The 232,581-nt window shown below is 38.0% G+C and overlaps 4 protein-coding genes and 2 long non-coding RNA genes across 10 annotated transcripts; 4 read left to right on the top strand and 2 right to left on the bottom strand.

The window, feature by feature from the left end:
* Positions 1-7,056: 7,056 nt before the first annotated feature.
* rrp36 (ribosomal RNA processing 36) lies at positions 7,057-12,309 on the top strand. The gene is made up of 8 exons (XM_049465921.1): positions 7,057-7,203; positions 9,049-9,100; positions 9,440-9,575; positions 9,655-9,721; positions 9,826-9,930; positions 10,024-10,098; positions 10,185-10,302; positions 11,821-12,309. Exons 2-8 carry the CDS (start codon positions 9,049-9,051, stop codon positions 11,946-11,948), a joined length of 681 nt encoding a protein of 226 aa, XP_049321878.1. The 5' UTR covers positions 7,057-7,203; the 3' UTR covers positions 11,949-12,309.
* An 8,181-nt stretch (positions 12,310-20,490) lies between these two features.
* On the top strand, positions 20,491-109,674 carry si:ch211-126j24.1 (phosphofurin acidic cluster sorting protein 2). Of its 2 annotated transcripts, XM_049465677.1 has the most exons (25): positions 20,491-20,856; positions 51,467-51,554; positions 55,678-55,767; positions 57,918-58,043; positions 60,167-60,329; positions 62,054-62,145; positions 65,471-65,554; positions 66,120-66,179; positions 67,556-67,707; positions 69,137-69,230; positions 79,964-80,050; positions 82,606-82,742; positions 84,316-84,448; positions 84,561-84,665; positions 88,913-89,019; positions 89,243-89,397; positions 89,489-89,599; positions 91,207-91,309; positions 91,592-91,624; positions 96,230-96,272; positions 96,372-96,414; positions 99,289-99,430; positions 101,074-101,297; positions 103,514-103,627; positions 107,360-109,674. In XM_049465677.1, exons 1-25 carry the CDS (start codon positions 20,639-20,641, stop codon positions 107,473-107,475), a joined length of 2,820 nt encoding a protein of 939 aa, XP_049321634.1. In that variant the 5' UTR covers positions 20,491-20,638; the 3' UTR covers positions 107,476-109,674. The 2 variants fall into 2 exon arrangements, with proteins under 2 accessions (XP_049321634.1, XP_049321635.1); XM_049465678.1 differs by lacking the exon at positions 91,592-91,624.
* LOC125782231 (uncharacterized) lies at positions 69,747-210,662 on the bottom strand. The gene is made up of 2 exons (XR_007424841.1): positions 209,547-210,662; positions 69,747-79,094 (listed from the first exon to the last, which is right to left on the bottom strand). It is a non-coding gene; the product is annotated as an uncharacterized LOC125782231 (long non-coding RNA).
* LOC125782228 (kinesin light chain 1-like) lies at positions 114,088-213,752 on the top strand. 4 transcript variants are annotated; one of them, XM_049465679.1, is made up of 16 exons: positions 114,088-114,359; positions 121,857-122,106; positions 126,784-127,014; positions 131,395-131,476; positions 131,574-131,802; positions 132,653-132,740; positions 135,207-135,308; positions 194,343-194,516; positions 199,197-199,296; positions 203,108-203,157; positions 203,256-203,323; positions 205,227-205,335; positions 207,482-207,586; positions 208,742-208,860; positions 211,822-211,882; positions 211,978-213,752. In XM_049465679.1, the coding sequence occupies exons 2-16, from the start codon at positions 121,858-121,860 to the stop codon at positions 212,059-212,061; spliced, it is 1,851 nt and encodes a 616-aa protein (XP_049321636.1). In that variant the 5' UTR covers positions 114,088-114,359; position 121,857; the 3' UTR covers positions 212,062-213,752. The 4 variants fall into 4 exon arrangements, with proteins under 4 accessions (XP_049321636.1, XP_049321638.1, XP_049321637.1 ...); XM_049465681.1 differs by having other exon boundaries at positions 121,854-122,106; XM_049465680.1 differs by having other exon boundaries at positions 114,088-114,365.
* Positions 173,603-177,752, bottom strand: LOC125782230 (uncharacterized). The gene is made up of 4 exons (XR_007424840.1): positions 177,592-177,752; positions 177,299-177,462; positions 177,036-177,103; positions 173,603-174,417 (listed from the first exon to the last, which is right to left on the bottom strand). It is a non-coding gene; the product is annotated as an uncharacterized LOC125782230 (long non-coding RNA).
* Positions 213,753-217,561: 3,809 nt separating the features above from the next.
* On the top strand, positions 217,562-232,249 carry soul4 (heme-binding protein soul4). Its single transcript, XM_049465684.1, has 6 exons — positions 217,562-217,667; positions 224,442-224,629; positions 226,679-226,770; positions 226,872-227,013; positions 227,754-227,937; positions 230,201-232,249. The coding sequence occupies exons 2-6, from the start codon at positions 224,470-224,472 to the stop codon at positions 230,373-230,375; spliced, it is 753 nt and encodes a 250-aa protein (XP_049321641.1). The 5' UTR covers positions 217,562-217,667; positions 224,442-224,469; the 3' UTR covers positions 230,376-232,249.
* Positions 232,250-232,581: the final 332 nt, after the last annotated feature.

The raw sequence follows: 232,581 nt of genomic DNA, 5'->3' as shown, positions 1-232,581 counted from the left end.
GTATACTAGACTGTTGACAACAGTGTGGAAATATTTTACAGTGAAAAATGAAAACAAAACATAAGCATCAAAAACTATCATCAAAATGCTAGTTACAGAATGGTAATTATAGGCTGGATGGATGGATGCAGGCCTGAAGGTGTAGCCGTGTTTGTCCTGTAGAATCGGGTGAGGATCAGTGCAGATGACTATGAAAGCATGTGAAGTTTGCTGTCCACAAAACACATTCAATCTTTTTGAGAAAGGGTACAACTGGAAACTGGAAACCACAATCATACTGGTCATGCAGTGCTCTAGGGGCCCTTCTAAAAGAAAAGTGTATTAAGTATATTTTTAAAGTATAGTTAACATGGAAAAGTATATACTTTTTAAAATGAAAATATGTAATTAAACATGTTTTATTTTGGAACAACTTTAGATATATTTAGGCAATTTAGGTATATTTCAGTTGTCGTAATCTATATTTAAACACAAAATAAAAGCATTAAATTGTGCTTTCTAGTGCTTTTTGTACAACTTCTGTGAGCTTAAGTAGATTTAAGTATGTGTTTTTTACTACTTTGTACTACTTTTCGTGTACTGAAAAAAAAATACACTAAAGTGTTCTTTAAGCAGTATTTAATGTCACTACATATTCACATTTTCTGTCAACACAATGTATAATTTAAAGCATATTGCTTAACTATACATTTTATGGAAATACAGAGAAAGTATATTTAATGTGTATTTTCATAACATAAATTAAATAGAAAATGCACTTTTAGTATTCTTTACTAAATTTAAACATACATTTAATGCTCTCAACTTCCTTTTCACAAGGGGGGTTAAAGCTGAAATTCTCCTCTGAGGGAAAAATAGATTTAAGCACCAAGGGGCACGAGGAGGTACCCTCAATTTACACCAGTTGGATCACCCTAGTACCATGGAACAGTTCATCTGTAGCGTACAGCAGCCTAGTGGAAGGAGCTCTAGCATATCCACTGTGCATATAACAGCAGGAACACAGTTCAGTGGTCTTCTCAGGCCCAGAGGCCAGACCCGGACTACAACATATTACTCCTTCCAACTGGAACAAAAGGTTCGCTCTCTGAGACAAGTACACAGGAGTAGCACCCACTGACTATGGAGGCAATATTAAATAATAGAGGGACAAACCAGGGGGAAGCATAAGGCAGGCCTGTGGGCAGTCATGTACTAAGGCATCCCTGACCCTTTGCTCTTCTGTGGGGGGTAAACACTGTGGTCAGACGTTGGTCCCCTAGCTGATAAACAGGTCAAATGACACTACAGTCTGTTGCACTACCTTGGGGTGCAGTCTCCACTCCCAAGATTGAGATAGCATCTCAATAGGAATAAAAGTTGTGTAAGTCCCCCTTAGTGATGCTACTCAGAGGAGCACCAGTTAGAGAGGGTGTGCAAGCCCAGGAGACCAATCCTAGCCTCGATGACTGATATTTAAAAATATATAGACTGTCTTCTGTAAAAAAAAATGTCAGCTTGGTCCTGAATTTGCAGCAGAAAATGGCGAAATGCTGAAGAAAACGCTGCTCAGCTCCAGCAGGTTTATGTGGTCCTGGACGCAGGTAAACACCATGATTCTTGTAGCACTGTGTCCAGTCATACAACATGTAGAATTTATCCAGCTCTGTGAAGGCATAGAATCTTTGGTGTTAGGGGTGAGCTGAATAGTCACACACACTTATGATGAGTTTAAAAACAGGTTGGTGAAGTGTGTCCCCTTTTTATAACCAAGAGACTGGTATTCTCAAACATGATGGTATTCAAATTATTTTATATATGCTACACTACACAAAATAAAAAAACACAAAATAGGACAGCACTGTACTAATAAAGCAAGTTTCTTCTAAAATAAATAAATCACCCCAGACTGTCTCATTATATACACTGTCTGAGACCAATCCTAGCCTTGATGACTGATGTTTAAAAATATATAGACTGTCTTCTGTAAAAAAAATGCCACATCGGTCCTGAATTTGCAGCAGAAAATGGCAAAATGCTGAAGAAAACGCTGCTCAGCTCCAGCAGGTTTATGTGGCCCTGGACGCAGGTAAACACCATGAGCCTTGTAGCACTGTGTCCAGTCATACATGCTACTCCAGCCTGTCAGGGATGTGTCAGTGATAATACCTCTCTGTGCACAGAGACAGACCCTGAGGGTATCCAGCTGCCAGAGTGAGCACTGCAAACATGGGAGAAGCACACTGATCACAGCTACCACGCTACTGAAAATAGAACAGACTTGTTTTGTCACCACATCTGAAGTGGATGAGTTCATTAAATCAGCATCACTACTGTACAGCCACTTAATTAATATCCAGTAGGCAAAGATAAGCCAAAATGAACATGTGCCACGTGGGCCCTTGGAGGGTAGAGTCCAAGTATTCTGAATGTGCTCCAGGGTCAGTTCCAGTGACATGGCATGAGAATCCAGGCCCATGATAATACAGAGCAGACAGGCAAGGAAAGAATGAACTTGCTTCTATGATATGATATGAACCCTAGAGCTTTTAAATGGAGCTGTATGATAAAATATGATGAAAGTCTTCATTCTCCTAATGTTCCTACAGATTGGGCGAGTTTCAGCTAATGGGCAGGATAATTGGGCTTTCAAATCTGATCTGAAGGACTGCAAGTGGGCTTGGATAGATAACCTATTAGTACCCACAGGTTAAGCAATTGGCTGAAGGGAAGAAGCTGCTGGAAGCTGCAGCGTGCTTCAGAGGGACTCAGTACAACGCCAATGATGAAAGTCTACAACGTGTAGAATTTATCCAGCTCTGTGAAGGCATAGAATCGTTGGTGTTGGGGGTGAGCTGAGTAGTCACACACACACTTATGATGAGTTTAAAAAGAGGTTGGTGAAGTGTGTCCCCTTTTTATAACCAAGAGACTGGTATTCTCAAACATGATGGTATTCAATTTTTTTGATATACACTACACAAATGACTATCATCCACTACATACCTGCTCTGATAGTCAGGAGACACAAAATAGAACAGCACTGTACTAATAAAGCAAGTTTCTTCTAAAAAAAAAAAAAAATCAGCCCAGATTGTCTCATTATACAAACTGTCTTTTTCCTGAAAATAACCTTTCAATGTTACCAGCAGTTTTTGTTGGCGTGTTTAATTTTCTGTATTAAAAATAAAGTGAATTTCCTCAGTATTAATAAACAGTACATCTAAGTATATTTAGTATATCTAAACTGTAGGGCTGAATTATTTATACACATACAAAGATTAGACAAAATCATCAGTATTATTGGTATTGGTCGGACTGGATTGGGCAAAATACCCCAATCAAGACATCCCTAATAATGATCAATCCTTCCTGAATTTAGGTCACTTAAAACATTTCCACTCATAGCAAACACAGTAAAATTTGATGATAAGGTGTAATGCAAGGACTACGGAGCCCGGGAGGGGCCGTGGATAAAAAAAACAATTAAATCGAGTGAACGATGTAGCAGTTCGTGCTCACGTTTTCTTTAATTCGAGTGAACGATTTGCAATTCGTGCTCACGATTTCTTTAATTCGTGCTCACGATTTCTGTAATTCGTGCGCACGATTTCTGTAATTCGAGTGAACGATTTCTGTAATTCGTGCTCACGTTTTTATGCGCAATAAGACAAGAAGCTCGGAGGGAAAGGAGCATTTTCTCTCTTGATCTGTTACAGGGGTGCAGTAATGATAATCAGTTATCTACCTTTATAACCTGCTGTTATTAATGCACTAGTGTTACAGTTAGATGTACAGTACAGTGAGCAGATTTTGCCTGGTGGTGGAATCTCTACAGCGCGTGGGGGAGAGCCGTCCGCGGCATCGGTTCCCCCGCCGCCAGACACCTGCCGCGCGCGCAGGTCTTCACGGAGCTTATTTACCAACAATGTAGACAAATACAGTCAATTCCAGTCATGATTAAAGGAAACAAACATTACTAATGCAGGATAACTGTGTGTTATTAAAACCAGATCAAAACAAAGTTATAATGCAATGTGGAACTGTTTATAATTTCTTATTTTCAACAATAGTATAACGTAAAGAAGTATAATTATATAAATATACAGCTATAAGACTTAGGTCCAAATGTACACTGTAAAAGTTAATAAAGATAATACAAAATTAATGCAAGGTGTGACAGTTGTCTATGAATGGCTCATATAAGAGCTGCTTTAAATATGTAACACTATATAAAATCAAAATAGCTGGTCTAAAATACTATTAATACAATGTATTAAGATATTTAGTAAATAGGCATTTCATATAATAATTTGGATCAATTTGATAATTTATTCCAATATGTTTCCTAAAATAATTAAGTTTCTATATCTGATGAAATGTCCTGAATATCTGCTTATTCTCAAATCACAGTGTCCTGCCCAGAAACATGCCACAAGCTTCAAATAAAAAAAATATAATAATTATAAACTTCTTAAATGTATATTTTCTGAATTATGTGTTTATTTATTATACAAATTATTAAAATATAGATTAAATCTATCATAAAAGTAATAATGATGTAACCAGATTTAAGAAGGTGTGCATTTCCTTGGAGGCTGGCTGAATGTTATTTAGAAATTAATAAACACATTTGCACATTGCATTATAACTTTGTTTTGATCTGGTTTTAATAACACACAGTTGTCCTGCATCAGTAAAATGTTTGTTTCCTTTATTCATGACTGGAATTGACTGTATTTGTCTACATTGTTGGTAAATAAGCTCCGTGAAGACCTGCGCGCGCGGCAGGTGTCTGGCGGCGGGGGAACCGATGCCGCGGACGGCTCTCCCCCACGCGCTGTAGAGATTCCACCACCAGGCAAAATCTGCTCACTGTACTGTACATCTAACTGTAACACTAGTGCATTAATAACAGCAGGTTATAAAGGTAGATAACTGATTATCATTACTGCACCCCTGTAACAGATCAAGAGAGAAAATGCTCCTTTCCCTCCGAGCTTCTTGTCTTATTGCGCATAAAAACGTGAGCACGAATTACAGAAATCGTTCACTCGAATTACAGAAATCGTGCGCACGAATTACAGAAATCGTGAGCACGAATTAAAGAAATCGTGAGCACGAATTGCAAATCGTTCACTCGAATTAAAGAAAACGTGAGCACGAACTGCTACATCGTTCACTCGATTTTATTATTTTTTTTATCCACGGCCCCTCCCGGGCTCCGTAAAGGACTGATAACAGCAGTGACAAAAATGCTGTGACCTATTTTATGTTATTCTTTACCGCCCACTTCGAGCCATCCCACCAGTCCAACGAAGGTTCAGTATCCCTTCCATTTTAAGACAGGTTTACAACAAATCTAAAATAACCACCTGTGAACCTTTTACAAACTACAATTAGATTATCAGAATCTGTAGAATATTCCTACATATGTAATTCTTATGAAACAGCCTAAATGAAAACACTTTTTAGATATTTACATGAAGTCTTCACTTTTTTGGCAGGAACTCTCTTATATGATATATATTTTTATTCAATGGATTTAAAATTATGCAACATGACTTTTGGTGACCTAAAAATAGTATCATGAGCCTTTACTAAAGGACATGGACCAGATACATTCTATAAGTGAGTCCATTCCTCAATAAAGTTTGCAAAACAGTAAGTCAACATTGGATTTCATGTAGCAATGTAATAATATAAACAATTAACTTGTTTCTAATTTTCTTTTACCGTTTATAAGACAATGAAACAAATGATTAAAATGAATATGAATAAATATTAGTCCTAAGAGGCCTACACAATTAATTAATAATCTTTAATCAATACTTTTTTTGATCAGTCCATTCCTGATCAGATCAGTTAAATTCCTGGAATCCCTCTCTTTACTCAGGACATGAGGTCTTATTGTGATCTGACTGTGAACTACAAATGAACAGAAGTCAGGTTAGACCAGTGTTTCTCAACCCTGTTCCTATATATATATCGCACATTCCCACCGTGCTGCATATTTTAGAGCTTTTTCTGCTTCAAAGGCCTTTAATAAAGTAAGTGGTATGATGTGTCTAATACACTGCTGGCTAATGATTTATGGTCCATATGGGGCTAAGGGATTTAAACAGGCAAACCCAATAAAGGATTGTTTATTAGTTGGTTAGTTGGATTAGGTGGAAAACATAATTCTATGGCAGAGATCAGGGTTAAGAAACTGTTTTAAACTGTTTCTAAACCGACATAAAGTATTGTACTAAATTCTGGTCATCTAACAAGTTATTTGCAAGATATAAAAAGCTGCTACGAAATATGACCAAAAAAGAAAAAGCAATAAATCTAGATAAATGTGTTTTTTTAATTCTAGGCCACCTGTGTGAATGTGGATATGCACTACTGGAACTGTGTCTTGTATTTCAAGCATCTGTTTAAGCCCTGCAGCTTTTGGGACATGGTTTTCCCCACTCCAAATGGAGAAAGAATCTTCTATTGATTAAGAGGCTCGTGCAACTGATTCAGTTCCATTCTTTACTTCCTTCCATTGACTGGCTGAGTAACTGAACAGCACGCCTCCTCCAGGCTTCAGCTCTTCTGATGACAGTAATGTGTACAATGGCAACAAGTTGGCCATCTGGTGGATACTACGGGAACAGTCGCTAGGTTCGCAAATTTGGGCTTATTTTAACATTTGAAACATTGAAGTTTAAAATGTGAAACTCATATATTATATAGATGTATTTATTACACACAGTAAGTGATCTATTTGAAGTGTTTATGATCTGAACAAATACTGCCGGAAAGGTCCAAATTATTTAATTTAATAATTATGTAATTTATGATTGTTGTACTTTTTTACATCAAATAATTAAAAGTAACTATGTAACTTTTACTCAAAGTACATTTCAAATTGAGTACTTTTTTACTTTTACTCGAGTAGATTTTTAGATGGGTACTTTTACATATTTACAATTTTTTTCAGTACTTTTTCCACCTCTGGAAACTTCATACTAGACCTCAAGCAGCTTGGACTGTGTGTCTCCTGGCTCCCTTAATTTCCAAATGAAATGTAAAATTTACTGATGGTCTTACAGAGCTGCGGAACAGGGGGCGCTGGAGCTCCGAGCTGCTGGAGGTAAAGCGCTGAAAACCCCGCAGAAGAGGAGCGAGCAGCGCAGCCTGACAGTGTGCGGAGTGTGCGATTGTGTGTGTTATTATCAGCAGCTGTATAAAGTGAGTATTGTGTGTATCTATCTAACTTTCTCCCGCGCATTATCTGTAAGAAACACACGGATTCTCCGCGCGTCTGTAGATTAAACCTGTGTAATTAAGCTGAGTGTGGAAATGTTTACAGGCCTCTGGGAAGCACCGGTCTCTGTTTGAAAAGAGTCCGGTAAGAGTGGCTCTGTGCTCGGTATCGAGAATGAGGTATAGACAGTTTAATCTTTGGGCTAGACTAGGAATTTAACGCGTGAAACCCTGCTCCGCAAAAAATACTTAACTGTTTTTATAAATTGTTATCCTTAAGACATGTTTATATTAGATTACTAGGAGGTTACTGCTGAGTTTGTTTAGCTAACAGCTAACGCTAACTTAGCAAAGATAGATAGATAGACAGATAGACAACACAGTAGAGACAGACAACATGAATAACGTTAGAGGTTATACAACTATAGAAGATGCTAACTGAGGCTTGAAAAATTAACTATAGCTTATACGCTAAGTATCAGACAAGTATCTCACCTACTACAGTGGTCAAAGAATATATACAATAATATATAAATACAAAAAAATTATACAAAGTATGAAAGTAACCTAACCATGGATAGGAGGTTAGTGCAGTAATATAAAAAAATACGGTAAAAGAAAAATCACGTATTAGCAGATACAAAAATACTACACATAAACCTATGCAAGTATTGTATTTAAGTATTTAAGTAAGAGATTAAGTAGTGTCCAGGAGTGTGGATGTACAGGATGTACAATAAAATGTGAGTAGAGTCACAGATTGTAGATAAAAAGTACAGATTAAAAAAAAAAAAAAACTAATGGAAATATTGTAATAATATTTCACCCGATTCCACCAAAAAGTCAGTGGTTCAGCATGTCATGATGTCAGTTATTGTGTACTAAATATTGGATTGAAAATGATAATGATGGGCAGATATAATATTCCTGTTATATAGCTTGTGTCATGAGAAATATGCAAAATATATATTTTTTCTTTTGTATCAGCAGCTAAAATGTTAAGTTTGATTTTGCATGTTCTGGAGTGTGACAATTGTACATTGCGATATCAATGCGGAAACAATATATTGTGCAGCCCTAACTTGAGTAGCAGTTTATAATCCAAAAAGGCCCATGGTAACACACTTTAAAAGCTATGTAAAATACCTTACAGCACTCTGTTTTTTACATTAACTTATGAAGTCCCTAAGTGACAATATAGTAAACATCTGAGAGGATCACTACATTATTTACAAAATGTAGGAGTGCTTTAGGGTTAGTACTAGAGATAAAACTAGCTCCTTTTAAAAGTGCATTAATAGTGCATAATTGGGGAGTAATAATTCCGGTCTTTATTGAATACAATCCTAGACTTTGTTTAAATCAGGGGCCCCTTCATGTGACCAGTATCTGGACTGTATCCTGATAATACATGTGGCTAAAACAATTACACTTGGTAAATGTGTCTTTGGGTAGTCTGACGCAAATCCTATTTTGCTTGTTGTACAGCAATTATTTGTGGTATTTTGTTTGTACTGGGAGAAGTTTCTGTTGCTGAGTGCATCTTGGATAGATAGGTGTATTTATTAGGTGAATTATTCTGAAGTGGTGTGAGTGATCAGATTTGTATCTGTTATTAAATCTTGGGTGTGTTTACATTTTTTATGTGGCTTTTTCTAATCCATATATAATTTGATACTCAAAACGCAAAACATGTCAAGATGAAAATTAGGTTTCTAATCTTTTAATAAAACAAAGGTTTTTAGTTTAAAATATCCTGTTCTATATCCTTCTTGAAAAGCTAACCTCAGGATAAACTAACAAGACAGTGTTAATTTTTTTAATTTGTAGATGGATTCACAGGATTTCTTGAACACAGACAGCCCTTCAGAAGGCCAATCAGGTAAGAATATATTTGTTAATTCCACCAAATTGACTGGTTTAAGCTGCTAGTTCTTGTAAATCTTAGTATAGTTAAACATGGTGTGCTCTTAAATGTTTAAAAAAATACATATATTGCACTCACACCATAGACCACTTCTTTTAAGCAATGAAAAAATAATAATAAAAAATATATACACATATACACTTTCAGATTTTTAAAGTGCAGTTATTTCTGTAGCATGCTCAGTTACCATTGCCATTTTCAGTAACACATTGGTATCTGGGTATTTTTTTTATTTACTAATGTTTTCGTAAATATTTATGTAAATTATTTATTTGTTCCCCTATTGCTGCACAGAACTGTCAACAGTATCTTTCGAGGATATCATGCGGCTTCAGAACAAAGTGGGGACCAAGGCATTAAAAAAGATTGCTTATGGGACAACAAAGAACAAGCAGACTGCTGAACCTATGAAACGACTGAGCAAGCACAGGTAGAAAGCTTCTTAATGATCCGGTTGTTTCAGCAGTGATGCCTGTCTTTATTTAGGACTGATTGTTGTATTTTCACAGACCGGAAGAAATGTCTGCTAAGAAACCAGTTCCTTTTCTCAGAAAAGTGGTGCCTACTAAGAAAATGGTAGGTTAACATTTTTTCTTCTTGAATTTGTGGACTATTTTTTGAATGTTGAGAATGTGCTAAGCTTATTTTGGATTTGTGATTTTAATTTGTGTGTTTTTCAGGTCTCGAGAGATCCTCGTTTTGATGACCTTTCTGGAGAATTCAGGCCAGATGTTTTCAAACAGACTTACAATTTCATTGGTGAAATCAGGGAAAAGGAAGCAGAGGTTGGCTTTAAATTATGAAAGACTTAAAATTTTGTCTCCTGTTGTTTCTGAAAAAATGCTGAACATGTTTAACAGCGGTTCATCTCGTTTTAGATGGTGAAGTCAAAGCTTAAGAAAGTAAAATCAGAAGCTAAAAGAGAAGAATTAAAGTCTTTGCTTAAGAGAATGGTAAGTGTACATGCTAAATAAAATGCGTTAAATTTGAGAGAATGAGCACTGTATAAAGATTTTTACTATGTTATGCTATGTTTCAGAAAAACCAAGACAGTGCTCGGCAGAGACTAGAGCAGCAACGGGAAAAAGAGCTTCAGTTTAAAAGGCAACAGCGAGAGTTGGTTGGACAGGGGCACAGACCTTTCTACCTTAAGAAATGTAAGTCTCCACATTTTTGGGCTGTATTGTCCCTTTTGTCCCAGTTACTGACGTGACGTGTTTCTCAAGACGTGAGTACTGAGCAGTATGGTTGCAATGGTTAATTTATTTATTTATTTTTTATACAAAATAAAAAGTATCTTCAAAATGTCATGGTTTTTAAACTCAGAATCGCACCAATATTAATATTTCACCAGTATTAAGCAAACACAGTGTGTTGACCATCATTTGTAATATATCCAAAAACAGTAGAACGCTGGGCAGCTTTATCATTGCGGTCATGCAACGTTTTGAGTGGTCAGGTCGTTTTATGGTTCACTTTACACAACTGGTTGTGCTGTAATTATGAGAATTCAGTTGTTGAAACTTTCACACTACGTGACTGATCGGTGACATGTAGCCACAAATTACATGTTTTTACACCGTGGTAAAATGCAGACTCACCTCACAGCTCAGTTCATTAGTTCATATAAAGCAACTGAGCAAAATCAGACTTTATAAACGTCTGATTGTTTAATACTAAAATATGTACTTATGTCCTCTACAAACAACTATATATAATGTTTCACTCCAAACCATGAAATATAACACAGTATGCTAAGTTTGTTGAAAAAAATAGGTTTTGGCAGACACGTTTAGTATTAGATTAATTCGAAACACATGTATAATATACAGTACTGTACAAACGTTTTAGGCACCAAAGTAAATTACACTAATCCATTTATCTCAGCAATATGAGTGTTTTTACCAGGAAGAAAAGAACCACATATGATTTGAACAGATGCAAATAAACATACATACAGTAAAACATAACAAGAAATTCTTATTTTTAAGTATGTTATATCCTGTGAACCGAGCTGAAGAACAAAGTTCCAGATTTCTCCTGGATGCTTCTGAGCCAGCATGTGTATATTATATTCAGTTCTGTCAGCAGCTCACCTGCTTTACCACATTCACCAATATTTAACAAACCAGGTGTTGATATGATGAGAAATAACTCTATTAAACGCAGATGAGGAGAGATTAGGAGATGTTTTAAGGAAAACAGGGCTGTAAAAGCTCTGCTTTTTGTAAATTTGCTGTTTGTATTTATTGTAATACTAGTATTTTGGTTGTGAGTCTTCGTGTCATGACCAATGAGAGTCGCAGCCTCTGTTTAGGAGGGGTGGCTGTTCTCCAGCGGAGGGGGGCAGCGCTGCAGCGGAGTCTTTGTCTGAAACAAATCACCCGCCTTAATGACTAACCTCAAAAATACGGGACAAAACGCGTCCCGGATCAATTTAATACAGAACGTGTACTTTACTGACCAAATACCCTATTTGGACCTGTGGTTCTCTCTTTCTACATGATCCCATTGGCTGTAGGTAGTTACTACTCCTGACTTCCAGTCGCCGACTGGATCAGATATTTAGCATGCTTAATATTTGGCAGCCGTCTGCGACTTTCACTAGTTTACACTACGTTTATTCTGATACATAATTTACACGAATTTTTGCCTTTTTTATTTATTTTTTTTAGCTGACAAGAAGAAGTTGGAGCTGGCCAATAAATACACTGAACTGAAGAAGAGTGGAAAATTGGAGAATTTCTTGAGCAAGAAACGGAAACGAAATGCCAATAAGGATCGCAGGAAACTGCCCTGCTAGCACACACACACACACACACACAAACTCTACAAGGCCAAATCAAGTCAACTTAATGGAAGTCTTGCACCTTTTATTGGACCGTCTGTGTTCAGTATGAAACAGTTGGCACTCCTGTAGTTGGAGACTGTTGTTCCTGGAGCTGCTGTGTAATCAGGACCTGCTTAATGAACATTTCCTCTTTCACAGATTAAACAGAGCTTATAATGTTTTATTTTTTTGATATTGGAGAAAAATAAACATTTGTGTGTGTTTTGGAATCATTGAAATGTGTTCAGGTCACAAGATGGAAATGTGTCTTAATTATTTTTGGGCTATAGACTTTTGTTTTGTTTATAACATTAAAGATGTGTCTATGATACGAGTATTGGAGTCTCTCTCTCCTTAGATTTCAGTGATTAGAATTAAAAGTATATTTAAGGCCTCAGTGTATCTTTTTATTTAATTAAATATACAAAATCTCTTATCTGCTGCTTTTGTGCAAACATTACTTAACACAACTGTCAAAATTAATGTACCACACAAGCCTTGGTTTATTTTGTACTTTAGTGTATATCTCAGTCTATACAGTACTGTGTGTAATGTGCAAGACTGGTTTAATGAGAGTAACTGTTAATTATTTAGACCAAGCAGAGGGAAAAATTATGGAATCACTCAACTTTAATAATTAGATATGCCCTTCTATGGATGCCATCACTATCATAACCGTGCAATTATACACCCTATTCCAGCATACTTGACAGTGGCCAAAGGTTGCGCTTTCCGTTCCAATAGAACATGGGATGCAATTCTGTTTCTACAGGTAAAAACATGTGATGTGCTTAGCTAGGTGCTCCTTCAATGGATAAAATGTGATGCAGTACTGTAAAGGTTGCAATAAAACTGTGATGTGGTGCTCTATTGGAGTAGCTTCTGACTAAAAGCATTGTGCATGTATACAAGCCCCAAAAATTCAAAACCATTATAACAGACCTGGGCATTATACAGTACACAGGCCACAGCCAGCACAGATACCTGGCTCTACTGAACCAGCCTTTGCTGCACTGGCCCCATACAGACTATGGTACACTTCTTTTAAAAAAAGTAATGAAAACATTATTATTTTAGGATACGCAACAAATAGGAATAATGCTCTGTATTAATTGAATTTAGAAGTCAAATACATTTAATTACTGCTTTTTTTTAGCAATAAAATTAAGCCACATTGAGATAGGTCCAGTCCTCCAGAACATCCCAGGTTTTCATGTGGCCCCTTGGGAAAATGGATTTTCCACCCCTGCTTTATGTCTCAGTAAAAACATTTTTTTTACTTGATAATTTTTGTTTAGTACCTTAAATGCTAATTATTTTACCTCATTATCAATTCACTTTTTTCCAATACAGGAATTCCAGATGGCATTTCACAGTTTATTCATAGTTCAAGTAACATCATATTAAGGCAGCATTATCATGAAATTATGTTTTGGTTTTAAAAGATTGCAATTTTGTCTTTCTTTTCATCATTAAAGAAACTACACATTACACTCCCTTTTCAGTCTACATTCTACTTTAAAATGTATAGTTCATTCACCCTGCTTCTAAATGTCCTTATTCCTGCTCATGGCCATCTGGTCTCCAAAAAACATCTAAAAATATTTTTTAACCCCTCAATTTATATATTGTAAATAAGTGGGCTTGCTAATAAATGCTAATACAGTTTTAACTATGATTATACTTATCCCTGCTAAAAAAAATCCAGCTGGTCATTCAGAAAAAAACATACCCTAGGGTTGGGTTGCTTGTTAACTAACTTTTGACCAGTATAGGTTATATTTTTTTCTGGATGACGAGCTGGTCTTGGGATGGATTTTTCGGCATGGGTAAGACAAAGATATTGGGCCCTATTTTACACCCTGCGCAAGGTGCGTCGCAATGCTAATTACTATCTTACCCCATCAACAGTCTATTTTTACACCTTCCCCCTGCGACGTATAAATAGTAAATATGCATGTGAACATATCTAAGTCAATGGGCAATATTAGTCTGCAAATGGTGTGTGTTCAGGTAAATTTCTGGTCTATTATTATCTTGGCAACATAAAACACAGGTGCACCACTAACTAATTTGAACCCTGACAGCCCCTTACTTGTTACGCAAATATAAACACACAGCAGCATGCAAAACATCAACAATATTGTGGTGATGGTGCAGATGGAGATGATGGTGTAAATGGTGGTGGTGGTGGTGTTGATGGTGGTGCTGATGATTTTGGTGATGATGGAGATTGTGGTATTGGTGATAGTGTTGAGTGTGATTGTTGTGGTGTTGATGGTGATAGTGTTGAGTGTGATTTTAATTGTGGTGGTGTTGATCATGATAGTGTTGATTGTGGTGGTGTTGATTGTGATTGTAGTGGTGTTTATAGTGCTAGTGTTGATTGTGATTGTAGTGGTGTTGATCATGATAGTGTTGATGGTGGTGTAGATGGTGATAGTGTTGAGTGTGATTGTAATTGTGGTGGTGTAGATAATGATAGTGTTGATTGTGATTGTAGTGGTGGTGTTTATGGTGGTGTTGATGGTGATAGTGTTGATTGTGATTGTGGTGTTTATGGTGGTGTAGATGGTGATGGTGGTGTTGATGGTGATAGTGTTGATTGTGATTGTAGTGGTGGTGTTTATGGTGGTGTTGATGGTGATAGTGTTGATTGTGATTGTGGTGTTTATGGTGGTGTTGATGGTGATAGTGTTGATTGTGGTGGTGTTGATTGTGATAGTGTTGATTGTGGTGGTGGTGTTTATGGTGGTGTAGATGGTGATAGTGTTGATTGTGATTGTGGTGGTGGTGTTTATGGTGGTGTTGATGGTGATAGTGTTGATTGTGATTGTGGTGGTGGTGTTTATGGTGGTGTTGATGGTGATAGTGTTGATTGTGGTGGTGTTGATTGTGATTGTAGTGGTGTTTATAGTGCTAGTGTTGATTGTGATTGTAGTGGTGTTGATCATGATAGTGTTGATGGTGGTGTAGATGGTGATAGTGTTGAGTGTGATTGTAATTGTGGTGGTGTAGATAATGATAGTGTTGATTGTGATTGTGGTGGTGGTGTAGATGGTGTTGATGGTGATAGTGTTGATTGTGATTGTGGTGGTGGTGTTTATGGTGGTGTTGATGGTGATAGTGTTGATTGTGATTGTGGTGTTTATGGTGGTGTTGATGTTGATAGTGTTGATTGTGGTGGTGATGTTTATGGTGGTGTTGATAGTGTTGATTGTGATTGTGGTGGTGTTTATGGTGGTGTAGATGGTGATAGTGTTGATTGTGATTGTGGTGGTGTAGATGGTGATAGTGTTGATTGTGATTGTGGTGGTGTTTATGGTGGTGTAGATGGTGATAGTGTTGATTGTGGTGGTGTTTATGGTGGTGTAGATGGTGATAGTGTTGATTGTGATTGTGGTGGTGGTGTTTATAGTGGTGTTTATGGTGGTGTAGATGGAGATAGTGTTGATTGTGGTGGTGTTTATGGTGGTGTATATGATGATAGTGTTGATTGTGATAGTGGTGATTGTGATTGTGGTGGTGTTTATGGTGGTGTAGATGGTGATAGTGTTGATTGTGGTGGTGATGTTTATGGTGGTGTAGATGGTGATAGTGTTGATTGTGATTGTGTTGGTGTAGGTGGTGATAGTGTTGATTGTGATTGTGGTGGTGTTTATGGTGGTGTAGATGGTGATAGTGTTGACTGTGATTGTGGTGGTGTTTATGGTGGTGTAGATGGTGATAGTGTTGATTGTGATTGTGGTGGTGGTGTTTATGGTGGTGTAGATGGTGATAGTGTTGATTGTGATTGTGGTGGTGTAGATGGTGATGGTGTTGATTGTGATTGTGGTGGTGTTTATGGTGGTGTAGATGGTGATAGTGTTGATTGTGATTGTGGTGGTGTTTATGGTGGTGTAGATGGTGATAGTGTTGATTGTGATTGTGGTGGTGTAGATGGTGATAGTGTTGATTGTGATTGTGGTGGTGTAGGTGGTGATAGTGTTGATTGTGATTGTGGTGGTGTTTATGGTGGTGTAGATGGTGATAGTGTTGATTGTGATTGTGGTGGTGGTGTTTATGGTGGTGTTTATGGTGGTGTAGATGGAGATAGTGTTGATTGTGGTGGTGTTTATGGTGGTGTATATGATGATAGTGTTGATTGTGATAGTGGTGATTGTGATTGTGGTGGTGTTTATGGTGGTGTAGATGGTGATAGTGTTGATTGTGATTGTGGTGGTGTTTATGGTGGTGTAGATGGTGCTAGTGTTGATTGTGATTGTGTTGGTGTAGGTGGTGATAGTGTTGATTGTGATTGTGGTGGTGTTTATGGTGGTGTAGATGGTGATAGTGTTGATTGTGATTGTGGTGGTGTTTATGGTGGTGTAGATGGTGATAGTGTTGATTGTGATTGTGGTGGTGTAGATGGTGATAGTGTTGATTGTGATTGTGATTGTGGTGGTGTTTATGGTGGTGTAGATGGTGATAGTGTTGATTGGGATTGTGGTGGTGTTTATGGTAGTGTAGATGGTGATAGTGTTGATTGTGATTGTGGTGGTGGTGTTTATGGTGGTGTTTATGGTGGTGTAGATGGTGATAGTGTTGATTGTGGTGGTGGTGTTTTGGTGGTGTAGATGGTGATAGTGTTGATTGTGATTGTGTTGGTGTAGGTGGTGGTAGTGTTGATTGTGATTGTGTTTATGGTGGTGTAGATGGTGATAGTGTTGATTGTGATTGTGGTGGTGTAGATGGTGATAGTGTTGATTGTGATTGTGGTGGTGTTTATGGTGGTGTAGATTGTGATTGTGGTGGTGTAGATGGTGATAGTGTTGATTGTGATTGTGGTGGTGTAGATGGTGATAGTGTTGATTGTGATTGTGGTGGTGTAGATGGTGATAGTGTTGATTGTGATTGTGGTGGTGTTTATGGTGGTGTAGATGGTGATAGTGTTGATTGTGATTGTGTTTATGGTGGTGTAGATGGTGATAGTGTTGATTGTGATTGTGGTGGTGTAGATGGTGATAGTGTTGATTGTGATTGTGGTGGTGTTTATGGTGGTGTAGATTGTGATTGTGGTGGTGTAGATGGTGATAGTGTTGATTGTGATTGTGGTGGTGTAGATGGTGATAGTGTTGATTGTGATTGTGGTGGTGGTGTAGATGGTGATAGTGTTGATTGTGATTGTAGTGGTGTAGATGGTGATAGTGTTGATTGTGATTGTGGTGGTGTTTATGGTGGTGTAGATGGTGATAGTGTTGATTGTGATTGTGGTGGTGGTGTTTATGGTGGTGTATATGGTGGTGTATATGATGATAGTGTTGATTGTGATAGTGGTGATTGTGATTGTGGTGGTGTTTATGGTGATAGTGTTGATTGTGATTGTGGTGGTGTAGATGGTGATAGTGTTGATTGTGATTGTGGTGGTGTTTATGGTGGTGTAGATGGTGATAGTGTTGATTGTGATTGTGTTTATGGTGGTGTAGATGGTGATAGTGTTGATTGTGATTGTGGTGGTGTAGATGGTGATAGTGTTGATTGTGATTGTGGTGGTGTTTATGGTGGTGTAGATTGTGATTGTGGTGGTGTAGATGGTGATAGTGTTGATTGTGATTGTGGTGGTGTAGATGGTGATAGTGTTGATTGTGATTGTGGTGGTGGTGTAGATGGTGATAGTGTTGATTGTGATTGTAGTGGTGTAGATGGTGATAGTGTTGATTGTGATTGTGGTGGTGTTTATGGTGGTGTAGATGGTGATAGTGTTGATTGTGATTGTGGTGGTGGTGTTTATGGTGGTGTATATGATGATAGTGTTGATTGTGATAGTGGTGATTGTGATTGTGGTGGTGTTTATGGTGGTGTAGATGGTGATAGTGTTGATTGTGATTGTGGTGGTGTTTATGGTGGTGTAGATGGTGATAGTGTTGATTGTGATTGTGTTGGTGTAGGTGGTGATAGTGTTGATTGTGATTGTGGTGGTGTTTATGGTGGTGTAGATGGTGATAGTGTTGATTGTGATTGTGGTGGTGTTTATGGTGGTGTAGATGGTGATAGTGTTGATTGTGATTGTGGTGGTGTAGATGGTGATAGTGTTGATTGTGATTGTGGTGGTGGTGTTTATGGTGGTGTTTATGGTGGTGTAGATGGAGATAGTGTTGATTGTGGTGGTGTTTATGGTGGTGTATATGATGATAGTGTTGATTGTGATAGTGGTGATTGTGATTGTGGTGGTGTTTATGGTGGTGTAGATGGTGATAGTGTTGATTGTGATTGTGGTGGTGTTTATGGTGGTGTAGATGGTGATAGTGTTGATTGTGATTGTGTTGGTGTAGGTGGTGATAGTGTTGATTGTGATTGTGGTGGTGTTTATGGTGGTGTTGATGGTGATAGTGTTGATTGTGATTGTGGTGGTGTTTATGGTGGTGTAGATGGTGATAGTGTTGATTGTGATTGTGGTGGTGTTTATGGTGGTGTAGATGGTGATAGTGTTGATTGTGATTGTGGTGGTGTAGATGGTGATAGTGTTGATTGTGATTGTGATTGTGGTGGTGTTTATGGTGGTGTAGATGGTGATAGTGTTGATTGTGATTGTGTTGGTGTAGGTGGTGATAGTGTTGATTGTGATTGTGGTGGTGTTTATGGTGGTGTTGATGGTGATAGTGTTGATTGTGATTGTGGTGGTGTTTATGGTGGTGTAGATGGTGATAGTGTTGATTGTGATTGTGGTGGTGTTTATGGTGGTGTAGATGGTGATAGTGTTGATTGTGATTGTGGTGGTGTAGATGGTGATAGTGGTGATTGTGGTGGTGTTTATGGTGGTGTAGATGGTGATAGTGTTGATTGTGATTGTGGTGGTGTTTATGGTGGTGTTTATGGTGGTGTAGATGGTGATAGTGTTGATTGTGGTGGTGGTGTTTATGGTGGTGTAGATGGTGATAGTGTTGATTGTGATTGTGTTGGTGTAGGTGGTGATAGTGTTGATTGTGATTGTGGTGGTGTTTATGGTGGTGTAGATGGTGATAGTGTTGATTGTGATTGTGTTTATGGTGGTGTAGATGGTGATAGTGTTGATTGTGATTGTGGTGGTGTAGATGGTGATAGTGTTGATTGTGATTGTGGTGGAGTTTATGGTGGTGTAGATGGTGATAGTGTTGATTGTGATTGTGGTGGTGTTTATGGTGGTGTAGATGGTGATAGTGTTGATTGTGATTGTGGTGGTGGTGTTTATGGTGGTGTATATGATGATAGTGTTGATTGTGATAGTGGTGATTGTGATTGTGGTGGTGTTTATGGTGGTGTAGATGGTGATAGTGTTGATTGTGATTGTGGTGGTGTTTATGGTGGTGTAGATGGTGATAGTGTTGATTGTGATTGTGGTGGTGTAGATGGTGATAGTGTTGATTGTGATTGTGGTGGAGTTTATGGTGGTGTAGATGGTGATAGTGTTGATTGTGATTGTGGTGGTGTTTATGGTGGTGTAGATGGTGATAGTGTTGATTGTGATTGTGGTGGTGGTGTTTATGGTGGTGTATATGATGATAGTGTTGATTGTGATAGTGTTGATTGTGATTGTGGTGGTGTTTATGGTGGTGTAGATGGTGATAGTGTTGATTGTGATTGTGGTGGTGTTTATGGTGGTGTAGATGGTGATAGTGTTGATTGTGATTGTGGTGGTGTAGATGGTGATAGTGTTGATTGTGATTGTGGTGGTGTTTATGGTGGCGTAGATGGTGATAGTGTTGATTGTGGTGGTGTTTATGGTGGTGTAGATGGTGATAGTGTTGATTGTGATTGTGGTGGTGGTGTTTATGGTGGTGTATATGATGATAGTGTTGATTGTGATAGTGTTGATTGTGATTGTGGTGGTGTTTATGGTGGTGTAGATGGTGATAGTGTTGATTGTGATTGTGGTGGTGTTTATGGTGGTGTAGATGGTGATAGTGTTGATTGTGATTGTGGTGGTGTAGATGGTGATAGTGTTGATTGTGATTGTGGTGGTGTTTATGGTGGCGTAGATGGTGATAGTGTTGATTGTGGTGGTGTTTATGGTGGTGTAGATGGTGATAGTGTTGATTGTGATTGTGGTGGTGGTGTTTATAGTGGTGTTTATGGTGGTGTAGATGGAGATAGTGTTGATTGTGGTGGTGTTTATGGTGGTGTATATGATGATAGTGTTGATTGTGATAGTGGTGATTGTGGTGGTGTTTATGGTGGTGTAGATGGTGATAGTGTTGATTGTGATTGTGGTGGTGTTTATGGTGGTGTAGATGGTGATAGTGTTGATTGTGATTGAGGTGGTGGTGTTTATGGTGGTGTATATGATGATAGTGTTGATTGTGATAGTGGTGATTGTGGTGGTGTTTATGGTGGTGTAGATGGTGATAGTGTTGATTGTGGTGGTGGTGTTTATGGTGGTGTAGATGGTGATGGCCTCCTACAAATCATATGTGAGACTGTAAGGCTCTGAGCCCTCTAGCGGCCACAGGGAGCAGCGCTCCGTGTTTTCCCTGAATGAAGCCCCTCCTCTGGACGCTGAGAGCGTTATTTGTGTCCGCCCGTCCGAGATGAGCTTCGGCAGGGGGTCAGGCAGCGTGCTCCAGACCGCTATCAGGCAGTGAGAGAGGCAGGGAGAGGGAGAGAGAGAGAGAGCGGGGGACAGGCTAAGCTCCAGCCCGGGAGAAGCGATGATGGCGGCGGCCGTGGAGAGAGGAGGGGTCCGGGCCGCCTTCTTGAATCCAGGGACCGGCGGGGGTGTTGGTGGATTTGCACCCCTGCCCGTGCTCGCTGCGCCCGGAGCCATGACCGGGGCTGCTGGTTCGGCGGGTTCGGGACCCATGCCTGTGCCTATGAACCTTTTCGCTACGTGGGAGATTGACCGATCCTCTCCGAGCTGCGTTCCGAGGTACCCCGCTGATCCGCGGTGCTGCGTGTGGTGATGGATACTGTGATTTAGCTGCTTTTACCGCCCGCAGTGTAACTTGTTCAGCCTGCAGTGTTCAGAACAGCGGGTTTAACACAAAGCTGGAGGCTGGAGTTGGAGGCTTTGGGTTTGCGTAGTTGAGCAGGTCATCCAGTTGGCTGTAGCTGGGTTAGTTAGGTTATTAAAACACTGCCTGTCGGTCCCAGATTAGCCACAGCTAACCTTAACATTAAATATTAGCGTCTATTCAGGATTTTTAGCGTGGTTTTTAGCTGTGTTTTGTGTTTTTTGATGCACGCTATGTGTTTATCTGCCAGTTGGCTCACACGCCCGCCTGAGATGAACCATTTAAACAGCTCAGAAAACACAAACCCCTATCCTGACTGTAATCTGGAGAACAAATCTGGCTTTTTAGTCGTTGATAATGATTATTATTGACCATTTCCGTGCAGGTCCGTGTGTTTTCAGCCCGTGTTCTGCTGTTCTGTTGAGTTTTGGTTATGACCATTGTCTGTCTCCAGCAGGAATGGATGTGACCTATTTTACATGCAGTTTAATGCATGCCATCGCCCTCCAGTTGGCTGCTCTCGCTGTGGCGCCGATTTACGACCGGATTTATTTTATTTCAGCGCGCTGTACCTGCATTTACTTACATTTACTGACATAATGTTTCGTATATAAAGTGGATAGACGCGCCTTTTACTCTAGAAACGCCTATAACCTGCACAAAAGACCAGGATTTAGACTACAGGATCAGCAGGCTAGCTGTGCTGTTTCACAGTGAAGTTGCTGCGGAAATGTGAGCAGCGTTACTCAGCGGCAGCAGCGCCGCTATAGCGTTAGCATTAGTATTTAACATTAACTTAGCTAACTTACTATAGCATACTTTTATTGTGATCTTAGTAATGCATTTATTACTAGAAGAAATTCTCATTTCATATAGCAAAATAAGGGGTGTGCCATATCGTATGGTATGCAATAATATCGCCAACATTTTTAAATATCGTGAACAGTATTATACCCTGAAATATCGTGCCCTATCACCTACCCATAATTCACATCAGGGTACTACTTTTTTGCTGTTCTCATTTTCTATTATATATTTACTAGAGACAGATTATATATGTCCAGTATCATTTATTTTATTTTAATCCTGGATATATGGAGATATTTGTAGTGCATTATTAGTATCATCATGTGCAATAGTACAATAGTAGTAATTTTATAACTAACATGAATATATTTATAGATTTGTAAATCTGTTATTTTTATTAGTAAATGTTTTCATAGCTAAATGTCTGAAATGAGACTTTCTGCTATTAAAAGCTGGCATTATTATAGGCTTAATGTAATGTTCAGCAAGTTTTTATTTGTTCTTTAAAATTGATTTACAGCACTATATATTCTTAGGCTGATTCGTTTAACCAATGCTGACAAAATCCCACTGTAATAATGAAAGTTGCTGTTAGGCATGTATTAACGTTAGTCATAACATAGTGCAAAGTAATATGTTGTAATAGTATTATAACTGAAGCTCAGGTTGTAATAATGGTTACAGATCAATCATTTAGATATTCATATTTTAATCAATTGGTTTCTAAAACTGACACTAAAGATGAAGAGGTAGTGCAGTAGGTTAATTGGCATTTTATAAGTAATTTGCAGTGTAGTAAAGTATAAATATAGCGTTTTCCATTTAAAACTATTTATAACTAATGATATGCTCTTAGCAAAAGTGCATATATTCTTAAACTTTTAACAATAGTGGAACCCTGTTGTAGTGCTTTGTTAAAACATGAATTAATGCTTCTTTAAAGTGAAACTAGCAAAAAAAAACATTTAATCAAATAGAGAATTTAAGCATTAGATTCGTTCTTTAAATCATTGTTCATGACATTCAGGTTTGCCATGGCTAATGGAAATCTCACTCTGCATCTGTTGATGTTGACAGGAGTGCAGGGTTTGCCAAGTTTTGTGAATCATACTCCTCAGATACTATATTTCTGCATAACTGAGGAACACAGAAACACTAACCGTGCGAAAGAGACACAGGTGACTTTGTGCCAACCTGTCAAAAGGCTGCTCAGATGTTAATGCACTGTTTGTGAAGCCAGGGAATGTATGTTACCAGAGAAATAAGTGAAAGAGACATGGGCAGTAGATACGCTTGTTTAACGTGAGCGATGGTGAAATCACAGAGCGGCACATTACACAGCATCAGGTCCGGACATGCTAGCTGGAACCACACTCTCACCCTCCACCTAGCTGTCACCGTACTGTTGTTTTTGGATGTGTTCTTCTGCATAACTGTCTGTGAGCAGAAACAACCTGACACTGTGATAAACTCCACTGGGACCTCGGCAGGCTCAGGGAGTAGATTTGTCATCCTGGCCCAGATGTGGCCCTGAGCTGAACGGATGATCAGGAAAAAATACTTTCTGCTGTGACCTACTGAAGCTCTGTGATCAACCACCCTTCCAGATGTGAAGCATTAAGATGCAGTGTTAATCTCTGTGAAGCCCCATTAGATCAGAATATAGATCTGAGCATTTTACAGCCCAGAGGCCACACCCTGCCCTGGGCCTTTCTGTACCTGTACACATACACAGATCCTCCTCAATCATTGAAGCCCAAAACAATTTCTCTTAGTATGCAAATGCGGTAATTAGACTACAAACCATATAGCAATTGTTCTTTGTATTAAGTAAAAATGTAATGCTGTTATGTTACTGTTACTGTACTGAATAGGATTAGGGGTGTGACAAGATCTCGTTTAGTGTGGACTTTTTAAGAGGGATCTGGCAACCCAGTAGTGATAGCAGCGAGTGTGGTGTCTGAGCAGTGAGAGCAGCTCTCAGCAGAAGAGGAAAATTCAGGTATTTGTATAGAAGATGCTTCTGCTACTTTTAAGTTGTATATCTGGCTGCATTTTGGCTCCAGTGGAAACAATAAACGGTAACAGAGTGACCAACAAGACACAAACCATATATAAATACTGTAAGTAAATCCTACACGTGACTGTTTCATAGGCAGGTGTACTAATCCCTTAGCTCTGTACTGTATTTAAAAACATGTTCTGTCTCTGTTTCACTTCAAGCATAGTCTTAATATGACTGGTTATGGTTCTGCAGAGTTAAATTACAAGAGATTTAGGAGAAAAAAACACAAACCATAGTCTTAATATGACTGGTTGTGGTTTGCACTTATTGTTTGCGATATATAAGTTTTATTTTTTATTCTTATTCTTATTTCTATTTCTTATAGAATCAATGTGTGAGAGAAACCAGTCTGTTAAGTTTGTGTTTTATGATTTTGTCAAATAAAACTCTAGTTTTCAAGCCATTTTTCATTTTTGACGTTTTCTTTAAAATGTTATTTTAAAATCTCGTCTCGTTCTCGTGAACCCAGTATCGTGTCTCGTCTCGTGATATTAGTGTCTCGTCACACCCCTATATAGGACCCTATCTTACACCCTGTGCACAACACGTCACGATGCTCATTGCTATCTCAGGGTTAGCTAAGCTACCGGGAAGAGAACTAAGGTTAGCAGAGAGCTAGCTAATATACTAACTTTAGCGGCAAGTTAGCTAACAAACTAACTTTAGCAGCGAGCTAGCTAACATGCTAACATACGAACGTTAGCGATGAGCTAGCTAACTGGAAGGTCTAAATAATAATATCTTGACTAAGTCTATAATAAATAAAAAAACTTGAGCTGAATTGTACAACTGACAGTTCTGAAATGTGTCAGTTGGAGATATCCTTTGTGCATGGTAAATGCCACTGGGGCCTCCCACCCTACCCAGGGTACAAACCCAAATCTGCACACTTTACAAAGTTTGTTTTTGTGAGTTTTTATGTTATAAGGCACCACTTTTAAAGGAAGCTACAAAAGAGCTCATGCAACTTATGAATGATAACAAATAGGAAACATTAAGTTTTGATTTCCAATACAATATTTTTTTTTTTCTCAAAGAAATTATGTTTTCATTTTGGGGTCTTAAATTATATTTATTAAAGTGTTACAAAGATCTTAAAAAGCATTAAATTTGACTTTTAAAATAGTGCAAGAACCCTGTATCTTACACCCCACAAACGGAGTTTTTTCACGGTTTGCACCTGCTTTGTTAAAATAGTGTTGGAGTTTACAAATATATCTACACCGATGGGTGTGGTGATCTGGAAGTGAGGTGTGTTCAGGTGAATTTCTGGCGTGTTGCTATCTTGGAGGTGGCGAACACAGGTGCTCCACTGACTGATTAAAAACCTGACAACAGTTAGCCGTCAGACAGTCATTGCTATCTTGGCTACGCAGGTGCGCTGCGTACATTTAGGGCACATACACCCCGTTGTTACACAAACATGGACTCACCCAGGCATGCAAACCCAACTTTTACATCAACAATAAATAGAATACAAATTAAAATGACTGCATGGCCCCTTGGGAAAATGATTTTCTCACACCTGGTAAAAATCCTAATTGATATCTTAAAATTGTGATGGGTGATTCGGCCCTAAATTAATATCACAATATTTTAGGGTTTTTGCAAGAACAATATTCTTGGCAACATGACAAAACACTTTACATAAAAACATTTTATTTATTTTAAGAGTATACTTTTGCAACAAAATACAGTAAATGTTTTAGACTTTGCATTATTAGAATAATGCTACGTAAAAATAATGTAATGTAGCAAAAAATCTTTATTCGGTATTTACTGCATGTATATAAACTGCAAACATAAACTATTATACAAAAATACTCTTTAAGCTTTTATTTGGTAAATAATAGAGTGATGACAAGGCTGAATAATGCTATTATTGTAATATGGATTTTTTAAAATGACAATATTGATGTCACAGTATATTGTATATGATATGATCTAGCAGAACCCATACCTGAAGACACATGCAGTCTTTTGTAATGTATAAAAATTATGGGTTTCATAGAGATTAAGAAAAAAAGTCTATTTTACTATTTTATATCTATTATTGTGCCTGGACTGTCTTTACCTGACATTGCCTTGTCTGCTGTATTACACCCACCTAGGGTTAAAGATAGGGCCAATTTAAATAAAAATACATTTATTTCACAATATATTTCTTAATATTGGTTGATATAATATAATCCTAATATTAATATAAACAGTATAGTAACCATCTTTGGTGTATATAATCAGTCACTGTTAGAGCTTGGTAAAATGGTAAAATTATTACCACCTTACACTCTAAGAAAAGTAAGTACAGATTTGTACCTAAAAGAGTACAAAGCTTGTCATGGGGCTGTACCTTTATTGAAGTACAAAAAAGTATCTTTCAGTGAAAGTCCTTTTTTGTACCCATGGTTTTTGTGCCAGTAAAGATTATAAAGATTATCATCAACGGAATATGTGTCAAGAACTTGATGATCCACAATTGTCTGGCTTTTAAATAAAAAAATTGCAATTAAAAGATGTATTGTTTATTAGTACAGTGATACAGAATACTGAATGTACCTTTTGGCCGAATAAATGGTACAAATATGTACTTATTGCTGTTAGGAAAGACTTTGTACTTCAGAGGGAACAAATCTGATCCTGTAAAGACCAGTATTATACCTTTGAGGGTACAATTATGAAGAGTTTACCCTTGAGTACAAAAAAGTACTTATATCGTACCTCTGTGTACTGTATTTAAAGACATTTTTTTAATGATACACAGTATTTTTTCTGTTTTGATGTGCAGATAAAAGGCATCAGCAGTGGGAGAGTCTACTATTCTGCTCTTTCATGCATATTAAAGTGATTTTCTTTCATTTGCTGATGTACATCGTGTAATTAAACAGGATTTTATACACTCTCTGTAATGAAATGAAATGCACAGTTGGGTTGGTGTCCTATAGGCACTAATGATATTATCCTTTATAAATAAGCATGCTGTTGATACAAAAAGAAAATGTACTATAATAATAATGTTCTCTCGGAGCCGGTGGGATCTTTTCTTCTTATTTATTGATTTGTAGATTTTAGTGAAGTCCTGAGTGTCAGTCTGTTACACGATGAGAAGAATATATATGGTGTTGTTCAGCCTCCCACTGTTCACTGAAGGAAGAGAGAGCACAGACAGGAATCGATCGGGGAATCCACTAATTAAACATGCGCTTTGAGTCAGGTTAACTACCCAAAACCATCTCAATTATTCATCCTGTTTCATTGGCCTTTAATTGTTGTGGGACTCCATGTAGGGCTGTTACGTTTTTATAGGACAGATTAGTGTTGCCCAGGGAGACGAGAGCCCGGCCCAGGTATCTTCCCTGTGTTCTGAATCCTGTTTAATCTCCTATCTCCTGTTTAGTGACACTTTTAAATAGAGACAGCCTCGTGGCACATCACCAGCACCTCATATCAAACATGTTCAGCCGTGTTTACGGCAGAACAATAGCAGAACAATAGCAGAACAGCAGCAGCTGTTTAGGTTTTATTCCTGGGATCATTGTCCACAGCTCACATAGCTTTAGTTCAGCTGCTGTAGTCTCTCTCTGTGTTTCTGCTTTTAGTGCAGTTCTGGTTTAATAATCTCATCTCTCTCAGGATATCAGTGAAAATGAATGCAGCACTGAGCGCTGTTTACTAGGGGTGCAGAAAAAAATCGGTTCTCATTTTCAAAAAATAGATTTTGTTTTGGGTAAAGCTACTGTCACACGGAGCTTTTTAACTGTCCTGCGGAACTGTTAAAAAGCTCTGCAGGACAGTATGAGCTCCGCGCGACAGTAGATGAGCTCCATGGCACAGTTAAAAAGCTCCGCGCGACAGTAGATGAGCTCCGTGGTACAGTTAAAAAGCTCCGTGCGACAGTAGATGAGCTCCACGGTACAGTTAAAAAGCTCCGCGCGACAGTAGATGAGCTCCGTGATACAGTTCAAAAGCTCCACTCGACAGTAGGTGAGCTCCGCAGTACAGTTAAAAAGCTCCACGCGACAGGAGGTGAGCTCCGCGGTACAGTTAAAAAGCTCCGCGCGACAGTAGGATTACTAGTGATGATCAGAGTGAAGACTAGCACACGCCTCCTCCGATACATGTGAAGTCAGACTCCGCCTCTTGTAGAACTGCTGCTGGTGCAGCATTACCGAGCAGCATCACAGAGCTAACGCTCGGAGGAAAGCGCAGTGACTCAGTTCTGATACATCAGCTCACAGACTCCCTGTGCTGCAGACATCACCCTAGGAGTGATGTGGGGAGAGAGCGCCATCTACTGTACCCACCCGGAGGGAGCATAGCCAATTGTGCTCTCTCAGGGCTCCAGCAGCTGATGTATGGGATTCAAACCAGCTATCTCCCTATTATAGTGGCAGCGTCTTAGTCCGCTGGACTTTATTTAAAATTTTTCTCCAATTTTTCTTCCCAGTTTAGCTAGGCCGATTGCTACTCAACTGTGTCACTAGTGATGCCACAACACCAGGAGGGTGAGGACTAGCACATGCCTCCTCCGATACATGTGAAGTCAGACTCCACCTCTTATCCAGCCTTCGGATGTTAGAGGCTTTTCTACGGTGGCCGAGAAAGCCCAACGCAGTGCAAATTGAAAAGCGCTGCAAAAGCACAAAACACATCCATCAAAATAACAACACAGGCGCAGCAAATAGAAAAACGCGCTGCAAATAGAACCACAACACAACGGAAGTGAGTCACAACACAAAGGAATTTTCCCGGGGGACCTTAAAAGATACTGTACCAGCTAAGCTGCGTCTTCAGTAACGTCTCGGACTTCACTATGTGTACAAAGGACAATAAGTGGCAAACAAGGCGTTTTGTGAAGCAGAACTTTTAATAAACATAACTTACTTTTCAGAAGCTTGTTTGCCACTTATTGTCCTTTGTATACAGCTGGTACAGCATCTGTTAAGGTCCCCCGGGAAAATTCTGTTGTGTTGTGACTCACTTCCGTTGTGTTGTGGTTCTATTTGCAGCGCGTTTTTCTTTTTGCAGCGCGTTTTTCTATTTGCTGCGCCTGTGTTGTAATTTTGATGGATGTGTTTTGTGCTTTTGCAGCGCTTTTCAATTTGCACTGCGCTGGGCTTTCTCGGCCACCGTACTTTTCACCCCATATATTTAAAATGTAAAGGGCAATCTGCTGTTCTCAAATGATAACAAATAAATAAAAAATATATACAGACACATTTATACCGACGTCTGGTCTCCTAATCGTTACAGGTTATAGGCTGATCTCTCTACTGTCTCTACTGTAAAGTAATTTATCATATGTGTGATTAAGGCTGGCTTTTCCCTCTAATGTGCGCAGATTTGACGTCTTCTTCTCAGTCGTCGTCTTTTGAGGTCATTTTAAGTTTCCCCAGTCCCTCAGGACTCTAATTTAGAATAGAGAACACTTCTAGAAATCTGCTTTACACCCAGAAGGAGCTTCATCAGATACTGTGCAGAGAGAACTGGAACAGAGACGACAGTTATAAAATGGCCTTTTTTACAGTTTTATTTCTATTTTTTTTTTTTTCATTTTCTCCCCAATTTACCAGACAAATTACCCAACACCCCTATCACTAGTGATGCCCTAGTGAAGACTAGCACATGCTTCCTCTGATACATGTGAAGTCAGACTCCGCCTCTTTTCGAGCTGCTGCTGACGTAGCATTACCGTGTAGCATCACAGCGCACTTGGAGGAAAGCACAGCGACTCTGTTCTGATACATCAGCTCACAGACGCCTGGTGCTGCGGACATCACCCTTTGGAGTGATGAGGGGAGAGAGCGCCATCTACTGTACCCACCCAGAGAGAGCAAAGCCAATTGTGCTCTCTCAGGGGTCCAATCGCTGATGGCAAGCTACATGAACAGGATTTGAACCGGTGATCTCCTGATCATACTGGCAGCGTTAACCTGCTGGACCACTTTATAAAGGAGTCCTTTATAAAAAAGTCTTAACATGACAATGGTACTGACAGTTCTAGATGTATTTCATTTGTGTTTTGTAAATAAATTGGAGCCCTCTGCTATCCTTTATTTGCTTATTGCTTATTATGACTTGCCAAAACATTACTTTTAATAATAATAATTAATACTTTTATTTAAATTAGTATTTTTAATTAGTTTGAATTAAATTCAGAAATTAAATTAGTTAGAACAGACATCACGTTGAATATTTATGAGGTCTCTTACCTCGCTATCGCATCAATGAAACCCTTCCTCACTGCTGTCATCCATTTTCCTTTTATTCTCAGATTCAGTGTGTTTTTGCAGATCACACTTCCACAATGAGTGGAGTGAAACAATTCACACATTCTTAGAAAGTGCAACAGAATGCATTCTGTAATGCTGTCAGCTGTCAATCATCTACTGGTAAATATATTTAACAGCATCCATCCACTCATTTCACCACTAAAGTACAGCATCTGTTAAGGTCCCCCGGGAAAATTCTGTTGTGTTGTGACTCACTTCCGTTGTGTTGTGGTTCTATTTGCAGCGCGTTTTTCTTTTTGCAGCGCGTTTTTCTATTTGCTGCGCCTGTGTTGTAATTTTGATGGATGTGTTTTGTGCTTTTGCAGCGCTTTTCAATTTGCACTGCGCTGGGCTTTCTCGGCCACCGTACTTTTCACCCCATATATTTAAAATGTAAAGGGCAATCTGCTGTTCTCAAATGATAACAAATAAATAAAAAATATATACAGACACATTTATACCGACGTCTGGTCTCCTAATCGTTACAGGTTATAGGCTGATCTCTCTACTGTCTCTACTGTAAAGTAATTTATGTAATGCTGTCAGCTGTCAATCATCTACTGGTAAATATATTTAACAGCATCCATCCACTCATTTCACCACCTGTATCAGGACTAGGGATGCGAATCTCAGGATACAATATATTATCACAATACTTTGCCCACAATAACAATGATATCACAATACTGTGATTCTGTGATACTCAACATTTCACAAGGCAATTCTCTTCAATACTTAACAGCATCTGTGTTGCTGAAGAGGATAAATTACTCCTAAATAATTAAATATCAGGAATTATGGATTTATTGGTGTCAGTTTCACAGATTTTAACAACCAATATTCTTCACCGCAGGTTTACCCTATTTATTTGGTTGTAGCGCCACCGTGTGGAGTAATGAGCTGTAACTTTAGTAAGTCTAATTGGGGGGGGGGGGGGGGGAGTTTATAGTGGCTATGTTTCAATAAAATATATGTTATACATCAGCTTATAGACACCCTGTGCTGATTGACATCACCCTAGGAGTGATGAGGAAAAAGAGCGCCATCTACTGTACCCACCCAGAGAGAGCAAGACCAATTCTTCTCGGGGCTCCGGTAGCCGATGGCTAGCTACATAACTGGGATTCGAACCAGCAATGTCCCGTTTGCTGCTATATTAATTTTTTAATTGTTGGATGAATCAGATTCAATGTGGCTTAAAACTCACACAAATTAATTTTCTGATCTTTGATTAATGAATAGTCAGATCAGAATTAGAAAAAAACAACGTTTTAGTTAAAGCAGCAGCTACTTATTTGAATCTGGGATGGGTGTAGGGATGTGGATTCAAATCTAGATTGGCAAAATGTTCTCATTACCTTATGGCAATTAAAGGTGCAGTGCGAGTCGTAGACTGGTAGTTGTTGTGATACTCATTGTGATTCTTCAACATATGTGATGCTGAAGAAAATAAAATACTCCTAAATAATCAAATATCAGGAATTATGGATTTACTGGTATCAGTTTCACAGAATTTAACAACCAATTTACTTCGCCGCAGGTTCACTCTATTTATTTGATTATAGCGCCACCGTGTGGAGTAATGAAGCAGTAACTTTAGTAAGTCTAGACAAGTCTTAGTAAGTTTAGAAGGCCTATGTTAAAAAAAAATATTAATTTTTGATGCCATGTATTAATACAATATTTGATCAAAACAATACAATATATCATGATCAGTCTTACCCCTGCCTAGGTCACGTGAAACTCATTCTGTTTACAATTGGTTTAATGGGGTTGAAATGCCTTTGTCCAATGTCCCATTGTTAAAAGTGGTTTGAGCAGCAGCCGATTGTAATCAGATAACAGTGTGTCCTGGGTGTGATCGGACCTGGCTGTTCTAATGCATGTTAACGTGCACAAATGCATGTTAGTGCAAGATGCAGTGATAAAGTAAAGTCATGTAAAAATAGTGTGAGTTTTGTTTTGTATTGTTTTGTAATCTTTTATTCAATAATCCCCACTATATATAAAGATACTGCTAGTTAGCCAATGGCATTGGCAGGTTTGTTTGCTTTGTAAGAGCATCATTGTGTAAATGTGGAGCTGCATAATTTAGGTCTGATATTGTAATATTAAATCCTGTGGTCTGCTCTGGAGCTCTGCATTGTCCCTGACCATGAAATTAAAAGCATGTTTCACTCCTGTCCTAGAGACAGGAAAAGCTCTGGGGCAGAATGAACATAAAACTTGAGAACTGGGAATGGGAACACTGGGTGTGTTTTGGTTGTGTTTCAGATTAGCATGCGCAAGTTAACTGTGAGAGGATTCACTCAGAAATATTCGTAACAGGCTTCTTTCAGCTGTTATCCAAAAATATCCCTTGAACTTTTCCATATTGTGTCACATTACAACCACAAACATAAAAATATTTAATTGGAATTTACTATGAAAGACCAACACAACGTGGTATACAGTGGAAGTGGAAATAAAATTATGCATGATTCAAATTTTTTTTACAAATAAAAAACTAACAGAAAAGCGTGGTGTGCAAATGTATGAGTCTAAGTCTTTTCTTCCAAGTGTGCTCTGTATTTAGCTCCATCCATCTTCTCATTAACTCTGACAAGCTTCCCTGTCCCTGCTGAAGAAATGCATCCCCACAGCATGATGCTGCCACCACCATGTTTCACAGTGGGGATGGTGTGTTTAAAGTGCATTTTGGCCAAAAAGTTTAATTTTGGTCTCATCTGACCACAGAACCTTGTTCCACATGTTAGCTGCGTCCCCATCATGGCTTCTGACAAACTGCAAACTGGACTTTTTATGGTTTTCTTTAACAATGTCTTTCTTCTTGCCACTTTTCCATAAAGACCACATTTCTGCAGTGCACTACTAATAGTTGTCCTGTGGACAGATTCCCCCACCTGAGCTGTAGATCTCTGCATTTCATCCAGAGTCACCATGGGCCTCCTGGCTGCATCTGTGATCAGTGCTCTCCCTGTTCGGCCTGAAAATTCATAGCCTAAGCCTGCATTAAACTGCTCCACAACCTTTTTCCTGACCTGTCTGGTGTGTTCTTTTTACTTTATGATGCTGTTTACTCCCCAATATTCTCTTAACCAGCCTCTGAGGCCGTCAGTGAGCAGCTGTATTTATACTGAGATTAGATTACACACAGGTGGACTCTTTTTAGTCACTTCTAAAATGCAATTGGTTGCACTCAGAATACTTTTGCACACCACACTTTTCATTTTTTTTATTTGTAAAAAATATTTGTAATCATTTTCTTTCCACTTCACAATTGTATATCACTTTGTGTTGGTCTTTCATATTAAATTCCAATGAAATATATTTATACTTGTTGTTCTAATGTGACAAAATATGTAAAAGCCCAAAGGGTATGAATACTTTTGCAAGCCACTGCAGATGCTGCTAAATATAAATACACAGGCCTGTATGGATCTCCAGATACACAATACTCAATATACTAAACTTAGCTTTGATACTTAATATTAACTAAGTGCAATATTTAAGTACTTTTAGGACATTTTCACACCAGCACTATTTGGTCCAATTAAAACAGACTATTGCTCGTTTGTATTGTTGGTGCAGTTCTTTTGGGCAGATGTAAATCAGTAATCGCACTCGGATGCGGATCAAAGCAATTCGTCTGAGACCCAAGAGAGGATGTTTGAGCTAAACGGCTGTTCGGGTGCAGTTTAATCTGATTTATTAACCAGAAAATTACAACAGCTATAAAAAAACGCAGTTGCTGCTGTTCCATGCTGAGCTGTTTTCACACTAAACGCTGTACGTTTAGCACATATTGCGCATTTCCGTTACGACACAACTATGTGGACATAAGCGCTGAGCATCCCATTGAAAACTCTGTGTTTGAAAGCAGAGCTGCATCTTTTTTATGTGCAGTGTTAAAGCAGCTTCACACTGCAATAGTATACATGCTGTTCTGGAACACAGGACACTTTCCTGTATTTGCCTTTTTGTAGGGGTGTCACGATTCTCTAAATCCTCGATTCGATTTTATTTCCGATTTTAGGGTCACGATTCAATTCGATTCTCAATTTTCTTTTTCTTTTTTTTTTTTTTTTTTACAGCAGAGAGGCCTATGCCAGTTTTAGATTAGTCTATGGTCATTGGTTTGATTCATCAAATTTACAATATCTTATTTCAAAAGGTGGGCTTGATATAAGTGATGCAAAGTGATACAAGTGATCTGTAATACACCACATTAGGCACTAATGGTCAAATTTAAATAATTTAATTAAGATATATATGTAATGCCATCTAGTGGCTTTTTTTGGTAGCAGCAGTGTGCACTATTAAAACAGCAATGTGCAACATAAAATAAATAATAAAAAAATACAGGAACAGTCATGAACCAAATAATAGAACAATTAGAGCCTTAACAAACTGAACTCTATCCTACTATAACAGTTAAACATGAAAAATAAGACTTTAAGACTTTTTCGGTCTCTGAGAATGAGAAGTTTTTTCTTTAATAAAGATATATTATTAACTTTATCTGAGAGAAAGATGCTCCTTAAGGTACCAAAACTATTAACATATTTGAGGCTAGACAAAACAACTGTTATTTTTATATTTTGAAGTTTTTCTTTAAGAAGATGAGAATGTTCACATTCTCTGGAGAAAGAGCTGCTCTTTCAGCAGTCACAATGTCCGCGGCGTCGCTACAGTGTGCTGCTCCATTTACGTAGCTTAGAGGGAGGGATCGTCCATCCTCTGTTTGACTTCGAGGCTCGAGACCATGACATAATTTCGATCAATTTCGATGCCCCAGAAAGCTCTGACCAATCAGAGGACACCACATTCTCACATGGTTTGTCAGGGCGCTTTTTTGTGTGTTTAGGTTTGTACCTGTGTGAAAACAAACCAAACCGAGGTGGAAATGCTCCAAGTAATAAAACTCATTAACTGATTCAGACCAGAGAAACCAACTACTAGTGTGAAAACACCCATAAAAGAGATCTTCAGCTTTTTCATTCAGAAAAACAGGGGAAGTTAGTCCACATAAGTTCCAGGTCAGAAAGAGGTCTGGTTGTCGAATGTAGTTTATTCTATATTATATTTTCTTTTGTCTCTATCTGCCTGTGAAGTATGTGGCATATTCATCACATGAAAATAATTCATGCCACTTCCTGTGTGAGTGAGAAAGCGAGTGTGAGAGTCTGGAGAATGCTTGCTCAGCTTAGTGTGACACCAACTTGCCCTTTCTATGATGGAAACACAATAGGGTGCATTCTGCTGAGTCAACAAGTGTTTGTTCATTTTGATGAAGAGCAGCAGGCTGACCCGTCTGAACTGTCCTGTTTACACACACACACACACACACACACACACACAGTCATTATTAGATATTTCTTTTGTAGTATTTGCCTAATATAATATACAGCTCTGAAAAAAATTAAGAGAGCACTTCATCTTCTGAATCAGTTTCTTTGATTTAGCTATTTATAGGTTTATGTCTGAGTAAAATGAACATTGTTGTTTTATTCTATAAACTACAGACAACATTTCTCCCAAATTCCAAATAAAAATATTGTCATTTAGAGCATTTATTTGCAGAAAATGAGAAACGGCTGAAATAACAAAAAAGATGCAGAGCTTTCAGACCTCAAATAATGCAAAGAAAACAAGTTCATATTCATAAAGTTTTAAGAGTTCAGAAATCAATATTTGGTGGAATAACCCTGGTTTTTAATCATAGTTTTCATTCATCATGGCATCATGTTCTCCTCCACCAGTCTTACACACTGCTTTTGGATAACTTTATGCTGCTTTACTCCTGGTGCAAAAATTCAAGCAGTTCAGTTTGGTTTGATGGCTTGAGATCATCCATCTTCCTCTTGATTATATTCCAGAGATTTTCAGTTTGGTAAAATCAAAGAAACTCATCATTTTTAAGCCAAACTGGCGTGGCATAGATGTCATGGTTCATTAACAAGAGGGTAAATATGATATTTACTTAAGCACACATCCAGAGCCAACCAGAAACAGTAAGCTGTATGTTGTTGGATTTGCAATTTATTTATAACACAATATAACACAATACTGCAGGTGCTGATTACACAGATTAATTATATTTCTACCTCTCAGATCATCTCAAGGCAAATCACTTGGCACAGCATCCTTCTTCAACGTCTCACTTCAACAAGTGTCTTAAAGAAACACTCTTTTATACAGTGTTTTACTGTATTACTTCTGTGTCCGTGATTAATGATTACACCTTAAATGCTAGCATTAGAGTTTTGTAAGACCAGGCTCCCCAAGGTAGCATATTAAATAGCCCACTTGTTCTGATGTTCAACTGAGAAAATAAACAGTTCAGGTTGAATCCAGTCGTAGTTGGAGAACCAGGGTTTAGCTAGCTCTTGCTGTCTTTCTGCTAAAGTTCATCTGGTTAGATTGGCTGGCTGTGTAATATTAATATGGCTAGCCTTAGCTAGCTAGCACAGTAACATACAGCTTAAACTGAAATGGAGGTTTCTGCTGTGTGAATCTATTTACGGTGAAGTAGGCCTGGACAATATTTCGATATCAGTATTTATCGTGATAAGAAATGTTTCAATAACGGTGATATCGTTTTGGTGGCATATCGATATGTATTATATGTATTATATTATCGATATGTGTTCCGGAGAGTGGAGCCGACTAGCAACGGTAATACATCCGTTCCTCCACCTCAAGCAGATTCAATACACACAATATCTTCCTTATTCTGGCTAAAACACTTGTAGTTTATGTTGTATCTAAGTTATTTATAGTTGATATAGGTTTGTTTATTTGACAGGGATATCATGTTCCCTTTATATATGAAGGCTTTTTGTATTCCCTATACTGGTTGGAGCACTTTTGTTTTGATCTGTTAAATATGTTTACAAAAGAATAAGAAGCTCTGCCTCTGTTGTAATGTAAAGTTATTTATATTGGTAATATATATATAGGTTATAGGTTTGTGTTTGACTGGGGTGAATCCCATTTCTCCCCTTGGCCCTACCCCTTACCCCTACCCCTTCTTTTCGAGTGTAATCCTTCCCCTTGGAACGGATTTAATTTTTATGCTTGTTACGAAGAATTCAGCCATAAAACATCAAAACTACACAATAAACTAAGGTAATACAGTGCTAATCGTAATTTTTAACATGGAAAATACTTTCTTTGGTCGCTTGTTCCGCCATCTTGCCAGTCATTCTCATACCCCTCGGTACGAAGTGTGGGTCTGGAAAATCTCCGTTTGAAGGGCTAACTAGCCCTACCCCTTACCCCTACCACTTCATCCTAACAGGAATCGGGACACCCCTACCCCTTGACGTGCACGCGCAAAACAGAGGGGTAGGGGTAAGGGGTAGGGCCAAGGGGAGAAATGGGATTCACCCAGGGATGTCATGTTTTTAGTTTGCTAAATGCAAATAAAAGTGAGCATTGATTTATTCTGACCATTTTTTATTTCTAAATTATTATATAGTTTTTGTGAGAGGAGGATTTAAAGACTTAAATTAAAATTTCAGACAGTAGTAGGTACAGATTTCCATTGCAGGGATCCTTAGCAGTTTTTCTGAGGCCTTCAAAGTATTTATATCGATGTCGAAATTATATCGTATCGACCGAAATTAAGGAATATATCGTGATATAAATTTTGGCCATATCGCCAGCACTACGGTGAAGTAATGGGTCTTTGGGGAAACTATGGAAGGATTGATCTTTATAAGATTTCTTTCTTTTTGAAGAAGTGAAACGCAGCAGTGAGGTGGTCTCTCTTGTACCCAGCGGTCCAACGACACTTCCGTACGCCACAGCGTTGACGGTGGTCGTAGGTGAAGATAGCATACTACTTTTTTTAATGTTAAAGGAGAACTCTGGTGTAAAATGGAGTTTTTTGGATGTAGTAAAACGTGATAAAAGTACTTAACTTTGTTAAATAGCCCACCGCCACTCTTTCTGAGATACAAAACTCTGTACAACGGCCGTATCAGGGCATATTTTGCCCCTAATAAATAACTTTGTACACCGTTGTCCAGCTCAAAGTAGCTTCACACCTCCTTGGTAGAATCCGGAGAGCCCTGACATTCAAAACGAGGCATTAATAACCTACAGAGTGCACAAAAAGCTTATTAAAAAAACACTGTTTACGTCCCATAACTACGGGTGTCCTGATTCTCTAAATCCTCGATTCAATTTTATTCCAAATTTAGGGTCACGATTCGATTCGATTCTAGATTTTCTTTTTTTTTTTTTTTACGGCAGAGAGGCCTATGCCAGTTATAGATTAGTCTATGGTCAGTCATTGGCTTGATTAATTAAATTTACAATATCTTATTTCAAAAGGTGGACTTGATATAAGTGATGCAAAGTGATACAAGTGATCTGTAATACACCACATTAGGCACTAATGGTCAAATTTAAATAATTTAATTAAGATCTAGTGGCTTTTTTTGTAGCAGCAGTGTGCACTATTAAAACAGCAATGTGCAACATAAAATAAATAATAAAAAAAAAAACAGGAACAGTCATGGTTTATCATATTAGTGTGTGATCTGCTGTTCTTAAAGGCATTGTTTGCTCTGTGAATAATGAGTGTATTATTTATGAATCAGAGCTGGTCTTCAGTGGATGAAGCTTTGAACCATGCTGGTTAAAGATCACTTAATGAAGGATCTGTTAGAGCAAGCGCTGCCGGTGTCATCTGAGGTCACGTCTTCAGAGAATCATCTCTGTTACGCTAATTGCAGTGCAGGGTATTAAATCTCTCAGATAGTTTATTCTTCATATCAGAGCATCGGTTTCTGTTTTACGGCTGTGTGTGGAGTTCCGCCGCTCCTCTGTGTCCTCCTGTCCTCCCGATTCTTCAGCCTGTTCCAGCCTGTGTGTTTGGTAATGGTCTGCTGGATTAGGGACAGTGTTACGTCTTTTTGTGTGTAGTGTCAGAGGAAGACCCTCCCTTCCCTGTTAATCTTCTTATGGCAAAGCTTTTGAGGAAGCAACCTCGTTGCCGGCGTGCCAGGAGTCTGGGAGGAGATTAAGCACTAGTGTTCTCTGAAGCATGAATACTGTAGTCTTTCTGTAGCATAATGTAGTCGGAGAACTTTACATAATACAGAGCTAGGCCTGCGTCTCTCCTCACTCTCTCCTACTTTCATAACTTTCATTGTTGTCCAGAAAAGCCACACAGATTTTCAGAAGATGGTCACAATAGAAAATTTTGTGTATTGTATTTTTCACACTATAAGATGCATAATTATAAGGTGGACTATTCATGAACTTCAATTTTTTTGTCTACTTTCATATATAAGGCGCACTGGATTATAAAGCACATTATGCGACACTAGTAAGGAACAGGGTCTTGCTACTGGGTGTTGGTGAAGGAGTAGCTAAGTTAGGCAAAGCTAAGTTAAGTAAACAAAACTGTAATACTTAAAGTAAGAATTAAGGTTAATATAAACTTAGATTTCCAGATTTCCACTAAGGCTGGGTGCAGCAGCATTAGCATTACCAGCTAACTGCTAGCACTATCTGCAGTTAGCACTAGTAAATGCCACCTGACAGCGCTACCTTGAGGAACCTGAGTGTTCCAGTAAGACAGGGCGGTATAAGCTAGCGGTTTGTCCCACGTTGCTTGTTTTAATACGGTAAACACAAACCAGGCTACAGTCCAATATACTCACCATCTGAACGGCCGAAGGGCTAGTGCTTAGCTAAAATGTCCAGTTTATTTACATTTTATAAGTACATGAATAGGTTTGTGACTCTACACTCTAAAAAACAGAGGTACGATATGAGTACTTTTTTGTACTCAAAGGTACACTCTTCATAATTGTACCCTCAAAGGTACAATATTGGTCTTTACAGGGTCAGATTTGTTCCCTCTAAAGTACAAAGTAATTTCTAACAGCAATAAGTACAAATTTGTACCATTTAACCTGCAGCCAAAAGGTACATTCAGTATTCTGTATCACTGTACTAATGAAATATATATATTTTAATTGCACATTTTTTTATTTGAAAGCCAGACAATTTTCGATCATCAAGTTTTTGAGCCATATTCAGTTGATGATAATGTTTATAATGTTTATAATCTTTACTGGCACAAAAAACATGGGTACAAAAAAGGACTTTCACTGAAAGGTACTTTTTTGTACCTCAATATAAGGTACAGCCCCAGAGACAAGCTTTGTACTCTTTTAAGTACAAATCTGTTCCTTCTTTTCTTAGAGTGTACTGTTAGTAGTACATATAATATAAAACATTAAGCCTTCAAATTAAGGCTTTGATTAGCATTGGTTTCACTTTGTCCCACAAAAATAAACAAGATATGAAGAAATCAGACTTTATTATCAGAAAAACAGCTAAAGAATGTAATTAATAGACCTTTAAAAAGAGATGCGCCAACAACTTCAACACTTCTTCCTTTACAAAATTAAATATTTTAAATAGGTCCATAAACACTATAAATTAACCTAAAATACTCAAAATGTAAGTATTCAAAAGATATATTTTTCAAAAACTTCATTGCACAAGTGAAACACAAGTTTAATACCAGTTTACTGTGTGTTATTACTGAAGCTGGGCTGTAGTTATTGTAAGGAGCAGCAGCAGAAGCTGCAGGAGTTCTGTTCTCATGTTTCTCCAGGCAGGACAGCCTGAGACTGAGCTGAGCTGCTCTTACTCTGCTTCTTTGGTGGCTCTGTTCTGCACAGCACTCCGCAGCGCCTCTAGTGGTATGGCGGTTTGTAAAAAATACATACTGGTTCTAGTTCCCCTTCGGGTATTCCCTATGAACCACTACACCACCCAGCATTAGTACAGGTTTGCCAGTGATTCTCGGATCAAAGTGAGAGCGTTTAGTTGGCTATACTCCATATTTATTTACTTACCGGTATTTATTTATTTAACTCAGTTAATACTATTATCAAAGGATGCTCATGCACCATCCCCTTAAAACACATGACAGGATGTGTAGTCACATGACTGCACCCCATTCAGTCTGCTAGATGGAAGCAATATGTAGAAGAACTCAACCAAAGAAAAATGTTGTGTCCTTTGTTCATTGTAAATAAATGAGGGTGACCCTCAGTGTACTGAGTTTAAATAAGAATTAATTCATCGATCGTTTGATATCACTCACCACTCTTATTACTACTATTATTATTTCTCTGTAAAGTGTCAACACTTAAAGACTGGGTGTAGGTAGTGGTGAGACATGGCTTCTAAAAACAGCACATCTGACATGTTGTGTATTTGTGAGTGTGATATATTAGACTGGTGTAGTATATGCATTTACACTGCCCCATATTGCTGTTGTGTGTGGGTGTTGTGTGCTACACATTCGGACACATTCGGTGTAGTGAGTGATCAGCCTGTCACTCTTCATTATTTATAGCACGCATATTCTGTGTGGCTTTTAATCAGCACAGCGAATTTTTATTTAAGGTTTCAGTGAACGTCTCAGAATGTTTGTCTCACAGTCGTTTTCATGCATTCACCAAGGTTTGAACAATTATAGAAGTAATAAATGTGTAGTTTAATGCGTTATTCTGTTTTTGAAAAATCTTGTTTTTTTCCCTATTAACAATAATAGCCAACTAACATCACATTTAACATCTGGAATATCACAGAATATCACAGCAACTACCTACTGTTCATTTAATCATCAGTCTGGTTCATCTTCCATCTCATACCTGTGAATCAAAGAGTCGGTTCCTGCTTAACCCAACATGTGGTGTTGGGGGTGTTACCCTAATTAATGGGTTGGGCAGTATCCACATTTAATATCCATTAATTCCGTTTCAAAACATTACTATGGTATACAATATTAATAGCGACAAGGATTTGCAGAAACTACGGCAGTTCTGTGTTTATGTGGCTACAATAAATAAAATAAATAAATAAAATTCTGGGTTAATTTTAAACTAAAAAATTAGGCAATTAATTCTCTTAATTAATTTTGGCATGAAATAAACCAGTAAATCAGTGCCACAGTCATCATTCCCTTTAAGATCCAGGTGCCCGTTCGTATCTTAATAGCATTTTATAGCATAATAGCATAATATTTTATTCTTTATTCTGTGTAATGTTGATGGAAAAGCTGGATTTGCATGCTGCAGAGCGTTTAGTTGTGTGTAGGGGTGTACACATGCAACAAGCTCCTGCATGGCTAAGGTAGGGCATCTGACTGTTGACTGTTGTCGGGGTTTTAATCAGTCAGTGATGCGAATGTATTTCCTGCCACCAAGATAGAAACACAGCAGAAATGTACCTGAACACACATCACTTAATTTAATGAATCACTGACTGGGAGTGGGGTACGGGGCTACTTGATGACCCCGTGATGATCTTGCTTGTGAGGTATTAGGTGAGTTAAGATATGGGAGGAAGGAATAGGCTTAGCTCTGTGTGTAACCGCGAGTATTGTGTGTATGATTTTTAATCTGGTGGCTTGGTACAGTTTTATTCATCAGAGAGGACAGTGGTGGTTCTACAGTTATTAATTGAAACTAAGAGGCTTTTATCATCATTCCACCTGTAAACACATTCCTTACATCACATAATGTTCAGACCACATGGTGCAACATGCAACAAAACAATTCAAAACACTACAATAAATACAACAGCATATGTCAGATATTCAGTAATAAGTTCTGTCAGTGTATAGGTATAGGTAGTCAGTTTATACAGTATCTTACCTAAACAGTACATCTAATGTGGTAGAGAACTGTATTCTAGTACTTTATTAGAATACAGTGCCAAGTCTCCCTGAAGCTGCGGGAGTCTCCCGCATTTCGGTAGCGGCTCCCTGATGCCCGCGAGTCACATATAATCTCCCGGAATTCAGAACGAGTGCTCCAAACGCGCACACAGGCCACAGACTTTTTTTCTCTAATCGCGTGTGGGAAGGAGAGAGAGAAAACAGAGAGGGTTCTGATTGGCCAATCAGTTTTTAGTGTGGGCGGGCAGTGTTTTCCCCCCTCCCGGACGGGATTTGTTCAGTGAGTGAGAGAAAGCAGATCATTGCGGAGGCAATATTAATAATTATTGTAATATGATATGAAATGTTTTTGATGTTGTGCAATTTTTTGTGATATTGTAACTGTCAATTTTTGTCAAATAAAGACTTTTTTTCCAAAAAAAAGGTGTGTGGGGGGGGGTGGGGGGGGGTGGGGGGCGTTAACCTGAAACCCTGAAATCAACTTTTGCAACTTGGGATGTCTGACAGTGTTTTAACAGCATTGTTAAGATAAGCGATATTTGTTTAAGTAAATACATGGTGGGAAAATCAAATAGAGGTGTATGGGTGTCTGGGGATAAATGTCTCATTCTGAAAGATTCTGAAACTGGTAAGAATAGAAATGGTGAGTTCTCTTTATGTGAGTGATTGTGCAAAGAACTTCATGAACATGTTTTGTATAGTCCATAGACCTATTCTAACTTGTGTAAAGAGAGGTATAAACATAAAATAGCCATCTCTAAACTCACGCTGGGTAGTCAACTGGATTTGGAAATACTTACGTTCATTTTCTAAGTATCTGTTAGCCTTGCACATACTCTGCTTTGCTTGCTGCTCTTCGGCCTTCTTGCACAGCACTTTTAGTGTCTCTTCTTTTAAACAGGCGCCTCATATAGCACTGTAGACTATAGAAAATAATGTTATTATTTAGCAGACAAAATTCACTGCTTTGCTGTTTCTGATGCTCCAGAGTGACAGCTGCAGCTACCATGATGCACTGCCAACTGTGATGTTGGTTAAGTGATAGTTCTGTGAAGTGAGCTTGGAGTAGGTTTGGGATGCCAGACCTCCGTGTTGAGATTTCCACAGTTATCATGGGCTTATTTAAACAGAACACTGACAGTGCTCAGAGCTCCACTAATGGGAATGGGCTGATCTCTATATACAGTATAACTTATAATTGATTAGATTCAGGATTTTTTCATTGTATCCTGTATTATTTCACTATTGGGGGTGGGCGATATGGTTTTAAAATAATATCACAATATTTCATGGTATTTTCACGATAACGATACTTTTATCGATTTGACAAAACACTTTAATTAAATTTTTTTAATTTTTAATTCAAATATTTAGAATTTTATTGTTGCATGCAATAAAAATCCAGAATGTCATGATACTAATAATAATGCACTCCAAATATCTCCATATATCCAGGATTAAAGTAAAATAAATGATACTGGACAGATATAATCTGTCTCTATTAGCTATATAAAGGGAAATAAGAATAGAATTTTTCTTTTGCTTTAAAAGGGGAAAAAATAGTATCCTGATGTCATAACTAGGGGTGGGTGATATGGCACCATATTTCAAGGTATAATATTGTTCACGATATTCAAAATTTGTGGCGATATTATCACGTATGATATGATATGGCACACCCCTCCTACCTATGCAGCAACTTTCCTGCTGAAAAATCAAGCTCAGCATCAGCTTTAGTCTGTAGTTGGCTTTGGATGGTCTGTATTTGTGTGCAATGGATCAGTTCATGTAGTTCATGCTTTATGCTGCCCAGTCTCTATGTTTTCACTTCAGCTCTGCATCCAAACTGAGGGAAGTTTTACTGTAAAAAGTTACAGCAGCAGTAAAACTGTACTCCACACTAATATGTTTAATAGGGGTGTCACGATTCCCAAATCCTTGATTCGATTTTATTTCCGATTTTAGGGTCACGATTCGATTCGATTCTTGATTTTCTTTTTTCTTTTTTTTTTTTTACAGCAGAGAGGTCTATGCCAGTTTTAGATTAGTCTATGGTCAGTCATTGGTTTGATTCATCAAATTTACAATATCTTATTTCAAAAGGTGGGCTTGATATAAGTGATGCAAAGTGATACAAGTGATCTGTAATACACCACATTAGGCACTAATGGTCAAATTTAAATAATTTAATTAAGATATATATGTAATGCCATCTAGTGGCTTTTTTGTAGCAGCAGTGTGCACTATTAAAACAGCAATGTGCAACATAAAATAAATAATAAGATGTACTCAGATGTAATGACAATAAAAGCCCCTTGACTTGACTTGACTAGTGGACCAGTGTGATCAGGCTGGTCAGTGGTCCAGTGTGGTCATGTTGGTTGAAGAGTGTGGTCAAGCTTGGTTGTCTTGTTGTCTGGTTGTCTAGGCTTTGTCAGTTTGGTCATGCTTGTATACCTGCTAAACCATCATACAAGCTTATAAGCATCATACAGCTTGGCCAGGCTGTTTTTCTTCAGCAGGGTTGTTACTGGTGTACTACATAAAACTGGTTGCTACCTAAAAAAAGCTGAATTGACTGTTCAGGAGTATTTTATTCCCAGGTGTTTCATTTGTACTTGGGGCTGCAATGTCTAAATTAGAAGTATTAATTTTCAAGTGGAATACCCAAACAATTCAGAAACAGTTTTTGCAGTACTGTTTTATTACATGTACAATGTTGTTGTGTTATGGACACATTAAATAATAATAATATAATAAAAAAAACCCTTGAATGTAACTCTTACCCTGCGTTCACACTGGAAAGCGACAAAGCGACAGGCGACCATTCATTTCCTATGGCAGGGCGCGATTTGTCGCCGCGACACGCGAGAGGCGACAAGTGACAAAGCGACAGAGGGACAAGCGACACGGAGATGAATTTTTCTCACATTTATGCAAATGAATTATGGCTCGGTGAAGCGACATTCTAACCCGATTGGCTCCTAGCTTTTCTTTGGACCAATCACAAACAAGGCGGTTTGACGTCCTCAAGCTCCTGGTCTCTGAATTTCTAGTTTCTTTCCCGGTTCATTCTGATGAATGGGGTGGACATCAATCTGCGGGAACGGCTGCGTTTCCAGCGCAGGTAAATCACAGAAACGCCCAAGAGTCCAGCAAGTTTGGGAGTTATAGCTGTAGAATAAAGTGGCCAAGCTATTCCTTTTTTGTGCCTTTTTTCTTGTCGGAGGCTGGATCATTAAATAAACGCGGGCGTTGAGCTTGACACGCCCACAAGCGACAAACGCTGGGCGACACAAGCGACTCGTCACGTTCCAGTGTGAACGCAGGGTAATATGTTGAATAATCGTAGGTTGAGCGTTTCTTGTAGAATTAAAGGATTATTTATCCGAAAATCTCTTGCATATCTGAACAGAACCTGTAACTGTAAATAAAAATATTCCTAAACAAGTCGATATCGAATTTATTTGAATAAAATTAAACTGGGACCTTGTAAATTGGAATCTTTGATACTCAGCCCTATCAGCTAGTGCTATTAACCCCCAGACTGGAATAAAGAGAAGCATAAAATGTAAATTTGATGTAACATCCAGCAGGATTTGATAGCGTCAGACGTCAGCTCAGCTGCTGAAGTGTGCCGGATGTGTCTGCTGGTGATTTAATCTGTGCTCTCGTTCCGCGTTTCAAGGTAAATTGGATTGTTCCCTGTAGAGCGTGTTTTGAAGGCCTTGCCCACATCTTTTCATTGAGATTCAAATCACGTCGTGACCAGCGCTCCTCAGTCCGGCTCCTGCTTTCCCCCTGCTGTAAAACGCTTCCAGCTCTTAGCTCCGTGTGCTGCTCTTCACTAAAACTACAGCACACTGTTTATTTATTTACTACTCTCTCTATCATTCTCTCTCTCTCTCTCTCCCTGCCTCCTATCCTCTCTCACTTTCTCTCTCTCCTTCCCTTTCTCTCTCTTTCCTTTTCTCTCTCTCCCACCCTCTCTTTCACTCTTTTACTCTCTCAATCTCTCTCTTTCACTCTCTCTCCCTCCCTGCCTCCCCCCTCTCTCTTTCACTCTCTCTCACTCTCTCTCTCTCCTGCCCTCCCTCTTTCACTCTCTCACTTTCCCTTTCTCTCTCTCCCTTTCTCTTTCACTCTCTCTCCCTCTCTCCCTTTCACTCTCTCTCACTCTCTCAATCTCTCTCTTCCTCCCTCTCTCTCTTTTCTTTCTTTCTTTCTCTCCCTCTCTGTTTTTCACTCTCTCCCACTCTCCTAATCTCTTTCCCTTTTTCTCTCACTCAGTCTCTTTCTTTCACTCTCTCTCCCTCCCTGCCTCCTGCCCTCTCTCTTTATCTCTCTTTCCCTCTTTCACTCTCTCTCATTCTCTTTTTCTCTCTCTCTTTCTCTCTCTCTGAAATAGAGCTGAGAACAGGGGAAGCAGTGCACCTGTTTCTTCACTCAGGCTAATTAGGCAGTCTAGCGGAGGCGTTGTTAGCAGTTAAGTGCTGTTGTTTGTGTGTGTGAGGAATGTGTGTGTGTGTGTGTATATGTGTGTGTGTGTGTGCTTTAGGTGATTTTGTAGAAGGAATAGGCTAAATGTGGGCGAGTGTCAGAGGTCATCTACTGCTGCAGGTTGTGCATCTTAAAATGTTTACTGTGTGTTCGGCCTGTACCTGTACAGTACAGTACATCATCATGCAGTGCAGACTGTACGTGATAAACTGTTTATCCATATCAATATCGTGCTGAAATAATTACCACAGATAGGATTTTGGACCAACAAGGGCCGATCCACTTACTGACCTTAATTTCATTTCACAGCTCAATAAGTAGCTGTTTGACTTACCCTGTGTTCACACTGGAACGCGACGAGTCGCTTGTGTTGCCCAGCGTTTGTCGCTTGTGGGCGTGTCAAGCTCAACGCCCGCGTTTATTTAATGATCCAGCCTCCGACAAGAAAAGAGGCACAAAAAAGGAATAGCTTGGCCACTTTATTCTACAGCTATAACTCCCAAACTCGCTGGACTCTTGGGCGTTTCTGTGATTTAACTGCGCTGGAAACGCAGCCGTTCCCGCAGATTGATGTCCACCCCATTCATCAGAATGAACCGGGAAAGAAACTAGAAATTCAGAGACCAGGAGCTTGAGGACGTCAAACCGCCTTGTTTGTGATTGGTCCAAAGAAAAGCTAGGAGCCAATCGGGTTAGACTGTCGCTTCACCGCGTCATAATTCATTTGCATAAAGTTGAGTAAAATTCATCTCCGTTTCGCTTGTCGCTCTGTCGCTTTGTCGCTTGTCACCTCTCGCGTGTCGCGGCGACAAATCGCGCCCTGCCATAGGAAATGAATGGTCGCCTGTCGCTTTCCAGTGTGAACGCACCGTAAGAAGTTGTTTGTGTGGAGATATTTTAGCATAGAAATGCAGAAGAGCAACACTGTTAGTTGTAAATTGAGTACAACTGGAATGCTGAATTCTGGAGGTAAAACTACATCTACAGTTTAGCCAGTTTAATCTGTTTAATCAGCACCTGCAGAGACTGTCTGTAAAAAGGGGGAGCAGGAGTTCATGATAATGACATTGCAGCAGCTCCGGTCTGTAACTGAGTTAGATAGTGATCTTAAATGTATATATATATTTTAGTCAGAAAAAGCAGAGGGGTGGACAGAGAGGGCTGTCATATCTTTTACCTGTTTAATCAGCACCTGCTGAGACTTCAGGTGAGGGTACCAGAAGTTCAAAAAGCTAAACTTCAGTAGAACCTAAAGACTAAAAGATTTTTCTGGCTTTCCTCCGAGCGTTAGCGCTGTGATGCTGCTCGGTAATGCTGCATCAGCAGCAGCTCGAAAAGAGGCGGTGGCTGACTTCACATGTATCAGAGGAAGCATGTGTTAATCTTCACCCTCCTGGTGTGTTAAATTTAGAAACAAAATTATAAAAAAAATAAATAATAATAATTAATCATGGGTGTGTTTTGGGCGTAATGGGAAATAAACAAATCGGTCTTTTACTTGTCATTTATTTTTTAACAGTATAGTGCTTTTGTGCCCCTTAGCAGAGACTGATACTGACCTGCGTGTTCACACTGTGAAGATACACCAGCAGCTCATTTAAGGGAACAGTAATGATATTTTATTCTTTATTTTGTTTATTGTTGTTGGAAAAGCTGGGTTTGCGCACTGCAGCATGGAGGTGTATGCGCATGCTTGCAGTAACATAGTTAGACCATGTTTTTGTGTGATCCTACAATGTATTGACATTGTTGCTGACCTAGATAGAGAGTTTATTGTGTTTCCATGTGTGTTTTTTACATGTGAGTGATGAGTGATGGGTTTACCAATATTAACCAGTCACGCAATGACCAGTGACCAGTGCATCAATAAAAGCGAGTCCATTCACACAGAGCAGACTGCATCAGACCCAAACTGTTACTGATTTGTGATCTCAACTTGACCGTTCCTCTTCATTGCCCTTTTTTCATTACATTATGGGCTGAGGAAATGGCTACTGCTTTGCTGTATTTGGCAACCGAAAATATTGGTTTACCAAAAAATAGTGAAAAGTGCTCTCAGAGTTTAAACGAATAAGCTAAAAGACTGAATAAATTGCACTGAACAGTGACTAAGTCATGTATAGGGGTGTGCCGAGACACTAACATCACGAGACGAGACGAGACTTAAAAATAAAATTTTAAAGAAAATGTCAAAAATGAAAAAATGAGAGAAATTGGAAATTTGAGTTTTATTTGACAAAATCATAAAACACAAACTTAACAGACTGGTTTCTCTCACACATTGATTCTATAAGAAATAGAAATAAGAATAAAAAAAAAACTTTTAACTTTTCTAGGTCTTTTATAGTGCAAACAATAAGTGCAAACCACAACCAGTCATATTAAGACTATGGTTTGTGTTTTTTCTCCTAAATCTCTTGTAATTTAACTATGCAGAACCATAACCAGTCATATTAAGACTATGCTTGAAGTGAAACAGAGACAGAACATGTTTTTAAATACAGTACAGAGCTAAGGGATTAGTACAGCTGTCTATGAAACGTGTAGGATTTACTTACAGTATTTATATATGGTTTGTATCTTGTTGGTCACTCTGTTACCGTTTATTGTTTCCACTGGAGCCAAAATCCTGAGAATTCCAGTGAACAGCGCCCTGTAGCTCCACCCACATTTCCCTCTGTTTGGCTAACGCACATGGAGAAGGCAGGCCGGTCAGTTCTCTGCATCACGCGCCTTGAGTGCCAAAATAACGTCACAACAAGAAACATGTTCACACTGACAGCTTCTCCTGACCTGCATTCAGCAGAGTGTTATGTAAGAAGGACACTGGATCTACTGAAAGCAGCCCACTGTTCCCCCCCTGCTCCCTGGCAAACAGCACGCAGCCTTTCAGCCGGTCCTGCAGCCGCCGGGCCTCACAGAGCCTCACAGAGCCCAGCGCTGAATGGTGGGGTCAGGTGGTCGAGTCAGTGCTGATTTAGCACAAACTTTTCTCTTCTTCTTTGTTCTGAATCTGAGCCTCTCTCTCTTTGTGTGAGTGTGAGGACATGAATGCCATTTCTTTTCTAGCATTTTCATTTAATTAGTGATGTTGGTGTTTGGGTTCCTCCAGTTCGGGTTCAGTGAGTTTAAGTTTGTTGTTTAGTCAAAAAAATGAACAGAGCCTGAGCAGAGAGTTATTGGAATATATACATCATAAATGGACCGATCAATGCTTTTGGGGCCAATCACTAGGGGTGTCACGATTCTCTAAATCCTCGATTAAATTTTATGTAAGATTTTAGGGTCACGATTCGATTCGATTCTCAATTTTTTTTTTTTTTACAGCAGAGAGGCCTATGCCGGTTTTAGATTAGTCTATGGTCAGTCATTGGTTTGATGAATATCTTATTTCAAAAGGTGGGCTTGATATAACTGATGCAAAGTGATACAAGTGATCTGTAATACACCACATTAGGCACTAATGGTCAAATACAGGCCCACGCCTGTGTTCTGGAGTCTTCTTTCTGTTTAAACTAATCTAAAACTGGCATAGGCCTCTCTGCTGTAAAAAAAAAAGAAAATCGAGAATCGAATCGAATCGTGACCCTAAAATCAGAAATAAAATCGAATCGAGGATTTAGAGAATCGTGACACCTCTAGTCAGGATACAGCAAAAGTTTGACACAGAAGGCATTCTCTCTCTGGGTGGGTACAGTAGGAGGCGCTCTCTCCCCTCATTACTAATATATAATGTCAGTTAGCACAGCCGTCTGTTAGCTGATGTTTCAGAGCTGGGTCGCTGCGCTTTCCTCCGAGTGTTTTGTGATGCTCCGCAGTGATGCTGCATCAGTGGGAGTTGGAAAAGAGGCGGAGTCTGACTTCACACATGTATCGGAGGAGGCATGTTCTGGCCTCCACCCTCCTGGTGTTTAGAGCAATGCTATTGATGGTGAAGGAGTGAGGAGTGGGGGGGGGGTTAAAATGGGTTAAAATGAGAGAAACTAAATGATTAAGTGTCTGAGCTGAAATATGGAGCATATTTGGTAAAAAAACATAAAAAAATTGTAGGAAAAGATAATAAAAACACATGATCATCTTTCTAATATTTTCCCTTTTTCCCTCTTTCTTTCTTTCTTTCTTTCTTTCTTTCTTTCTTTCTTTCTTTCTTTCTTTCTGCGCAGACTGTGCAGCCTGACACTGAAGAAACTGATCGTTCTGAAAGAACTGGATCGGGATCTGAACTCTGTGGTCATCGCTGTGAAGATCCAGGTATAACAAAGCATCTGTGTGTGTGTGTGAGAGAGAGTGTGTGTGTGTGTGTTTGTGTTCAGTGTGTGTGTGTTTAGTGAATGTGTAAGTGTGTGAGAATATGTGTATGTGAGTGAAAGTGTGTGTGTTTAGTGTGTGTGTGTGTGTTAGTGTGTGGTAGTGTGTATGTGTGTGTATGTGAGAGTGTGTGAGTGTGTGTGTTAGTGTGTGTATATGTGTGTATGTGTGTAAGAGTGTGTGTGTGTGTGTGTGCGTGAGTGTGTGTGTGTGAGAGTGTGTGTAGCTCAGACCCCTTCACTGGAGCACGCTGGTAACTGTGAGCTGTTGCCAGGGCGACAGCCTGTGCAGTGGAACAGTGAAATGAGAGGATAAGATGGGTGGGATCCGGGGGTGACTGGAATGATGCATGCTGGGATTCACTCACAGGTTCGCTTCAGAAAACTGAAAGGCCATTAATGTTAGGGGTGTGCCGTATCATATCGACTTCAAAAAAATCACACGAATTCTTACATCATAAACAAACTTGATATCGTGATGCCATGTATGTGCAATATATTCTTGAAAGCAGGTCTATTGTTTTAAGGAGCAGTAAAGTCACTCTGCTGAAGTACAGAGTTAGTTCTCCAGCACTGAGACTGGAGCAGCATTAGCATTAGTTGCTAACCACGGTAAGCGCTAGCTCTTTTGCGTTCAGAAGTGAGTATTATTAGTCTGTAGCCTGCGCGTTTACTGTGTTGAAACAAGCTACACAGGACGAAATCTGGAAACTTAAGCTTACTGTAAATAAACGGAAGCGGTTTACTCACCCAAATAAATAGTTTCAGGACAGAAATCTGTGTAGATTTTTTTAATAAAGTACAGAGCTAAGGGATTAGTACAGCTGTCTATGAAACAGTCACGTGTAGGATTTACTTACAGTATTTATATATGGTTTGTGTCTTGTTGGTCACTCTGTTACCGTTTATTGTTTCCACTGGAGCCAAAATGCAGCCGGACATACAACTTAAAAGTAGCAGAAGCATCTTCTATACAAATACCTGAATTTTCCTCTTCTGCTGAGAGCTGCTCTCACTGCTCAGCCACCACACTCGCTGCTATCACTACTGTGTTGCCAGATCCCTCTTAAAAAGTCCACACTAAACTGTTTTTTTCCCTGCGACACGTTTTAATCTCGCAAGATCTCGTCACACCCCTAGTTCTAAGCGCTAACTCTTTCACTGTTCAGAGATGAGTTTATTGTTCTGTAGCCTGCTGTTAACCTCGTCTAGCACTGCTGGAGAAGCATTAGCATTAGCTGCTAACTGCAGCACTAGCTCTTTCACCGTTTAGTGTGAGTATATCAGACTGTAGTCTGTGTGCTTACTGTGTTAAAATAAGCTACGTGGGATCAACCACTAGCTGATATCACCCTGTCTTACCAGAACACTCAGGGCTCCTCAGTGAAGCGCTGTCGGGGGCTGGAGAGGCAAGACCTGCTGAAGTAAAAGGGAAACATGGTGACACCCTGGTGAACCTTATAGTCCAGAAAATACAACTTACACATTCAAATGGGATCTTTATATCAACTTATATTAACTGAGGTTAGTCTCATATTGGCAGTGTTATGTCTGCTGGCTTCTGGCACAATCTGTTTATTTAACACTGGGTGTGTCCTCCAGTTACTAATGCTGCTCACCATCAGTGTGTAGTCATTCCATACAGGCTACTTTAGGTAAACTTTCATATAATATATTATGATTGGCTAGCTGCTAACTCTGTGTTGGCTGTGTGCTTTACTCTTTAATGTTCAGAATTTTATATCTAATTTCACATATTTTAAATATTTATTTTAATGAAAATAACGCAGGCTGAATACAAATTGATTTATTCACGTGACCAAAACATCTAATAAATTAACCAACAGTGTAGACATAACAGCTTTATATTTAAGAAACATTGAGGGTGACGCTCATTTACAATGTTGCCGAGCATTTGTTACAGCGAAGGGATTGAACACATTTAATAATAATTTAGAAATAATAAAAAAGCAAAATAGTAAATAATAATACAAAAAAAAACATAATAAAAACAAATTTGACATTTTATAAATGTATAAAATATAAAATAAATAAATAGGTAATAGTAAAAGTAAAGTAAAATGTTAAAAATGATAAGAAATGATTAAATGAATAATAGAACTAGGAACAAAAATGAAAAATGAACAATAAATAAAAATAAATAATAGTATTAATAAGTAATAATAAATAAACTAAAAATAAATAAAATAAAATAATAAAATAATACAAATATAAAAAAATAAGAAACAAGATAAACTAATAAAAAATGTAATTTAAAACAGTCACAGGCTTTCTGATGGTGATTAGAAATTAAAAGTTTAAAATGATTCAGTGATCCCAGCGATTTAAGTGGAATCAACTCAGGTTTTCAGTAATTATTACTTAACATTTTAAAGAAAACCATTTTTCTCAAAATATTAAAGTAAATTCTACTTATAGAAGCTTCCAGTGCAGGAATGCTGAGGAGCGGCGTCTAAACGCACTCAGCCTGTATAAGCTTATTCAGAACCGGCACTCAAATCCTTAAGATCTTAATTAAGGCAGGAGCTCTATGTAAGTCTGTTGGAGGAGCAGATGAGGAGAGTCCTATAGGGTTAAATTATTCTGTAATGCAGCGTAACCTCATGTTCAGCCATCAATAATCTTCTGTCAGATTACTAGTTGAATATGTGACTAGTTTTAGTGTTAGAATTGGTGAACATCAGTTCATTCTTTTAGCTTTTAGCTTGATCCACATGTTTTTAATAGGGTTAAGATGTGTACTTCGGCAAGGCCATTCCAAAAGTCAAAACAATAAGACAAGATAACTAATTTCACTATACATGTACTGAACGCACAGATGGAATTTGGAATGGCCTTCACCTATAACCTGTAGTACAAATACTAATTATTTATCAGATCACTCCTTACATTTTAAAAACAGCCTCGTTACTCCTGTTTAATATCAGCTGGTTTTTATTACGGCTTCTCATCGTTCAATAATAAAACCCCCTATCCAGATATCATATATTACGATATGGAATTTTTAATATCATGATAACGATATATATCACGATATACAACATTTATATAAATAAATTATTAATAAATCAACAAACAAGAAAATGAGGGTATTTAATCAATTAATTTCAGTTCGTTTTAGTTTTTTCTTTTAATTACTGTTTTTATTAGTTTCAGTTAAGGAGAACTTTCACTTTCAGTTTTTGTTATTTTGTTCATTCGTTAACAATAATACTTATGGTGATTATCATACCATAGCTTTATATAAAATAAAAAAAATATTAAAAATCAGATGACTACATCACAGACTATTTCCTGGAGCCTGACCTGAGGAAAGTGATGGGAATTCTCGGGTTGGGTCCGGGCAGAGAAATAAAAGTCAAAAGATCCTGCTATTTAAAAGAATGGAAAATGAATAACAATAATAATGTAGTTCTGCAAACTAGAGTTTGATTATCTGCCCGAGCTCATCTGCGCGTTTAAAGCTCCGCAGGTGGATTAATGGGTTCGCGGCTCGCGGGGACCAACTAAACTAAACTCAAAATGCTAAAAGAAATATAATCTAACGAATTCTAAAAGATCAAAACTAAATATTGAACACTCAAAGCAGCAGCTTAAAGACAGAATATAAAGCTTTACCAGCAGCGCTATGAGACGCAGCACCTATAGAACAGAAGGATCAGCAGCAGCGTGACGGTTCTAGTAAAATAATTAAATTGTAAAAATACACAACAGAGCGCCGTGTACCACATAAAATCAGTCCAAGATCTTCACCAAAAATAGAAAACCATGATAGAAACCCAACCCTAACTCCAGTACATTTTATTTTATAGCCTACTTTATATATTAACATGAATAATTGATGAAATTACTGTAGAAACGATAGAGACGACAGAAGATAAGTAGCACGATAGACACTTTTCTATCCTCCCCACGATATTTATCCTCATATCGCACAGCACTGATTGGATGTAGAGAAATATAAACATATATTATTCCGACTCCCTATTGGCTTATACTGTGATCCATCACACCTGCTTTGTTAATATATCATGTTTTTTCCTCAGGGCTCTAAACGTATACTGAGATCCAACGAGTATGTTCTCCCTCCCAGCGGCCTGATGGAGACGGACCTGGAGCTCACCTTCTCCCTGCAGGTAAAGAGCTTTATAAACTCGATTGAATGCAGAATTCCTGTATTTTTAGTCTTGTCGTGTGTTTGTGCAGTGTTTATCTTATTCAGTGTTTTTTTTTTCCTCCTAAATTGTAAATAAACACTGTTCTCATTCAGACTATGAAGGAACGCATAAAGAATCATGTACTAACTTAAAAGTGTTAAACAAACCAAAATACTCTTATCTGAGCTGTTTATTTGCCATTTCTGAGGGTAATAACTTGTACTTGTACTGTACAACAGAGGAAACTCTTGCTCTTTCTTTCCTGGGTCCTGATCAGAGTCCCCCAGAGATAACCCGCAGAGCAAGTGTAACTGTGTCTGGGCTAGAGTGAAAATGCCCTTAATGAAATCAGGGTACTTTAAAAAAGATCATATACCAGTTTACCATAATGTTGTTTATATGAAAACATCAGCAATGGAAATAATGAGCCCACATTCTTAAATCCCCCTACCTCCTCTCCTCCATCAATACAGAATATTTTATAGGTCATTGGTAAAATCTACCAGAATCAGTATGTTTATGTCTCCATTTTTTTATCTAACACTTGTGGTACTCATAATCTAGTACGTATTAATGATCAAAATGGACGTCAGTTCTACATCATAGAATACAGAACTATAGATTCTTAAATAACAGTTTTTAGTAAACAAACAATATCAGTATAGTAAGAAATTTTAACTCACTTTAAGTTCAAGTTCAAACGTCCTTTATGCTCAGACAGAAAGCAGGTGGCGCTGTCTCACTAAAGCAGTATTTACAGTAATGACATTGCTAATGGCACGGATAGCATGCACAGATGATGGTATGCTGCCAAAATTGGGTCAAATGTTTTAAAAAAGGAACCAAAAGTATAATCCATAACCAAGAAATTAAAATTAATTATTAATATCAATAATTTTATTACTCCTCACTGTATGTTACTTTTATTCTGACTAAGCCTTGTATAAACTTGTTATGTCAGTTGACATAAAGCCTATTTACACTGAGCATTAACTGCATTTAACTACTACTCAACTACTGCTTTACTGTTGTAGTACAAAATATCCTGCAGCACTGGGCGCAGAGTGGTCCAGCGGTCTAAAGCGCTGCCACTGTGTGCGTGAGGTCGCAGGTTTGAACGTGCACAATTGACCCTGCTCCCTCCGGGTGGGTAGATGGCGCTCTCTCCCCACATTACTCCTAGGGTGATGTCTGCAGCACAGGGCGTCTGTGAGCTGATGTATCAGAACCGAGTCACTGCGCTTTCCTCCGATCACGCTGTGATGCTACTCAGTAATGCTACATCAGCAGCAGCTCAAAAAGAAGCGGTGGCTGACTTCACATGTATCAGAGGAAGCATGTGTTAGTCTTCACCCTCCTGGTTTGTTGGGGCATCACTAGTAATAGGGGGGGTCCTAATAAGTTGGGTAATTGGCCGTGTAAATTGGGGAGAAAATGGGAAAAATTAGAAATAAAATGATAAAAAATGTATAAATGTATATATATATATCATGCAGCACATGGTAATGCATGCTGATAATCCCCTTTTACAAAAGTGCAATTATATGATTATATTATTATATTATATTTCACTGTTTTCTCTGATGTTTAATATTGAATATTTCAACTTTATTTCGAGACATTTTCAAAAATATGTTAGCTTAAGATTTTAGACATTAACACAACTGGTTTGACGATCGTCTGCTGGTGTTTTTTGTGGGCTCCAGCCAAAATAGTATCTAGTATCTAGAATCTGTCTTGTGGAAGGGTCTTGTTGAAATGTCCTACTAAAAACTGAGAAATTCTGACATGTAGTTTAAGTGGAACGCAGGTTTAGGGTAATTTAACATAAAAGTATTTAAAAGTAAAGGTTAATGTGTTCAGCTCTGTCCATTTTCAGGTTAGAAGGTGGCTGGAGGCAGTTGGCTGTAATCAGAAGGATCTGGAATGTTTGGAGATTCCCTGCTGCTCTTTCCTAAAGCTTCCCAGAGTTCAGACAGACTAAACAGGATCAAATACTCTGTCTGTGTGTGTGTGTGTGTGTGTGAGAGAGAGAGAGAGATGATTTTTTTGGGAACAGGGAAGCTGAAGTGATGTAACGTCCTGTAAAGTTCTGTTTTCTCTCATCCTTATTCTTCCTCTCTCCTCAGTATCCTCATTTCCTGAAGAGGGATGCTAACCGCTTACAGATTATGCTCCAGAGGAGGAAGCGCTATAAGAACCGGACTATACTGGGCTACAAGACTCTGGCTGTGGGTGTCATCAACATGGCAGAGGTGAGAATAAACCAACATAGACAGTTCTTCCCTTATTTCTCTTATTTCTTCTCTTAGTAAATATTTATTAAATAGGGCTAGACGGTAATTCAGTATTACACTACATTACATTGCATTTAGCAAATGCTTTTATCCAAAGCTACTTACATATAATGATGATGTTAATCAACAATAGAGGACAAATCCAAGGCAAAAACATTTAAGACAGGGCCTAAAGGAGACCAAAGGGTTGAGGAAGAAAGGAGGGGAAACAGAAAAGGAAGTTAGAAGTAGTTATTAGTTAGTTAGAGGTGTTAGGAGAGTAGGTGCTCTTTGAAGAGCTCTGTCTTCGGGAGTTTATTAAAGATAGTGAGAGATGCTCCTGATCTGGTAGTAGAAGGTAGTTAGTTAGAGGTGTTAGGAGAGTAAGTGCTCTTTGAAGAGCTCTGTCTTCAGGAGTTTATTAAAGATAGTGAGAGATGCTCCTGATCTGGTAGTAGAAGGTAGTTAGTTAGAGGTGTTAGGAGAGTAAGTGCTCTTTGAAGAGCTCTGTCTTCAGGAGTTTCTTAAAGATAGTGAGAGATTCTCCTGATCTGGTAGTAGAAGGTAGTTAGTTAGAGGTGTTAGGAGAGTAAGAGTTCTTTGAAGAGCTCTGTCTTCAGGAGTTTATTAAAGATAGTGAGAGATTCTCCTGATCTGGTAGTAGAAGAAAAATTACGATTATATGATTTTAAACACATTTTAAACACACTAGGTTCACATTTAGAATACACAGAGAGCTGCATCAGTTACGGTAACTAAATACCAGTGTTCTAACCTTCTGACGTGAACTAAAGAGATGAATATCATACACATAGCATATCAAACCACAGAATGTACCATATCTAACCAGCACAGTAACATCATTACATCTATTATATAAAAAAAGAATTAATTCAGCTCAGAATAGTAGTTAGCATAGGGGCTTACACACTCCAACCCTACTGCTGAGTTTATCTGTTGTCCAGCATTGTGCTGTCAGGGTGTCATGGTATGTACAGAATGCAAACACGTACAGATACTGATAAAACAATGTTTATTATAAAAAAAACAGAGGTAAATCGTGGTCGATACAGAAAAACAGGTAATTACCATAAACAGGAGTAACGTAGACAAAACCATACCATAACCAAGAAACAGTCCAGAGTTCATACACGAGATATCCAATATCAGAGGTAATCCAAGAGGCAGTAGTGAAAACACAGTCCAGGTAATACACAGGTAATCCAATATCAGAGGTCATACACGAGATAAACTGAGACAAGAGATATAGAAACGCTTTGTAATGAGGAGAACCTACAATACGCGGCGTGGGTGTTTGTGTGGTATGTGTCCACTAGCACTTTTCTTCAACACCATGCCGGATCTCTCTGCTCGCCATGTGGGCGTGTCCGTGATGATTTTGAATTTAAATGAAGGTATACAGAAGAAGGCAATCATAGATTTAAGATTTTAAGATTTTAAATCAGCCTCACTATAATCTATAGTTCTATAATTCCTAAATATTCCGCCATTTTCAGCTTCTCTTCTGTGATTGAAAGAGGCTGGTTCTGTGTGTGTGAGGCTTGTATATGTGTGAAGTCACAGCCTGCTGTTTCCTGATTGGCTGGACGCAGTGCGGCAGCCAGATTCATTGAAATGAAGTTGAGCTCTGCTAAACTTTTTGGTGGTGGCTCTCTCCGTTGAAATGAATAGGATGCGTTGAGGTTTAATTTCGGACAAGAACCGTTATTCTGAGCTCAATTACTAAAGACTCATTCCGTTTTCAAAAATCAGTGATTAATTTAGCTTAAGTATATTTTATTATTACAGAGAAACATATTTCATTAAAAAATCTATTAATTTGAAAATGTTTTACAGTGTAGTTAATTCTTAAAACTTATTTGAGTAGCTTAGAATTTTCTGAAAATAACCTCTGGCATGTGTGTCTTCTATTCATTCTTTGTAATTTTTAGTATTTAAAAGTATTAAAATCCATTTCCTAATACTTGTAGATGACCTGATTGTATGAAGGCTGTTATTGGGACAGTGTGATGTCAGGTTGTGTGTGTGTGTAAGTGTGTGTTTGTACAGCGGTTTATATAGTGGCGTTTCTGTGTCTCTAGGTAATGCAGCACCCAACAGACGGAGGACAGATTCTAGGTCTCCACAGCAACGTTAAGGAAGCCCCTGTTCGAGCAGCAGAGCTGAGTGTGTACTCGCTGTCCAGTCAACCCATTGATCCAGAAGACGGCAGTGGTCAGCCAGGAGCCAAGGCCAAAGCTTCAGGTGAGCTAACTGAAACAGGTAAACCAGCCCGAGCCAGGCTGTGCTGTTCTGATTTACAGAATCTGCTGTAGATAACAGAGAAACTGTGCTGTTGTTTTCAGCTGAAGAGCCTCTAAACCCATACATCACCCACACATACGCTACATTCTATTTGAAAAATTGTCAAATGAATTTGTTCCAAGTAGGAAATTTCAACTGTAATGTCCCCACAAGTCGGATAACCTTCTCAGAAAGTAAGGAAAGCCTTATCAACCCAAAGTTCCAGAGTAACAGCAGTTTTATTATACAGTTTATTATCACTTCTATCTATTAGTGTCTTCTGATTAAATCAGTCATGCACACAGTACTGTCCATCTTCTATCTGTGGACATGTTTCCATACTGTTTGAATGTGCAAATACTGCACAATTTATAAATTAACCTGGGTCAATTATATAAATGATAACCTAGGACATATGGGACAAATGGGACAGTAAATACTTCTCAGACCAGTTGTGGTAAACCTCAAAGGCTTTAGCTGACTGTTTTATTAGAAATGTTTTGAAATAGTGTCAAATTATCTGAATGATTAGCTGAAACACAATACTATAGTGCATTAACACTATAGTAATACTAAAGTACCAGACCAGTGTCACTGCAGGCAACAGTAATCCATTAAATCAGGGATGTCCAAACTTTTTTGTTGGGGGCCAGAAGGAGAAATGTATTTGAAGTCACGGGCCACAGACTCTGTAATAAAACAAATAATGAAATATACCACTTTAAATAATACATTTTCTGCTCTACAACTGTGCACTCTCTCCGCTTTTAGACTCTTTGGCCTGTTTTTCTGCGCTACAACTGTGCACTCTCTCCGCTTTTAGACTCTTTGGCCTGTTTTTCTGCGCTACAACTGTGCACTCTCTCCGCTTTTAGACTCTTTGGCCCGTTTTTTCTAAGCCATTCTAAGCCATATTATGGCAAGAACTAATCAACTAAGTAAAGAAAAAACATACTTTAAGAAAGGAAGATCAGTTATTCTGAAACATTTCACGAAAGTTCTTCAAAGTTTCCTTAAGTTGCAAAGACCATCAAAAACAAGGATCGCCCCAGGAAAGGAACAGCAAGAGTTTCCTCTATTGCACAGGTTATGTTAATCAAAAACCACAAGTTAACAGCTAACTAGATAAGATACACAGTATTTTGGTCTGTCTGCTACTCATAGGTATATTTTTGAGTAACATGAACATTGTTGTTTTATTCTATAAACTACAGACACCATTTCTCCCAAATTCCTAAAAAAATTATTGTCATTTAGAGCATTTATTTGCAGAAAATGAAAAATATTTGCAGAGCTTTTCAAATAATGCAAAGAAAACAACAAGTTCATATTCATAAAGTTTTAAGAGTTCAAAAATAATCAATATTTGGTGGAATAACCCTGGTTTTTAATCACAGTTTTTTTTTCATGCATCTTGTCATCATGTTCTCCTCCACCAGTCTTACACACTGCTTTTGGATAACTTTATGCTGCTTTACTCCTGGTGCAAAAACTCAAGCAGTTCAGTTTGGTGGTTTGATGGTTTGTGATCATCCATCTTCCTCTTGATTATATTCCAGACGTTTTCAATTTGGTAAAATCAAAGAAACTCATCATTTTTAAGAGCTGTATGTATTTGCAGATGACATGCAGTTATCTAAAAGCTTTATAGTATGTTTTTGTTAACTTATTGTATTTATTTCCAGACCGATCTCCAGATATGGATAACTATTCTGAAGATGATGATGATAGTTACTCGTCAGAGCAGGAGGCCAGTGATGACGCAGTTCAGGCCCAGGTTAGAGCTGTTTCTCTGTTCATCACTGCAGTTTTTCACACCTGTAGTTGGTTTCTTTGGTCCGAATCATTTTGATGGGTTTGTTTAGTTGGAGCGTTTCTCCCTCAGTTTGGTTTGGTTTCACACAGGCATAAAAACCTAAACACGCCAAAATGCACACCAATAAACCACGTGAGCAGGCTGTGTTCTCTGATTGGTCAGAGCTGTCTGGAGTGGAAGTAGATATAGATATACGGAAAAAGCGCATATATCTGTGCTTTCACGCTGAACGCTAAAACGCTGCGCTTTCAAACACAGTGTTTGGACGTGCAGCAGCGCAGATGTACACATAGCAAACAGTAGGGGTGTCACGATTCTCTAAATCCTCGATTCGATTTTATTTCTGATTTTAGGGTCACGATTCGATTTGATTCTCGATTTTCTTTTCTTTTTTTTTTTTTTACAGCAGAGAGGCCTATGCCAGTTTTAGATTAGTCTATGGTCAGTCATTGGTTTGATTCATCAGATTTACAATATCTTATTTCAAAAGGTGGGCTTGATATAAGAGATGCAAAGTGATACAAGTGATCTGTAATACACCACATTAGGCACTAATGGTCAAATTTAAATAATTTAATTAAGATATATATGTAATGCCATCTAGTGGCTTTTTTTGGTAGCAGCAGTGTGCACTATTAAAACAGCAATGTGCAACATAACAAAATAAATAATAAAAAAATACAGGAACAGTCATATACAAAATAATAGAACAATTAGAGCCTTAACAAACTGAACTCTATCCTACTATAACAGTTAAACATGAAAAATAAGACTCGGTCCCTGAGAATGAGAAGTTTTTTTCTTTAATAAAGATATATTATTAACTCCTTAAGGTACCAAACTATTAACATATTTGAGGCTAGACAAAACAACTGTTATTTTTATGTTTTAGTATTTAATATTTTAGTCTTTCTTTAAGAAGATGAGAATGTTCACATTCTCTGGAGAAAGAGCTGCTCTTTCAGCAGTCACAATGTCCGCGGTGTCGGCTACAGTGTGCTGCACCATTTGCGTAGGGAGGGATCATCGATTTTTTTCACTTCAAGGCTCGAGACCATGATATAATTTTGATCAATTTTGATAAAGTATCAAAATCGTGACAACCCTAGTAAACAGAGTCACATGGCTGTGAGCAGTGAACGCAGCACAGACCGCGTGTATAAACAGCATGAACACAGCTATTGTTCATAGCTGTGGTAATTAGCGTTATCTGGCTAATATATCAGTTTAAACTGCGCCTTATCAGCAGTTTAGCTTAAATAAATTGACTATATTTAATAGCAGGGTCGGATCAAGACCGGATCACGTTCTCACTACAAGAGAACCGTTCCAGAGTTCGTTTGGGACTGAGATCACCTCCTCTAGCTGGTCTCAGTCCAGAGTTATTTTTAACCGGACCAAATATTCAATTCAATTCAATTCAATTTTATTTATATAGCGCTTTTTACAACAAAGGTTGTCACAAAGCCGCTTTACAGGAAAAACAGGTCCACGCCTCTTATGAGCAGCACCACAGAGATGCCAATTTTATGGTGACACAGTGGCAAGGAAAAACTCCCTTTAAGAGGAAGAAACCTTGGAAGGAACCAAGACTCAGTCCGAGGAACCCATCCTACTCGGGTTGACCCGCTCAGTACAAACAAACAACAAACAAATAACAGAACAAAAACAGTACAGAGAATTAATGTGAACTATGGCTAATATAACAGGTACTAATTTATGAATATAAGAATGTGATGGGCACAAACTATAGAGCTATGGCTAATACAGAAACAGATACTGAGTGTGTTAATGGTAATCAGTGCAGGGTTGCAGAGCCGGAGAACGACACAGCGGGCAGTGGAGAGCCAGGCTGGGAACATCAGGAACAGCATCTCCATACATGTAAAAGAGATAGATAGAGAAAACAGAAAGGAAAGGAAGAGAAAAAAAAAGCAGAAGTTAGAAGGGCTGTGTAATAATTCTGAGTAGAAGGACAGGGCTGATTCCTGAAAGCTGGAACCACAGACGGACGCATCCAGGAAGACCGGCCGGCCAGGCGTCTCAGCACATGTGAGAAAGACAGAGAGAGAGAACAGAGAGGGGAGGGAAGAAAAAGGGGTTAGAATGGTTTTATAAAACTCTGCTGGAGTGGGATGGGCACTGGTAGCAGCAGCTCAGGACATGGGGAGAGAAAGAGAAAGCAGATGATTAGGACAGGGTTTATATTTGCTGGATAAGCTGTAAGAGGAAGAAAATTGTAATGAGACATTACTCAAAAGCTTGAGCAAATAGAAATGTTTTGAGTCTAGATTTAAAGATTGAGAGTGTGTCTGAGTCCCGTATATTAATAGGGAGGTTATTCCAAAGTTGGGGAGCTTTATAAAAGAACGCTCTTCCTCCTGCATAGTTTTTTCTAATACGCGGGACTAATAACAGGCCAGCGTCTTGGGAGCGGAGTGAACGCGGCGGATTGTAAGGAGTAAGGAGTTCCTGTAGATAATGCGGGGCCAGACCATTAAGGGATTTATACGTCAGGAGAAGTATTTTATAATCTATACGAAATCTAACAGGTAGCCAATGTAGGGATGAAAGAATAGGTGTAATGTGATCGAACTTTCTAGCTCTGGTAAGCACTCTTGCGGCTGCATTCTGAACTAGCTGGAGTTTATGGAGTAATTTATGTGGACTTCCAGCCAACAACGCGTTGCAGTAGTCCAGCCTGGAGGTTATGAATGCATGTACCAGCTTCTCAGCATCTTCGAGAGAGAGTATACTGCGGATTTTAGCTATATTTCTTAAATGGAAGAATGCAGTTTTGACTATGCTACATATGTGAGCATCAAACGAAAGAATTGGGTCAAAGATGACCCCAAGGTTTCTCACAGTTTTACCAGGTATAATTAAGTGACCGTCTATGTCTACAGTATTAACATTTATGTTTTTATCAATATTAGGACCTAATAGAAGGACCTCAGTCTTATCAGAATTAAGTAAGAGAAAGTTGTGTGTCATCCAAGTTTTAATCTCTTTAATGCAGTCTGTTATTTGATTTATACAGAGCTCCTCGTTGGGTTTAGCAGATATGTAAAGTTGCGTGTCATCAGCATAGCAGTGAAAGTTAATACCATGCCTACGGATAATTTTACCCAGTGGTAGCATATAAAGTGTAAAGAGTAATGGACCCAGTATTGATCCTTGAGGGATAGTGCTGGTGTGAAAACTCCCTCAATCTCTCAGTCCCACAAATTTACAGAATGAAATGAGTGAAATGAGGAATTGCAGACTAACACACAATCTGTCCCAGGACCTGTACGATGAGGACGATGAAGTTCAGCGGAAGCCGAAGAAATCCAGGAGGAAAATGATCCGGACCACGTCTATGACAAGGGTGTGTAGGAAGAGAATGGGCCACAGAATAGAGCTGTGGGGTGCACCACTTACACAGTTAGCATCGATGCATCAGGTCAGGATTTCTTTTTAATTTGCTTCAGTTCCTGCAGGAATTAGTAACAGTTAGGAACCCAGAACAGCATCTTTGCTCTAGTTTGGTGGCTTGTGTTTAATTCACTGCCTGATGCCTTCTTTCTAGAAGGCTGTGGAAGGTGTTGACTTAATCCTCTGAGGCTAAGCTGAGTATCTGGAACACAGATACTCAGGCAGATCTCAGGCAGAGATCACTGTGTCATCTGGGGCACAGCCAATATACTCTAATATAGGCTAATATGACTCACTTACAACACAGTCACAATTACACACTCTCTAAAAACACACCCTTATCTCATATAAATTTGCTTATTTATATATTGTTTGACAATAATCCTATAATATGCAATATTTCTGTTTATAAATCATTCTGACATTATTGTAATGTAAAAGATTTAGTAATAACTAGTTTTGAATGTTAGAGTTGTTAGTTAAAACTGTACTGAAGTGTTTTCTTTCTCCTCCTCCAGCAACCTAATTTTAAACAGAAGTTTGTTGCCCTTCTGAAGAGATTTAAAGTGTCGGATGAGGTAAGATAATTTAAAACAAGATCATTTTTTAACTGTATTGTGATAATTGTACCCACAGGAGGCTTCATTGTGTGGTCAGTTATTTATTTTGATTTCACTTAGGCCTGTCACGATAACAACATTTTATTTCAACATTTATATTTAACAATATATTGTCGCAGAAATTATTGTGATAAACGATAATATTGTCATTTTAAAGGGGCACTATAGAAAATGCCTTTTTTTTCTGCTTCTAAGTACCCCAAAGGAGCTTCAAGACAGTGTGCTACAGTATTAATATACTAGCATAATTATATTATTACATCATTTTACACTTAAACTAACTTTATATTATTATTATTAAGAACAGACATATTTTAATATCTTAAATAACTAAAACAAATGAAGTACAACCACCCTGGGACTGTTTTCTGAGAAAACTGCCCTAAATATTTAACAGACCTTTATAAAAAAATTACAAGTAACAACAGATAGATTGATGTAACATTTACATTAATTTGCATTAATTTACATTAATTAAAACTCTGGACATAACACAAAGGCACTTGCAGATTTTTTTCTGATCATATATGTATACATATATGTAGTTTGGAAAAAATCCAAAACATACTTGGCCCTGTGTGAAAAAGTGATTGCTATTTTTCGCCTTTGACAAAAATGATCGCGGATAAAAAAAATGATCGTAAGATAAGTTGATAACATACTTTTCGCCAGTGTTGGGCACGTTAATTTAAAAAAGTAATTAGTTATAGTTTCTAGTTACTTCTCCAAAAAAGTAACTGAGTTACTAATGGAGTTACTCCACTATAAAAGTAACTAGTTACCAGTAAAAGTAACTATTGCGTTACTTTTGTGTTACTCGCCTGTAAAAAAAATAACAAAAGAAAATAAATTATTACAGTCAGAGTAATTAGTTAGATTACTCGTTACTGAAAAAAGTAACGGCGTTCGTAACAACGTTTATTTCCACACCGTTACTCCCATCACTGGTTATTGCAGCAGGCCTAATTTCACTACATACGACAACCCCAAAGATCTGGATGCTGTCGGCCAGTTAATCACCTGGACTGGTGAAGTCACGCTGTTGTGATGGATGCAGTGTATGATCTAGCATTGCCTTGCTGGAATATGCAAGGCCTTCCCTGAGAGAGATGTTGTCTGTATGGGAGCATGTGTTGTTTTAAAACCTATATTTAGTGTTGATCATTTATAAGCTGCCCACACCATAGGCATTCATTTATTTACATTTTACATAGTTTAACTCTTTTGGAATTTGTAAGTTACAAATGTGCAAAAATATTAAGACCTACAGCTTTTTGAATTTGCGTGTGCAGTTTTTCTAGCAGAGGTATAATTTGTGTGTGTTTATGATTTAGGTTCTGGACTCTGACCCAGTGGATCAGACTCATGAGGTGGAGGAGGATCTGGACCTGCTGTATGACAGTATAGAAGTGTACAATCAGAGTGACAGTGGGCCGGAGATGGAGGACAATGAGAGTGTCCTCAGCACTCCCAAACCCAAACTCAAGTAAGAGGCATTTACTCACAGTCCTGCAGTGATTCCAGTGTAAAGCCTGAATACACTACAGGACTTTTAATGAAGGGAGCAGATTATTAACAGACTGGTCATATAACAATACACGACTACCCAATTCTAATAGAATCTAAACCGATATAAAGCACACACTACCACTTTGCATGAGGCTCTACACCAGGTGAGTAGCGTTACCTACTGCAGGAGATTCAGACGCTAATATAGAGGTGCACCAGCTTGCTGCAGTCGTTGTTTGCGCAGAATTTAACTAAAAAAGAGCTGCAGCTTAAAACAATTGGTGGCAACAAATGGTGCAGCTGTAGCTCCATCTGCTGCAATAGTGCTAATGTTATATAGCTAGCACTGATGTGCCACAGTTTGGAAACTGGGCTATAAATTGTAATAGTGAAACTCCAGCTTATCAGAAGTTATCTGAGGTCTCAGCTGTGTCTGGTATTTAACTCAAACAATTAAAACAAATTAACATGTCAAAAAAACTAAATTACAAAAGTTAATTACATTCAAGAAAACAAAATTACCAAAGAAAAAAAATATTTTACATGGGAAAAAAAAACATTTAATTAAAAAAAAAATATGTACAAAAATTAAAAACAAATTTGCAAGACGCAAAATAGCAACAGGACAGGGACAGTTTTTGCATTTACTGCTGCTGCTAAAATGCATGCCACTAAACATAATTGTATGTCCATAACTCCACTCTCTTATCGTGAAGCAGCTTAACTGACAAGGAGGGTCCACAACAAGCACTTCCTGTGTGTTAGACCCTCCCTTTCCCTCAGAAATTGCAGTTTTTAAAAGTATTTCAGTGCTGATAAAAGTATTTTGTGTCTTCAAAATTTGTTTTAATTTGTGTAAATTTGTTTTTCTAAAATGAAATATTTTTTTGCCCATGTTTTTTTTTGTATGTATATTTGTATTAATTTTTGTAATGCCATTTTCTGACATGTTAATTTCTTTTGTTGGATGGAGAGAAATGAAATAGGAGTTACGAGGCTGTTTTTAAAATGTAGAAAGTTCAGATTAAGTTTGAGCTGCTGCTGATGCAGCATTGCTAAGGAAAGCGGAAAGCGCAGCGACTCGATTCTGAAACATCAGCTCCCAGACGCCCTGTGATGCAGACATCACCCTAGGAGTGATGTGGAGAGAGAGTGCCACCTACTGTACCCACCCAGAGGGAGCAGGGCCAATCTTGCTCCCTCTGAACTCCGGCAGGTTGATTGTAAAGCTGCATGAACGGGAGTTCCAATCAGCGCTTTAGACTGCCGGACAACTCGGCGCACTGATAACCTACATTATTAAGGAAATAAAGTATTTATACAGGTTTATTTGACTCTTTTGATCAGTGCCACTGATTAAATCATGTTGTGTGTGTGTGTTATTGTGTTTGTGTTGTGTGTTTTAGGCCGTTCTTTGAGGGCATGTCTCACTCCAGCTCTCAGACTGAGATCGGCAGTTTGCACAGTCAGAAGAGTCAGCCCAGAGAGCAGCCTGCACATGTAAGTCCTGAACTCAGACTCTGCGCCCAATCACAGTAGAGATGATGTAGGTTATTATTAATGTTTTGTTCCATCGAACACTAATTAAGATCTGTTGTCCATCAGAATAGGTCATAAACCAGCCAATGAAACAGTAGCATAGCCCCGCCCACTGCACTGGACAAAAAATAAAATCTGCAGCTCAGACATTAGAGCATATCAGCACTATAGAACAAATGAGGCAAAGTACTAATTATTTGGGATTAAAAATACTTTTTATCATGTTTAGAATTCGTAAATATATTTGTATTATCTATTATTATTAACTATTAATATCTAACCACCTTCAGACAGCCTGTAACTGTTTTAGTTGAGTTTTTTTTTTTTAACTTAAATTTATTTATTTATTTTTATTTTTTCGTCTTTTGTTCGGGGAAGCCCGCACTACCCTTACAGCGCCGTCTCCAGTGCGTTCCCCCTGAATTCTTTTAAATGGTTGAGATGAGTAGAGAAGTCAAGAGGAGTCAGGATACCAAGTTTGCAGCAAATTTAACAGTTTATTTCAGAAGATCTTCCGGGAACAATGCTCCGCTCAGAGAGTCAAGGAGAATGTTCTAACACAAAAAGACATACACAAGATTATATAGATCATCCCACTATGGTGTGAGTGAAGAAGGTTGAACAGCCCCCCCCCTGGTCCCATAAACTGTATCCTATCTTGACATGACGCCATGCCTGCCTGTCACCTGCGTCTTCAGTATAATAAATCTATTGTCCTCCCGCCTGGTTCTGGCAACATAATTTCAGTAGAAGTTCCCTCCTTATCTTTGGTCTAAGGGGACGGGTCAACCTCCCTCACTCTCAAGGTCTAACTAACCACAGATGGCTACACATGTGTTGTGAAACATTCTTGTGCAAACTCAATTAAACTACATTTGTTATATGATTCTAAAGAGTACTGTGTCCGTTAACATATGATCACCAACATGAATAAAGATTACAAAGTGCTAAATAATTTCCTTTTGAATACAGGTAACATATTGATTGATTAACATATTGAGTAAACCTTATTAAAATCACTAATGGATTATACTGATTGGTTTTTCATTAAGTATTTTGTATGATTATAGGACAACAATGTTTTAACCCTTAATTGATAGTTTCCATGATTATAAGACAATGTTTTAACCTTTAAATTCTCAACAATCCCCCTGTTTAGGTGGGATAATCCCACCTAAAAATCAATGTTTTCCATCTGATACTCTGCCCCACCATCTGCACAGTCTAACAAAGGTAGAACATATGGAGGTGGTCTGTCCTGCTTCTCTTCAATCATGTTAGTGATCAGCCTGACAATCAACGCCCTAATACATGGTACACAACAACATCCACATGTTACAAAATTCCCACAAGCACCGCAAGAGACATCAACAATGACATGATCAGAGTTTTCCACTGGCCAATATTGGATAGTGATAAAAGAATAATAAACTCTCTGTTGAGGTGATTCAATAATTCAAGACTCGTTGGGCCAACTTAACTTTGTAATTTCAGAGAAGAAATGAGGCTTAAACTTTTGCTAACCTAAAAAGCCAGGAAATTAGTTGCTTAATGATTTTAAGTTGTAGTGACTTATTTTTACAGTATAGTGATGTTAGTTAATCAAAACACATTGTAAAGCACAAAAATAATTCTATCCATATTTTGTTTGGAGTAACTGGAAATATTGCAGAGATAATGTGAATGTTTTCAAATGCTACAGCAATTTGATCAGCCAATTTATATTTAGCTCCTAGCGTCGGATTAAATGTTGGAAGTGTAATTAGATTGAACTTGCTTAATTAGAATTAATGGTGCAGCTAGTCTGACCATGGCGCATGTGCTTTTAGATCCTCTTTAGAACCCCGTTGCCCCCTCTCCTAGGTCAATGACCCCTCTGAATCCAAACATTATCCCTCTTATTTTTCCACTGGTCAGTATAACTTGGATCTAGGTTCCAACTTACCCCCGTACATGCAAGGATTTCACACCTACTCCTGCATGAGCCCTGACCATACCATCCCCTCTTTGTACACCACAGAATTGCTTTAACTTTCGGACAGTGCGCAGGTAGACATCATACCCTCTTTGCCCTGATTTTGCTCCTGTGATTGATTATATCACACATATCTACTTGAAAAATGGTTATACTACCCTTACTATACTTTTAACTCTATTGCCCCATAGTACTGTCTCTACTAGTCATTTGATTTTTCCCATGTGGTCCCCAAATGTGTTTGTACCCAATTTGTCAGGCTGAGCAGGCTTGGCCAATGGATTACTACTTAGCTATCTAGTGATCATATTGTGAATCTAACCCCTACAACAATTACTGTGATTACTCCCAAATAAGTAAGGTTGACCATTTACCCCCTGCTAGAAAAGAATTATTGCCCCTATGGTTGATACTCACCAAATCCAGCGAAGACTAACCTGTGGAAGGAATGTTTCTCATACCCAAATGTGCCACTAAGTTTATTGCTGTATGTAAGTTGGAAAAATATAAAATGCCTTTAATACATAAAAATGAATAATAAACTAAAACGCTCCTGTGTGTCCCTTTTCTCAGCTAAGGCTAAGTATAACCTCTCCCAGCTTCTAACGTTTTATTCCCTATAGTCAACACACTCTTTCTGCATTGATTGAATTATACAACACACACTTTAAATAATAAGCCAAACCCCCTAAATAAACCCTCTCTACGTTTGATTTATTTGTCACTAGGTCAAGTGGAACCCCCTTTCGACCCCTGCTGATTTTATCACTTTATTTAAGGCATAGATTTTCCCTAAAATAGAATAAATCAACCCTCCTAGAAAAAGAAACACAAAAATCACCAATCAATGAAAAATCAAACAATACAACTGTCCATCTGACATTTTCGTCTGCTTTTTTCTTCTTGCTTCAGGGTTCTGAGGGTAGACTACCTCAGCCCTATACGCACGAAGAGCTTTATTCTGGCTCTTGGTGTCTGCAATATCAGTGAATGAAAAGTATGAGTGGGTGTGATAAGACTATGTGTGTTCTTTAATGAGATGTGTATGAGTCTCTGTATGTAGTGTACTTTTTGACGCAATCGAAACGTTGCTGAATGAGTTACTCCCTCACTTCCTCTCCTCGGTCACAGCCAGGCTGTGTGCTGCTGCTGCTGCGCTCTGAGAAACTCTTTTCTCTGCTGTGGCCAGGCCAGGCCCGTGCTGCGGGGGCTCTGCTGCCCCTCCTTCCTGCTGCGGGCCTGCATCTGGGTCAGACGATTCAGCTGCTGTTCTCACCTCTCCTTCTGGCTCTGGGAGCGATCTCTGGGCTGTGTGGCTGCACACTGGCTCCAGTTGTACCATGTCGAACCCTCGCCTTTCAGTTGATCTGCGTACGTTGTTCTCTCAGTCACCTGGAAACGCTCAATCCAGCCAGGCTCGTTCCCCTTTCGTGCGTAATGGCAGAGGAGCCCTCACTCTGTGTCTGGACTGGTCCACCTGTGCACCACGTTCTCCTTCTCCCCCTGTGTAAACAGATCTGAAACGAGACTTTTATATTCATTATAATTATGTTTAAGGTTCTCTATTCATTTTGGAAGTCTTTTAAGGGTCCGCCGTGTCTCCTTCCTGCAAGTTAAAATACATGGTTAAAATACATTTATCACACTTAACTTGAGCTCTAATTTCCCCTTGGAAGTCAATTATTTCATATTTAAATTTTGTCTGTGCACAGATTTCAGCCCAATTTTTGTTTTCTTACCTTCTTCCGTTGTCCTGATTTTCAGTTATACTCAATCATGATTTTTACTGTCAAAAGTGCTTTCAATCCGTAACATTTAGTCATTTCTTTAAATCCCTAACGTTTAGTCATTTCTTTAAATCCCTAACGTTTAGGAATTTTCAATTTTAAATTGCAACATTTAATTATCATCACCATTAATTACTTGCTTTTACCTTCCTTTTGTTCACATCCCTTTCCCTTTTAGTGTAACTGCTTCCCTGTGGCTCTGTTATATCCAAATTAGCTCTTACAAACACTACTAATGTTCACCACCCAGTTTACCACTAGACACACACTATTTCTCGTGCATGCACACACTCACAAACTCAAACACTTCCACTCTCACAAACACTACCAAAGCTAAAGATCACACACCTCAACTCTGCAGCATCATTGTACAGACCATATTTTACTGCTACACAGCACAAAACTGCTGCTTTACACACACCTGCTGTTAAACCTACCACTGAAAGCTTCCTGTAGATCTTCTCATATTGTATTGGTAATACTATATAGATAATAAATAAGAAACAAACACCTGGAAATACATCTAAATCATGTTTGTTATATAGATCGTAATGATCAGCTGCTCTATTTTCCCCTCCATATCCACACTGATTGATAGAATATCAGGGCCCAAAGTTTTAAATTCTGCACAAACTACACATAATGTGGCTTCTGTGTCAGGAATGGTTCCATATTGATGTACTGGGCTTTCTTGGGTTACTCTTGCTTGGACTTTAGAATTACTGTTTGTGGCTATATTATTTTACCTGCCACTTTAATTTTCTGCGGTGTGCTATTTTACTAAGAAATTATGTTTCTGACTTTTTCAATTCCCAAGATTTTATAAAGACTTGATTTCTATATTTAGTTGATTTTATTAAGTGCTTTAAGAATTGGGATAAGTGGAACGTGATTATTTTTCTCTGTATCAATCTTTCCATTACAGACAATAATATTAGCAATATCAATAAACAATTTTATGCTTTGCTTTGTTCTTGTTATTATAGCCAATAAAATCCGAACAATGCTTTTCATTTACTGATCAATATGTTCAATATGTATTTATGCATATACAATGCCAAGCAGATTGCTTTTCACAATTATCAACAATACATCTATTTCCTTAAACAATTTATCAAATCTCACTTACTGTTTCCCTTGCTCAAAAAGTGGCTCACATGTTGAATAGTGAGTTTAATTTTGTGATTTCTAAGTTTCTTATTTCTTCTTTTTAAATTAGGACTGAGTGTGTCTTAAAGTTAAGACTGTTACAATATTGCTGAAAGTAATTGCTCATCCGCATAGTGGTTGTTTTAAAACCATACTTTAAAAAGATAAACAAGCTAAAAGTTTAAAATGCTCTATATCTATAAAATAATGATTGGTCAAAAATGGTGGTAATATTGGTGTAAGAGAAAAAAAAAAACTAAAAGTTGAATAATGGTGGTAATAATGGTGATCTATTTACATCTCCCCCTTTTTCTGAAACAGAATTTCTGTTTCAGAAAACTTAACACAAAATTGCTCCACCCTCTGTTGTCTTTCCCCTGTCCACTGGGCTGGTCTACCCTGCACAGGCCTCCACCGAGACACACCCAATCACTTCATTCATCCACTCACTCTCCCCCTGGGCTGCGCTTCCCCTCCTCTAACTCCTCAGAGATGTTTTCTCCGTGGTCTGTTGAATTGCATGTGGTGGTCAGATCGAGACTGTGCCTGCCTTAGGTTGTCCCGTTGTAGTACGTTGGGATCTTACCCGTCTTTGGCTAACCAGCCTAGCCCACTGAACCACACACAGTGTAGCAGCACTGTTTTATCAACATTCAGTGCTGTAGTGTTCCTGCAGGGTACAGTTAGGGAGCGCACACCTGGGTATGTCATACTGTCATAAACTCACACTCTGGTGTTGACCTTGAAAGCCCGTGCAAGGCACCAAGTACCCATGGTTTATTATTTGTTATTATTTTATACATATTTTATTTATTACCATCAGTATCACCCTTTCTCTCCCAGTGAATTTAACTCAAATGATTGACTTTGATGACACTGCTCTGGAATGGACCCAAAACAGTGCATGTCAATGCATAATTATTCAGATTTGGCATCTGTACCTTAAAGGTGTACCATAAGGTTACATTTTGGTCCAGTTTTATTTAATATATACATAAATTATATTGCTGGCTCTGCTTCTCAGACTGCAAACTTTACCATTATGCAGATGAAACAATTTTATATTGCTTAGCTGATTTTGTTTATGCTGCAGCCAGAAAATTACAGAATGCATTTGCTTTATAGGTGGCACTGTATAAGCATGAAAACTAAATTTATGCTGTATTCCAGATCTCTTTCTAGTCTAATTTAATACTATACAGAAAGAAAGTAAAGCAAGTTCTTCATTGCAGAAAGTAAAGCAAGTTCTTCATTGCAGAAAGTAAAGCAAGTTCTTCATTGCAGAAAGTAAAGCAAGTTCTTCATTGCAGAAAGTAAAGCAAGTTCTTCATTGCAGAAAGTAAAGCATATTGAAAGCAAAATAGAAAGCTCAATTTTTTTAATACATTTGATTATGTCCCCTTATCAGAAAGATACCAAATTCCCTGTAGCTTGAAATAGATGCAACACTGTGTTTCCTTTAAAAAAAATAATAATAAAAATAAAAATAAGGTCTTTCCTCACTGGTTTCTGAAATCTACTCTTGCTCTTAAGAGGATCAAAATATCAGCATAGACGGAGATGCATAAAACTTAGAGAAATTAGATATCACATCTATCTTATATAGATCTCATTCAGCTAAGACTGAACTGAGATCAGTCTAAATAAGACATGAATAGGATGAGAGAAGGAAGAGAAACAAACGCTGTTTTTGGAATGGTTCACTCATTAACTTATTCACTATTCACTATGTAGCATTTTCCATTTACTGAACTGATTATGAAACAATCAAACAATAAACTATGTTTATTTGTCCTGCTCTGAGGACATCTGACACAACAGTACTGCATTGCATAGTATATTTTGGGATTTCTAGCGTACATCTTCTGTACAATATTATTATAATATAATGTAATTAATAGTGAACTATATAGGGAAAAAAAAAAATTACTGCTGAGATTTGACAAAGCACTGCAAAAATGGCTTACACAAATGGCTTAGTATTTCTGCAATATGGAACGATTCCGAAGCAGCCACACACAGTCTTTTTTTTTTTTTTAGATTTGCTTATAGAATATCGATACATATGTCACTGTTTGATTGGGGCCCACAAGATATAGTCCAATACCTTGCTCCCCCAAAATTAAGCTAATTCTTGTCCCCGATTCTGCCTCCCCTTTTTTTTTTTTTTTTTTGCTAACCACCCCATAATCCCTTTATTAAATTCTCTATCTGCTTACTCAAAGACACCTGTATAAAAGCCTTTTCCCTCTGTTCACCTCTGTTCCCTATTTTCACTGTGTATTACTCTATTTCCCTACTGAACTGATGTTCTATTTTCTATGATGTCTCACGAGCGTTAATTTACAAATAAAACAAACCTCCCAGTCTAAACCCAAATCAATGGGCTGGACCAACACCACCCACCTACTCCACCTTGGACTCCTCCCCTGCAGTGGGACTCGTCCGTTCCTATTTTCTTCTCACACACGACTTCGTACACTCACCCAATCACACACACACCCATACGCTCACGGCTCCTGTCCCACACACTCTGTCACGTACACATAAACTCTTGTTGACTACCGCACACACTCTTTCTCTCTGCCACACACACTCTTTTTCGATCACACAGACGTTTCCAAACCCCCAGATCCAACAAAAAAAATCACGTTCTCTCTCTCTCTCTCTGAAAAACTTTCTCTCTCTCTCTCTGAAAAACTTTCTCTTTCTCTCTCTGAAAAACTTTCTCTCTCTCTCTCTGAACAACTTTCTCTCTCTCTCTCTCTGAACAACTTTCTCTCTCTCTCTCTCTGAACAACTTTCTCTCTCTCTCTCTCTGAACAACTTTCTCTCTCTCTCTCTCTGAACAACTTTCTCTCTCTCTCTTTCTAAACAACTTTCTCTCTCTCTTTCTAAAAAACTTTACAGCACGCTTTCACTCTCACATGCACACCTTTAACCACTGTAACAGACGCTCGCGTACCCCCTTTTTATTAGTTTATCAGTCACACATACACAATCACAAGGCTAAATACATTCTTAATCCCTGGAAGATGCACACATACACACGCATACTCTCTCACACTTATTGGCCACAGACTCACTTCACATAGACTTATAGTTTATACTGCTACACATACCCCCTTTTTATTTGTTTGTTTTACCCCAGACAAGACACAAATAAGCAATGCACACAAGCAGTGGGTCGCCGCCCACCCGGGGATACCGCCCCTATTTATCCGCAGATTCTTTTTGCTCAAATGTACAGCAATACTGTGTGTGTGTCAAGACTCCCTCAGGCGCACTGAAAAAGTTCTTGTGTATATTTAAATCACAACGCTAGGTACTCCTGGTGTTAAAGAAAAACCAGCCGGCCGAGCCGTGCCCACTTCTAGAATTAGCCGTCCCTGACGGAAGCAAGTACCTGTAATTGCCAACCCAGTCACACTCGAGCTCTCTCGGCTCGTCCCAATCACCCAATACTCAGTCACACTCCCATTCAGGCCAATTACTTGTCTCTGACAAAGCGCCACACACAAAGTCCCACTATAATCTTATAGTAGTTCGATATTCCAGGTACCACCAACTCCTGCGGAATCGCCAAACCGAGTTAAACTGGGACCGCGTCCAGCCCAGGAGGGGTTACCACACCCGTGATGTGTGGGGACGCCGCCCACCCGGGAGATACCGCTCCCGGTCCGCCTTCGATTATACCTAAGGACCCCCGTTCACACTTTTAAGCTACTCGTTTATTTTAAACTAACACTCACGCACTAATGAAGGCTTTTCCACATATGGTCCCATTCACGCCTCTTAAAGCACGCAACATACAACATACAACACCCAATATATTAACCCAGTCTATTGTCAATTATCCCCAATGTATAGCAGTAACTATCACATACAACAACTCACTCCGACACAATTATATCTACGTTCAACAGAAAACATCAAAGACAATAACTCAATTTGATACAATAGTCCAATTTGTTGTCAATTAGATCCCAATAATGTCTATATGAAATGGCTCAATTTGATACAGTAATCCAATTTGTTATCGATTCAATCTAAATAATCTATAGTATCCTCCTCAAAAATTTGGAATGGAGTTGACCAAAATGAACCAGTTTGTCCACAATTTAGAGTACGCCAATCAGCAGATTTTGATTTTAACAGGCTCTGCTTACCTTTTATTGAAGGGGATCCCGGACTTGTGGTTCAGTCAGTTTTCTCCGCGGTCCGAATCAACTTTCTCTAGCCCAAATCTCACCATCCCAGCGGTGCCTCCAAATTGTTCGGGGAAGCCCGCACTACCCTTACAGCGCCGTCTCCAGTGCGTTCCCCCTGAATTCTTTTAAATGGTTGAGATGAGTAGAGAAGTCAAGAGGAGTCAGGATACCAAGTTTGCAGCAAATTTAACAGTTTATTTCAGAAGATCTTCCGGGAACAATGCTCCGCTCAGAGAGTCAAGGAGAATGTTCTAACACAAAAAGACATACACAAGATTATATAGATCATCCCACTATGGTGTGAGTGAAGAAGGTTGAACAGCCCCCCCCCTGGTCCCATAAACTGTATCCTATCTTGACATGACGCCATGCCTGCCTGTCACCTGCGTCTTCAGTATAATAAATCTATTGTCCTCCCGCCTGGTTCTGGCAACATAATTTCAGTAGAAGTTCCCTCCTTATCTTTGGTCTAAGGGGACGGGTCAACCTCCCTCACTCTCAAGGTCTAACTAACCACAGATGGCTACACATGTGTTGTGAAACATTCTTGTGCAAACTCAATTAAACTACATTTGTTATATGATTCTAAAGAGTACTGTGTCCGTTAACATATGATCACCAACATGAATAAAGATTACAAAGTGCTAAATAATTTCCTTTTGAATACAGGTAACATATTGATTGATTAACATATTGAGTAAACCTTATTAAAATCACTAATGGATTATACTGATTGGTTTTTCATTAAGTATTTTGTATGATTATAGGACAACAATGTTTTAACCCTTAATTGATAGTTTCCATGATTATAAGACAATGTTTTAACCTTTAAATTCTCAACACTTTTTATTTAGCTAATTTTATGTTTTGCCTTTTATTTTAGTTATTTTATACATTTCATCATTTTATTTATTTTATTACTGGTTTTACTTTTGGCCTTTTACCATTTTCTTTCATTTATGTCATCCTTGTATTTTTTATACTTTTTTAACTTATTATATTTATTTATTTTAGTTCTATCATTTACCTTTTTTTAACTGTGGTGTTATTTTAGTCCTCTATTACTTTAATTGTGTTTATATTAAATATGCTTTTTTATATGCTTTACATTTTAGCCTGTCTGCATATCCTTTTATTCTGAATTATTTTATTTCTTCTCAATTAAATCTTATACTGTTTGCTTGTTTTTATAATTTAAACGTATTTTTCAGTCCCTTTCATTTTATGTAAGCTCGGTTGCATGAAAAAATGAGGGTTACCCTCAATGTATTACCGAAATAAAAGGTGGAAGTAAAGGTTAATTGATTGAATAAAAAAATTAATTTATTTTAATATAGATTTTTTTTTTTAGGATAGTGTCTTATTTTGTGTGCATCACAGACAGACAGCATTCATATATTTCACATTTCTCCATAATTGGAACATAATTTAGGTCTGAAAGGGTTAATAAAACCCAAATATAATTAATTCCCATTCAGCACAGCTCTGCCAATCACCTGTGCCAACTTCAGAAACGTTTGCTCACTGTGTGTGTGTGTGTGTGTGTGTGTGTGTGTGTGTGTGTGTGTGTAGGGTGGAGACCAGCTGACGGTGGAGAAGGAGAGAGCTGTAGTCGGGAGGTTCCAGGATGAAGCTACAGTAGTGGATTCTGTATCGGCGGTCAGTGTCCCTCTTCATTTTCTGTTCTCACTCCTTAAAAAACACTCTCCTCTCACTCACTCTCACGCTTTTCATTAATTCTATCACTTTATCACTCTATCACAGATCAGCACGCTGTTTCTTTTCACTGATATTTGCATCTAGATGTTTTAAAGCTCACCTTCCGTCGTTTTTTCTTTCATTTTAAAATGTCTAGTTGTGGTCTCTAGTATGAATGAATGACATGTGAGCCGTTTTTGTAAAAAAAAGTGCTCAGGTGTCTCTGTATAGCTCTTTTTTAATGGACTGTTTTAGGGGTGTGTCCAAAATGACCGGATTCCAGCTTTGCTCATGAATATTCATACATGCAAACAGCATGCAAATATCTCTCCTCTGATTGGCTAGGAGCACTGCGACGCCCCTCCACCGCTCTGCCGCTCACTGCCTCCCACCTCCTAACTGATGAGCGGTGATGTTGCGTCGCTTCAGCTCCGCCTCTGGGAGTTTCTCGAGCCAAGGTGGGCTGGTCTGTGAGTTTCTGCCTACGTAGGCAGAAAGATAATTCAAAATTCACCCGTTTTTCGGAGGGGGGGAGGGGGGATTTCTTTGCTTAGCTCCTGCAGACAATGGGGGCTGCAAAACAGTTTAATGTGCAGGTGTACACATTCAACTCTGAGAGACCTACTGTATTCCACAAAAAACAAGAAAAATCGGATTTTCGCGGAAGGTGAGCTTTAAGCAACTTTAAAAATGATACTCTTCTTTGAGCCTTCCCATTTTTTATTTGAGCAAAAATACTGGAACATGTGACTGACAGGTGTTTCCTGTGGCCCAGGTAAATTATAAGGTAGCTCTGAGGCCCCGCCCACACATATCTGGGCATTACTGAAGATATGTGCATCCACATACAGATGAAACACTTGTATGACAGGCTCTGAGTGTTCCAGCACATTAAAGCACTGCCATTAAATGATTAGGAGTTTACTGATTCAGATCAAATCACGACCACGTAGCTCGCCATCAGCAGCCGGAGTCAGAGAGAGTATGCTTGGCCATGCTCTGGGTGGGTAGGTGGTGCTCTCTCAGCACAGCAGGTGTTAGCTGTTAGCTGATGTTTTGTAGCAGAGTTGCTGCGCTTTCCTCTGAGCGCACTGTGATTCTACATAGCTAAATAGGGGAGAAAACTACGATAAATAAAAAAAAAACACTTGTATGAGCTAGTCCTGAATGCAGCGATTGTATTTTTAAAAATATTTTTCAAATTTAAATGTTTCAGTTCATCTGCTCTGATTCATCCAACTAATTCTAATATAAGAAAATATGAGTAAAAGCCACAAAGCTACAAAACTGCTGAACATCTGGGACAGAGTTTAGTGCAAACGGATAATGACACAGGCCATACAGTGAAAGTAACCCAAGAACTTCCTAAGAGAGGTGTGAACGAGTCTTTAAGTTTCAACTATAGACTGTGTGTAGCTGGACAGAGCATTGTTTCTCAAAACTGAAGCCACCACAGGTCGGGCGCCCCCTGCTGTTCGGTTGCAGAAAGCTGTGTAACCCCACCCATCCCCATAGGTTTCAATGGCAAAACAGAACAACTTTCAATCACATTTCTTTTCTAATATACTGTAATTCTACCTCCTTTATTTAAATGCAGCAGCTAGTGTAACCTCTGCTTATATTGTCACATTTTTATATCCTCACAGAATTCGTTTTTTAACGTTATTCAGCTATGTTCAAAAAGGTGTGGTTATTGTAAAAGGGCTGGGTTACACCTAGCCGGGGCTGTACCAATAGACTGTGTGAGCTCTGTGGAGGCAGCCCTCAGGGGCGGGGTTATTTAAATGAGTAGGCTGTCTCTCCACAGTCTTTCTCCCTCCTCTGGTCTCTACTGCGCAGACTTGGGTTTCAGGATCGCCAACATGGAGGAAGATTTTAGCTTCATTTTCATTGATTGAATGGGAACGGAGACACGGCGTCCATCTTTTTTACAGTCTCTGGTTTCAAGTAACAAGAAAGTCCCAAATCTTGACTCTCAAGTCCTGAGTCAATAACGCATAATTCTCAAGTCAAAGCCCAAGGCATAAGTGCAGAGGTGGATAGTAACTAATTACATTTACTTACATTACTGTAATTGAGTAGATTTTATGAGTAATTTGTCATTTTTAAAGTAGTTTATAAAATAGGTCATTTTACTTTTACTCAAGTTCATTTTGACCCTAGTAATTTACTTCACTACATTGGAAAACTCCCCGTTACTGAGGAAAAAAATAAAACGCTGGGAAAAAAACAATTGTCTGAATAAAAAATATTAATAATAATTGCCACTGGCGTACGGATGCTCGTGTGTGGAATAACGAGGCAAAAACGTCCTCATGTAATACAAAATGTGCCCCGCCGGACAGAGCTGCAGCTTTCAAAACCTGTGAAAGCATGTGGTGGTAAGTTATATGTATATTCTAAATTCACTGGTTAGCTGTGGATTTACTTTAGCTGAAAGAATTCTGCATGGAGGAGTGGGGAAACGATGTCAGATGTCAGCAACTGATTGATGTGATGTTGATTGGTCTCTTCAGGAGGTGACGGAGGAGGAGACGGGTACGGGAGCTCTCCCGTGTGATGCGAACATCAGCTGGGAGATCAGCACGGAGAAACTGGCCAGCTCAGTGGGCAAACTCTGCAAGACCGAGTCTCAGACCCACATGTCACCAAGGTACACTTCATATCTCTCTTTAACCATAAACAGAGTGCATTTTACAACATGTGTTAGGGGTGTGACGAGATCTCGCGAGATTAAAATGTGACGATATTTCTCGTCAAGCTTAAACCTCTCTCGTGGGAAAAAAACAGTTTAGTGTGGACTTTTTAAGAGGGATCTGGCAACACAGTAGTGATAGCAGCGAGTGTGGTGTCTGAGCAGTGAGAGCAGCTCTCAGCAGAAGAGGAAAATTCAGGTATTTGTATAGAAGATGCTTCTGCTACTTTTAAGTTGTATGTCTGGCTGCATTTTGGCTCCAGTGGAAACAATAAACGGTAACAGAGTGACCAACAAGATACAAACCATATATAAATACTGTAAGTAAATCCTACACGTGACTGTTTCATAGACAGCTGTACTAATCCCTTAGCTCTGTACTGTATTTTCACTTCAAGCATAGTCTTAATATGACTGGTTATGGTTCTGAATAGTTAAATTACAAGAGATTTAGGAGAAAAAAACACAAACCATAGTCTTAATATGACTGGTTGTGGTTTGCACTTATTTTTTGCACTATATAAGACCTAGAAAAGTTTTATTTTAAATTTTTATTTTTAACTCTTATTTCTATTTTTATAGAATCAATGTGTGACAGAAACCAGTCTGTTAAGTTTGTGTTTTATGATTTTGTCAAATAAAACTCTAGTTTTCAAGCCATTTTTCATTTTTGACATTTTCTTAAAAAATGTATTTTTATATCTCGTCTCGTTCTCGTGAACCCAGTATCATGTCTCGTCTCGTCTCGTGATATTAGTCACACCCCGATGTGTCAGATGAAATTATTAAATTCACATATATGTGAAATTAGATATTATCCTGCCAAATGATTTATCTGTTGATTGTCTTTGTTTTGGCAGATCACTTGAAATTTCAATAAAATAAATTTAAGTTTGTGGTTGTAAGGTGACAAAATATTAACGTTTACAGGGTATGAATACTTTTGCAAGCCAGTTTAGTTCCTATCTGGATAAAAAACGTAAACATCAGTCTTCTATGTGACATGCATTTAATAATGCTTTTTCATGTCTATTCTGAGAACATCATACTCTCATACTATTAATGGAGAAATAGTTACAACACTGCTGCTGTGGACCTCAGATAAAGTGATAATTCCCTTATTATTAACCTCTTATTTTTAATAAAATAATTAATTGTAAATATATTGTAAATGTCCAGTCAAGTGCTAAGACTTTAACGTAATCTGGGACTTTTCTCACATTTTAAAATTACATTGGTTAGTTGCTATAGCATGATAAGCTGGATGTCCTCATACGAGAGATTTGGTAATACTCCAAATCCACTATTCTAAAATTTGTAGAATAAACCAATTAAATAAACGTATTTTAAGGGTTTTCTGATGTTTTCATGGCATTACTAATAAGCTGATATTAGAAGGTGGGGCTCAGGATAATGAATAGATTAAAGATTGCTATTAGACTGAAGGCTATACTGTAATTAACTAGTAAATAAAATGTAAATGAGACTTTTGTAAAATATAAATAAGTACATTTATTTTTGGTGTCTACAGTAAAACAGACAGCAAGCTGCAGAGACGGCCGCGTAGCACCTCTATGAAGGACAGACAAAACTCGAAAGCTCAGAGCGACAGAACCAGTAGCATCGACAGCGAAACCTCCCCCGACTCCAGACTCATCGTACAGGTACGTCTGTCTGTGCAGCACAGCAGAGAAATCGCATGAGTATATTTTGCCATTGTTTTGTATATGTGTGTGTGTGTGTGTGTGTTAAAAATCTTTTCTGTGTGTGTTCCAGGTTCCTAGGAAGTCAGTGTATGATCAGTTAAATCAGATCCTGAACACAGATGAGCAGCTGCCCGAGAGCATCATCCTCATCAACACCGTGGACTGGCAGGGCCAGGTGCGTGTCTGACCTGCTCTTAGTCTTAGTGAACACCAGCTATGTGGATATGTGTTTTATGTGTGTATGTGCATGTTTCTGTGCATGTATGTGTGTGTGTGAGTGTGTGTGTTAGAGCTTAGATGCCCGAACCCGACCTGACCCAAGGCCCGACCCATATTCCTCAGGTTGGGTCGGGCTCCAGAAAATAGTCTGAGATGTAGGCATCTTTTTTTTTTATTATATTTTTATTTTATATAAAGCTCTGGTGTGATAATCACAATGTTGCTTAGTAACCAATTATTAATGTTAACTAAAACAAACAAAATAACTAAAACTGAAAGTGAAAAAACATTTGTGTTAACTGAATGTAATAAAAACAATAATTAAAGGAAAAAACTTAACTAACTAAAACAAACTAAAATAAATTGAAATTACTGATAGAATATTCTCATTTTCATGTTTAATTTATTTATAAGTGCTGTTTTCATTCCCGGAGTTGTACAGTGGGCGGTGTTGTGCCGATTCTGTTCGTGAAGCGGGAGTCGGATTCAGCAGGGAGTCGGATTCGGCACAACAGCGGCAGCGTGCGGCACCTCGTGGTCCGTGGCGTTTGTTTTCGTTTAAAGCGCTCGTGCTAACCGCAAAATACGACAGAAAACACTGAGAAACTGCAGAATTATTTATGGGACTAGAATATGAGCACGAGGAGATAAAAGAGAAACAGGAGATACAGTGTGTGAGAACATTTACCTGTGAGTAGCTCATACACCAGAACACGCAAATCTCTCTCTCTCTCTCTCTCACTTTCTCTCTCTCGTTTCTTAGATTGATCTCTCTGATGAGATGTGTGAAAACTAATCAAAACTAGTAAGCCCACCCTAAAAACGAATTAAAACTTACTGAACTGTATGAAAAAAAAGAAAATCAAAATAAAATTAAACTATAGTAAAAATGAAAAATGTAATCACGTAGCTCTGGGCGCACGTGAACTCCTCCGCGTTTGACTTGCAGCACTGTGTGTAGCTGTTCTTAAAAATCATTTTAATGAAATAATAGTTCTATGCTTCTATGTTACAGTGTTCATTAACATAATTCTGATCATATTTCGCTCATTCAATCAGCCCGAAAACAGACAGTTTATGGTTCAGGTTGGGTCGGGCTCGGGCAGAACGTGCACGGGCTCGGGCTGGGTCGGGTCAGATTTTTTGGGCCCGATCTAAGCTCTAGTGTGTGTATGTGTGTGTGTATGTGAGTGTGTGTGTGCGTGTGTGTGTGTGTGTAGAGCGAGTGAGTGTGAGCAGGTGGTGTTCTCCCTATGCCCACCAGCCCCTTCTGTAAATCCAGTCCAATCTCTTCCTGGTCCTGTAGAGCTGCATGTGCTGCTCTGTTCTCCCGCTATGAGCTAAACTACACTCACTGACATCATGAGCACCCCCCCCCCCCCCCCATTTACTGTGCAATAATTCATAAATATCCATCCATATCCAGATCATTTTTATATAGAGTTTATAGAAGGTTATTACTTTATATTTGCAAGATGTTAAAAACACTATTTTCTAGTTTTGGTTGCAGCAGTTTCCAGTGATAACCCCAATCATATGCTGACAGGAACTGGAACCTAAAACTTAATCTGTGGTCCAACACGTATTTAGTGGTGTATTTTTTGGATTTTGTACAGCTCTGGAAAAAAATAAGAGACTACTTAAAAATGATGAGTTTCTTTTATTTTACCCAATTGAAAACCTCTGGGAATCTGTGATTAAAAACCAGGGTTATTCCACCTAATATTAATTTCTGAACTTTTTATGAAAACTTTATGAATATGAACTTGTTTTCTTTGCATTATTTGAGGTCTGAAAGCTCTGCATCTTTTTTGTTATTTCAGACATTTCTCATTTTCTGTAAATAAATGCTCTAAATGATGATATTTTTCTTTGGAATTTGGGAGAAATGTTGTCTGTAGTTTATAGAATAAAACAACAATGTTTTTAATTTAACTCAAACAAAACCTATAAATAGCAAAATCTGAGAAACTGATTTAAAAAGTGGTCTCTTAATTTTTTTCAGAGCTGTATGAGAGATAAAGGTCACATTGCTGTGGTTTACACGTGTAAAAAAAATAAGACACCCCATTAAAAAAGTATTTGGCGATGTGTGGTGATGTTTCCTTATAATAACATTTAATTTTCCTTCATTAAAATAAATTTCATGAGTTTTATGTTTTAGTTGTATTAAATACAGTACCAGTCAAATGTTTTTCTTTATTTCTTTATTTATTTTCTACATTGTAGATTAATATTAAAGACATGAAAATGATTGCAGGACATATGGAATTACTGTATGTATTAAACAGTAAAAAAAGTGTTATTCCTCCACATTAATCTCCTGATCTAAACCTGATGAACTGAGATGGTGATTTGAGGCGATTTAATTGGGATGAGCTGGAGCTCTATTGTTCAGCACCTCCAGGAACTCCTTCCTTCAAGATGCTGAGAAAACTATTCCAGGTGACTCTCCCTCATGAAGACCCTGAGATTAAAATCTCACCAAGAGTCTGCAGATCTGCCCTCAAAGATAAATGTGCTGCTTAGAAGAATCTAAAAAATGTTATTTTCTTAATAATTCTGCATGTGTTCCTGTATAGCTTTAAAGTCTTGAGTTGTGTCCAAACTTTTGACTGGTACTGTACATCTCTCAGTATTGTTAAAATAAAGAAAAAGTTTCCATATGTTTAAATATTTAAAAAAATAAGCAACAATCCTTTTATGTAGCCCGCGAGAGCTTGTAAAATCTTAGTGTCTATAATAAATAGGTCAGAAGCGTTCTTTGACCAAAAACTACATTTCCCACAATGCTTGTCGATTGTATTACCCGCGAAGTTACGGCTTACTGCCACTACACGGCAGTGTAGTCATTGATGTGGAAACCCTGCCGGAGGGAAGGTGTAACTTCGCGGGTGGAACTGAGACATACAAATGTTTATCCCATAATGTCCAGAAAAAAAGAAGTTGATGCAGACGGACGGCTGTGCTTCAAGGCGAAAGACCGGTATGCCTTTTGTGTTACGAAGAGTGTTTCTGACCATAATAAACGTTTTTTAGAAGAGATATAAGTTCTGTGTAAATATTTATAAGACAATAGCTGACAAAATCTGTTTTAATGACGTTAAATAAACATCACTGTGACAGCACTAGTCGCAGTTTCACCGCAGCAAAGTACGAGCACGTGAATAACTTATCTAACCAGCCAGTACTGATTTCTGCCCCCAATACCCCTTTCAATAACCTCTAATAGCCTTTAATAGTCTTCAGTAGCCTTCAACAGTCTAACCTTGCAGCCGTGGTGTGTCCACTAAACTCCGTAGTTATAAACATCCTGAGGTTAGCAGCGCGCTAACTGACCTGTTTATAATGTAATCCGAGCAGTGACTCCGTGACGGCTGCTCTAAACTGCTGCTGTTAGCTGCTTGGGCTGAAAGATGAACTGTAGAGAGCTGTATTATCCGGTTAGTGGGGTTATTTTATTTCATACACAGAAGAACTTAAATTTTTTAAAAACGCTCCAGACTGGCTCAGCTGAGCCATGTAGCCCGTGGCTGGGCTGTAGCTCTGATTCAGTAAAGACTGCGGGCTTGTGCTGCTGCTGCTGCAGCTCCTACTAGTGGTTGGATGAGGAACTGCTAAATCTGAGGAAATTCTAAATCTGTCACATGTTCTTAACAGCTCACAATTTTTGATTTTATATTTATTAAGCCTTATTTCAGTATCAAACGTTTTGATCAAAGTTAATATAACTTGTATTTGATGTAATTTCTATTCACTTGAATAGTTTGGTTCTTGATTGATGGAGTTTTTGGATTTCATAACATGACAAATGAAAAGGATTTATGTTAATAGAGCAACAAGCAAACATTTTTCCCATGCAACTGTAATATTTGATTGAAAAAATAATATATTGAGAGTTATTTAACATTAAGGAGTAATTACATTCATTTTATATTACATTTGGTTACATTTTATTACATTTATAAGTTACATCTGGCCCTCAGAGGACAGCCAATATGCCAATGTGGCCCTCGGCCAAAATGAGTTTGACACCCCTGTTTTAGTATATTTTATTTTTTTACTATTCATGCCGCTCATTTCTGCAGCTCAGATTATTTGTATTTTTTTATATATAACATTCGGGAAATGTTAATATGCAGAGGTTGCTGGGTGTATTATTTGGTGTATTATTAGGAAGCCTCACGCTGTTTTTCTCTGCAGTATCTAAACGAGATCCTCCACGAGCACAACCAGCCCATCGTCTCCACCATCTCTGCTGCTGATGTTCAAGCTGCCTTCAACACCATCGTTACCAGGATACAGAGATTGTAAGAGCTCATGTTTGAGAGTAAATTCATTATAATCAGCTGTATCGCTCCATATGAACATTTCAGAAACATAAAAAACAGCCTTTTATTCCTTTTATTTATTTTAATAACACAGTATTTACAAGTAGCGGCTAATGCTAACATGCTAACAACTTCCATCACATATTTCAATTCAGACTCTTTGGTCTTTCCTTTGGTCTTTTCCTGATCTTCTCCTCCTCAGCTGTAACTGTAATGCTCAGACTCCGCCCACGATTAAGGTGGCAGTCGCAGGAGACCAGACGTACCTCAGCACTGTGCTTAGATGCTTTGTGGAGCAGCTGGCTAACAAGACTCCTGATTGGCTGAGTTACATCCGGTTCCTGGTCATCCCTGTCGGTGAGAAACACTCTTGGCTTTTTCTCTCATTTCTTTTTTTCCTTTGTTTGTTTTTTTTTTCTCATTGCTTTGTGATGTTTGATGTCTCCAGGTTGCCACCCTGTGGCGAAGTATATCTCATCTTTTGACAGCAAGTTTAACACCATCTTTCTGGATGCCGGCTGGAGAGACGTTTTTGGGAGATTGGAGGCCCCAACATCAGGTTTGATCCAGATCTTAATACCCTCAGGTCCTTATAAAAAATGATAATGAATTTCAAACCTGGTCATAATCAACTTATTGAGTCACTCAAGCCGATTGAAGTGAAGGTAATATAAATTGGAGTTAAGATCAGCCCAAAAAATGCAGCCCAGCCCGACCCGACTCTTAGTAAGAACATGAGCCTGATTTAAAACCCCACATTGTTTTAGTAATTAGAGCTTTAAATAATTTTTGCCCAATTTACACGGCCAATTACCCATCCCACTCATTAGGACTCCCCCTATCACTAGTAATGCCCCAACACACCAGGAGGGTGAAGACTAACAGTGCATTTACACTGCTCCATCGCGTCAACGCACAGCGACGGATCCCATTCATTTTCAATGGGAAGCACCGCCTCCATCAGACGCAGTCGTGCGGTGCATCATGGGTCCGATGCGTCGAGAGCGGGGGATGCGATACGATGAAAAGTTGAGCTGAGCTGAACTTTCTGAAAATGAATCCGTCCAACGCAATGCCTCTATCCAATCAGAGAGCAGGTGTTCGCCTGATACGTGTTCTCAGCGCAGCGTATGAAAACATTTTAGTTCCGTTTCAAGCATCCAGAGAAGTCTGGAGGAGAAGTTTCAGGCTTCCCGGTTCTTTGTTAAATCCCTGCTGATTTACAGGGTCTCTGTCAGCGAGGAGAAAGGCTGCTGTGATTGTTGGGGTCTCTGGTGGGTTTTTTAAATATTTCTATTTTATTTTATTAGGAAAAGTTTGCTTTTGTTAGCTTATATACTGCGCACTAGACAGTGTAATAAAGCTCAATCAAACATTTATATCTATAAATACACATTTATATGTATTACTTTATAGGAAATAATAATAGCTTGTATAAAAGCGTTTCTCATTAATTAAAACGATTTAATTGGATGACGCAGGGAACGCCAGTTGGAGGGCTGGTCATTTTGCATAAACTCGGTTTATATAAGTGATAATAAAGTAATCTTCCCAAAAAAAGCTTCATAATGTGGTTTTGCGACGTGACGCTGCTTTACGCTATTTGACGGTCACACGCGGACACGCCGGTTTACGACATGCTTTACGTTATTAAACTCATGAGAGCTGAACAATGGAGACGCATTGTTCTTAAAAAAAATGAGCTACTGCATCTACCTCATCTGTTTTCATTTGATAAATATATATTGCTGCACTAAAAGGTAGTAATTCTCATTTGTGAAAGTTTGTAAGTTTGGTTTAATGTCACTTTGAAATAAAGTTGGAAAAATGTAAGCAATGATATTATTTTGGCATATTTTTTTAAAGAATAACTGAAAACATACTTTAATGTGATATATCATAATATATATTTCGTTATCGTGATATAAAAAATTCCATATTGTGATATATGATTTTTTCCATATCACCCAGCACTAATGCTAGGTGTACTTTTCCTGTCATTACGATAGCAAAGACACACGGTTGCATGGTTGATGGCTTGACTGAGGATTACTAAAATATATATATATATATATATATATATATATAGACTTGACTGTTTTTACATAATTAAGAACATGTCAGAGATGATGGAGGACAGTTAACCTCTCTTTTCTAACATCACAGATAATATTGATGTGGCTGGCCGAGTATCGCAGTACCTCGCTGGAGCGAACACGTCCCATCAGTTTCCCATCTCTGAAGCTATGCTCACCTACAAGCAGAAAAGGTACTCGTGTGTGTGTGTGTGTTTTTATCTGTTCTGTTGTGCTGTGTTATTATGTTTTAGTTATATTTGTCGGTGTTTTACAGTTTATGGTCAGCTTTTATTTTAAATGGATAGAAAGAATTGTCACAGTTTGAGTTGAGTTCTGCCTCTAAAGGTATTGATCTTGTTATTGTTTTTGAGTTGTTTTATGTATTTTATTTATGAGAAATTGATGAACAGTAACGTTTGTAATGCTGCTGTGCTTTGGGTTTCTTTCCCTCTTTTCTTATGTTGCCACTCAAGGAAGAGAAGTTTATATTTTGATTTTTACATCAGGTATCTGACTGTGTGTGGGTTGCGTACCCAGTTTGTGTCTAACCCAGCCATTCAGTGTGTCACACACCTGTTTGCATCACTGCTAATCTTACTCTGTGTGTGTGTGTGTGTGTGTGTGTTTAATCTCTGTCTGTTTTCTTGGTTTTGGTCTGGTTTGATTGGAATGAGTTCACTGGAGTGTCTGAAAGTTTCTGAAAGGGTTAAATAATGATTTATCTCTCAAGGAGAGACTGAGCACCACTAAACAGATAAACCTGAGGGGATTTTAATACCTGAAATATATGCAGCAGAGAGCTGCAGAGCAAATGACTAGTCTGGACTTGTCTGTATTTCCCGAGGGTAAGGACAAACACATGAACAGAAAGGTCATACAGCCAATTACCACCTCACATAACCGGAAGAATAAAACAGGGGGATAGCGGGGGATTAAAAAGAGAAACTGCGGGGTACAGAGTCAGATTGGTAATAAAATTGACATCAAAGTGACAGAATGAGATTAACATTGATTGATTTATTAAATAATAAAGAGATAACGAGAGACAAAAATAGCTCAAGACAGCAGATAATATTTCCCTTCACAGCTGGATCCCTGCCGGTACGCAGGTGCCTGGTTAAGACGGAGGGCTGCAGCAGTCAGTGCCACACATCAATCTGCTCTTCTGGAAAAGGCCACAGCTTTATGATCATATTAGCCGAGGCGCTTTGATGTGCTACCATTACAGAAAACAGCACAGCACAGGATAACAGGATACTCTGAGATACAGCTCTACTTCTGGGTACCTTGAAGAGGTTTGATCAGGCCCAAAAAATCCGACCTGACCCAGCCCGAGTCCGTGCACGTTCTGCCCGAGCCCGACCCAACCCGAACCATAAACTGTCTGTTTCCAGGCTGATTGAATGAGCGAAATATGATCAGAATCATGTTAATTAACACTGTAACATAGAAGCATAGAACTATTATTTAATTAAAATAATTTTTAAGAACAGCTACACACAGTGCTGCAAATCACACGCAGAGGAGTTCACGTGCGCCCAGAGCTACATGATTATAACATTTATCATTTTTCATTATAGTTTAATTTAATTTTGTTTTTATTTTTTCTCCTACAGTTCTGTAAGTTTTAATTCGTTTTTAGAGTGGGCTTATTAGTTTTTAATAGTTTTTATACATCTTATCAGAGAGATCAATCAACAAATGAGAGAGAGAGAGAGAGAGATTTGCGTGTTCTGGTGTATGAGCTACTCACAGGTAAAGGTTCTCACACACTGTATCTCCTGTTTCTCTTTTATCTCCTCGTGCTCGTATTCTAATCCCATACATAATTCTGCAGTTTCTCAGTGTTTTCCGTCGTATTTTGCGGCTAGCGCGAGCGCTTTACACAAGAACTAAAGCCACAGACCACGAGGCGCCGAATCCGACTCCCTGCTGAATCCGACTCCGCTTCGCAAACATAATCGGCACAACACCCCCGCTGTAAAACAAGGCTTATAAATAAATTAAACATTAAAATGAGGGTATTCTATCAGTAATTTCAGTTGGTTTTAGTTAGTTTTATAAACACAAAATACAGTTCCAGTTAGTTATGTTTTTTCTTTTAATAATCATTTTTATTACATTCAGTTAACACAAATGTTTTTTCACTTTCAGTTTTCGTCATTTTGTTCGTTTTCGTTTAAAAATGATAATTGGTTACTTAGCAACATTGTGATTATCACACCAGAGCTTTATATAAAATAAAAATAGAATTAAAAAACAGACGCCTTCATCTTGGACTATGTTCTGGAGCCTGACCTGACCCGGCCCGAGGAATGAGGTGGGAAATTTCGACCCGATTTCTGGTCAGGTTCGGGCAGAGAATCTAAGCTCTAGTACCTTGTTGTCTTTTTATCAGGATCAACCCAAAATACTCTTCTGTCATTCCATGCTCTTCTGTTTGTTTTGCCATTTAAACATTAATGCCATGAAGTCTTTATAGACATTTTTTAAGTGACGCCACCAGCCAGTTATATCCACTCATACAAGACACTCTTAATCCAGGCGGACACTGTGTGATTTTTTTAATGGGGTGTGTTGTGGAGAGCTCACACTAAACTATGCTACTGTTTCAATCGTTTACGAACAACGTCTTCACGAATTCATTTTCTCACACCGTAGAGTTGGACTGATATAGGGCCTCACACTGCACATCACACGCAGCCCGTAGGCAGAGCTCTTACTGCGTACAAGCGCTCCCCAATTTACACGGCAAATTACCCAACCCACTCATTAGGACTCCCCCTATCACTAGTGATGCCCCAACACACCAGGAGGGTGAAGACTAACACATGCTTCCTCTGATACATGTGAAGTCAGACTCCACCTCTTTTCGAGCTGCTGCTGATGTAGCATTACCGAGTAGCATCACAGCGCACTCGGAGGAAAACGCAGCGACTCAGTTCTTATACATCAGCTCACAGATGCCTTGATAGAGAGTGCCGTCTACTGTGCCGACCCAGAGAGAGCAAGACCAACTGTGCTCTCTCAGGGCTCCAGCAGCTGATGGCAAGCTGCATGAACAGGATTCAAACCGGCGATCTCTCAGCAGTACATTACAGAGGGAATTGGAGATATGCTGCTACGTCTATGTAAACGTGTTTAGGAGTGTCTGAAGCATTGCCCAGGCGCTGTGTATATTCAGTGACTCCGATTTTGTCTGCTGGTTATTTAAATATTCAGTATCAGCATGTATCAATCTATGTAATCATCATTTAAAGGCTTCACATCTTCTTAAAAAGTTCTCCATATATCCAGAAGCAAAATACCCATATGAGGAAGGCCATAACTCTAAAAGATCAGCTCACACTGAGAGACAAGCGAGCAAAATTCTTTTGTTAGAAATCTCGCCTCGCGTCCAACGGCTCATTCACAGCTCGTTTGGGCAGTTAATCTGACATTGGAAATCGGAAATACAGGCCAATCATGAAATTCAATCATATCCGACCAGATTGGGTTTAAAACCAGGTTAAAATCGCACAGTGTACACCTGACTTAAACTAAAGGATTTATTACCATTTCAACAACAAATTTTACATCACTAACAAAATCTGATAAAAAAAAAATCAAGAATAGTTTGTAGCATTTGGTTCTATAATGCACAAAAACACATGTTTTGTCAGCTTTCTTTGGCAACTTCGCTTGTGCAGATCTCCTTATCGAGGGGGGCGGGGCTTCCCCACTATTATGCTGCCCCCTTTTTCCCCTTGCTGCACCATAAGCAGCAAGCTGATTTATTCTTATTCTGTGTTTCCTGAGCCCAAAACATTTAATATCAGCTTTTAAAACTGAAGTGCATGATGATAACACATCACTGTCACTGTAGTAATTAAAGGGCGGGGCAAATAAGCGAAAATAAATAAAAACACACCTTCAGAACCTCTTATTGATGTAATTTAGCCTGTGACAGTTATTAATTTATTTTTTTATGTTAAAATCAAAAATAACTGCAGATCAAAATGTAGCGCTGAGTTATTCAGACACTTCACACACAAGCACACTGTGCAGTTTTCCCATCCGTCTGATTTAAAGTAAACTTACTGCTGTTGGTGAACTCACGATTATGGTGACTTAATCACCGCTACTATAAACAAACTTAAACATTATTTTAATGTTTATATTAAATTGTGATGTTGATTTAAGGCCAAATTAGCCACATTGCAAAAAACTGAACTTATCTGATTTTAAAGCAATAAATTTAATTTTGTGCATTGATAAAAATGTTTGTCTTATCAATCATTGTAATAAATACTGACCTTAATGAGTCAATTTTTCACCTTATTTTATATCATTTGTTCTTAAAATAAGCAGCAGCCATGACATTCTGATTCTTGTGTAAAATCTGTGATTTTTTGAGATAATAGCTCATTTAAAAAAAAATACTAAGAAAATGTTGCTTACCGCTTTTTCATTATTATTTTTTTTTCTTTATTTAATTTATTTTCTGCATTGTTAATTAATATTAAATGCACGAAAATGTGCAGATCTGTCCTTAAAGCTAAATGTGGTAGAATCTAAAGTATAAAACAGATTCTTTATACTTTATAAAGACTGTATAGCTTTAATATAGTATTCAATGTTAAATTTACAATGTGACAAATCATAAAAAGTAGAAGAAAACAAACATTGAATGAGAAGAGGTGTGTCCAAACTTTTGACTTGTGCTGTAGGTCTCATTTTTTATATCTTTTTCTAGTTTTTGCCAGTGTATTTAGTGTATTTTTCAGTGCAGCACTAAAGGCTAGTTAAATATCACAGACACTGAGGGGCGGTCGGTTTGTGCAGGTTAACCCCATTCTGCCTTACACCCCCGAATGGTGACGGTTGTAAGCAGCTCTTACAGCATCCTCTCATCACCACATGGCATGACCCCTGCTTCTTCACTCCGACCCCACAGCACCCGTAGGGGGATGCCACCATGCCTCACCCAGTCCGACGTGACATCCTCCCTCACACCTGGACACCTGAGCACGCATCCCACCTTCACGGACCACCATAACCCTAGATCTGTACTGTTTGAGTTCATCGTAATGTTTCTTCAATTCTCCTTTTTGTCCTGTTTTTTTGCACAGTCCTGATGAAGACTCCTGTCAGAAGTTTGTGCCGTTTATCGGGGTAAGAGTGATGATTTCTGTCTCTCAGACTGAGAGCATGCTCCTACTGCTGATCAGGAGAGTCTCTGACTGATGCTGAATATGTTTCATCTCTCCGCAGTTGGTGAAAGTCGGCATTGTTGAGCACAACTTGTCCACTTCAGGTACACAAATACACAAATGCACACTCACACACATACACACCTACACACCTACACAAATACACACCTACACATCTTTTTTTTTTTTTTTTTTTCATTTTTCTAAAACTTAAAAAGACGTTTGGCTGAAGGCCAAAATAAAAACAGTTTATAAAACTATAATTTACAACTTCAGCAGTGCTACTCAGGTCAAATATAGCATATTTTATGCACTAAAAAAAAAAATCACTAAAATCATGTGCATTTTGTATGAAAGGAGGATCTGAAAAAGCTGTTAATCAGCTTCTCCTCTATTTACTCTGTAGTTCAGCCTGTGGTGTGTGTGGTGCTGAAGCCCTGTCCGCGTGGCGCTGATCGGCGACCGCCCAGCGAAACTCGCTTCTCATTTGCACAAAGTTGAAAATATCTCAACTTTTTGCCGCTCGCATCGCCTCGTTCGCACCGCTACCGCTTCCAGAGTTCTCTGCTCTCCATAGAGGGAGGCGTTGCTGCCGTGTGTGTTTTTTGCGGTGCAGTAAACGCACAGACCAATCACGTGTGCTGTAAGATCACCAAATGCTCTCCTCATCCAATCAGATCTGTGCAGACCGCTGCCCCGACTAGTGAATTGGGACTCAGCCGGGAAAAAAACGCCTTTATAAATAGATAGGGAGCCAGAGAACTGCCGGAAAAACGAGAACGGGCGGAAACTAAAGACTAAAGAGCGAGAGAGAGAGAGGGAGAGAGAGAGAGAGAGAGAGACAGGGGAGGAATGTACACAAAATCTGGCCAGAGAGGCATTTTATTATTATATATATTTTTAATCATAGTTCAAACAACCTCACGTGTGTGTTTGTATATATATATATACAGTTCTGCTTGAAAGTTTGTGAACCACCCAAACATAGTCATTGTTTTCTAAAGAAAAATTATAATAATCATATGACATGAACATGTAAATCACAAAATGTAAAGCAGACCTTTCAAAAAAGGGACACAAAGAAAAAATATCTATATCATTTCATTATTTGTTCAACAAAAGTATTTTATCTCTGACAAAAATGAAAATCTGGCAAGTGCAAAAGTATGTGAACTCTTTTAGTTTGTAGCTTGTGGCACCTCTTTTTGTAGCCATTACTTCAACAAAACGTCTTCTGTAACCACAAACGAGTCTCACATCTGCTTTTTGGGATTTTTGTCCACTCTTCCTTGCAACACTCTGCCAGTTAAGAAAGTCTCGAAGGTCATCTGGCATATAGCGCCCGCTTCAGATCTTGCCACAGCATTTCTATGGGATTGAGGTCCGGACATTGACCGGGCCAATCCAGAGTGCAAATCTTCTTTCTCTTAAGCCATTCCTTGGTAGTTTTGCTGGAATGCTTTGGGTCGTTGTCTTGTTGCATAGTCCATTTCAATCCGAGCTTCAACACCCTGACCAATGGCAGGAGATTCTGGTCAATAATTTGTTGATAGCCCTGGGAATTGAAGATTCCCTGGATAATATGAAGTCATCCAGGTCAGGAGGCAGAAAAGCAGGCCCAGACTTTAACATTTCCACCACCATGCTTCACTCTTGGGAGGAGGTTCTTCTCTTTAAATGCAGTGTTGACTTTTCTCCAAACACGGCATCTGTGATTGTGGCCAAATAGTTCAAGTTTGGACTCATCCATGCAGAGAATGGACTTCCAGAAAGCCTCTAGTTTGTCCAAGTGCTCTCTGGCAAAGTTTAAACGGGCAACTTTGTTCTTTTTTGAGAGCAGAGGCTTCCTTCTAGCAACTCTCCCATTAATGCCATGTTTATTGATATTTCACCTGATTGTAGACTCATGTACATTTATCCCAGATGCTGACAGAGAGGTCTGCAACTCTCTGGAGGTGATGCGTGGGTTGGCCTTTACCTGCATTATTATTTTTCTGGTGCTTCTTAGTGTAAGTTTTGATGCCCGTCCACTTCTGGGCAGAGTTGCGGTGATGCTGAGTGCCCTCCATTTGTAAATGATTTGTCTTACAGTGGATGGATGAAGCTGGAATCTTTTGGAGACTGTCTTGTAGCTTTCCCCAGACTGATGGACTGTCACCATGTTCTTCCTGATGTCTCCTTTCCTTTCGGCATTGTTTATCTTTTTCTTATACCTTGACACAACAGTGGTTTGGTTGGTTTCCTCTCCCTTTTAACTAGTGTGGCTCAAAACCTTTCCCAAGGATGTTTCATTTGTTAGGTCTGCTTAATTGATTACTTGAGCACTTACATGTGTTTCACTTGAGTCTTTTACCTAACTGACTTTACTAGTGCAGATGTGGTTCATTTACTTTTGCACATGCTCAGATTCCATGTTTTATGTAGTCTGCTTGCAACTCACACATTTCCCTCAAAATAAGTAAATGGAATCGATGGACATAAACCTAACATTTCATATACAAAAAACGGTGATGATAAAATAAAAGAATCGTGGTAAAACAAAAGCAAAATGTAAACTCCTCAACTAGTTCACATACTTTCAAGCAGCACTGTATATATATATATATATATATATATATATATACAGGATATAGCAGCAAATCATAACACTGTTAACACAAATAAATTGGCGACGGTCCGGACCTTGGACTGATGAAATTTTCTTTAACTGGACCATACTGACTTCTAATTAAATACCCCTGAAATAAGTCATTGTTCGTGAGTCATTTTTTTGTGATATTCGGTACATCCCTATATGTTATTATACTGTACACTTGTGGTTGTTGTTTACAGGCTTCTCTAAAATCATTATACATTTCTAAAACATGCAGTTTCATTCAGTTCATGTTTCTAAAAACACCATTATTTGTATCCAGGAAAGTATATGGTAAAAGAATTATGATGGATAACGTGTGTGTGTCTTTGTGCTCTCTGTGTAGTGGACTCTGATGATGCCATGATGATGGGCAGCATAAACATGCTGTCTTCACCTCCAGCCCAGACCGGGGTCCCGCACAGCAAAGATATCACCTGCACCCCGCCGTCCTCTCCCTCTGTGTCTGCCAGTCTCTCTGGAGCAGGGTACCTTTCTCTCATCCATCTTTATTACCATTCTTTCACTCACACTGTGTTTGTTACGATCGTTGATGCAAAATTTAGACTAAAGGACCAGAACAAGTGGTACTGAGCCGGATTAGCAGAACCACGGTCCGGTTAGTTTCATGTTAAAGTTAAAGAAGACTGTTGTCTATGGAGCTAAATTAGTGCCAAAAAATAAAATAAAAAAAAATAAAGAATAAATATTATTCTTCTTGCAAACAAACACAACACATTTTACAAATACAAAACTATCTAACACACACGATGTGTTTTTAAACACAAAACCGGATGGTTGTAAATATATACGTAAACTTCAAATAAATACACATCTGTTTTCTAATACATTGCTCTTAACAAACAAATATAACACGTTTTACAAATGCAATAAATAAAAAAAATAAAACATGATTTTCAAACATTACCGTGTCATGATTCACGAACACGCACAGCCCATTTGTAAATCACACTTTTATCAGAGTCGCAAACTCGTGTTGAGATTTTCTAACAAATACACCCAACCCTCGTACAAATGCATCGCCCCAGAACAGCAGGTGGCGCTGTGGGACACTTTACAAGATGTGGCTGCACAGCAAAGCAAGCTCTCCTGTCCAGCGCTCCCCAGTGCTTTAATTTGCACTGATTAATACATCTATAATAATCACTCTATATAATCACTCTATAAACCCTATATATATAATTAATTTAAACACCAATCAATATTTTTTTCTTTCTTTGTTAAAGAGCATAATACAAAGTATTCCATCATGAAAGCTCATATCTGTAATGTGTAACAGCGTCCTATATCATAACTACATCTCTGCTGTTTGTAACAAACCAAACTGTGTGTAAATCAGGTATAAAATGGTAGAGTTGTGATTATTATAGATGTATTAAACACTTTAATCAGTGTAAATTAATAAACTGGGGAGCGCTGGACAGGAGAGCTTGCTTTGCTGTGCAGCCACATCTTGTAAAGTGTCCCACAGCGCCACCTGCTGTTCTGGGGCGATGCATTTGTACGAGGGTTGGGAGTATTTGTTAGATAATCTCAACACGAGTTTGCGACTCTGCTAAAAGTGTACCAAAAGTCACGAGAATTACAAATGGGCTGTGCGTGTTCGTGAATCATGACACGGTAATGTTTGAAAATCTTTTTTTAATTGTTTTATTTATTGCTTTTTGCATTTGTAAAACGTGTTATATTTGTTTGTTAAGAGCAGTGTATGTAGGAATTCAGCGCTGTTTATTGTTTGAGTAATTCATATATCAGAACACACCTGAGCAACAAAACACACCTGACAGTCACTTTTTCCAATACTTTTGCTCACAAGAAAAATGGGTGGATTCAGACAGAAGGTGCTTTTTAACTGTGTATCAGATTCTGACCTAAATATTTTAGGGGACTGTATATAAAATGCAAAAGCAACAGGTGTAAAAAAATTCCCTTAATCTAATAAATCTGTCTCTTTCACTTTTTCTCCCTTTCAGACCTTTTGTTTAACAAATATGAAAACTACCCTGCTGTCTGCTGAAGAGTAACTTTTATTGAGTGACTGTATTTTCCATAACCTGTCGTTTGGTTTGTGTGTGTTTGTGTGTGTGTGTGTGTGTGTGTGTGTGTGTAGTTCTCCAGGTGCAGGAGGAGAGGTGATGGGCCTCCAGGTGGATTACTGGACGTGTCAGGGTGCAGAGAAGAAGAAAGAGGGAGAGAAGAGAGACGTGGGGATTAAAAACACACTGAAGAGTAACTTCCGCTCCCTGCAGGTCTCCCGAATCCCCAGCGGAGGAGAGCTCACCCCTCCGCCTGGCATGTCCATGACTGTAGTAATGAAGGAGAAGAATAAGAAAGGTGATACATGCTCCTGTTATTGATTTCAGTTACATGGAAATATTATTTATTAATAAATGATAATATTCATCTTTATTTAAAAACCCACATAAAAGAAAATATGTGTTACAATATTATACTGTAACAACAAAGTAAAGTACAGTGTTTGTAAAAAAAGAAAAAGGCACATTATATTGATGTTGATCGTTCGATTTTAGAGCTTAATTAGCTATAGTGCACTGAATTGCATTGATGAGCATGTATCTCTAAAGCACAGATACAGGTTTACTGTTTTACAGTGCGTTAAATATCTTGACTGGATGACGCTGTAATATCTTGTAATTATACATATACTTGTCACATGATCATGAGTACCAGCGAAATTAGCCATTAACCCATCCATACAATAACATACAAGGGCATGGCGCCACATCAATGTCAAAAGCCGGGGGCGCAAAAAAAAAAAAGGTGAAAAAAATTAACCAGCGTCTTTTAACATTTTGTGTTTGTAAATTAACTTCTTGTGAGTGTAAATGCAAAAAAGGGAATCGTGTGCGTGCTAAACAGAATATCGCTCTCGAGCGTCATTGTTCTCCTCTGAGGTGTTTAATTTCCGCTGGAATTCACAGTTCTCCTCGCGCTGTGTGAATTACCTGCAGCTTTTGTTTCTGCTCGAGCGAGGCTTTTGCGCTCGAGTTTTGAAAAGAGTGGTTTTGACAGTTTGGAGGCGGGGTCAGGGTCGCCTCCCTCAGCGAATTCTATTGGCTGACATCTCCAAAGTTTGTGATGAACCGCCTACTAACAACAGCCGAAGGAGGGTGGAGAAAAAAGGACAGCAGGAGAGTTAGTTAGCTAGCTATGCTAACGTACTAACAGTTCGCTCTCCGGCGCTGTTAGCCTGGGTATAGAGCTTGGAGAAAACGCAGGAGAGCGGGCTGTTTGGATGTTAGCATAGTTAGTTGGCTAACTCTCCTCCTGTCCTTTTTTCTCCGCCCTCCTCCGGCTCGTGATGGTAGGCGGTCCGTCACAAACGCTGCAGATATCAGCCAATAGAACTGAGTGAGGCGATCCTGACCCCGCCCCCAAACTGTCAAAACCACCCCTTTTAAAACTCGAGCACAAAAGCCTCGCTCGAGCAAAAACAAATGCCGCAGGTAATTCTAATAGCGCACAAGGAGAACTGTGAATTAGAGTGGAAATTAAACACCTGAGAGGAGAAAAATGAAGCTCGAGAGTGATATTCTGTTCAACGCGCACACTATTTTTGGAAGTGAGCTTCACATTTGCGCTCCCAAGAAGTTAATTTGCACACAAAAAATGTTAAAACATGCTGGTTATTTTTTCCACCTGTTTTTTTTTTTTGCGCCCCTGACTTTTGACATTGATGTGACGCCATACAAGGGGGACACAGGACAGGACAGGAAGATATGGCACGCCAACTAAACCAAAGTGTGTGGGAAAAAAACGCCTCCACACATAAAAACAATGGCTCCAGACAGATAAAGACTTGTACAGACATATAAAGACGTGTGCAGACATGATCTTTTTACGTGTAGAGGTGTAAATTTATGCCGTCTGGACATCACACGCTTTTTTTTACCTGTACAGAGGTAGATGTGAAATAGGGGTACATCATAGTTACATGATTACGTTTCAGTTACGTGGACCTTAGGTGCAGAGTGTGTATGAGTATGTATGGGCTATGTCACGGTACGATGACACTGCGTTGTAACCCACATAAGCGTCTTATGAATATGGAATACAATACGTTGCATGACATCATGTGTTGTCAGGCTGCCTTATTACAATGCAAATGTATGCATAGGCGCGTTTACTGATTGGATGTTAGATGCCAAGACGTGTATACAGGAACAGTTTTACCGCCTGTACACGTGATATTTTTACGCGTGGAGGGGTTTCTTTCCCACACGTTATGGCTTAGTTGGCTTGCCATAGGAGGACAGGGTGAGCCACAGCGTGTGGGCACGTACAGCCATCATTTTTTTCAGTTAAAGGAATACAAGGGAAAAGAAGAGGAAAAAAACATACCCCTAGACTGTGCCCTAAAGAGCACATCACAAAAACTCAGCACATAGGCACTTACAATACACACAAAAAAAACAAGTAATGAAGGGGTGGGAAAAGGTACGGGAGGTGGGGGGCAAAAGTCTAACCTGTGTATGTTCTTTTATTAAAGATTATTTAAATTAACACAGTGTTTAACACTGTCTCTGCAGTGATTTTCCTCAGCAAGAAGCCAAAAGAAAAGGATGTGGACTCCAAGAGCCAGGTGATAGATGGCATCAGTAGACTGATCTGCACGGCCAAGCACCAGCACACAATGCTGAGAGGTAACACACTCCGCACCATAGACTGTACATCAGTGGATCAGCAGTCACGCTACTTTACATCTCACCAAATAACTTCTATATAATTGACTATTTATAATGAAAACATGAGGGGAATGTGGTGGCGCAGTGGGTACCGCTGTCCTCTCACAGCATGAAGACCTGGGCTGGGGTCTCTTCTCCCACAGTCCAAAGACATTAGTCCAAAGACAAAGAAATTATCGAGTGTATCCTCTCTTATATGTGTTTAGCTAGTGGGATTGGTTCCGGCTCCCCCACGACCAGAGGTGGAAAGTAATGAATTACATTTACTCACATTACTGTAATTGAGTAGATTTTATGAGTAATTTGTCATTTTTAAAGTAGTTTTTATAATAGGTAATTTTACTTTTACTCAAGTACATTTTGACACAAGTAATTTACTTTGCTACATTGGAAAACTCCCCATTACTGAATTAAAAATTAAAATGCTGGGGGGAAAAAAAAACTATTGTCTGAATTAAAAAAAGAAAAAATTTGCACGGATGCTCGTGTGTGGAATAACGAGGCAATAACGTCCTCATGCAATACTAAATGTGCCCCTCCGGACAGAGATGCAGCTTTCAAAACTTCCACATCAAACCTGAGAAATCATGTGGTGTAAGTACTTTTATCATTAAAAAATCTGCATAAATGTAAAAAAAATCATGTAAATAGCAGTTAAAGCAAATAAATGGCAAGTTAAAAAATAATAATGACATGTAAAACTATAAAATTACAGTTTATAGTCACATATATGACCATAAACGTTTAATAGTAAAGAAAAAAATTAATCATAGAAACCTATACCACTTCTTCTTGAAAATGTTTTTGGGCTGGTCTGAACAAATACTGCCTGAAAGAATTATTATGTGGAATTATAGTTCTTTAAAAACAATTTAATTTATAATTTGTTGTACTGTTTTACATCAAATAATTAAAAGTAACTATGTAACTTTTACTCTAATGTAAATTTTAAATTGAGTACTTTTTACTTTTACTCGAGTAGATTTTTAGATGGGTACTTTTACTTTTACTTGAGTAGAATTTTAGTAAAGTAAAGGTACTTTTACTTAATTACAATTTTTCAGTACTTTTTCCAACTCTGACCACGACCAAAAAAAGCAGTGGGTTTGTATGAATTAAAAACCTGCGGTTATTAACATAGGACGGAACCCACCAGACAAAAAAAAGCTTGATGTGTACTTTTAATAAAAAAAAAATATATATATATATAGGATTTTAGTTTTATAGCAAAGGGCAGGATTACAATTTTTACTGGAGCTCCAGCGACTGCTGTCGTCCTTTCTATATGTATATCAGAGAATCTCTAATAAAGAGGAGTATAAACACTGAGAATCTCTTCCAGGTTTTTTGACCACCAGAGGGCATTCCTAGGAGAGTCCAAAATGAATGGGTTCTTAGGAAGCAACTGAGCAAATTTTAGTTTATACATGTTAAATCATTTTTATTCTGAGACATATAATTTTCTCCACTTAAAACAATATCAAATGCTTTAAAGCCTTTAAACTCCAGTTTTAGGCATGTTAAAATCTGTAAAAAAAAAAAAAAAAAAAAAAGCTCTGGCAGTCAGATCACAGTAGCTTTTAATATATAAACCCTGTATACTAAAGAAAAATGGACAATAATAAGTTTTTATTCCTTTTTTAGTAAAATACATCATTATGCTTTTGAATATTAAATTAATATCCCGGCCAAGTGGTTAGTTAGAGTTTTTATTTACAGTGTTTAACCTTTTAGCTCTATTTACTCTTGTTCATTTCTGACTCACTTACAGCTCATTCCAGAAGTTTGCATTCATTTTTGATACATAACGGTGGAGATATAAAGTTCACTTACTCTCCATATTCTGTTTTATATACAGTCTATGCTAAGTTACAGAAATGTGGAAGTAGTTTTAGGAATCTGACATCTGCTGTTTAGATTGTAGTATTACAGCTTTGGTTGTCAGTAGGGATGCATCAGTACAGTGTGGACACGGTTCTTGAGCCACGGTTTCGGTTCGGTTTCTATATATATTAATATTATCTAGCTCCAACATGCAGCACGTTTTTAAACCTTTCTAATACAAATCAACAAAGTGCTCCTACTCATACTTGCAGACCCAATATTAAACAGAAAAAAGGAACAGATTAATATAAGTCACAACATTTATTATAAAAAAGGAACACTTATTCTTATTCTTACCATTAATCAAAAACAGGCAAATTTAAATAAAGTGTAATATGTAATATGGAATGTAAGCATGAATATTATTCAATTAACTTAACCAACATAATAATATTGTCAGCCAGTCACATATTTTAAGAAAATAGTAAACTGATATCACACTGTGGTCTGCTGACTGTGTTTTTACCTTGTTATCAAACTCAAACCTGAAGCCAAAATGCGGCGCTCCCTCGCACGGGGCACAGCCGACTGCTGCGCTCCCTCCTGTAACATACAGTCAAAATAACGCTAAACACGGGTGATAGAAGAATTTATAATTGCTGTATTTCTCCTCTCTCCTCTCACTCGTACTCTAAGTTCTCTGCCTCTCCTTGTCATGTCCTGACCCTGTTTCCTGTCTGTCCTCCTGCCTGTGTGTTATCCCCATGTGACCTGTGCTCCTCTGTGTCTCTTGTCAGTAGTTTTCCACCACCTGTTTCTCATTTGTAGCTCCGCCCCTTCCCCAGGTGTTTCCAAGTCTAGTGTGTTTCCTGTTTGGTTAAATAGATCCCCTGTGCCACTTGTCCCTGGTCGGTCTTTGCACTAACCCCTGTTGTTTTGTCTCTCCGTGTTTATTCTGTGTTTCATAGCCCTAGTTCTTGCTCCGTGTTTATTTCTTGTTTAGTTTTCTAGTTTCTTGTTTCTTCCTCGTTTCCCCAGTCCCCTGCTTAGTGTTTAGTTCCTTGTTCTCTCCTTGTTTATTTCCCTGCCTTGTTTAGCTTAGTATTTATTCTGTTCCTCGTTTGTTTCTTGTTTATTCCTGCGCTCCTTTGTTCCCTGCTTTGTGTTTATCTGTTTATTTTTAGTTACCTGTTATTTTCCCTTGTTTACCCCCTTGCCCTGTTTAGTTTATTTATCCTCTGTGTAGTTTAGCTTCTTGTTGTATTTCCTTGTTTATATCTCTGCCCTGCTTAGTTGGTTGTCCTTTGTTATTTATATAATAAATTATTTAAGCAGTCCTTTAAATTATCATAAGCAGTCCTGACTATCTCCCAGTAGACAGAATACACAGAACATAGCCAATCAATAACCACAAATAAAACATTAAACATTAAAATCACCAGAACCAGACTAAACTCAAACTTTTTATGCTCTTAACAGGGAATTAGCAAACTCTTAAGGAGTTTTTTCCTTCTGTAAAAAGTAAAAAACAGCGGTTGGGCGGGGGTGGGGTTTTGGGGTGGAGACTGAGGGAGGAGCAGGGCGGGGGAAGGAGTGGCCGAGTCTGCTATCCTATGCTATACAGTGCTGCTTTACTGCGGGGCTGTTCATTACTGAGAGCGTTCGTTCACTCTGTTAGTGCGCACACTGAAATACCGCGGCTCTTCCGGGGGTATCGAACCGAACACGCCGAACCTAACAGTTCAATAAAATACAGAGAACCGTTGCATCCCTAGTTGTCAGTTTATTCTGGTTGTATCTGGTCTTGCTTTGTTTGTATCTGAGATGCTGATTTTTCTCTCTTTTCTCTTTCTCTCTGGTGTTTAGTCTCAATAGATGGTGTGGAATGGCACGATGTGAAGTTTTTCCAGCTGGCGGCGCAGTGGCCCACTCACGTAAAGCACTTCCCTGTGGGAATCTTCGGCTACACCAAGCCCATGTGACCAAGTCTCTGCTAACCTAGAGTTACAAAACTTTCCCTGGAATCCACCTCAGTAAAGTGTGAGAGAATACTGAGGAAAAGAGGAGCAGAGAGTGAAATAAATACATGAATTAAATGGATTCATGGAGGAAAACACTCCGAAGCCTGTGTCCCTGAAACAAGACAAATGTTGTTTTTAATGTAACTGTATTGTTATTCGCTGTTAAACCAGACAGCTATTCCTAATGATTTTTTTATATATAAATATCTGTATGTATGTTTAAAAAATACTACAGTATATATATGCGCTGCCTTTTTGTATACATATTGTGGTTAGAATTACAGGGCCACCATGTAACGGCAGCTTGGTTTGCACTTTGTTTGGTTACAGTTTTATTGTTTTGGAGATTTCCTGTGGTGGTATTTGTTCTGTGGTGTGTGTGTGTGTGTGTGTTTGGTGACGAGGGGCAAAGCAATGTGATTACACTGACTGGTTTGTACTGGGCTTTTGGTGCGTTAGTGGTTGGGTCGGGTGGTTTATGGGGGGTTTAAAGTGACTTTGCTGTCACGTTTTAGGAGGAAGAGCTGTTCCTGCTGAAATGCTACTTCCTCTTTAGGTTTTAGATGGGAGAAGTGAATTAAAAGCGATCAGATTTGATTGTGATGGTTTGATTTTTGAGAGCACATTCTTTTGTAGGCAAAAATCGTCGAAACTAAAGAAGAACCAGATGCTTGTTTCGTTGCGTCTGAGCTTTACTGTAAACAAGGGAAAGTCGTTTTGGTGCAGATCTAAAGGGAGGTTTTAAATCGGCAGCCGTTAGGTGGTGATATAAATTCTGGCCTTGGATAATAATAATACCTCTGTTTAAAAAGTGATATGGACTCAGACCAAAAACTGTTGTACTGTACAAATGTATTGCAGTGTAACAACATGCCCTTTAATCCTGATCTGCTTGGTGTGTGTGAGGCTGAGGCCAGCTGGCGTGATTTTCTTACATTACCCTGTTCTGTTCTGGCTGCCATCGATGGGTTAATTAGGGAGTGATGCTGACAGTGCTGATTTTTTGACTGTATTTGATGGAGTGCTAATCTGAATACAGGGTCCAGTAATTCAGCTGTTGACTGCCATTAAAGGGCTCTTGCTAAAAACAGCCGAATGTGAGCCGAGAGGAAGGCGCTCGGCCTATTTTCCAGCTGTTGGTGATTTTTCCTGCAGAGCTGTTTTTTGTACATTCATATATTCATTCTTTCCACTAAAGTCCCTTTATAAATGTCCGTGTCTGTGTTTCAGCTAACAGAAGTGTGTGGAGGGGGTCGTTGAGTGAGTGAGACAGAGTGTGTGTTTGTGTGCGTGTGACCACTTTTTGCTACCCTTGTGAGGACCGTTCTCGTGAAGACCGTTCTTGTGAGGAGCGTTCTTGTGAGGAGCGTTCTTGTGAGGAGCGTTCTTGTGAGGACCGTTCTTTGTGAAGGCCGTTCTTTGTGAAGACAGTTCTTTGTGAGGACCGTTCTTGTGAGGACCGTTCTTGTGAGGACCGTTCTTGAGGACCGTTCTTGTGAAGACCGTTCTTGTGAGGACTGTTCTTGTGAAGACCGTTCTCGTGAGGACCGTTCTCGTGAAGACCGTTCTCGTGAAGACCGTTCTTGTGAGGACCGTTCTTTGTGAGGACCGTTCTTTGTGAGGACAGATGTTTGTGAGGAGCGTTCTTTGTGAGGACCGTTCTTGTGAGGACCGTTCTTGTGAGGAACGTTCTTGTGAGGACCGTTCTTTTCTGAAGACCGTTCTCGTGAAGACCGTTCTTGTGAGGATCGTTCTTTGTGAGGACCGTTCTTTGTGAGGACCGTTCTTTTGTGAAAACCGTTCTTGTGAGGACCGTTCTTTGTGAGGACAGATGTTTGTGAGGAGCGTTCTTTGTGAGGAGCGTTCTTGTGAGGACCGTTCTTTGTGAGGACAGATGTTTGTGAGGAGCGTTCTTTGTGAGGAGCGTTCTTGTGAGGACCGTTCTTGTGAGGACCGTTCTTGTGAGGAACGTTCTTGTGAGGACCGTTCTTTTGTGAAGACCGTTCTCGTGAGGACCGTTCTCGTGAGGAGCGTTCTTTGTGAGGAGCGTTCTTGTGAGGAACGTTCTTGTGAGGACCGTTCTTGTGAGGACCGTTCTTTTGTGAAGACCGTTCTCGTGAGGACCGTTCTTGTGAGGATCGTTCTTTGTGAGGATCGTTCTTTGTGAGGATCGTTCTTTGTGAGGATCGTTCTTTGTGAGGACCGTTCTTTGTGAGGACAGGTGTTTGTGAGGAGCTTTCTTTGTGAGGACCGTTCTTGTGAGGACAGGTGTTTGTGAGGAGCTTTCTTTGTGAGGACTGTTCTTGTGAGGAGCGTTCTTGTGAGGACCGTTCTTGTGAGGAACGTTCTTGTGAGGACCGTTCTTTTGTGAAGACCGTTCTCGTGAGGACCGTTCTTGTGAGGATCGTTCTTTGTGAGGATCGTTCTTTGTGAGGACCGTTCTTTGTGAGGACAGGTGTTTGTGAGGAGCTTTCTTTGTGAGGACTGTTCTTGTGAGGACCGTTCTTGTGAGGATCGTTCTTTGTGAGGATCGTTCTTGTGAGGACTGTTCTTGTGAGGACCGTTCTGGTGAGGACAATTTGGTGGTCCTCACAACTTTGAAAGCCTTTTTACAAAAATGAGTAGTTTAATAAGAAAATCTAAAGAAGTAAAACAATTTGCTTTTTTTTGGTCACTGAGTTTAGGTGTAGTTAGGTGGAGGTTTAGTATTAATCAGCTACAGTTATTATATAATATTATTATGTGAATGGAAGGTCCTCACAAGAATAGCAAAACCCACATGTGTGTGTATTGTGTGTCTGTTTCAGTATTGTTTGAGGCTGAGGGGGCGTGTCCTGAATGGATTGATGTTTTACGTTTTTGTTACTTTAGTTTGAGTGAGTTGAGTTAAGACTGGTACACTGTTTAATACAGAGGGATTCCTGCGTAGTCTCATTGTCCGCTGTACAGTTCTGGAATATGTTTTTTCATATTTTGTCATAATAATAATGATGATGATGATGATGATGATGATGATAGCTCTGTAGTGCATTTCATTGTATAACTGGGCTTTTTTGTACTTCTCCGTGCGGGCTGTAGAATACAGATCGAGCGGCTGCTGTGAACCGAGTTACGTTCTGCAGTGTTTTTATAAATAATTATTCTTACCTGACTCCATTTAAACTTTGTTTTTAAGCACTACCTTTTGGACAGCGTCGTAAGCCTACCCTTCATTACGGCGAGATGTTTTTGTATTTGTTAGAACGCTAACGTGCAGCCAGTCTGTCAGTCGAGATACATGCGAACATATTTGCACAAACCTGATTTTAAGTTATGTAACAGTATTGTTTTGAGGCAGACCACTGAGACTAGCTTTGCTTTATTCCTGTTCCATATGTGAATGTTTGTGTTGTCGTTTCATATCGTTTTTACTCGGTTACTCAGTTGTCTTAAAAACTTGTTGTGAATACTGAAACAATTTTGACCTTGCCTGCATTATTTTTAACTGTAATTAATATGTTGTTTTGTATTACCCTTTTAAAGGAGTTGACCTCTTTTATAGAATATTTTGTGTTGCAATAAGGTTTTGAGACATTTCACATGTAACTAAATACGGGACAGGTGTGTTCTGTTTTAACGAGTGCACAAACACTTTTGTTTTGCTTTTTTTCTCTGTATTTGATAAATACATAACAAGGAATATTGTGTAAATTGATGAAATAAATGATAAAAACACCTTTTTGGCACACTGTCCCAATCTGTGTCTGAACATCTGATCTGCAGCTAGCCCTGTCACAGTAATTACATTCACTTACATCAGGGGTGTCCAAACTTTTTTTGTTGGGGGCCAGAAGGAGAAATATATTTGAAGTCACGGGCCACAGACTCTGTAATAAAACAAATAATGAAATATACCACTTTAAATAATACATTTTCCTGATTACTTTCAGCACACCCTCTCCGCTTCTCTTTGGTCCGTTTTTCTGCGCTAGAACTGAACACTCTCTCCGCTTTTACACTCTTTGGACCGTTTTTCTGCGCTACAACTGAACACTCTCTCCGGTTTTACACTCTTTGGACCGTTTTTCTGTGCTACAACTTTACTCTCTCCGCTTTTAGACTCTTTGACCCGTTTTTCTGTGCTACAACTGCGCACTCTCTCCGCTTTTACACTCTTTGGCCTGTTTTCTGCTCTACAACTGAACACTCTCTCCGCTTTTAGACTCTTTGGCCCGTTTTTCTGCACTAGAACTGAACACTCTCTCCGCTTTTAGACTCTTTGGCCCGTTTTTCTGCGCTAGAACTGAACACTCTCTCCGCTTTTAGACTCTTTGGCCCGTTTTTCTGCGCTAGAACTGAACACTCTCTCCGCTTTTACACTCTTTGGACCGTTTTTCTGCGCTACAACTGCTCACTCTCTCCGCTTTTACACTCTTTGGACCGTTTTTCTGCGCTACAACTGCTCACTCTCTCCGCTTTTAGACTCTTTGGCCTGTTTTTCTGCGCTACAACTTTACTCTCTCCGCTTTTAGACTCTTTGACCCATTTTTCTGTGCTACAACTGCGCACTCTCTCTGCTTTTAGACACTTTGGCCTGTTTTTCTGCTCTACAACAGAGCACTCTTTCCGCTTTTAGACACTTTGGCCTGTTTTTCTGCGCTACAACTGAGCACTCTTTCCGCTTTTAGACTCTTTGCCCCGTTTTTCTGCTCTACAACTGCGCACTCTCTCCGCTTTTAGACTCTTTGGCCCGTTTTTCTGCTCTAAAACTGAGCACTCTCTCTGCTTTTAGACTCTTTGGCCCGTTTTTCTGCTCTACAACTGAGCTCTCTCTCTGCTTTTAGACTCTTTGGCCCGTTTTTCTGCTCTACAACTGAACACTCTCTCCGCTTTTAGACGCTTTGCCCGGTTTTTCTGTGCTACAACTGAGCTCTCTCTCTGCTTTTAGACTCTTTGGCCCGTTTTTCTGCTCTACAATTGCGCACTCTCTCCGTTTTTAGACTCTTTGGCCCGCGCTACAACTTTAATCTTGTCGCTTTTAGACTTCTAAAGGAAACGGGCCGCAAATGGCCTGCGGGCCGTAGTTTGGACACCCCTGACTTCATCAACTTACAGTACAAAACATGGAAATCACCTCATTAACGTATAATGACCCTAATGCTGCTTGTTGTGTTTATTTAACCAGGAGAGCTGATTCAGCCAGTATTCTGCATCTTTTTAAAAACCTTTAAACCTTTTAGTCCAGTAGGTGGAGCTATGTGACGGAGAGCATATTTAATATGATATGATTGTGATGAAATTGGGAAACTGCTTAACAAGCCTAACAAGAATAGTCAAATAAAAGATACCAAGTAGATAAAATTAATCAAACATATTTTGATTATAACTTGGTTTAATCAAACATAAGGCAGGGTACTTTATAGTTTTTTAATAATTACAGGCTGTGTACAATCTAGTTTTGGCTCTCCCATGTGTTCTGTGGACAATAAGTAACCAACAACCTAATTATTCTGTCTTTTTCTTACATATTTTAACCAAAAATAGACCAACTTAACATGCTTGGCACTACTTCAGAAAAGACTAATACACCTTTGATTAACTAAATATTATTTACAAAGCTACAGTAGCAGTTTAAGGTTTTTCTACACACTTTCTCACCAATCATTCTAATTGTTTTGGGTTTTTTCCTACATTGCAAATGAATACTGAAATTACCAGACTATGAAGGAACTCATAAGGAATCATGTAGAAAGTGGTAAACAAACCAAAATACATTTAGGTAATGCATTTAGGTGCTCTTATCTGGGGAGCTGTTAACTTGCAGTTTCTGAGGCTGGTAACTCTGATGAACTTATCCTGTACCACAGAGGGAACTCTTGCTCTTCCTTTCCTCGGGTGGTCCTGATGAGTGCCAGTTTTATCATAACATTTGTAATGGTCTTTGTGGTGACTGCACTTGAGGATACTTTCAAAGTTCTTGAAATGTTTCCGATTGACTGACCTTCATTTCTTAAAGTATTTAAGAGTAATTCTTGCCATAATCTGGATTAGAACATTACTCAAATAGGGCTATTCACTGTATACCTGTAACTCTACCTCTTCACAACTTTACTTTAACTGATGCTCTTAAACACTTTATTAAGAGACAAGAAATTCAAGTAATTAACTCTTGAGGAGTTCAGCACAGCTGTTAACTGAAAGCCTGAATTCCAGATGACTGAGAAATTTCAGCCAAGATGTGAAAAGCTGTCATCTCTAAGCAAGATGTGGTACTTTAAAGAATCTAGTATATAAAACATATTCTGGTTTGTTTTTTGTTGACTAAATAATTTCATATTTCATTTTCATAGTTTGGTTGACTCTAGTATTAATCCACAATGTAGACATTTTAAAATAATAAATAAACGTTGAATTTAAGATGTGTCCAACTTTTAACTGGTACTTATAAGCTTGATTTAATGTTAGAAACTAGTTTAAGGAAATCTGTGGAGGTTTCTGTCCCACAAGATGTGATTCCTTCGTCCTCCAGCAGAGTGCAGAGCTATAGCTCAGTCATTAACTCAGGATTTCTGCTTTTTAGCACCTGCCTATGATAAACACTCGTCATGCAGACTGCAGTGCAGTGTTTACAGTGGTGTTTATTACAGGGTAGAGGAAGAGAGCACTTATGTCTCGGTTACACATACTAGGAAAATTATCCAGTGGATAGTTCTTGACAACTTCTCACGTATTAATATCCAGCAGCTTCACCTGGTAAAGGTTTTAAAAACATCTAAACTCCTCTGAGGAGCATTTCCCTAAGGGAGAGGACATCTTGGACTATAAGAACAGAGGAGAACAGCGGGGCAGCCGGAGCTGCAGTTCAGGTAAAGGTAAACTCTCTCTCTTTCTCTCTTTTTCTCTTTCTAAATAAATAACACTTATATCACAGGTACTGAGAATGTACTGTCTGTCTGTTTTCTTAAATATTTTTGTGGATATAAAGCCTGCAGTAAAGAATGAAAGCTGATAGTAGCTTAGTGCTTAAGGTTAGTGGTAGACTTAAGTTAACTAGCTAGTGCTCTGGTGGAGTCTGTAGTGTAAATTACTGTATTTTTTGCTCTATAAGGCACCTTGGATTATAAGGCGCATTATGACACACTAGTAAGGAACAAGGATGTCGCCATGTTTTCCTTCTAATTCAGCAGTAAAGCTAAGCTAAGTAAAATATATATTTTTTTATTATAAAGAATTGATTATTCCTAAAAGAAACATTTTTTTAAAGTCAGACAAGTGCTGGATGTTAATCTACACAGATTTCTCTTCTGTAAACTGTTAATTGACTTACGCTGACTTACGCTAGGTCTGGGTACATTAGCATTAGCAGCTAACTTCTAACGCTAGCCGCGTTTAGTGGCTAATGCCAACCGACAGCGCTAACTTTACACTGAGGAACCCTGAGTGTTACAGTAAGCCAGGGCAATATCAGCTATGTTAGCGATTTGTCTCATGTAGCTTGTTTTAACACAGTTAACACGCAGGCTACAGTCTGATATACTCTCCTCTGAATTGCAAAAGAGCTACAGCTTAGCACGGTTAGCGGCTAATGCTAATGCTGCTCCAGCAGTGCTAGCTGGGGTTAGCAGCAGGCTACAGTACAATAATACTGACCTCTGAATGGCGAAAGAGCTAGTGTTTTGTGCAGTTAGTGGCTAATGCTAATACTAATACTGCTGCAGAACTAAACTGAAACTCCTGTATTATTCTGTATTTCATACATAAGGCGTACTGACAATTTTGGGGAAAATTAAAGGATTTTAAATGCGCCTTGAAGAGCGAAAAATACAGACTAAGTTATTAAGTTTAAGGTAGTACTTCAGTTAAGGTTTTAGGGTTAGTACACCCTGTTTTTAAGTCTAGCATTAATAGTTTTGCCACTGAAATGTCTGTGAACAGAACAAATTTTTAAATAATATTACTCTGTTTATGAAATTCTGAATGCTTATTTGTAGCCTGTTGTTTAATAAGAAAAGAACCGGACTGAGGTAGCAAACTAGTCAGAGTTAAGGGGCTCCGAGTGGTCCAGTGGGCTAAACGTTGCAACTATGATCAGGAGCTCCCCGGTTTAAATCCTGGTCATGCAGCTTGCCATGAGCTGCCAGAGCCCTAAGAGAGCACAACTGGCCTTGCTCTCTCTGGGTGGGTAGATGACACACTTTTCCCTCATCACTCCTAGGGTGATGTGGATCAGTACAAGGCGTCTGTGAGCTGATATATCAGAACCGAGTCGCTGCGCTTTTCTCGGAGCGCACTGTGATGCTACTCGGCAATGCTGCATCAGCAGCAGTTTAAAAAGAGGAGGAGTCTGAGTTCACATGTATCAGAGGAGGCATGTGCTAGTCTTTACCCTCCTGGTGTTGGGGCATCACTAGTGATAGGGGGAGCCCTAATGAGTGGGTTGGGTAATTGGACGTGTAAAATGGGTAAAAAAGGGGAAAAAAAATTGAAATAAAATTATATATATATAAAAAAAAACTAGTCAGAGTTGCAGTGACCTTTTGTACAAATTGGGAGGCATTTATGACTAAGGTCTAATCTTAGATAAGGCAAATAGGCCATATGTTGTATAACATCTAATGTAATTATTTATCACACACACACACATTTCTCAGATAGAGCAGCAGTTAGCTTTTTTTATTTATGGTGGAACAGAAAAGCAGCACTGTTGTGTCTGATTCAGTCATACCAGCACAACACACACTTACACCTCATACACCACCACCATGCTAATCAGTGTCACTGCAGTGCTGAGAATAATGAACCCAAATAATAATAGCTGCTCTGTGGTGGTCTATACTGTGGTCTATACTATAAAGTATGCAGAGAAATAGAACTACAAACTGCTCCTAACTCCTTAGTGAATCTAAAACAAGGAGGTGGTCATAGTATCTATAGTATAGATATAAATGCTTATGCTGGTGATTCCTGTATCTTCTGCAGTGGCTGCCTACTGCTCTGGGTATGTGTGCTCACTGTATGCCCATAGAGCATTGAGGGTTAAGGGCCTTGCTCAACAGCTTAACAGTTGCTTAACCCACAACCTTGTCTGCGACTGTGTTTTAACTACTCATGCACAGAGGTGGATGCACTGAAAAATTGTAATTAAGTAAAAGTACCTTTACGTTGCTAAAATTCTACTCAAGTAAAAGTAAAAGTACCCATCTAGAAATTTACTTTGAGTAAAAGTTACATAGTATTTGATGTGAAAACCTACAACAAATCATAAATTAAATCGTTTTTAATAAACTAATATTCTACATAATATTTTGGACCTTTCCGGCAGTATTTGTTCAGACCACCCCATAAAACATTTTCAAGAACAAGTGGTATAGGTTTCTATGATCCATTTTTTCCCTTTACTGTTAAAAAGTTATGGTCATATATGTGACTATAAACAATATTTTTATATATTTTTTAAATTTGCCATTGCTCTGCTTCAACTGCTATTTGCATGTTTTTTAACATTCAAGCAGATTGTTTAATGTTTCCAATAAAAACGTTATCATTAAAATTATCATTAAAAACATGAAATCATACATAAAAATGTTGATTGGTGCATGCGCAGTGCCGTAAAGAGCACATATCGATGGGTAGCATAACTCAACAGAAAATCGGTTCCCCCGAGACGCGTGCACAGACCCCAGGCTTCACAGCTGATTCACACAGCGTCTCTCCCGCTAATCGTAATAAACGCTACTGGGAAAAGTTCAGCTGCGCTGCCATGGAGAACAAAACTCAGCAAACTATGTGTGAAAAAATCAGCCGAACATAAACACAGCGAACAATATGAGGCATTTCTCTCACCAACAAAGGTAAACTCAATTTGTGGATGCAGGTTAAGCACGTAACGTAGCGCAGCTCTGTTAGCTAGATTAGCTAGCTAATGACAAGGTCACAATGTCAGGTGTCACGTGATCCGATGAGTCATTGTAGTCTAGAGAGTGAGAATGCTGGGAAATGGAGTCTCTGAAACACTTCAACACGTCTTTAAAGTATTAGAAACAATTACAACTTCATAAAATAGTAAATGCTTTACTGTACCAACTGTTTTTTGGATGTGTTTCAGGCCTGAAATGCAGGAATGGATGTGTATAGACAAATGAAATTAAGTTTAGCAGATCAAACATAAAAAATATCTTTGGTCTGCAGTTCTTTAATACATTTGTTTAAATTCTTAATACATGTTCACACAGATGAACCGCTTCCTCTAGTTAAAGACAGTGAGACGCTGAACTGGCTATATCTTTATTTTCTTGTCAATCATTACATAAAATAAGTATTTACAACGTAATTAACCGTGTGAATGTTTGCTAAAGGTAAGCATTGTGTTGAATGGACATTTTTAAGATGTTCCCAGCATTGTCACAATCTGTCTGGTCAAACATGTGACCATGAATACAGTTCCTGCTGTTTGATTGGTCAGTAGAGGAGAGAAGGGGGTTTATAGTTGTCTGGTTAGTTAATGTTGAACCTGGGTGGCAGTAATCTTTCAAGATTTTATAACCTATTCATGTGACTGCGCAGAGACAGAGCGAGAGCAGGGAAAGTGTACTTTGATAAGTGACGCAGCAAAGCTTACCAGCTTACCACCATATTTATGTAGAGCTGTGAATATTGTAAGCAACTTTTCAGAAACTCACTGTTAATATGTACAAACTGGATTCCAAAAAAGTTAGGACACTAAACAAATTGTGAATAAAAACTGAATGAAATGATGTGGAGATGGCAAATGTCAATATTTTATTCGTAATAGAACATGATGAAAAAGATGACAGATCAAAAGTTTAATCTGAGTAAATGTAACATTTTAAAGGAAAAATATGTTGAATCAAAATTTCACAGTGTCAACAAATCCCCAAAAAAGTTGGGACAAGTAGCAGTAAGTGGCTGGAAAAAGGAAAGTGAGCATATAACAAACAGCTGGAAGATCAGTTAACACTAATTAGGTCAATTGACAACATGACTGGGCATAAAAAGAGCTTCTCAGAGTGTCAGTGTCTCTCAGAAGTCAAGATGGTAAGAGGGTCACCAATTCCACCATTGTTGCGCAGAAAGCGTAAAATAGCAAAGACTTTTAAGTCATCATCATCAACCGTGTATAACATCATCAAAAGATTCAGAGAATTTGGAACAGTCGCTGTGCGTAAGGGTCCAGACCGTAAAACTCTACTGGATGCTCGTGATCTCCAGGCTCTTAAAGGTACATGAAACATTTCAGTTTGTACAAGTTTTCTAAGGGATTAAATATAATGGAATTTATTTGGGGGGGGGGGGATTTTTTATGTAAAATGTTTACACACTAAGTTATAATATATTTATGTTTGTTACGTTTGAGCTAGGGCGCCGCCATTTTGCCTGTACAGCACTGGTGACGTCACGAGGTTGGTTGGTCAAGAGTCCAGGTACATAACTAGCGTAAAAGAGCTTGTTGTTTGTGGAGATTATGGATGAAGATGAAGCTGAACTAGGCTAACATGGAGCATTTACTCAGAGATCTTTCCTGCAGAAACCTGAGCAGAACTTTTTAGATGCTTTTCTGAGAGCGAGATGATTTGGAGGTGTCTATTCTCTCTCTACGTGGAGCCGTGCAGAAACCCTGCAGCGCCTCCACAGCAGGTAACCTACTGCCATCCCGTTAACTAGCTTATTTATGTACATTTAGCTATTAAGCATGTAAAGTCCAGAGTTCATTAAGACAGAATGAAGCGAACATGATTTAAGTGGATATTGAAACACCCAGGCGCTGTTTGGTTGATAAACCGTTCAGTTTGGAAGTTAGAAGGCTTGCTGGGTACTTAGCTTCATCTTTTTAGTGTTAGTTAGTTAGCTAGCGTTGGCTAGCTATGGTAAGATAGCTAGATAAGTAGCTAGCTATGTTATCTTTTAACTGTCGGCTTATCTTGACTTTCGGTGGGTTACCTCTCGCTGCTCTGCTGGGTGAGCGTGTCGTTCGGCTCGTTCCGTGCGGCTAACAGCCAGTTGTTCAGAGGAAGAATAAAAACGGAGGAAAAAAGCCTCGGACTTCAGCTTATTTGTCCGGCACTAACGCTCCCGACTCAAACCCCTCTCCTCCACATAGTCCTGGTCTAGAAAGTGCTTGCCACTAACCCCTAGCATTGCAGCTAACCAGAGGATTTTCGCGCTTCAGCGCTGCTAGCCACCACTGAAGAAAGCATAGTCAGTGAAAACAATCCACCATGCCATCCGCCACTGCCAGCTGAAACTCTACAGTGCAAAGAGGAAGCCATTTCTAAGCAATCTCCACAAGCTCAGATGATTGCACTGGGCCAGGGGTCATTTATAATGGATTATGGCAAAATGGAAGACTGTTCTGTGGTCAGAGGAGTTACGATTTGAAGTTCTTTATGGAACACTGGGACGCCATGTCATCCGGACCAGAGAGGACAAGGATAACCCAAGTTGTTATTAACCCTGATCAACTGATGGCATTGGGTTTTTATGGGTGCTTGCGGCTTGGGCAGCTTGCATGTCTGGAAAGTAGGGGTGCAGGAAAAAATCGATTCGAGCTCGAATCGCGAATCTAACATTGAACGATTCAGAATCGATTCTCAATTTCATAAAAAACGATTTTTTTTGGGTGAAGCTACTGTCGCAGTTTAAAAACCGCGCCATAGTAGGTGAGCTTCGTGGTACAGTTAAAGAGCTTCGCAGTAAAGTTAAAGCCTCCAGTTTAAAAAGCTCCGCGGTACAGTTTAAAAAGCTCTGTGGTACAGTTTAAAAAGCGCCGCGGTACAGTTTAAAAAGCGCCGCGGTACAGTTAACCATGCTAGAAATTAGCCATTCATTATTATGGCACTGTCACTATGTTGCAAAAAGATTAAATACAGTAAGGAACCTAAGTTTATTGTTTTAAATAAATGTTTTATTTGTTTACATTGTCCTTTCATCTTTTTATCTTCTCACATGATTTAAACAAAATTTATAGGCCATTTGATTTTAAAAATCGTTCCAGAATCGAAAATCGTTTTTGAATCGAATCGTGACTCCAATAATCGGAATCGAATCGAATCGCCAGACACTGAGAGATTCGCACCCCTACTGGCAAGGCACCGTTAATGCAGAGAACCTTGTTCAGGCCCTAGAACAACATCTCTTTCAGGGAAGACTGCATTTTTCAACAAGATAATGCCAGACCACATTCTGCAGCAATCACATCATCACGGCTACGTAGGAGAAGGATCCTGGTATTAAAATAGCCAGCCTGCAGTCCAGATCTTTCAACTATAGAGAACATTTGGTGCATCATAAAGAGGAAGGTGCAGGAAGGAAGGCCCGAGACAATTGAACAGTTAGAGGCCTGTATTAGACATGAATGGGAGAGCATTCCTATTTCTAAACTTGAGAAACTGGTCTTCTCTGTCCCCAGACGTCTGTTGAGTGTTGTAAGAAGAAGGGGGGATACCACACAGTGGTAAAAATGGCCTTGTCCCAACTTTTTTGGGATTTGTTGACGCCATGAAATTTTTAAAGAACATATTTTTCCTTTAAATTAATACATTCTATCAGTTTAAACTTGTGATCTGTGATTTGTGTTTTTTTCTGAATAAAATATTGACATTTTCCATCTCCACATCATTGCATTCAGTTTTTATTCACAATTTGTTTAGTGTCCCAACTTTTTTGGAATCTGGTTTGTAGCACAAATATCAAGATTAGACACTAGGTAACTGGGATTTAGCTTGTTAGTTTGTTAAACATGATAATAACTGATAACACTGCAATTAAACCAATGCATTCCTACATCACTGTTTAGCTTTAAATCACAGTGGCTAATAGGGGTGTGCCATATCGTATTGTTCGTGATAATATCGGCAAAAATTAAGAATATCGTGAACAATATTATACCCTGAAATATCGTGCCATATCACCCACCCCCCATTACATAATTATCATATCAGGGTTCTACTTTTTTGCAGTTTTTAGAAAAAGAACAATCCACACTGTTCTAAATACCCATTATATATCTACTAGAGACGGATTATATCTGTCCAGTATCATTTATTTTACTTTAATCCTGGATATATGGTCAAATATGGAGTGCATTATTATTAGTATCATGAAATTCTGGATCATTGACTTCTGTTACAAATCTGATAAAATTCTTTTTTTTTATATCTCAGTTAGCCATATCATATTGCATGCAACAATACAATTCTAAATATTTTTTCTAATTCAGTGTTTAGTCATATCGCCAAAAGTATCATTATCGTGAAAATACCATGAAATATCGTGATATTATTTTAGAGCCATATGGCCCACCCCTAGTGGCTAATCCTATATCTATCTTCTCCTGTCTCTAGCAGCATGTCTACTATGGTGTTCCCCTCTGGAGAGAAGCTGGAGAGACTAAACCAGGAGGAGATCATCTCCAGCACCAGACTGGTGATCCAGGGGCTGGATGCACTGAAGAATGAGCACAACACCATATTACACAGCCTGGTGGAGACCATTAAGTGCTTGGCCAAGGATGAGGAGGCCAGCTTGGTGTATGAGAAGTCCTCACTGCTCCGCAAGTCTGTTGAGATGATCGAGCTGGGTTTAGCCGAGGCACAGGTGAGGCCAGTCATAGAGAAACAATTCCTGCATCAGAAACGAAAGAGATGCTGCCTACTCAGGCAGTACTGGAAGTTTAATAATCTAGAGTTTTATTTTATTTGATAAAAATGCTTATAGTTAATGACAACACAGCGGTAACACTTTATTTTAAGGAACACAAATTAGGTGCTTAATAATGTCTTATTATTTGCTTAATAAAGCCTTAATTAGACATTTGTAAATGATTTATTCACTACCGATTAGGCTTTATTCTGTGTTTATCAGTGTTATTGGTGCTTAATTAGGGGTCTGTTATGTGAAAATGGCTGTATTATTCCTTATAGAGCACAATAAACAGTTATGTTAGCATCCTGTTAAGCAGATTTTTAAGCATTAACTATTAGCTTATTCTATATGTTTTTAGTGATATTAGAATTGGCAGCAGTTTGATCTATATGTGAGTTTGGTAAGGTTATGGCTGTGCTGGAGTTTTTTGAGTTAATAAGGGGTTAATAAGTCACTAATAGACCATGAAGTGTACCATATTCTATGAGTGAGGTTCTGTTCATTACTAATTAGAGACTAAAATGCACAAAATAAACATTTAATAAGTCAATCACAGCACAATTTAGCTAACAAGAGCTTAATAAGTCACTAATACACCAAGAAGTGTGCCATATTTATAAGTGAGGTTCTGATTATCACTAATTAGAGACTAAAATGCACAAAATAAGCATTTAATAACTCAATTTCCATCACAATTTAGTTAATAAGAGTCATATCGGGTTTAAAAAGAAAATCCGAGGCCCCCGGACTTTGTCCCCAGAACTGTGCCCAGGCTGGCTCCTCAGACTTTGCCTCAGTCTTTTCCCCAGACTTTTGCCAGCCCTGGGCACCCACCTATGTTTTTGGTCCCTGTGTCTCTCCCCGTTTTGGTCCCTGTCTCTGTCTATGTCCCTGTACCCGTGTCTGTCTCTGTCTCTGTTCCCGTCCCAGTTACAGTGTTAGTTTCTGTCCCTGTTAATGTCCTCGTCCCTGTTCCCATGTCCAGTCCCATCCAGTCTCCTGTCCCGTTTCATGTCCAGTCTCCTGTTCAGTCTCCGTCCACCGTCCAGTTCCCTGTCCAGCCTCTGTCCCCTGTTCTGTCTCCGTCCACCGTCCAGTTCCCTGTCCGGTCTCCGTTCCCCGTCCAGTCTCCGTCTCCTGTTCAGTTCCCCGTTCAGTCTCCCGTCCAGTCTCTGTCCTCTGTCCTGTCTCCGTTTCAGTCCCCGGTTTCGTCTCTTGTTTTCCCCGGCCTCTCCCCGCCGCCAGCCCCCGGGGTACGTTTTTACGCGCCTCGGGAGCTGCGCGTTTAGGGGGGAGGCATCTGTCACGTCTTGGCCTCGTCTCATGTCTCTGTGTGTCTTCCCCACGTGACCTGTGCCCCCTGTGTCTCCCGTCTCAGTACTTTTCCACCTGTGTCTCATTTGTAGCTCCGCCCCTTCTCCAGGTGTTTCTAATTATAGTGTGTTTCCTGTTTCTTTAAATAGCCCTCCTCTGCCACTTTGTCTCCGTCGGTCTTTGCACCTTCCACTGTTGTCTGTCTCTCTGCGTTTCTGTGTTGCTATAGCCCTAGTTCAGTGTTTATTCCTAGTTTGTTTCCCTTTCTCCCTATTCTGTGTTTTTCTGTTTATTTCTAGTTTCCTGTTTTTATCCATTGTTTTTCCTCCCTTGCCCTGCTTAGTTTAGTTTTACCTAGTTTAACTTCTTGTTTATTTCCTTGTTTAATTCTAGTCCTTCCCTTGTATATATATCCCTAGCCCTGTTAGTCTATTTCTTGTATCTCTTTTTTGTTTAGGTTTATGTTATTTTGTTTCACTGTTTATTTTGGTTATTGGTTTTTGGTTATTCTTTGTTTATTTGCTCCCTGTTTATATATATATTTAGTACTTCTTGTTTGTTTAGTTTATGTTCACTAGTTCCTCTCGTTTGTTTTGGTTTATTATCTTTGTTACGTGTTTACTTGTTTCTTTGTTGTTTATTTAATAAATTATTTATTTATTTCGCCCTACCTGCACTTCTGTCCGCCTCCTCGTCTCCCTGCCTGGGTCTCCGTGACAAGAGGAACTATGTCGCCAAAAGTATTTACTCCCCCATCCAAATCATTCAATTAAGGTGTTTTAGTCAACCTCATGACCAAATGTGTATAAAACAAGCATCTACAGTAGGGCTACACGATTTTGGAATTCATTTTATTTTTTACATTGCAAATGTTCTTCTTTTAAATATATATATCGCAATATTAAACAATACAAGGCCCATGACGCCACCAGCCCCGCCCCCACACGCGCACTGTTTTGCATCCAGATCGATCACGAGCTGAGTCACCGCAGAGCAGTCAAAACCCGAGGAAAACAGCAAAACAACAGTAATCTGCCCATTTAATTGGCTTTTTAAAAGGGATTAAAAGCGTGAATTCAGCTGTAACTGGAAATATCTGTGCTGCAAAACATGTGCGTTTACAAGCACATGCCCAACCATGTGGATACCTCGTGTTTACTCCTGCCCTCGCTCTTGCGCTCCCCCTCCTCCTGGTGCTTCTCAGGCAGCAGCAGCCTGTCACTCACACTGACACAGAGACTGCGCTGTGTATCTACTTCTTGTGTGAAGAATCAAAACATTGCAACATGATGTGTTTAATTTAATTGCCTTAGACTTAGACTGCTTCTACAAACATGGTAAATTATGGATTGCTCTCAGGAGCTCAGTGAACTTCACTGTAATACCGTGATAGGATGCAGCACCTGTCAAACAAGTTCAGTTGTGAAATTTCCTCACTACTAAATATCCCACAGCCAACTGTCAGTGCTATTATAATAAATAAGCTCAGACACACAGTGGTAGACCCTGTAAAATAATAATAATAATGTAGTCCCATCACAACAGACATCCAGACTTCATGTGGACTTCAGATTATCTGAAGAACAGTAAAGTGTAAAGAGCTACATGGAATGGGTTTCTATGGACGAACATTCACATCCAGTCCTTACATGACTAAACACAATGCAGAACATTGGATGCAGTGGTGTAAAACACACTGCCACTGAACTCCAGAGCAGTGAAGACGTGTTCTCTGGAATGATGAATTACGCTTGTCCGTCTGGTAATCTGATGGACAAGTCTGGTTTTGGCAGTTGCCAGGAGAACAGTATATGTCTGACTGCACTGTGACAGGTGTAAAGTTTGGTGGAGGGGGATAGTGGTGTGCGGTTCGTTTTAAGGCTCGGATCCTTAATTCCGGTGAAAGGAACTTTAAAGGAGTTTATGGTATATCAAGCTGGTGGAGGGTTACTTGATCTCAGTTTAGTACTGGTAGATCCAGATAATACAGCATAGTATAACCGGTCTCCAGTATAAGGGAAGGATTTTCCACAACAGGTGAGATTGAACAGATTAGTTTGTGGTCTGCAAGAAGTGAGAGATAGCACTAAAATGTACAGGTTTAAGGAATATACATTAATATCAATAAGAGCAGGCTACACAAGTGAATGTATGAATGCTGTACTTAAGTCTACCATTAAAGGGAAATACACATTGATCATACAGTCTAACAAACAGTACATACAGCTCTGGAAAAAAAATTGAGACCTTTTTTTTCTGAATCAATTTCTGATTGAGACATGTTTAAAATAACAAAAAGATGCAGAGCTTTTAGGCCTCAAATGCAAAAAAAAAAAGTTCATATTCATAAAGTTTTAAGAGTTCAGAAATCAATATTTGGTGGAATAATCCTGTTTTTTTTCATGCATCTTGGCATCATGTTCTCCTCCACCAGTCTTACACACTGCTTTTGGATAACTTTATGCCTTTACTCCTGGTGCAAAAATTCAAACAGTTCAGTTTGGTTTAAGGGGTTGTGATCATCTTCCTCTTGATTATATTCCAGAGGTTTTCAATTTGGTAAAATAAAAAAACTCATAATTATTAAGTGCTCTCTAATTTTTTTCTAGCGCGGTGTATTCATATGTGCTCTGCCTTCTACCTAATTGTCTCTGACCTTTAACTGGCTCTGCCTTCTCAAAAGAATTCTTAAAGCTTCAGCATAACAAGAGATTTTGCATAGTTTTATGCTCCAACTTTTTGGAGTTTTCTTGTGGAATAACTTGACAGATCATATTTGGAATTAATTGGAGTGGAGACTGTTAACAAGGCTTTCTTGTCCAACATCACAAATTGTCTGACCTCACAAATGCGCTTCTGTAAGAATGGTCAAAAAATCCCATAAACACACTCCTAAACCTTGTGGAAAAATCTTTCTAAATGAAGCTGTTGAGGCTATAAAGGGTGGGCTGACATATTAAGAATAATATTAAGAATGGGATGTCACTCAAGTTGATATATTAGTAGGTAAAATTAAGAATAGGGTAGCCAAATGTGTATAGATCTGAAACCTCTGTTTTTGGCTCTAGATTAGACTGTTAAAAAGGCTAAGTACGTAACAGAAGAATGTATGAGGTAGAAGTCTTTCTCTGAAGAAACTGAAGAAGTGGGCCAGTCACTGCAGTGTGTTACTCAGTAATTATGTGCCTAACCCTCCCAATACATTTTAGAAGTTGGACAGAAAATGTGATTATTCGCTGTAGGTAATGCATCATATTATTGCATACAAACCTCTTTTTGATTGGTACTGTGTTTTGCCCCATGCTGCTGCTGCAGGTAATGACAGATCTGGCGAGCCACCTCGGCACCATCGAGTCGGAGAAGCAGAAGGTGAGGGCACAGGTGCGACGGCTGTGTCAGGAGAACCAGTGGCTGCGGGACGAGCTCAGTAAGACTCAGCAGAAGCTGCAGAAAAGCGAGCAGCTAGTAGCTCAGCTAGAGGAAGAGAAAAAGCACCTGGAGTTCATGAACCAGATGAAGAAGTATGATAAGGACAGCCCATCCGTGGTAAGACAGACAGATCCTTATGCTGATCCCTTTTATATAGATAGATAGATAGATAGATAGATAGATAGATAGATAGATAAATAGATAGATAGATAGATAGATAGATAGATAGATAGATAGATAGATAGATAGATAGATAGATAGACCTTTATTGATCCCCGAGGGGAAATTCTAGACATCCAGCAGCAGGTATGTATAGTACACAAAGTTACAAAAAGATAAAATATAACGATACATATAAATACAATAAAATAAAAAATCAAATGAAAAGTGTAAAAGTACAGTAACTGATGTCAGCCATACAGAAAGTGCAAATACAGTTATATAATAATTTAAATTTAGCAGTGCAAAAGATACGTAAACAGTAGATGATTGAACTAGTGAATGAACTACTAGTGCAAAATAGGGTAGAACTGTAAAAATAGTGTTGTAGGCATCAGCAAGTCTGAGAGTGTGTCCATAGCTGAGGGTGTGTCCATGTGTGGCCAGAATTGCCGGAATGAAAAAGTGTCACAGAGTCTTCAGATTGCTGTGCTGAGAGGAGTTGAACATTCTTATGGCCTGAAGGACAAAAGACTTTCTGAGTCTGTCGGTGGAGGACTAGTTTGTGTTTTTGGTGTTTTTACACTATTCTTGTATGGTCCAGACTTTTGGTTCGACAAAAAGATCAATTGAACCACAGTCTAGTTCATTCTGCAGGACAATGAACAATTTTTGGATGGTGTCACATCCTGGTCTCGTCTCATGTCTCTGTGTGTCTTCCCCACGTGACCTGTGCCTCTCTGTGTCTCCTGTCAGTAGTTTTCCATCATGTGTTTCTCATTTGTAGCTCCGCCCCTTCCCCAGGTGTTTCCTATTCTAGTGTGTTTCCTGTTTGGTTAAATAGCCCTCCTCTGTCACTTGTCCTCCGTCGGTCTTTGCACTTACCCCTGTTGTTCGTCTCTCTCTGTGTTCCATAGTTATCTCTGTATTTCATAGCCTTAGCCCTTGTCCTTTGTTTATCTTGTTTATTTCTAGTTCCCTGTTTATTTCCATTGTTTTCTCCCTTGCCCTGCTCAGTTTAGTTTTCCTAGTCTTGTTTTGCTTCTTGTTTATTTCCTTGTATATATTTATCCCTGCCCAGTTTAGTTTTGTATTTATTCAGTCCCTCGTTTGTTTCTTTGTTTATTTACTCCCTGTTTGTTTATCATTAGTACTTCTTGTTTGTTTAGGTTTATGTTCTCTAGTTTCACTGGTTTGTTTTGGTTATTGGTTATTCGTTTATCTTTGTTACATGTTTACTTGTTCCTTGTTTCTTTGTTTACTTGTTATTTATTTCTTAAATTATTATTTATTTCACCCTACCTGCACTTGCGTCCGTCTCCTCGTCTCCCTGCCTGGGTCATCCCCCTTTCGTGACAGATGGTTTGGACTTTCTGATCAATTACATGATGTTAAGGCAGGCTATTATCACCAACTTAACAACAAAAGAAGAAAAATAAAAATAAATATTACTCTCTTTTACATGCAGTCAACAAAGCGATAATGAGACGATGACTAAATAAAAACAGCATGAAAAAATAAAAACAAGACGAAATTAACTGACAGGTAGGGACCAGTTAGGAAGAGATCCAATCACTACTACTTTAGCGAAGGTGGAGAGGCGGGACAAGCAGGGAAGTCATCCAATTAGAACCCGTCTCTCCTGAAGCTGCGCGGTGCGCTCAGATACAAACCCGGGAGGAAAGACTCGCCTGTGATCTATCCTTACTGACGGGGCTCGACTCGGAGTTAACTCGACAGTATCAGCAGCAGAGAGAGAGAGGAGAGGCGATATATTTCTCCTTTAACGTCGTGAAAAAACAAGATAACGTGTAAAAACCGCATGGAGCGACTCCGGTAAAAACTCCACAAACCTTTCAGCTTCTGCAGACAAGAGTCCCACAGATCTCCATACAGAGATCAGCATTTTAATGCTAATGATATTTCATGAGCTGATGGTGTCTTTAACTCAGCTGTGTACTAAAATACACCACTGCTGTTCTGTAAAATTTATGTTACTGATACAGATGAACTCACTCACTAATATAAGATCACCTGTTTAATCCCACAGTGGGGAAACATAGAGCTAGTGTTACAGCAGAAACAGGTCAGAAAGGAAAAATACGTAGCGACAATATAACAATAAAATAAGTGAATCTATTAACCACAATTACAGCACTTTCTCATAAGTTTCTCACTTTAACTCATGAAGTCTCTCAATTCATCCTGAGAGCATCTCTACAGGACAGTGAGTGAATGTGTGTTTTTGAGCTTATTTATAGAATGTAGCTACAGTAGGTGTGCTGGGTTACTGCTGGAGATAAAATTAGATCCTTTAAAAGCTGTTTTTACGTCCACAGCTCTGTTCAAACTATAATTTAACCATTTAAATGTTTTATGACCTGATTTGTAGAACAAAATTTTAAATGTAAAATATTTATAGTCACATACCTACAATAGTAATATACATTAAATCATATATAAATATAAATATATTTCACATTCAAACATTAATAATATTACACAACTGGTTAGTAAATGTTTATTTTTTTAAGTGTGTAGTTAATAATTCAAGGGAACTGATTAAAAAAAGCATTTACATTTACACCCTTTATATTTTAGTCGACCAAATTGACTGTAGTTTTAGTCGACTATATTCTTATGACATTTAGTCGACTAAAACTAGACTAAAACTAAAAAAATTTCAGGTGACTAAATTGTGACTAAAACTTAATGCCATTTTTGTCACAAGACTATGACTAAAACTAAATCAAAATTTGTTGTCAAAATTAACACTGCGCCTCACACAGCAGTATAGGTACAACAGATTATGCCTGTATTCACTGTAACTACAGATTAATCCTTATTTATGAACAAAAATAGGAGGAATCTGAGAGGAATCTGTTACACTCCTTCAAGTATAGTGAAGTAGTGCCCTCCAAATGTATTGTAACAGTAAGGTCAATCCCTTATTTTTTGCTGTAGACTGTAAACATTTGAGTTTGACATTAAAACAAAACATAAAACAAAAGATCAACATTTCCGTTTTTATTTCCAGTGATTGTTTTCAAAAATCAATGTATCAGGACACACCTGGGAAACATAACACACTGGACAGTCACATGTTCCATTCATTTTGCTCATAAGAAAAATGGGTGGGCTCAGACAGAGGTGCTACAGTATCTTCTAAACTGTGTATCAGATTCAGATGTAAATACCTAGAAATACAATCTGAAATGATGATCTTTTACCTTGTTTAATGTCAAACCCAAATGTTTTCGGTCTACAGCGAAAATAAAGTAATCTGCCAGGCATAATGCTTTTGGATGGCAACAGAAAGTAGCAAAAATCTTTGTGTGGTCACTAACCTGCAGTGTAAAACCAAAACTAATTGAACCAAATTCATTAATTTTGACAAAAATATGAACTTTGGTTTGGACTCTCATGTCCGGACTTTTAGGTAAAAAAAAAAAAACACCCTTAGACAGTATCTTTCCTTCAGGAATAATGTTAAAGAAAATATTCAGATTCAAACTCTGCCTTCTCAAATCATTCTTATTTCACTCTTTTTTGGTCATATAGAAAATTGTACATAGGCAATCCACACGGCTTCCAAAATGTGATTAGTTAAAGACACATATAAGTATAGGCAAATATTGATTTTATGATATAATTATGCTATTGTTTGACACTAATGCAGTTAACAAAAAACATTATTAATATTATAAAGAATTCCACAGACCAATAGGTGTAGAAATACTTGTCTGTGGTTTTTTAAAGCTGACGCCTGTAAGTTTTGGGAGTTAGGGCCCTTTAAGAATGGGTAATTGCATCGAGCATACGGAAGAAGCTTTTTAAACTTGGCGGGTGTGATGCGGTCTCCTTTCAGAGCGAATGAATCCGATTCCAGGTTATGTTCAGTCAGAGAGAGAAAGGGTGTGCTCAGTCAGAAACTTAATTTCAACTACACACTTTGGTTTTACTATGAGTGAAGGAGCTACTGAGCTCTGAGTTTCCCCTTCTGAAGTCTCCATTGCTCCACCAGCCACTTCTGTTCAGTAAAACTGAGCCGGATCCTCTTTTAGAGGCTGTACGTGTGGCGTAAGTATGTAAAGACGTGTGACGTGGCCAGAATAGGAACTCCCGCAAATAGCGACCCGACACCCCAGTTTATAGAATTTCTATATTAGACTTAGCAGGGATGGTCGATCCAGTACACTGGTACCATTAAACAAAATATTTTATCCATATTCTTCACTCAGAAATGCTTCTGCTTTCAGCTTAGAAACAAAATAATACGGACTGCTGCTTTAATGACTTGATTGAGGTGTTAATGTTGTTGTTGTTTTTTTGTTGTAGCCTGAAGAAGAAAATGAGGACGCTTCAAAAGACACTCTGGATGATCTTTTCCCCAACGATGAAGAGGGAAATGAACCTAGAGGTAAGAACTGAGCTACTGTAGCGCCTGACTGTAAATAATTTGTGCTATTGTTCCACTGTTTCAGGAAGCAAATGAGTGGGTGTGTCTGTTTGTGCAGCTACTCGCCAGCCGAGCAGTGCAGCACTGGCAGCAGCTCAGCGGGGAGGCTATGAGGTTCCAGCCCGTCTTCGAGCCCTCCACAACCTGGTGATCCAGTACGCCAACCAGGGCCGCTACGAAGTGGCTGTGCCTCTCTGCAAACAGATGCTGGAGGATCTGGAGAGAACCTCAGGCCGTGACCACCCTGATGTAGCTACCATGCTTAACATCCTCGCTCTGGTTTACAGGCACGTTTTTATACAGTCTAACTAAGGGTATTGGAGCCAACATATCTTTACATACAATCCATCATACACATCATAAAAAATAACACTGGCATAGGCCTCTCTGCTGTAAAAAAAAAAAAAGAAAATCGAGAATCGAATCGTGACCCTAAAATTGGAAATAAAATCGAATCGAGGATTTACAGAATCGTGACACAGATCAGATACTATTCATTTTAATAGAGAGAGTCGCCCCATGCTGCGGTGCATGCTGGGTTGCGTTAAACGCAGCGCCGCCCTCTGGCAAAAAAAGTTAAGCAGAGCTCACCTTAATTTTAAAGCTTCCTGCTTCCATTTATTACAGCAAGCTGATAGACTGGTAGATGATCAATGACTTTGTTTTCTCATCTGTTTTTGAATTTCGTCAGATTGCGGCATAATTTAATGCTTTTTGAGATCTTTTATCTGCTTCATGTTGTCAGAAAGGTTCTATTTAAGTGATTCTTGATTCTACAGGTCTGGCAGTAATCAGATATGGTTGTGGTTAGTGATTTACCTCAGCTTTCCAAAAAATGTGATTAATCACAGTTAATTCATGGGGGCTAGATTGGTTTGAATAGTTTTTTTGCTAAATAAATGAAATAATATTTTTAAAAGTGATTTTTATATTTATTCAGGTTATATTTGTCTGATATTAAAGTTTTTTGATAATATGAAAAAAAATTTTTGTCACTGAGTGTAAATATGGAAGCATCTTTATTTCTGTGTATAACAGTACAGACACAGTACAAAATAACTGAATATACATTTGAAAAGGACACTAATTGTATTTGATTGTGGTCTAAAAAAAAGATGTGTTTTCTTTTCACAACAGGGACCAAAACAATTACAAGGAAGCCTCTCGTCTCCTGTATGATGCCGTGGCTATTAGAGAGAAGACTCTGGGTGAGGAGCACCCATCGGTGAGTGATAACCCACAAACCAACTCAGAATAAGGGGCGTTTTCACACTTGTCCTGAATAAATGAGTCCTGATTCTGAGCTTGTTTGGGGGAGGGGCTTATTATTGCTGGTTTGTTTTCACACACAGACTATTTTTAGAACTGTGCAATGATCATGCAATTCCATACATCTCTTTTCTGCTTGAAGTTTCTAAAAGCTTCAGCCATTTACTGCTTTTTATTCATTTGTTTGGATACAAACATGGAGCACTGCAGTCGTGCTTCATTCTGTAGTCCTCTTATGCCTGTATTTAGTGTTCTGTGTACATTTTTCTGCTGAACATCACTGGATTCTCTGAATTACAAGTCTGTTTAGGAGTCGTAGTGAGAATAATGCTAGCTTTTAGCTAAAGCTACAGCACACTGAACTGACGTCACAGCACTGCGTCTCAGCGGACTCGATTTATCACAACACCAGCGAACCCCAGTCGTATGTTTACAGCATATTAAACTCAGCTGATCCAACTAATAAACTAACTTCCCTCGCTGATCTGGGTGTGTTACAGCAGGAAAACACTAAAACAAGCAGCACAGAACTGAACTTTAAACGCTGTGCATAGCTGTATAGCTGCTGTGATATTACCGTGTTTAATTAGAGAAGCAGAGGCTGTTCAAGACACTAATCTATCGGTATGAGCTTTAATCATACTGACAGATCAGCACCATCTAACTCAAAATACATCATTTATTGTGCCACTTACCAGTCTATTTAATCCCCATCTTCTCTGGATTTTACAGCAGGTCAGTAATGAGGGTTACAGTGGTTTGATTTATCTTTTAAAGATTTAGATTAAGTTTATTATGCAATAAAATAAATGAAAGAAGTCTGGTGTTTCAGGCTTTTCGTTTTAATACAGTACCCTCGCTCCAGTCCTAACACATTGCATTTAATTATGATATACTGATGGAAAGGGAAGTAACGTAAAAGTTGTATCGTCCTGTTACAAAATGAACCAGTCACACAACCCCACACGCAGCACAGGGAGAAGATAGCTTCCACACCTGCAACGAATCTGACCGCACCAGAATGTGCTTGATGTGAACCCAAAACATCAAATTCAGGAAGACCAGAATTTGTTATACTGGACCACTTTTAGCCTTAAAAACAGCTTTTACACATTACCAAACTCACAGAGCAAGCTCTCCCCAGTCCAGAGAATTTACTAGTGTGAAAACGAGGTAAGGAACAAAGCAAAAAGCCAGCTCAAAAATGTTATGGGAAAAAACATATATCACGATATGGAATTTTTAATATCACGATAACAATATATATCACGATATAGCACATTTATATAAATAAATTATAAATAAATTAACAAATATGAAAATGAGGGTATTCAATCTGTAATTTCAGTTCGTTTTATTTTGTTTCTTTTAATTAATGTTTTTATAAGTTTCATTGAAGGAGAACTTTCACTTTCAGTTTTCGTTATTTCTTTCATTTTCGTTAACAATAATACTTGGTTACTGTGTATGGTGATTATCATACCATAACTTTATATAAAATAAAAATAATATTAAAAAACAGATGACTACATCACAGACTCGCAGGCTGCATGACCTGCAGTCTCTCAGTCTGCCAGTCAGACTACAGTCTCAGCATATAAATCACCTGTGTTTTCCTACAGGACAAACCATTCAAACATGCAGATGAGCTCTCCACACCTGATTAAAAAATCACACAGTGTCTGTCTGGCTAAAAATAGTTAGATACAGCTTTTCAATTAATAAAGCAACAATTGTTGAAAAGACCAGTAAGTAGTTCTGTATGCTAAATAACAAAGAGGGCAGCAACAGGCTAAGAAGCTAATAAGCCAATAACATAATTTAATAAAAACAGAAAAATAGATATAAAATAGGAAAATAACCAACTAAACTGAGCTCAAAATGCTAAAATAAATATAATCTAATGAATTCTAAAAATATCAAAACGAAATAGTGAACACTCAAAGCAGCAGCTTAAAGACAGAATATAAAGCTTTACCAGCAGCGCTATGAGACGCAGCACCTATAGAACAGAAGGAGCAGCGGCAGCGTGACGGTTCTAGTGAAATAATTAAAATGTAAAAATACACAACAGAGCGCCGTGTACCACATAAAATCAGTCCAAGATCTTCACCAAAAATAGAAAACCATGATAGAAACCCAACCCTAACTCCAGTACATTTTATCATAGCCTACTTTATATATTAACATGAATAATTGATGAAATTACTGTAGAAAAGATAGAGACATAGAAGGTAAGCAGCACGATAGACACTTTTCTATCCTCCCCACGATATTTATCCTCATATCTCACAGCACTACTGCACAGAATGATGGACCTAAGCTTCTTGTATGGGAGGTTATCTGACATTAGTGACCAGTTGTAATTCAGCTCTCTACAGCTGCAGTAATAACAGTGTTGTTTGTTCTGGGTTTATTACAGGTAGCAGCCACACTGAATAACCTGGCGGTGCTTTATGGGAAGAGAGGGAAGTATATCGAGGCTGAGCCACTGTGTAAGAGAGCTCTGGAACTGAGGGAGAAGGTAGGCTGACACTTTTCATTTTCAGAGATTTACACAGCATGTGTATTTAGCCCTTTTTATAGATAAAATGCTGCATGCAGCTTTTAACCATGAGATAGTAGTGTCAATCTTAAGGCCTGACCTGGGAAAGCCTACACCTGTATAAGGTGTGAAATAGTACCATATAACACTTCATAATTTTCTATATTTTTGCCTAAATAGGACCTAAAACGTCCCAGTCTTAACCCTGCGTTCACACTGTAAAGCAACAAAGCGACCGGCGGCCATTCATTTCCTATGGCAGGGCGCGATTTGTCGACGCGAGAGGCGACAAGCGACACGGAGCTGAAACCCGATTTAACCCGATTGGCTTCTAGCTTTTCTTTGGACCTATCACATACAAGGCGGTCCGATGTCCTCAAGCTTTTGCTCTCTGAATTTCTATTTTTTTCCTTGTTCATTCTGTTGAATGGGGTGGACCCACGTCGATCTGCGGGAACGGCTGCGTTTCCAGCGCAGTTAAATCACAGAAGGGGCCAAGAGTCCAGCAAGTTTGGGAGTTATAGCTTTAGAATAAAGTGGCCAAGCAATTCCTTTTTTGTGCCTTTTTTCTTGTCTGAGGCTGGACCATGATACACGCGCACGTTGAGCTTGACACGCCCACAAGCTACAAATCACATGCGATTCGTCGTGTTCTGGTGTGAATACAGGGTTAGAGTAGATAAAAAGAACCTAATTTTCAAAATTAGACAAACTATTATACTTATTCATTTATTAATGGAGGAAAACATTGTCCAATATTACATTTGTGAGTGGCAAAACCTCTACGTGAACCCTTAGGATTAGCAGTTAGTTTGAAGAAATTTACATTTATTTAAAAAACAGAGATTTATCAAAGTATGCTTTTCATAAGACATGTTTGTTGGAAGTGTATCAAAGGAGATTTCTGAGCTGTTGATGCTCATCAAGCTAGAAATCCAAAACCATCTGTAAACAAATTCACGTATTTACAGTCAGACAGACTGTTACAGTTACCCTCCCCAGGAGTGGTCATCCAACAAAGATCACTGCAACAGCAAGGCATGCAGTAGTTGGCGAGGTCAGAAAGAACCCCAGGGTAACTTTAAAGCAACTGAAGGCCTTTTTCCCATGTTAAGTCCACCACTAATGGTGTTCTCTCTAACAAGAACAATGCTGCTCTTCTGCAGTTTTCTAAAGATCACGTGGACATGCCAGAAGGCTATTGGAAGAAAGCTTTTGTGGACAGATGAGAATTTGGCTTAAATGAGAAGAGAAAGGAAAACACAGTATTCCAGCAAAAGAACCTTATCCCATCTTTGAATCATGGTGGTGGAAGTATCATAGTTTGGGGCTGTTTTGGTGCATTTGGGACAGCAAGGCTTGCCTTTATTGATGGAACAATGAATTTTGAACTTTATCAGAGAACACTTGGAACTTCTGTTCATCAACTGAATCTCAAAAGAGAAAGTGGATCATGCAGGAAGACAACAACCCTAAGACTTGTGTGAAAATCGTATAATGTTTTAGGTCATATTATTTAGAAATATCGAAAATTCTGAAGTAAGAGAGAATGAACACAAGTCAATTGGAGTGTTTGCAGTTTGGAGGTATTTAACATTCCTCAATCCACACTGTGACGTGTGTATCAGGGATACAGCATAGAAGGCTAGTGTTACCACCCACAGTGAACAGTGAGGTAGGTGGTAATGATCATAAGTGGTGGTATCTGGATAGAATTGTCTTTATAAAGTAGCCAAGAAACTCAGAAATTATAAATCACATCCACATTCAATGCAGGGGTTTCCACACACATATATCCTACAGATCAGTGCAGTGTTCTTTAGCTTTAATAGGACATGGCAAAAGTCATGGGTCACTTGTTCTGTCCCATGACATTTGGTATGTCATTGTATGTGCTGTTTACAATTTTTATTCACAGTAATTATTAGAATAATATGTTTTAATGTTTGATTCATATTTGCCTTTTTAAACAAAAATAATGAATAGAAACATTAAAAAACATAAAAATCATAAATAAAATAAAATAAATATACTGAAGCTGTTTTAATTATACTGAAGTGTAGTATTCCCGAATTTAGACACTTTGAATAACAAACATTTCAGGGATGTGAGATGTGTCAGGATGTCTAAAAATATATTTTGGAAGCAAAATACCTGTAGAAATGGTAACACTCAAAATTAACCATACTTACGACACATTATCTCAACTAATTGTCTTAACTAATTATTGTTGACGATATTTCTTGTCAAGCTTAAATCTGTCTTTCGGGGGGGAAAAAACAGTTTAGCGTGGACTTTTTTAGAGGGATCTGGCAACCCAGTAGCAATAGTGATAGAGTATGATGGCTGAGCAGTGAGAGCAGCTCTCAGCAGAAGAGGAAAATTCAGGTATTTGTATAGAAGATGCTTCTGCTACTTTTAAGTTGTATGTCTGGCTGCATTTTGGCTCCAGTGGAAACAATAAACGGTAACAGAGTGACCAACAAGACACAAACCATATATAAATACTGTAAGTAAATCCTACACGTGACTGTTTCATAGACAGCTGTACTAATCCCTTAGCTCTGTACTGTATTTAAAAACATGTTCTGTCTCTGTTTCACTTCAAGCATAGTCTTAATATGACTGGTTATGGTTATGAATAGTTAAATTACAAGAGATTTAGGAGAAAAAAACACAAACCATAGTCTTAATATGACTGGTTATGGTTATGCACTTATTGTTTGCACTATATAAGACCTAGAAAAGTTTTAGATTTTATTAGGGCCCGAGCACCGAAGGCGCAGGCGAAGCCTGCACCGGAGGTGCAAAGCCCTATTGTTTTTGGTCCGTTTATTATTAGGGCCCGAGCACCGAAGGCGCAGGCGAAGCCTGCACCGGAGGTGCAAAGCCCTATTGTTTTTGGTCCGTTTATTATTATTATTATTATTATTATTATTATTATTATTATTATTATTATTCTGCCTCTTTGCGTCCATTTTTGAGGCATTTCCGATACTCGAAAACTCACGCATTTTGGCACAGGCCTCAAACTCGGCGAAAATTGTAAAGTTCCATAGAGGCTGGACTTTGGCGTGGTTCAGGAGCTCTATAGCGCCACCAAACATCGGCATTGGCCGAGATGAAGTTTGTCCAACGTGCACCAACTTTGGTACACTCATTTACCTCCTCATAAACAACAAGAATCACTTGGTTTTATTTGACTCCGCCCAACAGGAAGTCGGCCATTTTGACAGGAAGTTGCGAAATAAAAAGTTTCCCGCTGGGTTTCGGAGGGGTTAAGATGTTTGAAATCTCCTAAAATTTTACAGAGCTATTTGGCTTAGGCCAAACTTTGACCTTAAGTTGGAATTTCGTAAATTCGTGTTTCATCAGCTCTCTAGCGCCACCTATTTTATATCACATTTATAAAAAGCTCTCAGCCTCTTGATAATTGGCAGATTCAATAAGTCTTTGAAATGATTTAGAAATATTTTGTCGTTTTTCTCATGTGTAGCTAGATGACTCTACAGCGCCCCCTATTTTATTTAGGCCATTAAATTAGCTGTAGCTGTCTCAAAATTTCTCCAATATTCTCGATTTTTGGCAACAACATAGAAAGTATCATCCCGCACATATTACCCATTGGCTGGTATTAGCTCCGCCCAACAGGAAGTCTGCCATTTTGAAATTTGTGGAATTTTTACACATTTTTCACGAACTCATTCAAACTCCTCCTAGAGTCTTTGTCATATTACCTCTAAATTTGGTATGGATAGGCTCCAGACATACATGGTGATAAATTGCGAAGGAATAGTCGATAGCTGAAACGATGACGTAATGGCGGACAATTAATTTAATGGAGACGCAACACTAGACCAAAGTGAAACCATGACACGGTCATAAAACAGATGATTGAAAAATCATGAAACTTGGTAAAAACACAAGAGACATCATAAGACACGTTTTTAGTATTGGAATGATTGACTCCGCCCAACAGGAAGTCGGCCATTTTGAAATATGTGCATTTTACACACATTTTTTGCATACTTTGTCGAACTCCTCCTAGGGAATTTGTTGAATACTCTTGATATTTGTCAGTAATAAACTACTAACACACCTGATGATAAATTGCGAAGGAATAGTCGATATCTTAAACGAGGACGAAATGGCGGACAGTTGAACTGCTTGAGATGCGCCTTTAAAACAGGAAGTGAATACATTCTGGTGTTAGTAGGTGTTTGAGGAGATTAAAAAGGTTGAAAACTCTCGAAAATTTACAGGCCTGCTTGAATTAAGCAGTACTTTCATCTGAAATTAAAATTTCTTGTATACGTATTTCATTGGCTCTATAGCGCCACCTAGGTTTCAATGCATATTTGACATTACGGGAATGCTCAAAACCTCTTGAAAATTGACAGATTGCATAAGACCTAAAATCACTTTACAAATATTGTGATAATTTTTTCATGTGTAGCTAGCGGACTCTACAGCGCCCCCTAATTTGTTCAGTTAATAAATTAGCTCTGGATGTGTAAAAATTGGTCTAATGTTCTCCAATTTTGGTAGGAATGTAGATACTGTGACCCTGCACATATTTGCAATTGGCTTGTATTAGCTCCGCCCAACAGGAAGTCGGCCATATTGGAATTTGTAATATTTTTACAAATTTTTCACAAACTCATTTAAACTGCTCCTAAAGTCTTTGTCAGATTACCTCTTATTTCACTGTAAATGAATAACAGACATATTTGATGAAAACTGCCAAAGGATTAGTTGATCGCTAAAACAGTGACGTAATGGCGGGCAATTGATTGACTAGAGACGCAACACTAAACCAAAGTGAAACCATGACATGGTCAGAACACAGATGATTGAAAATTCATGAAACTTGGCAAAAACACAAGAGACATCATTACACACGTTTTCAGTATTGGTAGGACTGACTCCGCCCAACAGGAAGTCTGCCATTTTGAAATATCTGCATTTTACATACATTTTTTGCGTATGTTGTCAAACTACTCCTAGAAATTTTGTTGAATTCTCTTGGTATTTGGTAAAAATAAACACTGAACATATCTGATGACAAATTGTGAAGGAATAGTCGATATCTTAAACGAGGACGAAATGACGGACGGTTGAATTTTTGAGATGCCACCTCAAAACAGGAAGTTGACACCTAGGTAATGCAAGGTGTTTTGAGGAGGTTATAACTGAGGAAAACTCACAAAATTTGACTGGCCTGCTTATCTGAGGCGGTTCTTTGATCTAGAATTAAAAATTCAAATACATGTGTTTTCACAGCTCTATAGCGCCACCTATATTTTAAATGAATATTTGACATTTTTGGCAGAATAGAAAACTCTTGAAAATTGGCACACTCAATGAGACCTCAAAATTACTTTCACCGGTTTCTCGGTTTGGCCCGGTACGATTTGCGCTGGTGTGCGAGGGCCCTACGTCCCCCTGTGACAGGGGGACAACTCGTTATTATTAGGGCCAGAGCACCGAAGGCGCAGGCGAAGCCTGCACCGGAGGTGCAAAGCCCTATTGTTTTTGGTCCGTTTATTAGGGCCCGAGCACCGAAGGCGCAGGCGAAGCCTGCACCGGAGGTGCAAAGCCCTATTGTTTTTGGTCCGTTTATTATTATTATTATTATTATTATTATTATTATTATTATTATTCTGCCTCTTTGCGTCCATTTTTGAGGCATTTCCGATACTCGAAAACTCACGCATTTTGGCACAGACCTCAAGCTCGGCGAAAATTTTAAAGTTCCATAGAGGCTGGACTTAAGCGTGGTTCAGGAGCTCTATAGCGCCCTCAAACGTAGGCAGTGGCTGGGATGAAGTTTGTCCAATGTACACCAACTTTGGTACGCTCATTGACCTCCTCATAAAGAACAAGGATCAATTTGATTTATTTGACTCCGCCCAACAGGAAGTCGGCCATTTTGACAGGAAGTTGCAAAATAAAAAGTTTCCCGCTGGGTTTCGGAGGGGTTAAGATGTTTGAAAACTCCTAAAATTTTACAGAGCTATTTAGCTTAGGCCAAACTTTGACCTTCAGTTGGAATTTCGTAAATTCGTGTTTCATCAGCTCTCTAGCGCCACCTATTTTATATCACATTTATAAAAAGCTCTCAGCCTCTTGATAATTGGCAGATTCAATAAGTCTTTGAAATGATTTAGAAATATTTTGTCGTTTTTCTCATGTGTAGCTAGATGACTCTACAGCGCCCCCTATTTTATTTAGGCCATTAAATTAGCTGTAGCTGTCTCAAAATTTCTCCAATATTCTCGATTTTTGGCAACAACATAGAGAGTATCGTCCCGCACATATTACCCATCGGCTGGTATTAGCTCCGCCCAACAGGAAGTCGGCCATTTTGAAATTTGTGGAATATTTACACATTTTTCACGAACTCATTCAAACTCCTCCTAGAGTCTTTGTCAGATTATCTCTAAATTGGGCATGGGTAGGCTCCAGACATACGTGGTGATAAATTGCGAAGGAATAGTCGATAGCTGAAATGATGACGTAATGGCAGGCAATTAATTTAATGGAGAAGCAACACTAAACAAAAGTGAAACCATGACACGGTCATAAAACAGATGATTGAAAATTCATGAAACTTGGCAAAAACACAAGAGACATCATAAGACACGTTTTTAGTATTGGTAAGACTGACTCCGCCCAACAGGAAGTCGGCCATTTTGAAAAAAGTGTGTTTTACACACATTTTTTGCATACTTTGTCGAACTCCTCCTAGGGAATTTGTTGAATACTCTTGATATTTGTCTGTAATAAACTGCTAACATACTTGATTGTAAATTGCGAAGGAATAGTCGATATCTTAAACGAGGACGAAATGGCGGACAGTTGAATTGCTTGAGATGCCCCGTTAAAACAGGAAGTGAATACATTCTGGTGTTAGTAGGTGTTTGAGGAGGTTAAAAAGGTTGAAAACTCTCGAAAATTTACAGGCCTGCTTGATTTAAGCAGTAGTTTGATCTGAAATTAAAATTTCATATATATGTATTTCATTGGCTCTATAGCGCCACCTAGGTTTCAATGCATATTTGACATTACGGGAATGCTCAAAACCTCTTGAAAATTGACAGATTGCATTAGACCTAAATACACTTTACAAATATTTTGACAATTTGTTCATGTATAGCTAGCGGACTCTACAGCGCCCCCTAATTTGTTCATTTTTTAAATTAGCTGTGGATGTGTCAAAATTTGTCTAATCTTCTCAAATTTTGGTAGGAGTGTAGATAGTATGACCCTGCACATATTTGCAATTGGCTTGTATTAGCTCCGCCCAACAGGAAGTCGGCCATATTGGAATTTGTAATATTTTTACACATTTTTCACAAACTCATTTAAACTGCTCCTAAAGTCTTTGTCAGATTACCTCTTATTTCGCTGTAAATGAACAACAGACATATTTGATGAAAATTGCCAAAGGATTAGTTGATCGGTAAAACGGTGACCCAATGGCGAGCAATTGATTCACTAGAGACGCAACACTAAACCAAAGTGAAACCATGACACGGTCAGAAAACAGATTTTTGAAAATTCATGAAACTTGGCAAAAACACAAAAGACATCATTACACACATTTTCAGCATTGGTAGGACTGACTCTGCCCAACAGGAAGTCGGCCATTTTGAAATATCTGCATTTTACACACATTTTTTGTGTACATTGTCAAACTACTCCTAGCAAATTTGTTGAATTCTCTTGGTATTTGGTAAAAATAAACATTGAACATATCTGATGATAAATTGTGAAGGAATAGTCGATATCTCTAACGAGGACGAAATGGCAGATGGTTGAATTTGTGAAATGCCACATCAAAACAGGAGGTCAAAACCTAGGTAATGCCAGGTGTTTTGAGGAGGTTATAACGGAGAAAAACTCACAAAATTTGACCGGCCTGCTTATCTAAGGCTGTTCTTTGATGTAGAATTAGAATTTCAAATACATGTACTTTAAGAGCGCTAAAGCGCCACCTGTATTTTAAATGAATATTTCACGTGTTTAACAGGATAGAAAACTCTTGAAAAATGGCACACTCAATAAGACCTTAAAATTACTTCTACCGGTTTCTCGGTTTGGCCCGGTACGATTTGCGCTGTTGTGCGAGGGCCCTACGTCCCCCTGTGACAGGGGGACAACTCGTTATTATTATTATTATTATTCTGCCTCTTTGCGTCCATTTTTGAGGCATTTCCGATACTCGAAAACTCACGCATTTTGGCACAGTCCTCAAGCTCGGCGAAAATTTTAAAGTTCCATAGAGGCTGGACTTTGGCGTTGTTCAGGAGCTCTATAGCGCCCCCAAACGTCGGCAGTGGCCGGGATGAAGTTTGTCCAACATGCACCAACTTTGGTACGCTCATTGACCTCCTCATAAACAACAAGAATCACTAGGTTTTATTTGACTCCGCCCAACAGGAAGTCGGCCATTTTGACAGGAAGTTGCAAAATAAAAAGTTTCCCGCTGGGTTTCGGAGGGGTTAGGATGTTTGAAAACTCCTAAAATTTTACAGAGCTATTTGGCTTAGGCCATACTTTGACCGTAAGTTGGAATTTCGTAAATTCGTCTTTCATCAGCTCTCTAGCGCCACCTATTTTATATCATATTTATGAAAAGCTCTCAGCCTCTTGATAATTGGCAGATTCAATAAGTCTTTGAAATGATTTAGGAATATTTTGTCGTTTTTCTCATGTGTAGCTAGAGGACTCTACAGCGCCCCCTATTTTGTTTAGGCCATTAAATTAGCTGTAGCTGTCTCAAAATTTCTCCAATATTCTCGATTTTTGGCAACAACATAGAAACTATCATCCCGCACATATTACCCATTGGCTTGTACTAGCTCTGCCCAACAGGAAGTCGGCCATTTTGAAATTTGTGGAATTTTTACACATTTTTCACGAACTCATTCAAACTCCTCCTAGAGTCTTTGTCATATTACCTCTAAATTTGGTGTGGATAGGCTCCAGACATACATGGTGATAAATTGTGAAGGAATAGTCGATAGCTGAAACGAAGACGTAATGGCGGACAATTAATTTAATGGAGACGCAACACTAGACCAAAGTGAAACCATGACACGGTCATAAAACAGATGATTGAAAAATCATGAAACTTGGTAAAAACACAAGAGACATCATAAGACACGTTTTTAGTATTGGAATGATTGACTCCGCCCAACAGGAAGTCGGCCATTTTGAAATATGTGCATTTTACACACATTTTTTGCATACTTTGTCGAACTCCTCCTAGGGAATTTGTTGAATACTCTTGATATTTGTCAGCAAAAAACTACTACCATCCGTGATGATAAATTGCGAAGGAATAGTCGATATCTTAAACGAGGACGAAATGGCGGACAGTTGAACTGCTTGAGATGCCCCGTTAAAACAGGAAGTGAATACATTCTGGTGTTAGTAGGTGTTTGAGGAGGTTAAAAAGGTTGAAAACTCACAAAACTTTACAGGCCTGCTTGTTTTACGTGGTCCTTTGGTCTGAAATTGAAATTTCATATATACGCATTTCATTGGCTCTATAGCGCCATCTAGGTTTCAATGAATATTTGACATTACGGGAATAATCAAAAGCTCTTGAAAATTGTCAGATTGCATAGGACCTAAAAACACATTACAAATATTGTGATAATTTTTTCATGTGTAGCTAGCTGACTCTACAGCGCCCCCTAATTTGTTCAGTTAATAAATTAGCTCTGGATGTGTCAAAATTGGTCTAATGTTCTCCAATTTTGGTAGGAATGTAGATACTGTGACCCTGCACATATTTGCAATTGGCTTGTATTAGCTCCGCCCAACAGGAAGTCGGCCATATTGGAATTTGTAAGATTTTTACACTTTTTTCACAAACTCATTTAAACTGCTCCTAAAGTCTTTGTCAGATTACCTCTTATTTCACTGTAAATGAACAACAGACATATTTGATGAAAATTGCCAAAGGATTAGTTGATCGCTAAAACAGTGACGTAATGGCGGGCAATTGATTGACTAGAGACGCAACACTAAACCAAAATGAAACCATGACACGGTCAGAACACAGATGATTGAAAATTCATGAAACTTGGCAAAAACACAAGAGAAATCATTACACACGTTTTCAGTATTGGTAGGACTGACTCCGCCCAACAGGAAGTCTGCCATTTTGAAATATCTGCATTTTACATACATTTTTTGCGTATGTTGTCAAACTACTCCTAGAAATTTTGTTGAATTCTCTTGGTATTTGGTAAAAATAAACAATGAACATATCTGATGACAAATTGTGAAGGAATAGTCGATATCTTAAACGAGGACGAAATGACGGACGGTTGAATTTTTGAGATGCCACCTCAAAACAGGAAGTTGACACCTAGGTAATGCAAGGTGTTTTGAGGAGGTTATAACTGAGGAAAACTCACAAAATTTGACCGGCCTGCTTATCTGAGGCGTTTCTTTGATCTAGAATTAAAAATTCAAATACATGTGTTTTCACAGCTCTATAGCGCCACCTATATTTTAAATGAATATTTGACATTTTTGGCAGAATAGAAAACTCTTGAAAATTGGCACACTCAATGAGACCTCAAAATTACTTTCACCGGTTTCTCGGTTTGGCCCGGTACGATTTGCGCTGTTGTGCGAGGGCCCTACGTCCCCCTGTGACAGGGGGACAACTCCTTATTAGGGACCGAGCACCGAAGGCGCAGGCGAAGCCTGCACCGGAGGTGCAAAGCCCTATTGTTTTTGGAATGTTTATTAGGGCCCGAGCACCGAAGGCGCAGGCGCAGCCTGCACCGGAGGTGCAAAGCCCTATTGTTTTTGGTCCGTTTATTATTATTAGGGCCCGAGCACCGAAGGCGCAGGCGAAGCCTGCACCGGAGGTGCAAAGCCCTATTGTTTTTGGTCCGTTTATTATTATTATTATTATTCTGCCTCTTTGCGTCCATTTTTGAGGCATTTCCGATACTCGAAAACTCACGCATTTTGGCACAGACCTCAAGCTCGTCGAAAATTTTAAAGTTCCATAGAGGCTGGACTTTGGCGTTGTTCAAGAGCTCTATAGCGCCCCCAAACGTCGGCAGTGGCCGGGATGAAGTTTGTCCAACGTGCACCAACTTTGGTACGCTCATTGACCTCCTCATAAACAACAAGAATCACTAGGTTTTATTTGACTCCGCCCAACAGGAAGTCGGCCATTTTGACAGGAAGTTGCAAAATAAAAAGTTTCCCGCTGGGTTTCGGAGGGGTTAGGATGTTTGAAAACTCCTAAAATTTTACAGAGCTATTTGGCTTAGGCCATACTTTGACCGTAAGTTGGAATTTCGTAAATTCGTCTTTCATCAGCTCTCTAGCGCCACCTAGTTTATATCATATTTATGAAAAGCTCTCAGCCTCTTGATAATTGGCAGATTCAATAAGTCTTTGAAATGATTTAGGAATATTTTGTCGTTTTTCTCATGTGTAGCTAGAGGACTCTACAGCGCCCCCTATTTTGTTTAGGCCATTAAATTAGCTGTAGCTGTCTCAAAATTTCTCCAATATTCTCGATTTTTGGCAACAACATAGAAACTATCATCCCGCACATATTACCCTCTGGCTTGTACTAGCTCCGCCCAACAGGAAGTCGGCCATTTTGAAATTTGTGGAATTTTTACACATTTTTCACGAACTCATTCAAACTCCTCCTAGAGTCTTTGTCATATTACCTCAAAATTTTGTATGGATAGGCTCCAGACATACATGGTGATAAATTGCGAAGGAATAGTCGATAGCTGAAACGATGACGTAATGGCGGACAATTAATTTAATGGAGACGCAACACTAGACCAAAGTGAAACCATGACACAGTCATAAAACAGATTATTGAAAAATCATGAAACTTGGTAAAAACACAAGAGACATCATAAGACACGTTTTTAGTATTGGAATGATTGACTCCGCCCAACAGGAAGTCGGCCATTTTGAAATATGTGCATTTTACACACATTTTTTGCATACTTTGTCGAACTCCTCCTAGGGAATTTGTTGAATACTCTTGATATTTGTCAGTAATAAACTACTAACACACCTGATGATAAATTGCGAAGGAATAGTCGATATCTTAAACGAGGACGAAATGGCGGACAGTTGAATTGCTTGAGATGCCCCGTTAAAACAGGAAGTGAATACATTCTGGTGTTAGTAGGTGTTTGAGGAGGTTAAAAAGGTTAAAAACTCTCAAAAATTTACAGGCCTGCTTGATTTAAGCAGTACTTTGATCTGAAATTAAAATTTCGTATATACGTATTTCATTGGCTCTATAGCGCCACCTAGGTTTCAATGCATATTTGACATTACGGGAATGCTCAAAACCTCTTGAAAATTGACAGATTGCATAAGACCTAAAAACACTTTACAAATATTTTGACAATTTTTTCATGTATAGCTAGCGGACTCTACAGCGCCCCCTAATTGGTTCGTTTAATAAATTAGCTGTGGATGTGTCAAAATTTGTCTAATCTTCTCAACTTTTGGTAGGATCGTAGATAGTATGACCCTGCACATATTTGCAATTGGCTTGTATTAGCTCCGCCCAACAGGAAGTCGGCCATATTGGAATTTGTAATATTTTTACAAATTTTTCACAAACTAATTTAAACTGCTCCTAAAGTCTTTGTCAGATTACCTCTTGTTTCGCTGTAAATGAACAACAGACATACTTGATGATAACTGCCAAAGGATTAGTTGATCGGTAAAACGGTGACCCAACGGCGAGCAATTGAGTCACTAGAGACGCAACACTAAACCAAAGTGAAACCATGACATGGTCAGAAAACAGATTATTGAAAATTCATGAAACTTGGCAAAAACACAAAAGACATCATTACACACATTTTCAGCATTGGTAGGACTGACTCCGCCCAACAGGAAGTCGGACATTTTGAAATATCTGCATTTTACACACATTTTTTTGTACATTGTCAAACTACTCCTAGCAAATTTGATGAATTCTCTTGGTATTTGGTAAAAATAAACATTGAACATATCTGATGATAAATTGTGAAGGAATAGTTGATATCTCAAACGAGGACGAAATGGCAGATGGTTGAATTTTTGAGATCCCACATCAAAACAGGAAGTGAAAACCTAGGTAATGACAGGTGTTTTGAGGAGGTTATAACGGAGAAAAACTCACAAAATTTGACCGGCCTGCTTATCTAAGGCTGTTGTTTGATGTAGAATTAGAATTTCAAATACATGTATTTTATCAGCGCCATAGCGCCACCTGTATTTTAAATGGATATTTCACATGTTTAACAGGATAGAAAACTCTTGAAAATTGGCACACTCAATAAGACCTCAAAATTACTTTTACCGGTTTCTCGGTTTGGCCCGGTACGATTTGCGCTGTTGTGCGAGGGCCCTACGTCCCCCTGTGACAGGGGGACAACTCGTTATTAGGGCCCGAGCACCGAAGGCGCAGGCGAAGCCTGCACCGGAGGTGCAAAGCCCTATTGTTTTTGGTCCGTTTATTATTATTATTATTATTATTATTATTCTGCCTCTTTGCGTCCATTTTTGAGGCATTTCCGATACTCGAAAACTCACGCATTTTGGCACAGGCCTCAAGGTCGGCGAAAATTTTAAAGTTCCATAGAGGCTGGACTTTGGCGTTGTTCAGGAGCTCTATAGCGCCCCCAAACGTCGGCAGTGGCCGGGATGAAGTTTGTCCAACGTGCACCAACTTTGATACGCTCATTGACCTCCTCATAAACAACAACAATCACTAGGTTTTATTTGACTCCGCCCAACAGGAAGTCGGCCATTTTGACAGGAAGTTGCAAAATAAAAAGTTTCCCGCTGGGTTTCGGAGGGGTTAGGATGTTTGAAAACTCCTAAAATTTTACAGAGCTATTTGGCTTAGGCCATACTTTGACCGTAAGTTGTAATTTCGTAAATTCGTCTTTCAACAGCTCTCTAGCGCCACCTATTTTATATCATATTTATGAAAAGCTCTCAGCCTCTTGATAGTTGGCAGATTCAATAAGTCATTGAAATGATTTAGGAATATTTTGTCGTTTTTCTCATGTGTAGCTAGAGGACTCTACAGCGCCCCCTATTTAGTTTAGGCCATTAAATTAGCTGTAGCTGTCTCAAAATTTCTCCAATATTCTCGATTTTTGGCAACAACATAGAAACTATCATCCCGCACATATTACCCTTTGGCTTGTACTAGCTCCGCCCAACAGGAAGTCGGCCATTTTGAAATTTGTGGAATTTTTACACATTTTTCACGAACTCATTCAAACTCCTCATAGAGTCTTTGTCATATTACCTCTAAATTTGGTGTGGATAGGCTCCAGACATACATGGTGATAAATTGCGAAGGAATAGTCGATAGCTGAAACAATGACGTAATGGTGGACAATTAATTTAATGGAGACGCAACACTAAACAAAAGTGAAACCATGACACGGTCATAACACAGATGATTGAAAATTCATGAAACTTGGCAAAAAAACACAAGAGACATCATGAGACACGTTTTTAGTATTGGTAAGACTGACTCCGCCCAACAGGAAGTCGGCCATTTTGAAAAAAGTGTGTTTTACACACATTTTTTGCATACTTTGTCGAACTCCTCCTAGGGAATTTGTTGAATACTCTTGATATTTGTCTGTAATAAACTGCTAACATACGTGATTGTAAATTGCGAAGGAATAGTCGATATCTTAAACGAGGACGAAATGGCGGACAGTTGAATTGCTTGAGATGCCCCTTTAAAACAGGAAGTGAATACATTCTGGTGTTAGTAGGTGTTTGAGGAGGTTAAAAAGGTTGAAAACTCTCGAAAATTTACAGGCCTGCTTGAATTAAGCAGTACTTTCATCTGAAATTAAAATTTCTTGTATACGTATTTCATTGGCTCTATAGCGCCACCTAGGTTTCAATGCATATTTGACATTACGGGAATGCTCAAAACCTCTTGAAAATTGACAGATTGCATAAGACCTAAAAACACTTTACAAATATTTTGACAATTTTTTCATTTATAGCTAGCAGACTCTACAGCGCCCCCTAATTCGTTTGTTTAATAAATTAGCTGTGGATGTGTCAAAATTTGTCTAATCTTCTCAAATTTTGGTAGGATCGTATATATTGTATGAACCTGCACATATTTGCAATTGGCTTGTATTAGCTCCGCCCAACCGGAAGTCGGCCATATTGGAATTTGTAATATTTTTAAAAATTTTTCACAAACTAATTTAAACTGCTCCTAAAGTCTTTGTCAGATTACCTCTTATTTCGCTGTAAATGAACAACAGACATATTTGATGATAATTGCCAAAGGATTAGTTGATCGGTAAAACGGTGACCCAATGGCGAGCAATTGAGTCACTAGAGACGCAACACTAAACCAAAGTGAAACCATGACATGGTCAGAAAACAGATTATTGAAAATTCATGAAACTTGGCAAAAACACAAAAGACATCATTACACACATTTTCAGCATTGGTAGGACTGACTCCGCCCAACAGGAAGTCGGCCATTTTGAAATATCTGCATTTTACACACATTTTTTGTGTACATTGTCAAACTACTCCTAGCAAATTTGATGAATTCTCTTGGTATTTGGTAAAAATAAACATTGAACATATCTGATGATAAATTGTGAAGGAATAGTCGATATCTCAAACGAGGACGAAATGGCAGATGGTTGAATTTTTGAGATCCCACATCAAAACAGGAGGTGAAAACCTAGGTAATGCCAGGTGTTTTGAGGAGGTTATAACGGAGAAAAACTCACAAAATTTACCGGCCTGCTTATCTAAGGCTGTTGTTTGATGTAGAATTAGAATTTCAAATACATGTATTTTAACAGCGCTATAGCGCCACCTGTATTTTAAATGGATATTTCACATATTTAACAGGATAGAAAACTCTTGAAAATTGGCACACTCAATAAGACCTTAAAATTACTTTTACCGGTTTCTCGGTTTGGCCCGGTACGATTTGCGCTGTTGTGCGAGGGCCCTACGTCCCCCTGTGACAGGGGGACAACTCGTTATTATTATTCTGCCTCTTTGCGTCCATTTTTGAGGCATTTCCGATACTCGAAAACTCACGCATTTTGGCACAGACCTCAAGCTCGGCGAAAATTTTAAAGTTCCATAGAGGCTGGACTTTGGCGTTGTTCAGGAGCTCTATAGCGCCCCCAAACGTCGGCAGTGGCCGGGATGAAGTTTGTCCAACGTGCACCAACTTTGGTACGCTCATTGACCTCCTCATAAACAACAAGAATCACTAGGTTTTATTTGACTCCGCCCAACAGGAAGTCGGCCATTTTGACAGGAAGTTGCAAAATAAAAAGTTTCCCGCTGGGTTTCGGAGGGGTTAGGATGTTTAAAAACTCCTAAAACTTTACAGAGGTATTTGGCTTAGGCCATACTTTGACCGTAAGTTGGAATTTCGTAAATTCGTCTTTCATCAGCTCTCTAGCGCCACCTATTTTATATCATATTTATGAAAAGCTCTCAGCCTCTTGATAATTGGCAGATTCAATAAGTCTTTGAAATGATTTAGGAATATTTTGTCGTTTTTCTCATGTGTAGCTAGAGGACTCTACAGCGCCCCCTATTTTGTTTAGGCCATTAAATTAGCTGTAGCTGTCTCAAAATTTCTCCAATATTCTCGATTTTTGGCAACAACATAGAAACTATCATCCCGCACATATTACCCATTGGCTTGTACTAGCTCTGCCCAACAGGAAGTCGGCCATTTTGAAATTTGTGGAATTTTTACACATTTTTCACGAACTCATTCAAACTCCTCATAGAGTCTTTGTCATATTACCTCTAAATTTGGTGTGGATAGGCTCCAGACATACATGGTGATAAATTGCGAAGGAATAGTCGATAGCTGAAACGATGACGTAATGGCGGACAATTAATTTAATGGAGACGCAACACTAGACCAAAGTGAAACCATGACACGGTCATAAAACAGATGATTGAAAAATCATGAAACTTGGTAAAAACACAAGAGACATCATAAGACACGTTTTTAGTATTGGAATGATTGACTCCGCCCAACAGGAAGTCGGCCATTTTGAAATATGTGCATTTTACACACATTTTTTGCATACTTTGTCGAACTCCTCCTAGGGAATTTGTTGAATACTCTTGATATTTGTCAGCAAAAAACTACTACCATCCGTGATGATAAATTGCGAAGGAATAGTCGATATCTTAAACGAGGACGAAATGGCGGACAGTTGAACTGCTTGAGATGCCCCATTAAAACAGGAAGTGAATACATTCTGGTGTTAGTAGGTGTTTGAGGAGGTTAAAAAGGTTGAAAACTCTCGAAAATTTACAGGCCTGCTTGAATTAAGCAGTACTTTCATCTGAAATTAAAATTTCTTGTATACGTATTTCATTGGCTCTATAGCGCCACCTAGGTTTCAATGCATATTTGACATTACGGGAATGCTCAAAACCTCTTGAAAATTGACAGATTGCATAAGACCTAAAAACACTTTACAAATATTTTGACAATTTTTTCATGTATAGCTAGCAGACTCTACAGCGCCCCCTAATTTGTTTGTTTAATAAATTAGCTGTGGATGTGTCAAAATTTGTCTAATCTTCTCAAATTTTGGTCGGATCGTAGATAGTATGACCCTGCACATATTTGCAATTGGCTTGTATTAGCTCCGCCCAACAGGAAGTCGGCCATATTGGAATTTGTAATATTTTTACAAATTTTTCACAAACTAATTTAAACTGCTCCTAAAGTCTTTGTCAGATTACCTCTTATTTCGCTGTAAATGAACAACAGACATATTTGATGATAATTGCCAAAGGATTAGTTGATCGGAAAAACGGTGACCCAATGGCGAGCAATTGAGTCACTAGAGACGCAACACTAAACCAAAGTGAAACCATGACATGGTCAGAAAACAGATTATTGAAAATTCATGAAACTTGGCAAAAACACAAGAGACATCATAAGACACGTTTTTAGTATTGGAATGATTGACTCCGCCCAACAGGAAGTCGGCCATTTTGAAATATGTGCATTTTACACACATTTTTTGCATACTTTGTCGAACTCCTCCTAGGGAATTTGTTGAATACTCTTGATATTTGTCAGTAATAAACTACTAACACACCTAATGATAAATTGCGAAGGAATAGTCGATATCTTAAACGAGGACGAAATGGTGGACAGTTGAATTGCTTGAGATGCCCCATTAAAACAGGAAGTGAATACATTCTGGTGTTAGTAGGGGTTTGAGGAGGTTAAAAAGGTTAAAAACTCTCAAAAATTTACAGGCCTGCTTGATTTAAGCAGTAGTTTGATCTGAAATTAAAATTTCATATATACGTATTTCATTGGCTCTATAGCGCCACCTAGGTTTCAATGCATATTTGACATTACGGGAATGCTCAAAACCTCTTGAAAATTGACAGATTGCATAAGACCTAAAAACACTTTACAAATATTGTGACAATTTTTTCATGTATAGCTAGCGGACTCTACAGCGCCCCCTAATTTGTTCATTTAATAAATTAGCTGTGGATGTGTCAAAATTTGTCTAATCTTCTCAAATTTTGGTAGGAGTGTAGATAGTATGACCCTGCACATATTTGCAATTGGCTTGTATTAGCTCCGCCCAACAGGAAGTCTGCCATATTGGAATTTGTAATATTTTTACACATTTTTCACAAACTCATTTAAACTGCTCCTAAAGTCTTTGTCAGATTACCTCTTATTTCGCTGTAAATGAACAACAGACATATTTGATGATAACTGCCAAAGGATTAGTTGATCGGTAAAACGGTGACCCAATGGCGAGCAATTGATTCACTAGAGACGCAACACTAAACCAAAGTGAAACCATGACACGGTCAGAAAACAGATTTTTGAAAATTCATGAAACTTGGCAAAAACACAAAAGACATCATTACACACATTTTCAGCATTGGTAGGACTGACTCCGCCCAACAGGAAGTCGGCCATTTTGAAATATCTGCATTTTACACACATTTTTTGTGTACATTGTCAAACTACTCCTAGCAAATTTGTTGAATTCTCTTGGTATTTGGTAAAATTAAACATTGAACATATCTGATGATAAATTGTGAAGGAATAGTAGATATCTCAAACGAGGACGAAATGGCAGATGGTTGAATTTGTGAGATGCCACATCAAAACAGGAGGTCAAAACCTAGGTAATGCCAGGTGTTTTGAGGAGGTTATAACGGAGAAAAACTCACAAAATTTGACCGGCCTGCTTATCTAAGGCTGTTCTTTGATGTAGAATTAGAATTTCAAATACATGTATTTTAACAGTGCTAAAGCGCCACCTGTATTTTAAATGGATATTTCACGTGTTTAACAGGATAGAAAACTCTTGAAAATTGGCACACTCAATAAGACCTTAAAATTACTTCTACCGGTTTCTCGGTTTGGCCCGGTACGATTTGCACTGTTGTGCGAGGGCCCTACGTCCCCCTGTGACAGGGGGACAACTCGTTATTATTAGGGCCCGAGCACCGAAGGCGCAGGCGAAGCCTGCACCGGAGGTGCAAAGCCCTATTGTTTTTGGTCCGTTTATTATTATTATTATTAGGGCCCGAGCACCGAAGGCGCAGGCGAAGCCTGCACCGGAGGTGCAAAGCCCTATTGTTTTTGGTCCGTTTATTATTAGGGCCCGAGCACCGAAGGCGCAGGCGAAGCCTGCACCGGAGGTGCAAAGCCCTATTGTTTTTGGTCCGTTTATTATTATTATTATTATTATTATTATTATTATTATTTTTATTTTTAAAGTTCGCGCCCATTTTTGAGGCCTTTCTGATACTCGAAAACTCTTGAATTTTGGCACAGACATCAAAGCCGGTGAAAATTTTGAAATTTCACAGTTCCTGGGCTTGGGCGTTGATCAGGAGCTCTATAGCGCCCCCAAACGTTGCTAGTGGCCGGGATAAAGTTTGTCCAATGTGCACCAACTTTGGTACGCTCATTGACCTCATTATACCGATCAAGAATCACTTGGATTTATTTGACTCCGCCTAACAGGAAGTCTGCCATTTTGGCAGGAAATCGCAAAATAAAAAGTTTCCCGTGGTGTTTTGGGTGGGTTACGATGTTCGAAAACTCATAAAATTTCACAAGCATATTGGGCATAGGCTGTACTTTGATGTAAAATTGGAATTTTTCATATTCATAATTTATCAGCTCTCTAGCGCCACCTATTTTATATGACATTTATAGAAAGCTCTTAGCCTCTTCTAAATAAGCAGACCCAATAATGCCTTTAAATGATTTCGAGAAATGTAATCGTTTTTCTAATGTGGAGCTAAATGACTCTACAGCGCCCCCTATTTGGTTTAGGCTAATAAATTAGCGGTAGCTGTCTCAAATTTTCCCCAATGTTCAAGATTTTTGGTAGAAAAATAGATATTACGATGCCACACATAATGCCCATTGGCATGTATTAGCTCCGCCCAACAGGAAGTCGGCCATTTTGAAAAATGTTAAATTTTTACACATTTTTCACGAACTAATTCGAACTCCTCCTAGAGTCTTTGTCAGATTACAACTAAATGGTCTGTGGATAGTCTCCAGACATACGTGGTGCTAAATTGCGAAGGAATAGTCGATAGCTGAAACGATGACGTAATGGCGGGCAATTGATTTAATGGAGACACAACACTAAACCAAATAGAAACATTAGCATGGTCAGAATACAGCTGCTTGGAAATTCATGAAACTTGGCAAAAATATAAAAGACATCATTACACACATTTTCAGTGTTGATATGATTGACTCCGCCCAACAGGAAGTCGGCCATTTTGAAAAACGTGCATTTTACACACATTTTTAGCATACTTTGTCGAACTCCTCCTAGGGAATTTGTTGAATACTCTTGATATTTGTCAACAATAAACTACTACCATCCTTGATGATAAATTGCGAAGGAATAGTCAATATCTTAAACGAGGACGAAATGGCGGACAGTTGAATTGCTTGAGATACCCCATTAAAATAGGAAGTAAATACATTCTGGTGTTAGTAGGTGTTTGAGGAGGTTAAACAGGTTGAACACTCACAAAACTTTTCAGGCCTGCTTGATTTAAGCAGTACTTTGATTAAAAATTGAAATTTCATATATACATATTTCATTGGCTCTATAGCGCCACCTAGGTTTCAATGCATATTTGACATTACGGAAATGCTCAAAAACTCTTGAAAATTGTCAGATTCCATAAGATCTAAAAAACACTTTACAAATATTGTGATAATTTTTTCATGTGTAGCTAGCGGACTCTACAGCGCCCCCTAATTCGTACGGTTAATAAATTAGCTTTGGATGTGTCAAAATTTGTCTAATCTTCTCAAATTTTGGTAGGAGCGTAGATACTATGACTTTGCACATATTTGCAATTGGTTTGTATTAGCTCCGCCCAACAGGAAGTCGGCCATTTTGAAATTTGTGTAATTTTTACAAATTTTTAACAAACTCATTTAAACTGCTCCTAAAGTCTTTGTCAGATTATCTCTAAATTAGCTGAGAATGAACATCAGACACAGTTGATGAAAATTGCCAAAGGAATAATTGATCGCTAAAACGGTGACGTAATGGCGGGCAATTGATTGACTAGAGACGCAACACTAAACCAAAGTGAAACCATGACACAGTCAGAACACAGATGATTAAAAATTCATGAAACTTGGCAAAAACACAAGAGACATCATTAGACACGTTTTCAGTATTGGTAGGACTGACTCCGCCCAACAGGAAGTCGGCCATTTTGAAATATCTGAATTTTACATACATTTGTTGTGTATATTGTCAAACTACTCCTAGAAATTTTCTTGAATTCTCTTGGTATTTGGTAAAAATAAACATTAAACATATCTGATGATAAATTGTGAAGGAATAGTCGATATCTCAAACGAGGACGAAATGGCAGATGGTTGAATTTGTGAGATGCCACATCAAAACAGGAGGTCAAAACCTAGGTAATGCCAGGTGTTTTGAGGAGGTTATAACAGAGAAAAACTCACAAAATTTGACCGGCCTGCTTATCTGAGGCTGTTGTTTGATGTAGAATTAGAATTTCAAATACATGTATTTTAACAGCGCAATAGCGCCACCTGTATTTTAAATGGATATTTCACATGTTTAACAGGATAGAAAACTCTTGAAAATTGGCACACTCAATAAGACCTTAAAATTACTTTTACCGGTTTCTCGGTTTGGCCCGGTACGATTTGCGCTGTTGTGCGAGGGCCCTACGTCCCCCTGTGACAGGGGGACAACTCGTTATTATTAGGGCCCGAGCACCGAAGGCGCAGGCGAAGCCTGCACCGGAGGTGCAAAGCCCTATTGTTTTTGGTCCGTTTATTATTAGGGCCCGAGCACCGAAGGCGCAGGCGAAGCCTGCACCGGAGGTGCAAAGCCCTATTGTTTTTGGTCCGTTTATTATTATTATTATTATTATTTTTATTTTTAAACTTCGCGCCCATTTTTGAGGCCTTTCTGATACTCAAAAACTCTTGAATTTTGGCACAGACATCAAAGCCGGTGAAAAATTTGAAATTTCACAGTTCCTGGGCTTGGGCGTTGATCAGGAGCTCTATAGCGCCCCCAAACGTTGCTAGTGGCCGGGATAAAGTTTGTCCAATGTGCACCAACTTTGGTACGCTCATTGACCTCATTATACCGATCAAGAATCACTTAGATTTATTTGACTCCGCCTAACAGGAAGTCGGCCATTTTGGCAGGAAGTCGCAAAATAAAAAGTTTCCCGTGGTGTTTTGGGTGGGTTACGATGTTCGAAAACTCATAAAATTTCACAGGCATATTGGGCATAGGCTGTACTTTGATGTAAAATTGGAATTTTTCATATTCATAATTTATCAGCTCTCTAGCGCCACCTATTTTATATGACATTTATAGAAAGCTCTTAGCCTCTTCTAAATGAGCAGACCCAATAATGCCTTTAAATGATTTCGAGAAATGTAATCGTTTTTCTAATGTGGAGCTAAATGACTCTACAGCGCCCCCTATTTGGTTTAGGCTAATAAATTAGCGGTAGCTGTCTCAAATTTTCCCCAATGTTCAAGATTTTTGGTAGAAACATAGATATTACGATGCCACACATAATACCCATTGGCATGTATGAGCTCCGCCCAACAGGAAGTCGGCCATTTTGAAAAATGTTAAATTTTTATACATTTTTCACGAACTCATTCGAACTCCTCCTAGAGTCTTTGTCAGATTACAACTAAATTGTCTGTGGATAGTCTCCAGACATACGTGGTGCTAAATTGCGAAGGAATAGTCGATAGCTGAAACGATGACGTAATGGCGGGCAGTTGATTTAATACAGACACAACACTAAACCAAATAGAAACATTAGCATGGTCAGAATACAGCTGCTTGGAAATTCATGAAACTTGGCAAAAACATAAAAGACATCATTACACACGTTTTCAGTGTTGATATGATTGACTCCGCCCAACAGGAAGTCGGCCATTTTGAAAAACGTGCATTTTACACACATTTTTTGCATACTTTGTCGAACTCCTCCTAGGGAATTTGTTGAATACTCTTGATATTTGTCAGCAATAAACTACTACCATCCTTGATGATAAATTGCGAAGGAATAGTCGATATCTTAAACGAGGACGAAATGGCGGACAGTTGAATTGATTGAGATACCCCATTAAAATAGGAAGTAAATACATTCTGGTGTTAGTAGGTGTTTGAGGAGGTTAAACAGGTTGAACACTCACGAAACTTTACAGGCCTGCTTGATTTAAGCGGTCCTTTGATTAAAAATTTAAATTTCATATATACATATTTCATTGGCTCTATAGCGCCACCTAGGTTTCAATGCATATTTGACATTACGGAAATGCTCAAAAACTCTTGAAAATTGTCAGATTCCATAAGATCTAAAAACACTTTACAAATATTGTGATAATTTTTTTCATGTGTAGCTAGCGGACTCTATAGCGCCCCCTAATTCATTCGTTTAATAAATTAGCTGTGGATGTGTCACAATTTGTCTAATCTTCTCAAATTTTGGTAGGAGCGTAGATACTATGACTCTGCACATATTTGCAATTGGTTTGTATTAGCTCCGCCCAACAGGAAGTCGGCCATATTGGATTTTGTAATTTTTTTACACTTTTTTTCACAAACTCATTTAAACTGCTCCTAAAGTCTTTGTCAGATTACCTCTAAATTAGCTGAGAATGAACATCAGACACAGTTGATGAAAATTGCCAAAGGAATAGTTGATCGCTAAAACGGTGACGTAATGGCGAGCAATTGATTGACTAGAGACGCAACACTAAACCAAAGTGAAACCATGACACAGTCAGAACACAGTTGATTAAAAATTCATGAAACTTGGCAAAAACACAAGAGACATCATTAGACACGTTTTCAGTATTGGTAGGACTGACTCCGCCCAACAGGAAGTCGGCCATTTTGAAATATCTGAATTTTACATACATTTTTTGCGTATGTTGTCAAACTACTCCTAGAAATTTTGTTGAATTCTCTTGGTATTTGGTAAAAATAAACATTGAACATATCTGATGATAAATTGTGAAGAAATAGTCGATATCTTAAACGAGAAGGGAATGACGGACGGTTGAATGTTTGAGATGCCACATCAAAACTGGAGGTTGACACATAGGTAATGCTAGGAGTTTTGAGGACGTTATAAGAGAGAAAAGCTCACAAACTTTGACCGGCCTGCTTATCTGAGGCTGTTGTTTGATCTAGAATTAGAATTTCAAATATTTGTTTTAACAGCTCTATAGCGCCACCTGTATTTTAAATGGGTATTTCACATTTTTGGCAGGATAGAAAACTCTTGAAAATTACCACACTTAATAAGACCTCAAAATTACTTTCACCGGTTTCTCGGTTTGGCCCGGTACGATTTGCGCTGTTGTGCGAGGGCCCTACGTCCCCCTGTGACAGGGGGACAACTCGTTATTAGGGCCCGAGCACCGAAGGCGCAGGCGAAGCCTGCACCGGAGGTGCAAAGCCCTATTGTTTTTGGAATGTTTATTATTATTATTATTATTATTATTTTTATTTACAAACTTTGCGCCCATTTTTGAGGCCTTTCCGATACTCGAAAACTCATGCATTTTGGCACAGACATCAAAACCCGTGAAAAATTTGAAATTCCATGGTTCATGGGTTTGGGCGTGGTTCAGGAGCTCTATAGCGCCCCCAAACGTTGCCAGTGGCCTGGATGAAGTTTGTCCAATATGCACCAACTTTGGTACACTCATTGACCTCCTCATGCAGAACAATAATCACTCGGTTTTATCAGACTCCGCTCAACAGGAAGTCTGCCATTTTGACAGGAAGTCGCAAAATAAAAAGTTTCCCGTGCTGGTTTGGAGGGGTTATGATGTTCGAAAACTCATAAAACTTGACAGGCCTATCTGGCTTAGGCCGTACTTTGAGAATTAATTCGAATTTTGTAAATTCATCTTTAACCAGCTCTCTAGCGCCACCTTTTTTACATCACATTTATGGAAAGCACTCAGCCTCTTGATAATTGGCAGATTCAATAAGGCCTCAAAATTATTTAGAAACGTATTGTCATTTTTTTTGTGTGTAGCTAAATGACTCTACAGCGCCCCCTATTTATTTTAGCTAATTAATTAACTGTGGCCTTCTCAAAAATTCTCCAATATTCACGATATTTGGTAGAAACATAGACAATAGGATCCCGCACATATTACCAATAGGCATGCATTTGCTCCGCCCAACAGGAAGTCGGCCATATTGGAATTTGTGACATTTTTACACATTTTTCACATACTCATTCGAACTCCTCCTAGAGTCTTTGTCAGATTACCTCAAAATTGGGCGTGGATAGGCTCCAGACATAAGTGGAGATAAATTGCGAAGGAATAGTCAATAGCTGAAACGGTGTCGTAATGGCGGGCAATTGATTAACTAGAGACGCAACACTAAACCAAAGTGAAACCATGACACGGTCAGAACACAGATGATTGGAAATTCCTGAAATTTGGCGAAAACACAAGAGACATCATAAGACACGTTTGCCGTATTGGTAGGACTGACTCCACCCAACAGGAAGTCGGCCATTTTGAAATATGTGCATTTTACACACATTTTTTGCATACTTTGTCGAACTCCTCCTAGGGAATTTGTTGAATACTCTTGATATTTGTCAGCAATAAACTACTAATATACCTGATGGTAAATTGCGAAGGAATAGTCGATATCTTAAACGAGGACGAAACGGCGGACAGTTGAATTGCTTGATATGCCCCATTAAAACAGGAAGTGAATACACTTTGGTGTTGGTTGGTGTTTGTGGAGGTTAAAATGGATGAAAACTCATGAAAATTCACAGTCCAGCTTGACTTAGGCTGTTCTTAAATCGGAAAATTTAATTTTTGCATATGTATTTAATTGGCTCTATAGCACCACCTAGGATTCAATGTATTTTTGACATTCTAGGAAAGCTCAAAAAGTTTTTGCAGATTCAATAAAGCCTCAAAACAGTTTACAAATATTGTGCCATTTTTTTTTCACGTGCACGTAGTAGACTCTGCGGCGCCGCCTATTTGGTTTGGTTAATACATTAGCTGTAACTGTCTCAAAATTTCTCTAATATTCTTAAATTTTGGTAGGAACATAGAAACTATGATCCTGCACATATTTGCCAATTGCTTGTATTAGCTACGCCCAACAGGAAGTTTGCTTTTTTTGAAAAATGTCTTGTTTATTGCTTAATGAGGTACAGTTGTTTGTTGTAGTAATAACATAAATGTTTGGAAATCAAGAAATTTGAGCCATAAAAACATGGTCACCCCAGGGAGTTGAACCCTATCTCAATGAATGAGAGTACCATCACAAGTGACTTTTGTTTTTATTGGCTACATTTATTATTTATATTGTTAAATTTGGCTGCATTTATGATTTAACAATTTTTTTTGTTAAATGGGGCTAATTGGCTACATTTACGATTTACTATTATTTTAATTTTATTATTATTATTATTATTTTTATTATTATTATTATTATTATTATTATTATTATTTTATGAAGACTATTAATTAAAATAATTTTAAATATCATTATATAAATATTTAAGAGCATTTTTTGGGCCCGCCACCACCCCCCCTCTTTGGAGGACTAATTAAGCTTTATTGTTAATACAGATTTATATTAAATATATACTAATATAAGCAAAATAACAGGCAATTTAAAAGTACTGTTAAATATCATTATAAAAAAATTTAAGATCATGTTTTAATATTGTTGTGGACAGAACACAGCAACAGTTATAGTCTGGTACTGGTTTCACAAGGATCCAGAAGCACAGTCTAACACTGTGTTCATGGTCCATTGTCTCAACCACCAAGTACACAGACCTATTTTACCATTTTATGAAGACAATTAATGAAAATGCTCTTAAATATCATTATATAGATATTTAAGAGCATTTTTGGGCCCGCCACCACCCCCCCTCTTCGGAGGACTAATTAAGCTTTATTGTTAATACAGATTTATATTAAATATATACTAATATAAGCAAAATAACAGGCAATTTAAAAGTACTGTTAAAGATCATTATAAAAATATTTAAGTTCATTTTTTAGTGTTGTTGTAGGCAGTGCACAGCAGTTTGCAAAAATACTATTAAAGATCATAATTTAATAAATATTTAAGTTCATGTTTTTAGGTTTTAATGTTGTTGTGGACAGAACACAGCAACAGTTATAGTCTGGTACTGGTTTCACAAGGATCCAGAAGCACAGTCTAACACTATGTTCATGGTCCATTGTCTCAACCACCAAGTACACAGATCTATTTTAAATTACATAAATACAATTAAAGTAGTATTAAATATCATTATATACATATGTAACAGCATGTTTTTATATTTTTAGTGTTGTTGTGAGCAGAACACAGCAACAGTTATAGTCTGGTACTGGTTTCACAAGGATCCAGAAGCACAGTCTAACACTATGTTCATGGTCCATTGTCTCAACCACCAAGTACACAGACCTATTTTGCATTACATAAATACATTTAATTAAAGTAGTATTAAAGATCATAATATAAATATGTAACAGCATGTTTTTGGGTTTTTAGTGTTGTTGTAAGCAAAATACAGCAGTTTGAAAAAATACTATTAAAGATCCTAATATAATAAATATTTAAGTTAATATTTTTAGGTTTTAATATTGTTGTGAGCAGAACACAGCAACAGTTATAATCTGGTACTGGTTTCACAAGGATCCAGAAGCACAGCCTAACACTGTGTTCATGGTCCATTGTCTCAACCACCAAGTACACAGACCTATTTTAAATTACATAAATACAATTAATTAAAGTAGTATTAAATATCATAATATAAATATGTAACAGCATGTTTTTAGTGTTGTGAGCAGAACACAGCAGTTTGTAAAAGTACTAATAAAGATCATAATATACATATGTAACAGCATGTTTTTAGGTTTTTAGTGTTGTTGTAGGCAGAGCACAGCAGTTTATAAAAGTACTATTAAAGATCATAATATAATAAATATTTAAGTTCATGTTTTTAGTTTTTTAGTGTTGCTGTGAGCAGAACACAGCAACAGTTATAGTCTGGTACTGGTTTCACAAGGATCCAGAAGCACAGTCTAACACTATGTTCATGGTCCATTGTCTCAACCACCAAGTACACAGACCTATTTTAAATTACATAAATACAATTAATGAAAGTAACATTAAAAATCATCACATAAATATGTAAGTTAATATTTTTAGGTTTTAATGTTGTTGTGGGCAGAACACAGCAACAGTTATAGTCTGGTACTGGTTTCACAAGGATCCAGAAGCACAGCCTAACACTGTGTTCATGGTCCATTGTCTCATCCACCAAGTACACAGACCTATTTTAAATTACATAAATACATTTAATTAAAGTAGTATTAAATATCATAATATAAATATGTAACAGCATGTTTTTAGTGTTGTGAGCAGAACACAGCAGTTTGTAAAAGTACTAATAAAGATCATAATATAAATATGTAACAGCATGTTTTTAGGTTTTTAGTGTTGTTGTAGGCAGAGCACAGCAGTTTATAAAAGTACTATTAAAGATCATAATGTAATAAATATTTAAGTTCATGTTTTTAGGTTTTTAATTGTTGTTGTGGGCAGAACACAGCAACAGTTATAGTCTGGTACTGGTTTCACAAGGATCCAGAAGCACAGTCTAACACTATGTTCATGGTCCATTGTCTCAACCACCAAGTACACAGACCTATTTTAAATTACATAAATACAATTAATGAAAGTAACATTAAAAATCATCATATAAATATGTAAGTTAATATTTTTAGGTTTTAATGTTGTTGTGAGCAGAACACAGCAACAGTTATAGTCTGGTACTGGTTTCACAAGGATCCAGAAGCACAGTCTAACACTATGTTCATGGTCCATTGTCTCAACCACCAAGTACACAGACCTATTTTGCATTACATAAATACAATTAATTAAAGTAGTATTAAATATCATTATATACATATGTAACAGCATGTTTTTAGGTTTTAAGTGTTGTTGTAGGCAGAGCACAGCAGTTTATAAAAGTACTATTAAAGATCATAATGTAATAAATATTTAAGTTCATGTTTTTAGGTTTTTAATTGTTGTTGTGGGCAGAACACAGCAACAGTTATAGTCTGGTACTGGTTTCACAAGGATCCAGAAGCACAGTCTAACACTATGTTCATGGTCCATTGTCTCATCCACCAAGTACACAGACGTATTTTGCATTACATAAATACATTTAATTAAAGTAGTATTAAATATCATAATATAAATATGTAACAGCATATTTTTAGTGTTGTGAGCAGAACACAGCAGTTTGTAAAAGTACTAATAAAGATCATAATATAAATATGTAACAGCATGTTTTTAGGTTTTAAGTGTTGTTGTAGGCAGTGCACAGCAGTTTGTAAAAATATTATTAAAGATCATAATATAATAAATATTTAAATTCATATTTTTAGGTTTTAGTGTTGTTGTGAGCAGAACACAGCAACAGTTATAGTCTGGTACTGGTTTCACAAGGATCCAGAAGCACAGTCTAACACTGTGTTCATGGTCCATTGTCTCAACCACCAAGTACACAGACCTATTTTAAATTACATAAATACAATTAATTAAAGTAGTATTAAATATCATTATATACATATGTAACAGCATGTTTTTAGGTTTTAAGTGTTGTTGTAGGCAGTGCACAGCAGTTTGTAAAAGTACTATTAAAGATCATAATATAATAAATATTTAAGTTCATGTTTTTAGTTTTTTAGTGTTGTTGTGGGCAGAACACAGCAACAGTTATAGTCTGGTACTGGTTTCACAAGGATCCAGAAGCACAGCCTAACACTGTGTTCATGGTCCAATGTCTCAACCACCAAGTACTCAGACTTTTTAGTAAATAATAAATAAATACATTTCATAATTCTGCAGCTGTATACATTTACATTACCTAGATACATATTTACTGACACGAGACTATTGGATTATGCTAAAAATGTACACATTATATTAGCGATATACTTATGATTATAGTTTTTAATAGTTTTTATATTTGAGAGGAACACCTATGTTTGTGAAAATGTACAATGAATTGCTTCATGTAAACTAAAATACACTGGCATTACTTGTGTATTGATAGTATATTTAGATGTCATTTTTTTGTACACATGATCAATCAGTGTTCCATTTTCAGTGGTACATTCTGTTACACACTGAGAATAGCCTAGATTTTCCATAAACATAGACATGGCATGAGTTTTCAGTTCATCATGGTTCCAATCGCCAATTAGAAAAATGTTATCTGCCAAATTGCATAATGTATTGCATAATTGAGTGATGTATTTTTTAAACAATGATAAACAATATTGTGGTGGTCTGTATATCACAACTATGATTATTTCAAGCTGGTTGAATTGACATACCATGCATTCTATATTTACACCTGAAATGTCTAAAATACTATAATCAGTATTATCTTTGCAGTACATTCCAACACCCCCATGTTGTTGTTGCTGAATTGATTTTAAGAGAGGGTTCTCCGAACTATAAGCAAGACAACGTGGAGCACTATGAAACTGGTAACCTTCAATGTGAGTCGAATCACTTGATGCATTTGCAGGTAGCCAAGTCTCTGTAACAGCTATACAAGGATAACTGAATGTTTGGACAGAAGCAGTTAAATCTAACAAATGACAATGTAGACCCTGAACATTCATTAAAAGAACAGAAAAAGAGTTCTGCGTTTTAATTGGACTGACATTATATAATGAAAATTGTGCCATGTTATTAATACATTCCTGGATATTACTTCTACAATAAATTGCTTTGTCAGCAAAATCCTGAATGATTAATCCGCTTAACGTCTCTACTCGACTTAAAGCAACATATGCCTGTCCAGGTGCAAAAATCTTTTTGAGTGATACAACAGCTTGTTTTACCGTTAGTCCCTGCACTTTGTGCACAGTACAAGCCCAAGCCAATTTTAATGGAAATTGCCTGCGCAATCCTCCCTTGCTATTAACACGCTCCTCTTCTAAATTAATTGGTGTTGAATGTATGATATGTCTTGGTGGTGGTGTACGCTTTCGACTATTTTGGCCAACTTTTTGATCATCAAACTGAACAAACACAGTTTTTACCGATGTGTTATTTGTATCATGTGATATGTTTGTAACAGTACCACAGACACCATTCACAAGCCCATCAGTAACATCAATATTTTTAATTAGCATTACTCGTGCACCTTCTCCTATTAACAACTTTTCTGGTAAGCATGAATTAAATACTTTAGAAAAGTGTCCATTTTTAAGCTGCATTTTTCCAGTTTGGCGATTTTTTTCATAATCTTGTGCCTCTACACAAATATGTTCAGGGCAAGATGCAATTATTTGCCTAACATTATGCTCTTCTACCTGAGCATTTGTTGCAAAAATATGCAGTGCAGAAGTTGTTTCCCCAGTTTCCCTCTGTTTAAGTGTCTTCACATCCTGCAGTGATAATGGTGTAGACCTGTGATGTGTACGTAATCTGTTTAAAATTTCAGCAAAAGCAGAGTCTTTTTGTCTTACAATGGTGGTTAACTCTGACTTAGAAAACATGCCATTCCACAAATCTAATGGGGCATTTTCCAAGTATAGTGGCTTTCCCTTTACTGGAGGCAGCTGAAAAAAGTCTCCTACTGCAATTACACTAACTTTACCAAAAGGAGAGTAGTCGCCTGTCTGCTTTATTTGTCGTAATCTACCATGAATGTAAGCTAGAAGGCTGTGATCTACCATAGATATCTCATCTATGATCAAAATATGCAAATCACTGAATAAAACACGCAACGTATTTAATTTTTCTTCTCCTAAAGGTGTGTAGGGAAGTTTTACATCTGTTCCTATTGAAAAGGTAGAATGAATTGTACCAGCTCCCAAGTTAAATGCAGCAATTCCAGTGGGAGCTGTTAATAGCACTGACACCTTGTCTGGAGCACTTGAAACCTGGGATAAAAGCCTGGTTGCTTCATAATGAATACTCCTGATTAAGTGTGTCTTCCCTGTTCCTGCACCTCCAGTAATGAACAAATGGAAAGGCTCTGGCTGTTTCCCTCTAACTTTCTCTAAACACCATTGTCTAACTTGATAAAATATGTCTTTCTGCTCAGAGTTAAGAGTCCTCAGCAGATTGAGAGCATCTGACCTACAGAGTACATTTAAATTTGGCTCAAAACAATGTTTTTTTACACTTGGAATGGATAAATCAGGAATTTGATCTATATGCTCCTCAGGCTCTACTGGTCTTTGTGTTTTTTCCTCCTGGCATTCTAAGCGCTCTGACTCTTGCTCCGGACACATCTCACACCATGCATCTTCTAAACTACCATTATCTACCACAACATGCTGAACTTGAGAAAGAATTTCATCGTCTTTCTCAAATACTTGCTTATTAGCATCCACTACATTTTTGACATATTGCACAGCACCATTTAATTCATATTGGCCATTGTGATAAAATAGTTCAAATGTTGGGAAGTCAGCTGGTTTTAATTCTTTTTCACAGCGGTATGGAAAGAATAATTGTAAAACACTCTGATAATATTTTTCTGGGTTGGAATCAACCGAGAATCTTGCATATCTGACTATCGCTGGCTTTGATCTGGTTCTTTTTTTAACAAACCCTGCATTGTTTTGTAGCTGAATTTTTTCTGCACACTTCTCTGTTCTGCCCACAACACGATATTGAGACACAAATACTGCTATACACATGTTCTGAAAAGGTTCTCTTTCTGGCCTTGCTTTATATCTATCAACGTGGTTTGTCATCCACATGGCTTTTTCTGTAAGCTCATTTGACTGTGCTTTTTGCTGAAGTACTTTTAGCGGTAAACTCAGCCGAACACAATGATCTCCTGTGGGAATGTACTCTACTTTACGTGAAGCTTCTTTTAGATGCATATTCGTCAGTCTATACACTGCTTCTTGAGCACCTACATCCCGATTATGTAAATAAACACTGCCCAGTTTTTGTAATGTACCTTTTACATCAACATTGTTGTGCTTTGAAGCTTCACGATGGGCAGCACTTAATAACAATCCCATTTCTTTTTCAGCCTTGGAAATGTATGAAATTATGTATACAATGCATGCATATGCATCTACTATATACTGAATATCCATATTAGCATTCCAAGCCTTCAGTAAGTTTTTATTATAGGGATTTACCCACAAATCTGTAATTTCTCTTTTCAGAACAACTTGAGTTTTTCTGCCAGCAATGTTATACGCCAGTTCAAACATTTCTTGGTTAATACCAATACTGGCAAACAACTCAGAAACTGTACTACAAGTATTTGTATCCGTAGATATGGCTGACTTTACCATAGCTAATATTTTTGTTGCTTGCTCTTTACTCATGACCTTATTTGAGACCTCACAACAACATGTACATGGAACTGCACTGCAACTACACATTTTAGTTGATTCCTCTTCTTTTGTTTTTCTAGAAATAAAAGTTTTCTTGGAAGGTGGTCGTGGAAAATTAAAACGACATACACTGTTGCGCTTTCGACACGTTTTTGAATGCCTCCTACTGTGCATTTGAACTGTTGAGACAATTTCAACAAGTTCATCGTCATTGCTTTGTAAATCACATGAAATATACTTGTCTATAAATTTCACTACAGTATTGTCCTCGTCTTTATCAATTTGGGGAGCATTGTCCACCCAAAACATTGCATGTACATGGGGGCTCCCTCTTTGCTGAAACTCCACACGATAAAAATAATCCAGTACTTTACCTATCGGTTGACTCGGTGACAAGATTACTTTATTTAAAAATGTATGCCATCTAAAATCAAACATGCGTGCTGCAATAACTGGGTTACGTCGCAATAAGCCACATTTATCTGCCCAATCTAAACTGTCTACACTATCAATCCTGTTTTCCTGTTGCAGCATGCTTTCTAATAAATTGCCCCATCTCATATCTGCTGAACTGAAGGAACAAAAAAATGTAGGGATGCCAAGCTGTCTTACCATGGCAAACAAATCCTTTTGAACACCTGACCAATACACAGGAGTTCCTCTGATGGGTCGAAGAAACCTATAACCATCATCACAGTTCAGAAACTGCTTTAGGGTTTGCCTATCTTTCACTAACTCTGCAGAAAATTCCCTAGATGTGTTTGAATTATGGCCTTTGCGCATTGCTATTGATATGCTGGATGAAACCTGTTCTACTTCACTCATATACTGGGCATAAAAAATGTATTCATTATTATTAGCAAACCTACTATCTGCATTCAAAATACGATTATTAAAGTAGCGGGACAGTGTGAGTCGCTGATTTCTAAAATCATGAAAAGTTGGACCCCCCATTGGAAACAATGCTGGAAAGCTTTTGGCCTCATTACTTTTGTCAGAAAGTAACCGAATGGGATTGTTACCTTCTGCAGGAGCTATGTTTAAAATGTTATCGTACTGATCTAATATTTCTTGGCCTAAATCGACTGGCTGTAGACATGTATCCATAAACATTCCATGCGTTTGTCTGTCATGTAAAGTCTCATCAGATTCGATGTGTGGTTGTTCTATGTGGTCATCTGTGAAATTGACATTATCTGCCTCTTCTCTGTCAACACAACTATGATTTGAAAGCGATGAGTCTATTTCATTTTCATTGGAATTTTCTAGACTTGCTTCTTCAAATTCATTTAACCAATTTTCGTTGTAATTTATGTTAGCATAATATGGGTTGTTTTTTTTCAAATACTGCAATGCTCTCTTTACATGCTCAGTGTTCACATATTTATATTCGTAATGCCCTTTATATGTTAACTTACGTTTTAACTTAACACGCATCAGAGACCCCTCTACATTAGCTCGTGGTAGCAAATTTGTTGTATCAACAACATTTGAAGGAACACAAGTGACTGGTCCATGAACACCATTTTGTGCTCCTTTAGGTAAAGCTAAGAGCTTCATAAATGGAATATGCAAAGCTACCAAATGTTGTTCTAAACTGTTAAGACAACTGAGCTCTGGTGGCACTGTTTCAAGCTGCAAGTTATTTAAAACACTTTCTGGAGGCATTATACTTTGGCAGAGTTTATAATCACAATTGTGACAAATCCACAACTTAGATTTGGTTGTTGCCAACCAGTTGCATGGAACATCACACATAGGACCACACTTATGCAAATAATCTTCAGTGATACACTGCTCAGCTACTGCCTGCATTTCATTTGTAGTCTTGTACTTATCCATTTTACAAAGAGACACTTGATGCTTAAAGAGCAACCTATGGCAAACACAACACACAAAATCTGGCCCATTCCTTATGATAGAATTAAAGTCTTTTAAAACTTGAGGGAAACTTTCAAGATTTTGTTTTAAAACAGCGCGTTTCTTTTTTACATTTTCTCGAACTGCACACCTAAACTTTAGGTTGTTAGCATATTTAACTTTACTGAATTTACGAACTGCTTTGCTGAATTCTGGGTGAGTAGCATATTTATCTTTACTGAATTTACGAACTGCTTTGCTGAATTCTTCATGAGTAGCATATTTATCTTTACTGAATTTACGAACTGCTTTGCTGAATTCTGGGTGGGTAGCATATTTATCTTTACTGAATTTACGAACTGTTTTGCTGAATTCTGCATGAGTAGCATATTTATCTTTACTGAATTTACGAACTGCTTTGCTGAATTCTGCGTTAGTTGCATATTTACCTTTACTGAATTTACAAACTGCTTTGCTGAATTCTGTATTAGTAGCATATTTATGTTTGCTAAATTCACGGAGCTGTTGCCTAAATTGTTCATTAGTAGCATATTTGCTTTGGCTGCGATTTTGAACATTAAGCCTGTATTTTTCATCATTTGTATATCTTAATTTCATGCACACAATCAATTTTGAACGATGACTGGTGTCTTTTTTGTACTTGTTGACATTATGAATCTTTATCTTGTTTCTATAGATTGTGTTTGTTTTGTAATGCACTTTCTTTGCATTTTTGTATTTTTCTCTCATGTATTTAGATTTTATTAGTTTAGGACGTTTTAAAACTGTTGTATGCTCTGTAGCTTCCTTACAATCAACCTCAGTGATATTTAAACATCTCCTCTTTCTGTCTGTTTTTTCTATATCAATACCTTTGTGTTTCAGTGCACATTTGTTTATGTGGGGTTCACCTGCTGTTATCAAACTCTGACTACTAGCTTGATTGTTTCCTACAGAGCGTGTTTGCATAGGGCATGCATTATTCAACTCATGTATTTTACACAACATATGGCAATCTTTACAACTCCCACGTTTCACGCACACAGCATTTTCATAGTGGTTTCCATTTCTATGAACCAAATAAATTCCATCCTCTGTAACTTTTGAGCCCCTGCAGTTAAATTTCAGCCATTTATCACTAGTGTAAGTGTAAACATCTACCCCTAGAAAATCTGCTGCAGCTTGGATTTCAATATCTGTTGCCCAGCTTCCAACAAAATTCATTCTAGACCTGTCCAAGTACTCCTTTAACGATGTGTAATCCTGTCTTATGTCTGTACTGTACTGAGCCTCATTAGCCTGCATATGTTTTACTATAGCAAGTCTAAATCTACGGTGGTATGCTTGATTACCACTGACTACTTGTGATATACACCTGAAGAAGCAGTTTCCATCACCCACTATATTTTCTGTTTTACAAGGTTTTCCTAAATCCCCATACCTGCCTGGCACCATGCTAGATTTCTTTTCAAAACTTACATTCAGCTTATTACATATACCCTGAGCTACATCTTTAGACAGTACACTAAACTGATACTTTACACTGGGCAATTCCTTCATGAAAGTAACATCATGTGTATCTTCAGATGAGTAAGAAGAACTAGAATCATCAACCAACATACACATACTAGTGTTACCAACTACTCTTTCCAAGCAACTTTCATTGTTTTCCAAATTACTCACAACAGGACAAATATCAACCCCCGTAATCTCAAAATCATTTGATTCAAGCAGTGTCTCTCTATCTAAAACCCACTCATGCACCAAAGCAACAATGTCATGAAGTGAAGGAAAGTACAGAACAATGCTTTTCCCCTGACTGTTTGTCCTACCATACACATCTCGTGCGTGAGAATCAATCAAAGCAAACTGACCATTTACGTGAATTATAGCACAGGTCCTCTGATCATAAGTGAAAAAACATCTGTCATGCATTGAAAAGATTTTTTCTAGACCACTTATTAAACTATATGCAATGCCTGATCTGAGAAGTTCGCCATCCTCTACATTCACATCCCCTACCACAGGGTCACTAAATGTAAAAGTATATTCAGAATCATCAATTCTGGCTGTTTGTGGCAAGTCTGTTACAAGCAGATACTGGCTTTCACTACCATCAGTAATTAGTCCTTGTGTTTTGCAAAACGAATAAAATTTGTTTCCTGAAATGAGAACACTGTCCAAATATTTTGTATTCCACCCAATGACGTTTTTCTTTTCATGCATTACCATAGCTGCTAATGAATTAGCCACACATTGACGCCCACCGTTTCTCCCAAATCTAGAATGCCCTTGATGAAAAGAACCCTGGACACATCGAACATTGTTCATATCACACTGAACATCTGAATCATGGATAGCTTCCATTTTGACTAATTTTCTTTTTTTGGGGGTTTGCACAGTAGACTTTCCAGCTTTATCATTTGCCATCCTTTTCAAATTAACATAACACTCCTTCAGTTCAACACCTTCTGGAACACAGACTTTTTGTTCAGAGATTTTCACAGGACTTTCATGCATACCGTTAGCAGTACTTGGACAATGCATTGATGAAACCTGTTCATCAGCCAACCTCACCATTACACTAGCAACAGAGAACACCTTTGCTTTTAGCTTCTCAAGCAATGTTGTGAAAAACAGCATGGTTTCATTCAGACTAGTGTGAAATTGTGCTACACAGACGCCAAAGTCACATGGCAAACCAGAAGAATTGCAAGCGTTAAAATCCAAAACAATGAAATATTCATTGTGATACACAACTGCACAGTGATATCCATCTAAGTTTAACAAACAGGACTGTTGATCAAGCAATGTCTCTTGTAAAGCACTAGAAAACTCCAAGTAATCACAAGAACCATGTATTACTTTACCTAGAGAAACATCAGCCACTCTGTTGAAAGCATTATATCTACCAGCCAAACCCTTTGTAGGTTTCCTCTCCTCCAAAAGTATCCTTCCTTCATCACAAATTGAATCCATCACACCACCCTTCCAAGTACACACATTTGACACTTTATGCCTAATAAGACCTAAAACACTACAAATCTCTGTTCTTTCATTGTTTCTGTCGAGCAACCTGAAATGCTTGGTACCACACACCAATCCACCAACTAATTTAGAATCGCAGCAGCACTGCACATCAACCACAGTACTCACAGTCTTGGGCGCACGCCTCATTCTGAATGACTTTTTCCGTGGCATCTGTAAAATAAAGTAAGACAATTTTCATTAATAAAATGCACTTCCAGTTACACTATTACACAATTTACAAAACATACCTCTTTCAATTAGAATACAGATTATACTACAGATGCATATATAACATGGTGTGAACATTAAATATTATGTAGTTACATAAACTATAATTAAATGCTTGTCCAAAACATATTGTGTCTGAATAAACTATTAGCTAAAGGTTATCAGAATGCATCATGCATAATGATTGTTTAACCCTTTGATACTTTGCCTTTGCACAGCACTTCTAATTCACAACATGGGTCAAAAATGACCCATACATTTTTAATATATGATATATATTTGCAATAAATTAAGTGATTCAGAACTTCAGAATCTCTGAACTAACTTGTTTTTGATCACTATACATCCTTATTTAAAATGTTTCCGTCTTTTTAAATAAAAGCCCTGTTTGTATAATGCACACATGAGTCAAAAAATACCTGCATTCATTTTCTTTGTTAATTCATGTTAATTCATAAGGGTTTCTTTAGCACAATTTTTTATTACTTTATGAAGAAGCAGCTTTTATGGTTTTACATTGGGTTACACACACACATCAGACACAACCCACATTTACCATTTCACAACTCAGCACAGCTCCCATCACACAGCTAACTCAGTATTGCTTTTAACATTAAATAACACACACACATGCTGTCAGGTTTTTGGGGTAGTGAAGCAGATAGACCCAAATGCAGATACCATATGCAGTGGAACTTTGAATAAAGCATCTTTAATATAACTTATAATATATAATTATTATTATTAGCTAGTTATAGTTAGCTAACTATAACTAAAAATGATAGTTAACTTTTAGTTAGAATGACTAAGTACATTAATGTCTATTATTATTATCTGTGTATAAAAGTCATAATCTTTTTTTTTCTTTAAATTTACTGTTATTTACAAAATCTAAATTTTGCAGATTTTTTTTCCTACTGAATATTTTTAAACTGTTATAACTTTACCACATGCAGCTAAATGGCATACTGATGTATTTAGCTAAGAAGTTAGCTAAGCTTACTATAATAGTTAACTAGCTACAGTAGATTTAACTAACTAAAAAAGAATATGTACAATAATAATAATAATAATAATATAGCTTGAGAATAATAATAATAGCTTGTAGGAAATGTACTCACTCGCATGGTAACCTAAACCTAATCATATATTATGCACAGTTATATTTCACTACGGGTCAAATATTTAAGGTAATGTTATGGTAAAACATTACTGAGGTGTGTGACGGGAGCTGTGCTGAGCTGTGAAATAGCAAATACAAAAGCTGTTTTCTCATAAATTAAGACAAGTAAAAATGAATATTTCTGCTAAAGAAACCCTCAGCCATACCTGAAATAACACAGAAAATGAATGCAGGTAATTTTGACCCATGTGTACATTAGAGGGGTGGTGATACAAAAAAAGCTTTTATTCAAAAATATATAGAAATTTAAAACTTACACAGCTCACAATTGACCCATGCTGCAAATCAAATGGTTAAAACATACTTTTTTACCTACTGAATTCATTTAGCAAACAAATAATCTCAATAATTAAAAAAAATCAAACACATACAAAAATGTATAGCCATCATTTTGGCTTGTATTAAACCAGTAATAATTCATTACAATGTATTATTTTTGCAGTTAAAACTTGACTAAAAGTATTTACTTATTACCTTTACATTTATTTATTATTATCTGCTACACTCATCACCACATTGCCACATCATAGAATAGAATTTATCTGCATTTGGTCACCACCCCCCACTTCACCCCCACCACTGACTGTGTGTGTTGCCCAGTTAATAGTTATGCTAATCGCCCAATCAGACTCAAAGAGTGTCTTGATGGCGGCCACATTCCTTTCTCAGCTACAACAATGAGCCCTTTTTAATCCCCTCTAGGTGACAACAGCACAGTGATGGGTGCAGGTAGCAGGTTACTTGGTTAGAGAATGTGCACATATTGCACATATGTGCAAAATATTATAGTAACTCACTATTAAACAGATTATTTTCTGTATTTAAAAAAAATAGTTGAAATTGAGAACAATAAAAAAATTATTCATATTTAGTTTATGTGAAAGGTTCCCTTTCCAACGTGCATGAGCAATAGCTTACAAAACAAGTACTTTACCAATTATGTTATAGATTTTTTTGTAAATAAAATCATGTATTGTAACATAGTTGTATTGAAAACTTGACCTTTTTTAACTTCAATTTTTTGTAACAAACATACATTCAAATTAAAAACTCTTTGCTCAGCCAACATGGCCACTTACAATGGATATTTACTGTAAAAAAGATTGTATGTAATTTAAATACTTTACCACTATGCAGACTTTGACCCACTAATAATTAACAACATACCAATAATCCCTCATATTAAGAAGTATAGTACATCTTGGATTCTGCATGAAACTTTCTCAGCTTACTGTCACACACATCTCTATAGAGGTTGGTGCTTAAACTTGCATGACTACAATTAAAGCAACAGCAAATAACTCAGCTAGTATTTTAGAATAACTTATATTAAATTTTACACACACACATAGGGGAATTAAAAATAAATATACCATACCTTGCACTTAGACTCTTTGTAGATTAAAGTTGTCACTGGGGATATTACTTCAGCAGCAGCAGAAATCCCTGTTATATGATAATAAAAAAATAATTAATTTTAAACAATTTATCAGCAAAAAAATTACCTTTATTACATAATGTCTTCTGAACTACAATAATACCAGCAGAGCAACAGCAAAGAACCCACTACTAATTTAGAACAAATTTAGAATAATTGTAATTAAACCATACAGCCAAAACAAAGATATAACAAAGACATACCTTGGATAAAGAGTGTTGGAAGAGTAGTCTGGAAGTTGTCTCTGATAAAATCCCTTCAGCAACAGCAGGAGAAATTCGCAGTGCACCTTCCCTCCAAAAGCAACTGACTAACCTGACCAGTTGACCAACACCAGCTTTTGACTAGAAATCTGCCACTCCCACACCTGGTTGACACACCCCCATCCACTCCTTCCACCACACCCACACCTGGTTGACACACCCCCATCCACTCCTTCCACCACACCCACACCTGGTTGACACACCCCCATCCACTCCTTCCACCACACCCACACCTGGTTGACACACCCCCGTCCACTCCTTCCACCACACCCACACCTGGTTGGCACACCCCCATCCACTCCTTGCACCACACCCACATCTGGCTAACATCCACCCCCTCAAACCCACTCCTTCCCAAACAATCTTTATACTCTTGTCATACAGTAACTCACAATGTAATTATTTATATTGTTAAAATAAACCATAGTGAAATACCTTCTCATCACTAAAAATAACATTTACTTTGTAACATACATTCCATTAGCATATACAACAGCAATTGGAATAAAATATTATATGTTAATATAACTCTATTAAACAAATTAAATGTAATATTTTTTAACTTTAAATTCTTTGTAATGAACTCACTCATGTATAAAAGATTCAAACATGCTCTATTCTACAAATCAATGGCACTTTAAATAAATGTTTATCTTAATATCATATAAAAGGTTGATTAAATAAAGATAAAACGTTTTTTTAACAAATCATACATCTAATTTCTTAGAAAACACAGAATATACAAACCTTTACAAAAAGCAAACTTTTTCTTTCCAAATGTAGACAAAACCAAATCACTGTTTTCACCTGAAAAACACACACCCATCAAAAACACCTAAATACATACATAAAATACAGAAAATATTCTGAAATATCTGCATTTTACACTCATTTTATGCGTATGTTGTCAAACTACTCCTAGGAAATTTGTTGAATTCTCTTGGTATTTGGCAAAAATAAACATTAAACATATGATGAAACTGATGACAAATTGTGAAAGAATTGTTGATATCTCAAACAAGGACTAAATGGCAGACAGAATTTTTGAGATGCCCCATCAAAACAGGAAGTGAATACATCTTGGTGTTGGTAGGTGTTTGAGGAGGTTACAATAGTTTAAAACTCACGAAACTTTACAGGCCTGCTTGACTTATGCTGTACTTTGATCTGAAATTGAAATTTCATATATATATATTTTATTGCATTTATTGCACCACCTAGGTTTCAATGCATATTTGATATTACGGGAATGCTCAAAAACTCTTAAAAAATTGGCCACTACAATATAACTGCACATTTCATGAAAAATCACACATGGGTCCAACTTTCACAATTTTCTCGGTTTGGCCCGGTACGATTTGCGCTGTTATGCGAGGGCCCTACGTCCCCCTGTGACAGGGGGACAACTCGTTATTATTATTATTATTATTTTTATTTTTAAACTTCGCGCCCATTTTTGAGGCCTTTCTGATACTCGAAAACTCTTGAATTTTGGCACAGACATCAAAGCCGGTGAAAAATTTGAAATTTCACAGTTCCTGGGCTTGGTCGTTGATCAGGAGCTCTATAGCGCCCCCAAACGTTGCTAGTGGCCGGGATAAAGTTTGTCCAATGTGCACCAACTTTGGTACGCTCATTGACCTCATTATACCGATCAAGAATCACTTGGATTTATTTGACTCCGCCTAACAGGAAGTCTGCCATTTTGGCAGGAAGTCGCAAAATAAAAAGTTTCCCGTGGTGTTTTGGGTGGGTTACGATGTTCGAAAACTCATAAAATTTCACAGGCATATTGGGCATAGGCTGTACTTTGATGTAAAATTGGAATTTTTCATATTCATAATTTATCAGCTCTCTAGCGCCACCTATTTTATATGACATTTATAGAAAGCTCTTAGCCTCTTCTAAATAAGCAGACCCAATAATGCCTTTAAATGATTTTGAGAAATGTAATCGTTTTTCTAATGTGGAGCTAAATGACTCTACAGCACCCCCTATTTGGTTTAGGCTAATAAATTAGCGGTAGCTGTCTCAAATTTTCCCCAATGTTCAAGATTTTTGGTAGAAAAATAGATATTACGATGCCACACATAATACCCATTGGCATGTATTAGCTCCGCCCAACAGGAAGTCGGCCATTTTGAAAAATGTTAAATTTTTACACATTTTTCACGAACTCATTCGAACTCCTCCTAGAGTCTTTGTCAGATTACAACTAAATTGTCTGTGGATAGTCTCCAGACATACGTGGTGCTAAATTGCGAAGGAATAGTCGATAGCTGAAACGATGACGTAATGGCGGGCAATTGATTTAATGGAGACACAACACTAAACCAAATAGAAACATTAGCATGGTCAGAATACAGCTGCTTGGAAATTCATGAAACTTGGCAAAAATATAAAAGACATCATTACACACGTTTTCAGTGTTGATATGATTGACTCCGCCCAACAGGAAGTCGGCCATTTTGAAAAACGTGCATTTTACACACATTTTTTGCATACTTTGTCGAACTCCTCCTAGGGAATTTGTTGAATACTCTTGATATTTGTCAACAATAAACTACTACCATCCTTGATGATAAATTGCGAAGGAATAGTCGATATCTTAAACGAGGACGAAATGGCGGACAGTTGAATTGCTTGAGATACCCCATTAAAATAGGAAGTAAATACATTCTGGTGTTGGTAGGTGTTTGAGGAGGTTAAACAGGTTGAACACTCACAAAACTTTTCAGGCCTGCTTGATTTAAGCAGTACTTTGATTAAAAATTGAAATTTCATATATACATATTTCATTGGCTCTATAGCGCCACCTAGGTTTCAATGCATATTTGACATTACGGAAATGCTCAAAAACTCTTGAAAATTGTCAGATTCCATAAGATCTAAAAAACACTTTACAAATATTGTGATAATTTTTTCATGTGTAGCTAGCGGACTCTACAGCGCCCCCTAATTCGTACGGTTAATAAATTAGCTTTGGATGTGTCAAAATTTGTCTAATCTTCTCAAATTTTGGTAGGAGCGTAGACACTATGACTTTGCACATATTTGCAATTGGTTTGTATTAGCTCCGCCCAACAGGAAGTCGGCCATTTTGAAATTTGTGTAATTTTTACAATTTTTTAACAAACTCATTTAAACTGCTCCTAAAGTCTTTGTCAGATTACCTCTAAATTAGCTGAGAATGAACATCAGACACAGTTGATGAAAATTGCCAAAGGAATAATTGATCGCTAAAACGGTGATGTAATGGCGGGCAATTGATTGACTAGAGACGCAACACTAAACCAAAGTGAAACCATGACACAGTCAGAACACAGATGATTAAAAATTCATGAAACTTGGCAAAAACACAAGAGACATCATTAGACACGTTTTCAGTATTGGTAGGACTGACTCCGCCCAACAGGAAGTCGGCCATTTTGAAATATCTGAATTTTACATACATTTGTTGTGTATATTGTCAAACTACTCCTAGAAATTTTCTTGAATTCTCTTGGTATTTGGTAAAAATAAACATTAAACATATCTGATGATAAATTGTGAAGGAATAGTCGATATCTCAAACGAGGACGAAATGGCAGATGGTTGAATTTGTGAGATGCGACATCAAAACAGGAGGTCAAAACCTAGATAATGCCAGGTGTTTTGAGGAGGTTATAACGAAGAAAAACTCACAAAATTTGACCGGCCTGCTTATCTGAGGCTGTTGTTTGATGTAGAATTAGAATTTCAAATACATGTATTTTAACAGCGCCATAGCGCTACCTGTATTTTAAATGGATATTTCACATGTTTAACAGGATAGAAAACTCTTGAAAATTGGCACACTCAATAAGACCTTAAAATTACTTTTACCGGTTTCTCGGTTTGGCCCGGTACGATTTGCGCTGTTGTGCGAGGGCCCTACGTCCCCCTGTGACAGGGGGACAACTCGTTATTATTATTATTATTTTTATTTTTAAACTTCGCGCCCATTTTTGAGGCCTTTCTGATACGCGAAAACTCTTGAATTTTGGCACAGACATCAAAGCCGGTGAAAAATTTAAAATTTCATGGTTCCTGCGCTTGGGCGTTGATCAGGAGCTCTATAGCGCCCCCAAACGTTGCCAGTGGCCGGGATAAAGTTTGTCCAATGTGCACCAACTTTGGTACGCTCATTGACCTCATTATACCGATCAAGAATCACTTGGATTTATTTGACTCGGCCTAACAGGAAGTCGGCCATTTTGGCAGGAATTGGCAAAAAAAAAAGTTTCCCGTGACATTTTGGGTGGGTTACGATGTTCGAAAACTCATAAAATTTCACAGGCGTATTGGGTATAGGCTGTACTTTGATGTAAAATTGGAATTTTTCATATTAATAATTTATCAGCTCTCTAGCGCCACCTATTTTATATGACATTTATAGAAAGCTCTTAGCCTCTTCCAAATTAGCAGACCCAATAATGCCTTTAAATGATTTTGAGAAATGTAATCGTTTTTCTAATGTGGAGCTAAATGACTCTACAGCGCCCCCTATTTGGTTTAGGCTAATAAATTAGCGGTAGCTGTCTCAAATTTTCCCCAATGTTCAAGATTTTTGGTAGAAACATAGATATTACGATGCCACACATAATACCCATTGGCATGTATTAGCTCCGCCCAACAGGAAGTCGGCCATTTTGAAAAATGTTAAATTTTTACACATTTTTCACGAACTCATTCAAACTCCTCCTAGAGTCTTTGTCAGATTACAACTAAATGGTCTGTGGATAGTCTCCAGACATACGTGGTGCTAAATTGCGAAGGAATAGTCGATAGCTGAAACGATGACGTAATGTCGGGCAGTTGATTTAATAAAGACACAACACTTAACCAAATAGAAACATTAGCATGGTCAGAACACAGCTGCTTGGAAATTCATGAAACTTGGCAAAAACATAAAAGACATCATTACACACGTTTTCAGTGTTGATATGATTGACTCCGCCCAACAGGAAGTCGGCCATTTTGAAAAACGTGCATTTTACACACATTTTTTGCATACTTTGTCGAACTCCTCCTAGGGAATTTGTTGAATACTCTTGATATTTGTCAGCAATAAACTACTACCATCCGTGATGATAAATTGCGAAGGAATAGTCGATATCTTAAACAAGGACGAAATGGCGGACAGTTGAATTGCTTGAGATACCCCATTAAAATAGGAAGTAAATACATTCTGGTGTTAGTAGGTGTTTGAGGAGGTTAAACAGGTTGAACACTCACGAAACTTTACAGGCCTGCTTGATTTAAGCGGTCCTTTGATTAAAAATTTAAATTTCATATATACATATTTCATTGGCTCTATAGCGCCACCTAGGTTTCAATGCATATTTGACATTACGGAAATGCTCAAAAACTCTTGAAAACTGTCAGATTCCATAAGATCTAAAAAGACTTTACAAATATTGTGATAATTTTTTCATGTGTAGCTAGCGGACTCTATAGCGCCCCCTAATTCATTCGTTTAATAAATTAGCTGTGGATGTGTCACAATTTGTCTAATCTTCTCAAATTTTGGTAGGAGCGTAGATACTATGACTCTGCACATATTTGCAATTGGTTTGTATTAGCTCCGCCCAACAGGAAGTCGGCCATATTGGATTTTGTAATTTTTTTACACTTTTTTTCACAAACTCATTTAAACTGCTCCTAAAGTCTTTGTCAGATTACCTCTAAATTAGCTGAGAATGAACATCAGACACAGTTGATGAAAATTGCCAAAGGAATAGTTGATCGCTAAAACGGTGACGTAATGGCGAGCAATTGATTGACTAGAGACGCAACACTAAACCAAAGTGAAACCATGACACAGTCAGAACACAGTTGATTAAAAATTCATGAAACTTGGCAAAAACACAAGAGACATCATTAGACACGTTTTCAGTATTGGTAGGACTGACTCCGCCCAACAGGAAGTCGGCCATTTTGAAATATCTGAATTTTACATACATTTTTTGCGTATGTTGTCAAACTACTCCTAGAAATTTTGTTGAATTCTCTTGGTATTTGGTAAAAATAAACATTGAACATATCTGATGATAAATTGTGAAGAAATAGTCGATATCTTAAACGAGGAGGGAATGGCGGACGGTTGAATGTTTGAGATTCCACATCAAAACTGGAGGTTGACACATAGGTAATGCTAGGAGTTTTGAGGACGTTATAAGAGAGAAAAGCTCACAAACTTTGACCGGCCTGCTTATCTGAGGCTGTTGTTTGATCTAGAATTAGAATTTCAAATATATGTGTTTTAACAGCTCAATAGCGCCACCTGTATTTTAAATGGGTATTTCACATTTTTGGCAGGATAGAAAACTCTTGAAAATTACCACACTTAATAAGACCTCAAAATTACTTTCACCGGTTTCTCGGTTTGGCCCGGTACGATTTGCGCTGTTGTGCGAGGGCCCTACGTCCCCCTGTGACAGGGGGACAACTCGTTATTATTATTATTATTATTATTACGCTTCTTGACCCTTTCGCTCATTTTTGAGGCATTTCTGATATGGGAAAACTCACACATTTTGGCACAGGCCTCAAACTTGGTGAAAATGTAAAAGTTCCATAGAGCATTGACATGGGCGTGGTTCAGGAGCTCCATAGCGCCCCCAAACGTCAGCATTGGCCGGGATGAAGTTTGTCCAATGTGCACTAACTTTGGTACACTCATTGACCTCTTCATAAACAACAAGAATCACTACGTTTTATTTGACTCCGCCCAACAGGAAGTCGGCCATTTTGACAGGAAGTTGCAAAATAAAAAGTTTCCCGCTGGGTTTTGGAGTGGTTAGGATGTTTGAAAACTCCTAAAATTTTACAGAGCTATTTGGCTTAGGCCAAACTTTCACCGTAAATTAAAATTTTGTATATTCGTGTTTCATCAGCTCTCTAGCGCCACCTATTTCATATGACATTTTTGGAAAGTGCTCAGCCTCTTGATAATTGGCAGATACAATAAGGCCTCGAAGTGACTTAGATATATATTGTCATTTTTGTCGTGTGTAGCTAGATGACTCTACAGCGCCCCCTATTTGGTTCAGCTAATAAATTAGCCGTGGCCTTCTCAAAAATTCTCAGATATTCTCGATTTTTGACAGAAACATAGACAATATGATTCTGCACATATTAGCAATAGGAATGCATTAGCTCCGCCCAACAGGAAGTCGGCCATTTTGGAATTTGTGGAATTTTGACATATTTTTCACAAACTCATTCGAACTCCTCCTAGAGTCTTTGTCAGATTACCTCTAAATTGTCAGTGGATAGTCCCCAGACATACATGGTGATAAATTGCGAAGGAATAGTCGATAGCTGAAACGATGACGTAATGGCAGGCAATTAATTTAATGGAGACGCAACACTAGACCAAAGTGAAACCATGACACGGTCAGAACACACATGATTGAAAATTCATGAAACTTGGCAAAAACACAAGAGACATCATAAGACACGTTTTTAGTATTGGTAAGACTGACTCCGCCCAACAGGAAGTCGGCCATTTTGAAAAAAGTGCATTTTACACACATTTTTTGCATACTTTGTCAAACTCCTCCTAGGGAATTTGTTGAATACTCTTGATATTTGTCAGCAATAAACTACTAACAGACCTGATGATAAATTGCGAAGGAATAGTCAATATCTTCAACAAGGACGAAATGGCAGACAGTTGAGTTGCTGGAGATACCCCATTAAAACAGGAAGTGAATACATTCTGGTGTTGGTAGGTGTTTGAGGAGGTTAAAAATTATGAAAACTCACAAAACTTTACAGGCCTGCTTGATTTACGTGGTTCTTTGGTCTGAAATTGAAATTTCATATATACGCATTTCATTGGCTCTATAGCGCCACCTAGGTTGCAATGAATATGTGACATTACGGGAATGCTCAAAAACTCTTGAAAATTGTCAGATTGCGTAGTACCTAAAAACACTTAACAAATATTGTGAAATATTTTTCATATGTAGCTAGTGGACTCTACAGCGCCCCCTAATTTGTTCAGTTAATAAATTAGCTCTGGATGTGTCAAAATTGATCTAATCTTCTCCAATTTTGGTAGGTATGTAGATACTGTAACACTGCACATATTTGCAATTGGCTTGTATTAGCTCCGCCCAACAGGAAGTCGGCCATATTGGAATTTGTAATATTTTTACAAATTTTTCACAAACTAATTTAAACTGCTCCTAAAGTCTTTGTCAGATTACCTCTTATTTCGCTGTAAATGAACAACAGACATATTTGATGATAATTGCCAAAGGATTAGTTGATCGGTAAAACGGTGACCCAATGGCGAGCAATTGAGTCACTAGAGACGCAACACTAAACCAAAGTGAAACCATGACATGGTCAGAAAACAGATTATTGAAAATTCATGAAACTTGGCAAAAACACAAAAGACATCATTACACACATTTTCAGCATTGGTAGGACTGACTCCGCCCAACAGGAAGTCGGCCATTTTGAAATATCCGCATTTTACACACATTTTTTGTGTACATTGTCAAACTACTCCTAGCAAATTTAATGAATTCTCTTGGTATTTGGTAAAAATAAACATTTAACATATCTGATGATAAATTGTGAAGGAATAGTCGATATCTCAAACGAGGACGAAATGGCAGATGGTTGAATTTTTGAGATCCCACATCAAAACAGGAGGTCAAAACCTAGGTAATGCCAGGTGTTTTGAGGAGGTTATAACGGAGAAAACCTCACAAAATTTGACCAGCCTGCTTATCTAAGGCTGTTGTTTGATGTAGAATTAGAATTTCAAATACATGTATTTTAACAGCGCCATAGCGCCACCTGTATTTTAAATGGATATTTCACATGTTTAACAGGATAGAAAACTCTTGAAAATTGGCACACTCAATAAGACCTCAAAATTACTTTCACCGGTTTCTCGGTTTGGCCCGGTACGATTTGCGCTGTTGTGCGAGGGCCCTACGTCCCCCTGTGACAGGGGGACAACTCGTTATTATTAGGGCCCGAGCACCGAAGGCGCAGGCGAAGCCTGCACCGGAGGTGCAAAGCCCTATTGTTTTTGGTCCGTTTATTATTATTATTATTATTATTATTTTTATTTACAAACTTCGCGCCCATTTTTGAGGCCTTTCCGATACTCGAAAACTCATGCATTTTGGCACAGACATCAAAACCCGTGAAAAATTTGAAATTCCATGGTTCATGGCTTTGGGCGTGGTTCAGGAGCTCTATAGCGCCCCCAAACGTTGCCAGTGGCCGGGATAAAGTTTGTCCAATGTACACCAACTTTGGTATGCTCATTGACCTCATTATACCGATCAAGAATCACTTGGATTTATTTGACTCCGCCTAACAGGAAGTCGGCCATTTTGGCAGGAAGTCTCAAAATAAAAAGTTTCCCGTGGTGTTTTGGGTGGGTTACTATGTTCGAAAACTCATAAAATTTCACAGGCCTATTGCGCATAGGCTGTACTTTGATGTAAAATTGGAATTTTTCATATTCATAATTTATCAGCTCTCTAGCGCCACCTATTTTATATGACATTTATAGAAAGCTCTTAGCCTCTTCTAAATTAGCAGACCCAATAATGCCTTTAAATGATTTCGAGAAATGTAATCATTTTTCTAATGTGGTGCTAAATGACTCTACAGCGCCCCCTATTTGGTTTAGGCTAATAAATTAGCGGTAGCTGTCTCAAATTTTCCCCAATGTTCAAAATTTTTGGTAGAAACATAGATATTACGATGCCACACATAATACCCATTGGCATGTATTAGCTCCGCCCAACAGGAAGTTGGCCATTTTGAAAAATGTTAAATTTTTAAACAATTTTCACATACTCATTCGAACTCCTCCTAGAGTCTTTGTCAGATTACAACTTAATGGTCTGTGGATAGTCTCCAGACATATGTGGTGCTAAATTGCGAAGGAATAGTCGATAGCTGAAACGATGACGTAATGGCGGGCAATTGATTTAATGGAGACACAACACTAAACCAAATAGAAACATTAGCATGGTCAGAATACAGCTGCTTGGAAATTCATGAAACTTGGCAAAAACTTAAAAGACATCATTACACACATTTTCAGTGTTGATATGATTGACTCCGCCAAACAGGAAGTCGGCCATTTTGAAAAACGTGCATTTTACACACATTTTTTGCATACTTTGTCGAACTCCTCCTAGGGAATTTGTTGAATACTCTTGATATTTGTCAGCAATAAACTACTACCATCCGTGATGATAAATTGCGAAGGAATAGTCGATATCTTAAACGAGGACGAAATGGCTGACAGTTGAATTGCTTGAGATGCCCCGTTAAAACAGGAAGTGAATACATTCTGGTGTTAGTAGGTGTTTGAGGAGGTTAAAAAGGTTGAAAACTCTTGAAAATTTACAGGCCTGCTTGATTTAAGCAGTAGTTTGATCTGAAATTAAAATTTCATATATACGTATTTCATTGGCTCTATAGCGCCACCTAGGTTTCAATGCATATTTGACATTACGGGAATGCTCAAAACCTCTTGAAAATTGACAGATTGCATAAGACCTAAAAACACTTTACAAATATTTTGACAATTTTTTCATGTATAGCTAGCGGACTCTACAGCGCCCCCTAATTTGTTCATTTAATAAATTAGCTGTGGATGTGTCAAAATTTGTCTAATCTTCTCAAATTTTGGTAGGAGTGTAGATAGTATGACCCTGCACATATTTGCAATTGGCTTGTATTAGCTCCGCCCAACAGGAAGTCGGCCATATTGGAATTTGTAATATTTTTACACATTTTTCACAAACTCATTTAAACTGCTCCTAAAGTCTTTGTCAGATTACCTCTTATTTCGCTGTAAATGAACAACAGACATATTTGATGATAACTGCCAAAGGATTAGTTGATCGGTAAAACGGTGACCCAATGGCGAGCAATTGATTCACTAGAGACGCAACACTAAACCAAAGTGAAACCATGACACGGTCAGAAAACAGATTTTTGAAAATTCATGAAACTTGGCAAAAACACAAAAGACATCATTACACACATTTTCAGCATTGGTAGGACTGACTCCGCCCAACAGGAAGTCGGCCATTTTGAAATATCTGCATTTTACACACATTTTTTGTGTACATTGTCAAACTACTCCTAGCAAATTTGTTGAATTCTCTTGGTATTTGGTAAAAATAAACATTGAACATATCTGATGATAAATTGTGAAGGAATAGTCGATATCTCAAACGAGGACGAAATGGCAGATGGTTGAATTTGTGAGATGCCACATCAAAACAGGAGTTCAAAACCTAGGTAATGCCAGGTGTTTTGAGGAGGTTATAACGGAGAAAAACTCACAAAATTTGACCGGCCTGCTTATCTAAGGCTGTTCTTTGATGTAGAATTAGAATTTCAAATACATGTATTTTAACAGCGCTAAAGCGCCACCTGTATTTTAAATGGATATTTCACGTGTTTAACAGGATAGAAAACTCTTGAAAATTGGCACAATCAATAAGACCTTAAAATTACTTTTACCGGTTTCTCGGTTTGGCCCGGTACGATTTGCGCTGTTGTGCGAGGGCCCTACGTCCCCCTGTGACAGGGGGACAACTCGTTATTTTTATTTTTAAACTTCGCGCCCATTTTTGAGGCCTTTCTGATACTCGAAAACTCTTGCATTTTGGCACAGACGTCAAAGCTGGTGAAAAATTTAAAATTACATTGTTCACAGGTTTGGGCGTGGATCAGGAGCTCTATAGCGCCCCCAAACGTTGCTAGTGGCCGGGATAAAGTTTGTCCAATGTGCACCAACTTTGGTACGCTCATTGACCTCATTATACCGATCAAGAATCACTTGGATTTATTTGACTCCGCCTAACAGGAAGTCGGCCATTTTGGCAGGAAGTGGCAAAATAAAAAGTTTCCTGTGGTGTTTTGGGTGGGTTACGATGTTCGAAAACTCATAAAATTTCACAGGCATATTGGGCATAGCCTGTACTTTGATGTAAAATTGGAATTTTTCATATTCATAATTTATCAGCTCTCTAGCGCCACCTATTTTATATGACATTTATAGAAAGCTCTTAGCCTCTTCTAAATTAGCAGACCCAATAATGCCTTTAAATGATTTCGAGAAATGTAATCGTTTTTCTAATGTGGAGCTAAATGACTCTACAGCGCCCCCTATTTGGTTTAGGCTAATAAATTAGCGGTAGCTGTCTCAAATTTTCCCCAATGTTCAAGATTTTTGGTAGAAAAATAGATATTACGATGCCACACATAATACCCATTGGCATGTATTAGCTCCGCCCAACAGGAAGTCGGCCATTTTGAAAATTGTTAAATTTTTACACATTTTTCACGAACTCATTCGAACTCCTCCTAGAGTCTTTGTCAGATTACAACTAAATTGTCTGTGGATAGTCTCCAGACATACGTGGTGCTAAATTGCGAAGGAATAGTCGATAGCTGAAACGATGATGTAATGGCGGGCAATTGATTTAATGGAGACACAACACTAAACCAAATAGAAACATTAGCATGGTCAGAATACAGCTGCTTGGAAATTCATGAAACTTGGCAAAAATATAAAAGACATCATTACACACGTTTTCAGTGTTGATATGATTGACTCCGCCCAACAGGAAGTCGGCCATTTTGAAAAACGTGCATTTTACACACATTTTTTGCATACTTTGTCGAACTCCTCCTAGGGAATTTGTTGAATACTCTTGATATTTGTCAACAATAAACTACTACCATCCTTAATGATAAATTGCGAAGGAATAGTCGATATCTTAAACGAGGACGAAATGGCGGACAGTTGAATTGCTTGAGATACCCCATTAAAATAGGAAGTAAATACATTCTGGTGTTAGTAGGTGTTTGAGGAGGTTAAACAGGTTGAACACTCACAAAACTTTTCAGGCCTGCTTGATTTAAGCAGTACTTTGATTAAAAATTGAAATTTCATATATACATATTTCATTGGCTCTATAGCGCCACCTAGGTTTCAATGCATATTTGACATTACGGAAATGCTCAAAAACTCTTGAAAATTGTCAGATTCCATAAGATCTAAAAAACACTTTACAAATATTGTGATAATTTTTTCATGTGTAGCTAGCGGACTCTACAGCGCCCCCTAATTCGTACGGTTAATAAATTAGCTTTGGATGTGTCAAAATTTGTCTAATCTTCTCAAATTTTGGTAGGAGCGTAGATACTATGACTCTGCACATATTTGCAGTTGGTTTGTATTAGCTCCGCCCAACAGGAAGTCGGCCATTTTGAAATTTGTGTAATTTTTACAAATTTTTAACAAACTCATTTAAACTGCTTCTAAAGTCTTTGTCAGATTACCTCTAAATTAGCTGAGAATGAACATCAGACACAGTTGATGAAAATTGCCAAAGGAATAATTGATCGCTAAAACGGTGACGTAATGGCGGGCAATTGATTGACTAGAGACGCAACACTAAACCAAAGTGAAACCATGACACAGTCAGAACACAGATGATTAAAAATTCATGAAACTTGGCAAAAACACAAGAGACATCATTAGACACGTTTTCAGTATTGGTAGGACTGACTCCGCCCAACAGGAAGTCGGCCATTTTGAAATATCTGAATTTTACATACATTTGTTGTGTATATTGTCAAACTACTCCTAGAAATTTTCTTGAATTCTCTTGGTATTTGGTAAAAATAAACATTAAACATATCTGATGATAAATTGTGAAGGAATAGTCGATATCTCAAATGAGGACGAAATGGCAGATGGTTGAATTTGTGAGATGCCACATCAAAACAGGAGGTCAAAACCTAGGTAATGCCAGGTGTTTTGAGGAGGTTATAATGGAGAAAAACTCACAAAATTTGACCGGCCTGCTTATCTGAGGCTGTTGTTTGATGTAGAATTAGAATTTCAAATACATGTATTTTAACAGCGCTATAGCGCTACCTGTATTTTAAATGGATATTTCACATGTTTAACAGGATAGAAAACTCTTGAAAATTGGCACACTCAATAAGACCTTAAAATTACTTTTACCGGTTTCTCGGTTTGGCCCGGTACGATTTGCGCTGTTGTGCGAGGGCCCTACGTCCCCCTGTGACAGGGGGACAACTCGTTATTATTATTATTCTGCCTCTTTGCGTCCATTTTTGAGGCATTTCCGATACTCGAAAACTCACGCATTTTGGCACAGACCTCAAGCTCGGCGAAAATTTTAAAGTTCCATAGAGGCTGGACTTTGGCGTTGTTCAGGAGCTCTATAGCGCCCCCAAACGTCGGCAGTGGCCGGGATGAAGTTTGTCCAACGTGCACCAACTTTGGTACGCTCATTGACCTCCTCATAAACAACAAGAATCACTAGGTTTTATTTGACTCCGCCCAACAGGAAGTCGGCCATTTTGACAGGAAGTTGCAAAATAAAAAGTTTCCCGCTGGGTTTCGGAGGGGTTAGGATGTTTGAAAACTCCTAAAATTTTACAGAGCTATTCGGGTTAGGCCATACTTTGACCGTAAGTTGGAATTTCGTAAATTCGTCTTTCATCAGCTCTCTAGCGCCACCTATTTTATATCATATTTATGAAAAGCTCTCAGCCTCTTGATAATTGGCAAATTCAATAAGTATTTGAAATGATTTAGGAATATTTTGTCGTTTTTCTCATGTGTAGCTAGAGGACTCTACAGCGCCCCCTATTTTGTTTAGGCCATTAAATTAGCTGTAGCTGTCTCAAAATTTCTCCAATATTCTCGATTTTTGGCAACAACATAGAAACTATCATCCCGCACATATTACCCATTGGCTTGTACTAGCTCTGCCCAACAGGAAGTCAGCCATTTTGAAATTTGTGGAATTTTTACACATTTTTCACGAACTTATTCAAACTCCTCCTAGAGTCTTTGTCATATTACCTCTAAATTTGGTGTGGATAGGCTCCAGACATACATGGTGATAAATTGCGAAGGAATAGTCGATAGCTGAAACGATGACGTAATGGCGGACAATTAATTTAATGGAGACGCAACACTAGACCAAAGTGAAACCATGACACAGTCATAAAACAGATGATTGAAAAATCATGAAACTTGGTAAAAACACAAGAGACATCATAAGACACGTTTTTAGTATTGGAATGATTGACTCCGCCCAACAGGAAGTCGGCCATTTTGAAATATGTGCATTTTACACACATTTTTTGCATACTTTGTCGAACTCCTCCTAGGGAATTTGTTGAATACTCTTGATATTTGTCAGCAAAAAACTACTACCATCCGTGATGATAAATTGCAAAGGAATAGTCGATATCTTAAACGAGGACGAAATGGCGGACAGTTGAACTGCTTGAGATGCCCCATTAAAACAGGAAGTGAATACATTCTGGTGTTAGTAGGTGTTTGAGGAGGTTAAAAAGGTTGAAAACTCTCGAAAATTTACAGGCCTGCTTGAATTAAGCAGTACTGTCATCTGAAATTAAAATTTCTTGCATACGTATTTCATTGGCTCTATAGCGCCACCTAGGTTTCAATGCATATTTGACATTATGGGAATGCTCAAAACCTCTTGAAAATTGACAGATTGCATAAGACCTAAAAACACTTTACAAATATTTTGACAATTTTTTCATGTATAGCTAGCAGACTCTACAGCGCCCCCTAATTCGTTTGTTTAATAAATTAGCTGTGGATGTGTCAAAATTTGTCTAATCTTCTCAAATTTTGGTAGGATCGTAGATAGTATGACCCTGCACATATTTGCAATTGGCTTGTATTAGCTCCGCCCAACAGGAAGTCGGCCATATTGGATTTTGTAATATTTTTACAAATTTTTCACAAACTAATTTAAACTGCTCCTAAAGTCTTTGTCAGATTACCTCTTATTTCGCTGTAAATGAACAACAGACATATGTGATGATAATTGCCAAAGGATTAGTTGATCGGTAAAACGGTGACCCAATGGCGAGCAATTGAGTCACTAGAGACGCAACACTAAACCAAAGTGAAACCATGACATGGTCAGAAAACAGATTATTGAAAATTCATGAAACTTGGCAAAAACACAAAAGACATCATTACACACATTTTCAGCATTGGTAGGACTGACTCCGCCCAACAGGAAGTCGGCCATTTTGAAATATCTGCATTTTACACACATTTTTTGTGTACATTGTCAAACTTCTCCTAGCAAATTTGATGAATTCTCTTGGTATTTGGTAAAAATAAACATTGAACATATCTGATGATAAATTGTGAAGGAATAGTCGATATCTCAAACGAGGACGAAATGGCAGATGGTTGAATTTTTGAGATCCCACATCAAAACAGGAGGTGAAAACCTAGGTAATGCCAGGTGTTTTGAGGAGGTTATAACGGAGAAAAACTCACAAAATTTGACCAGCCTGCTTATCTAAGGCTGTTGTTTGATGTAGAATTAGAATTTCAAATACATGTATTTTAACAGGGCCATAGCGCCACCTGTATTTTAAATGGATATTTCACATGTTTAACAGGATAGAAAACTCTTGAAAATTGGCACACTCAATAAGACCTCAAAATTACTTTTACCGGTTTCTCGGTTTGGCCCGGTACGATTTGCGCTGTTGTGCGAGGGCCCTACGTCCCCCTGTGACAGGGGGACAACTCGTTCTTATTCTTATTGCTATTTATTATAGAATCAATGTGTGAGAGAAACCAGTCTGTTAAGTTTTTGTCAAATAAAACTCTAGTTTTTTAGCCATTTTTAATTTTTGACGTTTTCTTTAAAATTAATTTTTAAATCTTGCCTCGTCTTGTTCTCGTGAACCCAGTATCGTGTCTCGTCTTGTCTCGTGATATTAGTGTCTCGTCACACCCCTGCATATAAATGTGTATATACTGCAGCTGTGGTAGAATAATATATATATAAATATGAAGAAATATTGTAGTAAATGTTTTAAATTTCTTCTTTCTCTCTCTTGCTTTGTTCAGGTGCTGGGAAGGGATCACCCCGATGTGGCTAAGCAGCTGAATAACCTTGCTCTGGTGTGTCAGAACCAGGGTAAATATGAAGAGGTGGAGTACTACTACTGCAGAGCTCTGGAGATCTATGAGAAGACGCTGGGCCCAGATGACCCCAACATTGCAAAAACAAAGAACAATCTGGTACAGTTTGGTTTACATTACATTACAGTGTTCCAGTAGAGTTACAGTAAACACTGACCAGCCACTTCCTTAAAACCACCTCCTTTTTTCTATACCAACTGATCAGCTTTGTAGTTCTATAATTATTACAGGCTGTATTCATGTATCTGTTTCTCTGCATACTTTATTATTCTCCTCCTTTCACCCTGTACTTCAATGGTCAGGACCCCACAGGAGAGAAAACCACAGAGCAGCTGTTCTAAGCACTGCAGTGAGAAACACTGATTAGCATGGTGGTAGTGTGTTAGTGTGTGTGTTGTGCTGGTTAAAGGTTGGACAGTATATCGATATTGTGATATATTGTATCATTTTGATCATATTGTTGATTATTGATACATGGTGTCAAATCTTTTCTTAAAACAAATGGGATCGTGTAGCTTGGTTTAAGGGGTTGGTGTGTTGAGTATCGTGAGGGCACAAAAAATACTCCTTGCATGACTCAAAACGTGCAAAAGGCATGAACTAATTCCATTAAATAATCATGGGTGTGCTTTGGGGCTAGGGTTGCAACGGTATGAGATTTTCACGGTATGATAACCGTCTCAGAAAATACCGCGGTATCACGGTTATCACGGTATCACAGTTTGTTACATATATTATTAAACTGACCCTTAAAGAAATTACAACAAAGGTTTTTTGTTCAATTAACTATTTATTGTAGAAACCTGGAACAACTATATAGATTATGTCTCCTTAAAAAAAATAAACTGTACACCATTAGGTGAAGGAAACCAGGTTTTTCCACTACTCTTAAGGTCATTAAGGGTGTATATAATTATATATATATATACACACACACACACACACACACGTGTCACACATTACATGTCCTCTAAGAAGTAAAGATCCTGTGTTTAAACTATTCAGTACAATTATTTAAGTTTAAATTATTTAATATCTGATAAACTGAGCCTGGGTCAGTGTCTGATCAACAACTGTTGTAAACGTCCGTTTTACTGCCAAGTTGGTATATAACCAGATAGAGGGGATTTATTTCTGAGTCTGGTTTTAACACATGAAAAACAGGCACGTCAGAATTTGAAAATTAACGCATGTAAATGAATGGCGTCTTTCACATCCAGTCCGGCGAGCACCTTTACACGGACACGTGAATCCATCGTAGCACGCACTTCACGCCTGTACCTGCGTGCCCAAATTTCGGATAACTCAGCGCTTTTGCGGGCGCTTACCGCATGGGTTGTGCACGACTACAAAGAGGTTTTATTTATGTTCAGATTAAAATTATAAACTAAACACATACTTTGCGCTGCACAGCGGGGTGGTGTTCTTGGAGATGGGAGAACAGGTTTGATGTATGTCCACCTTTAGCTGTGACTTTACGGCCACATTGATTACAAATCAGATAACCATCCTCGGGTGCGTTCGGCGGGTCTCTGAAATAGTCCCACACTGCTGATTTTAGTTTAGCCTTTTTTTAGGCGGACGGAGATTTGTTTAGTCTGATGCACTTTCTGCTGTTCTCACCGCTGTGTGCTGAGCAGCTGAAGCGGAGCAGAGTTGCGCATGCGCGGGTGAGTTTCTCCGCTGGCTTGCGTTTTACCGGTAATAAGCAAACACACACGGTATGATAACCGTGCATTTTAATACCATGGTATACCGTGAAACCGGTTACCGCTGCAACCCTATTTGGGGCGTAACGTGAAATAAACCAATCAGTGTGCCAGTTGTCATTTCCTTTAAGAAGCAGGTGAGCTCTGACTTTGGCGCATTCATATCTTAACAGTGCAGCGCAGGGCATACTGACCTGCTGGTTCACACTGTGAAGAGACACCAGCAGCTCATTTAAGAGAACAGTAATGTTATTTTATTCTATACTCTTTACGGGAGCTCTTGAGAGGGGGTGTGTTTGCACTGGGCGCACCTATAGGAATGGACTCTGGCTGTTTCCTGGGGTGTAAGATAGCAAAGAGCATCACTACACACCTTGCACAGGGTGTATTATAGGGCCCATGGACTCTAAACTCCCTAAGACTTACCCCGTCAATTTCACACTGCTTGTGACTTTGTAAACCTGCGGTGAAGAATATTGGTTGATATATTCCAATATTAATAAATACCAATAAATCTGTTTTTTGATTATTTAGGAGTATTTTATCCTCTTCAGTAACACAGATGCTGTAAAGTATTATAGAGAATTGTATTGTAATATATCAGGTACCACACAATCACAGAACCGTGATATCATCATATATTTATTGTAGACAAAGTATTGTGATAATATCCTACAGCAAGATGGCCTGTAATTCCCACCCCTAGTGCTGGTGTGAGTGCATCAAACACAGCAGAGCTGCTGGAGTTTTTAAATACTGTGTTTTACTTACTGACCTCCACTCTATTAGACTCTCCTACGGGGCTCTGCGTGGTCCCGCAGGCTAAGCGCTTCCACTATGATCGGTAGATCGCTGATTCGAATCCCGTTCATGTAGCTTGCCATCAGCTGCCAGAGCCCTGAGAGAGCACAAATGGCCTTTCTCTCTCTGGGTGGGTACAGTAGATGGCTCTCTTTCCCCTCATCACTCAAACCGAGTGGCTGCGCTTTCTTTGGTAATGCTGCATCAGCAGCAGTTCGAAAAGAGGCGGAGTTTGACTTCACATGTGTCGGAGGAGGCGTGTGCTATTCTTCACCCTCCTGGTGTGTTGGGGCATCACTCTGGGTTGATGAGTGGGTTGGGAATTGGCCTTGTAAATTGGGGAGAAAATAGGATATAAAAAAAAAAAAAAGAAAAAACCTACAGCTAGCTGCAGCTTGTAGATAAAGTAGAGACTCTGAATCTGTTGCTGCACAGTTTGTGTTGGTCAGTCTCTAGTTCATCATCAGTTCTCACAGAACTCAGCAGCACTGCTGTGCCTGATCCACTCATACAATTTCAGTGTCACTGCCAGTGTTGGGCACGTTACTTTGAAAAAGTAATTCGTTATAGTTACTCGTTACTTCTCCAAAAAAGTAACTGAGTTACTCCGCTATAAAAGTAACTAGTTACCAGTAAAAGTAACTATTGTGTTACTTTTGTTATCCGCCCTGTAAAAAATATGAACAAAAGAAAAAAAATATGTAATTACTATTATTATTTTTAAAAAATTACAAACAAAAATAAAACCCAAAAAGTTGACAAAAATATAATTGTCAGGGTGGTGCAGGCAAGAAGACGGGGAGGCGGACGCAAATGCAGGTAAGGCGGGTTTATTAAATAAATAAACAGAGAAACAAAGATACAAACCAAAACAAATGAGGGATAATGAAAACATAAACAATAGGGAGGCTAAACAAGGAAACAAACAAATAACCAAAACTATATAAACAAAACAAAACTGATAAAGGAAATAAACAAGGAGAAATAAACTGGGAAAAACATGAAATAAATAAGAAGATAAATAAACAACTAAGGACTAACAAGATATAAACACAGACAAATAAGGCGTGATGAACAGAGGCTATAAACGACAGACCAAGAAACGAGGTAGACGTGGAAAGACAACAACAGGAGAAGGTGCAAAGACCAACAAGCAAACACTGACACACACAGGAAGTGGAAACACCTGGGGCTAGGGGGCGGAGCTACAAATTAACACAGGTGGAAAAGTACTGACACAGAAACACAGGAGCACAGGTCACGTGAGGGGAAAACACACAGAGACACACAACCAAAGAAAATTACTAATACTTGTAATACTGAAAAAAAAACCCAGAAAAACCAAATACGCCTCTGGGGATGAAATTAAACAAACCAAACCACACTCAAAAGGAAAATGTATATATAAACAAAACAAAAGACTGGACAAAAACAACAATCTAATGACCGTTAAAATGGTATTAATATAACAGTTTAACAGCTGGATCAAACAGCTTCACCAAGGAGGAAAAGAGAAACCGGAGCAGATAAAGAGAGCTTAACGTCATTAAAACGGAACTGGGCCTGTCCTCGTCTAAAAAAAATACATCAATTCTCTCATTAACCTCTACAAATTCTACACATATCTAATAATTAAAATAACAAAAGTGAGTAATATTCCTACCTGGAGTAAAGCTGTGGAACAGTGAAATGGTGATGATAGGAAGAGATAAAGCTACAGAGATGCGCAGCACAAACCGAATGAAGGCCTCAAACCCCGGCACAACACTACCACACCAATCACTGAACTGATTAGAGCAGCAAATCGTCGCAATTGTGCCTCACTTCACCACGCCAAACCACAGGCACACGCACACTTGAGCCTTTGTCTGTATGCGCGAAGTAACGGGGTGTGGGAAATGGTAACAGTGTTATAGTTACAGTCAGAGTAATTAGTTAGATTACTCCTTACTAAAAAAAAAGTAACGCTGTTACTCCCATCACTGCTCACTGCAGTGCTGAAAATGAACCACAGCTTTAATAATAGCTGCTCTGTGGTGGTTTTCTCTCCTGTGGGGTCCTGAGTACTGAAGAACAGGGTAAAGGAGGATGTTAATAATCAAGTATGCAGAAAACCAGATACAGGAATACAGGAACAGTTGTTATTTTCAATAAAGTTGCCGGTCTTTACAGTATTAAAGGATTTTACAACAAATAAGCTTTAAATGATAAAGGAACACACATAACATTCTATGTACAAATTTTGGAAACACGTTTCTGTTTTTTCTAGGCATCCTGCTATCTGAAACAGGCCAAGTACAAGGAGGCTGAGATCCTATACAAAGAGATCCTCACACGAGCCCATGAAAAGGAGTTTGGGATTGTAGATGGTGAGAATTTAAAGCATGATTATCTTAGTTAAGTTTTACATTCAGGATTTAAATAATTATGGAATGTTGGTTCTCACTATAAAATTTATAAAATCTTTAAACAAATCATGTTTTCCACTTTGTAACGATCTTCTGATTACTGTGAGACATGCAGGCCTATGCACGGATTACTGAACACACACTTTCTCTTTTGTTTGGGAGTTATTTCTCAGAGATTAGTGATTGTACTTTGTGACCTTCTGTTCTGCTTGTAATACTTTGTACTCTCACACACTTTACTTTCCCTTTACAGCATGTTTTACACATGCCTCGTCTCTGCCGTCCCAGATGTCTTTCTGAAAGTGTTTCTAAAAGTATTTTTAAGACTATAGCTGGTTAACTTTGATTAAACACAAAAAAACAAACCCTAATTCTTTAAAAGAGCTTTAGTTTAAATGAGCTTTAGTAAAGGATAGAGACACAGTGACCTCTAGTGTTTAGGTAAGTGAACAGGGCAACACTGCAACCTGTGTTTCTACAGATGGACAGAACTTTCATACAGATAATTTACAGGATTTACAGAAAGTGTGCAATAATTCTTTAAACTAAATTAAGCAGGTGCATAAATTTGGGCACCCTTGTCGTTGTATTGATTTTAATACCTTTAGCACTAATTATTGAAAGACAAAATTACTGATCCGAACAACCAGGTATGTATAACAGAAAATCATGAAAATTATCAGGGGTTCCCACATTTTCATACCAATGTAAAATTCTGTGTTTGGAAGTGTGTTGATGATATATATATATATATATACGTACAGTCAGACATGTGTGTTTCTCACTACTGGTTTATTTAAAAGCTTCTGTCCAAATCCTTTATTAAAACAAACCACTGACTTTTTGCATTAAGGCAGACATTGTTAGATTAACGTAAAACATTAGCATGCACAGCATGTGAAATAATATATAACATTTTACTGCATGCTACAAACAAGGGCTTGGTCTTTGAGACTTCAGGCCTGTACATACAACCATTCACATTAAAGTTAAGACTGTTGTGCACAAGATCAACTTTACCAAAGTACATTAGATTCCTAGCTTGGCAAGGTTACAGTCCTGCTTCGATTTTTTAACACATAAAAAATGTTTTATATGCTTTATGTGTTTTGATGCCATTGTTTTATAATGTTCTTCATACATATTTCACAGTCCTGGAAATTACAGTAAATGATAGAAACTTTTATGGATCTAGATCTAAATCTATTTAGAGATCTCTCTGGTGAGACTTTTTAAGTACTTTTAAAAAGTGCATTCTGGTGTGGTCTCCTTTCAGAGTGAATGAATCTGGTCATTTAAGTGAGGATTGTTACTGTCTTAAGCTAAAATTCAGTGTTTTGTTTAGCAAAAGAAGATGTTGCTGTTCTGATATCTCCATTCTTCTAGTTGCTGTTTAGAGAGTGGCCAACGCATGTTGTGGAAAGTCTCCACCACCTAAACATAATGTCTCAGTGTTTAAACAGGGTACAGAACAGGGTTGTAGAGATGAGAATCACAGGGTGTCTCAAGATACGATATCAAAATACCTTGCCTACGAAAACAGTAAGACAATTCTCTACAATTTTTCACAGCATCTGTGTTACTGAAGAGGATAGAATACCCCTAAATCCCTACTCATGCAGCTTTGCCATCAAGCTGCCAGCGCTCAGAGGGAGCACAATTGGCCCTGCTCCCTCCGGGTGGGTAGATGGCGCTCTCTCCCCACATCACTACTAGGATGATGTCTGCAGCACAGGGCGTCTGTGAGCTGATGTATCAGAACCGAGTCGCTGTGCTTTCCTCCGAGCGTTAGCGCTGTGATGCTGCTCGGTAATGCTGCATCAGCAGCAGCTCGAAAAGAAGCGGAGTCTGACTTCACATGTATCAGAGGAAGCATGTGTTAGTCTTCACCCTCCTGGTGTGTTGGGGCATTACTAGTGTTAGGGGGAGTCCTAGTGAGTGGGTTGGGTAATTGGCCGTGTAAATTGGGGAGAAAATAGGAAAAATTTGAAATAAAATTATATAAAAAAAAATATATACCCCTATATAAGCAAATACCAGTACCAATATTCTTCACCTCAAGTATTTATTTGATTAGCAACGAATAATGAATCAGTAACCTTAGCAAAAAAAAAAGATATTTAATTAATTTTTTCAATTTAAGGTCGTAAATGAATACAATATGTTTGAAACTATACACTATATCAATATACTGATATATCGATATATTGTCCCACCCCTACTTCAGAACAGAAGGTTGCTCATCAGACTCCCGAAAGGCTGCTAATACAAGGGGCTAATTATTAAAAGATAGAAAGAAGACCATGCAAAAGCAGGTTTAAGCTCTAGGCTGGAGACAAGAAGCTCTCTGAACGCACCATAAACTTGGGGCTAAACCACAAATATACCAACAGCATCCTATCAAAGAATTCACCCACAGAGAGAGATGAACTTCATCACTACAAAAATAGAGGGAGCGAGTACAGGCCTCTTAGAACAGCATTACTATTCCCACACTGAAATCGAGAGGTAATCAAGCCTCTCAATATTTAATGCACTGCGCACAGGATTCTCTTCTACTGCCTCAATCGCTTTAATCGTTCTTACTTTTCCAGGATATCTCCTTATGCACTGCCTGGCCAAAAAAAAGTCTCCACCTGGATTTAAGTAAGTAAATGATGTGGGGTTGGTTGATGCTGCAGTTGGTCTGCAGGTTTAGGTTCAGCAACAGTATGTGCTGAAAGAATGAGGTCAGCTGACTACCTGAATATACTGAATATAGACCAGCTTATTCCTGGATCAATAGATTTTTCTGTTCTGATGAACACGGCCATAATCCAAGATGACAATATCAGGATTCATGGGGCTGGAATAGTGAAAGAGTTCAGGATTCAGGGAGCATGAGATCATCATTTTCACACATGGATTGAGAGAGAGTTCACCACAGAGTCCAGATCTTAACCTCATTGAGAATCTTTGGGATGTGCTGGATGGAGAAGAGCTGCTTTGTGCAGCGGTCAGACTCTATCATCATCAATGCTGCTGCAAGATCTTGGTGAAAAATTAATAAATTAATTTAGCAACACTGGAATGAAATAAATCTTCAATCTTCAAACAATACCACAGTGAATGTGTGCAGCAATCAAAGCTAAATACCTTTTTTGGGCCAGGCAGTGTATAAACTAAAACTAAACTGATTTTATTTTAGTATTAATCAGTAGCACATCTTATCTAAACTGTTGGTCCATATTTTTTTCAACACAAAAATCAGGTCAGATTGGTATTGGGTGATACTCAGCATAAAGAGGTTCTGATCAGCACATTCCCTTTAGTGTGTGTATGTAACAGCATGTCAGTATAAAGTGTAATCAATATTATTTATTCTGATTTGTTACTGCTGTCCTTTCGTGCTTTTCTTTTTTATGTTTTCATTTATTTTCTTTTTTAGTTCTTAAGGCTTTTCCTGTCAGTCTACATAAGATAAGATAACTGTGAATGTTTTATTTCATTTTTTGAGATGATGTTTCAATAAATCAGTGTTTAATCTCACATCTTCTTGCTTTTCATATTTCCTTCTCTCTCCTACATACACACTGTGCTTTCATTTGAACGCTTTTCACATCTAAATAGGTTCACAGTGCTAAATTAAATCCCTTTGGGTGTCCAGGTATGTCCTTTTTCAGTGTAATGTAGTGAGATGTAGTGAGTAACTTACCATCAGGACCTTTGTACAGTTATGGTAAAGCGATAACAATATCACACCCTTTTCCTCTCCCTCTACTTTATCTTCCAGCTGAGAACAAACCTATCTGGATGCACGCTGAGGAGAGGGAGGAGAGTAAAGTAAGTCAGAACAGAAACAGAGTAAAGGATTAGCAAGCTTGCTGACTCACATCTGAGCGTGTTTTTATTAAGTTACTCTCATGTGCTGCTCCTCTCAGGGTATGCCAGGTGATGATACTCTTTGTGGTGAACTTAAGGACTGGTATACAGCCTACAAGATAAACAGGTGAGAAAAAATACAGATACTTTAAAGCTATATAATTATTATTAGCTTTAACTGGAACATTATTCAGGCATTCCTCCTTAATCTGAGACAATATAGAAAACACAAATAATAACAATAAACTCAGTGTTTTATTACATTTACTTTGACTATATAATTAATGACATAATATCATAGCAAACAGTATGAACCCATGATATTTTGGGCCCTATCATACACCTCGCGCAAGGCGTGTAGCGTGGCGGGTTGCCATCGTACACCCCGTCAACAATCAATTTTTACGCCTTGCGTCCTTAAAACATCAATGGACTTTTGGAATATATTAACGCTGATGGGCATGGTGGGCTTGAAATGAGGTGTGTTCAGGTAAATTTCTGGCGTGTTTCTATCCTGGCGGAGGAAAAATGCATTGCGCCATTGATCCCCTGAAAGGACGTCTAAATTCAACGTCAGTCATGTGCACCCAGAACTGAATCACGATCATCCTGTGCCCCATACCATCACTTCCTTACCACAGAAAAATAAACCTCACCCAGAGCCTTCAGCAATGAACTATAAAAATAAAATATACTTAAATATAAAAATCTGCATGACAGTTCCAAGAATTATTTATGTTTAGTACACAGACTTAATAACTGGAGTTATATATAGCAGACACAGGCACAGAAATATGAAGCTACATCTTATCACCAGGGCAATTTTATTAAAATATTAAATATATTAATTCATTAACGAAAATCTGGTCCAGCGCTCAAAAATGCTGCAGGCGCGTGGCGCGGGATTACCTCTGTTTTCTTAAAAAAGTCTTTTAATAAATAAGGTCGTGTCAAGTGTAGTAAAATTCATGGTAAAAATTCACTATATTTACTGAATATTAATTAAGAGAAATCAGGCAAAATGCACTGCGCCTCTCTCTCTCTCTTTCGCAGCACGGAGCTACAAAAAATATGAAACTCAGTTTAGTTAAATAAATTAAGATGAGTAAGGACCTGTAAAGTTAATCAAATATTGTCAAATATGAAGGATAGTTTGAGGTTTTGATGAGCTGTTTCAATGATTTGAAACTGAAACTAAAACTTTTATTATTCTGCGCAGAAAGCCTGTGATTGTTTTAAATTAGTTTTTTTAATAAGTTTACATTTTATATTATAAATTTTTTAATTAAATTTTTTTTTATTATTATTTAATTGAATAAATAAAAATAATTATATATATATATATATATATATATATATATATATATATATTAATATAGCACCTGTGTCTTAAAGGGGATGGAATTTGACACACTGATTGGTTAATTTCATGTTACGCCCAAAACACACCCATGAATAATTAAGAGAATTAAAACACGCCCTTTGCGCTGTTGGAGCTGCGCAAGGCTATTTTTCGCGCTCTTACGATACCAAAGACACAGGACACGCCCCTTAATCCAGCTGCGCAAAGCGCAATAAACTAGTGCATCGTTAAAATAGTAAAAATCGTAAAAATTATGTTTTGTGCAACATATGGTTTTGCATCATCTTTTTAAAAAGTGCATTGACCGTGCATTTACCACTTTGCAATGTTGCTGTTTCTTCTCACAACACTTTAACATTTAGGCACGAAAGGTTACAGTTATTGGTTTATAACATTACAAATCATCTATTGACTAAAACGTTTTGGAATGTGTTCCTGAAATGCCGGAACGGTTGCATATTATTGAATGAAATAAGTTTTAAACCAAACAAAACATACAATTTCTTGGGTTCATACTGTCTGGGATGAAATAAAATAAATAAATGAGTTAAATGAAAAGAAATACATGTAAGACACACACCTTTTTGTTAAATTAAGGCTGTCCTAGTAATGGTATTCTGAGCTAGCTTCTGATCTGCATGTGCTCTGTGTGTATGTTTTCTTACAGCCCTACAATAAGCACTACCCTACGAAATCTTGCAGTTCTGTATCGCCAGCAGGGTAAAAATGATGCAGCAGAAATGCTCGAGGAATTTGCCATGAAAATCCGGAAACAGGTCAGACACAGGGAGATCTGCACTGTACATACAACCATTCACATTAAAGTTAAGACTGTTGTGCACAGTATCAACTTTACCAAAGTACATTAGATTCCTAGCTTGGCAAGGTTACAGTCCTGCTTCAGTTTTTAAAAACATGTTTTATTACACTGTGTGCTGATGCCATTGTTTTATAATGTTCTTCATACATATTTCACAGTCCTGGAAATTACAGTAAATGATAGAAACTTTTATGGATCTAGATCTAAATCTATTTAGAGATCTCTCTGGTGAGACTTTTTAAGTACTTTTAAAAAGTGCATTCTGGTGTGGTCTTCTTTCAGAGTGAATGAATCTGGTCATTTAAGTGAGGATTCTTACTGTCTTAAGCTAAAATTCAGTGTTTTGTTTAGCAATGTGTGAATAAGCTTGCTGTTCTGATATCGCCATGGTTCTAGTTGCTGTTTAGAGAGTGGCCCACCCATATTGTGGAAAGTCTCCACCACCTAAACGTAATGTCTCAGTGTTTAAACAGGGTACAGAGTATGGTTGTAGAGATGAGAATCACAGGGTGTCTCAAGATACGATATCACAACGACGATATACGAAACTAACGAGCTTTAAAATTATACCTCACCTGTCAGACCTCTAAATAAGATCAGTCCAATTTTAATCTGAGCTAAAGGCCAAAGCTGTTTCCATGTGGGTCAGCCAAACGTCTTCCTGTGGCAGTTTTTTTTCTTCAGTTTCTAAGAGTCTTTATTTGAAGGTGTAGGAAACAATACTCACCGCTCTCTGGCTTCGTCTGTAATTTCTTTAAAGAAAAGACTGATACTTTTAATAGTTACAGAGTTCTCTGTGTTTCTGGGTCTTTTTCTAGTTATTATGATGATGAAAGTGTGAATGTGCTGTAAGTGTGTGTAAGTGTGTAAATGCTGCAGTAAAGAGTAACAGCAGCGTGACCCAAGCTTGGGTCATCTCAGCAGTAAAGAGAGTAAACAGAGCTGCTGTAATTTGATGTAATTGGATAAAGATGAAAATGGTTGGGCAATAAAATACTGCACTAGGTACCTAGTGAAAAAGTCCAGTTTGGCGGCAAGGAATAAATGACAAATTGATTTTACAAATGAATTCTGAAGCTGTGAAGTGTCAGTCTAAATCAGTTCCCCAGATTCAGCTCTGTGAATATTTGATTCCTGCTGTACTTTGTTCACTGCAGGATCTAGAAATAACAGAGGAGAATGCTTCCTGTCCCGTTTTATATGATGCAATTTGGAGGAAAATGAAGCATAGATTAAAGTAGTGGATGGCTCAATATTTAGCTTGCTAGATTAGCCTCTGTGTTAACCAGCCATGCTGATAGACGCCCACACACAACTTCGCAGAAACTGGTTTAAAAATCAATAGCATTATGGACAATTTTGTCTGTATTGTATAGTGTTTGTGATTAAATGCATTAAATGCAGTGTGACACTATATCAGGGGTGTCCAAACTTTTTTTGTTAGGGGCCAGAAGGAGAAATATATTTGAAGTCACGGGCCACAGACTCTGTAATAAAACACATAATGAAATATACCACTTTAAATAATACATTTTCCTGATTACTATCATTTACACTCCATTTTACTTGACTTACTATCTTTATCTTTGACAGTGTTGTGTAAACTAAGATTTTTCAAATTGATGTTTCATTTCATGATGTCTCTTAATATTAAACTGCTTAATTACGGCAACTTTTAGACTCTTTGCTCCGTTTTTCTGCGCTACAACTGAACACTCTCTCCGCTTTTAGACTCTTTGGCCCGTTTTTCTGCGCTAGAAATGCGCAGTCTCTCCGCTTTTACACTCTTTTGCCCCGATTTTCTGCGCTAGAAATGCGCACCGTCTCTGCTTTTAGGCTCCTTGGCCTGTTTCTGACACCTAGCGTTCAAACTTTGAATCTCACATTATAAAAACCTGCTTAACAGCGGGCCAACTTTCATTCTATTTTTAAAATACCTCGAGGGCCGCTCCAAAAAAGAAAACGGGCCGCAAATGGCCCGCGGGCCGTAGTTTGGACACCCCTGCACTAGAGAATAAAAACTTAGAGTGTATTAAAGAGTGTTATTTTAGATTGCATCCTAGTGAATTGCATTATATCATGTTATCATTGTGTATCATCAGGGAGCATCAGTGGATCCTCTGAAGGACACCATACGAAAAAGGAGCACATCCCTCTACAGTGTGAAGTATGAACCTGGAGAAGATGGCAGTGTGGAGTGGAACGGGGTGAGTTCTTTTGATTCATACACTGCTTTATACAAACCTGTGTTAATATTCTGTCACGACTGAAAAAAGGATGAGGACGGCCAGACAGTGTAGTAGTGATTTCAAACTCAAAACGTTTCTTTTTTATTTGAAACATAGCTGATCTGAGATCAGAATGTTTTGTCCCCATATGTTTCTAAAAAATATAATTTATTAAAATGAGCTCAGAGCTGTGTTTGTTGTCACACAGGGTCACACTCATACACTTTAAAAGAGATGCAAAGCATTGTAACTGTATTTGTGAAATAAAAAAAACACATTGCATTTATTATTTATTTCTCTTATCTTATCAAAACACAAGTATTGGTGAATTTGAAGGATCTCAAAAGGTCCTAGGCCAGCTGTTTGGGATAATTTTGCACTTGAAGACAAACAACTAGTGTGAAGTTTCCACCAATCAGTGATGGTTTGGAGAGTCATGTCTGTCATCTGCTGGTGTTGATCCACTGTGTTTTATTATCAAGTCTAAAGTCAGTGCAGTTTTGTTTTCCCACAAAATCTTACAGCACTTCATGCTTCCCTCTGCTACTGACAACTTTTATGGAGATGCAGATTTCATTTTCCAGCAGGACTTGGCACACTGCCCACACTGACAAAAATACCAACTGGTCAATAAACGCTTAAACGCTCACTCTGTTTGTAATATATCTATATAATATATGAATTTTACATTTTGATTTGATATAACAGAAATAAAGTAACTTTTTAATAATATTCTTTTGAGATGCACTAGTATAAGAGACCCTATATAGCACTGTATCTCAATTACTCTACTGGAAATTGCAGCCTTGCTGACACTGTCTAGTAAGGATGGTATAGAAGGCACTTTATTACCAGACACTTTTTTAATTAATTAATTAGATGGGCACTTATTAATACACATTATCAAAAATCTATTGTCTAGAGGCACACCATCATAATTTACTTCAAGAGGGAACAAACTAGTGTGCACTCAAGTACAGTGGGTGCACAAGGGGACATGGTTGCCCCCAATGCCCCATCATTGAGTTGATTGTGCATGTGTGTGATTGTGTGTGTGTGTGTGTGTGTGTGTTTGTGTGTGTGTGTGTGTGTGTGTGTGTGTGTGTGTGTGTGTGTGTGTGTGTGTGTGTGAAGGATGGCACTCTGAGGAGGAGCGGTTCTCTGGGGAAACTGCGGGAGGTGCTGCGGAAGAGCAGTGAGATGTTAGTGAAGAAACTACAGGGAACCATACCACCGGAATCATATAACCCCAAGTAAGACAATCAATCACACACACACACACACACACCTACACACACTCACACAAAACATATACCTGTAAGTCTGCATGTAAATGTATATTGTGAGGAAAGGCCGCACTACCCCTTACAGCGCTGTTTCCAGTGCGTTTCCCCTGAGTTCTTTTAAATGGTTGAGATGAGTAGAGAAGTCAAGAGGAGTCAGGATACCAAGTCTTCAGCAAACTTAACAGTTTATTTCAGAAGATCTTCCGGGAACAATGCTCCGCTCAGAGAGTCAAGGAGAATGTTCAAACACAAAAAGACATACACAAGATTATGTTGAACAGCCCCCTTTGGTCCCATAAACTGTATCCTATCGTGATATGACCCCGTGCCTGCCTGCCATCTACGTCTTCGGTATAATAAATCTATTGTAACATAAAAAGCAACATAAATTCAGTAGAAGTTCCCTCCTTATCTTTGGTCTAAGGGGACGGGTCAACCTCCCTCAGTCTCAAGGTCTAACTAACCACAGATGGCTACACATGTGTTGTGAAACATTCTTGTGCAAACTCAATTAAACTACATTTGTTATATGATTCTAAAGAGTACTGTGTCTGTTAACATATGACCACCAACATGAATAAAGATTACAAGGGGCTAAATACTTCCCTTTTGAATACAAGTAACATATTGATTGATTAACATATTGACTAAACCTTATTAAAATCACTAATGGATTATACTGATTGGGTTTTCATTAAGTATTTTGTATGATTATAGGGCAACAATGTTTTAACCCTTAATTGATAGTTTCCATGATTATAAGACAATGTTTTAACCTTTAAATTCTCAACAATATTTTGAACTGTTGTCCATGATAAACATTAACGTATTTAATTAAATATTTTGTTAGGTTTGGCCCTAATTTCCATTCGTAAAACACTTTATATTCAGAGCCTCGTGAAATATTAGCAGTTTAATTCTAATACCTCATCATTCTGAAATATGCATTTATTATCAGATTGCCAGACACTAATCGAAAGCTGTTGTGCATCAGAACAGACAATAAACCAGACGATAGGAGTGTGACGAGATCTCGCGAGATTAATACATGACGATATTTCTCGTCAAGCTTAAATCTGTCTCGTGGGAAAAAATAACAGTTTAGTGTGGACTTTTTAAGAGGGATCTGGCAACACAGTAGTGATAGCAGCGAGTGTGGTGGCTGAGCAGTGAGAGCAGCTCTCAGCAGAAGAGGAAAATTCAGGTATTTGTATAGAAGATGCTTCTGCTACTTTTAAGTTGTATGTCTGGCTGCATTTTGGCTCCAGTGGAAACAATAAACGGTAACAGAGTGACCAACAAGACACAAACCATATATAAATACTGTAAGTAAATCCTACACGTGACTGTTTCATAGACAGCTGTACTAATCCCTTAGCTCTGTACTGTATTTAAAAACATGTTCTGTCTCTGTTTCACTTCAAGCATAGTCTTAATATGACTGGTTGTGGTTCTGCACTTATTGTTTGCACTATATAAGATCTAGAAAAGTTTTATTTTTATTTTTTATTCTTATTTATATTTCTTATAGAATCAATGTGTGAGAGAAACCAGTCTGTTAGGTTTGCGTTACATGATTTTGTCAAATAAAACCTGACTCCTGTCTCGTCTCGTCTCGTGATATTAGTGTCTCGTCACACCCCTACCAGACGATGAACAAGTTTACTGCTAATAAATCAGTTGCTTAACCCCGACCACTGCAGTGAAAAAATCAGCAGCAGACATTAGAGAATGGCAGCACTAGAGCCAACATGGCAACATAGGCTTAATTCCATAGACATTAAAAAAGCAAATAAATATGTTTGGTAATTGGATTAAATTTTAAATTAGAAAATTAGTGTCTTTTTTTATGTGCATTACAGACGCGGTAACATAATTTAGGTCTAAAAAAGGTTAAGATGACCTTTCCTATCTGGTTTCAGTTTATAAGTTTGGAGCTGTGTTTCAGTAGTGTTAATTTTCTTCATTAAAGCTTCTGTGGCTGAGCTTTTTTGTGGTAAATCAAATATTTCTCAGGTTAACAATGTTAGCATTGCTAACAATACCAGTGGATAACAATGCAGTATACAGTATTTTGCTTATTTAAACAGCATTACAGTACAGTAAAGGAAATAACTGTTTGATCCCTGGCTGAATTTGTAAATTTGTCCACTAACAAAGACATGAACAGTCTATAATTTTAATAGTAGGTTAATTAATCAGTGAAAGATAGAATATGATGAGGTTTGCGCACATGTCAGGAGAATTTTGTTTCGCTCCTCTAAATCATTAAGATTTTGAGGCTGTCTCTTGGCAACTCAGAGCTTTAGCTTGCTCCGTAAGGTTTCTATGGTATTAAGGACTGGCTAGGCCACTCCATGATCCTAATGTGTTTCTTTTTGAGCCACTAATTTGTTGCCTGGGTTGTATATTTTGGGTCATTGTCATGCTGGAAGACCCAGCCATGACCTATTTTTAAGGGAAGGAGGTTGTCACTCAGGTTTTTACGGTGCATGGCTCCATCCATTCTCTTATTGACGGGGTAAAGTTGTCCTGTGCCTTTAGCAGAGAAACATGCCCATGCTTGACTGTGTTTTATCAATTCACATTAAAATATACATAATTAGGAAAAGTGCAATTAATTAAGATTAATCACAGCAAACTAAAAGAAAAATATATTTTTTAAAAACAACATGGAATTTTATTTATATTCTGATATGTTTGTTAATGTATCTTTGTATCTATGTTTAATTACCAGCTGAATTAATCACAAAAACTATTTAAAATATAGAAAATGTAGAGATGAGAGAGTGAGAGTTGATTATGAGAGATTAATCTGTATTTCACAATAAATATAAAGTAAAGGGAGCTGAGATTGCAGGCATGTAATAACCTGAAATAAATAATTTACTGATATATATAAATATATATGATGTGTGTCTGTTCCAGCATGAAGAGGGCTGCCTCACTGACGTACCTGAACAGGAGTGGAGATGATGAATCTCATCAGGTGAGGTGATTTAATTGGGGGCTTATAAACCCAGAAAGAGCTTGCAGTGTTTTTTTATTTCTGATTTAATCTGAAACTTTGTTCTCTTTTCTCAGAGCGTCGGGTCCAGCAGGAGGCTGAGAGAGAGTCGAATCCTGAGCTCCAGCACTGTGGAGCTGTACCGCAGCACCAGCCAATAGAAAACACACACACACAAACACACACACACACACTCCTAAATGCTGTATTGTCTTTTATTTGTCATATCGCTTTTCTTTTAATCAATTTCTGTTTATTTTATGAATCGTGTCACCAGCTTTATGTTTAAATGGATGGAATTTTAAAGGTGACATATTATGCAAAACTCATTCATCAATTTTCTGTGAATCAGGTTAAAGCAGAGACTGTAAAAAAAGATGGACGCCGTGTCGCCATTCCCATTCACTCAATTAAAATGAAGCCAAAATCTTCCTCCATGTTGGCGATCCTGATACCCGAGTCTGCGCAGTAGAGACCAGAGGAAAGAGAAAGACTGTGGAGAGACAGCATACTCATTTAAATAACCCCGCCCCTGAGGACTGCCTCGAGGTCACAGGCTGCAGAGCGGGGCGGAGCGGAGCTGACGATCTGTTATTGGTCCCGCCCATAAGCAGCCCTTTTACAATAACCACACCTTTTTTTAATAGAGCTGAATAACGTTTTAAAAAACGAATTCTGTGGGGATATAAAATTTAACAATATATGCAGAGGTTACACTAGCTGCTGCATTTAAATAATGGAGGTAGAATTACAGTATATTAGAAAAAAAATGTGATTGAAAGTTGTTCTGTTTTGCCATTGAAACCTATGGGGATGGGTGGGGTTACACAGCTTTCTGAAACCGAACAGCAGGGGGCGCCCGACCTGTGGTGGCTTCACTTTTGAGAAACAATGCTCTGTCCAGCTATACACAGTCTATGGGTTAAAGAGTTTGGTGTCAGAAAGCCGTTTGGATGCCTTCTTATTGTGACATCACAAAAAGTAAACCTGCTTAAAACCACCCTGGCACCACACCTCACCTGTCAACCCACACCAGAGCCCCAGTTAAAGAAACGCCTCATCAAGTCTGAGTGAGGGATCTGTACCTACTGTCTGTGTCACGTTCTTTCGAATATTGATTTGTTTTATAATCTAGCACTAACACATGCTTCCTCTGATACATGTGAAGTCAGACTCCGCTTCTTTTCGAGCTGCTGCTGATGCAGCATTACCGAGCAGCATCACAGCGATAACATTCGGAGGAAAGCGCAGTGACTCGGTTCTGATACATCAGCTCACAGACGCCCTGTGCTGTGGACATCACCCTAGGAGTGATGTGGGGAGAGAGCGCCATCTACTGTACCAACCCGGAGGGAGCAGGACCAATTGTGCTCCCTCTGAGCACCGGCAGCTTGATGGTAAAGCTGCATGAGCGGGAGTTCGAACCTGCAACCTCCTGCTCATAGTGGCAGCGCTTGATTTATATGTGCATAAATTTATAAATTTATATGCATAGTTCTCAGCATAGTGAAGATGTGGCCAGCAACAGCTTATTTGCACAAAAGGGACTGAAACTGAAACTCTTAATGTGAGAGTGATTTTGTGTAGAGAACTTAATGAACTTGTTTTGTAAAAACAGGTGCAATATGTCCCTTTTAAATTCTAACTATTATTAAGGATGAAAGCTTGTGATCAGTGATGAGTGTAAATCATAAAGAATTTGCTCTTGTTCTTTTTTGTTTTTGTCAGAGTGTCTGTATCCATTTACTGAGTCTGTAATATTTACATTGATTGTTTTGGAAATGAGGAGTGTCTCACTCTCTCAGTTTCTTTCATATGAATGTTCACACCTTTTAATAAAATGCTAAAATCATAGCTATCCAACCGCATCTAAATATAAGCTTTAAACTGTGTTGCTACTCCATTACAGCTGAGCTGTAAAATGTATTTAATTTAAATTTTGGTAGTTTTATTTTTTTCTGATCAATTCTTTATTGAAAGCATACAGGTAATCCTCATGTACAATTTGTAAATTTCTATTTTTTTCCCTTTTCAAAAAGGAAAATAAAAATAAAACCCATACACAAACTTACAACTTATAATGCCTTTGATCCCTTTAAATCCTCCTCAAGGCGAAATGAATAAACCACTATCATTGTAGATATCCTGCAAGACATTAACTCCTAGGTTTTTCCACTGCGGGTGCGTAAAAGGTACATTGCCCGTAAGGAGACAAAAATTGCTGAATACTGGTGAATGTTTGTGCCGTTTATAATCCACATGTAAATATTTGATTACAGTATGGAAAGTTGTGAGTAGACTTGATATAACTGGTCCTAATTGTGATTTCATTTTCTTCACAGGAATATTAGAAAATATGAAATCCTGTAGTCTGTGAGGTGACGTAAAGTTTTCCTCAATCTGCCTCCAAGAGACAGATGAATTAAGAGTTGAACCATACAGAAATGTAATGAGTTTGGAAGGGTATTCCAGCGTTCGAGATCTCTCTCAACCTGACTAAAAATATTCTGAAAGTTATTTTTTACAATAGTAGTGACAGAGGGGAAAATCTCAACACCAAGATATTTAAAACTTTTGACTAATGGTATATGAGGGGGTAAGATTATTTGTGATTCGCTTGAATTTAAATGCATTAGTTAAGACTTTGTCCAGTTGATTTTGTGCTGAACCAATCAAAGGTAGAAAGCAGACGTGGTAGTGAAGAATTGGCGTTACCTACATATAAAAGTATATCATCGGCATATAGTGATATTCGATGTTCTGTATTGCAAGTGGTTCGAGAGAGAGAGTACAAACAGTAAGGGTGACAGGGGACAGCCCTGACGAGTGCCCCTGGAAACAGAAAATTGTAAAGAAAGAATATTGTCTTAACAGACCACGGCTGAGAGGTTTGCATATAAGATTTTAATCATTGGAATAAACTGCATGCCTAACCCAAATGTGTACAAAGCACTCCAGAGATAGTCCCATTCCAGTCTGTCAAATGCTTTTTCAGCATCAAGTGACATGAATAATATTTCCTCATGAATAATGTGCAGCAGGCAACACACATTATCAGATGCTAGGCGGGTTTTAACAAAAACCAGTCTGGTCACTATGGACCAATTTCAACAAATGCGCCTCCAATCTGGATGCCAGCACTTTGGTGTATGCTTTAACATCTCCATTCAAGAGGGAGAGAGGTCTATAATTACCACATTGGGTCGGGTCTTTATTTGGTTTGGGTAGTACTGTAACTATTGCCATATCAACTCTTGCATTTAATGAATCTTTATCTATAGCTGTGTTAATCATATCTAATAGGGGTTGTCCTAACTCCTCCCAGAAGGAAAGGTACAGCTCAGGTGGAATACCATCTCAACCAGCATCAAGTGATTCTGCCTCACTGTCTGAGTAGATAGATGAAGCTCTTCAAAGAAGGATGAACAAGAGCTTGTATCAAGCTCCACCTCTGATTTTAATTTTAGTAGTTTTATTGATATTTTATACATATTTAATGCTGCAGCCAAGGACATATGAGTTGGTTTAATATTGAGTTGCACAAAGTCAACCCTGTCCTTTAAAATATTAGCTATATGCTGATTTATGCTGTAGCTAAGGTAGTAAATCACTGAATGTACAATAACTTAGAACAGCATTTGTGAAAATACAGTAAAGCGTAAATACTTAAACAAAACATTTTATACTTTTGTTTATTATTAGATATTTGCATTTAAAGCACAATTCACAAACTAAAAATGTTACTTTATATTACATGGTAATGGTTTCTGTTTTTTTTAGAAAACTTTGAAATTAAATTAGCAGTGCAATCTTTGGTTAAAATGGAACTGTAATAGTTCAACTGCATAAAAACAATAAATACACAGTAAATAAGCAATAGATATCACTGATTGGTGGAAACTTCACGCTAGACCTCGAACAGTTTGGACTGTGTGTCTCTCCACTCTTCCTCCAGACTCTGATCCCTTGATTTACAAATGAAATGTAAAATTTACTGATGATCAGTGATGGTTTGGAGAGACATGCCATCTGCGGGTGTTGATCCACTGTGTTTTATTATCAAGTCGGGGCAGATTTGTTGCTTCTCTCTGCTACTGACAACTTTATGGAGATGCGGATTTTATTTTCCAGCAGGACTTGGCACAGTGCCACACTGCTAAAAGTACCAATTGATCTTATATAATATTTCAATTTACTGAGACACTCATTTTTGGGTTTTCAACAATAAAATAAATAAACACTTAAAATAGATCACTCTGTGTAATACATCTATATAATATATGAGTTACACATTTTAAACTGAATTACTGAAATAAAGTTACTTTTTAAAGCTTTATAACTCTTAAAGCTTTATAAGATGAACTTTGCGACTCTCCGAGTATTTGACAATACATTTTTATTTGGAATTTGGTAGAAAGGTTGTCAGTAATTTATAGATTAAAACAACAATATGCATTTTACTTCAACATATACCTATAAATAGTTAAATCAGAGAAACTGATTCAGAAACTAAAGTGGTTCTGTAAAAATTAAGTAAAAGTAAACTATGATTTGGATATTATAAAATTGGTTTTTGACAAACATTTTAAGGATTAAAATCACTGACAAAATCTATATTATTCATACTTAAAAGTTGCATTGCCTAAGCTCGACTAAAATTTAAATGCAGACAAACCAAGTCTCCCTGAAGCTGCGGGAGTCTCCCGCATTTCGGTAGCGGCTCCCTGATGCCCGCGAGTCACATATAATCCCCCGGAATTCAGAACGAGTGCCCCAAACGCGCACACAGGCCACAGACTTTTATTCTCTAATCGCGTGTGGGAAGGAGAGAGAGAAAACAGAGAGGGTTCTGATTGGCCTGTTCTCTGCAAAGAGTCTGTGAGACAGCCAATCAGTTTTTAGTGTGGGCGGGCAGTGTTTTTCCCCCCTCCCGGACGGGATTTGTTCAGTGAGTGAGAGAAAGCAGATCATTGCGGAGGCAATATTAATAATTATTGTAATATGATATGAAATGTTTTTGATGTTGTGCAATTTTTTGTGATATTGTAGCTGTCAATTTTTGTCAAATAAAGGTCCCCCCCCCCCCCCCCCAAAAAAAAGGAAAGCAGAGGCAGGGCCTTCCAAAAAGAAAAAAGATAAAACTTTTTCACCTCTGAATACTCTAAATTTAATTTCTAAAAAGTAAAATTAATTAATATAAAAGTAAAGTTTCGTTATCCTTTGGAGTGTGTGCAATTTTTTTTTTTTTTTTTGGCTGGGGGGGTGGGTGACCTCCCTGAAATCAACTTTTGCAACTTGGGATGTCTGTAAATGTAATAATAATACGAAAAAGAATTATAATCTTATGGTTGTTATTTGTTATTCGTCAATATATAATTGTATTACGTTATTCATAAAGAATATAATTGCATACTATATTATATATAAATGTATATCGTGTATAATTAATTAAAAAAAATTATTGCCATTAATGTTTTTATACCAGGAATAGAATGATCTGGTCTTGGACTCGGTTCTAGCGGTCTTCAACACTACTCTCTATACTTCTACCTGAGTAATAATGATATAATAACGTGATAATGATGATAATAATATAATAAATGATAATACTCTGCTCTGGATGATGTTGATGTTGGGCTGAACAGGGCAGGACCACGTGACCAGCGACTCTCCCACTGCGCAGACTCAGCGCAGAGCAGCAGCAGCGCTTCGGTTTCTGTAGCCATTACTGAGCGGAGCTGCTGCTGCGGGTCTGAGCTGAGGAGAGGTGAGTCTGAGCTGCGGGTTAAAGTACAGGATGAGCGGTGTGTGGACAGCGCGGCTTTAGGCCACACGGTGCGGTTTATTATCTGTGTGTTTATGTGTTTCTGAGACTGTATTGATTAAATTAGACCGCTGTTTACAGAGAGCGGAGTTACTGCAGCCTAATAAAATAAAGGGCGGAATCCGGTTTAAATAAACACCTGCGGAAACAGAGAGCGGGTTTAAGGCGCGCGCTGTTCTGATGCGGGTTTAGTTCAGACTGTATTTGGAGTAAAGTGTCGGGTATTCGGGTTTCAGTGCTGTGCTCTCCCCGCTGCGGGCTGACCTACTTCTCGGGAATAAAGTGCGGCGTGTGGAGGGGAGGGGCGCTGTGTTTAATCAGAGTGAGTGAAGCCACAGCTGGTTTATGCAGAGCCGGGTCATTTTGTGTATCTTCCCTTATTACACTGTGAACCGCTAGAGGGAGCGCGCGAGTGAGTACTCAGTGAACGGGGTGAACGGCGCTAAACGTCTAAAATCTCACATTTAAAATAACGTACTAATTACTCATCTATAACAGGGGTATTTAATTAGAATTCAGTTCAGTCCAGTTAGAGAATTTCTCCAGGCCAAGGTCCGGACCGTCGCCATTTTTAACTTGCATTATGATTCAGTATTATATACTGTAGTAGTTTTATGTCAACAGCTGAAAGACTGAAAACCTATCATAAAATAAATGGAAACACCCTAAACTTATCGAGTCTATTAATGTGAATCTGTATGTTAACTTTGTTTCAAAATGCTATATTTATTCTATTTGATTTCATTTATATTAGATTTAGGCCTGCCTGTCATGACAATAATAACATAAATGATAAATCGTACAATATATGGAGAAATGTTTGCTGAACTTGGGCAAAATATCAGCTGAGAGAGAGGGAGGTTTTTTTTCTTGTTGAGGAGTTCTGATCAGGTGGAGTAAAGTGGAATATTTTGCACTCTTGTCTCGGTTGTTTTTCTTTAATTCCCCCAAGTAACAATAGTACCAGTATGTTTTTATAAATGTAGTATTTTAATTTATTTTTCTGGTGCGCACCATCTGTATTAGCTTTTATCTCCTGTGTGGCTCCGCGCTCTCGCATCTGCACAGATCTGATTGGCTGAGGAGAGCATTTGGTGATCTTACAGCACACGTGATTGGACTGTAAGTTTATTGCGCTGTAAAGCACGTAAACCATAAATAAAATAAACGTTCCGCTGCTTTAAATAAATATGGTCAGAATTAAATCCTTCTCAGTAGTTTATCGGTTTGGGTCCGGATTGGACAAAGTCTGCGGTCCGCCTATTAGTGACCCCTGATCTAAAACATTCCTTTAATTTCAGAAATTAGAATAAAGCATTTGACCTACCTGCATTATTTCTAAAGCAGGCAATTTTTCACAACTTATTCGATAGCATTACTGCTAGTGTGCGCTGACTATATGGTGAGCTCAGAATCAATGCACGTTAAAAAGTCTTTTAACAGGAGTTTTAGTTAAAGCTTTAAAAATGATGTCTTCAGTACTTAAACATTTTATATTGTTCTGTGTTGAAAAAATGAGAGAATTTTTCCTGTAAAAATAATTATCAAACATTAATTAATAAACAATGATTTTGTTTAAATGCTTATTTGAACCTGTTAGTTTTGGGCTCTCTCGGGACGCCCTCTAGTGTCGGATAAACACATTCTGAAGTGGGAAGTCTCCTCTGCGGAAGTTCTCTGCAAGCTCTCCATACAACAACAGACTTTAGTCAGCGCAGCGTTTATCAGGTCATTTATTCCACCGTTTTGAAGCTAAACTCGAAAATATGTATAAGGTGTAAGACTTAAGTTTTAACTTATTTGTTTCCTTTTTGGTATAGTACGAAATGAATTGATTTTGATATGTTTTCCCAGTTATATAATCCAATTTTCCCAGATTGCAAAAGTACATTGGATCAAAGGTCATTTTTTCCATCGCTAATGCATTGAAACTATGTTTATTGAATGTTCTTCTCTATCAGACTTCAAATACATAATATAATTAGAGAGTTATGTTAAGATTTCCTTTTTTAAAAAGTTTCCCAGAATTTCCGATTAAAAGGGGCAGAAATAAAAAAAAACTAGAACATTGTGGAAATTAATGAAAACTAGGCCTCTCACCATAATTACATTATGTACGACTTATTGTATCAATAGACATATCCTTTAATAGTAATAGTTGATAATATACGATAACAGTTTTTGTATTAGTCTGTTGTGTTTATTTGTATGTTTTTTTTGTTTTTTTTTACATGTATAAAAGTGAACAGTATTTTAGCCAGTCATACAGTCATGACCAATCAATACTTCAATAACTGCGTCTCTATACACACAGTGTGGACTGCAGTATCTAAAGAAAAAGATATATCTATGATTTCTCTATGATTAATTTAAACTTTGTTCTCTTTAAAATGCTTTGTCATGCTATTCAGTTATCATTATGTCAGTGGCATTCAATGGATTAAAAATTATAATAATATCTTTTATCGCCATAATTTCAAGGACGATACTTTGCTTTTTTTTACTACAGCAAAATGACAATTTAATCAGGAAGATTAACACATATTTCACGGACTAGAAGGCGCACCGTCAATGAACAGCTATTTTCTGGTCTATTTTTATACATAAAGTGCTCCGGATTATAAGGTGCATTTTAAGCGGCAATAGTGAGAAACAAGGGTGTTGCCATGTTGATAATTTATACAGATTTATACAGAGTAAGCACTTCAGTTTATTTACAGTAAGCTTAGATTTCTAATATTTTCAACAGTGCAGTTAAAAGCAGGACTTTACCAGCTTAGCGCTAGTATATTCCGCCTGACAGCGCTACACTGAGTGTTCTGGTAAGACAGGGGAGTATCAGCTAGCGGTTTATGCTGTGTATCTTGTTTTAACGCAGTAAAAATGCAGACTACTGTCTGATATACTCGCCTCTGAACAGCGAAAGAGCTAGTGCTTAATGCGGCTACTACAGAAACTTCACTAAAACTCCTGTATAACTCTGTACTTCAGATACACTGAGTTAAATACAATAGAATTCATGCCCCATTAAGATTACATTACTTTATGAGGCCAAACTTCACAACTTTAAAGAAGTCTTGCCTAATTACTCAGCAGCAAGGTGCAGGGATTACGGCTCAGACTGTATTAAGCCCCTCGGCATCTGTACATTCTGCAGGGGGTGTGGCCAAAACACTTACATCAATGAAATGTGAGAAAAGTTAACAGTGGGAAACATTAAGTTCACTGTTGATGGGCTGCAACTAATGATTATATTAGTAGTCAGATATTCTGGCAATTATTTTTTTAAATAGTTGATTAGTCAGCAACTATTCGTGCTATTACTGCTCCAGTGGTTCTTTTAGTCCAGTGGTTCTCCAACTTTTTCTATCATTCCCCACCTCAGAAGAAGGGGTAAATACACGCCCCACCTGTCGCATATTGCCCCAACAAAATGATTATAAAATACAAATGCTTTCAAAGTTTTAAATTTTATGATTAACTGAAATAACAAATTTCTGTCTCTTATTTAGTAGGTTAACATTATAAAACCAGATACAACATTAACGTTAAGAAAAAAAATAAAAAATACTGCATATTGGCCTACTAATTAAATTGAGGGTTAGTTTCTCACTTTTTAATCTGTGCAAACATGAAAAAATGCAAGTAAACAAATGACTATCTGATTCCTTGGGCCTCAACTGCGATACTCACATCTCACCCTGTTGTTCAGTGTTGCCTTAGCATTAACAAATTAAAAGCAAATTAAATAATAGTATTAATAATAGGATTAATGAAATGTACTAGTGAAAACTGAGAAGCAACAACTGGGGATGTCCTCGATCGTTTCTTGTGGTCTTTAAAAGATGAGAATTGGGTGGAAAAGATCCGGATCACTGATTTATCAAAAATGTAACGTTATGTTGTTAATCCATGAGTTCACTATATTGATTAAGACTCTCGGGCTCTCTCTCTCTCACACACACACACACACATATATGCAGCTACACTAGTGTTTATTTCATCCATTAAATCTCTCATTAGTAACTCTAAGCACATTAAAATATTCTAATTTAATCTAAAAGCATTAAAACGACCCTGAGATTTTATAATACAGTAAAATAGTCCAGTCTAAATCTAGTCTGCCAGGTCTAATAAACCACACTTCACTATTATTACTCTACCAAACTACCAGCATATAAAAAATAATCATAATCTTAAATCTGATTAATCACATAATTGTTGTTGTGTGACATTTTTTAGTTTGTTTATTTGAGAAAAGATGCATATTTAACTGGAAATCATTTATATGGCTATTTAATACTTGTTAATTTTGTAATAAAAATAGGCTGGTTTGATACTGTTGTTTAAATAAAGATTTAAAAAATCGGCAGACTTCCTCAGACTCAAGGAGCAAAAAAAAGTGTGATCGGGACATTCCTAATCAAACATATATTAAAAGAAGAACACAATCATTTAAAATATATAAAATATCAATATTTAGCGTATTGCAAATTATATGATATTTTTTATTGTTATTTGTAACACCTCCAGTAATGATTATTAGACTTTTTTAATAATTGGCATTGTCAGTTATGTCTATTGACTAATTGTTGCAGCCCTAGAGTTGACTACAAATTTATTTTGTCTATAGTATCAAATCCTATCCTATCCTATAGTGAGGCCTCTATACAGCACCACATCCCCCCTCACTCTCTCATTCTCACTAATGTACGCACACCGTATACAGCCCAGAATCACACTCCATCCCATAGTGGTGCACTTCTTTATTAGCACCCTGTTTACCCTATTTAGCACCACATCCAGTCTTCTCTGCTGGAGAGGACACCCTTCAGGTCTCTGTGTAATAGTGAGGAAGGCATAGAGGGCACTTCTTAATGGCACCCTTTTTATTTAAAGGGCAGAAGAGCACCCATAGATAAGCATTCATTATGACGCATGATCATAAGCAAATATGGGTGAATTTTCCACATGATAAATTAGTTTCCGTAATTTTAATGGCAATGATAATTCACAATATTTTCCATTATTCAAAATGTGTTTGTGAAGTCTTATATTGTACTAGGCTGCACTTATTATAATATATAAGAATATTAATAATAACTTACTGAATATATCAATGGATATTTTATTTAAGGTTTAATTTTCTTTTCTTGAAACAAACAAAAAACATTAAAATCTCCAGTGCAAATATCAAACAGTGTACATATGTGGAAACCATGTGACACTCCAGAGTTTCTTAAGCTTTTAATAATGGGTAATTACATGTAAATAAAAAAAAATTGTGTTAAATTGGCTAAATCAAATTATTTTTTTTGTGGTGTCAATCACATTCAAATTAAGTGTATTAATGACCACAATATTCTGTGATTAATTATAATTAATCATTATTCATTTTTTAACGCAGCTAGTTCCCAGTAGTAATAATAGTGTAGTGTGGTTAGTAGTTTAGGCTTGGCAGACTAGGTAATTTTTTTTACTGTATTAAAATACCTCAGGGTAGTTTTGATGCTTTTAAAATAAGAATATTGTGATGTGTTGAGTTAAAATGAGAGCATTATCGGCCACGAGTACACTCACTACAGACAAACTTAAAACATCATGAGGGACAAATTGTAATATCAGTTAATATACAAATCACCCCCCCCCCCCCCCCCATTAATTAATTGTGATTAATCACATTTTTTGGAAAGCTGAGTTCAATTGAACTACTAACCACAACCATATCTGATTACTGCCAGACCTGTAGAACCAAGAAAACACTTAAATAGAACCTGTCTGACAACATGAAGCAGATAAAAGATCTCAAACAGCAGCACATTATTATTATTATACCCTTGATCTGAAGAAACATCAGATAAGAAAACAAAGTCATTGATCATCTATCAGTCTGGAAAAGGTTATAAAGTCATTTCTAAAGCTTTGGGACTCCAGAGAACCACAGTGAGAGCTATTATTCACTAATGGAGAAAACATGGAACACTGGTGAAGTGACCGGCCGACCAAAATTACTCCAAAAGGGCATGAACAACTCATCCAGGAGATCACAAAAGAACCCAGAACAAAATTGAAAGGCAGGTCTCACTAAAGCCTCAGTTAAGATCAGTGTTAATGATTCAATAATAAGAATAAAGAGACTGGGTGAAAATGGGAAAATTCCAAGATAAAAAACACTGCTGACCAAAAACAACACAACCACCCGTCTCACATTTACCAACTAACATCTTGATGATCCCCAGAACAGTATTTTTGATGGAGTAAATGTGTTTTTAAGAGAGATTGAAGCAAATGAATCAATAATTCAGCAAAAGATTCAAATCTTAAACTCTGTTCGAATCATTGAACCACACTGACACTCTGTGGCCAAACGGGGCCAAAACTACAATCACCATTTAATAAACAGCTGATCGAAGTGTGTTTTAATGATAGTAATGTGAAACTGATATTTAAGCTAAATGACATTTTAGCACAATTTCTGTTTTACTTTAACATAATATTTGACTAATAATCATTCGATTATTTGATTAATGATTATTGGTAAACACATAGCAGGCCTACATTTTGCTTGTTTGGATATGAATGGTTTCATTTCTTCTCTTTTTTACCTCCTTGTAATTTGTCTAAATTAAATTTAAATGATTAATTATTTTATGGTTATTATAACATTGTTTTTATTAATATTATTAATAAAACTCCATGTTCTTTCCTCTGTTTCAGGACTTGACAGGACTTGACATTTGTTGCAATGGCTCTCATCTCTATTGAGGATCTTGCTGAATTGGATGATGAACAATTAGATGATGATGTCACTGACAGCTCTGAGCCAATGGATGATGAGGAGCAGGAAAGGTTGTATTCCCATTGGCAGGCAGTGGGAAGGACCCATCAGGTGTCTGTTCCGCGAGGTAAGAGTTCTGAATTCATATAATATTTTGTGATTGTTTTCCCCTTTTTTGCATTTATGGCTGAGTTTAAATTATGAATCACATTTTTTTTTCTCTTGAGTCATTTAATTTTGAGTATTTAGAGTCCTGATCCGATACTTTGGCAGTGCAATAAAAAACAAAACACATCCAATTGTTTTTTTTTTTTTTATATAATTTTATATTATTATTAAAACAGCGGTATGAAAATGTACTGTTTTATCACAAAATAAACAAGCATTAAACAGCCATTTACATTTAAATATAGCTTTTTTTAATAAACGAAATGTCTGTAAAATCAAATTGAGTTGTGTGGGAGATAAAGACTAATTCTAATTTTAGGCATTTTAATTTTAATAGATTTGTAGTTAATTTTAATAAAATGTTTTTGAAAGACATTTCTGTCTTTTGTTTAGTTATATTACTTTATTTTAGCTACCAGTCATAGGCCTTCATTTCTAAAAGTATTTTTTTTCTTTACTTAGTTGAGCAATTCTTCTCATAATCTGGATTAAAATATTACTCAAATATTCACTATTCACTGTATACCTGTAACTCTACCTCTTCACTACTTTACTTTAACTGATGCTCTCAAACACTTTATTAAGAGACAAGAAAATCAAGTATTTAACTCTTGATGAGTTCAGCACAGCTGTTAACTGAAAGACTGAATTCCAGGCAATTTTAACTCATAAAAATGACTGAAAAATACAGAGGTGTGCAAAACTTTCATTTAAGCAAGAGGTGCTACTTTGAAGAATCTTAAAAATAAAACATATTCTGGTTTAACACTTTTTTTCTGGATCGTTTAGACGACTTTACTATTAATCTTTAATGCAAATTAATTTACAAATAATGAAAAACAACTGAATTTAAGGTGTTTTTAATTTTTTGACTGGTAGTGTAGTGAAGTATCCTAATTAAATTGTATATGACTATATTTCAAACAGTGATTAGACTGAATTTATAGAAGGTGCAGTGTTTAGTTCTGTAAGTGAAGAGTCTGGTGCTTTCACACCTGAAAGTCCGGATCGTGGTCCGAATCAAGGTTCATGTGTTGCTACATTGTATATATTTGGTCTGCTTATTTTTGCTTTCACACTGCAGTTTAGGGAGCGCAACAAAGACCTTTGTGTGATGCTCCTACATCCTTTCATCATCACTTACGTATCGATGCATTTTCCTTAACTTGATGCTGATTGGTTTTAGAAGGACATGCGTCTGACGTTGGCGTGTTGATTAATTCGGTGGAAAGTCTTTCCAGAATAAGGATAAAATGAATGAACAGATTATTTTCGTCTCCATAGTAGAGCTGCTGCTATTGTGGTTTTAATACCAGCAGCAGCAGCTTCAGGCAGTGTACTCTAGACTAGCTTAAATTCACCAAACGAACGAGCTCGTCCTGAAGCAGCTGTATCCACGCCTCATTTGTCCTGCTTTTTTGGTTATTTTGAGAGGGTACTGACTGCAGCCTGCAGGAAGCGTCATGCTGTCCAGTCCCACCCACTTTGTCAGCATCATGTCTGATGATAGCTCCGCCTCTGAACGTAAGTAAACAATGTACAGGGCAGGTAGAGGACTTTAAATATAATGTGCCGCGTCGTCCGGATTAAATACTGTGTTACACTACAAGCTTGCGAGACTAACGAGGCTTGGCGTGGACAAAGTGGGCGGGACTGGACGCGCTGGACGTCTAACTCCACCCTCCCGCAGGCTGCAGTCAGTAGTTGGATGTTTTTCTTCTTCTGCTGCCGTTGCTGAGGAACGCCTGCTCAGCTTCCTGTAATTGGTCCGAAAGTTCGAACCATCCACACTGCAGGAGAACCGGATCATGGTTCAGAAGATCCGGACCGAGACCACCTCTCTTGGTCGGACCAAAATCTGGTCCTTTGATCCGGACCGTGGTTCGTGGCCCCTTTCACACCTGCTACTTTGGTTCGGACCAAACTGAAAAGTCCAAAAGTCCGGACCAAACGAGGCAGGTGTGAAAGCACCCTAAGAGTAACTCTGGGTACTATTCCTTTCCCACAGAGATGACTGGACCAATCACAGAGATGACGAGGAGGAATCAGGAGACGGGACAAGAGCGAGTTCCATTTGCCTCCATCTCCAGACATGAGAAGGTGTGTAATATCATACTTACGTTTTAAGATTCAGTTCATAAAGGCAGACAGTGTTTCCTTATTTATGATTTTGTTTGTGTGTGTGTGTGTGTGTGTGTTAGCTTGGTGAGATCATGTATGAGGAGAGGGTGTATCCAGCAGGTAAATGGGCCTGTGTGACTGTCGGGGAGGATCTCTATGAGCAGAGCATCTCTAAAGGCTTTATGAAACTCATGCGCTTCATCTGCAAGGAGAACTCAGCAGGTACGCATTCAATTTTTCACGTTAAATACAAGGCCTGCTCTACCTATCGGTGTAAATCTCTGACTTCATTTAGGAAACCTTATAGAAAATTGTATCATTTTGGTACATTTCAGAATACGTTTAATAATATAATGATGATGATAATTTGATTTTAAATGATACATTAGAGCAGGGGTATTCAATTAGAATGCAGTCGCCAATGTTAACTTGTGTATATATACATATATATATATATATATATATATGTACGTATATATGTATATGTGTGTGTGAAACACCTGACCCGTGAGGTTTATTTATATTAATAATTAAATGTCTCTCTGGCCAGATTTTGTTTACATTCCTCCCCTGTCTCTCTCTCTCTCTCTCTCTTGCGCTCGGCGTGTCTTTAGTTTCCGCCCGTTCTCGTTTTTCGGCCAGTTCTCGGGCTCCCTATCTCTTTTATAAAGGCGTTTTTTCTCGGCCATGTCCCAAAACGGTTGGGAGCGATGCCGTGAATAAGAAAAGTTACGCCACTTTAAATGAACACTGTTAAAATTAAATCCCTCTCTGGTTTGGGTCCGAATTGGACAACGTCTGGGTCTGGACCCGTACCGGGGTCCACCTATTAGTGACCTCTGCATTAAAGAAAAACAGAACAGTACTTTTTTTTCTTCTTTCCTCTGCTGCTTCCCACTTCATGCCTCTGCATTCCTAACACACATGACAGTAACAGTAATATTTGTTTTTTTTCACTGCAGGCCGTTACTTGGGCATGACTGTGCCGATCGTGAATGAAATAAGGATGCTGGACGACGGCACTAGCTTTGTGAAAGACGTTTTGACGGCGTATTACCTGCCTGCAGAGTTCCAGGCCAACCCACCCCAGTCTTTTGACCCAGACATCTCCATTATCCACCGGAACGCCATCAGAGTCATCACCCGGTAAGATCTTAAAATAGTATTAAAATTCAAATGAATTTTAGCATTGTAGTTATTTAATTAATAAATAACTTACACTGATTTCCTCTGAGAGCTCACATCTCTTTATTTCATATTCATAACATAGCAGGCTTATTTAGGTCACAATAATAACCTGAACGGAAACAATATATAACAGTCCTTTTGACTTATATCATGTTTAACAAGCAGTTTCTATGTTCCTAAACAATACCAGACAACATACTGTAAAAGACTCTGTTTCCCAAAAGATATATTTGTATTTACAGATGAATTAAAAACAGATTAAAATCATTAATATTAAAGGAAATATGGACTTCCTTAATAGACAAGATCAGACGATCATGACTAGGTGCCGAATTGGACAGACTGCTCTTACCCACCGCACCTCCTGATTGGTGAACAGACTCCATCCTGCCAGTTCTGTGATACTCCTCAAACTATTAAACACATCTTAGTAGACTGTCCTGCACTTTTAACCACCAATAATAACTTTTTCTAAAATAACTATATGAAAGAACTGTTTAAAAGATTACACCAGCTAAAATACTTAATTTTCTGGAAGTCCTTCATATGAAGACACTGATTTAAGTCTGTGATGCTCAAGTCATAAATATTATCGATGCCATAAAAAAGCCAACATGTTGCTGATATGGCACAAAACACAAACAAACAAAAATTGCAATTTTAAAAGCTTAACATTTTCTATATACTTTAAATTTACCGTAGACTTTTAAAAAATATAGATATATTGTGGACCCATTTTAGTCACTTCTTAAGTCCAATTTATACGTATATATTATATTATACTATACTATTTATATAAAAAAAATAATAAAAGTGAGTACACCCCTTACATTTTTGGAGATATTTTATCTTTTAATGGGACAACACTAAAGATATGACACATTGATAGAGTGTAAATTAGTCAGTGTACAGTAGGGGTATAACAGTACAGAAAAGTCACAGTTTGGTATACCCCTCTATATAAACCCCACGGTTCGGTAGGTTTCCGGTATGTTTTGTGCTGTTGGTGTACAAAATAAAGAGGCTGGGCATTCTGTATACCCTCACATTTATTATTTATTACAATGATTCTTCATTATAATCATGTTTATTTTTTTGGTATGGGATGTTGTATCGGGGCTCGAGCTCTTTTATTAAATGCTTAAAACCAGGGTTCTCCATCTCCATCTTTTGGATCTTGTTGGAACAAACAAACAATGATCCTGGTTGTGGTGCTTTATTAAAAACAAACACAACTGCATTACTTTAACTGTTTAAACTACACTACTACACTGCATTTCAGCGTTTGAGTTCTTTTTAAGAAATATCAGCATTAGATTGTCAAAATTAAATGATATTAGTGGTGTCAATCACTTAAAAATGAGAGCTAGAGAGAAAACACACTCTCTGCAGGCTATAAGTCAGTAGCAAGATGCTAATAGCAAAAGCTACACTTTCTGGGTGCAATACTGCTGTGAACATTAGTTCAGCATCGCGTTCATTGGTTCTACAAGTCTCTATATACTGCCTGTACCGTGTATTCTGCATAGGGTTGGGCAAACCAAAACGTGACCGACAACAAAAGTGAACACCCCTAAGTAAAAATGGCTAAATTGTGCTCAATTAGCCGTTTTTCCTCTGCGCTGTCATGTGACTCCTTATATAAGTTATATGGAGCCTCATGCAGCGAGGTGTCCATGACCATACATCAGTTTAACTGGACGAGTTTAACTCAGAACCAGAGGTATAAAGAGGTGGGCTGCTGTATTGCTGCAGAGGTTAAAGAGGTGGGGGGATAATGGTGGCCGCACAAATTAATTTATTAACACTTTGGGCACAATTTTCACTTACGGGTGTACTCACTTTCGTTGCCAGTAGTTTAGACATGAATCACTTTTTTGAGTTATTTTGGGGTACAGTAAATTTTGTTTACACTGTTATAAAAGATAAAAGTACACTGACTACTTTTCATTGTATCAAAGTGTCAAATCTTTAGTGTTGTCTTATAAAAAAATCTAATAAAAAATATACAGAAATGACTTTTGTGACAGTGTGGAATATGGAAATAAATGGTCACAGTAATGTATAAAATATGACTATAACCTTTAATTAAAGTCAGTTTGATAAAGTTATGCGGTGTATATATATATATATATATATATATATATATATATATATATATATATATATATATATATATATATATATATATATATTAAATGATTTTATTTACTTCTGTCAGGGCTTTCTTTGGCACCACCACAGAGGAGACCATCTCCCGGCAGATCAACCTGATGTGGGAGCTTCTGGGCATCTCTGAGAACGTTCAGCGTGACGCCTACATGGTGGCTGTTTACGAGAACCCAGGGGTGCCAAGCCGCCGAAACGAGATCTGGTTTATTCGCCAGGACCCTTAAGAACACACTGCAGTACCTCTACCCCAACACAACCCAACCTCACACACTCACACTCACAACACACACACCTATACGGATCAGTATGTCCCCCTGTGGCAACAGAGAGAAAGACCAGTGGGAGACCAGGTATCTCCGCGTGACAGGATGGGACATATTGAATAAATATATAATCATCAGCGTTGACTCAGGCGAGAGGGTCAGATGAAGGTCAGGTATTTTACAGTTATTCTCAGCTTTATTATTCTTTGATGTTGATGTTGTTTAATACGCTACATTAATGCAGATGCACAGACCCAGGTTTACGGTGGAGGAAATAACCGACCGTGTGAGTGAATCAATTAACAGTTCAGAATGTACAGAAAGATCATTCAAATACAGAGAAGGTTCAGGGTAGAGGGAAAAATCCCCATGTTGTTGTAGATTTCTTTTTTTTCATGCCTTTTTTGTGAATTTTGTTTGTGTGATTTGTGTTTTTCCCACTGCTTCTTTTTCATCTATTGTCCTTTTAGAAATATTTTAAAAAATATTTTAGAACATGTTAAACTTCAAATTGAAGTGTAAAACACTACTGCTTAATTACATACAAAATATAATAATGAAAACCAGCCAGTAATACACTCCATTTTGTGCTTTTAACCCCAAATGCATGACAATCATTTGTAGTCATAGTCAAAAGTTCTATTCATCAAATGAACACTTATAAAGTATAAATTGGTTTGCTTGGTTTGTGCTATGAAAGCAGTTTGGCTGTTTTATTTGAGCTTTCTGTGCACTAACAAAACCCAGCTGTTCATGCAGCCTGGTGGCTCATTCAGTCTTTTGCCGACGTTTGGACACCTTGGCCAAGTGTATCTGTGTATCTGCTAGCTAATAACATAAAATACATTTTTTTTAAAGTAAATCCTAATGCACAGTTATTCTGCCTTTCATATAAAGAACAAGTGTTTATACAGTGTCTCAGACTTTAACTGATGACACCAAAGGAATAGTGGTTGAGTCAAATTCACAAGCTTTATTAATGAAAATTAAAGAAATATACGTTTTCGACTTGCAATTTGTACACAGTAAAATGTTTAAAAAATGCTGTTCAAGGATATTGTGGAAGTCCAAGACTAAAAAAAGCTTTCAGAGCTTTTATATTGCAAGAAATACAGATTTAAAAAATGGCAAGGGTGCCCAAACCTTTGCAAAGACTCTATATATTTTCACACACTGTGCTTCAACTATGTATTTAAATGGTCTTGTTATTTTAAATACACTTAACTATTGTACGTTAGTATGTGTGATGTTCTCCTGCTGCCCTGAGGAAGTGGTGGAATATATTCTATATGAACCTGCCTTCTGTTTTCAGTTAAAATTAGATGTAAACAGACTGAACACTTTGCAGTATAAAGGTAAAGATATTTACTCTATTTTTGGCCACTCTATATATAAAACACAGTCACTAAACTTTTAGAGTATTTTGTTCTTATTTATAGCTAAGCATACAAATAGATTTTGAGGGACCACTTGGCTCTAAATGCTCTAGATTTTATAAATGTCAGAAGTTATGTGGATCTTATAAGCACTAGCTAGTATTTTTAATAACATTTTAATAATCGGATGTGTTGTGCCACTTCTTGGGTTTGTATTGTGATACTTTGTTATTCACATATCTTTTAAAACTGTATTTAGTGATTTTATTCTAGTTTACTGCAGCTTTGCATTTGTAAAAGCTTCTGACCTGTTGAGAAAATTGATATATTTGCGTTTATCAAGGTTTAATGCATTATTTTGACATTGCAGAGATGTATATTTCATGTCTTCTGGACCTTCGACTGCATAACCTATGTTGTTGACCTGTTTGAAAAAAATAAAATGAACTAAGAGCTTTAGTTGTCTCTGTTTTACTGTTTTTAAAATAATAAGCCATAAAATCCAGGCACAGATCACAAACTAGTGTTGCCTTAAAAGATGTGGATGTAAAAGATGAGCCAAGTGAATGCTACTTGTATTTATTAGTCAGAAATAAAAAATAAAGAGATTTACCAGTGACTACTGCAGACTAATTTTTTATGGTTTACTCTGATCCATGTGAGAAAGTTTACATGCTAATGATGCGTCTACAGGAATTTAATATCACTAATGCTCATACTATGCTCTTTGTTAGTTTGTCTTGTTTTTCATTCTAAATATACTTACTGTCTGATGAAAATAGAACAAGAGA

The sequence above is a fragment of the Astyanax mexicanus genome, chromosome 16 (assembly GCF_023375975.1).
Source record: "Astyanax mexicanus isolate ESR-SI-001 chromosome 16, AstMex3_surface, whole genome shotgun sequence".
NCBI lineage: Eukaryota > Metazoa > Chordata > Actinopteri > Characiformes > Acestrorhamphidae > Astyanax > Astyanax mexicanus.
The sequence above is the reverse complement of the archived record's forward strand: the minus strand, read 5'-3'. Positions and strand labels throughout refer to the sequence as shown.

Bases quoted from the DNA above. Each gene is read 5' to 3' on its own strand.
- rrp36 (XM_049465921.1), top strand. From the start codon at position 9,049: ATGGATTCACAGGATTTCTTGAACACAGACAGCCCTTCAGAAGGCCAA. The intron at 9,576-9,654 runs GTAGAAAGCTTC...GTATTTTCACAG, and splicing joins AAACGACTGAGCAAGCACAG to ACCGGAAGAAATGTCTGCTA. The intron at 9,722-9,825 runs GTAGGTTAACAT...TGTGTTTTTCAG, and splicing joins TGGTGCCTACTAAGAAAATG to GTCTCGAGAGATCCTCGTTT.
- si:ch211-126j24.1 (XM_049465677.1), top strand. From the start codon at position 20,639: ATGATGGCGGCGGCCGTGGAGAGAGGAGGGGTCCGGGCCGCCTTCTTG. The intron at 55,768-57,917 runs GTAAAGAGCTTT...CTCTCTCCTCAG, and splicing joins AGCTCACCTTCTCCCTGCAG to TATCCTCATTTCCTGAAGAG. The intron at 62,146-65,470 runs GTTAGAGCTGTT...AATCTGTCCCAG, and splicing joins ATGACGCAGTTCAGGCCCAG to GACCTGTACGATGAGGACGA.
- LOC125782228 (XM_049465679.1), top strand. From the start codon at position 121,858: ATGTCTACTATGGTGTTCCCCTCTGGAGAGAAGCTGGAGAGACTAAAC. The intron at 122,107-126,783 runs GTGAGGCCAGTC...CTGCTGCTGCAG, and splicing joins TGGGTTTAGCCGAGGCACAG to GTAATGACAGATCTGGCGAG. The intron at 131,477-131,573 runs GTAAGAACTGAG...CTGTTTGTGCAG, and splicing joins AGAGGGAAATGAACCTAGAG to CTACTCGCCAGCCGAGCAGT.
- soul4 (XM_049465684.1), top strand. From the start codon at position 224,470: ATGGCTCTCATCTCTATTGAGGATCTTGCTGAATTGGATGATGAACAA. The intron at 227,014-227,753 runs GTACGCATTCAA...TTTTCACTGCAG, and splicing joins CTGCAAGGAGAACTCAGCAG to GCCGTTACTTGGGCATGACT. The intron at 227,938-230,200 runs GTAAGATCTTAA...TACTTCTGTCAG, and splicing joins GCCATCAGAGTCATCACCCG to GGCTTTCTTTGGCACCACCA.